Below are 288,358 nucleotides of genomic sequence, written 5' to 3' on the forward strand. Positions count from 1 at the left end.
TGTCACTCATTCAGTCACGCATACAGTCAGAGCAAGCGAAATGTACTGGGACGAAACGTACCAAGGACAAAATGAATACAATAGAATGAATACAAATACAACGCCACAACAGGCAAATTGCCCAACGAGGTGGCTGACTTAAGAACATCATGGATTCCCCAGCCATTTTTTGGAGGCCCTACCTACTACTACTACTACACCACACCCCCCCCCCTTCCCCACGGAACCCCCCAACGAATCGGTGCATGCGGGAATGTGCGTGTACGTGTAGTGAAACCTGGCGTGAAGTTACGAAAATGTGGGGATGAATCATCGGGGGTGAAGTGTTGGAGGCCCAATTTCCGTAAACCGTTGCTGATGGGTTAAAACCCTAAATTTACAGGTTTTTTGGCCAATCCGTAACGGCGCCAACTAGCAGAATCCGAAAAACCTGAATGCACTCAACATTCTCTAATCAACATGCACTCTGCAGCTTTTAAGGACCGAATCTGTCCGTCCTCAGAGCCATTTGAAGTTGTAATGGCAAATACATAAATTTTTAATGTAAATATCGTGTTGTAAATCCCTGTTCTCCTATTTTTAAAATAGGAGACTGGTTCGCACGTTCGCATTCACGCTTTGAAGTTAGAAAACCGCAGAAAACCATTTTCAGCCGATCACCACTGCGCCGCCAACGAAGATCGAACCTGGGTAATTACCTTAGAGTCCAGCACGATGCCCATACGGCCGCACAGCAAACTGTGAGATCTTCTATCGCTATATAACCACAACCACACATACACGTCGTATAAATGCTGTGTGAAATACTGCAGTGATGAACAGCATCATTACACTTCACTTCTGAAATGTAGATGGCAGCGATGAAAAATCAGACACAGCACTATATATGCACTCAGACTGTTAGGTACCTACACCAGAGTTAAACTCGGTTTCAACGAAAAGTAATGAACAACATATTGGCAAAAAAAACTGATCTTTGGGAGCCGGTATCTATGTCAGATGAGGAACGGAGCTCTTCTGATAGTAAAGTAAAATTAAGTAATGAACGAGACAGAGAGTGGCCAATTTCTAAGTTCTGATAAAGCCAGGGTTGACGCACTCGCCAAATACGCTCCAAGGTTGGTCATGGGCACAGAGTCCCAAGTAGTCGCCTGGCGTCAAATATGACGTGAAAATTTGGTCATTTTCGCTAAATGACGTCAGTCAAAAAAAAAATCACGTCATTTCAAAGTCATTTAATGACCACGAACAATAAAGGTCAGGAAATAACGTCATTTTGATGACCTTAATGAAATATCAGGTCATTTCATGACATTATTAGCCATGAAGGTCATGAAATGACGTGGTTTTTTTATGGCGTAAATGATTTTGCGTCATAAAAATCACGAACTTCTTTCGAACTGAAAAATTCTGTTCCGGTTGAAAATATCAAAATTATCATTAAGGAACCTTTTCAGAGGGTATTTCAAAAAAAATTACCCTAGGTCTATATATTCGTTACTGGTTGTCACAAGATAAATGAAGTACTTTTAATTGCGATTTTGTTTGAATGGAAATGTAAAATTTTTCAATAAGTGATTGTTTCCATATAAATTTATCACACGTTATATAAATTATAATTGCATCCATATCATGTTTTTTACGGAAGATCAGAGGATCAGTGAAATATCTGTCAACAATTGAAAAAGATGCAACGAATTCTTTGACGTGTACATTGAACTGAAAAAATGAATTTTTAAAAATCTTTTTTTTTTCGATAACTATAAATAACGCAAACAATTATATTTATAATTATATTACTATATTTTTCGAGGATAAAAAAAATAAAAGAAAAAATAAGTGACATATCGGCTAAACACAGCAAGAGATTACTTAACGGTAATTGTGTAATATAACTAATCAATACTTTTAAAGTGTTCATTAAATAACAACGGGTGGTTACTGCTACGATAGTGCGATCGGGTAGAGGCATGGTGTGAGATACATAGGGCTAATCCGACCTGCGCTAGAGAATCATGCTTTTTTTCCCGTCTCTTCGAATAGCCCATGTATCTTCTGAAAGTCGAACTATTTGCAAATGGTGATTTTTTTTTTTTTTTTTTTTTTTTTACGTCATTTTTGACGTTTCCAAAATGGACATAATGACCATTTTATCACGTCATGTTTGAGATATTCTATGACTTCCAAAAAACGTTTTTATTCACTTCAGGTGACAACTTGGGGTGTGGCCGCTCCAGGGGATCTATTACGCTGACGTCGTTATACAACGAGGTCGTTAGTAACGTCACGTCCTTAACGCAAATTCTCAACGAGCCCCATAACGCAAATCTCAACGACCATCGTTAAAAACTTGATTTTTCTCAGCAGCCGGCGGTATATCGTTATCGATTTTACGAAAAACTCCCTGGTCCGAGAGTTGCGTTAGCTCCGATAGGGATGGACTAATCAGATAATTTTCTCCGCTGCTGATAATCATCATCACTATCAACGAGTGCTAAAACACGTGCGTTATTATTGTTGTATTTTTATTTGTGCGCGTTGATTGTCCCTAATTTTCGTAAGCTACATTTTTTTTAATTCATCCGGATTCTTTTTATTTTCGTCAAATATTTTAGAAAGAGGTAGGCTACTCACACGAAACTAGCATGGGGAAATTTTCTAAATTATTACTTTTCAAAAATGATGTTCTATTGAAGTTCAATGACTAGTAAAAATATCACCATCATATATTGCCGTGATTTTACATATTTATCTACCGTCTTGATATTAAGACAAAATTGAGAACATGTAACCTTTTATTTACATCATTAATTAAACAATTGGTTCCCTTGTTTCACACATGAAAATGAAGTGCCACCAAATTTACATTTCTTTTTTTGTTATCTTTTTTATACTCCTATCAGAAAATGCACTCAAGGATTAGAAAAAATTTATTTGATGATTAATAAAATTTTCTTCGATTTTTTTATAGTGTACTTAGTGCTCATAGTGTGTGTGTAAAAGGGTGTTTACAGCATTACACTTCTGTATACTGCACAGAAAGTAGCAATACAATTATTTTAACACTATCGGTGATATTACAAAATATCGATGTTATTAAACGAATTAAGAAGGGGAAAATGTGGAGACGTTTAAAAATATATTGACGTCGATTTTGAACGAGATGTAAAAAAATATTGTAGCGAATTTCAAAATGTCTTGAAAACATCGCGATAGAGAGATTTACCAGTTAAATAACATTCTTATATTGAGATGAGTTTAAGATTAGAATAAAGGCATTTCCATGCAAGATTTAAAAAAAAAAAATAACGTTGTTTAGAGTGATTTATCTTTGTACCGAGTATAATAATTTATAACGATTTGTTACTATGAATAATTTTTTCCAATCAGTATGTGTACACATAACATTTTAAACGATGATGCTGTCTCTGAATCATGCTACTAAATTAAGTAACGTAATTCAGAGAATTATTATTCATTATAATGAACAACTTGATAAATTAATATTGAATGAATAATTTCCAATTCTAACTAATTTGTCTCCGTTGCTCTCACCTTCATCGAAAAATGTACGCGCGAGCGGCTATGTTTATTTCCGTAACGCGAGCTTAACGAGTGGTCTCCGGTTCTCGTTAGCTAACGTTTCACGTAGCGATGATAACGAAAATCGCTAGTGACGATGTGAGAAAAATCAACCTTTTAGCGATGATGACGTAAATCTATCCCACAATGCACCGCAAACCCCAATCACGTTTGAAACGCGGGCATAACGACATCAGCGTAATAGACCCCCCAGCATTGCCAAAGATAACCAAATATTGAAGGTTGGAAGGCTGATCGAACAGATCGTCCAGTATCATCCAGCTTTTAACCCAGGTCAAAGAGGTACCGCCTTTCTCCCCCCATCTTCCAATCCCGTCTGGCCACACATTTGTCAAAGACCCATAGCAGAAGCATGGAGAGTATTATGGAAACGAATATTGTCCAAGGAATATTGATGCTGAGTCACAGCACTGTGACAAGCATTACAAAGAAACAAGCTTTACGTTAGTTTCCCAACACGTGCATGGACATTCCGACGTGTACCATTTCGTTGGAAGTTCCACAGAGAAGTGTATGGACGAGGTGCATGAGGGCTTTAGTAGTACAGTCGATGCTCGTTCTAACGATCCCATGTTAGAGGGGCCAGTCCATTACAACGACCGGGAGGACAAGTCCCACCCGATCTTCCAATCCGTCTGGCTGCACATTGGTAGAAGAGCACCAACAGCAGTCACACACTAAAGAGGGTTTCTGAAAGCAAATGTTCGCCAAGGAACATTAGCTAAAAGGGAAATATTAGAAGCACATATTTGCGAATGGCCATTGGGGGGGGGGGGCCATTCGCTAGGAGTGTGGCCCTAGTAGCAAAAGACAAACATCAATATCCTTGGGTCGTCATGACACAGACCTTGAGAAAGACTGCCTGCACCAAACGGGTTTCCTAGAATATAAATAATTTTTGAGTAATTCCACAAGGGTGAAAAGGTTGAGAAACTCTCTGATAAGCTATTTAATATGTTGTATTTGAAAAATATATATATATGTGTATTCAATCTATGTAAAAAGTCCGCCCTTTTTTTATTTCAGTGATTCAAATTGAATTTGAATATTGTGCGTGAAAATGTCATACCATAGTGTCAAATTTTGATATATGGGTATCGAACCCTGAAATTGGCTGATCTATTGCTGATGTGTATAAGTTCATATACAATAATTATGTTTGTATTTAGAAATGTTGTGTTTACAGGCTGTCCCTAAAATTGTTAGCGCAGCGGATATCTCTGCAACCGCTGGCTTTTAACACATACTTTGAATTACAAAAACTTTTCAAATGACATGCGGTTACTCAAATGTCTTAAATTTCCCAAGAGAGTCGTATATACATAAATAAATATAAAAAATTAACTATTTATATTCCGAGACCGTATGTGCTAAAACTCCCAGTTAGTCAAATGCGAATGCGGCTCTGGGAAGTCATTTGCAAAAAAATTGCACATCTTTAAATGCAATATCAGCGGAGATACAGTATTTGACTTCGAAGTTTTCAGCATTTATCGCCGATGATTGAGGGTGTGTGTGATTCACAAATTCTGAAACGTAAATCAAATTAAAAGTTGTATAAATACTGTGATTGTCAAAATAATTGTCAAAAAAGTTCATTATGAATAAATAAAAGGAAATTGTTGAGTTCATTATACTATCTACAATCCCTGAAAATAGAAACTTTTGAGCCAATGAAAACTCTTGCCGAAACAGTAATTTTCCATATTTAATATATATCTCGATGAATATCGCATTTAAAAATATTATCTTTCTTTTTGGAAATTACTTTTCAGAGCAGGATCTACATTTCAATAATTGGAACCTTTTACCACCTGGGAACTATATATATAAAAAGTTAATTCTTTATTTTTCTATGTTTATGACCTCCTTTACTTTCTGTGTCTACCTGTTGTGTAAGCGTGTTAATAAAATTTCGGTTTCAAACAAATTTTCAGATTTTAAGTAACGTCATTTGAAAGCTTTTTGTAATTTAAATTATGGGACACAAATCAATCACCACACCAGGGTAGCACTATTTATTTGATCACCAAACATCATGACGATAGAAAAATTCACATGCACTTCGTAGCGTTATTAGGATTGCAGAGATGATGACTCATCACAAGTTACACGTGGATTCACTTCAAAAACCATCAAATTTCTTGTGCGAAATAAAAAAATTTGTGATTCAATAAAATTTGTTAAATGCGAAAATACTTCGATGTGTTATTGACTTTGGCGTCCATCTTTTTTGAATATAAATTGTGATAAAATAAAATGCTATGATATTATTAAGAGTCTTCTGCAGCTTTCACCAATAATGGGATCAATACAAAAATCTGTACCGATTGTACAGAGAGGAGTTGTTTGTGTTAGGTAGGCTACTGCTGAACCGTACGTACACTTTCCCCCGCGGAATTTCTGACGAATCGGTGCATTCCGGAAGGTGTTGTGTGAGTATGCGCGTGACCCTAAGTTATTTATGTTGTCGGTTTCGGGTTCTTGCCGGTGCTGCCATCTGTAATCCATATTTTGAAATGAAGACGATAAATGCTTTAATTTTTATGTTATGAAAAATATGAATTGGCACATATTCATCATGTTGAATGTGTGCCTGCTCTCTGCATAGAGACTTTATAAAATGGGAGAGGTATAGAGCCAAGTCCATATAACAAGGGCGGTCTCATGAGGCATTGGAGTCAGTCGGCACCCACTCATTTCTGAATTTTCTTGTTCAATTCCAATTGTTACTGGCACTTACATAGGATGACCAGAAACCATGACACCCCCCCCCCGCTCTGTTCCCCATAGGGGTTATAAGCTGTCAGACCAGACAAGACCTCTCCCTTCCGGGATATAAGCCCTTTACCCGTGTGGGCGGGGATATAAGCTGGTTACACATGGGGTTTGGGGCCATGGTGGAAAAGCGATGCGACGCCGTAGGACCTATAGTTTAAACTATGTCGGTGAATACCGCCCTCTCTACAGCAGGGAACAAAGGCGACCATCTTGTTTTTGTACGTGACAGTAATGAATGACAAATTCTATATTCATTAAACTCACAAAATTCTTTCAGGCGTTCCGTTCGTACTGCGTAAATGGGGAAAAAATTATACACTTTAACCATTATACTTATACTTTCAACGTCAACACTCAGATCATCGGTAGCACTCTTGACGGAACTATGAAGTATGTGAGCAGGACACCAAACTCCAAGAGAATAATCTCATTTAATTCATTTTTTTTTTCATTTCATTCATTTCTAAATGGGTCTACACCCCCCCCCCCCCATTCAAATCCCAATATTGCACCGGTAAACAGGGTTACAATGGTTCAGAATGTGTTCGGCACCCTTTGATTACATAAAATATTAACATGGAAAAAATATAACAGTGAATTAATAAATTCCTAGCGTAATATCTAACGTAGCTAAAAGTAAAAATAAAAGAAATATTCAAAGTAATTCTATTTTATTGTTCAAGTGAAAACCGGGACAAACGGCACAGGGTGGAAAATAGCGAAAAACCGGGATATCTGGCCACTCTACACTTACATAAGGTTTTGATGTTGACATTGGTGGTTAAAGCGCTATTGGTGATTTTGTTTGACTTCAGCTACAAATCGCCGGCTGAAGCTTTACTAACATTTCGGACACAGAAGAGGTTCTAAGAAAGGTTAAGTTCTAGTCAGGTCGAAAGAAAGCATGTGCCCAGCCATACACTGTATACTCTATTGACAAAAATTTGAACTAACTTTTCTTTTTCTGTACCAAAAGAAATCCCTTTTCGTGAGACAAACTTTTTCGCAAACTACATTAAAATATACCAATTCCTTCAGTTTTTATGAACTTTCAAACTATTTATGATTTTATGGGACACCCTGTACTCAGAAATAGTTGCGGTGACTTGGTAATCGAATCATATGAATTTCCAGTTCGTAGATTCGTTGCGTAGTTGAATTTTTAATAAACACACGTCAATAAAATTGCCCGATCTTCCCTTTCAACTGGCTAATTACCTTTCTTCGCTTGTATCCTCTAGACTTATTATTATTTAGAGCAGTGGTTCTCAGCCTTTGGAAGCCTGCGGTCCGGTTGATTTCTTTTATGTGAGTGGAAATCCCGGTCATACGCACGCCTAATCGGGTATAAATGGGTAAAAATGAATCGGTTAACTATTCACGACCCGGTTTGACTAGTCTCGGGGCCCGGTACCGGGCTGCGGCCCGTTGGTTGAGAAACACTGATTTAGAGCAGTGATTCCGAACCTTTTTCGCCATCCCCCACCCAAGCATTTTGTAAAATTCTGATGCCTTTCCTTTCTTTGAAGGGACACACACGCAAAGGGGGAGACAAAGACAATCAAAATTGAAGAAAAAAAAACTGTACAGAGAGAAGTTAAAATACTTGAAAAAAGTCTTTAAATGCTGTCCCTCTCATTTTCTGTGAATTTTAAACGCCTTTTTCTACACTGCTCAAAACAATTAGGGGAGCAAGCAAAAAAGTGAAGAAAACTGTGCGAGACAGCCACGTATTGGTATGCAATGGATAGTACACGCGTATCAATGCGCAATACAGAAAAAAGACGTAAAAAAATTTGGAATTAAGCTTTAATTCTTTGAAAATATGGAAAAAACATGAAAAGATGATTTAGGGCAACAATTTGGTTACATGTAAACGATAAAAAAAAGTACTGTTTAGACATGATGCATGAGTTTTAATAGGGCGTGTGGTCTCCTCGAACAGCTAAGACTGCTGCACACCTGTTTGCCATGGATGCGATGAGGTTATCGATCAGACTTTGAGGAATACTGTTCCACTCCTCAAGAAGTGCAATCTGCAAGTCTCGGACAGTAACAGGCGGCCTTGGTCGCGCAGCAATGCGTCGTCCGAGCATGTTTGCTCGATTGGATTCAGGTCAGGAGAGCACGCTGGCCATTCCATACGCTGTATTGTTTTAGCTTCAAGCATGTTCTCCACCAGACGAGCTCTATGCGGTCGGGCATTATCATCCTGGAAAACAAAGGAATCTCCAATGGCTCCAGCGTAAGGGATGACATGAGGTCGCAGTATCTCGTCTGCATACCTTCGGGCCGTCAAAGTGTCATTCCGAATGATATGCAGGTCCGTACGTCCGCCTATGCTGATTCCACCACATACCATCCAACCAGCTCGTCTGTATTGTGACCTTTCACGAACGAATGCGGGGTTATTTCGAGTGCCCCTGTCCCTCCATACCAGAACACGTCGGGTGTCACACTCCAGACTGAATCGGGACTCGTCTGTAAACAGCACTTGGCTCCAATCATGTTGCTCCCAATCTCGATGTTCAGCAGCCCATCTTCTTCGGGCCGCACGGTGGCGTGGGGTCAACGGAATGCAGACCATTGGCCTACGTGCATAGAGCCCTCCCTCATGAAGCCGATTACGTACTGTTTGGCTGGACACCCTTCGTCCTGTTGCCAAGAGCAACCGTCTTTGCAGCTGCGTAGCATTCTCTGTTCTGTTTCGACGGGCTGTTAACCGTATATACCGGTCATCAGTTGCTGTAGTGGCGCGTGGCCGACCTTGCCCTGGTCGACGTCTAACATTTCCTGTTTCTTGGAATCGATTCCACAGCCTTGCAACAACACTTCTGGCGACTCCAACAGCGTCCGCGACACTACGTTGTGTTTGCCCGGATTCCAGTCTGCCTATAAAATGCCATGGATTCCGGTAAATCACGTTGTTGAGACATCCTCAAGTCACCTTGTCTCAAAAAAAAAATACTGCGCAATCGAATTTCACAGTTACGGCAGTAAAACAGACGTTTCTGCAACATCCCGATTTCTGCCCTTATCTCCTTTTTCTGGTTTTTGACGTCATGAACCTTGATTTGCATATGAAGTTTTCTTCTTCCGTTTCCTGCTAGGCTTTAAATTATGGATCATTCATTTTATGTTACTTATCGGTATACATCTTTGCGTAATTTTGTTAAAACCATGTGCTCCCCTAATTGTTTTGAGCAGTGTAGATTAAAAACTCAAAATTTCTTTGGAGAGATTCTCTGTGTTCCCCCGCAAACATCAAAAATTAGCCTGAGTAACCCCCTCCCACCGAAAGTACCTTTCCTCTGAAGGGATACCTTCTATCAAATATGAATTTTCATTAATTCTCAAATTACTCCCTTATCAAAGATGAATCCGTGACATACCCAATGGAACCTCTCGACAACGGGAAGTCCGCTAAAGAAGAGTGTCCGTTAATGGATAGCGAATGCACGGAGGCTCGTCGGCGTAGTTCAAAAAAAATGTCCGTTATCATTAGGTATCCGCTAAAGCGGGAGTGTTTGTTGAGGGAAGTTTTACTGTACTGTTTATTATTTGAAAAGGGAACTCGTATCCGCGTAGAGGTTGTCAAAAATCTATCGACCTGGGCAAAATAAAAGCCCGGGTTTTCAACTTTTCAGACAGTGAGGGCCAAAAAAAAATTCTATGAAACCTACTGGGGCCAATAAGTCTTAATGTGGTACCTCTATTCACACAGTCGTGTGTTAACAGGTGGGGGCCCAAGGGCTTCGAGTCAAATAGGGGAGCCCTATATTATTGGTTAATTTCAATTATTTTGAAATCATAAGATATGAATTTTTCCTTAATGTTAAAATTGTGCCCTTATCAAATATGAATTTTCATTAACTATTCTTAACTAACTTTCTCAAACTATTACCTTATCAAGTATGGATTTTCGTTAATTTCAAATTATTCGATTATCAAATATAAAATTTTCATAAATTCTCAAATTACTCCCTTCTCAAAGATGAATTTTCGTTAATTTCAAATTATTCCCTTATTAAATGTGAATTTTCATCAATTCTTAAATTATTCCCCTATCAAATATGAACTGTTCCTTTATTCTAAGAAATTATTTTTCCCACTGAATATGAATTTTTAATTCTTTGAGAAATTATTTTTTCAGTAAATATATAAATTTTCATAAATCCCGATTGCTCTGTGTAAAAAATCAAATTGCCCTCGTGAAGCAGGAAATTCAATAGAACCCTTAAAGTGTTGCAATATACTGGTCGGGAATTATTATAATAGCTAATTTTAATATCCCCAAAAATATCTCTCGTTATCTGTGACCGATAACGCGATGCAAAATGAAATTTTAACCTATGTCATAAAAATTACAGAAGGATCCATAACTGTACCCGGACCACACCATCTATAGCGGAAGACATCCGCGTGAAGCTCGTGACGTCACATCACCTCACCTATAGCTATAGCAGGGCGACGCCTGCGCCATCTTTACCCTTTTTTGCAGTATATCCTAAGGTGACTGTATAAGGATGTAATATAATTGTAATAATTATAAATATATAAGAGGCTATTTACAGTGGCTATAAGTAAGATGACCTTCTTCAGTGACGTCACGAGCTTCGCGCGGATGTCTTCTGCTATAGATGGTGTTGACCCGGATTGGTACTCAAACACAGAGATGACGTGGATGCAAAAAGGTTCTGGTCGTGACGTATTGAGTGGTCACGTGACAGACTTTGGTATCGTGCAAATTAGGATCTCTTTATATCTTCGGTCGTCTCCTCTGGTTCTCCACAAGCACTGTTTGTTAGAGCGAGGTAAGTTTGTTAAAAAAACCTTGTAGCGTGTAGGTTTTTGAAAAAACATTTGTTGATTACAAATTCTCCTCTTTCAATCGTTTGCATGTTATAGTCGTATATAAAATTCCAGTGTTGAATGCAGCTTGAAATCTAAAAATAGCCGCACAGTAATTCTAACATCTATCAGCAGCACAAAATACTTTAAAGCTGTTAGGTTTTAGCATAATTGGGGCTATTTAATAATTGTAATGTATCCGATGTGATGTGGTCAGTTTTCTGTTCATTTCGAACGAAATTTTAAATTTGTTCTTATGCTGCGTAGCTATTTGTTTTGGGAAATATGACCCGATTTTTTTGGCTTGGGTGATGTGTAATTTTCGTGCCAGCTTGCCGTATGGGGGTCATTCAAGTATTACGTCATCATCGATGGGGGGGGGGGGTCCGATTTGCTGACTTTTGATGACAAGGGTGGAGGGGGGGGGGTTTGGATAATGCTTACTTCATCAACCATCCTTTATGAAAATATGAGTTAGGATTCAGAGGGCCAGAGCTGATGACGAAATTTTGTTGACAACGGGGGGGGGGCTCAAAAATGGCTAAAAATTTGCTTACGTAATACTTGAACGGTCCCCATGGTGCCGGAAGTGTCATTAGGAAATGTACGTTATTTTCTTACTGTACGATTGTTTTTTTTTTTTCTCGGGTTTCCCCCTATTCCACAACTTTATTGCGTTAATCATGACGTGCAGTTTTCAACGCTTTTTCAACTGCGTTAATATAATTCTAATATAATTATAATCTTACTCTATATAAAATTCTATTATGTAGGTTTCTTTAGGGTATTTGACAGGTTGGGTTTTATGACCAGGTATGTTACATTCACTGAGCATAAGCCATATATGCTCATTCCATGGCCCTCGGCCATCTGATGTGCCCCGCGACTTCAAACCTAATTTTGTAAAAGGGAACTAAGAAACACGATTCCAGATCCCGTCAAGTTGCCCGGCGGTGCTTTCTGAAACCAATTGAAGTGGCCCGAATTAAAGTATGAAAACCGTAAGCATAAGCAAATATCATTATTTTGTGAAAATTTGTGTGACCAGGTTTTTAGGAGGAGTTCTCCCCCCCCCCCCCAACTTTTTATTCATTGAGGAGGAGGAGGAAAAATGACTTATCTATCCGAAATGTCTTTTCATTCCCTTAAATTTTAAATTTTTTATGCATTATTTTAATTTTACTTAAAGCTTACGAAATATATTTTCTTACTTACACACATACGTGTGTGTGTTACATGTGTGTTGCCTTCATTTGTTGGGAATATGAACAAAGAGGTAGACTTTGAAAGTAACTATTTCATATTTTTCGGTGAGATATATCGTTGATAATTTTTTTCCTTTTTAACAGCGCTTCTAAACAGATAATATATCTGTTTTTCTGAATTAATCGTACAGGTCTCGGCAAAAATCTTACTGTATATTTTGTCCGATGTTGACCTTATAGTAATATACAGGGTGTCCTGTAAGTGCCAGTGTGGCCTTTATCTCTTCAGCCGTCCGTCGTAGAAGTATAGTTTCATTTAAAAAGTGTTTAAAAGGTGTTCAAAAAATGTTCTGTACCAGTTTTGACAGTGAAAATACAGTGTGTAACAAAATAAAAAACTTATTTTTTTATATAGTACTCCTCTAACTTCTAATTTGAAAATTGTTGCCCTGTCTCTCCTGAGACCAACAAAAAAAAAGTTTCTACGCGCAATATTTGCTGAGATGTTCGAATTCAAAAAAATCTGAGAAAAGTTGGGAAAAAACAGCATAAACGAGGGAAAGGATTGTTGTCCGTTAGTGTTTTTGCCGTTCTTTCATAACTTTTCTCCCATTTTTGAATTCAAATATCTAGGCAAATATTGCACTTAGAAACATGGATTTTTTTTTTTCTGTTTTTCCTCAGGAGAGGCACGGCAACAACTTTTTAAGCTGTAAGTTAGAAGACATGGGAACCGTATAAAAATTAAATTTTTTTTTAATTTTGTGACACACCAGGTTTTCACTCTCAAAACTGGTATAGGGTAATTTTTGAACGCTTCTTGATCTTTTTTTTTTTTTTTTTAAATTACACCTCTAGGACGTACAGTTGATGAAATAAAGGCTGCATTAGCATTTATACAGGACACCTTGTATACAGTTCTCGTACTTCCCCCAAAATAATTCCAACCTTGATTTATATCGGTCATTCTTTATTTTCAAAGCCTATAATATTGTATAAAATATTTTTTCAATCGTGGATTTAGATATTTATGACTACTTTTCATCGATTTGTGATTTTTATCAAATAGATCAAAGTCAGATTGAACCTCACACACACACACAGATTGTCTATTCTATATAATCAAACTTGGATTTCTAGTTTGCTTCTAGGATGGCTGACACCCTCTTAGCCGGGAGTAACGAGGGAGGAATACCTACAGCATCAGGAACGGACCCCAAGGAAGTGTCCATGGATCCTGTACAGGTTACCGGCAGTAGAGCCGCATCGAAGCAGATAGTTACGGGGATGCAATCAACGGGTAGCAGTGAAACGGAAGTTTCAACTGACTCTGGATGCCCATTCCTAGAAGAAGAGCTTCCGCATGAGCCGCTTGGAAGGTGAGTACAGTCGTCCCTCGGTATTCGCGGGGATAACCACGAATACGGAAAATCCGCGAATAACGCAACATGAATTTTTTTTGTTTTTTTAGACATCTCGTTTAATCTGTTTTGTGGGGCGGAAGTAGAAAGAGACGTCCATTGATTTTCGCCAATGTTTTCTGAACGCCTATCATGTCTGTTAACCGTTTCCTCATTTCAGTTGATTTGTTAGAGTACGGTAACTTCCGACACGGTCCTGCCTCTCGGCAATGACTAAAATCGGCTTAATAAAGCCTGGGCAGTATTCAGTTTAAAAGAGAGTATATATGGTAACAAGGCTTTTTCTTTTCCAATTTTTTTACATGTGAGAAACATGCGTACCATGGATAGGGCTGTGTCTTTGAAACAATCCATTGCCGATATGAACTAACGAAGCCTTGCGCTATGTGTTGCTCATTATAAACTTATGTTTCACTTCATCTTGATCATCATGCAGTACCGCTTCGTTGCCGCCGCGGTGGTCAAGTGTTGATAGTGACGGACTCGCATCGCGAGGTCCGGGTTCGAACCCCACCGCCGCCGCCACAGTGGTGGTTGGTTGAAGTTGGTTTTCTGTGGTTCCCAACTTCGAGATGCGAATGCAAGCCGATCTCCCCATTAAAAAGTCTCGCCGCAGAGAGCAACTGGCCTACAACGGTGAAATCTTCAAACATTACACTTCACTCATAGTTCCAAAAATACGTGGCAGGTGGCAGCACTATACAAGCATTACTCAGAAACTAGTTTGACGTTAGGTTCACAACACGGACACGCATATCCCAACATGTACCAATTCGTTAGAAATTCCACAGAGGAATACGGACGAGGTACGTGTGTGTGGTTTAGTAATGGTAGTACCGCTTTGGTTTTAGAAGCAGTCTGCTCGATTATTCCCTACCCATCGATTTCTGAATTGCTGTTAATTCTCTCCCATTTCTTCTATATCCACGTCCTTGAAGCCTTCTCCATCCATCTGCTTCGCTACCGTGACAATCTTTCATGACCTTTTTGGCTGGTTCGGTAAAAACGGATGTGTTCTGGGGAAAATATTGGGGGAAAAAGGTTCTTAAAACACAAGATGACAGTCTCTATCTTTATAGCTTCCAGTTCTAGCAATGACACCTATGGCAACTGTGAAATTCATGCATGACTTTAACGGCCGTATTCACCGACAGAGTTTAACTGCAATCGCAGATTAAAGGATCAGAGATTGAAACGAATTGGTTAAATTTAGGATTCTAACCAATCCGTGTGGATCTATAATCCCTTAACCTGTGATTACAGTACTCTGTCGGTGAATACAGCCGTTAATCGATCAAAGTTTTAGTTGAGTTGATAGATTCGATTAATCTGATTAAAATTGTATTTAACATCCCCGAAAGTTAAGTTACAAACTTGATTTGATTGATGAAACCGATTATATGACTTAAATCCGTGGTTCTAGTGGTCCTGGGCTACTCTGGGGGGGGGGGGGCACAGGCGGAAAATATGATCAAGGGGGAGCTACGGGGGGGACAAAGAACTAAAGCATTCAAGTGAAATATGGCGGAGAAAATCTATTTTCAGAATCCGGCATCCATACAACCAGGCAATCCTAAACATAGGGCCCATATCAGCATGGCCCGGGACCGGGGCCTCGTATCCAAAGGGGGGGGGCTGCCTACATCATATCTGGCACTATGATTTTGGAATGTAAATATGTAAGTTACCTCCAGCTATATATGGAGCCCCAGAACGCTCCTTTGCCAGGAGACCATGATATTGGAATCGCCATGCATGACCCCTCCTCACTTGCCTCGCACGTGCCTTTTGAAATTGCATCTAGATGTACATGACTCGGGGTCCTTCAGGTCCCACGCCAAAGCTCCTGATTTTATTTTTATTTATTCGTTTGGTACAGTATCGCACTTGCATATTGCCGAAGGGTCCTAGGTAACCTAAAATAAGGGGGGCCTCGAGCTTTTTGTGTAGCCTACGATTCTTTTCATTATATCTGACCTCACACATGATCTTTGTAATTGTATATGAATGCACATACATAACTAGAGGGTCCTTTACGCCCCATGATATTATTTTTTTCTTGTAATTCAATTTTCTCCGGCACGACCACGTTTGGGGGCCCATGAGTTTTTATCGTGTAAGCGACAGAGCCTCGTCGTACTCGATCGCTTGTGTTCTGTCCTCTATGGCCTATGCCAACTGTGTGTGGTTTAGGGGGATTAAATTCATTAATGGCATTTTTTTGATTGAAATGTTGGACTTGATACTGAATTTTTTTTTTCCCCTATTTTTTTCAGGGAGCATCATCATAATCCTGTTTCGCATAGTATGATCACTTCATCGTCTGAACAAACGGAAGAGAAATCCGCCAGAAGAACGACTCGCAGCACTGATGTGTCCGCCAGTTCTTCGATGGCCAGAGTCAACGTCGACCATCAAACTGGTTTGGCCACTTACAGGATCGCCACGGTTCGAAAAGACTCTGACCAATCTCAATCTTTGCAACCTCGAGTAGCTGCTCCAGCTGGGAAAAGGCCCTCTTCCAGACCGGGCAATATTGTAGGCGTGCGCAAATGCAACTGTTGCGTTATCTTTGCATTACTCCTCCTATTATTGTTGGCTCTGGGTGCACTGGTATCGTGTACGAATCGTTTCGGATTCAAAACGGAGTTTCCTGAAGTTTTTTGTTGGGTCGCTCCTATTGGGATAATTATATTCATAATAGCGATATTTCTGTATTTGAGCAGAATGCGAAGCGGAAGAGTCCAAAACTGAATATTTTTCGAACTGACTGTTTTCATCAAGCTCTTTTATCGAGGTTCTTTTTTTGATAAGGAATAAAGTCTGAATTTTTACCAAAAAAATTGCTATCTTGTTCCACTTATAAATTTATTTTCAAAATTTTTTTAATCTCTAATATAGATTGATATAGTATTATGGGCCTTATGTAAAATAAAGTCGGAGGGGACGTGAAATATAGGGTGTCCATAAATTTGTAAATAGTCAAATGCATAAAAATTGAAGAAATATCAATAATTGGATTGATATATTTCAATCCCAGCCTTATTCCGTCATCACGTTATAATAATGTGATGAAAATTCTTTTATAAAAATTGAGAAATTAAACGAATAAGCATGTCAGTTACATTCGAGCGAATGTAAACTTATTAGTTGCATTTTCAATTTTGTAATATGTCTTTTATCAAATTTATACAGTGTAATGCCGGCCTTACAGTGGAATATATCTTCTAAGAGGTTTTTTAAGCATATCAGTGGCACAACATTTACATAAAGTACATTGAATGTTTCTAAAATGTCAAGTTTTTCTCTTTCCTTTTTCTTTCATAAATTTAGAACGTCCCGAAAGTTTCAAAAAATTAGTCATCTGACTTAAAACGGATTATTACATGAATGTTTTCACGCAGATTTACATCAACCCGATCGAATAAGTATTGTATGGAGAGAAACGCGAGCGACGTCACTCTCTGCTGCTCGTACGAAAGCCTGGATTATCAAGTGGAGATGAAGTTCGGAAAGAAAATTCGTAATTCCCCTGTGGGGACTCAAATCTTCAACCTCTCACTGTCCGGGTGAGTGCTCTACCGTTGAGCTACGGAGGACAGGTGTGTTCTTTCCTTAGAGAATATGTGAACGAGACTGCGCAGGACAGCCTCCTAGCTCAACTAATACCTCTTACGACGTAAGCTCCCAGATGGCGACATGCAGTGAGAGGTTGTGGTTTTTAGTTTCCCCCACCGAGGAATGTGAATTTTCTTTCCGAACTTCATCTTCACCACCACTTGGTTATCCAGGCTTTCGTACTTCGGAAGTGTTGTATGTCTTTCCTGGTATGTAAACCTAGAATAATTCAATCTTCGTATTACGAGTAGAAAAACGGGACATTTCTGTAAACGCAAAATTGCATTTGCTTGGACAGTATGAAACGCGCTGATATCATATGAATATACATTGTACCATGGCCATCTTTGACCTTAGTAGTAGGTTTTACTCTAGTTTTACTTTAGCTCTACCAACATTTCCAATTCTTGACCATGGATTTTATGCATCAAGACAGTAAAACTGGTAAACAAAATTTTCAACTTTTTATATAACACACATTTTGTGTTTTTTCCTGTATGCAAGATAGTCATTTTTTGCAGTACAAATTCACTATGAAAAACTTACACATTTTGAACATGCAGATGATTGGCCTAGTTTTAATAACAAATTATAATACATTTATTAAGATAGTTTTTACCATATTCATACGTCGTTATATATGAAATAGCAAAAAAAAATTTTCTTCGTGCACATACATATACTATCCATAGAATGCTATGGATAGTATATGTGCGTCTATACACATCTATAAATGCGCAAAACGAAATTTATTTATTAGTACTGTATTTACATAACTTATAAAGGCTAAAACAACTCGTGTATATAAGCAGCAAAATACCGAGTAATGATCACACCCGACTTGAATGCACTAATCTTTTCAATATATTTATAATCATGCTTCAGCGTTAGTTTAACTCATTAACGAAAAGCTTCTGTACGACGTGGTTGTTGAAATGTTTTGTCTATCTTGCTTGGATTTCAAGATAACACAAAATTTCCTAAATTTTCCACCAGGTGGTGTTTAACCTTTCGTATCATTTGGCGCGTACTCGTATTGCTATACCACTACGCTACTTTCCTGATTCCGTCTGCCGTATTTCACCAGTTATTGAAGATTGATGTGAATGTTTTCCAATGTTCTTTATTTCTCTCACATATTTTTACCCGTTTTTGCTCCCGAGCATCCCAAAAGGATTCTTAGAGGTAGAAAATTACTTTAAGAGGCTACGCATATGTCACTATACGGAGATCTTTAAATCGTCATAAGTTTTAAATGGATCAAGATAGAGAGATGGAAGAACTCTTGGATGGGTATACTAAACCAGACATGCGCTACAGGTATGCCGAACAACCGAAATACCGAAATTTTCCACCACCTGGTGGAAAATTCTCAAACTTTTTCATTTTGTCTTGACAAATCAACGGGTTTTGGACAAAATTACAGCAAATTTTGTGAAATTGTATTCAATGAGATAATAGTACATAAATCTTACTCAGAATGTGCACACTGCTGGCCAAAATTTTCGTCATTCAATACCTTAAATTTTTAAGTTCATCCCAATTTTAAAGTTCTAAAGTACTACTGTTACTTTCAACCATCTATGTCTCTACCAATTTTCATCAAATTTTACGGAATGAATTTCTTTCGATAAAAAATTAAAAGTAGCAAGTTGGTCAAATTTACATTTTTTCGGTAAATCGCATTAAGATTTTTGATTTTCACATTTCTTCAAACTATAATTTTAAAGACATAAGACATAATAGCAACTGAATTAAAGCTGATAATTTCCCATGTGTAACTTTCACTCTGAAATGCTCCGTAGAATTTTATTACACATCGGGACACTCTCTAAAACTCTTCCCGTTCAAGAGCGAGCCATCTCAGCCTTGAGTAGATATGTAGAAATACATTCAAACTCCCTTTCTGTTCCCTTCGAACCACCTCAGAAACTCCCTTCGTCGAGACGTTTTATTGATGACCCTATAAACAGGAATTGATTTTTTTCTTTACCTAAGCATTTTTTTCCCCCTTGCCACGGTTTGACTAATTTAAAATGTGTAATGATTGAATAATTGTACCGTTGTGTAGGACTGCTACTTTATATATCATTCAAATAACTATTAGCGAGCGGATCATGTAATGTAAGAATTCGCAATTTGGGTTGTTCAGCAATTTGTAGACGCTATAGACGACGAACTGATCCTTTTTGAACCGTTCGAAGAACTGGACACCGGGGAGTAGGTTTCCCCCAACGAACACAAAAGAAAGAAAAAGAACACAAAAAGTTCATATATCCAAGAACGGAATAGAACTGCTTCGGGGGGGGGGGGGGTCTTACGTTACATGTTCTGCTCGTCAATGTATTCGCGCGTCTCAATGTGCACCCTGCTTTAGGATGTAAATCGCACCCTGGTACACCAATTTGTTTATTTTTTACATTTTTTTTCTAATCCGTCTAAATCTATGGGACAGCCTGTATTCACATGATGGTAGTTTTGCATAAATTAATTAATAATTTAAAAAATCACAAAATTTAACATTTAAATTCGATTGAGAAATCGATCAAATCAATATGCAATTATCACAAAAATGAGAAACTTTGCCTGGTTTTAATTTATACAAAAATTCCCACGTTTTTAAGACAAATAAATTCAATTGGTCGATCATTATTCCTCGTTAATGATGGAAGTAAGGGTATCAATAATTACGAATAGGCAGTTTAGCTACGTAGAGGGGTCTTAGAACATCACCTTGAACGGGAACCCGCTTTCCCGTGATGGTACGCGATTAGACTCCAAGAAATTTTATGACTCGCCAGTTTTTTAAACGAGTGAGAAGAACCCTTTTGCTAACAAAAAGATCTCGAGAAAAGACATTTTATAACGCATGGGTTCCCTCACTGTGTAATTAAGGAAAAGGTCCTTGTGAGTTGAAAAACTCATATACCGTCAAACCTCGTTAATGAGTCACTCTTGGGAGAACAAAAAATATGATTTGGTAAGTGGAGTGACTCGTTAAACGGAGTAAGCCATAGCTGTGCCAATTCCTGCCTGAGGACAATTGGGTCTTCCAAAAAGTGGCCCGGTAAGCGGAGTGACGTGTTAACCGGGTGACGCACTAACGAGGTTTGACTGTAAATCCACAAATAATCTATACAGAGTGTGGTCGTAAAATAACTTCGATGATATACGTTTGTTTTTGCGGCCACTAGATGCCAAAAAATGCGAATGAATTTCTAGATACAGGTGTTTAAAAGAATACTCTCAACAGTGAAGAAAAAATAAGACCCTAGCTAAAGTTGCGGTTACATTTTCAAAACATTGAAATGGCAACTTTCACTCTTATGCAGTAGGCCTAATGAGTGATCGGCAGTGAAAAAAAAACATAAATGACCTTGGAACGGTACCTGTAGTACCATAAACGCCGGCGTAGAAGGGAAAGATCTCGCCAAGGCATTGGTGCGCTAACCTCTCGGTGGGAAACTTCATGCGGCAGTAATATGATCTGCGTTATTTTTACGTTCTTAGTCTGCGTCTTGGGTCGGTGTTTATGTTGCTGCAGGTAGCATTTCAACGCCATTTACTGGTTTTTACTGCGCTGGTCATTTTGCAAAGAATAAAAGTCAGTGTTGTCATTTTGAATTCTTGGAAATTTTGTTGCTTTGACCGTAACCGTGAAAGGTAGGTTTTTGTTTCTTTTATCATGCTTGAGCGCACACTCTAAAACAACTATATTTCGAATTTCATTCACATTTGATAATTTTTGCGGCCGCTAGGAGCGCATTTACCGGCATAGTTATTTTATGACCACCCCGTACATGAAATTAATTTTCTGTGCGTGTGTTCTATAGACGAATCTAAAATTTCAGATCGATCTCCGTCAAAGTTTGCATATACAGTCGGCGCCACTTATCAGGATCACGGAGAATGTTATCATTCGGGTATTGCTATCACTTTTGCAAGGAACGTAACGGATCGATATCATAACATGGGAAAAAATTCATTCGTAGTTACCGGGACTTCGGATAATATTATCTTTTTTCACCCCGTCGAAGGTTTTTTTTTGCGCATTCTGAAGCTAAGGTTTAACAAAATTCAATTTTTTTCCCTTTAAGTTACCGTTATCAGGATGCAAGACTATGTTGGAGGCTAGAAGGTGTTCTCTCTCTGCGCACCATTTTTTGACAAACATTTCTGCACTTGATGTCGCAATCAGTCCATAGTACCATGCACGTGTGGAGCTGCTTTTGCAATGACCTTCCTATACTGAAGGCGAGTGTATGGGAAAAAAACACTTTCCTTCAGTTCTTGATCAGTTTCGTCCAGTTGGCCCGATTCGAATTTCTTTTCCGAGTCTTTCTCAAGGGAATGTATGAAACGCATTGTACACTTCTAAAAATACCGTAATTTTTATGACAAAGATTAGACGGTTCCATTCTAACGCCCCACAATGGGTGATTAACATAAATGCCAAATTTTAGCATGGATGGGGAAAATAGTGATTCCGTTATAAAATAGAATTAAAAAAATGGAAATGAGAGAGCGCATTTTGCAACAAATTATGTAGGAAAGAAAAACAGTTGTCCCATTTTACCAATACACATTTACCACACATACCGTTTGGTCGAACGGGAATTTTCTCGTATATAGTTATCATTCGGTTATTGTTATCAGAAACCCCGAGTCCTGATGTGATCCAATGAGCGGCATGGACTGCATTGGACCCGACTTGATCGATAGGCTACTATACTACACTTTGATCATAAAAGTTTGATCACTTTGCCAAAAAAGCCGAGAAGCGTTAGGCTACTATATAAGATCGTCGGAACAGGGCAAATGCCCGAAAAATTGTCGAGCAAACAATGGTTCATGAAACCTTGACTTTTTGGATGTTTGGATGTTCACATTGGCTACCGTGGTTCCCAAACAATGCGTTCCAAACATGTTTATCCCTTCATAATGCAATAGATAAAGAAAACTGGATGAATGAAGAGATATTGGCGTTTCGGGGAAGGAAAATTCAACTCTGCCCTTACGGGGGACTTCAACCCAGGTCTCTTTTTCGTCGCATGAGTGCTCTACCAACTAAGCTATGAAGACAGATAAAATCCCCCCCCCCCGGAGCGTATGTATATGCTGAAATGCTCCGTACAATGGACGACGTCAGCATTCTGCTAATAGCTCGCAAATAACATCAGGGCCATCAGATGGCGACGTATATGTAGAAAGATTAGATCTGCCAGATTCAATCTGTCTTCATGGCTTAGTTGGTAGAGCACTCGTCCGGCGAACGTGAGACAGGGGGTTCGAGTCCCCGTAAGGGACCATTCAAGTATTACGTAAGCAGATTTTAACCCATTTTTGACCCCCCTCCCCCTTGTCAGCAAAAGTCAGCAAAACACTGACCCCCCCCCCCCCCCACTGTCAGCAAAATTTCGTCAGCAGCTTAGAATATTTCATATCTTCAAAAAGGGGTGGTTGATAACGTAAGCAACCTTCAAACCCCCCTTGTCATCAAAAGTCAGCAAATCCGAAACCCCCTCCCCCCCCCCCCTTCGATGCTGACGTAATACTTGAATGACCCCTAAGGGCAGAGATGAACTTTCCTTTTCCGAAACACCGATATCGCTTCATTCATCCAGTTTTCCGAATCCGTTGTACTAACGGGGGAGAGTCACTTTTCAATGTTCCCAGTGTATGGACAAAATCCGGACAGCACCAAGTAATTTTGTTAATTTATTATAAGGTTAGGTATTATTTAATTTTATAGTCAAATTTTAAATTTGCAACATCAGTTGTGTTATCAGTTTGTTATTGTAAAATATCTTTAAAATAAGCGTGTTTTCATCACCGACAGTATATCTGTAACAATTTTTGTCCAGAAAGTTGATAACGCGAAGGAAAAGGGAGTTGATGAAATATGCAAATCATTCTCATCATCGATTCATAGGTGGAGCTGTTGTCAAATAGTTGGCAGTAAGCAGTGCACATTTTCCACGAATCGTGAAATTGGATTGCTTATTTATGTTGGGATTTAGTTAAATGAATTCATGTCTGATTCTCTGAGACTTTAGTTTCATTATTTTTTTTTAGATTGTAGCTTCATTTAATTTCCATGGAAGTTTCTGTAAGTTTTTATATATTTAATTCTTTTTAAATAGACGTTGAAATCATTTTGGAAGAGCATATTTCGAGTCTTCGAAAACTCTTATTTATGGGTATTTTTAAGGTTTTAGTAGTATATGAACAAAACTCTTAAAATGATATCAAAGCCTTAATTTCAAACAATAGAGAACTCTTCGTTCCAACGATATATACAGGGTCCTTTATCCAGGAAAGCCTGTTCTATAGTAAATTTCTTTTTCAATTCTGCGCTATTACAGTTTGCCTGCTTTCCTTCATTAGAGGGTCCCTTGAAAGTAAAACTTATACCTCGGTATAACGTCATCCGTGGAGAACGAATAAAAATGACTTCAAAAGCGGGATGACTTAAACAGCGAGTTGGTCTTGTTAACAGACGTTCAAAAACTGTTATAATCGGGGTGACGTGAGATTTAGAGGTCTTGCTGTATTCTGTAGTTTAGATCGAAATAATCGAGGTCCAAATCGAAAGGTTTAATGAGGATCACGTTGCATATTCGGCCAATTCAAATTTTTTCAGGATTTCTGAAAAAAATGCAATGCACCTTCTCTCCCACGTAGGCGCTCCAGTCTCGTATATACTGGACGACCGGCAACTTTCAGTACCGATCCCCTAATGTTTTCTTGATATTGGCGCCTCTGTTGAATATTTTAGAGCAGACGTTTCAACTTGTTTCTAGTCACGAGCACTACCTTTTACCCAAGACCAAAAGAGCACCCTTACGGCAAGTGACAATACGAATGCATGGAATCTGTGATTTGAATGCAATTTGTACAAAGTGTTAGCTGGAACCTTGATAGAGTGCTCACGAGCAACGGGTTTAAGATGTCTATTTCACGGCCGTATTCACCGACAGGTAAACTGTAATCGCAGATAAAAGGATTAGAGATCGAAACGGATTGGTTAAATTCGTGATTTTTAACCAGTCTTTGTCGATCTCTAATCCTTCAACGTGCGATTGTAGTTGACGGCCGTATTCACTGTGGGGGTTTAAGTGAGGTACCCTATTCGTCCTTGTCAAGCTATCCGGACGCATGATACAACAAACGGCGACATGACCGTAGAAAACGATTGCTACCGCAGGGTGCAATCTCGGTCCTGTACCGAGGGTGCACCAAGCCCGCGGCCCAGATATCACTAATTTCTGTGAGTCGAAGATCAGGTGAAACACGACCAATGGAAAATTAATGAGGAAAAATTAGATGGCTAACCGCTCACGGTCCTGTGGGAATATCGGGACCGTGCGGTTGAGAATCTGTCAGACTTGCTGTATCCGACAGTACCTTACTCTAGCTTAACGCCTCGTAGGTGCGTACTCCCCAATAAAATTTATCATGTAATATCTTCACACTCCTTATTTTGCGTAATCTATGATAGATGGTATTATACCTGGTAGGGGCGTGGTCCTTTGCCAGTCTAAGTTGATTTTGCTGTATCCATTGTATTTTCCTAGTACAAAAATGGCGCCAGAAAATTTTAAATATTTTCTATTATACCATATTAGTCATTTGCTTAGCAAACTATTTATTTTTTCCGAATTCGCATAGATATGATGCTATCAGCTGAGCCCCACTCATTGAGTACCAAAGCGTATTAAAGACGCTTTGGTGAGTACTCTTGTTCCACCACTCAAGAAATTTCATAATGAATTTCAATATGTTGTGGTCCCTATAATTGAAATGTGGAATCGGACTAATTACAAGAGGAATGGAATACGCATTCCTACGCCTTCTAATAAAATGAATTCAAGCCAGAGATGTTTAAGGCTAATTATTGAAGTTTTTAATTCTTTTGAACACTGAAAATTTTTTTCTGTAGAAAATGAATGAAATTATGAAATGAAATTTATACTTTACATCTGCCTTTCATGCATATTTATGTATATCGTTAAAGGGGAAAATTTTAGTTTAAAATTACTGTTAAACTTTTATAAACTTTCGAGTTTGAGTTCTTTGATCACCTGCTTATCTCTTCGTTGAGTTAATGGCGGGTCATGTTCTGGTTAGGAGGATTTTATAAAATACAATTTTATATAAGCGAGCATTTGTAAGATGGATAAACGAAATAAATACTGCTAACGTTATATTATATGCACGTAAATACATTATATGAACAGAAACATTGGATGCGCTCAAACTGTATACGATAACCTGGTTTATATAACTATTTCCAGGTCCCTACAGTATCATTGGACAGGTTTTACTATATTTCACGGAAATATACATGTTGGATTTCTTGAGCATGCCATTAAAAACTTGTGTTCATTGTGCCGACAACTGCCATAGCAACATGGTGTCAGATATACCGTAAGCCCGATATAACGAGTACTGTTTACAAGGAGAATCTCGCTACAACGAGTGATTGTCAAATGGCTAATGTTAAAAATACAAAATATTTCGTTATAGCGAATTGAAAATAAGGCATTCGCACTATAACGTCAATTCTCAATGCGTTTTTCACCTCTTCAATAATTGAAAGACCCTTATGGCACGTGCTCATCGTACAAATTACTGAGCGACTTTTAACGAAAAATAGCCGCAAATAAGTCATTTTCTTAGCTCTTCCTTTAGCGCCCCCCCCCCCAATACACATTGGATAAGGGACTAGTCGACCAAATCGCTTTGATAAATGAGATTCCGTTCAAAAAATGTCTTGAAGATTTATTTTTGGTCTCGATTAAATGACACTAATTCTGTTCGTTGATACTAGAATGAAATGATCAATCGGTTAGCACGTCACTCCGCTTACCGGATTTTGGAAGTCCCTATTATCTTCAGGCAGGAAATGGCACAGCTATGGCTTACTCCGTTTAATGAGTCACTCCGCATATCGTCATATTTTTGCTCTCCCAAGAGACTCATTAACGAGGTTTGACTGATAAGTTTAATAAATTTCTTTTAAGTTTCTCATTTTTACCGGTGATTTATGCATAATACCCAAGCATGTATTTTATGGTAAATGTGATACGTCACTGAATTGGTCTGTGCACGCCGTATCTTGATTCTTTGTCCTGTATTTCAGAATACCTCTCCGTCCTTGATGGACCGCCAAGAGCCGAAGAAGTTCTTCAGAGTGCTCGACAGAAGGCCGATGCCTCAGACATCAAAACAGAGTATCGTCGGCTTCACAAGTGAAATATTCGGAGTCCTTCTGAACGTGTTCACAATATCTCTCGTGCTGATGTCCTATTTCTTCGTGAGGTCCTGCTACGAATTCACGAGGAATCTCAAAAAAGCATTCTGGTTCTATCCTGACCGAGTGAGCCGGTGCCCGACATTCACAAGTTACTACAACAAGGTTTTGATTCACTTGGAGGAACGCAAGAAGAAAGCGTCGGAAAGCTTCGTCTACCACCAGGTGACGACGACATCCAACGACGTCGACTACGTTACTGAGGAGGAAGTCGAGCGACTGCAAGAAGAGCTTCACGAGCAGATTTCAGAGGGCAGCGGTTCGACAACCCCGTTGTTGCCAGAAACTCCGACGGTCATTATAGCGGAGGTCCACACCCAGGACACTCCAGAAAACAGCGATAACGAGTCTCCGCGGTCCGTGAGATTTCGTGATCAATCGGAAGGGAACGGAGAAAAAACGCGAAAATCTCTTGCTGAGGAACTTGATGACGAGACTGAAGATGAAGTCGCTTCTGAGTAAGAAACCGGAGTCGTCTAATGAACGCAAGATTTACGAATCTCCACCAGGTGATTCCGGATGTTCGCTAGTCCGCTTACCCATATTTAAGAACATTCTGGCAAAATCTCGTTCCAATTATACTGTCTTTTACAAGAAATAACCTTCGAAGTTTTTCCAAAATCTAATAAATTTTATGAATTTCATTTTTAATCGTGTTTTTGTGAATTTTCCATTTTCCCCGATTGATAACTGTTCAACACTGATTTTGTTCTCAAATATTTCAGTGATTTTTAGGGTGCTTTTCCGAATCTAGCAATAGTTTTGATAATGGGAAAATTAAATTTTTTTTTTTAATGGTACAGTGAAACCTTCCCTAACGGACACTCCTCTGATCCCCGGTCCCATGGAATACTGCTTTAATGTTTCACTCCCCGTTAGTAGACAGTAAAATCAGCAAACTGTTTTTCCAAACTCTAATCTGTTCTTGATCATAAATTAACAAATTAATCATATTAAACTAAGACTGTTTGATCCCAAGCTTGTGTTGGTAAATATGATAAATCGTCAATTATTTAACGGAACATTACCATTCGAATTCACCATCCTGGACTATGGTTATGTGTTGGGTTTTTTTGTTCATACTGTGAAGAAAGCCAGCATTACAAGACAAACATTTATTAATGACATTATCAACCTCTTTCACACTAAATTTAACTTTACAATAAAAGTTTTTGTAGTATTGTACGTTACGTATCGTGTACGGGGGTAAAAATAATTGGTTATAACTTTTCCCACCTTTTATCTTCATTAAACCATTCTCTTATCAAATCGTCCAGTTTTGAAAATTATGCATAATCGCTGTTAAGGTGAATACTGAAATATAATCGAACTTTATCGAGACGATTAGTCGCTGTGCATAATCACCGGAGATTTTCTTTTAGCGCACAGTAACATTTTAAACGTATAGGGACTAATTACCGAAGCAAAAGTCGTATAAACGAGGTTCTCAATTGTCCCTCCCAGTTAGTGGACAATTTTTGGTCCCATGTATGTCTGTTATTGAGAGGCTCTACTGTAATACTACTAGGTGTGAAAAAATATATCTGTAGAGTATTATATATTATACCAGGGCCTTTTTAATTACGTGTCATTAACTATGAGAATTTTTAGCTCTGAGAAAAAAAAGTATTTAATGGGACAAGGCACAATATTAAAATTAGCTGAAAACATGTTTTTAAATATCGTAAACGCACAATAATTGCATTTTGGTGAATCAAATTATTCGGGAAAATTTTGTTTAGTGATTAGTTTTGTTTATTGAAAAACTGCAAAACTCTGAAATGAGCTATATTCATAGATTAACTTGGAAGTCTGGGGTGGCAAGGCCATTATTGTTGGGGGGGGGGGGGGGAAAGAGCACGATCTGACAATTCTCATATACATTAGATCAGTCTACTCCACCTTTTGACGCTGGGGGCAATGCCCCCGTATCTCCACCCATGACTATATTTTGTCCCCCACGTTTCTTATTTTGATGAAATCCTATCGTGCTTACAAAGATACATTGATATCCTGATATGCATGCTTATAAAACGGAGTAAAATAATCGTACCAATTTTTTTTTTTTTTGCCTTTACTAAAAACATCCATTTTTAAATCCAATATTTATCTCGTCTATATACATTTGATTTGTTTTTCTCTACAATTTTTTTTTAGATCGATCGTGAAATTTTGCATAGATATACCAAACGGGACCCGACTTGAACGATATGCTACACTTTAAAAGTTTGTCAGAGCTGGGCAAAGCGGCTAGAGATCTTTAATACAGCTTTGGAGCTGGGCAAATGCGTTATCGTCCTCAATCACTTTCGGCATGTTTGCTAAGGAACCACGGTAACCAAAGTAATGCGTTCTTGAGACATGTGTATATATGACTTTACAATGGTTTGCCATTTCTTTAATGCTGCCAGTATTATGTATAATAGTTTACATACCTTTTTATAATGGTTTGTCACTTTTTCAATTCTCAGTAATTGGAAAAAACCCCGGGCAGCGCCGTGTATTGCAGCTAGTAGGTCGTAAGAAACAAGTATGTTAAATTTATTAAATTTAGAGTAAATGAAATTTGGTTCGCAAGGGACATTTCGAGTATCAGTTGGCGACGAAAAACAAACGATGAGAAAATGAGGTATTAACCATGATTTTTTAATTATAAGAAATCTCGGATTTTAATTCGGTTTGTTGAAAAATATTTTACGCAAATTTCGCTATTTTGTCTAATAAACATTTCGTATGATTTTGAACGTCCCGTATCCCCTTAAGACGCGCATTTTCAACCAGTTTCTCACAAGCACTGATGCTCCCTGAAACATCAAGAGTTCTTCCGAGCTCTTGATCAACATCCGTATTAAACACTTTGTACAAATCGCATTCAAAGATTAAAATCAACCCGATTTTCCATGCAATATCTTGTCAAACTTGCCGTAAAGGTGGTCTTTGATGGGTACAGGCAGCGCTCGTGACTAGAAAAATTGTTGGCCTTTGATTTAAGGGTTAAACTTCGGTATCTAATGATTTATTTTAAATTTGTTAAATAGCTGGTGAATATATGGTCTCTTGAAATTAAATGATCAAGGTATGATCCAGAGTACATATTTTGGGATGTAAAGCAATGATAGCAATAACGCGTGGTTTGGAAGTCTCGAGTAAAAGCAAGCAATTCGAGTACGTTTCCCACATTGTAAAATGTTCTCGTAGGGGAAAAAAGGTTGAATTATCCGAACTGAATATCAATTTTTAGCGCGGTTTCCTGGATCGTTGTTTAAGTTTCATTTCGCTCTCTGCTTTTCGTATTCTTTTACACTTACATAAATATAGAATAAATCTCTTTAAAAGGTCTCGTGGCTGTTTGAGGCTTCAATGATTTTGAATGCAATTTGGGGTGTTATTCTATGCATGGAATAGCAAGTTGTCGTTCGGTTCTGCTTTTCTTGAGAGCTCTGTGGCTGTTGGGGTTTCGTAATATTTTAAAAGGAATTTTTTGGATATTTACAGTGAAACCTAGTTACAACGATACTTGAACATCGTTGTAGAGGGATTTATTGTCTTTTTTTTTTCTGGGAATGTATATACTCTGAAGCTTCTACCTTTCAATATAACGATAATCTCTCTACAACAATCGTTTTTCTTAGTCCCAGATTATTTTATCCCATTTCATCGAATACAAAAAATAATCGATCGGTTATGAGCTTCTCTTGAAATTAAATGGAAGAGTGAAAAATGCAGTACTTTTTTTCAGAGCTTGTAGCTTTGAAGAATGGCCTTAAGGTTTATAACATATGTATACAGTGTTATAGCGAGAAATTATACAAAACAAAATTTATACAATACTAGATAACTCGAGTGATGCGCTAGTCATTTGTTAAATAAAATAGTATAAAATCCGTCGAAAGGTAGCACTGAAGCACGCATAAATATTAACTATGCTTACATATATAAATGTTTGAGCCGTGTTAGTGCTACATATTAATGTCTCCATTTTAGGGGGAGGGGAAGAGTTGGTGCACGATCTTGGCTTCCAATGCTTTCCTATGGGAAAAATCTTTCTTTAATCACTTGCCTGATGGGTTTTTAAGATTTTCCTGCACAGAAAATGTCTTTTTTTTTTCATTCTATTCATATGTCTGACTCGGATTAAGTCAGAGATAATCATAATTTTTAATTTAAAAGTCTTAATGTTTATTCACTTTTTACTTTCGTTTAATTTTTTTTCAAAAGCACTTATTTGAATTTTTTTGCATGCAACATAATCTAAAAACTAGATTTATATATCTGTGTAATTAGATTACACACAATATTGTATCTAGATATGATTATTATTGTTGCGCGAAGCCATAGCGTTTGTGCAGAAATAGTTAAATTTTTACTTTTTGTTAGCGTCCTCTAAGGGATCGGGCAAGTCGATTTCGGGAGGAAATGAATGCCCTTGTCTGACCAACGCCATCTGTAGCTAGATGTAGTTCTAGGAGGTGGTCTGACGGGCATGTCAGACAATTGGTTAAGGAGCATTTACAATTTTCCTATTTACCTTAGGCACTCAATTTTTTTCCCTCAAATACTATGTATATTTTTTATCCAGTTTAAAAATAGACGATACGGTTTTTAAAATTAACGAGTGCGCTTAATATTTTAGTTGATTTTTTTTTTTCTAGAATTTCAACTTCAACAATATGCAGCTTTTTCGAGAAAAAAAATCACTGAAATTTACTCCTACTTTGTGGCATAAAGTTTTTTTAATCATTTTTCATGAGAAATTTTCTTTTCAAAGTATTTAACGCCTTCGTGTAGACAGAGACAAAGTTTCAAGACATTTGAACAAGTAGTGTTTGAAAAAATTTTCTGTACATGACAAAAAACTCGGTTCTGAGAAAAGAGCATTTTAATGTGTAAAACATTAGGATATATAATGCCTGCGGTGAGTTTATATTAAAATATTGGGGAAAAAAACACCTCTATTGCAGGCCAAACAAAAAAAAACTAGAACACACACACACAGAAAATTTCATAGTATTTGAAAATTGCAAAATTCGATGTTTTTTAGAAAATGTGCATGCAACTCAACCCCCTGAATCAATGTGCTCCAATTGCAAAACTATATTTTAATTCGAAAAGTAGAAATAATCTCGTTCTCTTGGATGAGGGTAGAGAGCGAGCGTGAAAAGAAAACGATTCAAACCGGGTCTATGGGCTGAAAAATGTTGAAACTCGTGTAGAGCCCTCAAATACCTAACAAAACTGGGAACTGGTCGAATCAATGTGTAACGAGGTAAATGTGATAAACCCGGCGATTAGGCATAAATATTGCGAATTATCATATTTAATGGTGATTAAGCCGGGTGCACATAGGTGGCAGCGCGCATGACATTTTACTGGCGAACCGTTGATCCTAGAGGCGTACTTCCGATTAGAAAAAGTATCCAAATAACGTGTAGTACTCAGATATGTCATTCATGTTACAAGGGGTTGTATAGTTGGTATAAAAGTTAACATTTTTAACTTTAACGTCTTTTTGGTTCTTGTTGTGAACAAAAACCCAAATTAGAAAGTTGTCCCTCCCCGTCTCTCCTGATGCCAACTAAAAAAAATTCCCGCTACCGCCCTGGTTCACTTTATTATCAAGTAAAACATGATCCTGGGGCATTCATAGCTAAGTTCACTTCAAAGTGTCACAGTAGTGGTGACGCTGGAGATATTGCTTCGGTGTCGTGAGCGCATGCAACACCAATTATCATATACATTTAATTTCAATATAAAAGTAAATGGAATCCATAGAAAATCACCCGTTACATCGGCTTTTTATTTGCTGCTGATGGTGTCTGCCTCGGCTCATGCGTGGATCCGGGGGGGGGGGGCCGATATGGACAATCACCCCTCCTAGATAGCATTTGTGTCATCAAATGCACCGAGCGAACAAGCAGATGCACCAAATAGATATCCGGCTTTTTCGGAAGAACTAAAACATGTGACTAGTTTGAAAAGTGTTAGGGGCCGTTCAAGTATTACGTCATCATCGATGGGGGGGTTTCCGATTTTCTGACTTCTGATCACAAGGGGGAGGGGGGGATTTGGATAATGCTTACGTCATCAACCACCCTTTATGAAAATGTGAAATAATTTTAATGGCATCTTACTCGGCGTGCCAAAAACGAGAAAAACCTTTCGATAGTTTGTGGGAACTTGAAGTAACATCTCCCCCTATTGATAAGTGCCTTACACAGAGCCACTTTAGTTATCTCTAAATTTTTCGCGGATCCAAGTGCTCACGCATCACTTAAATAATCTGAGAAGGTGCCGCGGGTAATTTGAGTGATGTAGAACCGCACTGGGGGGGGACCCACTTAAGTGCTCTAAAACTACGTCACATGTCACTCAAGGGATCTCTAAATGTGCCACGGATCGCTTAAGTGTTCTGGAACCATGCCCCGGGTCATTTAAGTGATCTGAAAATGTGCCACGGGCCGCTTAAATGTTCTGGAATTGTACCACGGGACACTTAAGCGATTTATAGATGTGCCGCTTAGTTCATTTTTATAAAATTAGGTTTGAAGAGGGAAGGGCCATATTTGGTTCGCGGGCCAAGGGTCTTTATGCAATTTATCATTATATGGCTTAGAGGGTGGGTCACAATGAATTTATTAAAGATAAATTTTGAGTTCATTGCCTTCAAAAAACATTGAAATTAACAGAAATTGATTATAATAACATTTAAATGTATTTTCTTCCGAAATTTCAATTTAAAAAAATTATTTTTTTTGCATTAAAAAATAAATTTTTGATCGTTCGGGGGGGGGGGGCGGCGCGAGCCCCCCTATGGCTCCCCCCCGTGTACGTCTCTAATCCCACCAATATACGTTAGGATTCAGAGGGGCAGTACTGATGACGAAATTTTGCTGGCAAGGGGGTGGGTCAAAAATGGCTAAAAACTTGCTAACGTAATACTTGAACGGCCCCTTAGATATTTCGAGGGAAAAATATCGTTGTGGAGCAGTTTCGATACACCCTGAAAAAAATTTATAGAATGCCAAAAGAGATAGCGTTGTATCGAGAAGAGTTAAACAACCAAAAGAGGTTTGAAAAAAATATCTGTAGAGGATTTATCGAGGTTTCAGTGTGTGTGTGAGCCAAAAATTAGAGGAAAATTTATGTTCTGTGTGTAAAATATGGGACGATTCAATGAACCTAAGCAATAAATCGCCCCTCCCAACACATCACTCTAGACCAGCGACTGATTGCTAAGGACTTGAAGAATTGCATATAGATTTTTGGAATGTCATCTAAATAAAAAATTAGTACATGACAAAAAAAAGATAATTTTGAAATGCTTTAATATAAAATGTTTTTTTTTCTTTTAAATGTGTATACGTATCGAGGAAAAAAGTTCACATGAATGTTTTTCGAATTTCTATACCTTATCCTTCACATTGGTATTACATGTTTTAACGGAAGATATCGTTGCAGTTTTCATAGTCCTAATCTCATTTACGATCTCACAAACGTCCGTGTTTCCGTACTGTGGTATCGGTGGCAACGGTCGGTTCCGTGGCTCGAGTTCAAAGTAAAACGGTGCTGAAGATTCGTAGGCATTATCCACGACATTAAAGTTTTTCTTGCTACAGATGTCGTGAAAACCTAACATTTTTCTTTTCCGGCAAGAGATGAATACGTTTGAGGTACTGTAGAGTAAGCAGAATACGCCGAAAACTATCTCGGCTATCCCAAACGTGTTGCCGCAGGAGGTGGAGTAGGCGCCGTAAACCGTCAGAGCAGCGCCGCAGGAGAAAAAAACCGATCGCAATACTATTTCACAGCAAACGTCCGGATGGAAGCTTTTCCTGCAAACATTTCAATACATGAGTCCTTTCTGTAACCACAATATTCAATACTAAAACACTCCGTACACTGAAAATTTTCGAAAACTGTTACGATAGAATTTTTGGGATTTTGTACTCGAAAAAATATCTCAGATTTCCAATGAAGAATAGAGCACAAAAGTACAGTTAGTCCCATAAAAAAATTCATAAAAATTGAGGGAATCTGTATATTTGAATGTGCGGTTTGCAAAAAAGTTATTCTCACGAAGGGGTTTTTTTTTTGTTTTATAAATAAAATTAGTTCAATATTTTTTCGTTAGAGGACGCTGCACGAAAGCAAACCATTGGAAATATGCAACTCAGTCCTATGAAATACAGGATGTATGGTTAACAACTCATTCCTGAATTTTCCCTGTTACTAACGTTTTCATAGGTTCCACGAATCGCTGGCTTTCTTTCAAACCGAACACAACTCAGGTCTATCGCCATGGGCAATTTACTACCCAGTGAGTTGTGCTAGTGCGGTTGTCTGGTTGTTCCGTGCTGCCATCTATATTTCTGAAGTGAAGTGTGATGATTGAATATTTGTGCCTGTTGCTCTCTACGGTGAGACTTTGTAACGGGAAGATCGGCTTGCATTCATCCGACCACCACTGGGGCGATTGGGGTTCAAACCCGGGAATTGATGGCTGAAGCTCAACGAAAGTTCCGGATACTGAAGAGATTGAAGAAAGATTCTGTGGAGGAATTCCATGATTTTCTTTCGTGCAGCACCCCTTATCGACAAATTTTAATTTTAAAAAATGTTAAAATTCAAATGTTTAGAAAGAAAAACATTTCTGAAACACACTTGACACGAAATTTTGAACGAATAATACTTCGAATCAGTCGATATAAAATGTTGGTCAGTGAACTTGTAGTGTCAGGAAAAAGTCAAAAGGCGAATAAGACATAAAAAACATGCGTCTTTCTGTTCATTGCTTGTGCGTGGCAGTCGATTCATTTCTTGTAAGGCAAAAAAAAAAAATTCAAATTCGTATTATTGCTTGATATGGCAAGTTTTCATTCAAGAAGAGTACCCAAAAAAACGGGTGACTTCCGGTATACAGTGTAATTCTTTATCTCAACAGATGAGGCCAGGAATTTTTTTTCTCCGCCTACTCTTTCATCATAACCCATGTTTTAAAGTTCCATTAAAGCTTTGCAAAACTTAACTTACAGTGCTCAGTGGTTACATATTAGTGTTGAAGTTTGCTCTGGTAAGTATACTTATTTTTTTAACTGAGAGAATGACAACACTGCTCTCAACATTGATTTCATTCTCAAAGATATTTAAGTGATTTTAGGAGGATTTTGGGTCGCTGGGGACTAACCATATACCCCCCCCCCCCTTAACAATCCACTTATAAGGACAATCCGAGAGAAACGTCTAGTGCTCGCGATTGCTATAAGTGTTCATTCTGAGGGCGCATGCGCATTAGAGACAAATAGATGTTCGAGAATTGATATATTTAAATAGGACCGGCTATAACAGCAACTGTTGGGCAGTTGGTACGACGTCGAATCGAAGGCAACCGAAAGGTTCACGGTTCAAATCCGGCCGGTAATTTCCCCCCCCCCCTCTTTCTTACATCTTCAGTTTCTTTAATGATTAATTTATTTTTCCCTTGCACCCAAAGCAATTTTTTTATCACTTCGCATAATAAAATGAAAGTATTTGATGTTTTTATGATTGTATTGTAATTATTTTTCAAAAATAAATGAAAAAAAAATGAATTTTTCACAAATGGGAACACCATCGCGAGTGTAAGATACCGTAATTCGTCAGTGGTTCCCTCCACTGCTTGAACTAGTATTGTTTTCCCTCCGTGTATACGAAGGGAAATTCAAAGAATCATCCAAAGCTGCAAGGTTTTAGAGAGGAAAAAGTGTTACGGGACTGATTCTCGAACCATAAACCTTTCGGTTGCCTTCGATTCGGTGTCGTACCAACTGCTCAACAGTTGATAGCCAGTCGTATTTAAATACAGTCGAACCCCGTTATAACGAACTCCAGGAGACCGGAGAACACTTCGTTGTAGCGAAATTTCGTAATAAAGGAATTCCAAGTATTTCCATTGATCCTATGTAACCTTATCTGGGGGATTAGAAAAGTGTTTGTTAAAACGGGATTTTCGCTGTAACAGTGTTCGTTAAAACGGGATTTGACTGTATGTCAATTCCCGAACATCTATTTGTCTCTAATGCGCAGGTGCTCCCCGAATGTGCATCTATAGTAATCGTGAGCGCTAGTTTCTCTCGGATTATCCTTTAAAAGCATGAGCAGACGGTACTGCCCCTGATTCCGAATCTGGCATTGGATTTGTCAAATTAGCTCTAGTTTTTGAGATAAAGTAAAAATTAAATTTCTCTCAATGGTAATACCATAAGCGGCATACAAATAATCACATTGTAACTGATGTGCGTTGTAAGGGACCATTCAAGTATTACGTCAGCGGATTTTTTAGCCTTTTTAACACCCCTTCCCCCCTTCACCTGTCAGCAAAATTTCGCCAGTAGCTCTGTCCCATCTCCTAACGCATATTGGAATCGCAGACGTACGCGGGAAGAAACCACGAGCCCATTATGCCCCCCCCCCCATCAATCAATTTCTGCATCGATGCTGACATAATTAAATAACCCCTAAATAAATGCAGTGAATCATTGGCAAAGATATTTCAGTGATTTTAGTCATTTTGGGTCGCTGATTCCGAATATAGCTTCTGCTTCTGCTTCTGCCGAATTGTAGGATCAGAACTGCGCGGGTGGCAAAATTTACTGGTGGCAAGTTTTAGGTGGAAACAAAGAACACCATTATAAAATTATCGAATTTTAAATTGAGGGGGTGAAAAAATCATGAACGCCGCGAGTTGCAAAAGTCCTAGTTACGGCCCTGCGGATTGGCTCCAGTTTTTCAGATAATGCACTCTCAACAATGTGATTTGTAAACGGAAGTTCAGGCAAAATTCCATAAATGCTTTTTTTTTTTTTTTTTTTTTTTTTTTTTTTGTCTATTTTCAAACTTTTTTGGTAAAAAAATGTCATTTTTGAGATTTTTCTGCCGTAAATTCCTATTTCAACGTTGTTTTATTTTTATTCATGAATTTTAAAGGCCATTTTTTCTGTAGAATTTTAAGATATTTTTAGCATTAAAAACTTGGATTTTTTTCTTCAACCCTTAGTATTAATAATACTTGTCACAGAAAGCCTTCTTTCTCCGGCCCTATTTAAACACAAATAAGCATAAGTGCCTGAGAGAGTGACTTTTATGCCTTACCACAATTTTTCTAAGACTTCATCTCTGCTACACGTATATATAGCTGTCAGATAGCAATCAAAATGCTATAGAATTCTCATCAAGGTATTAAGAGTTCTACACGAAAACAACCCATGTACAGTATAAGAAAAGCTGATAATAAATTAGAAGCTTGTTTCTTCACATGGGTTGCATTTGCACAGCATTGTAGTTGAATAGCTGGCCGGTAACTATCCCAATAGCCCTTTAGTTGGCATCATGCTACAAAAGGTCGGGATGTGAGGTGACAGGGCTGCAGCCCTAGAACTCGTGCCATTTTGCTTGTTTTTTCACCATAAATAAATGAACTACAAACAAGGAAAGCTATTTCAGATACACAAACATGTCTCAAAATTCGAGGTGTTTTTTAAAATCAATGCATACCAGCCGAATACAAAGCTTAATCTTTGAAAATTTTGAAAAAAAAATGCGTCGTTATTATGAAAATGTTTTTCAAATAATCCCATTTGAAAATGTTTGACTTTGATATAATTATTCTCTAATTTTGGCTAGCACTATTTTTGCATGTTAGCTAATTATGTATCAAGTATTCGATTGAATCGAACTCCGACTTAGCCTTGAAGGACCACAAACACTTTTCTTTGGCATGGTAATATCAAATTGACCTGACAAAAAAAAAATGAAATTATTATAATCTAATGTTGAAACAGGAGATTGGATGAGTGCAACCAAGATTTTAGCTAATTTTCGGACCCTTAATATCGTAGCTTTTCTTTTTAACCATTAATTATAAATGTTTTTTAGCGCCTATTTCAGGCCTCTAATACATTTTTGCCTGGCTATTTTGATCATTTTTAGTGCCTAAACTTCCTAGCTCTAGTGATTTGGGTGTATGCTGCTCATGTATTACCATTGAAATTTAATTTCCACTTTATCTCAAAAACTGGAGACAATCTGACAAAACCAATGCCATATTCAGAATCAGCAGCCCCGAAAAGCATTAAAACTTCCTTAAGACCATGAAAAAAAAATGTTTTTGAGCAGTGTGTAATTGATGTAATTGAATCAGTTAGTTAAGAATCAGGTTGTTTTAGTAGTGAAATGTTTGATTATTTGCGAGATGGACTTGTGTGTGAGGACAATGTTTTATATTCGTTACAGGCGCGCACACAAACAAATAAGGAAATGTTAGGCTCCATGCAGGGCTGTAACCAGAAATTTTTTGACCCGCCCCCGGTGTCAACAAAATTTGTTAAGCTGGACCTAGATCGGTACTATATTATAGTCTCAACCATGGAGGACCCGGCCGTCCCTTTCCCTCAGAGTAATACGTAGGGAAGACATGGGGGCCCCTGTATCCCCAAGAGATAAAAACTAAATTTACGGTAATTTAAGAATTTAGACATGAAAAATTTCGTAAAATAAATAGAAATATTAAGGGAAAAAATGCCTTTATATGCTTTAATTTGGGGGTCTTCAACCTTTCCGATTCGGCGGTCAAAATTGAAGCTTTCCATGAAGACCGCTAACTCTTTTAATTTAGTGACGTCTTAATAGAAAGGAACCATGGGTCCCCGAGTTGAACAGGGGCAAAAATAATTGAAGACTTTTACTTTTTTGAAATTATTTATTTTATAAATTTTGATTAGTTCTGAAGAAATTATTTCACCAATTCTGGAAATTTTTCCTGATTAATTCTGGCTAATTTTGATCTGAAATTACTTCAAATGATTTTGTAATTATTTATTTTGGTAATTCTGAAATTATTTCTTGCATTAATTTTAGAATTAATTTCAATTTTTTTCAACTATTTTCTGAAAATGATAAGCGGGCCATCGCGTGGGCAAAGCTCCGAAGGCCAAACGTAGCCCGTGGGTCATGCATTGAAGACCCTGCTTCAATTAATTTCTGTAAATTCAACATTTTTTGTAAAAAAATTTCTCAAAATTTCTGTGGGAGATTTACACTGTTCCTTCTAAAAGTAGGTTCTGCACAAGCCCCTGAGCCTTTTCCTTTCCCGTTGATTGGAAGCGCGCACCCCCCCCCCCTCCCCCCACACCAGGAGAATAGACTTGGTTAATCTGACTCACTGCTAAGGTGAGTACTGCGAGCACTATACTACTGAACATTGCCGTATTTTACAGAAGAACTTAGCCCAGGGTGGCAAGTTCAGAAAGGCGGCAAATTTGAGAAATGAATGGCCAAGACAGTTAGTGGAAGGGCTTCAAAATTTGTATAAACCTCAATAAATCCGCCTCTGCCCAGACGTCAAGGGACTGGGTTAGTGAGTGAGTGACTTAGAAGGTTTGCAAGCACGTGAGTGAGCGAAAGAGTGACTTAGAGAGTGAGCAAGCATGTAAATGACCTAGAGCATGTTTAAACGTATAAATGATCAAGAGTGACCTATAAAGCAAGGAACCATGTCAGTGAATGATCAAAAGAGAGACCTAGAGCGTGTGCGAATGAGTGACCAAAGCAATGTGCAAGCATGTGAATGACTTAAAGAGTGACAAAGAGTGTGAGCATGGGAGTGATCAAAATAGTGACTTTGAGATACAGGTGTTCTTGCAGAAGTTGGGGGAGGCCAAGCGTGTTATGGCACAGAGTGGTGAATTCGAGGAAAGAGATGTCAAAAAAATTAGACTATAAAATAGGAAAAGGGTGGCAAAATTAGTTTAGTTCACAAGCGGCCACACTATAAATGCGCCTCTGCTACACATGAATATAGCATGTTGAAACAAAACACCGGGTATTTCTGGAGACTGGAATGTACACCTGCATAACGTGTGTGTGTGTATATATATATATATGCTCAATAACAGTTCATTTTCAAACAAAAAATATATATTGATTAATTTCTCACCTTTGCTCAGCTTCCATCATGAATTTCAAGATCCGTGCACGAATGCGACAGTATGGGAATTTATTTCAACAAAAACAACATAATTGCAGACAATTTTCGTGAGTATTCCAGTTGACGACAAACCGGGCTCTGTGCTTTACGCATATCAGCTGCATTTCTGTGTGTTATGTGGTCCGGCGCCATCTGTCTCCTTAGTTTGCTTACTTCCAGTTTGACAGAAAACAGATAAGAAGGTGCTAAACTAAAACATGTTTATAAAGGAAGAAGAAAGAGACGAAAAGCGCTTCCCCACTTTGTATTAATGAAGATAGCCAGTGTCCTGCTTGAATTTCTCCGCTCCCGTCGGTGAAGCTTCAGAAAGAACGCATCGTTGAAAATTATTTTCAGAAAAATTCTTTTTTTTCTCTATCACAATCATGAACGGTCACTCATCATGATGAACATCAGGTTTAGTTGTCGAATTATTGAAAATTTGAAATTGTTCAGATACGGCCTTCTAAAAGCATCATAGACCGTGCGCAAATTGATTTTTCTAAGGCCGGAATACACTATAAAAGTATGATAAATGTTTTATAAAACTTGAAAAAAACAGCCAATAAGTTTACATTCGCTTGAATGTAACAAATCTGCTTATTGGTTGCATTTTTAAAGTTTTATAAAAAAACTTTTATCAAACTTTTATAGTGGAACCGGATCTGAGGCTTCCTTACTCAGTGTTTTTTAATCTATCTGAAAACAAGAACCAGTAAAATGTCTAAAACCATTTGACGGACCATTTGTGTCCCATATTACGGGACATTCATGCAATTTTCATTGTTCCGATTTTTTTTTTATACATTTGTTCCGTTTTTTCAACGATACTTATTTGAATTCGTAATAAGTATTTACTAAAATCGTGAATACACTACATTTTCATAATATAACTTATGATATTTAAGGCATAAGTTTTGTAAAATATTCATCTCGCATATTTTTCAAGTTTAACGATTTGACTGCTACTTTTTGGAATTTTAATTGCGATTTGGGTGATCATGCCTACTTTTTTTTTTCTGACAATGTTTTTGCTGGCAATTAACGATGTCCCTTATTTTAATGATCGTTATTTAAGATCCCATTTTTACCGTATTTTTCTCTATGAAATATGGCCATCAGATCACACACACATTTGAATATTTTTTTTCATGAAATACATTTTTTTCACTTCCGTTTGTAGCAGCCCTCTATTTCCACACCCTTCCGCAATTTTAGTAGTAATTAGCAAATTGCATTTAAATTAATAAATTGCAATTTTTGGCAAAATATAGTGACATCTCATATTAAGGATCGCAATTTCCTGCATTCTCCTCGCTGATGTATGGTGAATCTAGGGAGAACCGATGGGATGAAAGCTATAAAGCTATAATTAAACGGTTTTTATTTTCTCGTCAATAAAGACACAACTAGTAGTAGTGTTTTGTGCGTTTCTGGAGTGGTCTTGTTGTTTTTTGGTGCGTTTCTGGAGTGGTCTGTGTTCCATCCTTCTATATATTGCTTTTCACATAACATAATTGCTTCTTTGTTTAGTTCCCGGTCAGTGAGGATATAAAAATAACTCTCCTCATAGTGGTTGATAGAAAAATACGATTTTATTTGATCGTGATATCTTTCCTGTTCGTTTTATTCCTCACCATCTATGTTGTGCTTACTAGAGTTGACGTTTCTCCTGCTAGTTTTCCATCTGTCAACATAACAAACACTTCTTGTTATAGGTCCATACACTTGGGTAGACGCATATATTTCCATACATGCTTTAAAGATAAAAAAACAACCGTCTATGATATTAGAATATTTTACTTAGAAAAGGGTGTTCTAAAACCATATTTCGTCGGCGTTCAGCTGTTTCCCCATGAATACTCAAAGCTCTGCGAACGTGTTTAAACATGATCTCATGCTGAGGTTTCCATCCACCTGTTTGGTGAGCGGACCTTCTCAATCTGGTAAATCGACTTTTGTGAGGAAAATAATAAAAAGTAATGTTTACGAAAAAAAAATAGAAAACGTACTGTGGTATTATTATGTGTTCCAACCTTGGTTTTTAGAGGAAAATAATTTAGATATACATTTCCATCAATGGCTGCCCGAAAATTTCGATAATTATGATTTAATAATAATAATTATAGACGACCTCTTAGAAGCCATTGACGGTAGTGTCTCACAACTGTTTACCGTTAAATCACATCACGAAAATAAGAGCGTAATTTTAATCACTGAAAATTTGTTTCCGAAGAATAAAGTTTTTCGCAATATTTCCCTTAACACGCATTATTTGGTGTTGTTCAGAAACATCAGAGATTCCAGTCAGGTTTAGTGTTTAGCTCGTCAAGCTTTTCCCGGCCAGTCCAGATTCTTTTTGGATGCATATAAAAAGGCAACGGAGACTCCGTTTTCATACATATTTATCGATTGTCACCCTTTATCTTCCTCGGTGTGTCGATTGAGAAGTCCTTGTTTTCCGGATGCTGACGGTAAATACTGGGTCTTTGTTCCTAAATCATGAAATCAGTTCGTAAAAACTATCACCTGTTAAAACTTTTGCAATCTACGACACCATCTCAGCGTCAAGCTCTGTTAAAAACCATCACTCCTTCACAGCTGCATTCTATTTGTGAGGTTTGTTACAACGTTTTACACGGAAACGTTCCTGTTAAAGTTTCAAAAATCAAAAAATATAAATCAGTCATTAGAAAACTTGGTGATAAAAAAGTCTCTAATAAAAGAAAAAAAAATATTTTAGTAAATCAAGCAGGTGGTTTTTTACCATATATCATCCCAGCTGTTATTGGTGCAATAGGAAGTTTGTTTCAGCGATAAATGGCTCAAAAATGGCTTTGGTTTCGCATGAATACTTGCTACCGCTACCTAAACGGTATAAAGTAGAATCCCATTTGGAAAGCGATATCGAGTCACTCCTGAATACAAACGATATTCCAGACGATGTCAAAGCTAAATTACTTTCAAATCTTTTATCAAAATACAAGAAAATAGTTCATACACCAGTAGATCCCGTTAAGGTTGCAGTCGTTCCTGATAGTAAAGAACAAGAAGCTCAGCCATCTAAAGTTTCCATAGAAGAAGAAGAAGATGCGGATCCGATTGTCAAACAGATCTTATTGTCAATAAATTAATCTTATTGTCAATCTTTTTTGCTCTTTAAAACCGAAAATGTATGCGTACACTTTCGGCAACTAAATAAAAAAGACTGGGAAGGGTGTAAAAAAAAAATATTTTAAAAGATCTAAATTTAGACATGTACAAAGAATGTCTCTATCAAGAAAAAATGCTAAGAAATTTACAAAGAAATATAACTTCCAGAAAACACCAAGTCTACACTACCGAAAATGAAAAAATAACTTTGAATTCTTTCACAGATAAAAATTATTTACTTGATCCTGTGAATGTCTTATCATATGGACGTCATGAGATTAATCACGATGATACAGAATGAATGCGTTAGCGCTCAATTTTGTTTATTGAAGCCAAAATATTGATTCATATGAACTCTAAAAATGATGTATGTGTTTGCACAAAAATGCTGTAAAAATATTGCATGTCACCCATAAGTATAGCTTTTTTTTTAGAATATAGAATTTAAACAATAATTATATAGAATTATTTATAGCAAATAAATAATTCTAAAATCTAACATGAAGTCGACAAAAAATATTAAAAAAATTGAAAATATTTTATGCTTTTATATTATATTTTATTTCTTTAAGATTTTTATTTACTCTGAAAAATGTTGTATGTATTTTACTTTTGCCGTTAAAAAATTTTCAAAAAAAATTTTCAAAATTAAAAAAAAAAATTTGAAAAAAAATAAAAAATAAAAATAAAAGAACTGAAAAAACATATTTTATGTAGGAAAAGACTGTTGAAAAAAATGTTGCTTTAACTATGAATGAAATGAACTATGAAGCTAAGAAATGTTGCTCTAACCTTTTTTGCTATAAAACTGTAATTTTCAATTTGTATAATCAATCAAAAACCCACACATATATTTGTTTGATTATACAATATATTATTTAATGTAATACGTGTGTAGTGTATCCTTTTGAAACATTTTTCTTTGGCAAATATAAACAAATACACTACTACTAAATAGTTAACCATTTTCTTCAAAATTTGAAAAAAATTGTTGGCTGGTACGTAATTTAATATTTGAGGTTTTTTAATCCACTCTGGACTTACGATATACCTCTTCTTCTAAATTTTTGAACAACCGAACACAAAATTGTTTCGGTGTTCCTTGGTGGCTGTGGAAAAAAAAAAAAGCTCGTTTTATGGGGAGGTGGAGACGAGCTAAAATGAAAAAAAAACCAGTTTTTTACAGGTCAATCCGGTTACAACGGATAAACCTGAAAAGTCGAAAACTCGTTAGCCCCCCGCGGACATGGGCATTGAATGTTTTAAAACAACGCCTAGTTCGCGGGGGGCTTATGGTTCTCGAACTATTCAACAGCTCAACCGAGTGGCGCAGTGGTAAGATGCTCGTCTTTCACTCGCGCGGGACTTATGGTTCTCGAACCATTTCTGTTCAGCCGATTATGCCCGTGTGGCGATTAGCATCAGTTCAGCAGAGCATCACAACTTCAAACTCCTGGCATGCATTTGAACTCCAAAAGAAAAAAGCTTACCAGGATATTGATATTGTGATAAAAGCACAAAACAACCAGGTAAGACTTGATGAAGGTAAGGAAGCTAAAAAGTACATCACCCTAAGGTTATAAACCGAGAAGGAAGATAGCACGACACCACTCCAGAAACGCACCGAAAAACAACAGGACCAATCCAGAAACGCACCAAAAAACAACAAGACCACTCCAGAAACGCACAAAACACTACTACTACAACTTGCTATTAGAAATGCGTAAATTTCGCCAAGAAATAATTTAATAATTGGAACTCTCGCATTTACAGTTAAAAATAAGAAAATAAAATTTTTCAAGTTATAATTTTGCAAATTTAATTCCTTTTATTTTGCTTTTATTTGCAAAAAAAAATTTCATATCAAACATTTTGCATTTATTCAATAAACGAACAATTTTCTTTTTCAAGATTAAAGACGAGGCTAATCATTATACGCAGTTGAAAGTTCTAGAATTTAAGTGCTCGCCATAATTAGAACCTATTTTTGCTTCAGAAAATGTTAATTATCGAGATTCCGCGAAAAGGGGTGTGAGATTCAAATTTACATAATTATTCATCAAAACTGGTAAATTTTACATTTATTGCATTCATTTCGTAAATACGAAAAATATGTATCCTTACTTTCCATCCTTAGAAGTAGAAATGTCAGTTTCCCTTGCAGGGGGTCATAGCCCCCACAATGGTGGTGCTAACGGCTCCAACCAGGGCCGTAACTAGGCTGGGGCAACCGGGGCACTGCCCCTGGGTCTAGAGCCGAATAGGGGCCTCCACAAAAGTTTGGGTTTGTCTCGCATAATAATCCTTTCAAGAGGGAGCTTCAAGGAAAAGTCTGCCCCAAGAAGACACACTAAGGCCTTGGCTCCAACCCCCGAGGCATTTACCAACATTAAAATTACGAACTTCTTTCCTGTACACCTAGGCATAATATCCAAAAAGCCTATTGATTTCAAGTATCTTAGCCGAGCAAAAAATCGTCATCCATCTCTAATTACCAACATTTAAATTCATTTGTGTTTTCATGGTATAAATTCACTATGGAGGGCCCAGTGGAAGATCACGCCTACATCGATAAATTACTCAATCATTACACTTCACTCATAGTTAGAAAAACTGGTGGTAGATGGCAGCACTACACAACAAGCATTACACAGAAACAAACTTCACTTCAGGTTTCACTACACGTGCATTCCCACATGTACCAATTCGTTAGAGGTTCCGCAGAGGAATATGGACGAGATGCATGTGTGGTTTAGTAGCAGTGGAAGATCCCAGTCTAGGGGCCCTGTTCCAGGGGCTCGTAAAGGTGGTTATGAGGTTAGGAATTAAGTGGCGGCTCGTGAGCGGAAATTAGGGGGATGCCAGCACAAATATTCTTTCTTAGATACAGGTACTCAATTATAAAAATAAAAAAAATTGCAATTAATGGCTTTAATACATAATTTATTTTGATTAATTATATAATTTGTAATATTTATAGAGAGTCTCTATTATGCACTGCTGTACCTCTTGGTAGCCGCACCATGTGCACGGCCTTATATGTGTCGGTACAAGGAAAAGGACGCATAAGTGAGAGAGGCATATAAGTAATTATCATTATTATGCTATATTTTTGACCGGGAGTGCAGAAAATCGTCTCACAATCAAGATAAGCGTTGAGTGCGAGGGTGTATAAGTGAGAGATCTGTGTATGTGTGTGTGTGTGTGCATATATATTTGGTTTACATAGATGTTGACCAGTTTAAAATTTTTTAAAGGTGAAATAAGTGCTTTTCTTTTTTCTTATTATAGTTTCTATTACTTTTTACTGAAAATTCGGAAATTGGACTATATTTGAAGATTTCAGTTTCATTAAACTTTTTTTAGGAATCAACCCACACTTTTTGTTCGATGACTGTACTTAATTACCCATCTTTCTTTAGTGGCACGAATCGTCAACGGATTATATTGCTTTATTTATTGCTACATTTGCCACAGAAAGCAATAGACCACTTTTAGTGATTCGGATTCACATGGGCGAAGAAATGGGGGAAGGCATGGGAGAGGGCAATGTTTCCCCCTCCAATTATCAAAGATGTGTACATTAGATCTATACATTTTTGTGTGTATATTTAAACACTTAAAAAGATGGCACAAGGTAAACAAAACCGCAAATTACGACAGAAATCTGTGAAAAATTTCCGAATGGCGGAAAAGGAAGAGCTTCATAGGCGTAGATAGACTTGAAGGTCAGGGGGTGACAGCACGATGATGTCAGTAGGCCTACATATGTATTGACAACATACAACTCTCATCCCCCCTTCTGATCTTCAAGTCCATCTACGCCTATGAGCGCTTCCTTCCCCCGCCATTTGGCAATTTTTCAGAGATTTCTATCGTAATTTGCGGTTTTGTTTACCTTGGGCATCTTTTGTTTTTGAGTGTGTGTGTGTGTGTGTTAGTTAGTTACAATTCGAAATTTCTCGTATTTGAGATCCCTGATTCCCTCATGTTTTTCGGAGAGATACGATCAGCCTGGTACTAATGAAATTTGAAATCCATGTGAAAATAATGCAGCTCCTCTTTCCATCTCCCCAAAATTTGAGAAATCCATAGGATTCACAAACAGGAAAAGTAGCACCCATGCGGCTATCAATCATTTAGAAACCAAAAAAAAAAAATTAAAATCAACTATTACTATTTCTAAACCATAGATGTAACAGATTAATGTTTAGGGATAATTTTACCATTGGTCCAAACCGTTCAAATGTTTACACGTCAAAAATATGGCAGGGCCGTTTCGCACAAATGTGTCGCACGAATTTCGTAAAAGTTTCTTTTTCGATTAGCGATCGCACTTGTAATTTGGGTTGAAAAAAAATATTTACTTAAACCAGGTGTTCTCAAACCTTTTCCACTAGTTGCGCCCCTTACCATAATCATCGCTTATCCGTGGCTCCCCAGATCAGTTTAACAAAAATCTCTTCGGAAATTTTTTCGTCATGCCGCGGCACTTAAGTGAAACTTAATTCGCGCCGATTGACGGTGCAGTTTCAGAGGCCCCTGACTATAGCATGGTTTGTTTACATTGGTGCCACTTGTTATTAGCATGCTGTGCTTAGATTTGTTCCTGTCTGAACACGACTCGGGAAAAACGTAATAAAATTCAGTCAAAGTGTGTGTCTAAGAAATATTTATTTATAGTTGCGGCTGGAATCAATAAGTTAAAAGTTCTTCAATGAATCGTTTTTGAATTAATTTTCAAAAAAAGTGAAACCAAAATTCAGTATTACCCATAGCCGAAAAGACATTAAAGAATAAGTAAAAGAATATAAATACAAATTAGTTATTGGATAATTAATATAATCAATTAAAGAAAAACCAGAATTTTCTGAGATAAAAAATGTATTGTTCAATGTGCGGAAATCGCATTGCTCTGGGGGGCAGGGCCGTCTTAACAGCATCATGGGCCCCCGGGCCAATAGATTTTTCTGAGGCCCTACCTGGAAAATTCTCGGAAATTTCAATTAGTTCACATTTTTGTAAGGCCCCTCTTCTCTTGAGGCCCCCGGGCCGTGCGTTAAGACGGCACTGCCGGGGGGTGCGGGAAGGAGAAAGGTTGGGAACCACTGTTATGGCTATATACGCACAGGCGTCCTTTTTTTCTTAATTTTTGAATAAGGTAATATGAGAGGACTGATTAGGATGACTATACGTCCCGTATTTCCCGGGACAGTCCCGGTATTTTCTGTTTTTCTGGCTGTCCTGACTTTTTAGCAAAAGTGTCCCGGTTTTTCCCGTATTTTGCACGAAGCCTACTTGAATTTTTATTCTTTATTAAAGTCAAAGATTGAAATTATTTTCAACTTATAAATTATATTATGATAACTGCAACTATAAATGAGTATATGAATCTCCCATATTTGTCTTAGTGAAAATTTTTTTGGAATTCATTTTAATCCACTGCAATTAGCAGTAATGCTGCATTTCCTGCCATTGTGATTTCTCCGTTATTTCAACAATATTTGGCGACTTTGTTCGGTTTTAGCGTCATTTTTGGCAATAATTGGCGATGTCCCGTATTTTCCCGTATTTGGAATCCCAATGTCCCGTATTTCTTTCGAGGAAATATGGTCAGCTTAGGACTGATGTGAAAATTATGCATGTTAAGTTGGTGCTGCCATCTTTTTTTCAATATGACAACTCTTTAAAAGTACATGTACCGTATTTTATTTTTCGGAATCTGGTAATCGCATTTGGAAGTAGTTAATTTGTTTTTATTTTATTCTGCATCAAATTCAATGAATCTTTAATTTTTTTTAATTTTGTCAGGTTTTTAAAAATTTAAATAAAATAAATTTAATTTATTATTATTATTATTTACTTAAAGCCGAAACAGAACTTGAGCCTGCATTTTCTGCCTCCTGTAAAAATTTATAAATGAAATATGGCAACAGTCTGTGACAGAAGGATTCGAAGATGAAAATGTTTTCCCCCCACCGGCTGTGTCATATCCTCCTTGGGATGTTTTTTTGATACTGTGCGGAACAGAAAGTAATTTCTTGCGTTTTTAATACTTTACGTGATCGGAAACCATAACAATATTCCGTGTGAAATTAGCTCAGCCGGTGTTTTAGCTCCTTGATAGGAGTGCTCTAATCCGGTGGTAAGACTTAATAATGTTTTTATTCAGCCTCTGTACAAGATTTGTGAGTAATCTTGTAGTTTTATTTACCAAATACTGCCGTCCTAATTGTGTTGTTCCGGCTAATGAGATTACTTGCTAATTCAATTACCATGTATTATTGCCTATTCTGTGTGGATATTAAGAGTCAAAATTGGCACCATGTCGTTTTTCATTATGCCCTGGGCTTTAATGCAAACTTCTGTATTCAATGATATCTATGATTTTTAAAAGTCACCGCTGTGCTTTAATTGTAGTGGTAATTTAAACTTTTCTAAAGGATCAATTACATAGGGTGAATTTACTAGCTATTTTTCGATGAGTAAAGTAGCTGGTGAGCGAACTGGTTTCAACTAACGTAATGAATTTCAATTACGCAGGGTTAAAAAAATTGCACACTAGGTGAACGAGTAAATCATTTTCTTTTCTTCTCGTGTATCGTCGTCTTTCTCTTTTGTTGCTAGCCAAGGCGAGAACAAAAAAGAAGTAGCCACACCCATATTGCACCCAAGAGATGTGACAAAAACGGTGGCGGGTAGCAAGAAAAGACAAGAAAGAGACTATATTTGCCTGTGTAATGAAAGAGACTCAGATTTCAATCTCTTACCCATTCATTTTCCGATGCCGTTAATGAAAAGAGTCTTTTATTCGTGAAATGTAACCCACCCTTTAACTTTACTCACACTAGCAGACTGAGCAGCGAGTTTACCTGATAACGTTGATCAGTAATACAGTGATGCAGTGAAAAACCACAAGCGATTAGCTAGTGAACTTACCCAATGTTGTTTAGCCTTAATCGAATATGTGGTAATGCCTCTGATATCAGTATTCGTATAATCTATATTTGAAGTACAGTCAAACTTCAAAGGACAAACACGTTTAATACAATATTATTTTGAGGAACAGATATAGTATAATCCTTTTTGGCGATGTGTTGGCAGTTTTTTTTCTTTGGCAGGAAAACGTCCAAAAGCATTATTGATAAGTCACCAAGAGTGAAATGGAGTCATTCTCTTGGATGTGTTTCCTGCCAAAGAAAGAAATCGCCAAAAAGAGGATAAAAATTAACAAAAAACAATAACATGGCAGACCAAATAAGGGTTAAAAATATAACATCCTAGACCAGATACTGGATTAAAAATAATTAAAAAACCAAGACCCACTTCTAACTAATATTATGATGAGGGCAAAAACACAATCTCTGGGTTCAGTAATAACATGATTGCACAATTAAAATTGTGGAATGTCTGTTTTGTAAAAAAAATTGATAAAAATGAAAATATGAAATGTACAACCTCATAAAACAATACCAAAATGACATATTCCAACAGGAAAAACAATGTAACATGGAAAACAATATATACAATACATGAAAACGAACAAAAAAAAAAAGCTTTTTAAAATGCTGACGGACTTGATTCAAATGCATCTGTCTATACCAGCGAACTTTGGGGGGATAATATCAACTTCAGACAATAACCATTCAGTAAAAGTATAGCTACCCCCAGAAGCTTAAGGAAATAATAATAGCAGACAGAAGAAAATGATGATCGTTGCTGACTAGGAAGAAAAGTTCCAATGTACAAGAAAGAATCGCCGAAGAAGAAAAAAAAGATTGTACTATAGCTGCTGTTTTTTACTTTTATTGAGAAAGTTAGCCCCTTCTAAGGACTAAACGAAGAGCAAAAAACACAATAATTAAATGTACTAAAGCATTAGCTAGATCTGTATTTGTTAGCTGAGGTACCACTATTTACAGAATCAATTTTTTTTTTTTAACACTTGTTACAATTTTATGTCGGATTAAAAGAAAATGTCAACCATTATTTACTCTCAAGTATTAATGCGTTACCATTAAATTTAGGACTTATTTTTCTTCTCTAGATATTCTTCTTCCTTTCAGTAGCTCAATACGTATCTTGTTTAAATTACATCCTTCAGTTAGCGAACTTGTGTGTAATTCATGCTAACTTCCATGTTATTACACTAGATTTCTATTTTCAGTTTGACATCCATCTTATTCTAGAAGCTCACACTGACAACCTCCTGCACAGAAAGGAATACACACAACACAATAAAATATAATCGATAATGTTTTTAATTCATACAAAAAATTACAATTAATATAATTTTTTTAATTAGTTTGTTGTGCTTAGATTTACACAGATATTCCACCGAATACCTAAGCGTTATTCTGCCTAACTGAATATGCAGTAAAACAGCCTAATAGCAGCCAAATATTTATTCCATTTCTACTTTGAAGAGCGAGCCAGTCTCCCATTTGATAAGTCTCTTTACATAGAGCTGGCAAACCCTCGACATCAGAAGCGCTGACAATAAAATGTGTAGGAGGCTGAAAGTCTGTAGTGGTTCCATGTATACAAGTTTCAAGCCCACACACAAGAAAGGGGTGTGTGGCAGTGCATATTCATTAATTGTTGGAAAGGATCCAATACACACAAAGGATCCCCACAAAATTTATGTGGGGTCTCAAACTGCCTCGGCCCCCCCAGGTTCCAGTGCCTATTCTCTTATGTTTATGCCATTTTTTTTTCTTTTTGCATATTTTGAAATTAAGGTTTAACCAGACTGAAGAAACTGCGAGTCACACAGTCTTGGTCGCAAGAAGCATGGTAAGCACTTCGGCCCCCTTGGGGGGACCCAGGCATCTCATGCAAAACCAGAATTTATTGAGAGCTGGTCAAAGATTACATATAGTGTATCGTAATTGAAATTATGTAAATCGAAGAATCAAATGAAAGTCGAAGTGCAACAGGCACTGATAATAAACAGTTATAGAAAGTTGTATAAAATCACATCGCAAAAGGCGCAATCAGAAGTTTAATAAATCAGGGATGATTGTATGACAGAAGGTCAGAGCACTCCCATTCCGCTCAGGCAGTTCAATCCACCCAGTCTAATTACTCTAATTAATGCTCATGTTATGGTACTTCTAAAATTTTAACAAAATTTGACCTGGTTTAACAAGACTCATTTTAATTCGAACCTATAAGTTATCCTTATCAACCCATGTCGGTGTACCCTTTCCCTTATTGGCAAATATTTCCATACTAGGGTTTCACAATGTACTAATCAAGCCATAATAGTCCCCCCATGGTCCATCTATGTGTAGTGTTTCTTTTGCAATTTCTTTCCTGTAGAGAAAGCATGTGAAAGGTTAAAAAATCTCCCTTTTTTCAGTTCATGGTCAGTTTCTTTCAACTGACCACATTCACATTTCAGTTTTTCGAATGAAAGATATTCACAAGGATTTGGTACTGTACATTATAAAAGTATCTTAATTTATGATATGCATTACACAATTGTCCATTCTAACTCCTCACAATTTCTAAATAAAAAATATTTAAAATTTTAGCGTAAAGGGGGGGAAAAAAGCCAGTTTTAGACCAATTGGGGGGGGGGGGGGAATACATGATTTAACATTTTGAAACCTGTTGTGTTGGAAAAAAACTGAGTTGTCCTGTTTTCATACACCCCATTCAACCAAATGGGGCATATGGTCATCATGCTCACAACGTTGGGTTTTTTTTAAAGGCATAAGTTATCAATCAATTATTCTCATTAGAAACCCAGAGTCCTGATGTAATCACATTAAGTGGCATGCACGATAGTTGTCAGGTCACCATGGAAACTGAAAAATAGCAAAAAAAAAACGACTTGTAGGAATATTTTGAAACCAGCTTGTATAATGAACCTCTGGCAACATTTCATCAACCCTCGTACAGGGCTGGACAAATCCCAGGCGACTTGGTATTTGCACCTAGTTTTCTTTGTGTAGTTTTTAAATTGCAGACTGAGAGCCGCACAAAATGTTTGGAATTTATAGGATGATAATTTAAAAAGCGTATTTTGTTAGTACTTCAAAAAAATATATATATATAATTTTTTTTTGTGATTTGTCCAGCCTTGTCCTCGTATGAACCGACATGTTTGGTTCTAATTCTTGTCTTTTTTTTTTAAGCTAGGATACGAGGAACCTCCAGTTTACAATGAATTAAATTTTGGTCTCTTGGAGTTTATTATATTGAGGTTTAACTGTATAAAAAGAGTTATTCTGTGAGCAATATATATAATTTTATAAATCTGCTGCAAACTCAAAAGTTTTGTCTATACAAAATTCCTTCATTTTCAAATAAGGATTATGTTGATTATTTAAAAATTATATCTAATTATATTCATAAATATAATGTATTTATAAAAAGTTATTTGAGAAAAGGGTATCGAGTACCAGTAATTTGATCCCCAAAGCAGAATGTTTTGGATTGTTCTACCAGAACCCTTGGCTGACTGGAAATGTTCTGCAGCGAAAACTCCCATAATAGTGTTTTCTCTATATTTTTCTAAAAATTCTACCAGATTGTTCTGCATTAGCACTTGTTGTTCTGCTGCGTATGTAGCAGATTTTAACATATTTTGTTTTGGGAAATTTGATTTTGTGTGATCCCGATAGTCCTGTTACATTATTCTAAAGTAAATATACTAATGTTTGAGACAATCGTACACACAGTGTTCCCATTTGATAGCCATGGTCATGAGAATTGTAATGTATTTCTTAAAATTGGGTGTTATTGATTGTTAACTTCGTGAAATACTTTGCTGTATTTCACGGTTTTACCCAAGCCTCTGGTCACTGTTGGCATTTAAAAAGTAATATTATTGGATTATTTTAATCTCTCTTAAATTTGCTATGTGCAATAACTGAATTAGAGTCTGAGGACAATGTAAAATTTTCAGAATTCCCATCAGTATGTCTGCTAGTATAAAATGAAATTGCTGGAAAATTTGAGAGAAAAAAAATTTTAGACCGTTTTTCCTAAGCACCAGGTATTTACGGAAAAAAAATATCTTTCTCCTACTAAATTTTCTTGATTCCCAAATTTCCCTGTGATAAACCCGACTATTTGAAAGAAAAAAAAATCATTATAAATTACTTCTCTTGCTTAGCTTCACTATATTATTTTGTTTTGTTATACCAGCCAAATTTTATATTTCTGTTATTATATAGGCCTATTCAGTGTATTTTTTGACGCGTCTCCAGTATTTCAAATGTGCCTATAAATGTTCGTATCAAAACTTGTAATTTTAAGGCAAGTGGGATTTCGCATTTAAATTGGTATTAACAATTTGTGCAAGCATCTGAAATTTCTTAATGTATATATTTCAGTACAAAAACAAATGTTTCTATGATAATAGTATGTACTGATCATTGGTGTTTTCACACATAGTTTTTTGAAAAATGAATAAAGTTTTGTGTGACTTTTGTTATATTTACCACCATTGAAATAATTTATTTTTAAGTATTGTCTGCCTATTTGCTCGCAACGCATAGTATGAAAACATTTCGATTTCATCCACTTGAGCTGGATAAAAAAAAGTTATAAATTATTTACATGCATCAATTTTTCAAAAAAAAATTTATGTAACAAATCTTTATTTATTGATACTGTTTGTGTTGAAGAATTTGTATTCGTGATTGCCTCTGTTTTCTGGCCTATTTATGGAATGTCTTCTGTATAGTATTCAAGGTATTTGTTTGGTCTTATTCAAATTACAATAGGATCAACAGGTAAGATTAAGAGAAGAAATATAGGATGTATTTCATTAATATGAAAATAAATTTTTGAAGTGTTACTAAGTTTCAAGTGTGCCAAAAAACCTTATATTTTGTATGTGTGCATGTGTATGTTTATGTTCATCATGATCCCAATTCATCAGTTCTCCCTTGATTTACTGAATGTCATTAACATCTGCCAAGGGCCTTAGGAACTGAATAAAAGTCTGTCTCATCGGATTCATTAAATCAGAATTTGGCTGTAGCTCTGTCACTTTTTTTAATATTAAGTTTCCTCTTACAGGCCTTGCATCCTACATCACCTGACCAGTGATACAAATCTGTTAGAAATTTTATGGTTTAATACTCTAACAACATCTGTCTGTGTTGGCTATTCATCAATTTTTTTTTACTGGTGGTCATATGAACTATTTGTATTGGTTGAGTGTTTGGCTAATTTACACATAATGAAGTCACTGTAATGATAATCCATATTTTTACAGGGCAAACTGTAATCAAATGCATGCTATGTTTTATGTTGCCAATAAATTTTTTGAAGTTGTCTATCTGTTGTTTATTCAAAATGTACTATAGTTGATATATTGTTTCTTCTTATTCTCATAAACTGAGTTATTGCAATCATTGAGATTTTTCCATGTAGCTTTACTAAAATAAGTTTTTTTTCTTGAAGTACTAACAAAAATGTTATTTAAATTATCATGCAGTATTTTTTAAATGCTTAGAATTTTGTTTCTTTCTTTTACCCCCTTTGAAGGTTTTGATATGGAAGCATTGGAAAAATTTACTCTAAATAGGCAAATTTTTGAACATGGTCATTTCACTGCAATGTGGACTGTTCAACAGAATGCTCAAGGCCGTCTGCATATATGTGAACTGTGTCCATATAAAACACCTGTGGCTACCAACTTGAAGAATCACATGTTAAAACACACAGGACTAAAGCCTTTCAAGTGTCCTATGTGTGGACAAGACTATCGTACCAAACAAAACATGCAGAGACATTATCAGCAAGTGCATTGGGGGAAATGAATTTGATTCTGTGCATAAGGCATCTTATAAAAAGCCTTTATAAAAACCCTAAGCAAATAGTTTTTAGCGTATCATGAATTTTGTGTGGTACTATAATGATGTTGGGCTTGACAAATCCCAGATGCCAATTTGTCATGGCAACTAAAAACTTGGTACTAACATGCAAAATTTTCAGAATTCATATCCTGTGTGTCAAGTTGGGAAGTCATTAATTCTCAGAAAAGTTAAATATACAGTCGAACTTGGATATAATGAAGTCGTACAAAAACATGCAAAACAATCGCAATATCCGATATTCACATTCTTACCAATACACTCCGCTCATTGCACTCGAGTACAATGAGCGTAATCCACTTAAAGCCGTGTTTCTCACCTTGGTTCGTAGACTAGAGGTAGTTTGCTAAGATGGGACAGGTGCATCTGAGACAGACATAAATATCCAGGTTTTTAAAATGAAAATTATTCATGAATGTCTCAAATATTAACAATATTAAACATAGCTTTGAATAAGGTATTAGGCCCATATACTGTAAATCAGTGGTTCTCAAAGTGTGTGTGTCGCCAACCTTTGTCAGAGGTGAGCTGGTGATAATGATGTATGCTTGTTTAGTGCTTTGAAGTGGTTCTGTATTAGACTATTCTGGAGTGTCTTGGGGTCCACAAAACATTGACATGAACAAAACTGCAGTTATACGATCCCTCTTCATTTGAGGGGTTCTGAAAATCAGTGTTATATATATATATATGTATATAAATAGCTAAATATCACCATCTAGCTATGGATGGCACTGGCAAAACACACCCATAGCCTTTCTCTGAATAATACAGTTGTACATCTCATTCAGATTTTGTTTCTGAAAAAGAACCTCCAATTTTATACAACTTACTTCCTAAAATAAGTTTGACTGGTCGAAAGCTTCATTATATCTGATACATTGATAAATATGGGCATTTGTTATAAGTAATATTTTTAACATTATTTTGGTATTACAGGTTCACTGGAATGGAAAAAAAAAATTTTATAGCTGATACTTCGTAATATATCTGATTTAGTTATAAGCAGGTTCGACTATATTATTTTTAACTTTTTCTCTTAAAAATATTTTTGGCTCTTAAAAAAACCTTTTAATTATACACCTGCAACCATTTTTTCTAGATTTGTCAAGCCCTGTTTTATTACTATTTATTTCAGTTCACTTTTTTTTCCTCATTTCTTTGGACTTTAATTTCAAGTGCTTTTCAATCATGTCATTCCTTGTTATTTAATTTGTATTATCTCGATCATGTTTCATTTTAAAATTATTATTTAGGATAAATAATGCTCATTTTCTAAATATATAAACATATTCAGGATTATATATATAAATAGCGTTTCTGAATCATTGATAGGATTTTATTTTTTATTTTTTTTGGCAATTCTTCAAGTGTTCATTCGTCAACTCATCATTCACAGTAGTGACTTTGCTTCACATTAATTCACTGTTAACAGTTACAGGTATTGGAGCTCTTTCCGATTATCATTTGCAAAATGAACTGAATGATGCCAGCAAGCAAAAATCTAATCTGAAGTATGCCTGTACAGACTGCAGTTATTCAACAAATAAGTTTTCAAACTTAAAGGTTCACCAGCGCATTCACACTGGGGAAAAACCATACAATTGCTCAGTTTGCCTCCGTTCTTTCTCAACATCACACAGTCTTAAAAGACATGCACTGGTCCATTTGCTATAAATTGTCCATTGTGTTATATCGCCTTGGTAATTAAAAATGAATCATTCATTTTTCATTATCAAATTGAGTTTTTATTCCATGAAATGTTTTAATTTCTGGATGCAATTTTGAAAAGTCAAATTTGATAGAACAGTTAATTTTTTTTTATTATTATATTAGTGATATAGTAAATCTCATTGACATTTTCTTGATTAGATGTAAATTTGTAACAAGTGGTGAAAAAAAAATTGATTCTGTAAGTAATATTAAAATACAATATATCATTAAATTTGATTGTCAGTGTCATGACAATTAAAATCTTTCAATTACCCTTTTTCCTAATACCTATTTAAATAATAAATTGCATAACTAAAATTCAATCATTTGAAATCACCCCAATAATTTTATTCTCAATTAAAATCACCAATTTTATTTATAATTGTGATGAATTTTAAGAAAATTGATATTTTGCCACAGAATATTCAGTATTCGTCCAAAACATTAGCAGGAACGATAGCCCAGGTCAATAAGATACCCGCCTGAAGTACCAAAGTATGTTTAGAGGTGTAGTTTGATACCCGGTTTGTCCTTGTCAGAAACTTTCCTGACACAGGGGTACAACTGAAACGGTAACGTGACCACAGAGAGCCCCACACTGAGGGGTTAGCACACCAACATCTCTGTGAGTATAAAAAATGCTGTCGTTCAGAATCTGCAATAAATTGTAGGTCCCTGTCTAATTACCCCTCGTGTGCAGAAAATGACTGGTGCAACAAAAATTATCAATGACCAAAACATTTGCCAAATATTCGGTTATGCAGCTAAATCACTATTTGTCCCATACCTAGTCTTATTCAAGAAAGTTTGTGTTTTTTTTCCTCTCATTCACTAGAAATGTTTTGGAAAATCTATTAACTGTGTTTTCAATCTCTCTTATCTGGCCTGAGTCAGCCAGTGTAGGTGAAACCCAATTGAATGAGGAAGGTTGAAAGCAGTGAGGCCCAAAATTTATTGCATATAGGCCTATATTGTACTGTATTAGATGTATGAAGTTTCTCAATGAAATGTAGCATCACAAGAATACTATTTTAAATAATGGGCTTATAAATCTAAGTTAAAAATTGTATTCTATAAATGTAATAGTGATTCACATTAATACTTTAAATTGTAATAGGTCTGTGTATGATAGTAACATAATGAGAAGTCTTGAAAAATTATGTTCCTTATCGTAAATCATGCTTAGAGAAAGACCCAGCTTTAGAAAAGTTGGATAAGAGGGGTGGGGGGGGGGTTTCTACAGCAGTTGTTCTCAACCTTTGGAAGCCTGCGACCCGATAGAATAACTTTTTTGAGTGGAAAGCCCGTTCATAAACTTGACTAATGGGAGTAGTTGAGTAATATAAATGGGCGATGAAAATGTGATGAATCATTGTGTGTGCTCAGTTTGATTGATCTCAGAATCTGGTACTGGGCTGCGGCCTGGCAGTTGAGAAACACTTCTACAATATGCATTTCCCTTATTTATTTTTGTGATTTTTCACAGTTTAGAAATGTGTAAAATATTTTTTATCCTGGTCACTCATAAATTTATATGATAGCACTCACACAATATGATGAGTTTCATGTATTATCATATTCTTGTTTTGTTATGATGATTGAAAGTGTTTCCAATGACATGCAAACCTCATTTTCAACGTGCGTTGTATCTATTGTATTAGAAATGATTGCTATCGCTGCATTTAATTAAACCTAAACAAATATTGTGTCTAATCCAGGGCTTGATGAATTTTAAAAGTAATTTGGTCTTCATCTAAAGTTTTCAGGAGCTAAGCTTTTTGTTTTTTTAAATGAAATAGTAAAAAATTGTTTATTTTTGAGACTCTGTGACTCTAATTTGTTAGACATGCTAACATAATTTTTAAAAAAACCGTCAGGCTCTAATTTATTAATCATATAAAGTTTTGTGTGCCAATAATAATTTTTCGGTCATCTAAGTGGCCTAGCGCCTGGCATCTATCAAGCCTTGGCATAATCCAAGAACAAACTCATTATTTATTGAAGCAGTGGAATCATTTTAAAATTCTTTGGGTAACAGAAATAAGAATAACAACGTGAGAGAGAGTAAATCCAAAATGTGAAGAAAAACAAGTTTTTTTTTAAAGTAACACATTTTGGGTTTACTTATGTTGTTATTCTTAATTCTATTATCTCACCCAAAAGGTAATTTATTTCTGTTTGGATGATATTTGATATCCTTGTGAAATGAATATTTATTTGGTTCTTTTTTTTTCTCCTATTGAAAATTTCCATCAATTGTATTTGATTTGAACTTGAACCATTTAAATAAAATAATTTAAAAATTCTCATCTCAGTTAAAGTGTCTTTTTCATGATCAGACATCACTGAATAATTAATTGCTCATACAAAGTACATTGAAACATGCTCAAGACAGATTGTGTATGAAACAGAATCATCAAATAGACACTTCCATAAATTGGTACTCTTTCGATTATGTTAAAGACAAAACAACAATTAAATTTATATGTTATGCAGGTAAGTGAATTATATCTGCAGTTGTATGTGATTTTAAAAAAACGAAGAATAGTGGCTGAATGGGTTTGTTAATGTCAGGTCTCAAAATTTGCAGATATTTGGTTCCTATGGTTTCAAAATACTACTATAGTACTGTAACAGCAAACGTGAAAAGGGGGAAATTCAGAATACATACATCTAAGGGTATGTTATATATTTGCTTTATGTATGGACATATTTTTAAAATCAGTAAAATAGCAAAAAATGTAAAATTTTTCCATGCACCTTTATAAAACTGGAAATAATTTTGACCTGTTGATGTCCCATTCTATACAGGTTTTTCTGTATATCCATGTTTAAAAAAAACTGGAGCGAGACACATCCTGATTAGAATCTTGCTCTTCTTTTAGTCATTTATTTTCCTAATCCCTGCTGCTGAAAACCTGTATAGTGACTGATTCAAATTATATCTGTGTTCAACTTTTTTTATGTTAATGTTTCTTCATGCTTCCAGGTATCGAAACTGTTTTTCTTACACAATATGCACAAAAGAAAGAAACATATATGAAAAGAAGCAAAAATTTATCAACAAATTCTGAGAAAAAGTTTTCTTGTGAAGAATGTGACTATTCTACAGACAATCTCGGGCATCTTAAGTATCACAAGCGTACTCATACAGGAGAAAAACCATACTGTTGTTCAACTTGCGGTCGTTCGTTTACGCAATCGCAGCACCTGAAAAGACACTTGTTGATTCATTATTCAATATATTAGCCTCAATGCATTGATTTCTTTGTTTTATTATGCTATCATTTGATGAAGTAAAAGTAAAGATTATTTTGTGTCGTAACTAAGTAAATTTTATGAAATTAATGACCATTGCATTGCTAAAATGTCTTATTTGTGAGTTTTGTTGGAATAGTGTGAAGGTTTAATGCTAGTTTCATAGGTTAATAAAGATAAATATTATGATCAAATACAAGTACCACATTATTTATCTAATTATTGAGAATTATTTGCTCTGCTTCTCACACTGTATACAAGTTTAGGACAATACAACCAGATGCTGTTTTAATCAGATGTGATCACTGTACTGTGCTTTCTTAAATAAGCTTTATTTGTGTATAAATATGTGCCGTTTTATGATCAGTGTATAAAGTTTATTAAAAATTCTCAACTCAAGAATTATCCAGATTTCAGATCTTCCTGCATATCAGCTCTTATATTTTAAATTTATTGTTTTGTCTAATTATGTGCAAAGTTGGTTGTTAGTTAAACATGTTCATTTATTATGCCTATTAAATGGTTTTAAACTTTTCCATTTTTTTATAGTTTTTATTTTTTTTTCTGATACAGGATTTTTATCATATATATATAATTGAGTATATAATTTTAAAGCTATAAATGTGAAATAATGTCTTAATATCTTTTGGTGTGTGAAGTTTGTATTTTTTTATAATATGAATGTTTAAGATTGTTGAAATTTTTTTTTATGTAAAACATTAGCCAGCATTTTAATAGAAGCTGTCTGAAAAAAAAAAAGGTTTTTTTAGCAAAAGTTGTGGTTATTTAGCTATTTCACATATTTTAAAAACTGCAAACTTACTCCAGCTGAAAACAGAACCATATTCCTATTCAAATCTGTCATTTTCTTAGCCAGGCGTAAAATTTAGAAACATTGATTTTTATTTATACATATTTCCCACAACTCTTTCTACAACTTGATAGTTTTTTATAAAATGATGGAGAGATCCTATTCATTTGTTTCATGCTTGTTAAATATTAATACTAGTGTAAAAAAATGATTATTACAATTTCACAGTTGTCATTTTTTTTTCCAACTTCATTTTATTCTTCTTTAATTTCAGTATAAATATGATGTATTTTCATGTTATGTATTGTTATATAATGTTACAATAAATATTGGTATAGTTTTTCTGAAGTTTTTGTAAGTTAAAAGAAGGAAATATATATGTATTTGAGTGTGTGTTTTATTCTTTGTCAAAATATAGTTGTTAGTGATTATACTAATACAATTAAATTGATGTTTCATTATTTTTTGCACAGATAGATGAAAGGGTCTTTTTTTATATTAAAAATTGCAGCTCAAACAAAGTTATTTTATCGTGAACTTTATTTTTTTTTAATTCTGAACTGTTTTGTTTTGTTTTTTCAGTGTATACTTGCTGACTAGAAATGAAACATTAATTCAAAAACAAGAAATATCATATCGAAAGCTTGGTTCATGAAGACATGTTTAATTAGTCAATAATTCATAAAAATTTTATATTTATTTTGCAGTGGATGGATTTCTTAGTGCACATAAGAAGAATTTTAAGTTAAGATATGCCTGTGAAGAATGTAATTATTCAACGTACAGTGTGTCTCACCTGAAGGATCACCAGCGTGTACACACTGGAGAGAAACCATATCATTGTTCAGTGTGTCAACGTCCATTTTCAGTTGCGCAAAATTTAAAAAGACATATGCTTGTCCATTTAAAATAAAAAACTCTGATTGAAGAATAAATAATTTCCCAAATGGGGTTGAAATTTCTCTATTTATTGACTATATAAAAATAAAGATATAGACTTTTTTTTTTTTTTAAATTTTAGCTTTAGTTTGTAGAATCGTAGTGATTTTGCTTGGTGCAAGTGATTCTCTGGAAATGTGTGTGGTTTAGGCCGGGACTACACTATAAAACCTTGATAGAAAAAAAAAAAAACCAACGTGTCTATTGGTTACATTCTTCAAGTTTTATAAAAAAAAAAAACTTTTATCAAACTGTTATAGTGTAATCCAAGCCTTATTAACATTTTTGTTGTAGTATTCAGGGCCGGAACTAAAGAGGGCAACTGTCCCAGGTGGGGCATAATACCATTATAAAATTATCAGATTTGAAAAATGTGTCGGTGGCACAATGTTTGCCTGGGGAAGCAAAAAATCCTAGTTATGGCCCTGGTAGTATTGTTGCCGAGTCTTACTATAAGATGTTGGGTGAGAATGCGATCTCAGATTACATTGAAATGCTAGAATTTTGTTACTAAAAATGTAAATTTCTCTATGTACATTTTTAAGGAGTAATTTAAGGAGTAGAACCAAATTGTCCTTTTATTTTTTAATATTGGTATTTCATAAGATTTTAAAAGGTTTTTTTTATAAGGATCATCTTTCATAAGGTTTTTTTTTAGAAATAAATAATAAAATTTTTGACTGTTAGTTTCTTATGCAGTGAAAATTTTATACAATGACACCCTCTATAACGATAATTGCCTATATAGCATTACTACTCTCGAGTCTCAATGCACTTTTCATATGTTGATGTATTTCATCTATAATGTGTTTCCCAGTCCTACATATAAGTTTCATATATATACATTTGTGTTTAAACTTATGAATTTGCGTATTCAAAATGATTATGCACAAAGCCTTGAAATTTTCAACAAAAATGCATAAATCTCTTTATATGCTATATATTTGTGATCAAATAACAATAGTATGAATGTATGTGTTTTATTTAAATTATTTTGTGTATAAATGTCATACTTTATGATCTATTATTAAATTTTTATCTTTTTATTTATTGTATATATATAGGGAAGATTACTTCAGTTTGCTGTTTCTTAATTTTTTATTGTATGTGTGATAATCAAGATAATTGAAAAATTATAGTTTTTCTCTTATTTTTGTTGATTATTATGATTTTTCATAAGTTTTATTGTATGTGATTCCAGTTTCTATTGCATAAAATTTTATCTTGAATTTTTTACCCTAAATTTCATTTTGTCGCCAGTGATTTTAATCCACTTTCTAATTACTCTCGATTCAATTAATTCTTTTATAGAGCCATATTCTTTTCTGTGTATTTCTTTATTTCAGCAACCTATCGTTTGCGTTCAGCCCGGGTAGTACAAGGCAAAACAGTATTCTGCAACCGTAGGTTACATATAATGTTTTATCTTAGTTTTTTTTTACGTACTAGAGTAAGATAATGTAGAAACTATGTATTAATTGGTGTTTATCCTTGTTTCAATCGAAAATATTTACTGATATTAAAAGAACTGCCACTGTTGTGTATTTTATAAGGTATGGATTATCAATCTCTTCTATGATTTCAAAGCATTGTAATAAACTTAGCATCTCAGACAAGTTAAAAATTCTGCAAAAAAATTATCTTTGAAGTTTTCTTAGAGGTATTAGACAATTTTTTATAAATATCTGCCAATACTTCTAGCTGATTGCGACAAACAACTAAGTTTCATTTAATTTTCCTGTTATTAGTATTGTATTTTTTTAACACTGGACCATAGCAAAAATCATGATATTGTATGAAACTTTTATTTCCTATTTTTTATAGAATATTGTATATATACTTGTGCGTAAGCCTACCCCCTCACTCAAGGACTTCCATAGTGGTTTTTCTCCTAAAAAACTCACCTACATATAAAGGTCCCTACACACGCTCAGTTATACCTGCGCAGTTATGCCTGTACAGTCCAACTGTGCAGGCATAACTGAGCATGTGTAGGGACCGTCAGTTGACCTGCGCAGGTGACCTGAAGGGAATGGTTTTTCGATTCGGTATAACTGTACAGTTATGCCTGCGCAGGTATAACTGAGCGTGTGTATGGGCCATCAGGTATAACTGTGCAGTTATTTTTTCCCGCTTTCTTATATTCGCCCTTCTTTCTTCCCTCTTCTTTTTTCACTGATAATGTAATAGAACAATAATAACTGAATAACATGTTTTGGAGAGGGATTCCATTTAAATGGAAATGGCCTAATTTTCACGATATTTTCTTACAATTTCATATCGAATAAAAAAATGGAAATAAAATTTTAGAAATATTTCGACCATTGTTAAAATTCGCAATTTTGTTTCTGAAATCACTCTTTTCAATAAATTTGCCCGAAATTATGCACCGAAACACACAAACTCTATATTCAAATAATGTGCTATGACTATTAATTGTTTATTGATTATTTAGAGAAGAGGTTTTTAACCAGGGTTCTTGGAGATTTTAGAGGCCCCGTATATAACGGAAGATTATTTTAGTATTCTTTCACATGTAGTTCCTTTAGAAATCAAGATTCCTAGAAATCAAGCAGGTGTTTATACGAGTCAGTTAATGTTTGCAATTTCAAACACCGGATTCCCACTCCTTTCTTGACCGAAAACCAGCAAGCATCAACGGGACAAAAATCACTCACAATACAATACAATACAAAACAATACAATACAAATACAACGCCACAACAGGCAAACCGCCCAACGAGGTGGCTGACTTAAGAACATCATGGATCCCCGAGCCCCTACCTACTACTGCTACACCACACATGCACTCCCCTCCCCCGCGGAACCCCCCAACGAATCAGTACATGCGGGAATGTGCGTGTACGTGTAGTGCAACCTGACGTAAAGTTTGTTTCTGTGTAATGCTTGTTATGTGTAGTGCTGTCATCTGCCCCCAGATTTTCTAACTATGAGTGAAGTGTTATGATTGAATGATTTATCGTTGTAGGACTGTTGCTCTCTGTGGCGAGACTTTTTAACAGGGAGATCGGCTCGCATTTGCGCCTTGAAGTTGGGAACCACAGAAAACCAACTTCAGCCGACCACCACTGTGGGGTTCGAACCCGGATCCTCGCATCACGAGTCCGGCACTATAACCACTCGACCACCACAGCGGCGAAAATAATAAATTTATTATTTTCTTTTACATGTAATTCTTAATGAATCTCATTGAATTTGTTTTTTGAGCACATCTCGTCAGATTGCAACGAATTTCAACTTTCAGCTGCTCAAACATTGAAAGAAAAAATTCAGATGAAATTACGCTAGTTTTAAACGTAAGAAAACAATCGCAAAATTCTGTGAGAGAGAGAGATATACGATTGATAATATAATTATATCATATATTGAGTAATACTATTAATATACATACCATAAGTCAATTTCGAATTGACTTGAATTAATCTTAAGAGGTCGCGCGAAAAATGCATTGTTTTCTTTCAAAGAATAACACTACGTGAGTTACCATAAAAATTTTCCAAGTCAAATTTTTTTTTTTTAAATCGACGCTATCGCGGGAAAAAAATTCTATCAAACGATGCTGGAGGAGCATGTATCCCTTATCCGTGTATTCAGAGGAGAAACGATGCTTGTTTTCGTAGACAGTTGACGCTCGTTACAACAACCTCACGTTATAGCGATCATTCACCAATCTTTGCACCACGTTACCCGTTTTTTTCTTTTTTTTGAGTCAATAACTTTCAGTGTCATAACCAATCCAACTACACCCAAAGCATCATCTGTGGAAATCATACTAGAAAATTCCGAACTTTGTAGACTATGTGAAAAAATCCGAACTGATCAAAAGACCTCGAAGACAGATATCGAAGAACGAAAATATCCCCACAGATTGCCTAGAATCGGTTCCAGAAGCTTCGCCTGCACAGGTATAACTGAATGGTGTGGATGCATCGAACCGTTCAGTTATGCCTGTACAGGTATAACTGTGCAGGCATAACTGAACGTGTGTAGGCTCCTTAAGACGACCCACCAATGTGGGAACAAGTGTTTTGACAAGAAAACTTGACTTATACATGAGTATATATTGTAATATTCTTTAAGAGCAGATTCACATCAGAAAATGATATTTCTTTAAGAGCAGATTCACATCAGAAAATGATATTTCTTTAAGAGCGGATTCACATCAGAAAATATTTCTTTAAGAGCAGATTCACATCAGAGAATGATATTTCTTTAAGAGCAGATTCACATCAGAAAATATTTCTTTAAGAATATTCACTTATCTGTAAAGTCACTATATTCTCCTGGATCAAGGTTCCCATGGAATGTTTGTGTTCTTTCCCAAATTTCAGGTAGTTGGCGCCGCACTATAGTGTGTCAGTAACTTACTCCACTGTTAAATATGATTGGTATATAAGTGGTTATCAATTGAGGTTTTTATATGCATGCCACTCTCTTTTTTTACAGATTTGATTGTAAAAAATTTTAGTTATAAATAGGAAAATGTTTTAACTTTTTACTAAATTAAAGTTTTTTTTTATATTTTTAATTTGGTGCAACTTTCAGATTTAAAAAGGTGAGGTTTCAATAGTAATTACAAAAAGTTTCCGATATTAACATTTTGACTTTCTTAAAATTTTCTTTTGCATCTTGTTTTTGTATCTTTCTTCTTAGTTGTTGACTCCCAGCATGTTCTCCATTCAAAGCACAAAGGAATAATCCTTTACAAGTGTAGGTTCTGCCAATACACCTCGCCTGTGTCAACGAACTTGAGAGCCCATGAGCGTGTCCATACTGGAGAACGTCCCTTTGAATGTTCTTTCTGCCATAAAAGGTTTTCTCTAAAAGGAAATTTGAAGAAGCATGCTGCTGTTCACCTCAGGAGCTGAAAGTTTCTATCAGCTGGATGTGGATGAATAATTTATGCTGATTGGGAAAACTATTTTCAAGTTAACCAAAGAAAAACTTTTGTTTTAAAGATATAAATACAAATGAAAAAGTGTTTTTCATTTGAGTTTCTTTGTATCTCCTTGTGATAAGAAAGTGCCATCACTAATTTATAAAATTATTTGAATCAAAGTTACTAAGATATATTTTGTATGTTTATAAGAAAGTATTTACATCATTTATTCATAAAAATGTTCCTGTTTTCATTGTTGGATTGATATATATATACATATTTCTTTTTACATAATTTTTTTTTAGGTTTTTGCTTTACATATTTGTTTAAAGTTTTAATTACGAGTTGCATTTATATCAGCCTGGAAAATTTTTTGTTGTATATGTATTTATGGAAAAAAATTTATATTTTAGCTAACTTCAGTGGCAACAATTCATCTTATTATTTGTCAGAATTTACAATAAATATTTGAATAAAAAATTATGAATATTTTTAGTGTTTGTTACAGAATATTGTAATAAATATTTTTGAAAGTAATTTTGTTTGCATCTAACATGCACATTATTCTCAGCTGCGATATCTCCATGTTTTTCTCAATGCCATCATTGAATTTAACCTTAATTGCTGAAATTGATCCATGTTTGCAAACTTCAATCAAGTTAAGGTCTTAAAATGGGAAAGTTTTAATGGATTTTTTTTTTTTTTAAAAATATTTGTATTGGTTGACCATTTTCTCACAAATTCAGTACTTGAACAGAAGCTAATAATGAAGTATGCAAAGTTTTTAATATTTTATATTGCCTTGAAATACTTTTTTTCTAATGAATGATTTTCCAATTCTCAATGTATAGTACATAATTTTTCACACATAGGTGTACCAACTCAAGTATAACTTTTTTCAAACAAAATTACACATAGCTTTTCTCTTCATAAGAACCAGCAAAATGTTTTTTGTGTGTGTTTCAGTATATGTATGTGAATAATAAATATCTTATATTTCATTCAGTTGAACTCGTTTACTAGAACGAGCATGTCTAAAACCAAGCTAGATTTGCTATTGGATTTTTTCCCCCTTCATTGTAAATTTTTTAACATTATATATCTGTAAAATACAAGTGAATTTTTAATTTCATTTTAGTTTTAGTTATAATTGAATTTTTAAGTCTGACTACTGATCACATCTTCACTGATCATCTTTAGTCTATCGAATATTACATGCATGTGATAATACATGCATGTTTTCAAAAATTTATATAACATCTTCCACAAGCAAATGCTAGAATTTTTTACCTCAAGATTAATTAAGCTCTTAATTTTTGCATGCATGAAAGGCACCAGGGATTTTCAAACTGTGCGCCTCCAACCTTTGTCAGGGGCACCTCGAAGCGGCTACCAGACAAAAGCTTTTCAAAGATATTCTTTCTTAAACTGCTCTGAGGAGCCACATTGATTAGTGTTAGGGGCACCACAGGGATGGAAAAAGTCCGAAAGAATCCCTGGTATACCCAATAAATCTTGTTGTTTTTTAATCAATTTGTGACCCAGAAACATGAAAAAAATCATGACCCAGAGAAAGAAAATTAATTTTTGTTTTTAAAAAAAGGAAATTGTTATATCTGTTTCTACCCGTGTCCAATAATTTTAATATCTCTCGTTTGCAAGTACTGAGGAATTCTTGGAAAGTGTTTCCAGAATCAAAATTATGTATCCTAGGTAATAAAGTGTAATATTTTGGAACTTGGAAAATATATTTTCTCTTTAATTTTGTCCAAATACTTTATAATTTTACTGAAACAGAAAAAAAAATTTTAGCCTATAACTTTTTAGCCTATCTTAATTTATAATGTATCTTAATTGTATCTTAATTTCTAATGAGACAATATACATGTGTACATTTTTCGTTATAACTTTGTCACTTCATTTTTCTTTTTTATCTGCTAAGGGATAAACACAAACATAATATAAAAAGTCTTTTATTCTTAATATCATTTCCCTTATGCCAGAATCGTGAATGTATTCCCTATTGAAACAAGTTCATTTGATCATTGATCATTTTTGTCGCTCCACAGCCATTTTCTGCACACGAGTGCTAATTAGACCGGGACGTACAATTTATTGCTTTTTTTTTATACTCGTTGAGAGGTTGGTGCGCTAACTCCCTGCTGTAGCAATTTTTTGCTGCAGTCAAGTCACAGTTTTTTGTTGTACCCCTGTGTCATGAAAGTTTTCTGACAAGGACGAACCGGGTATTGAACTCGCGACACCTCTAAACATCCTTTGGTACTTTAGGCGAGTATCTTATCGACCAGGCTACTGCGCCCGGTCGATTGAAACAAGTGTTACAAAACATTTTAGGAAAATAACATCCATGGGTAGAGCAAACATTCAAGCGTTATTGCCCAAGTTCCTTCCCCCCCCCCAAATAATATGAATAGCCATCAACTGGTTGTTAAAAGACAATGGATTGCTTCTATTTGCTATTTTCTTTCATCACTTTCCGTTTCAATGGATATAGTGGCTACATTTCATCCAATTTCATGGTATAGCTGATATCTACTCTACTATTATAGTAAATGCATTGAAATATGGGAAAGACTTCTCTGTAGTGTAATCAGTCTGTTGAAGTTCAATGAAGGAAGTATTTCATTTATAATCTGATTCGCTGAATATAAATGAAGTGAATGATGTGCTATAACTGGTCACAAAAAAAATGTGTAACTGAAACGTGAATTTTGCTTAGTCATTTGTGAAGTTATTTTCACTACATCTTAATTTTGTTCATGTGCATTGTACTGCATTTTTCTGACAAATCTTATCAAAATACTTTCTAAGTTTTCAGTCATTATGAAAGAATGTTGTCTTTTTCTTTGTTTTATGTTGCACAAAACTTTTATTCAAAAGAAATAAGTACAATAACTCGTCACTCGTTCGAGAGAATATTTATGTTCACAAAAAATATATATTAACCAGATGATTCCTTTGTTTCAGAAACCTTTCATTACTCCATTTCTAAACATTGGAAAAGCAAGAAATCATGTGTGAAATATTGTTGTGAATTGTGTCCTTACGCAGCCTTTCAGAAATGTGATCTTAAAAAACATTTTCGTGTCCATACTGGAGAAAGGCCATTTATATGCCGTATCTGTAACAAAGGGTTCAAACAGCAAACACATTTGAAGTCACACAGTATTATGCATGTAATCTGATAAAAACTCTAACATTTCTTTTTCATTTCTTATGAAAATATGTTCGGACATTTACTTTATAATTTTTCAAATGTTGAACATGTTTTGATCGTCATCAATTATAAAAATTTTCATTGGCATATTTAAAAAAAATACTTTTTGTATCAAAAGCAAAATTTAGCCAGATAACTGTTTCTAAATATTCTGAGTACCTTTACATAATGTTTGTTATTAAATAGATGCCGGTTTGTGAGCTTCATCGTGGTAAAAACAAAAGTGTTGAGTGAAGTCAATAAATCAGAAACTTTAATATGTTTCACTGGGATTGATTTTCTTGTTTTATACTATAATGCAAATTACAGCATTTTACATTAAATATTGACAGAAAATTTCGTAAATTTATAACAATTTCCTTATTTCAATTTGGTATTATAGCTCATTCTATTCCCCCACCCTGTTTACTCATGTAATTTTGAATACCAAGATCTGCTTTAAAATTTTTCTTGTAAAACTTAAGTTTCGTCTCAAAATTACACCAGCTGTGTAAATATATATGTATAGGCTTTCACAAAAAAATTGATATTTTTTATGTGCAATCATTTCTTTTATGTTTATGTGTGTAGTTGAAAACTGTGTATACTTCCCTTTTCTTTGTATAGTTTGGAGCTTGACAGATCCTAGGCACCAGGTTGCCATGAAAATTAAAAAATCTACATTGGAAAGTTTTCTGTGTAAAATAAACTGAAATCTAAGGACAAGGCAAAATTTACAGAATTAATGTAAATGCTTTTCCACCAACATGGAAGATCACCAAGGCTTTTTTTCCTGAGGAAAAAAATACTTGGCTCCTAAGAAATTTGGCTGGCACCTAACTTTTTTTTTTTCTCAATTCATCAAGCCCTAGTGTAGTTTTCCCATCATTTTTTTGCAAATAAGTTTGTTTCTCCAGTTTTAAAATACTTTTTTTAACATTTGTGTTCAAACTTACATTATTGCAGTTTTTTTTTTCAATGAAAAATTTATAGAAAATCCTATCATTGATTGAAAATAAAAATATAACTGGAAATTTTCAAAAAAATGAATGTGAAACTTCATTATCAGATTTCATATTTTGTTTTGGTTTCAAATCTTTATTATTAAAAACAATAGTTTAACTTAGAAAAATATGTTTTCAAAAGACAGATTTTTATGACAATCACATATTTGTATATAATTTTCATCTACACACTGCTTTTGATTTGAAATTCGGCCTAATCCTAGTCCCACTCACTTTTTTTTAGGTTTTAAAACAATGATTATCCTTATAATAGTATTCCTTAATAATAATATAATATTTTGTTCTGAGGCGATTGCCTTTCTCTTTTTATAAGTGTTTCATCACAAGGTGCACAGCCTCTGGTCTGGGCTGTGCAGATGTGTTCCATCTGGCCCACAAAAGGTGTTCCTAGAAACAGTATAAATGCACAAAATATAAGTACTTCATCAGTTTGTAGCCCACAAGTGTAGCCATTTCCCATATCTGGTTCACAGACCGAAAAAGGTTATGAATCCCTATCTCATCACATTTAATAAAGAAGTCCGTTATGTTTGACCCTACATCAATGGAAATAGAGAGAAATTTAGTCCTCCTATCATGAGATGAGACTTGGCTGTGTCATATTAGATGATCCTATTCTTTCGAAGGAGAAGCCAAATGTGTGAAAGCTTAGGGACTGACTAGCGATTTTCGATGCACGATTGCTTTACCTTGAAGAGAAGAATAGAATCATCTGATGTGACAGCCTAGTCTCATTTCATGGTTGGATGACTCTGTTAATGATGATTTGTATAAGTAATTTAGTAAAAAAAAAATTTTGTAAATTTTCGATCAAAGGCTCTTAAAAAAACAAGCAAATAACATATTTCAAAATATATAATAAGCTTCATTATAAAATTGTTCTCAAAAAGTTTTTTAATGGAATGAAAAATTTTTTTTAAAAATTTCTATTTGGGAAGTTAATGCCGTCTACTTTTCTAGGAGTTGTATTTCGTCCTTTTGATCAAGGCAAGAATATTAACTTTCTTGGGAAGTATCGCTGCAAATTTTGTTCCTATTCTACCCATCAGAAAAGCCATCTAGCTGATCACCTTCGTGTTCATACTGGGGAGCGCCCATTTGAGTGTGGAGTGTGCAAGAAGAAATTCAAGCGAAATGCACATCTTAAATCGCATGCTTTCACTCATTCTCGCAAAACTTGGGTTTGAATTGCTATCTGCACTAAAATTGTTATAAATAATAACACTATTTCATTTAGACATTTCTAGTGTTGTGTATGCGTGTAGAATATTAATTTGTTCCTATTAATAAACATATTTTATAAAATGCATGTCTGATTCACAATCTTTTAAAAATATTCTATTTTTATTTCTACTTTAAAACTTTTAAGTAGTATTAAAAAAAATATTTTCCCCTCAAAATGAAATCAGATTTGATGTGAATAATGGGGAAAATCCCAAATTTTTGTTATTTAAAGAATTTATTATAACATGTTTTTCAAATAAATATGCATTAATAAAAATAACCTGAAGAAATATAGAAAGTTATATATTTTTAAATATAAAAAATCTATTCCAAAATAATTGTGTTAAAATATTTTGTCCTTCATACTTTCATTATGATGTCTCATATAATTCAAACCCATGAAATATATATGCATTTGGCTGCACTATCTACCAATAAGTATTTGGACACCTATGCAAATGACGATATCTGCAGTCCTGAGATATGTCACGCCCTCTGCTGGTATATATCGTGTAGGAAACAACATCACATTAGTCGCATGCAAGATGCCGCGCAGTTCGGAGCTCTCTGATTTCGAGAAAGGTATAATTATCGGGTATCACAAAAATGACCGATCCTTAAGGGACATATCTAGCGAGCTGAAGTACCCAAAATCGACAGTGGCCTATGTGATTAAGTGGAAGGTGAGCTGTGATTGTCGGAATTTGCCCCGAGTCGGCAGACCAACGAAACTGGGAGATAGAGACCGACGGGTACTGTCCAGAGAAATTCGGAAGAACCGCACCCAACCGATGGCCCTCATCCGCGAGGAGTTTCAACAGGCATCCGGGAGTATTGTTTCAATGAATACCATCCGTAAGGAAGCACATCTGATTGGTTTTCATGGTCGTGCTGCTGCCCATAAGCCTTTGATCACAAAGTCCAACCGCGTTGCTCGATTAATGTGGTGCAAAGCACATCGAAATTGGACCGTAGATCAGTGGAAACGGGTTCTTTGGAGCAACGAATCAAGGTTCACCCTCTACCGTTCGGATGGCAGGGTCTGGGTCTGGCGTCTGCCTGGAGAACGCCTCCTGCCAGAATGCATTGTGCCAACAGTCAAGTTCGATGGAGGTGGAATTATGGTCTGGGGGTGTTTCTCCTGGTATGGACTGGGACCCTTGGTCCACATTCATGGTAAGCTCAACACCGATGCCTACTGCACTATTTTGGATGACAATGTGCTTCCTACGTTGTGGCAGTTTTACGGGGTGGACCCCTATTACTTCCAGGACGACAACGCCAGCTGTCATACTGCGAGGTTAACCAAGGCTTGGTATGGTGCCAATGGGGTTCATAGAATGGACTGGCCTGCCCAGAGCTGAACCCTATCGAGAACCTCTGGGACGAGTTGGATCGCCGAATTAAGGGGTGCCCTACCCATCCAAAATCGGTGAAGGAACTGACGTGTCTTCTCCAAGCTGAGTGGAAGAAAATACCACTAGCCGTCACACAAGGACTTGTGGAAAGTATGCCCCGGAGGGTTCACGCTGTAATTGCCTCTCGTGGAGGCTCTACCAACTATTGATTTTGAATAAAGTTAGTTTTTCTTTTCTATCACAGGTGTCCAAATACTTATTGGTAGATAGTGTATATTTCATAAAATATATAGTTTGGTCTATGCGAATGGCTTAGCTGTTTGGAGCAATATTTTTTTAAGTAATATTTTTTATAATATTCAGTTCTATATTCAAATTTTTATAAAATTACTATATCCCTTTTAATGAAAACTAATCTCCCCACATTAGTTAGTTTTTTTGATAATATAAAATTTTGTGTTTCCTTATCCTTTTTTTAATTGTATATCTTGACTAGAGATTTCTTAAGTTTTATATCTATAGATAGATCCACAGATTTCATAGGAAAGTTTACTTTAAAGGAAATTTATGCGTAACGAGAGAATTAATTATGTGTATCCTACTATGGTTTTTAAAATTAATTTATTCATTCACTAGCTATAATACCCTGTACTGCCTGGGTTTCTGCATATATCGGCAGCATTAAAGAAATAATAAACCATTGTAAAGGAATGAACATGTCTGAAATGCTTTGTTGGGGAACCAAAGTAAACATTCCAAAAGTCTTTGTTGAGGCCCACAAACCATTGTTGCTTGACAGTTTTTTGCCCATTTCAAGCATTTGCCCTGCTCTGACAAAGTTTTAAAATAGTCTCATTCTCAATTTGGGTCCTGTTTGGTATATATATGTTAAATTTTGTAAAGATTGATCTAAAATTGAAGATTGGTATAGAGAACACACACACAGGAAAACAATTTATATATTACTGGCTATAATACCCGGCTCTGCCCAGGTTTTCTTCAATTACTGGGAGGATTGAAAAGTGACAAGCCATTGTAAAGGCATATACATGTGTGTGGCCAATTTCTCTCTGTTGGAGCGTTAAAATAATGGTCGACTGTAATCCACACCAAGAAACAACACTCCAATGTATAACCCCGCACAAGTAAAATGACCCAGAAAACTCAGATTTGTCTCCCACATAAGTAATATGGTGGAACTTTTGAAGTATTGAGGTGCTATTGGGAGTTAGTACTCACTTTGAAAAAGTTTTGTCGCAGTGAGCACACAACACTGAATATTCATTCAGATACAAATACGGAGGCCATAACAAGCAACTTAATATTGATGGACCAGTAACACTCCCGCTTCACATCTTCAAGAGGAGATTTTGAAGCATTTCCCAGGGGATGGGTGCATTCGGAAGTCCAACAAACCTGTATTAAATTCTGAAGGGGTACAAAAGAAAAAAAGCGAACTCATAAATTTGCTCACATTAAAATAAAAAGTTATTTTTTAAAATTAAATAAGAATTGTTGTCATAATAAATCATTTTGAATCTTCAGTACATAAATCATTAAAAATTTTCTATATATATATAATTGATTTTCTGTTTGTGTGTGTGTGTGTTCTCCATACAAATCTACAATTTTAGATCGATCGTCGCCAAATTTTGCATATATACCAAATGAGAGCCGACATGAACGATATGCTACTTTAAAATTTTGTCAGAGCAGGGCAAATATGCCCCAAATGGACAAAAAACTGTTGGGCAACAATGACTTTTGGGCTTCAACAATCACTTTCGGAATGTTTACTATGGTTACCGTGGTTTCCTAGCAATGCATTTCAGACGTGTATATGCCTTTACAATAGTTTGTCACTTCTCTAATGCTACCAGTATATTTATAATAGTTTATGTCTTTACAATGGTTTGTTACTTCTCTAATGCTACCATTATATTTAGAATAGTTTATGCCTTTACAATGGTTTGTCACTTCTCTAATGCTACCTGCATATTTATAATAGTTTATGCCTTTACAATGGTTTGCCACTTTTTCAATAGTCGTCAGAATCAGCATCACTGTGAGGGTCAGGCAAAGGATGATCCCCATAGAAATCAGTGTTAAAATTGCCAATTTTACTGTAGAAATGCGGGAATTTAGTGGGGGTTTTCTGCCACATCAATAATTTTAAAAATTGTATTTAATTTGAGTTCTCTTAGGATACAAAGCCCAGAAAATTAAATATGCAGTAATTAGCCAGACCTACTTTTGATCTGGATATCCATGAAATAACATTGATTTAAACTTTTTATATCTTCTCAAAGCATGAAAATTGATGTCTCTGTATTGTCTTTTGATATTCAACTGATAAATTCATATAGTTTAGGATGTTTTAAAATTAATTATGGGTCTGTAAAGTACATCAAAGAAATTCCACAGCTTTAACTAATCATTTTTGGAAGCAGAAACAGACAGATGGATAACTTGAAGTTCAGGGGCACGGGGGGGGGGGGGGGGATCTGAATATCTAGTGCCCCTTGAAAAGGGGGAAAAAATATATTCATTTCTACATTTCTTTAAATCTAGATTTGTTTATTTCATGAGTCGTTCAGGAAGTCGCCATATTGGTTAACTTAGACATGGTTTGCATGTCCCTCAAAGAAATAGTGAGATATCACGTGATCCAAAAAGCCTCATTGAAGAAAACCCGGGCAGCGCCGGGTATTATAGCTAGTATTTATATAAAAAGTGACTTGATAGCCAGGCAGAAAGAAATATAAAAAAATTCCAATTCTGAAGCTTGATAGCAATTTGTGTGTTGGAAAAAATAGTACAGGGAGAGAGAATATAACAAATCATTTCCATTCCTAGAAATAATGAATAAAATAATCTGTTAATCAGGAAATCTGCAGTTGGAACTAATAGTTCAAATATTAATTATAAATTCAATTTTGAACACTATTTTTTGCCATCTGATGGCCACCCATGTTCTCCATGATACAGATGCAGAAAAATAATTATAGTATTCCTTCAATTATCATAACAGTGGGTGTTTCCAGGAAAATTGTTTCATAATATTAAATTTTTCAGGTAATAAATTTGCTACCAACATTATCAATTTATTTACGTAATTAAATGAATTTTTGTGTGAATGTTCACACTTATCGAAACGTCTATTGCAAACAAACTGCAGGTGTCTCCTCACTTTACATGATGAAATGGTTCCACAAAGTAATCATGATCAATGGTTTAAATGTAAGATAGGTATATGGAGTTTCTTCAGAAGTATAAGACTTGCCATTCAGCAACAAAATAAATTTTTGCCCAGGCAGCATTTCGCAAGTTGAAATTTCCTTGATTAAATTTTTCAAGAACCTTCACTATAGCAAAAACAAGCAAAGTGAGATTATGTAAAGCGAAGGAATACCTGTGTATTATAAGTTATTAACTACATATATTTCAAGTTATGAAAGTATTTTTATAATATAAAAGATTTTTTTAAATTCATTATCTGTTGGGACTCATTTTTTCAGGCATTCGTGTAGATAACTCTTGCATGCAGTATGTTGACTTGTCCCCAACTTCAAAGTACAGATGTGAAGTTTGTGGTTATGCTGTGTTACGTAAAGGGGATTTCTTGCGTCATTTACGTGTCCACACAGGAGAAAGGCCATATCAGTGCTTATCTTGTGGGAAGAAATTTAAACTCTCTCATCATCTGAAACAGCATGAGATAAGTTATCACATATCAAAAGACTGATTCTGGTTTCATAATGATTGTTGTTTGTTACTTTTTTCATGAATGTTTATTTGTTTTCTTCTTACAAATTTGGTTATTTTTTTTCAAGTTTATTTCTAATTGAACCATATTTTCTTCCAATTCTCGAGCCTTATTGGTCTTGGAAAAATGTAAAATGAATTAAAATGCTTTCTAATATCTAATAAACATATTATGTTATTCAAATGTTTTTTACTTTCTTAATTGTTGATTTGTATCAATTCAAATCATTCATTTAATCCTCATTTCACCCCCTACCCTTAAATGGATGCTATTCCATGTGAAACACACACACGCAAAAAAAATCTGAAAAAAAACAGTATATATAGTTGAACCCCTCTTAATAATCACTTCTCTCAGATGCATTCACCCTCTATTTTACAACCCACTAATAATTCCCCTTATTATAATTCCCACTTGACTGCCGCCTGGCAGTCAAGTGGTTAGAGAGCTAGCCTCTCACTGTGCAGGTCTGGATTCGAATCCCGGTTCGGGCATGGATGTTTACTAATACTAACAAATTCCCTGGACGGATCATGTGGATCCCTTGGGAATACGTGTGAAATTACATTATATGATAAAAGTGACAATTTTTGTCATTCTAGTTTCTGCAAAAGAGGGTTTTACTGTATCATTTTTCCCACATGTTTGATTGGAGAAATTTTTTATCTGTACTTGAAATGAATATCTGTGTTTGGGTGTTGTGGGTGCAAGTGTTATGTATATATATATATATATATATATATTTTATTTTTTTTAAATTTCTGTATATCTTCACCTGCTTGTTTATATAGACAAAGCAAAGCTGATGACCTTTTTCTCTTAGATTGTCAAATGTTTTCAAAATATTTTCTGTTACTGTAAAATCTAAAATGTACATGGTTTTCTTTCCATCACATCCAGTATTTCTCCTAATCTTTAAAAAATATTTCTAATTTCAGTATAAACACTGCTTATATTGCTTTCAGGAAACCATGTTGAGACGATACACCCTTTCCCGTGGATTCCATGTCACCATCACTGAAACTTCATGTGTCACTGTCTTCAATTTTCTTTCAAACTGAATTTTTGGAGTGAGAAAATTTTTTTTTAAAGGAAGAGTATTGATATTGATGTCCACCATACCATGTTTCTTTTTATCCAAAAAAGCTACACTAATTCTAACTCTTCCAATACCTAGATTAGTTTTCAACCCTCATCACTCTAGGAATAAAATTTGTGAGAAAAAATCACAAACAGGAGGGGAAAATCTCTAAAGAATGTCATTGTTGCCTTTTAAACAATGAAATATTTTATCAAAAATACATAGAATAATTACAAATGCATGAGGCTTGTTCAAAAAATATCCTACCATAATTTTTCATGTGTAAACAAATGAAGCTAGGTAGCGTGGTTTGGTGCACATATGTGATATAGGTGATCTTAATTTAAATAATACTTGAATTCTTTTCCTGCCTGCAGAAGTTGTCAGTCACCAGCAGACCACCAATGAGTGAGGAAGTGTAAGCGCTGTCTGATTTTTGTTTTTGACAAAAAAACCTGAACAACAGTCTTATAGTAAATTTGAAAGCTTGTCAATTCCTAAATGGAAATCATCTGCAAGGTTTAACAGACCTTCAAAAGTGAAGAAATAGGCACTACATAGAAAATAAAAAAGCAGTTCAACTGCTTCAAAGACAACTGCACATCGTTAGAGAGGGAAGCATGTTCTGGTAGCTCCTCGACATTGAGAAATGACGAAGTGACGCCATTGACTAAGGGAGGACCCAGATGATGCAGGATCATTAAATAACCATCAGAGAACTTGCAGGCGAGGGGAGTAACAGCAGTGCATCCTTCATTCCATTTTAACTGAAAGTTTAGGCTTCGGGAGAATCTCAGCAAAGTTAGTGCCAAAGCTGCCAACAATCTAGTTCAGAAGTTTTTAACCTATGGGTTGCACATGCTTCTAAGATGGATCTCTTAAACCCACTAAGAACCAGGAGCTCTTGAACCATGGTTCCCAACCCAAACCTGTTTGGCAGGAGCTTCCAAGATGAGTAGTAGAAATCCACTGATAGCCAGGGTCTCTTGAGCTATGGATCACTGACTCAAACTTGATTTGTAGAAGCTCCCAAAATAGGTCATTTAAAGTCAGGGATTTTCGAACAATATTGGTCGTGATCTAAACCTGATCCGCAGTGTCCTCCTAGATGTGTTGTATGAATTCATTAACAGTCCTCTGTTATAAATGCATTTATTGCGTCACTGGTTTCACTAATTTCAAAGATCAGACAGTCCATGGGTCTCGATGTTGCCAATCGTGTTGATTTTGAGTCGCGAAGCCAATCATGTTGTTGATTTGGGCAGCTGAAAAAGGTTAAGAACCCCTGATCTAGCTGAAGCAACTCCATTTGAAATCACACAGGAGATGCTGAGGGACCATGATCCCAACTTTGTCAACATAGTAGTCATTGGCAGTGAGTGCTGAGTTTATGGATATTACCCAGAAACCAAATTGGAAGCATCCAACATCCCAAAGCCAAAATAGCAAGGCAGAAAATGCATCAATTTCAAAGTCACGCTGGCCGTCTAGTGGCATAGTTCATCATGAGTATGCACCGCATGACATAACCAGCGCCAAGAAGTATTCCTTGCTGCTGGTTGAGGTAATAATACCAAGAGATTCTGTGTCATCTTTGTGACACTAAGATGGAAAAGGCTGGACCCGTGGGCAATTGGCAGCTCCATCCCTATGACATACCTGCCCATTCTTCACATTTAGTACAGAGTTTCCTATTATAACACAGCACGCCTATGTTTTGTCAGGCTACTTACTCGCCAGACATGATTCCATGTGACATCTGACTTTTCTCCAAGCTGAAAATGCCTGAAAAGGGACCAGATTTCAGTCCAGAAAGGGCTTCCTGCAGAATATAATGTGCGGCATCTCAAAAGAAACATTCCAGCGCTTCTGACAGTGGCAGAACTGTTGTGAGAAGTGTGTGATAGTCCAAGAGGACTTCTTTGAACAAGATTAATGTATCTGAATACAAGTATTCTTTTATGAATAAAGGTCTGATATTTTTTGAAGGAACCTCATAAATGAGAAACATAGTGATACCTTGGCTAACGAAGATAATGCATTCCCGAATCGCATTTGTTAGCCGAAATGCAATTTTACATAGGTTTCTATGGAAACTGTTTAATCTGTTCTAGGAAGTGTGCTAAAAATTCCAAAGCAACTTTCATAAAACTAAAAAGCGTTATAATAAAGTAAAAGCTGACCTGAATGCTGAGATAAACTACTTCACTATTGGATGAAGTCAAATTTAAATGAAGGTGAAAAACTGAACATGTTTTTATTTTATGCTATGTAGGCTATGCAATAGCATTCATGAGCCATGGGGGGAAAAGTTGGTGGTATGCTGTGATATTATCTCCCTCATGCCAGAAGCATGAATATGCAAATTTCCAAAACATGGGAAATAACATTTGAATGTTTACTCCACTCATATTACTCTAAGTTTAATTTCCCTAAAATGCTTTGTAATGGTGGCATGACAGTTCAGCTCTGTGATCGTGTTCCATAAATTCTCACTTTTTCCAGACTTAGGACTGGCATACTTTTAAAATGCTTTGGAATTATTTTGAAAATATGGTGTGGCTAGAATTTTTTCTTTTTGACGCAAATATGTCGTCGTCGTCATGAGAAATGTATTATCATGTCATAAAAAGTAGTTACGCTTGCAGCTGAAAATTATGTGCCATTCCTTGTAGAAATTCATCTGATGTTGAACTGTAATTATGAACTATTTCAAAAATTCTTTTTTCAGTGTTCATAGCCCTTTTACGACACTTAGTAGTACTCGCTATCTAACAAATCAGTAATGTATCAGTAGGTATGCCAGTCCTAAGTCTGGGGATTTTTATTTACAAAATAAAATCACCTCGCTGAATTGTCGCTGGACTAAATTGTCTTGCACTGAACTGTCGTAGATCCCTTTGTAACGTGTTTCAATAGTTGGTTAAAAAATCTGGCAAAATAAGGAATCCAACCAGCTGATAGACCCAAAAAGTGAAAATTTGCGCATTCATGTTTTTGGCATGAAGGGAATGATATAGTCAGCTCATGTCTCACACATGCAGTTGAAAAAGATGAGTTCCTACAATGTCCAGACTGCTCAGTTTGGTATTAATTCTCTTACAGTATCCACTGGAAGTGATAAAGTTTAAAAAAAATATTCAGTTCTAAGGCTCCTCCCTTTTTTCCTTAAAATTATTTTCTTTTTTCTCTTAGTTATCATTTTACATTAAATAGCTCAAAATCTTTCTGAAAAATATAGATATATTTGGAAAGTGATTCCAAGGTGGAAATAAATCAATCTCACTCAAGTAACATTTGCTGACATGTGCACTGGATTCATCTTAATTAGCAGAAAAATTTAGAGTATGCCGTGGCTTATGTTAATGCATGCATTCGCATCTTAATTTTCTTCACCCAATGCAGAAAACGTCAAAAAAATCGTTGTTAGCCGAAATATTCATAAGCCGAGCTGTTTGTTACCTGAGTCACCATTGTATAAACAAGGTTCCCACTGTGCTATCAAGAAAAAGGTGTGGAAGTGGCAATCAATCTATTGTGGAATAGATTGCCTTTGCAGAACCTGTACTGGATATAAAGGAATCTCAAGAATGACAAAAATCATCTAAGTAAAGTGTAATGAAAGCAAATATTAGTTGAAATTTCAAAATTTTGCTTCCATCTGATAACACTGCTTTTGAATTTCAAATAGCATTTATACTCTCATTTCTATTAATCAATATATTACACGATGATAAATAATAAATCCACAAAACAGTTTTTTAACTATTTTCTAGTATAAGTGATGATAGCTTAACATGCTGTTTGATTCAAATGTGGAAATTTTGAAAATACTTTTCTTAATCTTGATTAGTGCTTTTTTTTTCAATCATTATATTATATATCTAATTTTATTTATGCAGGAGAAACTGAAGTAGAGTTCCTAAGTGGAATGAAAAAGTCTGGTCACAAATTCCATTGTCCATATTGCAATTATTCTGTGAATTATAAACATGGTCTCAAAGTTCATATTCGTATTCATACTGGAGAGCGTCCTTATCAATGCCAGATGTGTGGAAAAAAATTCAGACAGGGACAGCATCTCAAAGCACATAGCATGCGTCATACTAATTGTTCACAATTGAGATTATGAATATGTGCATCAATCAGACTGAGAATTACATGCAAGTATTTCTGAAATAAAATTCATGTATGCGAAACATTATTTTTCAAGACTCGTCTTTGTGTTGAGAATAATTTTTTTTTTTTTTTAGGCATTTGTAATGATTGACAATTCATAAAATCTATGCCAAGTAACATGGTTGAAACTACACATGCTGTTAAAATTTTTTTATAATTCTGTGTCTGTATTTTATTTGAGTTTTTTGCTGGCAAGCTTGTCTTATTGTAATCCTGTGCAATACTGCAGATATTGAAGAACCACATTTGGGAGACGTTCATAATTGAAAAACAGTGATATGTTCAAGTGATTCTTGAAACAAATTTTGATTCTCTCACAAATGCTTGATCTTTGGAATATTTAACCCATTAACGACAACTTTGATTTTTTTAAAAACAAAAAATGAGTGAAACCACTTCCATTTATTGGCAAAGAAAAAACATAAGAAAATTTGTCATTCCAAATTACCAACTGGCGTTAATGGGTTAAGAAACACCTAATTTTCAATATGCGACAAGCATTTCATTAAAGTTTCTAAAAAGAGTTTTACTTTATTTTTTGATTTAAAATAAAACTTTTCAACTGAAATTAATTATAAGCTATAACTATTCTTTCAAAACATCTGAATGGATATCTAGAAGAAAAAGTGTCCAAAATTACCGCATAAGAATATACCAGAGAAGGGTATATGTGATTTCCACCATGATTATGACCTCAAAATAAAATGCCTTTAGTTTTTTGCATTTTCTGTAAAATTTTAACATATGTCCTCCTTCCAGACATCTATTCATTTATTCATCTTCTATTCAGATTGCTAGTTAAATTTGTCTTTAAAAAGTACCAAAAATTATGAAAAATGCATTCTAATCCGTTTTTTACATGGGAAATTCATTATTGAATTTTGTAGTATTATTTTTGTCATCGATACAATGTAATACAAGTTTAAAAAAAATACCTACATGTTTTATGAGCAACTTGTTAATAAGTATGCATCAAAAAAGTTTGTGAAAGTTTTATAAAGGATCATTTGTTAGTTAAAGTACAGTAGACTCTCGCTAATCCGGCATATATCTGACCAGGTTGTACCGGATTACTGGAAGTCAATTGAAAAAGCCTATTTGAATAACATAAACTTCTGTACTTATATATGCATACGAAGACATACAGTGACATGTTTTCCTCTTCCATTCTCGAATAAAACCTGCTAAAAAAAATGTTGGATTACTAAATGAACCAAATTAACACATGGCCAGATTATCAAGAGTCTACTGTAATTGCAGTGTGAGAAAATGAAAAAGTTTGATACAACATTCTTTACCACTTTTTATGGGTAATAATGAATCAGAATATTGTATATAATCTTGGGTCGATGAATATTATGCATACCAATATTTATTTCAACAGAACCAAATGTAGGTGTATGAACATTCTGGAATTGGTTATGATTCACCACTGTATTGCTAAAATAAATAGAGGGGGTAAGAATGAATAGAAGTTCTCTTCTCTTCTTCAACTTTATTTTCGATACTATTTGAGATTTTAGTTTCAAACATATGACTCACACACAAGTATATTTAAGTACTATACTATTAAGGTATGATTTCAGGCTAAATGCATGAGCATTGATAGACTTGAAGTCTGGGGTCGCAATGATGATGTGTCAATATGCAAACCCTCAAAACAATACTGAAATCTGTGACATACGTCACAGAACAATCAGTGCTACTTTCTTTCAAACAGAGCACAGCTCAGGTTTCTCACCATCTATGAGCAATTTACTACCTAGTGAGTTGGCCAGAAGTGTAATTGTGTATACCCAACAGTGTCTGAGTGTGTATCTAGTGTAGTGTCTGATTTAATCTATACTTCAGAAGTAAAGTTTAATGATTGAATTACATTTGCACCATTTGTAGGTCTGTTGCTGTCTGTGGCGAGACTTTTTAAAGAGAAGATCGGCTCATATTCATGCCTCAAAGTTGGGAATCTCAAAAAACCAACTTCAGCTGACCACCACTGTGATGACGATGGAATTCGAACCCAGGAACTCAAGATAAGAGTCTGTCACTATGACTACTTGATCACCACAGTGGTAATCACTGCTACTACAGAACAATGTGGAAGAATTTTAAAAAATAGTGTAGAAAACACTATTATGGGAATTTTTTTACCGCAGAACATTTCCAGTCAACCAAGGGCTCATTGTAGAACAATGCAAAACATTCCGCTTTGTGGATGAATATATATATATTCGGTCCAGATCCACCCTTAAGGAGTGTGCGACACCAAGCCCCACACTTATGATGGTGATAGCAATTACCTTCATAAGTTCTTAATTTTTGTCCATTCTGGGATTTCATTTTTTCTGGATTTTCATGGATGCTGGAATTCTCTGTCAATTACTTTTGTTAGTCTCGATTCTGGATTTTCATTTGTTTGCAGACAATTTCTTTCATTAAGTCTTAATTTTAATTGGTTTTGGAATCATTTCAAAATTTTCATTTCATTTGTTTATTTAGATTTGTGTGTATGTTTTTTGTAGGAATGTTTTCAGCATTCCTGTGTATTTTGTAATGTATGAATTTTTGGATGTTGATTCCTCTCTCCCACAGAATATATGCAATCAGTGTCAAGGGCCCCTGCTTTTTTCCTACAATGGGTCCCGTGCTTGGTAAGGGTGGCTCCATCTGCATGCATCTTGATGTGACCCTGCCCAATAAGGGTATAATGACCATTACTCTGCTCATAGCCAAATCAGCTGCACAATATTGTCTTGAGTACTTGGTTGAATGTATTGTCCAAATAAAGCTCTCATAAAAATAAATTATAAATATTCAAGAGAATCTTGTTCTAATTAGGGAAAATGATTATTTTTAATAGAATAATTAAAATTAATTTGTTCAATGTTATTGTCAAAGTATTCCCTTGCTTTATGCAATTAATTAGTTCCACAAACTAATTACATAAGATGAAATCGTGTGTGAAGCGAGTTAAATTTAATAAAATAATTGAGTAAGATAGAAATCGAGAGGGGGGGGGGGGTTCTTCAGTTGCAATAAAAAAAAATTCAATTCAATCAATTATTCAAGCTTATAAATAAATCTGGTTATAAATGAAATCGATAAACCTTCCTTGTTGGATAAATGACTTTAATTAGTACTATTTTATAAGTGTTATTTATTTCTGGCTGTCTTCAATTGGATGACAAATGAACTAGTTTTGGTCATTGTGGGTCTGCTCTCTTGAAATTTTTGTTGTGATAGGCTCATGTTTTTTTTATTGAAATGGTGGAGATTCATGTTGGGGGGGCAGCAGTTCTCTTTGTCTTGTTAATGATTTCTAAATACCTGTCTCAAATGTGAGAATTCTATTCTTATTGGAATGATTTTCTTAAATTACAATTTTGATGGCATTGTCAATTTGTTAAAAACAAAGTCAGCCATTTGTTTTCTTGTAAACTTGGGGCTCAATAGGTAATAGGCTTCTGACTTTCATCATTCGTGTCATTTTGCATTTCCTTGTTTATTAACGATTCTAATAAGTGAGTCAATGTGTTATTAGCTCACTCTGATGAGAGGGTTTTGAGTTTTTAAATACACTTGTCTCATGTACATCCTCATCCAACAAACTTTATCATAATTATATCATCTCTGTAATTTGAAAGCTCATTTTCAGATTTTCATCATTAGAATAAAACTGAATTGAATAATACAGGTTTGCGATATTTTAAATCAACTTTTCAAAGTTGTTTTAGCAAAAACATATAAAGTGGGGGGGGGGGGGATACCTATATTTTGCCCCTTTACCGGAGCTGCTGTGGTAGTCAAGTGGTCATAGTGATGAACTTACACTGCAAGGATGGGGTTTGAACTTCACCGTTGCCACAGTGGTGGTTGGTTGAAACTGGTTTTCTGTAGTTCCCAACTTCAAGGCATAAATGCAAGCTGATCTCTCCATTAATAAGTCTCACCACAGAGAGAGCAACTGGAGAAAAATCAGACACAACACTAGATACGCACTCAGACCGTTGGGCACCCACACTTTAATCTAGATTCTGCCGTGAAGCTAGGCTGGAAGAGATCTTGTAACAAGATAAGTCCGGTGGCAGAGCCCTGGCATGCATTCATTCATGCACCTTTACTAGAACCTCTTTTAAAAAATTAATGTACATTAGGACTAGATAAGTTGTGCTTTTTCTTTGTCTCTCAATATGCATGATATAATGTGAAGTTATTGTATTGTTAAAATGTTTTCAACTTACAACTAACAGTCAGATGTTATAATTGTGTTATTAGTCTTAATGTAATGCAATCTGTTTTTGATTGACTTGGGGGGAGTCACAAATTTACTGTTTTATAAAAATTTAAAATACTTGAACATTTTGAGGAATAAATAAGAAACGTGAGACATGTTTACTGAAGGAATTGAATATACATCAATGTTCTGAGGGTGTGGATTTCCATTAAAAGTTATGAATATTGACTTTGATTCAAATTTAATAATGCCTAAGGTCATACGAACAAATTTAGCCAATATTGTGCTAAAATATCTTGCAATGTAAATTACTAATTGTTTTTTGCTAATGAAAAATATTTTGACTTGTCATATTTATGGGACATTTATAGAAAGTATTTTCACAGATTACAGGATATAACTTGTACCTAATGAATGATTCTTTTCCTTGAGAGCAAAAATCAAAATTACTTAAGGGTTTATCATATTAACTGATCATTATTGGGATAATGTTTTAAAAAGAACGAATTCTTCCAAATAAATTTGGTCCATTGAAAAAACTATGCATGCATGTTCTTCAAAAATTTAAGGTAAAAAACGAAAACTTCGAAAAACAAAATTAAAACTAAGGATCAAATGGTCATTTTAAGAAGTTATTCCAAAAATAGCATATATAAATTACATTTGTTTTAAAATAATATGCACATTATTGTTATAAGTATTTCAAAACTATGTGATGACATTCTTTCATGTTTCAGTTACAATGTTTCACCTATCTCCTAATTTCATATTGTGTCCCAATCTTCAATTACCAGTTGAATAGCAAAAAAAAAATTCAATGATTTGATTAAAACTTCACTCTTATGTGGCCTTATGACAGGACACATTTAAATATTCATACAAGGGTTCATCAAGTATCCTCATCAATGATAGGTCTTATGCATATTCTTATGTGAAAAAGAAAAAAGGTTAAAATGTTCTCAACACACCCAAAGAGCAACTTTTTAACTCCTAGGAGAAATAAATTTATATATTCAAGTACTTTGCAAGCTGAAGAAATTTCATTGCAAATAATCGTTTTTGTAATATAAAGCTCATACTGAAATATGTTTTATTTCACTTACATGATCTTTGTGGTAATGCTTAATGAGAATCAAAAGCCATGTTCCCACTTATGCATCATGTTCATAAAAATACATAAAAGTGTTCTTTCACAAATGATAGTCACATAAAACTCATTTTCCAATCCCTAGTTTTTTTTGTGATTTCAAAGTTAAAGGTGTTATGAATGTGTTTAATAGGTTAAATTAAATGAAGTGATTTTGTATTATTATTTGTGATTAGATTGAAAATATATAATTTGACTTGTGCTGCTCATAATTAAGTTTTGAGATATTTTTTAAATCAAAGCAGTATAAAAATATTTACCCCAGCATTACTGCATAACACACTATCTCACATTATTTTCTTATGAGCAACTAAAGGACTGTGATTTTTATAACAGATGAATATTGTAAAATCAGTTTGTGAAAGAAAAATTAATATTCCAACCTTCAAATACTTGCGGGAAAATATCATCAAAATATTTTTTGTATATATATGTATTGTTGATTCAGCTTTTATGTGGGTTAAAATTAAAATAATACAGTGGATCACATTGTTAATGATCACATGTTGTGATTGGAAACAAAAATTAATAGGGAGAAATTCTTGATCAGAGATTTTTTAATATGGGAGCAAAATTGGGACTCTGGAATTAAGATTTAATGGGATCCACTGTAGTAACACAGTTGACAAAAAAAATCTGATACGTAACAATGGTTTGTTCAAAATTTTCTCTCATATTTTTTGTGGCCTTAACAATATTCATAATACATTGTTTATGTCAATATTAGATTAATAACCTTGTTGCTGGCTTATTATGTTATAATCATTATACTAAGTTTTGAAAAATTATAATTTCATTCATTTATCAATGAAAGATGCTTCTCTAGTATGTTAATATAGTATATTTAATTCCACAAAGATACATAAATTTAGAAATTGTCGAAACATTAATTTTTTAATTATTTTATTAAATGTGATTATTCTTTGCATTTTTGTAAGTTAGAATGTATGGCTCTTTCTTTCCACAACAGGCAGACTTGAAGGAAAAAAGTTAAAATTTTTAATCATATTTGTGTTGGTTATAAAAAATTAAATTCAAGGTGACAAAAAAATTTCTATAACTATCTTCGAATTTTGTTATAAGTGTTATTTGTTCAGCTCTTATGTGGCTTAAAGCAAAAATTATATTAACAAGTTGACAAAAACAAAAATTATCTGTTGCATGTTCTATTTCTAAAAATAGTTCTCAAATGTTTTGTAGTCTTATAAATGCAATATTTTACATTTATATAACTAGTCAGTGCTTGTTTATTGCATAATTATTCAATTATTCTACTTCTATAAGTTTTCTTCTCTCTCTATAAGTTTTTAGAAAAATTGGATTATTTTCATACTTCCCATTAATTGTTCTCATACTCTTTTCAGATGAATTTTTTGCTGAGGCATTTTCTGATGAGACAGTAAAGTTGATGCGATATCAGTGCCAAATGTGTAGCTATGCTACAAATCGGACATCTCATTTCAAACGTCATTTGTGTGTGCATACTGGTGAAAGACCATTCAAATGTGATATATGTGGGAAAACATATACTCAAAAGCCGAGCTTGAAAAGGCATTATATGACACATTGTGTTGATAACAGTTTTTAATTGGTTTTTTTCTCAGTGATGAACTGGTTTTCAAAAATGTTTTTTGTAAAGTTTCTTTCATGGTGTTAGCTTCTAGTTCAAATTATTGTGATAATTAAAGTTTGTATATATATAAATTCACCATTTATTAGCTTAAAATTTCGTCGTTCTAGTCAGACAAAATAAATTATTTATTATGGAAAGATATTGAATATAGGTTTGTTTTTTTTTTCAAAGCAAATTTAATGCAATATTCTGATTTGTTGATTCAGTTGTTATTATTTTTTACTTATTTTTTCCTGAAGTTCAACTGTAAACTTTTTTACAATGCTGATCTGTCATTGTTAACACAAGAATACTGAACATTTTTTAAATTTTTTTGAAGTTCCATTTTGAAATTCAATCATTGACTAACCTATGTTCACAAATATTCCATATCGTTTGTATGTGAAGGTAAAGTCAGAGTGGTGTAAGTCACATTTTCAACAATCCTGACTGAAGTCCAAAAATGCAATCTAGAAGTGCTAAGCAGTTGAAAGAAAAAATAAATTAGGTCTCAGCTTCAATAGTTATCCTCTAGATTGTGAAAGTACAAAATTTTTAACATGAGAACTGATGACAATTCTAAAAAAAACCCCACTTTTTTTTCAAAATAACGATTAATCGACTTACACCACTAACTTTAACCCCCATTCCCCCTCATATTTTTATTGTGTTGTAAATGTCAGCACTAAATTCTCTGTGAAGATCTCATATGGAGATAGATATCTGTGTTGTTAGCACACGCTAAAACTTCTTGCCGCTGTATGCCTCTAGGGGCGGGACAGCAATATATGATTGATACAATAAAACTTCTGGTTCAAAAGATTTGAATCCTGAGAATGATTAGAAGACAATTGCTATTCCCAATTGGCTTCAAGTTGTGGGTCCCAATTTAAATTGCTATTGTATGTATTGAAAGACTATAGTCAAATCCAATAAGTCGAATAAGCAGCAGCCGACAAAAACATTGAGTTATCGTTAGTTCAACTTATCGTAAATTCTGATATCAGAGTGGAGAAAAGGAAAATTTTAAATAACAATGATATTTATAAATATCATGTTAGTAAAGCATGTCAAACTACTGGAGATGGGAAAAAATTCAAAAAGATTAATTATTCTAATTTAATCATATTTAATGTTTATGTGTTTGATGTTTGTTTAGAAATAAACTAGCCATACGTATTGTATTACAAAACAGACACATACATGATACTCGTATAAATGAAACAAATGATAAATAAAGTGTATAAAAGATTATTTCCTGTCAAAAAATGCAGTGATTTTTAACTATTTATCTCTTCTTTCATGAGAGAGTGATTGCAAGCAAAGAAATGAATCCGCTAAATTCTACTATTAAATGCTGAATTCTATTGCTAAATGCCACTTTTTAAATTTTTCTTATTCCCAACAACTTCGACTTAAAGGAAGAAAACTTGAGGAAAAATTTTAAAACTAAAGTACGGAAAAAGTTCTGGGGCTGAGTGAAAATTTCGACCTAAACAGGTATTTGAGCTATGAGAGTTAGATTTATCACAAATTGACTGTGTATGGTGTAAAAAAATAATTGAGATTATTACATGAGAGCATTTAACAATGTTATACTATATTTTGGAAAATTAATTATGTAGTTCCATTGTTCATTGATTTCTGTTTATTTTCTGCCAATTTTACATTTTTAGAATTTCTACTATGTATATAAACATGGCTTACTCAAATGAAGCTGTTTCCATAAAATATATAAAATACTAATAGAAACAGATTCTCTTGGTTTTTAAGGGGAAAAATGTTCATTTTGATTATATGCATAGTATCCTGTAAATCCTGATTCCGCCTTATCTCGTCAACCGTTTGTCATAGAGATATGGTTCTAATTTGAAAAAGTGCTCAAAATATGTGTTTTAGAATCACTCTGTAGCAATTTCAAGTGTTAAAATACAATGTTCCGTAAAATAAGAAATCTAAATTTCTATAAGTCTTTTTGTTCTGTAACTTCCGGTTCAAAAGTTGTTGGGCCTGTCTGTCTTAAGGGGGAAAAAAAAAATTCCATGTTTTTAAGTACAATATTCGCTGAGATTTGAACATTGAAGAAAAGTTGAGAAAAACAGCATAAATGTGGAAAAAAAGCTCTCTTAGTTTGTGTAGTTCTTTTCCCCCACATTTTCTGATTTTCAAATTCAAATATTTCACCAATCTTGCACATAGGAACATGGGATTATATTTTTTTTATTACTCATTAATTTAATTAATTTTTTTATTCATTTATTTTATTTTTTCCTCAGGAGACACAGCAGCAACTTTCTGCTTGGGCATTAGAAAACAGGAGCTGCATAAAAATTAAAAATTTTTATTTTATTTTATGAAACACTATTTTTTTCTCCAGCAACTGATACAAAATGATTCTTGAACACATTTTAAGAATTTTTTGAATTGGAATCATAGAGCTCTACCATGAACAGTTGATGAGACATCCAAATTAGGACTTACGGTCACCCTGTATAACATAGCAGCTTGCTTAAAAATGGTTCTGGCTCTCTTTCTCTCTCTGTGATGAGGAAATTCCCAAAAGTTTTGTTACAAGGATTTTTATTTTCACCTATTTTTTACCTCTTTCTCGTCACCTATACTCACCTGTGTAATTCTCCCCCCCCCCCCCCTCCCAAAAAATGGTAAGATTATATTGAACTGAGTGTGCATATATAATTTTTTAAAAGTATATTTTTTCTTGAAGGTAAAAATACTGTTCTATCTTAATTGATTTGTTGTGTGTTTAAAATTTTAAAGGAGAAAAATTCAAAAACTACCACCTCTTGAAAACTTATTTTTATGTGGATATAATAAGATTCAGAATCGTATTGAGTCTCAAATAATAATTAATGTAGGAGTTTGTGGAATATTTTGCAATAGGTGTGCTTAATCTATTATCTTTATTGTGTGCAAGTCGTACAAAAACATCAAGTTTTTATAGTCATTTTGATTTTTTTAAATTAAAAAAAATGTGTTCTGGCAGGTTCCACTTTGATATATGTTGTATTGAGAAACTTGTGATTTTTTTTTCTATTTGTTACATATCTGCATTCTTTGTATTGCAATATTTTATTGATTATTCATTGTCCATTAATTATTTTAAGGTGAGTGCAAGAGATATAGCCTAGTTTATATGTTTTTATTTTGTTTTATTTTTTTCTGTATTTTGGAAACATGGCTTCTGTTTTGTACTTTAATTTTATCTCTACTCATAAAGTCAGAATATAAAGTTTGTGTTATTTCAGATTAACTCAAAAAAAGGGTGAATTCTATTCAACATTCAATTTAGTTAAAAAATAAAGGATTTCTTATGTATTTCTCAATGGTGCCAGCAATTTATAAAGCAAAATTTATGTAAAATTATCTGTTTATGAAATAACCATCTAAATAGTTTTGTTTGGTGCTATATAAAGTGTTCATCAAATATATCATATTTTTGTGTATGTCTGTGCATGAGAAGTAACTCAATTATGAAATAGTGTACACGAGCGAAAAGAAAAATATTGTCGTTTTAATGGATTTTGATAGATGTTGTTATATTGTTAATTGTTTCTATATATCTAAAAAGTAAAACTTTCTTTCTACTCTACTTGCGTGAAATAGATCTTTTCTTTTTTTTTTATACATTTTCATCTGGGTTATAGGAAACTTTGTGACTGTACCTTCATTAACCATTAAATCTATACTACTCAAATGCGACTTTTGCTTATTTCTCCTTCTTGTATTTCATTTTTAAACTTTAGAGGCATTACAAATAACACTATCTTTTTTTCATATCAATTCATTTATACATCTCAGTAATGTCAAGAACGTCCATAGCTATTTTAGTATTCATATCTTATTTCTTCAAACATGTCATAATTGCTATTATAAAAAAAAAAAAATTTTTAAACTTTGACAGCTGATATGCAGTTAGTCACTTTGTGATGGAAGTATGTGATATAGTTCTTTCTCAAAAGCTCAAGAATATTTAAAGTTTGGAAATGTTGTAATAACAATCATAACATGTCTGTAGAAATAACATGAATACTGTGGTAGTCATTAAAGTTCTTGACAAGAATCAGCTTTCAAAGTTCAAGATTTAATAGATACTACAAGGGTAAAAATAATATATCGATAAGTATTTATTTACAATCTGAACTATAAAATATTAGTTGAATGGTTTCTTCTAGGACCATATCCATCTTGTTTAGGAGTTTTCCATTCAACCTTATAGCTATTTAAACCTGAAAATGTTTTTTCTTTCACTAACAAAATTTCTTGGTAAGTATGCTGCAGTAGTAATATCCTAAGGAATTAAAGTTTCACAGTTCCATATTGTAATTTTCATTGATAATTTTATAGCATGTTTATGAGCAAATTAAGGGTGTTATGAATTAGAAAAATATTTCTTGCCTTGTCTAAGATTTTTTTTTTTTTGCTTCAAAATGACGCTATATTTTCTTCTTACTTAACTAAAATTAATATAAGAACAGGAAGGAATATATATATATATAGCATATCTCTGATCTTTCTCAGTGTCTTTCAGAATTGCAATCATTGATTATATCTATGAGGTAGAAAAATATATTTTTTAGATAACATTTATTGTGCACGTATCATTTTTTAGGATACCTTTATATGTATTTATGTATCTTTGTGATGAAATAATTTATAATATATATTTTGTTAAATGAAATAATTTATGTTTCTATTTTCTCTGAAAGATAGGAATTAATACATTGTTGATGCCATACTGTGAAACAAAATAATCCTCAGTTTCAATGTATACTTAGTATAGAGTAAAACCTCAGTATACCATAGAATTAGATATTTGTGCTCACTAGAATTTCCTCCGTTTTGTACGTTATTAGGTTGATAAAAACCTGTTTTTGTATGTTCTATCACAGCTAGATTATATTATGAGTAATTCAGACTTGAACCATGGGACCCAACACCTATGGTACAAGAGTATCTGCACTGTATATATGAGATATATAATTACCTCTTTAAATGAATATCATTTGTCCCCTTATGTTGTCATGTCAAATATAGTTGAGTTAATTTGAATTATATTTTAAGGTTTGAGAATGAAAATAATCATTCATTTGATTGATTGTATCTACCACAACTATCCAAAATTGTCTGCTTAAAGTTGAAAGATGTAGAAAAGGAGCGCAAAAGAAAAATCCTTTCGATATGAAATAACTTTCAAACGAGAGCTACAGCTATGCAATTTAGATAATGATATAGTAAAAGGATTACACCCAATTAGATACAACATTCTGATTTATTCTTTTATACAATTTCTATGTATGCATGTCTAACTGCATACTCACACCTATTACAAGCATTGTGAATATTTCATTGAACAAAATGTTTTATTGAAAATTACTTAATAGAATGAGGAAAAACTCTCTGCTGTATTCGTGCCTGATGCTCGTGATTTGAATAATGTTTTATTATTAATTTTTAAAACTTAAAAAAGCCATCTAAAGCTGTTGCATGTCAAACAAAAAATTAACTAATCACAATGATCACTAATTGCACTACTGTTTTGCATGCCTTGTCTTATGTGCAAAAACAATGTCACTGATTCACATTTCCCATCTTATGCCCTTGAGAAAGGAAAGATGGGTTGACATCTCATGTTGACAATATTATTCTCATATACAAGAAATATATAAATTTTTTTAATTTATTTTTTTTTATATTAAACTTCAATTAGATGTATTATATAGTTATATATACACCAAAAAGTCTTTTTAAGTCATCACCGATGTTATCGAGAAATTATGACTGCTTAAGCAAAGTGTTGTCAGTTTCAATATGCAATATTGTGAAAATCGTATAATTTTAAAGTAATGTGAAATTTATTAAAATATGAATGTCAAGTTTGTTAAATTGTAATATTAACAAAATTTATACACTGCTGGCCACCCAAATTGCAACACCAAGAAAGACAAGAGATATCGCAACAATATTTATTTTGTAGATAGCATGTTGACCAAGCATCAAATGATTAAATTTATAGACTTCTGTGAAGTGTGGTTCCTGCCAAAATCAGTAGCCAGAGTAGCCGCCATTGTTGGAGATCACCGCTGCCACACGCCTCGGCATTGATTCAAAGAGACTTTGGATGTGTTCTTGGGGTACAGCAGACCAAGCAGCTTCCACGCGTTGCCAAAGTTGATCTGGTGTGGCAGCTGGGGATGTAATCTGGGTCAATCGTTGAGCAACCATGGACCACATGTTTTCTATCGGCGAAAGATCTGGAGAGCGAGCTGGCCAGGGAAGCAATTCAATCTGGCGATTGACGAAGAACCTTTGGACAATGCGTGCCACGTGTGGTCGCACATTATCCTGTTGAAATATGGCTGTGGGCAGGCCCTGAAGGTAAGGAAGGACAACTGGCTCCAACACCTCGGAGATGTAGCGTTGGCTTTTTAAAGTACCGGCAATGCGTACTAGAGCAGTGCGAGAATGATATCCAATACCGCCCCATACCATAATACCCGGTGCAGGACCAGTGTGGCGGTGCATAACGCAGCTGTTCAGCATCCTCTCTCCACGGTGTCTCCAGACTCGAATCCGACCATCGTGGTGTTGCAGACAGAAGCGTGACTCGTCAGTAAAGACAATTTCATTCCATTGTGCCGTCCACATTCTTCTTTCATCGCACCATTGGCGGCGGAGACGTCTGTGGTTCTGTGTCAAGGGTAGACGAAGCAATGGACGTCTTGCGGACAGACCACTCTGCTGTAAACGGCATCGAATGGTACGCGCAGACACTGGATGATGCGGTACAGACTGAATGTGCTGTGCTATGGTTCGTGATGTGGCTGAGCGATCCGTCACTGCCATACGCACAATACGCCTGTCATCACGTGAAGTGGTGCACTGAGGTGGATGCGATCGAACTCGTCGGTCCGTCGTACCTCCTGCATCCAACGATCACATATCCGCATTACAGTTGTTTGGTTTCGTCCAACACGACTACCGATTTCCCTGAAAGATAATCCACAATCTCGGTAGGCCACTATCCTTCCTCTGTCGAACTCGGATACTTGATCAAAAGATGATCGCTGTTTTCTATGAGGCATAATTGATCGTTTTTTTGAAAAAACCACAAGAAAAACACAATTGCCGTACTTCAAATCGTCGTAATCTCCAAGCCTTAAATAGCACTTTGAAGTGGCGCCACAGGCGCGCGTGATGTGCGTCTGCGCTGAAATTCTAATCATTTGCATATCTCACCTCCACTAATGCATGTTGTAAATTTCATTTTATTTGCATGCTTCCTTCAGGGTGTTGCATTTACTGTGGCCAGCAGTGTAGATTACAAAGGAAAAAGGATTTTTACTTTTTTTGAGTTTTCAGTAGGCCTGTATTTTACCTATCATGGTAAAATATAGGTGTATAATTCATACATATACAAGGTAAACTCAAACATGGGGGGCCCAATTTTGAATTGAGGGGATCCTAGACAATACAAAGCAGACACAAGACAACCTCAACTTGGGAAAAAATGTCTGGTTTTTAACAAAGATATTTTTTCCAAATCACACAGAAGCTCCAAATTAATAGGGCCCACCCATGCAGAGATAAGGTCCAGCTTGAACAGTCACTAACCAACATTTTAAAAACCATTTTTTTTTTTTTAATTCTGCAAATGAACTTCCTCCATAACTCTTGTCACTCAAACTGTTTTTGGTACACACAAAGCTCTCAGAATTTCACATACGCTTTTCAGGGGCTCTGCATCCACTCCCAGAAATATCAGTATGTTCAGTAAATGTAGAAAAGGGGTCAAAGGGCTCTATGAGTCAAAAAAAAAGGGTTGGGAACCACTGCTTCAGCAGTTTCTTGGTAATTATAGAAAGCTCTTTTTAAGCATATCTGTTAAGAAGTAACTAAATTTTTCAAATTTTTGCTATAAAATAAATTATTTTGGATCAGTCAATAGGGATTAATCAATTAATTTGAGATGAAAAATAGGAGTTTTTCAACCTATGTTAAAATAATGAAATTTCAGGATTATATTGCCATCTGTGAAACATTTAAAAATTGATCTCCTGATACACAAAACCCGCTAGTTTTAACTCATTAAATTCATTGTATCTTTGTTTTTTACCACTTATAATGAACTTCCAATTCAAACATTATAAGCATATATAAAATATACTTAAATTCTCCCATAAAATACTGACCACAAGCTTATTAAATAAAGATTATTCTTAATTCTATGGAATTCGTCCAAAAATTTTGTAGTTTCTAATAATTTAAAAACATTTTTCTGATATAAAATAGAGTTTATTTAATATAGCTCCTTGTTTGCCTGTGTGGTGGGGGTTTTTTTTTTTTTGTAATTTATTTATACTTGTAGAACTGTGAATGACTCATCCTTTTTTTTATGTTACAGATCTCACATATCGACCCATTTTTCTTGGCACTGGAAGTGATATTCTAAACCTTCGTCACAAATGCAAAATATGTGGTTATGCAACCAACCAGACATCGAGTTATAAACGTCATCTTATTGTACACACTGGAGAAAGACCCCATAAATGCTTTGTTTGTGGAAAGACATTCACTCAAAAGCCAAGTCTGAAACGTCATTTTTTGACTCATCGTAACTTAAATGTTTTTTGAAACTGTATTTTATGATCTGGTGTTTTTTCCTTATGATGGTGCATTTTCATAGTGATTCATGAGCACAAACATTGTGTGGCATTTTCAAAAATACATACTCAAGCTGTTTGACGTGTATGGTTCAGTATCGAAAAAAGCCAAACATACCTAAAAAACAGGTTATACCATCTTGAACTTTTTCCACCAGTTTTCATACGTTTATCAAAACATTTTGGAATGTATATGTGTGTGTGTATGTGCATTCAACCCAATCAACCTCATGGATTTTCAATGTTTTATGTGATACATGGATATCACAATTGAGCTTTGTGGAGAAACTCGGTGAAATAATGTATAACATATACAGTTCTAACTAAGCCAAAAAAAATTTGTGTAGTGCGTATATAGGACTAAAGGAACACTAGGTATGTGAGAATTTTGAAGAACATGGTTCCATACACGAGCTCAAAAGTGTACGAGTGAACCCCCAGAAATATGTTTACACATATGATGATTCAAACCTTTCCAGTAACATAAAATTCATATTAGTTCTAACAAGTTTTTTTTACAGTTCAAACATTGAACTTTGCTTAATAAGAGCTTTTATTGTCCCATGTTGAAAAATTTTTGGCTGAACCAAGTTTAAGCAAGTGTACATATGTACGTATATCTTCCAACATTTTTTCTTTCTATTATGTCATCTCTCACTATTTCTTTCAACATTACTGTTGTTTTCATCTAATATAATCTGTTTGATTCAATGTGGACTGTCTGGAAAGTACTATGATTCATGTAAGAGCTTAGTAAATAAATTTAAGGATTAGAAGATGTATTTATTAATGGTATATCCTATACAGTAGGGGGTGCACAACCTTCAGTCCACAAGCCAGATTTGCAATATTGCTGTTGCTCGTAGGCCAGATACAGGTGTAAATATAGGGTGACACGAGACCTGTATTTTATGGGACATTATCATAATTTTGATCACCTGTCTTTTTTTAAGTCAAACTTGGTCAATTGCTTGCCCCTTGCACTTCAAACTTGGTCAATTTGAAGTGCAAGAAGACAGCAAAAAAGTTTGAATTATCTAAAATTTAAATTTCCCCATTAATCTATACTGGATCCATAAAATGGCTACGAATTCCAACTTTATCATCAATATTCACATTGGATTAATAATAATTGATATTTGCTACACATTCCACCATTCTGAAATTGTCATCACTGTTGAATTTCTTGACCCATGCTTAAAGTCTGATTTACACAGCAGCTGTTACTGATCATCAATTAAGAAACTGTGTCCAAAATTTTGCTAATCATTTGTATGGTATTAGAGAAATCTATTTTCATTAGAATTTGTTAGAAGAAACTGTTCTGAAGAAATCCAGAGGTTTAAATCTTCAGTTTGTTTTCCAGAAGTTGAACAAAACAATTCATATTAAGTGGTTCACAATTTCGATACATTCCAGCTGGGCAATGTTAAAATGACATTAAATTATCAAAAAAAACACCCCCTAAAAATATATAAATTTGTATTTTTAATTCTTTCTATGCTGACAATCGTCTCTGAAATTGCTCACTAGTCATCCAAACCCTTTTGGCGGATTAATTCAGCACAAATCATTTTATGAATTTAGATCGCATAGTTTTGCCTGATTCTGATGATCAAAACTGGTAATTTTTTCTAAACTGGGATGCTAAATAATAAATCCTATGCAAAAAACAAAGTAAATTCTGACATACATTTTGACATGCAAAGAGTGCCATTTTCAAAGGAAGAAGTGCTTATTTTTTATTACAGGTTTTCATAAAACCTTGGGTTAACTTTAGGACTGGCCCAACACTTCCCTACATGAAATGTTCAGTGAACAGTTAGCATGGCTTTTCCAGTCAGAAGTTAAGATTGAAAAAAAAAGAATCAGAAGTTTACCAAGAAAGTCAGAATTTTTTTTTCTTACTTTTATTATAAACATTTACTTTTTAAAAAATTGGTCAGCAGCCAATAGCCCTTGATAATGCAGATTGAACAAATTGGCCGAGAGAAGCAATGTCCAACTGCTTGTAGATTTTCCTTAGCTGTCTACATTTGATCCTATTAAAATCATGATTTTTAATATGATTTAGAACTCAAAGTACCACCAATGATTTAGAATGCTGTCAACCGTGTTCAAATTGACAAAGTTCCACTGTATTTTCAATGAAGCATACTTCAATTGTTTTCTAAAGTGAAATGAAGGATTAAGATTATTAATGATGTAGCTTATAAATTATATTATAGCCATGACTGAAATTATCAAAATTAATTTTATTTATATAAATATTCATCTCGCATATTTGTCAAGCTAAAAAAGTAATAAATGGCAGCTATTTCAGTAATAAATGGCAACTTTGTTTACCCTTGACAACTTTTTTTGGCGATAATTAGCAGTGTTCCGCATTTTTATTGAAGAAATATGATTAGGTAGGTATATATTGTGTTGGGTGTCTTGATACTTTTCTACCAGACTACCTTTCATGAGCCTGGTTTTGAACCTCTTGGCAGGCCTCATTCAGCTTGTGAGCCAGAGGATGTGCACCCCTTCTGTACAACGAATAAGAAATATGCTATTGAAATTACTTATACATGTAAAAAATAATTGCATTGGTTTTACCACTTCTACTGAATCAGGTCTTTCTAAATGTTTAAAGTTGAGCATTCTACTTGTAGATACACTAACTTGTGACCTGTACTTTACTAAGTGCATTTGTGACTTAAGTTTTTCCTGAAAAGATTTTTAGAAATTTCATTGTTTTTTTTTGGTATGAAATACATTTAGTATATTGTCAATGGTCCTTCCCCATTATAATCTTAATCATCTTTAGTTCAGTTCTTTGTATCAAAAGCTATTGAAAGCAAGGCCGTCTTAATACATGCGGTCTAGCCAGGGTTCGAATCAGTAACAGCTGTATTGCCAATGTGCTAAGAGCAGGCCCCATAGACATGAAATGCTCACTTTAGGAAAGTTATCTTTCTGGGCATAAGAGAATAAGGGCAATGGTTCTCTGTGAATGGAGTCGTAAGAAATTCAAGCCAAAATTCATAGATATTCGCAGATAATCAATGTTGATTTGTGTACATCAGAAAAATAGGCATAACCCAAAAATAAAAAGTTTGTTCACTTACTGATTATCTGTTCTTTCATAAGCAATATCAAAAAGTGCTGTGTTGTGCATACTGTTGTTAAAGTTTCAATTTTTTTGTCTACGTGGAGGACCATCATGGACCCCCGAGTCAAGTGGTTTTTCTGCCTGGTAAATTCTAGAAAATTTCACCCAGATCTCATTTTTGTGAGTCCCCTCTTCTCTTGAGGCCCCCGGGCCATGACCGAGTGGGCCCATGCATTAAGACGGCACTGTCTACATGTATGAGATAATAAATGTTGACGCACATAGAATAAAAGTGTTGAATGTTAATGAAAATGATTTTTGTAAATAGAAAAGGATTTTTATTACAATAAAAGGAATTCAGATTTTAATTTCTTGTTTTCTATTTATTCTGATATAAATAGTGTAACCCTCTATTTATTCTCATTGAGAAGGCCTATTTTATTCTTCCTAGTAATTGGTGGAAGCCATTTTCTTAAATAACCTGCCACCTGTAAACATAAACTAACTGTATAGTGATTCTGTCTATATTTTAAGGAACAATTTTTTTTCTCTCATTTTAATATATTACTATAACTACTTTTCTTTTTGAAGTCATTATTTTAGTAATTTTTGAAACAAAGTTTTTTGTGTTAAAAATTTAGTCATCATAGTTTTGAAATGTTTTTTTTCTTTTCTTAATGATTATTTAATGCCAAAAGATATTTAAAAATGTTGCAATTTTATGAAAAAAATTCATTGAGAAATTTTCAGGATTCATAGGGTAAATATCACATTCAACATATTTGTGCTATTTTGTCCAGTTATTATTTAATTTTGTAAGGTTGGCATTATAATGAATTTTTCCCCTTTCTTTTAGATGATTTCTTCTTGCAACCAACAACAAAAAGCAAGACAAAGAAAAGTGATAGCTTTATATATGAATGTAATCTGTGTGAATATGTTACAAATCGTAAATACAGCCTCGAGAGACACAATTTAACACATATTGGGGAACGTTCTTACCAGTGTTACATATGCGGTAAAAGTTTTACTCAAAAGAATGATTTGAAAAATCATTTACTCGCAGAAGATCATGCTAATCCATTGTGAAATTATTTTATTCAGTTTTAAAATTTATCTGTGAAAAGTCAATGATTTTGAACATGAATAATTTTTGCGAATTTCTAATACAACAGGTATTTTTTTTGTATATGTTACACATTATATCGCATTTCCAAGTTCAATATCATTTTAAAAATTGTAAAATTTTTTTTAAAGAAAGTATGTTCTATGGTTGCTATCTTTGGGTATTATTTTTTCATCATTGCCTTATTTTTCTGCTGAAGGAGCATTTGTCAAAGTTGCATCTCATCATAAAAAAGAGATGTTCATAAAGATTTTATGTAAAATGAGATCTTAAAATATCTTTCTTTCTGAAATCTTGATTTAATTTGTAAATGGGAGTAATTATAGAATTGAAATAAGCATCAAGTTTGTTATTCAGTTTTAAAAATGATTTATGCAAAGATTTTCTATTCTTTCAGCGGTTTTTAATCAACCTTTGTTTTTTTTCCATTAATTCAAATAACAATGAAAACTAATCTCATTGAGATTTGTCATTGCAGAGCAGGAAAACCAAAACAACTAGCTTTTCCACTGCTCACCAACTGTACCAAAACAATGACCAAAGCAACTTACTGACAATCGCTTCTTGCAATATTATATGCAGTTTAGGAAAAATTGTGAAAAGATACACACTCCCCTCCCCCCGTTTTAACAAATGTTTCTAGTAATATAATTTACTTTAAACAAAAATAATTAGTTTGTATACTAATTAAGTGTTTTGTAAAATGCACTTAACTCAAAGATAATTTGTACTTTTTTTCAAAAGAAGAAATAAATGTGGACAATTTTATCAACTCTTTGAGTGATAGAAATGATGAATTGTTCTTTTGATTTGCATTTTAGTTACCATTTTCCAGATAATGAATAAATAAGTTAGTCTGATATTTTTATGTCATGATCCATAAGTATTTTTTGTATGACTCAAGATTTTATTTAGTACAAATTTCTAGGATACATACATAGTAGTAGTAGTATATGTTACCGTTAAAGTGTATTTAGTAATTCAGTTTTAAAGTATTTATTAATTCAGTTTTAAAGTATTCATTAATTCAGTTTTAAAGTATTCATTAATTCAGTTTTAAAGTATTCATTAATTCAGTTTTAAAGTATTCATTAATTCAGTTTTAAAGTATTCATTAATTCAGTTTTAAAGTATTCATTAATTCAGTTTTAAAGTATTCATTAATTCAGTTTTAAAGTATTCATTAATTCAGTTTTAAAGTATTCATTAATTCAGTTTTAAAGTATTCATTAATTCAGTTATTTTGTGAAATAACTGAATTATACCATATTTTAATATGCATAAGAAATCCCTTTTTGCCAAAAAAAATTGGTCCCAAAACAGGAGGAAGGTTTCCTTACACAAAGATATATCTTTAAAACTTTTTCCCCAATTTTAAGCCCAAAAAATCAAAGGGTTCCTTATACGCATTGAAATATGATATACACTTTAACGATAACATGTCCATACCCATATGTGTATATCCACAAAATTCATAACTTTTCTGCTTTATTTTCAAACAATCTCCAGGAAGTCAAACGGTAACTTTACTGCAATTCATGTGTTCTTGCTCAAACTTTCTCAAATTTTTCTTTAAAAATTTTTTCCAGTTTTCAAGAAGTTTCTCAATGTTTTATTGGAAGGGGTTTTTTTTTAAATCTTATCTGCCATCTGAAGAAAAGTTTTTCAAGGGAGTTTAATATAGAAATTTATATATATATATATACACACATAAATAAAATAAGAGGCTCGTCCTGATGATCCAATGGAGTTAAGGAAACTTCAAGAAACTACTCAAAAACCGTGACAGTTGTTTAGTTCAAAAAAACGTATTTTTCGTTGAACAATATCCACAAAAACCTCATCAGATACTTCTCTGACATATGTTTCAAATTGCATTTGCTTCATCAATCTAGTCCACTTGCAACACTATCCAATACTTTGATTTCAGAACAAATGTTATTATTGGAAAATCTTGTTTATGGTCATATTCCTGTTAATTTTTGGAATGAAACTATTACAATTGTTAAACTTTCAGGTGTAGGGAAACATGCAAGTCCTGTGTATGGCTGTAATTTCTGCACATATACCACCATGTACTCAAACAATATGAAGCGTCATGTATATACCCATACTGGTGAGAGACCTCACAGATGTGATGTATGCGGCAAAACATTCACACAGAGCAATCACTTGAAAAGACACTTTATAATCCATGCTAGTGAAAATTGTCTTTGAATTGTTTATATATGCAGCTTTATTATCTTTTGTGCAGCTCAGAAGATCGAAATAATGCTTCGTGCTTGTGAGCTTATGCATATCTTCTATTTAAAGTTGTTTATCAGAACTTTTTATGTTGGAGTAACCCATCTAAAGTGTTTTAATGTATTCATTAAATATTGTTTCTATTTTATTTCAGATTTTTCAATAAAAGTTGGAGATCATATGAAAATTTCTTTTTGCTCTCAATTATTGTTATTCAGATTATTATTGTTATAATTTGAAAATACTCGTTTGCATGATACGTAAGCAAAATAATAGTTATAAAACCAAAGTAAAAATCACAGTGATGTATTGCTAGATGTAAATGAAGAAAAAGGGCATTTACATTGGCTTTAGCTGAGTGATTTTAATAGTGCAACACTAATGAATTGTGTTAAATTTATATTACCTATTGCTAAACATTAATTTCTTTCTATGACTAGATATATCTGCGATGCCTGGGTTTTTTCTATATACGGGGATCATTGAAGAAATTACAAATCCTTGTAAAGGCATATAGGTGTCTAAAAAGCATTGTTAATCCTTTAAGCTGCACAATGACGAGATATCTGGCCTCTTTAAAAGCCTCTTATTTTAGCATTGACAAGCCCAGATATTTTGTAAATTTGATGCCTCAATGGAAACTTTCCTTATACAACTTAGTTTGCGCATGCTGAAAATCGGACGAAAGCCTACTTCATTAAAAAGCTATGCATTTTTAATGGGGGAGTTAGTGATTTCTAATTGCCTCTTAAAGGGTTAAGGAGCCACGGTTAAGTCAGGTCTCGTTTGGTATATATGCAAAATTTTACAGGGGAAAAAATGTAGATTTGTGTAGAGAACATACACACACAGAGATAAAAAAATTAATTTTATATATGTAAACTTTTTAATGTAATTTTCAAGGCTGGTGAAAATTATGTGAAATATTGAATTCAATCTTTTGTTTGATTCATGTCATTTTTCATAGACAGGCTTAGTTATTAAAGTGCATTGTGTAGGGAAAATTCTAGGTACTTTTTCATCTATTTCACGTGATTTACATCTACAAGTTATGATCAAAAAGTATGTTGGATATTGCTGTATAGCATCATCTAGGGGGATCTCAGGGAAACTTCTGTAAGCTTGCAACAAATCATACTTAGTATAAATTGGTGGCACTCGTCAATTAGTTCACTCAGTTCATTATGAGTTTCTGTTAAGCAAAGAGGTATCTGTAAAATAGGGAGTGTTTAAATATCAGCAAATGAATTTCAAAATATTTGTTGAAATAACGGCTAAAATTTTTTTTTTTTTTGTAACTTATTTTTCATTATTTTTCTGTTTTTAACAGTTTTTTCATGAAATTTAAGTTCTTTAATAAATTAATACCTATTTTGTTCATGAATAGGTCATTTATTTTCTTGTAAATGTTTATCTTTCTCGAAATATCGGCAACTGAGATAAATAATGTTTCAGTTGATTGATTCAAAACATTTAGTTAATTGAGAGGATTTTCCTGTTAGTTCTGTTTTTATGAATCAAACTTTATAACAGTATAATTTGTGTGTAAGAATAAAAAAATCAATTGAAATTTTTAGTTTATGTTTTTGTTATAGTGACTGTTCGGTTTTTTTTTGTTTTTTTTCATTGTAACTGTTTCCAAGTTTGCAGTACTCGTCTCTATTTTTTCAGTACTTTCATTCAATCAAGTACACATTATGGCTGATTTTTTTATATTTTTATTTCATGTTCACATTGTATCGGAAGCATTTTTCTGTGACATTAATACTGAAAAAAATCTATAGCTTGTAATGTTTTTTTTTATACATTTTGTGGGTTTTGAGAAGTTGGTAAAATATATGAAATATTTGTTTTTCAATAACGGAAAAATTTACAGAATAAAATTCTTAGATTTGATAGGTTGTAATCAAGTTTTGCATGATTTTTTTTTTCTCATCTCACAGGCCTATTCCAAAACATACAACATTACTCTACAGGGACATCTAACTTTTTGCACTATAAGTACAACTGCAGTGAATGTGAATACTGTACAAACCATGGAGGAAATTTCAAAGATCATCTACATGTGCACACCGGTGAAAAACCTCATATATGTACTGTTTGTAACAAAGGTTTTGGTCAGAGACCAAATTTGAGGAGACATATGGTGGTTCAACATAGTGTCCACAAACAACAATAGTATTAATGATAGTGTTGAAAATTTTTTTTCAGTATTAATTATGCAGTTTTAAAAATGTCTCATTCTTATTTTAATGTCATTTTTGTAATCTGTATAAAGAAATAGTCAATGCTCATTTTTACAAACCAGTTCAGACTTGAACAATTAGTTTTTAGAATCAATAGTTAATAAATAGGACATATGTTTAAAGAAATAATTTTTTTATTGAACCACAAGAACGCTAGGTGGTAAAATCGAGCGGTGACTGTATATGCATAGTACATTCTCAGCAGCATTGCAACTGTAGTTCAGAATAGGGGTGATTATTTCATGTTAATTGTTAATATATTTCATTTTGTTTCTAACTTTTTTTGTTTGTTTCTAATTTTCGTATTTGAGCATAGTTCTTCAATAACACTGGGCAACAAATTCCGACTAAGTTTCTGCATCCAAAATAAAAATAGGCATTTTGTTCATACTTTGGTGTGCTGAACACGAATATGGTCATAAATAAGCTGGATTAGTTATGGTGCTCTCTGAAATTGCAAATTTAACATTGATATCATAATACAATACATTGAAGCACAACATAAGTATACAGAAAGCAAAATAAATGACAGAAAAACACAAATATATACACGTACAAACACATCAAAAATTCATAGAATGCAAATGGATTGCAGCATAATAGTTCATTCATCAGCATCTCACACATACTTAGTTTTGCATTGCGCTTGGACTGGACATAAAGAGCATCTCTTGCAATTGTCCAACAGTCAGCTAGCATTGAGGTTGACCATTTTGCCTGGTTATGTGCTAAGGTCCTTGTCATTTTTTCACCATACAATGTCCATAAAGCACTTTTCATCAACATCATGGAGATATTTGTGTTCAGAAGTCAAAACTATTTGGAAATGGATAATTTCATGTTGGATGCAATTTCATTGTTGTCCAGTGTAACTAAACAGGAAAACTTTTTTTTTAATTCTACAAACAGATATTTGTTAGACTTTACATGATGCTCATAACCAATTCTGAACAATTAAAATATAATTTCATTTGTTGATGTTTGAATTTCTTACAATAATGTCGTTGGTCAACTTCTTGTAGATTGTGTTTTTGAAACAAAAATTAATGTAGGCTGCATCAGTGTAAGCACTACAAACTTCCAAAATTATGTTTAAAAATGTAAGCGCCATGGGGGGGGGGGGGGTCTCTAGGTTAAGATATATGTCACTTTCATTTGAAAATAAAACACATTTGACAAATTTTGAATTTTATTTCATAAGTGCTGTAGAGGCTCTATATAATTAATTTTTCCATACAGCAGAAGTTTTATCGGAATGCTCATATTGTGATTTATTCCCCTACGTGTGTTGGAAAGTATTTCTATGTATCGGATTTTTTCCCATGGAATATAGTGATTTAGCTATAGAGATCCAACTATATTACATTAATGGAACAAATATTAAATTTGTATTTTCACTGGCTTTGTTTGATGGAAATCTCTCAATGTTCCAATACTTATACATATGAAGGGGTTTTTTTTTCTTTCAATTGAAACTTATTTAATTATTTTCATTCAGTTGAATAATTGTGAAATTCCCAGGGAAAACAGATTATATACCAGCATTGAAAAATTTGTTATAATGGAGATGCTTAAAGATCTGAAAAAGCTTGTTCATGTTTGTCTTTGTTATGTTTAAAATAACAAATCACACAGTTGTTGATTCACTACTCTTATGAATATTTTACTTATATTCTATTTTTCTGTTTACTTACACATGTATACATGTGTATGTTCTACTTTCAGGTTTGATTTTAGATGCCTTTCTGTCTTCTCGCAGAAAAGCAATTCTGGTGACTTATTTCTAATAGCTGGTTTATTTTACTATGCTACTCTTTCTTGTTTTGATTAATAATATAACAAAACCTATGTATTTTTTTCACTGAATTAAAAGTTTATTTCATATTCTATTGCTTCAGTTTTGCAGCTGGATTTAGAATGGACTCTTGCCAAAATGAACCATCGCTTCAAATGTAACGAGTGTGACTACTCCACAAATAAGAAGTCAAATTTCACTGATCATGTTCGTGTACATACTGGGGAAAAGCCATATGCATGTGAGATTTGTGGAAAGAAATTTTCTCATAGACAATCCATGAAAAAGCATTTTCTTGTTCACATGAATAATTAAATTGTTTGTGATAATAATTATATGTGAACATTCAAAATATTTATTCATTGAAGATATACCATTTGAAATATGTTGTGATGTGAATTCATTCATTGTTTTTTTATTATTTTGTTTTGTTTTTTCTTTTGGGCTCACTTTGTGAATAGTCTTATTTATGTAGTATCTTTGTTTCTTGTTTTGCATTTCATAACCAACGTTTTTGTAATAAATAATTTGTTTTAAGTTGTTGAGTTTTCTGTTTAAAGGTTATGTGTGGACCTCTATTCTCATAAATTACTTGTTGGTAGTAGTTATATGCAGCTTAAAAGTTTTAAAACCATTGTATAGTTTCGTTATTTTATTTTTTAATGAAATCATTGGAAGTATGTAAGGTTTTTTCACTGATAAGCTACCTAGACATGCAGTAGCATCTCTTTTATCTGGATGCATTGTTTCCATAAAATTCATTAGCAACATATTAGCATCCATGGTACTCGTTATCCAGTCAAAATAAAGTCACAACATCAAAACATTTTTTTGTTTCATGGTTTTTTTTAAAGTTAATAATGATAAATATACTAGTTTATTTATTAAATTATTTTGTCAGTGACATCGCTATTTGCATTATTAAATATGCACTAAATTTTTTTTTCTGTTACTTCAGTTGAACAATGGGAATCCCAGTCTTTAGAATGGAATCTCACCGAAATGGTTCACCGCTTCAAATGTTATGAATGCAACTACTCGACAAATAAAAAGTCAAATTATCGAGACCATGTTCGTGTGCACACTGGTGAAAAGCCGTATGGATGTGACGTTTGTGGGAGAAACTTTTCTCAGAGACAATCTTTGAAAAAACATTTTCTTATTCACATTAACAATTAAAGTGCAAGTTTAAATTATCTACAGGCAATAAATATTTTTGATATTTTTCCATTAAAACCCATAAATTATGTTTTATATAAATTATCAATGTTATATTTTGAAGACATTGATGTTTTTCATTGTGCGACTAATTTATCTTTCATAACTGTGTTGGAATATAGTCGTATCTCTGCTTAACCATTTTTGAACTTGACATGCATGGTTGCATTTTTAAAAGAATAAAAAATATCAGCGCATACTTCAAACTTTATTCCCTTCACAAAAAAAACCTGCATCCAGGAAGGTTTTGCTCAGCTCTTACAGCCTAGTGGTAAAATTGTAGAATTTGCCACTCATCAAAAGTTCTGGATTTAATTACCGATAAATACTGAGGTACAACTGTATCTCAATGTAATAGAACACAGATTATTGTTGTTTTAGATTTTTCCTATTATTTTCCTTTCAAGTGATATTGTAAAAGTGTATCCATAAGAATTTTTCTGTTGTTAATTAGAGTTTAAACAAACTTTTTATTTTCTTTGCCGAATTCAGATTTCATTTGTAATTTAACTTGTGTATAAACATGTACTAAGCTTTTTCTTTTTTTCCCTTAAAGATTATTTTCCTTGCATAACCATAGATGAAGATGTCGTGTATCGAGATAGAAGTAGGAAAAATCAAAACTTGGATTTACGTTTCAAGTGCCGTGTTTGTGTTTATTCCACTAATAGGAAATGTGATTTCCTGAAACATGAACGGATTCATACTGGAGAGAAGCCTTACCATTGCTTTTTGTGCAGCAAAGATTTTTCCCAAAACTCTCATTTGAGATCTCATATGTTGACCCATAAGTACGAACATGACGAATGAAACATTTTGTGATTTGTGACCATTTTTTCCTCATGTTTCAAGTATGTTTCATGATAAGTCATAGTTGATACAAGATTAAATTTTTCTATACTTAAAAGATGATCTCCAGAATGAATGTGTATGCCATTAACTTCAATTCAATTTTTTTCCCAAATTCTCAATAAAATTTTGTTCGTATTCAATCAATTTGATTACTCATTTCTTGATTTTCTTATTGGCATACCACTGGAACTTTTTTGAATTGTATTTTTTCTATGACTGTTCTCTTTTGGCAGCTGAATGGTTTTCAGCATGTAAACATCTTTCTTAAGTAAAGTCCTCTTGTGATATACCTTGAACTGAAGTCAATTTTTTTTTTATTGATCAACCACAGAACGTAATCATGATGCTACAAACTCAAAAAATATTCTATAGTAATTTGCTGCCTTTAGTTTGATTCAACATTTGTTCCTCTTTTTCTCCATGTGAGATGATTATATTACAAATTGTTATACCTTTGCCTAATTGGTATACCATCACTTATATTATGATTATTTTATTTGCCAAATTTTTATAGTCGTATTAATTTCTTTCATTCATCTGAATTTTCTTCGAGTATATACCTAAAATTTTTATTGCTCATAATACCAATTTTCACTTTCTTTTTTTTTTTATTTGAAGAAAATATTCCTTGCTTTGCAATAGATGAAGAACTCTTTTATCAAGACCAAAACTGGAAAAATCAGAATTCAGAATTGCGTTTCAAATGTTCTGTAAGCATTTATTCTACAAACAACAGAGGACATTTGCTGAGGCACATGCGAGTTCATACAGGAGAGAGACCTTACCACTGTGCTTCATGTAGTAAAACTTTTTCACAGGCTTCACATTTGAAAGCACACATCCTAACCCATAAATAAGCATCAGATATACACACTTTTGTATGACCTAATATGCTTTAGCATTTGAATTATGTACATATCATTTGTTAAAGAAAGATTTGTTTTGCTACAAATATATATGAATATACAGTATATCCCATAACTTCATCACCAAAATGAGCAGGATAATAGTTGATGTCAAAACAAACAATTTTTGCAATGGAACCCAGGGTTGCCACTTATTTAGGAGATAAATACTTGCATTACCCCTATTCAGAAGTCGGCAAAATAGGACAACATTGCTCACAACATGAAGAGTGACAGGGAAACTTCGTGCTTAATATAATAGAGGAATAAAATTCTTTCCAGTCACAAGTGACTACAAAGGAGAAAAAATGTTGTTGCCCTTTTTTTCTCTTTGATAGCAATATGTGTGTGGAGGGGAGGCTATTTTTTCCCTCACTCCCAGGACTACATCGGGACCTTTTTTGTCCTCTTGATGCCAGTCGCCCAGATTGCATTTTAACATATGCTGACCAACAAAAAGTGGTTAGCAATCCTCGGTTCCATTGCAAAATTTTTTTGTCTTAGTATGTGTTATCATCCCCTCTGATGTTTTTGGTATATTTCTGTTACTGTTAAAATGTAAAATCTAGCATTCTATAGAAAGCCTGGATTTTAGAGAAAATATGAAATAAAAATAAAGCGGTATGTACCACAACCTTCCTGCAAAGGAGTTCATAAAAAAATTCAATTTACGTAACATAAGTTTGTGACTTTGTAAGAGGTGTCCATCTCGCATATCTTGCCTGCAGACAGAAAAGGCTTTGCACACCTGCTTTAAACTATACACATATTGACAAATATAATGTTTTACAATAGATTATCTAATACATGTTAATTAAGTGTGTAATAACATTGGGGACTGTTATGTACTATACCGGTAACATACACACAATAAAAGTTCCAAGACTGACATTATGAAAAAAAAATCAGTTAATCCGTGATCGTAAGGGCTCGGATTTTTATGACCTAAAAATGTAATGCTGCTGCTGGTGTGTAAGTTTTAATCAATTAGCAACAGCGTTTTATTTTTAGGTAAGAGAAAACCGAGCCACTGATCAAAATGGTAGCATTTGTAAAGGTTTTTGAATTAGTCAGAAAAAATACTTAGGTTTTGGATTAGTCAAATTTTGATATTCTTTTCATCATCAAAATGAAATGCAGTCAAACCTGCTTATAATGAGCTCACTTTTAGTAAGAGTATTAAATGAGAAAATGAATGGATTTTGCTTGGAACAATGCTAAGTGTATGGTAATTCAGTTACTTTTAGCAAGGAGGTTTTCAGGGTAGCTCGGGTTTAACAAGTGATTCACGAGGGAGACTTGGAAAAGTAAGTACAAGAATGAGAGAGAATTAAAAATAAATGTACCCCCCTTACATTTATTTTTAAATGTACTCTTCCCCTCGAGTTTTTTTTACCTCTCACATACTATAAATATAATGCAATTGATAAGGGGATAAATGTCAGTCAAATAATTCTACAAAAAGCGTATTATCCATAAGGTTTGTTTTCAATGTGACAGGAAGAATGAGAAATGAAGAGAAGAAATATACTAATTAGAATTTTAAAACAATATCTAATTCAGTCCCTCTCTGCTCAGCTTCCAATACAAACTTCACATGTTTGAGTCAAGATCATTAGCAAAATTTTTCTTTTCCTGTGTATTGCATTCTTAATTTTCAGGGAGGAAAGGAATGTGCAAAAGCAAAGTTTCAACTATCAAAGATAAAATAGAAATTATCAAGTTGCTAGAAAAAGGTGAAAAAATATACAGTAAAACCTGTTTTGCGGACACTGGTGAGCCAAAAACATTTGTCCGTAAAAGAGGGGTTTGAAAAGCATACATTTATTATACACTGGGATATTATTATTTGGCCATAAAAGAAGAGTGACTGCATCTGAAGAGTGTCCATTAAGAGCGGTTTTACTGTATATATATACTTGCTGTAAGCACTTAATTCATAAAATTTCATTGTTTTTCACTTGAATTTAGTGAGTGATCAGACTTAATGAGCATTTTCACTAAAAAAGAGCTCCTCGTTATAAGCTAGTCCAACTGTATATACCAGTTTGTATGGCTGTCTCTTATTATGTTCCTTCTGTCTTCATATGTAATCTTCAGGTTGGAAAAGACAAGTTTTTACACACAATGCTACAGATCATCCATTTATTTAAAAATTTACTCTGATTTAATATTTTTCTTTTTTTCCTCCCTGACAATTGCTCAAAAAGTTGGTAAAATTGTAGTTGTAGCATTGTGGTATAAAGATAGTACAGCCATGCTTTAGGCTGCATATGTTATACACTCATTGCCATAAAAATTTGCGCACCAAGAAATAATTGTGAGATCGAAACGAAAGTTGGCCTGAAGGTACATGTCGGACAGATATGCAAATGATTAGAAATGCAGCGTAATTGCGCATTGCGTAATGCCACTAGAGGGCATTGAACTTCGTTCTCCTTGGAGTATAAAACAGGTAAGCAGAGCTTGCTGTAGTGTATTTAATCGTTTGCAAAGGAAATGCTGAGGTAGACATGCCGTTACGCCGCCGTCGAAGACCATATGAGCAGTTGTCAGAGTTCGATAGGGGAAGAATCATCGGGATGATGGGAGCTGGGTGGTCAGCTCGGCGAGTAGCTCGTCAACTAGGCCGTTCTGATTTTACTGTGAGAAGGTGTTGGGACCAGTGGACAGAAGAGACGTCATTTACGCGGCGACCAGGTTCAGGACGCCCTCGACAGACCAGTCGTGGAGAAGACCGTCACATCATCTGAAACGCACGCGTAGAGCCAACTGCCTCATTGGCCGCTATCCAGACACAGGCAGCAGCTTCACTACGGGCCCCTGTGTCTTCCCGAACCATCGCAAGGCGCCTGGCTGAAGGACATCTGGTATCGCGCCGCCCATTACGTGTGCTGCCAATGACACCCACCAACGCCTCCGTTTGGAGTGGTGTCGAGCACGACGGGATTGGACTGCAACGGAATGGAACCAGGTCGTCTTCAGCAATACGAGATTCAACTTGAGCAGTGATGACAATCGTGTTCGTGTGTGGAGGCCCCGTGGTGAACGCTTCAATCCTGCCTTCACTTTACAGCGACACACCGCTCCCACAGCTGGTGTCATGGTATGGGGTGCCATTGCTTACGATACACGGTCACCCCTAATATTGATCCATGGCACAATGACAGCCCAGCGATACGTCCATAACATCCTTCAGCCACATGTGTTGCCACTCATGGCAGGGCTCCCAGGAGCCATTTTTCAACAAGACAATGCTAGGCCACACACAGCAAGGATGTCACAAGACTGCCTACGCCACATTACCACCCTTCCCTGGCCTGCTCTATCCCCAGATTTGTCACCAATTGAGCATATCTGGGATCATTTGGGACGGCAAGTTGGACACCCTACGGGGTTGGTCGAACTAGAGGCGCATTTACAGCAACTGTGGAACGAGATATCTCAGGACATCATACGGAACTTGTATGCCTCAATGCCCGCTCGTATCGCATCGTGCATTCGCGCTAGAGGGGGTCCAACAGAGTACTAAAACTTCTGTTCTTTTTTCTGCAATAAATGATCCTTTTTCTTGGATTTTCTAATCACTTACTTATATCAACGTAGTATTACATGTGTAAAATTTCGTTTCATTTTTACGACTTCTTCTGGGTGCGCAAATTTTTATGGCAATGAGTGTATGTGACAATTTTTTACATGATTCAGAAACTATCTCAGAAATACTAGCAGTCGTATCTCAATAGAACTATTTTGATGGAAAAAATGTGTCCCTCATCAAATAAGTTTCATTCCTTTTCTTGAACTTGTTTAACACAGATTTTTATTTTAATATCACAAATAATGTTATAGTTCTTTTATTATTATTAGAATATGTATATAAAACTAAGAGAAGATTTTCCTAGCTCTACTTCGACGCATGACAATTTTCACTGCTGAATATATGGATTTTTTTTTTCAATTTGTTTACCTGTTACTTTTTAAATAAATTTTATTCTTCTTTTATTTAAGATAATTGATTTTTTTTAATTTGTTTTCATTCTTTATAGCTAATTGTGTTTCTCCTGCTTTTAAATATATATGTATTGTTTCATTCAGCAACTTTAATCTTATATTTTTGTTCACTTCAAGATTATGTTCCTTATATAACCATTGATGAAGAACTGTTATACCAAGATCAAAATGTGGAAAATCAAAGTCTGGATTTGCGCTTCAAGTGTTCTGCATGTGCTTATTCTACAAACTATAAAGGACATTTGCGGAGACACATGCGAATTCACACCGGCGAGAAACCATACCATTGTCGCACATGCGATAAAAGTTTTTCACAGTCTACGCATTTGAAAGCACACATGCTTACCCATGAAAAGTTATCACTTGTATGAAATGCATATCATGATACAGTTTTCCATTCAGATAATATATGTTAATTAAACTTACATTTGTCTATAGTTGAGTTAATCCAGTATGTAATGTGAATTTGAATTCTTACACTTAAATAACACTTTCTGCTTAAAATTTTAATTTAGTATTCAAGCCTCTCAAAGGGGAGGTTGCAAAATTTCATTGAAAACTACCAAATTTTGGGTACACGTTTCTTTTCACTGAGTTGACATATCTAGATTTTTTTATTTGTTTGGTACATAAAGAGCTCACTTATTATTTAAAAAATACTATCAGTATAAAGGCTATGGCTTTACAAAAAAACCTATTTTTTTTCATATCTTCAACCGCTTCTAACTTTCCAATTAATAAAATCTCATCGAAATGAAGCTCTTTATATACTAAACAAGCAAAGAAAAGTTACTCATTTCAGTTTAGTAGTTCCGAAGTAATGTGTACTTGAATCAGAAAAATATTATTTTTACAGGGGAGCGTCTCATAGCCCCCGCCTTATAAAGAAGTATTAGCATAAATAAATGTATTTTGTTTTTATTTTTTTTACAGTACCATCCCTTGAATTTTTTGATGCAGATATTTGTTTCAATATTATAATTAAAGTTATAATTCTTTTATTGTTATGTGTTATGAGAATAAAACTAGATTATCCTTGCTCTGACGTGCGAAAATTTTCACAGCTGAATATATTATTTTTTATCATCAATTTGTTTATCTGCATTACATTTTTTTAAAATAATGAATTTGGTATTTTCTGATTAATTATAATTGTTTTTTCCCCAATTCGCCTTCATTCATTATAGCCAATTGTGTTTCTTTTGCTTTTCAAAAATATGCAAGATGCATAGGTAACAGGGCGCATGACATTTTACTGGCAACCGTTGATCCTAGAGGCATACTTCCAATTAGAAAAGGCATCCAAATAACATGTAATACTCAGATATGTCTATGTTCCAGGGGTTGTATAGTTATTAAAGTAAATAATTAACTTTTTATGCAACCAACCTGTGCCCAAAAACCCAATTAGGAAGTTGTTGTCGTCTCTCGTTATGTATACAAAAGAAATTCCGCATTTCTAATTGTGATATTCACTGAGATATTCAGAAAAATTGAGAAAAGTTTTAAAAAAAACCTTTGAAAGTAGATAGACTGTTTTACCCGCATTTAGTGCTTTTTTTTTCCCGCCTAACTTTTTCCCTCTGTTTTTTGCATTTGAATATCTCAATGAATATTACACTTAGTTTTTTTCTCCCCCATCTGGAGAGACTGCGACAATTTTCTAATTGGATTTTGGATATAGGGTGTCCATATAAAGAGTTACTTTCTTTATTTTAATAACTATATACAATCCCGTACAACATGAATGACATGTCTGATTTCTATATGCTATCTGTATAATTTTCTAATTGAAAATATGCCTCTAGGATCAACAGTTTGCTAGTAAAATGTCATTCACCTGTTACCTATGCACACTGTATATTGTTTCATTCAGAATCGTTAATCCTATACTTTTGTTCACTTCAAGATCATGTACCTTACATAACCATTGATGAAGAAATACCATACCAAGATCAAAATATGAAGAATCAAAGTTTGGATTTGTGCTTCAAGTGCTCTGCGTGTGCTTATTCTACAAACTTCAAAGGATATTTGCGGAGACACATGCGAATTCACATTGGAGAGAAACTTTAACATTGTCTCACATTCAATAAAAGTTTTTCACAGTTTTACATTCTTATATATGTTAATTATACTTGTATTGTCTATAGTTGAGTTATTCCAGTATTATTATAACATGATCAGTGCTTGAATTGTTACCCTTGAATAACATTTTCTGCCTAAAATTTCAGTTGAGTTTTCAAGCCTTTTTAAGCTATAGTAAATCGATTCTGGGCTAAGCAACTGTCTGATTAAAAATGTTTCATTCTCAGCTACAATTTATTTATCAGTTTAAAAATCTCTAATGAAGATGACAGCAAAATTTGTGTGATTTCACAGTGATCGGTTGTCACCAAACAGAGACACAGGTCACGACATCTCTGCCTTTAATTTTACTGAAGATGCGCATGCTGAATGAGGTATTGAGGTTTCTGCAATAGAACGTTTACCTCCACACCATCCCTTTTTAACCCAAAATCAATTTTCTGTAGTTGTTGGTCTTCAAAAATATCTGTTCTTCCAAAGTTACTTTCCACAGCAATATTTCTTGTGTAAATGTTTTTTCTTGATGAGTTTTTTTTAACTATTATTTTCCTTTGTATTAAGTTCATGAGATATGCAGTATCTGCCTAAATTGTGTATGTTTCTTGCTATTTTGCTGATTTTATTCTTTGTTTTTTCCACTTGAAGAACATGTTCCTTGTGTGACTATCAATGAAGAGCTCTTTTATCAAGACAGAAATTGGAAATATCTAAATACAAATATGCCTTTCAAATGTTCTGTATGTACTTATTCTACAAAAAGGAAAGGAGATTTTGTGAGGCACATGCGAATTCATACAGGAGAGAGACCTTACCAGTGTACGTCATGTTATAAAAGTTTCTCGCAGGCTGCTCATTTGAAAGCTCACATGCTTACCCATAAATAAGATTGGGATTTGCAAAATTTTTATTTGATTATGATGTCTTTGTTTTTAAATAACGCACATTTGCCAATAATGAATGGTTTTTTCATTGATTTCATGGTATTTTTTTACTGTAGCTATAAAATATGTTCTTTTTTTTGCCCCTATTAAATTGCATTCTAGTTTTAAAAAAAATCCAACTGGAAATTTTTTAAATATTAAGAAATCAGTTTCTGTCATGCATAATAAATTTTAAGACTTTTTTTTTTTTTTAATATAAAACATGTTTTTTACATTTATTGCACATTCTACTTTGCACTCCACCCTGTATTAATATTGCTGTATTTACATCCATGATATTTGAAAATTACCTTTGAATTTTGTTTTTTTAAGAAACTGAAAAGATTGCCTGCTTTCAATTTGAGTACTAGCACAAATTTTGATTTGATTTTTTGCAATATTGTAAAAGAAAGTACTCTGGAAGATAATAGGAACTTAAAATCAGCAAAACGAAAACTATGTGTTGGAAAAAAGGAAATTTTTCCATTAAAAAGGAAAGATGGAACCATCACAAAAAATTGAAATGGAATTATTAGTATTGTTGAGAAATTTTATAATACTCTGTACAAACATGAACAAAGCGGTCAGAACCGAGGAAAGGGAACAGGAGAGAAAAAGAAAAAAATGGAGCAGAATTTGTACAAGTAGCTCCTGTGATGAAAAAAAGTCTACAAGACTAAGATGTATGTAAAAAGGGAAATGCCCAAGTCAGGATGAGATTTCAATAGAGACACATTGTTAAAGAAGCAGACAAAGAATTTGCGACTATGCTAGCTGCTTTGTTCACAAATTGTCTCACAAAATCAGATGTGCCAGAAGATTGGGATAACTAAATGATGGTTCTTTTTTTCAAAAAGGATGAAAAAAGAGGATATCAAGATTGACCAGTCTCCTACCAGTAATTTATAAAATCTTTACCAAAGTGCTTGAACCCACATTGGGAGCAATCCAACCAAAAGATCAAGCAGGTTTTTGAAGTGTATTTAGTACAATAGATCACATCCAAACAATCAGGGACTCATAGAGAGACACAAAGACTATGAATTACCATTGTTTATGGCCTTCATTGATTTTGAGAAAACTTTTGACTCTTCTTCACATCTGCTATTGTTAAAGCTCTAGACGTAATTTATGTAGAGAAGACTTACATCAATATCACTAAAAAATATATGACCAAGCAACTGCAACCATTCATTTGTTTGAAAGAAAAACAAAGATCAAACTTTGAAAAGAAGTCTGACAGGGTAATACTATCTCAGCAAAGCTCTTTTTCACTGTTTTAGAGAAAGTGTTCAAAAAACTGGATTGGGATGAGAAAGGAATTGAAATAAATAGGGAATTTCTCAACCATTTACGTGTTTTACTGATGACATTGCTATTATAAGCAGTAATTCAGACGAACGATAAAAAATGATACAAGAACTGGCAAAGGCAAATGGGTGTGAAAATGAATTTGCAAAAGACAAGTTTTGTTTAACTCATTTGTTTCAAAGATTTTGCTCACCAACACAGAAATAGAAGTACAAAGCTATGTATACCTGAGGCAAGCAATTACCATGGACAACAGCATCATTAATGAAATAAATAGAAGAATTGGGACAGGATTGAGCACTTTTGGCAAAAAAACTAATTTTGAAGAGCCGCATGCCATTACATCTGAAAAAAAAGGATTTCACCAGTGTGTGCTACTAGCATATGGAGCTGAAATATGGGCACTCATAAGCAAGATGTTACAAAGGCTACAGACAATGCAGAGCATAGAAAGATATGTGTTAGGCATCACAAGGAGAAACAGAAATTGAACCACTTCGATAAGAAGCCCCAAAAGGTATATGATATCATGGAAAGAATTAAATGTTTTAAATGGAAACAGATGCTGAACATAGTGCAAGAAGACAGGACAACCACAACTGTTTTCGATTGGTATTCCCATGGTGTGAAACATTCAAGAAGGTGCCTTCAAACCAAATGGAGTGATGAGATCCGAAAAATGGCTGGTGTCAACTGGATGGCAAAAGCATCACAGGAAAATGGAAAAATTTAGAGATTTACACATTCAGGAACAGATTGAAAGTGGTTGTTGATGATGATACAAATTTTGGATTGCAAGTTATTATGTAATATAAAAACAAGGTCATTAGCTATGCTTCAACATATATAAAGAAGATAAAAGATCAAAAATAAGCATTATTAGTAATTTTGTGAATGATCCAAAGTTGTAATTGTGTAAAAGCCTTTTGAAAATATAATTCTTTTGATAGTTTGACACGTTGAGAATAGTTTTATCCAACTCCCCAGGAAGAAATGTCAGAAGGTTTTGCGTTAAAAAGTTCTGCTGTGGTGAGTGCAAACTCAAAATATTTTGAAAAATGTTTTTGCGATTAGTCTGTAAAATTATAAGAAACAATAAAAAATATGTACGACAGAGAGAGAGAGAGCAATATGCAGGATGCATAGGTAACGGCATATGGCATTTTAAAAAGTGGTGAACCATTGATCCTAGACACATATTTCCAGTTAGAAAAAGTATCCAAATAATGGATAATAATTAAGCAAAAGGTTGCATAATTATTAAAATAATTTTATTTTTTATATGGTTGCCCTGTTCTCTAAATTCCAATTAGAAAGTTGTGGCCCTGTCTCTCTAGATGCCAACTAAGAAAAAATCCCATGCTTCTAAGTGCATATTCACTGACATATTCTAAATAAATGCAGGAAATTTGGAGAAACAGCATTAAATGTGGGTAAAATGATTTATTTTCCTCTGTTTTTCAAATTTGAATATCTTGGTCAATAAATTGCACTCAGAAACGTGGAATTTTTTTTTGTTGGCATCAGGAAAGACAGGGCAACAACATTTTAATTGGGTTTTTGAGTACACAAAAATAGTATAAAAAGTTATATCTTTTTTTATTTTAATAACTACACAACCCCTTGCAACATGAATGACATTTGAGTGCTACACGTTTTATTTGGATACTTTCTCTAATTGGAAGTATGCCTCTAACATCAGCGGCTCATTAGTGAAATGCCCTACGCCTTTTTACCTATGCACCCTGTATATGCAGAGTGGACACTCGAAACGAAGTGAGCACACTTCCTTCGTTTACAGCTCTTAATCGATACTTTCAACATTGAGGTAAATGCCGATTATAATTTGTTCATCCCTCAGTACCTGATTATCCTTCTTTGATATGAATATTTTTTTCAAGAAAAAAATTCAGATCCCAAATATGCGGGAAATCGTCACCAGAAATGGTGTCAAAAGCAAGAAAGTTATCAATTACTGCTGGAATAACCAAAAAAAAATCATTTGTCGGGATGGATCACCAAATAGCAATGCTCATGAGGTAGTACCTCATATTACAAGGGCATATTTCTCAGGTTCGGGCTCCGGTTGAACCATAGGTGGAGATTGACTTGGAAGTCTGGGGGGGGGGGGGGGGCAAGGTCATGATGATGTCAATTCATCTATACATATATACATTAGATCAGTCGACTCCACGTTTGACTCTGGGGGGGGGGGGGCCGTATCTCCACCCATGGGTTGAACAGTAATTCGTGAGCCCTTTTTATGTATATAAAATTCTTTGAAGCATCGTTACAGAACACATTATTTTGTAACTATAAAAGATTACTGTTAAAATAAATGTGGAAGTATGCGATGGCCTCTGCACATTCAAGATGAGAAAGCATTATTGTACAAAAAGTAAAGTATAGAAGATAGCCAATTTTTCGGGGACCTGCGCATATGCCTCGTTTGTCCACGAGAGAAAGTCAATGTAAATTACGAAAAAAAATTGTTTAATATGAGAGATGGATACAGTAGAATCTCTCGATAACAAACACCCATAAGTGGGTCCGTTAATTGGTAGTTAAATACTTTGAGGCCCGTCGACGTTAATCAACACCGTATACTTGCGTTAATACGGTAATCAAAATGCGTCCGTTATGGGGAGGTTTCACCACAGATGCGCAAAGAAAGTTTAAGGCAAGATAACGTCGACGGGGCATTGAGTTTCAATGTTCTGGATGCATTTATTCTACAAACAGCAGAGGGCATTTGCTGAGGCACATACGAGAGAGAGACCTTACCGCTTTGCTTCATGTAGTAGAACTTTTTTTCACAGGCTTCACATCTGAAAGCACATATTCTCACCCAGGGCTGCAACTAGTAGATGTTTGGTCACCCGGGGCAGGTGCGTATTTTGGCGCCCCCTTGTAATATTGAAGGAGAGGTTTGACAATAAAATTTACGGGCCCTCTGGGGTCCGAGGCACGAGATCCGCCTGCTCCCCTTAGTGGTAGCCCTGTTCTCATCCATAAATAAAAATCAGGTATGCAAAATTTTGTATGACCTAAATATGCTTCTGTGTTTAAATTATACACCATTTGTTGAAGATTTGTTTTACTACAAGTATAATGTAAATATACAGTATATTTCATAATTTCATCACTTTTCTGAAAGTTAAGACAAAGGAAACATCAAGGAGGTTGGAACTTGTAAGTCATTCGAAAAAAAGTAGGGGAGACGAGTATAGCGGCGGCCAAACACCCCTCCCCTAAATTTGTATTATTGGGAAAATCCGCCCTCCGTTCGAAGATCCCATGTCCGCTTATGGAGAGAGGTACAATACGTTATTGTGTATATTCCTTCACAAGATTTATTGGGGGATGGGAGAATTAGATTATTGGCTGAGATAGCTTCTCACACACACACCGCCTAGGCACTGCTATAAGTAAAGTTTACTTATAGCTCAGTGCACCTATGTTTCACCGTATATATTTAGAACCATAACCACCATATTGTAATCTATAAGTTACGAAAATAAAATCTTAATCCTTAATTTCAATAAAGGGTATAAAACTTCGAGTTGGCGTTAATTGTTAGAAATTCTTACCATTAAATAAAACCGTCTGTATCATCGAGGAGAAGATCTGTATACTCAAACGAACTTGAAAATACGGGTCATATGGTAACATTACTTCTATCGAAATCAGCATTATCTGGTGCGTGGTTAAAGACGTCCATATAATTAAATTTATTGTCAAGACCGTTCATACGTCTGACGTAAACACGTTTTTTATTTTAATTGTGCTTATTTAATTGAGATACAAATAGAGGATCCACTCACTTTTCATTTTTCAAGACATTTTTCTTTACTGCTAAGTATGCTTCATCGAAATTATTTTAGATTAGTTTCTCCGGAGGTTTTTAAAAATTTTAAATCAAGTTTCTAATTTATATGTATGTCTCGTTTCTTTACCCTCTGTGGTTCATCGCATTAATAACGTATTGAATTTTTTTACAAATAGGGATGTTGGTGTGTACTGTTAGCATATTTTTTGTTGAAGCGATACATCAGCTTAGCAATTCGATTAATTATAAAGGGCTTTTTGCATATAGAAACGTCCTCTCCACTTGTCAATACAAGATTCATCGAAAGACTGGTTATTTGTGGAGATGAAGATTATAAGGAAGAAAATTCATCACTATGATGTGATGAATTTTCTTCCTTGTAATCTTCACGTTTCTATATGCATATGGCCATCTGGTTGGCCTTTGTCATTCACGAGCTATTAGTTGATTGTTGACGCCGTCCATGTACGGTGCCTTTCAACATATATACGCTCCAAGGTTGAAATATTCTATCTGCTTACATAGCTTAGATGGTAGAGCATTCGTCCGGCAAGCGAGAGACCATGGGTTCGAGAACCTATAAAATTCATCTCCACAAATAACCAGTCTTTCGATGAATCTTGTAATACCATTATAGTTCTCTGAAAAAAGGGGGCTCTCATTATAGAGGCAGCTGTCAAAGTAGAGAATATTGTTGTATCGAGAGGAGTTTAACATTAGGGTAAAAGCTATTTCAAAGTAGGTACGGAAAATTGTTGTAAAGGGAGTTATCAGGTATTAGCTAGGTTTCACTGTAGGCTACAATGCACAGCACCACTCCTGCTCCTGCCAAAGGGCTTGAGTCCCATATGTACGGAAAAACTGAAAACTTAAGCCCCTCAATGTTTCTTTATTTCGGCGCCTTCACTTAAAGATGTACTTTCTAAAATACCAAAAAATTTAAGAAAAGATATTGGTATTATAGGTTCTTTTAACCATGTATTTGCCATGTATGCCTGATGCCGAAATAAAACTGTTGAGGTATAAGATGTCTACAGTATCATCGTTTAAATTATTACTATTTTTTAAGTATGAAATTTTTTTATATTAGTGAATTATTATTCAATTATGAAATAGTCAAGTTCCATTTTAACAAACGCTTTTCTAATCCCCCAGATAAGTTTACATAGGAACAATGCAAAACCCTGGAATTCCTTTATAACGAAATGGTTTCTCCAGTCTCTTGGAGTTTGTTATAACAGGATTCAGATGTAGTTTTCTAAAAGCATTGTTTCTGCTGTTTCAGTTGCTTTCATTTGTACTATAGTTTTCATTTTGTATATTTTTATATTTTTGAAAATCAGGTCATAATGGATAACGTAATGAAAGATAAGAGATTTTCAAAGATACTTAAAGATCCTCGATTCAAAAAAATGCCAACAGTAGAGAGAAAGACCAAAATCGACAAACGTTTCCAGGGAATGTTTGACGATGAAAATTTCAAATTGAAATACACCATGGACAAACGAGGAAGGCCATGGAAGCACACTACTTCGGAAGACCTGAAAAAATTCTATTCAATACATTCTGAAGATGAAGAGTCTGATGAAGTTGAAGTGGCTCACTCGGATCGGGAAGTGAAAGATGAAAGCAAACAAGAATCAGATGGCAAAGTAGCACCAAAAAAAGTCAGTGTCGCTGATGATGTACAGAAACAAACTCCAGCTACAGGTCAGTTTGTTTTTATTTTTTTTCTTAACAGAAGACAGTTTTTTTTAATTTACAGGTGCATAAAATACCTCGCATAGTCAAAATTCCAATTTGATGAATTTAAATAAATTAAGAGTTTTATTCATTAAATCAAGAAAATCATTTAATCATGGTTAAGACAACTGCAGATATACACATAGAGACACTTAAAATTGATTAAATAAGGGTTCTGCTACATTTTTCTTTACACAATTGTGGTTAATTTTTAATATACAGTAGAACCTCGATTATCCGGGCATGGATTATTAGGTGAAAGAGAGCAATGTGTGAAATTATTTCACAAATTTCATAAAAGTGAGCATAGTTATCATTGATAATTAGAAGGTATTGTATTATTACTATCATTATTATTATTATTGAAGTTATAATTCTTTGAATTATTCAAAATTGTTTTGTGTGAATAGCAGTGTTTTTAATAATGGAAAAAGAATGAGAAGCATTAAACAATGATTAATTGTAATGACGTCTATGAAACCCAATATTTGGAGCAAACGTCGCAGCTGTAACCATTGACCTGAAAGGGCCCTGGAAAATTTGGGCATTTAGGACCCCTATGAAAAAGGTAAATTTCTTTTTTTTTTGCTTATTTGGGAAATATTCACTATTTAAACTGAGGGCATAAGATTAAATGAGCTACGACTTGTAACTGTAAAAAAGTCATATTAATTGAATAAGTTTTGTGTGCATTTTGATATCATTTAGTTAACTGTGATTGTTTGAAATTAATATTCATTTTAACCGGGAAAATACATAAATATACATTTTGTTCAAACTATTATGTGATTAGTATTATGGTAGAGCTTTTTTTTTTTCTGTTCTAGGCAGTTTAATTGGATTTTCAGTTATCCGTGCTCCTTTTCCCCACCGTTGCCCTGGATAATCAAGGTTCTACTGTAGTTGCATGTAACTTAAGTATACTTGTAGTTGATTTTTTTAATATAACTTGAAATTTATCATGTTTTTGGAGTAGATGATTCAGAAGATTCTGGAAAAGAAGAAGCCGATGATGATTCTGAAGAAGAGGAGGAAGATGGTGATGATTCTTCCGACGACTCAACTAGCTCTGAAGAACATAGTGATGATGATATAGGTCAGTGTTTTTCAACCGGACCCCTGGAGGGTTTGTCAATACTTTGTAAGGGGTCCGCTAGATCGTTTTCATTTACTGTCAACAGATGAATGGCACATTTAATGCTGTGAAACTGTGGTTTATTACATCAATATTTTTATGATATGCAAAAATACATTTTGAATTTTATGGGGGGGGGGGGGGGGTTGGTGACTTGAAATTTAAATTTGTTACAGTAGGGTCTGCAGTGCCTTGACCATTACATGGTGTCCAAGACATAAAAACCGGTGGGGAAACACTGTGATCGGTGTTTAAATTTTATATTACATGACAATATCATTGATAAATATATTTAATTTTTAAATAAGATAATTTTTGAAACAATAGTGTTAAGAAATAGGCAAATCTGATGTGGCATTTTGCCTGTTTAAGCATTAATTTTGTATTTGTGCTTCACACTCGTAGCATGTTTCATCTGTTTTGGTTGTTTATCTTCATTTTGGACAACACTGATACTCTGAACTGGTTTTTTTTTGTCAAATGCAATTTTTATTTCTTTTTTTTGTGTTTCTCATTCTTTTCTTTTTTGCCAATTTCATGAGGACAACAGATTTTTAATTTGCCTTGTTTTGCTAGAGCATGAGAGACGCTCTCTCAAAGCAAAGTCTTCTGATGAAACATTGATGCTTGATGTTGCAACCAAGAAATCTGGATTTCTTTAAATTCTTTTTAAATTTAAATAAACTTCTTTAAATTTTTATTCCCCCCCCCCCCCCATCCCACACTAACTTATATTCAAACCTTTCTTCTGGTTACCTAAAGACAGCTTAATGCAAGGAGAAAGACGTTTTTACATGGAGATAAAGTGGAAATAATTTTTGCTTTGCTTTTTTTTTTATTTCTCACAAAAAAAAAGAGAAAAAAATAGCCAAAATAAGGACATTTAATAAAAATGCTCTCCTCTATCTTTCTTCCTGAATAAACCTAATTTGTAAATTAATTTACGATTCCAATTGATTTGAAAGGAGAAGTTCACACACAATTGATGGCTACATTCTTAGTAACCTTTTCAACAAAAAAAATTATAGGTGGCAACTGGTGTCGTAGGATCTGAACCAATATTTTCCAAATGTCACAAATAGATAAAAAAGGCTAGGGAAAATTTTCATTTGGTTATAAACTATTGATAAAAATATTTTAAAGTTATGAAAAAGATTAAATATGAAAGTATACTAATCCTAAAAACCATATATTATTGATAATAAGAATAACTTATAAATACAATACAATGAAATATATATTGCTGAAAATAAAAATAATATTAGTGAAAATCTCTCTGTGTGTGTGTGCGCGTGCATGCGTGCATATATATAAAAACTTGATTTTCTGTCTATGCTCGAAATGGATGAAAAACTATTGGGCAACATTGGTTTTTGGGTTTCAATAATAACTTTTGGAATGTTTACTTTGTTTTCTGTGTTTTCCAAGCAATTTGTTTCAAACATGTATATGCCTTTACAATGGTTTGTCATTTCTTTAATGATGCCAATATATAAGGACAGCGCCGGGTATTATAGCTAGTAAGAATATATTTTTGTCTCAAGATAGAAAGAGAGTTGTTATTTTAAAATTAAAAAAATGGGCTGGGGACAGTCAGGAGAAAGAGTGGCGCAGTGGTAAAGATGCTCGTCTTCCACTATGAAGGTTACCATCAAGGTCCATGGGTTCGAATCCATTCATAGAACATTAGAAGCAAGTTCTTTACCTACCGAGCCTAGGGCGACCACCAATAGATGGAGCCATCATTTCCCACCCAACTCCACTGGTTGGAAATTGCTGTATGGCGATATATGACTAGAGTTGGTGTGCAGTGTAGTAATATTATTCAGGAGAAGAATATTTCCTTGACAAATTTTAAAAATCTATTTATGAAAAAATTATAAATAGAGTGATGTCTTGTGTCAGAAACAGGTATATAAATAGAAAGTGACGGAAAAATAGGTTTTGTGCCAAACATATTTAATGTAAACTGCAGGGGACACAATTTAAGCCAGTTTGTGAGAATGACCCCCCCCCCCCATATGCTGTAAAAAACACTTTGTTATAAAAGTGGTTATAAAATTATAAATCGTGCATTTTTAATTCATATTTAATTCAATATTTCTATTAATTTCAAAACGCTAGTTTTAATTTTAGGTTTTTTTCCCAGCTCAAACAAATAGCCATAAACTTGTACAAAATTGAGTGGAACTTTTTTTTTATCCAATAGTTAAACATGTTTAAAACTTTTTTTTAAGAGGATGATTTTGATCACAAGTGGGAAGAACTGGATGCTGATGCACCAGTTGCACCAGAAGTCACTAAAAGAATAGCTGTTTGCAATATGGATTGGGATCGAATAAGAGCTCAGGATATTCTTGCGGTTTTCACTTCCTTTGCACCTGCAGGTGGCGTTATTCACTCTGTCAAAGTATGTTTTGACTATTTTTAAGATAAGTCTTTTTTTTTTTTAATTTTGAAGCATCTTACATAATTGACCTTTAAACATTACTCCTATGATTAAATATTAATCACAGGAGAAATGTACTGTCACCATTTAACCCCTACGCTTTCAAATTTCAGAATTTTATGTATTTTCCCCCTTCTTAAATGGAAATCAAAATTTTATTGTTTTAATGTTTATTTATTTGAACGTTTATCAATTATTGCTTTGGATCTGATTTTGATCAACGAGTTATTGATAAATTTTTTTCTCCCTTTAAATTTTAGTCTCGTTTGAAGACTGCACACTTATTCAAATGATGTTAGCAAAGGATGGGACTCAGGGTTTAAGCTACGGTCGCATTTTTCGTAAAATGCAAAAGAAAATCATAGAATGCAAAAAAAGTAGCAACCACTTTCGCAAAAATGCGTACAGGAGGTATGCAACGAGTAGACGTCCAACCATCAATCATTATATTAGCATTGCACCATTTTGCTAAAGCTTTTCCCCCCATTTTCACTTTTTTGCGAAAGGAAATTTTATCCAGCTTAAACCCTGATGAGACTTCATGAGTGTTCCCTCTCACCTTATCTTTAAAAATCACTTCCCGTAATGATCAGTTTGGATGCCGCTTGGTTTTGCCTGTCAGCCATCACCACTATGCAGATTTTTTCCCTCCTAATTTCTAAATTTAATGGTTCAGACAAATATTGGTCTTTGTTACATTTTTGCAGAATCAGTTTTTTGATTGAATAATGTTCCATATAGTTTCCATTACAGGTTGCTTAAGTTAGTTCCTGCAGAAACGCACATACTTCATTGCTATGTCATTTTAAACAGCTGCAAAGATGAGTATCATAATTGAAACAATGTTCTATGTTGCCATTGCATCTCAGTTGCCTTCCGAGATGGAAAAACAGGCTATGTCAGGTCTGGACAAATCCCAGGTCGCCATGGTGATTAAAAAATTGCTATTGGTGCCTAAAATTTTCTTCTGCCTAAAGTTTCTAAATTGTAGGCTGAGAGTAGCACAAAGTTTTCAATTTATAGCAGCATATCTGCCAACATGTGAATGAGGGTCAATATGACTGGAAAAAGTAAAAAAAAAACCCATTTTTTACCCTTTTCTTTGAATAAAAAAATTTTTTGCACGTAAGAAATTTTTTCTGGCAACTAGATTTTTTTCCTATTTGTCTACTTCTGGTCTATGTTACTCCCAGGTGAAAAAATTTCCCCTTTTCCAGTGATAACTTTAACCGTGTCTCCTGTAAAGTTTGAAAAAATGACAGACATTCGTCCAAACCCTTAATTAGTGATAGACAGGCTATCCAGAATTTTTCAGCTTCACTTGTGTTCATATTATATCTTCGAAATTGAATAAACTACCTATAAACTAATGTAATTGAAGTTGCAGACTCACTTAAATTTCTATCAGTCTTTACTCTGGTTTTCTCTGCAGCTGGTAAATAAGCTAAATTTTTCTCATTTATGATATTGGATAAGTTTAAGTGAATGTCAAACACAGAACCATTTATCTGACCAACTGAATTTTTGTGGGATAGCCTCAAACAGTGGCCAGCAACTACAAATTAACTTTATATATAATTGTGAAGCAATCTCAGACTTTGCGTGGACTTTTAAAAGTTTGAAAGCCTTTATGAAGATGCTCTGTTTATTCTTCTTTGAAACAAATATATTGTGGTTTGAGTTTTTATTTATTTTAATCGCATGCTTTGTTTTTTTTCAATTGCAGATATACCCATCAGAGTTTGGTTTGAAGCGAATGGAAGAAGAAACAATTCGTGGACCAACAGAACTGGTTACTCATGACAAGAATGCTGCTACTGAGGAAAAGGAGGAAAAATCTCAATATCACAGAGAAAAGTTGAGGCAGTATCAGATCAACCGTCTGAAATATTATTACGCAGTAGTGGAATGTGATACACCAGGAACTGCTAATTCCCTGTATGAACAATTGAATGGAATGGAATATGAAAGCAGTGCTGTTTGCATGGATATTCGGTTTATCCCTGATGATATGACCTTTGATCAGGTGATGGAGACTAATGTGTATAAATCCAATGATATATATATATTGATGTGAACTTTTGTGTTTAAACTACCAAAAAAGAAGTGGTTTTTTTTAACCCTCTCACACCAGTACTATTGATGAAATGAAATATCTCGTCAAACATGATGCATTATAATTTTGGCATTAACGGTATATCCTATCTCCTTAAAATCCTCTAGTTTGAAAAACAATGATCCCAGATATTTTGCCTTTTCCTTCTTTATCTGCTGAAAATTACTATGAAGTTTATTAATGAAAAAATATGTCATTTACAGAGAGCTTAGTGTGATTTCTACTTCCGTATTCCTCAGCACTAGCCAGCATGCTGTGAAAGCCAGTGGAAACCAGGTTTTTGAATGTTTGAGTCTGGTCCATCCTTGGCATGCTAGTAAAAGTGAAGTTTAATAAGGTTCTCGTAATACATTCAGAAGGCTGTCAATCTATATTGAATACTGAATAAATATGTGAATCAAAATAAAATAGTAGTTTTCACTCTAGCAAACTTGTTTTGCCAATGAATTTAGTAACAATAATAAAACTAAGCATTTTTTTTTTATTTGTTTGTTTAGTGCTCTAACCCATTTATTGCCAACCTAATACAGTCAATGCTCATTATAAAGACCATCCATTATTGCAACCATCCCATTAAACTGACCAGAATGATAAGTTCCAATTTTTCGTCAAAGATCGTTAAATCCAGTATAAAGTCCAGTGGCAGTTTTGATTTGCCTTTTTTTCACAAACAAATGTACAAAATTTGTACAAATGTTGAGTGCTGTAGTGGTGGGTTGGTAAGATGCAGAGTTAGAGATGGGAAGAGTTCAGGGTACACGGGTTCAAGTCCACCCACCTCCAAATAATTTCACTGCCGCTGTGGTGGTCGAGTGGTTATAGTGCCGGACTCGTGATGCGAGGATCCGGGTTCGAACCCCACAGTGGTGGTCGGCTGAAGTTGGTTTTCTGTGGTTCCCAACTTCAAGGCGCAAATGCGAGCCGATCTCCACGTTAAAAAGTCTCGCCACAGAGAGCAACAGTCCTACAACGGTAAATCATTCAACCATAACACTTCACTCATAGTTAGAAACACTGGGGGCAGATGACAGCACTACACATAACAAGCATTACACAGAAACAAAACTTTACGTCAGGTTGCACTACACGTACACGCACATTCCCGCATGTACCGATTCGTTGGGGGGGTTCCGCGGGGGGGGGGGTGCATGTGTGGTGTAGCAGTAGTAGGTAGGGCCTCCAAAAAATGGCTCGGGGATCCATGATGTTCTTAAGTCAGCCACCTCGTTGGGCAATTTGCCTGTTGTGGCGTTGTATTTGTATTTGTATTTGAAAAATCCTTTCTTTTTTTTGTTTGCCAAAATTGTGTTTGACATTGACCCTTTATATCAGAGGTTCTTGAACTGTGAGTGCTCCTGTTGGGCTTTTGAGATGGGCTATTCAAATCCCTAACAGCAAGTGGCTATTGAGCTATTTGCCTCAACCCAAACTTGATTTCCAGGGGATTCTGAGTTGGACTGTACAAATCCACACATCACTGGTTTCAGTAATTTTGAGAAACAAACCGTCCCACGGGCTGCTGATCTTGTTATTTTGAGTCATAGGTGAAAAAGCTTGAAAATGCTTGCTTTGTAGTATAGAATTTGGTTAATAGGCACGAACATATAATTAATTATTAAAATTTTTCATTACTTTCTAACCTGATACTCTCAGCCAGTAACTTAAATTACAACTCATGGTATCCCATAAATCTTTCTCAATTTTCATGACATTTAACTGGAATTTTTATATAAGTTGCACTATATATCTGGCAACCAAATTATGAAAATATAAAATATGTATTTCCTGCTCATGCACAATTAAAAATTTACTGAAAATGCTCATATTTCATTGAATAAGGAAGTTTCAAGTTATAAATTTATACACATGGTTTCTCATGTGTTGTGCCAGAGATTCCGGGAATTTCATAGAAAGTAGTGGAAAACTCTGCATGTTATAAGCAAAAAACATTCGATGAAAATTGTAACTTTTATAGAAAATATATTTTCGTAAATATATGTGTTATTCTCACAAAAATGTACACAGTAAAACACAAAGGATCGTGAAATGCAGAGACTAGACAGGTACAAATCAGCCAATTCAATCGATTCTTAGAGTTCAGATAGTTAAGAATTTCTCAGAATCGTTGACTTAAATTTTACTGCATGTTAGAAAATGCAGGTATTCCTAGCATGCTGGCTAATGCTGCATGATATTTTTGCATATGGGTCATTCCATGTCAAATCACCCCAGCCATGACACCCATAGTCTCAGATTTCATTGATTTTTTTTCTATTTGTTGCATTTACCATCCTTATTAACCGTGAGAAATATTATTTGCATATCTCTAAAACTTTTTGAGAAAAAAAATGTTGAAATTTAACAAAAACTGATGCAGATGACTTTTCCGAGGCTCAATTTTTAAGCGGCATTGTTTGAGAAAATAAATCATAACTTTTTCAATTTTCAATATATTCAAGTGAAATTTTCACTAAAGTGTTCACAAAAACATACAGAATATGAATAAAAATAATTCATACACTTACATTTGAAATTTACATGCAAAAAAATTATGTAAACTTTGTTTTTGTGGAATTTTTTGTTAGAAAAAATACAATTTTTCAAACGTATTTTTAGACCAGAGGCACAGCAGTTACCAAAACAACTTTTATTTTAAATTTCTCCTAAATATATGAAGTAAAATACTGGAGAAAAAAAATAATGGTTTTTTGACCGTTAATATGTTTATTCTGGCTCGCAACACAAAATTCATCAAAATAAGACTGGATCGTTCCGATTTCAAATCATTCAACTAGATACTGAAATGCAACCCATCATCCCGGATTCCAATTATTATTTTTTATTTATTGCTTCTACCATGCTTGTTGACCATGCAAAGTTTCATGTACATATCTCAAAAAATTTTTGAGAAAAAAAATGTTTTCTAACCTCACGAATGACGTCTCTTAGGCTAACCCATTCAAGCAATATTATTTGTGAAAATATATCATAACTTTGCAGATTTTCAATATATTCAAATGAAATTTCCACTAAAATGCTCACAAAAAAATGTAGATTATGACTAGGAAAGAAAATTTAAACCTTAGAGGAAAAAAGTCATTTAAATTTAATTTTTTTATTATTATTTTTTTATTTTTAACACAATTTTTTAAACACTTTTTTTTGGATGCACAGCAGGAATTTTCAATTTTTTTAAAATTTAATCCTATTAATATATTAAGAAGACTGTAGAAAAGTAAACATTATTTTGACAGTTAATACATTTGAGTAACAAAACACAATTGTACTTATATGACTACATTAATTATATTTGTACATTTTGACTTAATATAATGATTCATGCTTACTAAAGCCAAATTTATATTTTATTTTTCATGTACGCTTATACATTTATTACAGTATTCACTAAATTAAGTTTCAAGAGTAGTTAATGCAATAATTCAAAACAATTAATAAATTTTAAAATTCTAGAATCAAATGAATTTATGAAATAATTAGAAACGTTAATGTAATATGTCAAATGGGAGTTGGTGAAAAAAAAAAGGTTTTAGGTTAACAAAATAATTTTTCAAATTTAACCTTCATGTTCAGATTCTTAGAAGTGTTCAAATTCCAAATAATTAATTTCACTTTTAATTGATCTATAAATATTTCTTATGATGCAACAAAGACAAACTTTTGCAATCTGATATATTTTTGCATAAAGAATTATTTTGTATTTGATAAATCCAGATAATATTAATCATATATATATAGATTAATTTTTGAAGTTTTTTAACATGCTTAATTATAAAGTTATTTTACCACAACAGTGTTAAATTTTTTTTAATTACTTTGATTTTTACAGCATATATTTTAATAAACATATATTTAATGTATATGATAAATATGAAATGGTTATACTTGTGCGAAAAAAAATCTACATTATAATATTTAACACAAGCCTCTATATATTTTTCCCAAGAAATAATTTAAAATTGCTGATAAAAAGCCAGAATATGAGGCATTAAATAACAAAAAATGAAATTATCAGCTACAACCTAATTGTTGTAGCTGAGGCAGATGGAAGAGAGTAGAATTGAAAACCTAATGTATATATTGCCTGGTGGTGATATATAAGATGTAATGTTTCTTGTTGTGATGATGATTGTAAAAAATAATAATAGCTTCTGTGAAGATATAAACTATGGCACACTGGTCTTTGTCCTTCAGAGGGCAGCTGGTGTTTTATTTAATTATAAGGCTTTATCATCCCAGCAGGTGATGATAAAGTCACTGCTGCTGCTTCATTGAGGAAACTAAAACAAAAGTGTTAGAACTAAACTGCTCCCCATAAAATGATGCAAGTCTCAATTATGATCTTGCTGAAGACAGAATGTGCTCCATAGAGTAGCCAACTCAGGGTTAGCAAATTTTTCTTATGATAACACAATTTCCATTTGAGCTAAATATTTTATATCATTTTGGAATTCAAAGTAAAATGTCAGAAAAGACACTTGAAATTTATAGTGTTGGAAAAAAACTGGATTTGACTGTGATAAAAAGTGTTACGCAAAAGTGTAAAATCTGTTACCCATTACATCATTGGACCCATCGGACATCAATATTGAGGAGTGGAGCAAGTTCTGAACATTTATCTACTGTATGGTTAAGCATCATAGAGCTTTTTTCTCAAAGTATGAAATACATCCAAAAGCATGCTTTAATCCTTTAAAATGTCAGAAGAAAAAAAATAACAAAAGGTTTAAGGATAGTAAACTTGTATTTTTCATGTATAAATGAAATAAATGGTTGTACAAAATCAATTCCAGGGCAAAAAATATGGCATGCCTGTAGGGACAGTGAATATAAACAACAAGTTAGGTGAAGAAACTGAATACTGTGAAGAGATGAACAGTGATAGTAATGTAGAGAAGTAACTTGGAAAAATGTCAATTATTAAACAAGAAGCACTTGAAGAAATAAATTCATGTCTACAGAACATAGAAGAGTCACCAATTAAACTTCATAGGGTAGCTCCACAGTGCAAGTCAAACAATGCCAAAAGAAAAGTTGAATCTGCTTGTAACACTTTCAAACCAAATGTTTGTAAAGTTTTTGAAGAATTACCAGAAAATGAATCTCAAAGCACACTTAATGAAGATATTAAACATAAAGCAAATATGATTATTTTGATAAAGTTAATTAGAAATAAGACTCAATTTAACCATCACAACAAGGGGAAAACTGCAAATTTTAACTCTGGCCCCTGCTTTAGGAAAGGGGAACAAAGAAAAAAATCTGAAGAGTTCAATGTCACTGAATATGCTGTGCGAAAAGCAGGAGAGCTTTTGTAAATGAAAAAGCAAAGGTGAGCCATTGTGTTTTTATTGTAAAAAGAATCAAAAATTAAATTTCATCAATTTTTTTGCAATCTAATTTTTTAATGCAAAGGTTTAAATTTTCTTTCCTAGTCATAATGTACATTTTTTTGTGAGCATTTTAGTGGAAATTTCATTTGAATATATTGAAAATCTGCAAAGTTATGATATATTTTCACAAATAATATTGCTTGAATGGGTTAGCCTAAGAGACGTCATTCGTGAGGTTAGAAAACATTTTTTTTCTCAAAAATTTTTTGAGATATGTACATGAAACTTTGCATGGTCAACAAGCATGGTAGAAGCAATAAATAAAAAATAATAATTGGAATCCGGGATGATGGGTTGCATTTCAGTATCTAGTTGAATGATTTGAAATCGGAACGATCCAGTCTTATTTTGATGAATTTTGTGTTGCGAGCCAGAATAAACATATTAACGGTCAAAAAACCATTATTTTTTTTCTCCAGTATTTTACTTCATATATTTAGGAGAAATTTAAAATAAAAGTTGTTTTGGTAACTGCTGTGCCTCTGGTCTAAAAATACGTTTGAAAAATTGTATTTTTTCTAACGAAAAATTCCACAAAAACAAAGTTTACATAATTTTTTTGCATGTAAATTTCAAATGTAAGTGTATGAATTATTTTTATTCATATTCTGTATGTTTTTGTGAACACTTTAGTGAAAATTTCACTTGAATATATTGAAAATTGAAAAAGTTATGATTTATTTTCTCAAACAATGCCGCTTAAAAATTGAGCCTCGGAAAAGTCATCTGCATCAGTTTTTGTTAAATTTCAACATTTTTTTCTCAAAAAGTTTTAGAGATATGCAAATAATATTTCACATAGTTAATAAGGATGGTAAATGCAACAAATAAAAAAAAAATCATTGAAATCTGAGACTATGGGTGTCATTTTGGCATTTTGCCGGGTGATTTGAAATGGAATGACCCATATAAAATGAATTAGGCTGGGAAAATGGTTAGGGTGAGGCAATTCTTTAATTCTTATAGGATTCCCCCCCCCCCCCATATTATTAGTAAATTCTTTAAGACGATTCATGACAGCTTCAAGAAGTCTTGTTTTGTTTTTTTTTTGTGTAAATTTTTTTCTCTTTCTATTCTTTTCAGAAACCAAAAAGTGTTGCAGAGTCCATACCAGACCCAACTCAATACAAACCAAGATTGTTTGTGACAACTGCTTTACAGCAAGTGAAAGTAAATTTAACTTGGGATGAAACAGATCCTTCAAGAAGAGAAATTCTTCAGAGAGCATTCAAGGAGCCAGATAGCATTGAGAATGACTTGAAGGCTTATCTTGCTTCTTCATCTGAGAGTGAAGCAGAAAATGAAGATCAGAATATTTATTCAATAGACACTGGTAAGTACAGTGATAGATTGTGCTGCAATAATATTACAAGGGAAAACAAATTATTTTCTTGAAGACGTGTTATTTCAGAAAATAAATATATAATTTTCATATTTTGTAACAAAGCAATTGGATATTTTTTAAATTCTATGTATTATCACAAACAATTCACTATATTTTCAAGTGTGTTTATGAGTGTGGAATAAAACATAATATCCCAGTTAAGCCGTAATTTTTGTTCAACCCCATTCAGCTTTCATAGATAAAAATGTTATTAATCCCTCTGTCACTCATCACTAATTTCAATCAACTCATCACTATAGAAAAGTTTGTGAGAGAGAAACAGGTGAGTTCTATGGCTTCCTTTCCAAAATTTTTCCCCAAGTTGAGAAGGCCTTCTAATGTTGGCTTTGCTCTGCCCAGAGCCTCCCCAAGTCAAAATTAGTCCCTGTGTTCAAGATTTCCTCACAAACTACTGATGAAATATTCATCACTAAAATCAAATGTCACATATACATATGTAAGATTGATATGCATTAATTATGTTGTAGAGAAAACTATTTTTTCTAACAGTTGCTCTGATTAGTCTAAACCAACAAAAATACTGGTATAAATCATAAGTGTGCCAGTGTGTTCACCATAATAAGTTGAATACTAAAAGCTCAAAAAGGGTAAAAATTTTGTTTTTTTCCTTTTCCACTTCATAATCTGATAAATATTTATTGTTTACGTGGTTGTGTTCCTAGCTGGATGCAATGCATAAAAATTACTATTTCTTCTGCAAATTATTCCATCAAATTACATCCGTAATTTGAATTTTCACAACAAAATTTTTCTTCCAGATTTTTCTGCAATTATTATTATTTTCTTTACTCTGGATTTGGCAACCCATTGGATATTTCCAATCGCGCAGATCGAATCAGTAAACTTTGAGAGAAGTTTTATTATTGAGATAGATAGAAAAAAGCATGCCAAACGCCAGTTGCATGGATAGTATTGACCATCCAGTGGTAGTCTGTCTGATCCACATAAAGCTAGTCTATCTTATCTTGGTACTATCATGTGACACATAATAATACCAAGATAAGATGAACTAGCTTTGCATGGATCAGATTACCTGTAGATGTAAAAGGAGTAGCTGTGGTGGTTGGGTGGGCATAGTGACGGACTCACATCGCGGGGACCCAGGTTCAAGTCCCACTGTTGCCACAGTGGTGGTCGGCTGAAGTTGGTTTTCTGTGGTTCCCAACTTCAAAGCGCGAATGCAAGCTGATATCCCCTTTAAAAAGTCTCGCCACAGCGAGCAACAGACCTACAAACAGTACAAATGTAATTCAATCATAACACATCACTCACTTCACTTCTGAAATTTAGATGGCAGCACTGTAAAATCAAACACAACACTAGATACACACTCAGACTGTTAGGTACACACACTTACACTTCCGGCACAATTCTCTAGGTAGTAAATTGCCCATGGCCATAGACCTGAGTTGTGTTCCGTTTGAAAGAAAAGAATATGTAAAAGGATACACAACGGACCATTACCCAGTGCTCCTGGATTTGTAATACATGTATTGTTATTACATGAGTTACTTTCTTTAAACAGATTACTGATATTGCAGTTTGAAAAAGTGCCAGTCAGTTTCAACTTGGAATGCTACCAACCTGCCATGTTGAAATTTAAAGATGAATGCTTCTCTGTTTTCGGCACAGTCATTGTGTCCAGGTGTGGAACTTCCTTGTACCACAGCATAATATGAACCCGACCATCAAATATGACACATTTTTTCTCTTTGAAATAATTAGTGTCTGTGTAGCCTAGCCGGTTGAAGTTTCAAGGTTCAATGAGTTGGCATCCATTCCAAAAAAGTTTTGTCATAATGAGCAGAACACCAAATGCACCACCAACTTGCCCAACAAGGTGGCAGAAAGAAATGGGAAAATGCCCATAACATACTTTTAATGCATTTGTTTATTTGAAAAGACAGTGGGTGGGAACATAGCAAGTTACTATTGTCACTAGAAATAATGAATGTAAATAGTTTGTTAATCTAAAAGTCAGCTGCTGAAACCATTAGCTCAAATAATTATCAGAAAATCAATTTAATGCACAAAGTTTTTACCTTGTCAGGAACTGCACAAAATCACCTCTTGGGCCAGCTGTTAACCACTCCTGCTATATATGAATTGATTTTTTTTTTCTCTACACTATATATTAATATATTTTGTTGCTATTGCCCATGAGTGTTATTAGTGTTATTATCCCTGTTTCAACCGCAATAATTTTCAGCTGCAGTCGAAGATGAGGGCTCTGGAAAAATGAATATGGAGGATAGAATAGCGGCTTACAAGTCTCTTTTACAAACTCTCAAAGACAAAGAAAAAGAGAAAGAAGAAAAATATGACATGGAAATTACTTGGGAACCTGGTAAATTTTCTATAGTTGTAAATTATTCTGTTTCCTATATCAAATATTCATCGATTTCTGACATTGTGTCTGTCATAGTGAATGTATGTGTGCGATGAATATACTCATACTTACAAATAATGTCACACAAGCATATATCTGACAGAATTTGGAACAAACTTTTCTTTTTTTGTCGAAAAATGTGTCTTTTATCTTTGACTGTTATAGACAGTGAAATAAATTAAAATTGACAATTTAATTGACTGATCGGATATGTGTGGCCTTGTCCATTTAGAGATTAAAGGGGAAAAAAATTATTTTAATCTTCTTAGAAATACATTTTCCCATCATTTGTATCAACTTATTTATGTCATTTAACTAGCTGTGATAGTGCAGTAATATCTGACTATGTTGATTAAATTGCGAGCAGAGTTTTTTTTTTTTAATTTTTTTTATATTTATGCTTTATTTAAGTGACTAAGTCAACAGTCCTCAACCAGTTCTCTGCAGTATGCTTGGGGCTCCATGTGTACTTTCGGGGCTCCTCTGCGACTCAGGAAAAATAAAATAAATCGGTAAATTTGATAGATAAATTAAAAAAGACCTACAGGGTTCCACCATAAAAAATTTTCACAAAAAGGCCTCCTGGAGTCAAACAGGGCTCTGCCATAGAAATTATATGTTGAAAAGAGCTTTGCGAGTCAAAAAAGATTGAGAACCACTGAACCAAGTCATCTCTGTCAGTCAAAGGTGTGTCTAGATATTAAATTAAGCAATTAAAGAACAGTCAATAGTGCCCATGATGCTTATTTGCAACAAGTACAACTGAATATAATTTTATTTGGTTTTTGTTATCAATATTTGAATTTGTGGGTACTGCATGACGTTTGTTCAAAAAGTATCTGACCATAATTTTTTTGTGCATGAACCAGTGAAGCTAGTGAGGTGTGGTTTGGGGTGAATGTATGTAAGCAATCCTTGAATTTTTTTCCCTGCCTGCAGAAGCTGCCAGTCGCCAGCAGACAGCTGATGAGTGAGTGGCATTGCATTTTTGTTTTCGATAAAATGGCAAAAAAAAACAAATAACGCTATTGCATTAATCATTAAGGAGCTTCCAATTGAAACACAGAACCTCTTTGTAGTACTCCTTGGTGGTAGTCGTGCCCTGTGATGCGCACTCTTGAAGAAACATGCCACTCGAATCAAAGAAGACGGTCAGCATGACTGGCAATGCATCTCCTGAAGACCAAATAATCAGTCAGAATAGAATGAACAGATCCAATGCTAGCGATTGTGTCGTCTGCAAGTTCTCTGATCATGTTCAATGGTCTTGCATCACCGGGGTCCTCACTTAGTCAATAACGATCTCATTTCTGGATGTTGAGGATCTACCAGAACATACTTTACTCTCCATTGATGTGTGGCCATCTTTAAACTGGTTGTACCACTCCTTTCTCAGTTTAGTCCAATTTCTTCATCTCCGTGGAATCTTGTGGATTGTTTTCATTTCAAAATCATCAAACTTCACACAAAATTTAGTGCAGTTCTTTTGTTCAATTTTTTTCCATGCCATTTTATCAAATACGAAAATGTGACTGAACTCACTTACACTTTTCACTCATTGGCCATCTGTCAGTGACTGGCAGCTTCTTCAGGCAGGTAAAAACCAAAGCATGCAAACTAGGATCACCTACATACAAAAGCCAAATCACGTCTCCCTAGCTTCATTGGTTTACACACGAAAAATTATGGCAAAATACTTTTTGAACAAACCTTGTATCCTCTAGTGTAACTGCTTTATTAATGCTTTAGATACTGTAGCTGGATCTGATTATTTTTCACAAATTTACATCATGTTATAAAATTATAATGTTTTGTTTTTTGACAATGGTATGCGTATGTATCTTGATCATTTTAACAGGCTTGAAAGAAAAAACTAAAGAAATGGTGAAAGAGAAATTAGGTCAAACAGCTCCTTTGACACCATTTGAAGAACAACTAAAGAAGAGGAAAAAAGAAAAGAAGTTGAAAAAGAAGGAGAAAAAGAATCAGGTATATTCAAAAAATATATATTATATATATAATATAATATTCATATTATATTATTTTGACTAGTTGTGTAGATTTTTGGTCTATTCACTGTGAATGTGTCTGAATGTATCTCCAAAGCATAATGTTTTGCATTGTTATGCAAGGAGCCCTTAGCTGACTGTAAATGTTCTTTGGTAAAAATTTCCATAATAGTGTTTTCTACAATTTTCTTGAAATTCTTTCCAAGATTGTTCTGTGATGTACCTCACAGTTTTCAGCATATTCTGCTTTGGAAGAGTGTATCTTGGCCCATCTTTTACCACCTTTTGAAGCATCTTTCTTTTTTGTCCACAATCTTATTTTCTCCATTTAATGGAATGTGTAAAGAACTTGTGCTTGATGAAATAAAAAGGTTTTTCGTGACTGAATATCTGCAGCCAGGCCCATTGAAGGGATAAATACGCACCACCGGTTGGCTTGGAGAATTTAAACACTTAGATGACTATGGTTGAATCAAAATCAGGTGGAATCAGCTGAGCTATGTCAATATTGTGATTAATTTCATACCAATTGAAAATTGCAAGTTAATAACTAGTTTTTGTTTGCTAAAATGATGATGAAAAATTATGAGAAATTCATATGTATCACATAGTGCTCAATGCATCTCTTCACATTTAACTAATTTATTCATAAAAATTGACCTTTTGTTAAAGTTTTTTTGTGGTTTGTCAGTGGATACAGCAATATTATAAAATGGTGCTTTGTAAATTCTCTAATATAACTTTTCTCAAAACATCTTTAGATTGAAAATATCTCTGAAGACGAAGCAGAATCTGCAGATGAGAATAGAGTCAAACCTTGCACTGTATGTCTTTTTTTTCATTGTTTTAAATTTATTTTTTATTGTTGATGTCCTTTTACTGTAGCTTTATTTCATTTTTTTGTCACCCTATATCTCTTACTGAATGCACATAAAATTTCTAAAATATAGGTCAGCAGAATTAATGAACAAAAAGTTAATGTATTGTTTGTGAATTTAAATTAATTTTCTTTTGGTAAATTGTATTTCTTAAATATTTACAGTTAGACCCACTCATAACAAATTTTCATGCATAATAAAGTTTTCCCCAATGTCCCATGAATTTTATATTGCCTACGTATGCTATTTTGATTGCTCGTCAATTTCAGTAAAGCATGCCTATAATAAATTTTCAACTGCTATTCATGAATTTCTTTGCAATCTTATCTAAATCTTGTCAGTAAACTTACCTTTCAAAAATGTGAGTGCAACTGATAATGCTCCTTTCCTTTCTCTGAAAGACATTCTAGTAGAGCGTTTTGAGTGGATGCACAGCACACTTACTCAACCGTATATGTAAGAGAATTTTTTGTTGGGTAAGTTGGTGGTGCATTTGGTGCTCTGCTCACTTTGATAAAACTCTTTTGGAAGTGGATGAGTACTTACTTATTCACTCAATAGTACATGTAAAAGAATTTAAAGAATTTTTTATTGAATTGGTGCATGCCAGAATGTGTGTTCCGAGTGTATGTATGGCACTCACATATTTACATTGTCAGAATTGTGCATGTTTCTTGTTCTGCTACCATCTGGCTTCCATATTTTGAAGCAAGGATGGTAAATGCTTGAATTTTCATGTTATGAAAGTAGAACATTCTCTTCGAGAACTGTAAAAAGTACTACAGTACTTTTGAGTGTGTGTGTGTGTGTGTGTTTTGATTGCTTTCTTTCTTTCAAACCGAGCACAACTCTGGTCTATTGCCATGGGCAATTTACTATCAAGTGAGTTATTCCAGAAGTAGCAGTGTGCACCTTACAGTCTGAGTGGGCATATAGTGTTGTCTAATTTTTCAGTGCTGCCATCTACATTTCAGAAGTGAGTGAAGGGTAGTAATTGAATATTTGTGCTATTGTAGGCCTGTTGTTCTCTATGGCAAGACTTCAATGAGGAGTACTGTAAAATCCTATTTTGCTTCACTCTTCTTTTTAGTTTTCCCGTATTAAATCCTATTTTTCTAGCAGAAAACTTTATTTGGAAAAAAAAAGCTTGGAATTATTTATTCCTAAGTATCTATCCTCCAAAACACCCTTAGTGCACATTTGCCAATTTTTTGCTATATTAAGACTTGGTTGTGGTGGTGTACAAGTATACAAGTTAATTTTTTAAAATATCAAACATATAACACATGCCTATATTGGATTAAGAATTGAAACTCAGTTGGTGGAAAGCAAAAAAAAAGTGAGGTTATAAAGAAATTCTGGATTCTTTTAAGTTTGTTATCCGTGATTTCAAAGAACAAAAAGGAATTTATAAGAAAATATTCAGATGGTTAATTGAAAATCTCCACAAGGAGAGATCCAGAAAAAGAACTGGTGTTGCTTGCAGCAGGCTCTGTTGTTGCCGAAGATGCCTATGTTGTCCATGTGGGGCCGAAGTGCTTACATTGCTTCTAGTGACAGAGTCTGGGTGTCTCGTGATTTCTCCCGCAGGCTCTTTTTAAATAGTTTGAAAAAATGTACCTTTTGGCCTGCCCCTTGACAAAAGAAAAACATCACATTTTGCTTGCATATTATTGCATATTAGGTAAAAATTATTTTATTCCAGAATTTTTCATGTCCACAATGATGTTGGGGGGAGGGGTAGCAATGATTGACAAATAATTTCATTGACATATTTAATTATATAAGATTCAAATAAAATTTTCAAAGTTTTTTAAAAAATATGTTAGTTTTATCTATATCTATTTTAAAAACATTCAAATTATTGAGTGATAATTTGCGTGTGCATCATGCATTCAAATTATATTTCATTTTGCATAAAAACATTTTTCAAGCCAGCACAAATATAACGAATAGTTTTGCTGTTTTTTCCAACTGTATTTCAATTGAATCATTTTTTGTGATGGCAGATATTCCCTTAACATTTCAAGATCTCTAATTAAAAAAAAAAGAACTTTTGTTAAATGTATCAAATGTTTCAACTAGGCTGATGAACTTGCCCTATTGATGAGTGATAATGATGATAGTGATGATGACAGCCAGCGAAAACACAAGAACAAAAAGAAGAAGAAACTTGCTGTGGAAAAGAATGATGGATTTGAGGTGAGTTTATTAAATTGTCTTAAGATTGCTTGCTGTTTTGTAGGTTCATTTTAGTTGCTAGTATTTTTCTCCATGTTTAAAGTGGCATAGCAATCGTGCAAAATGTGCCATAATTTAGTTTTTTGAATAATCTGGAATGACATGCAGGCTGTCCCAAATTGTTTGCACAGTGGATATCTCTGTAACCGTTTACTTTTGAAACATACTTTCAATTACAAAGTTTTCAAGTGACGTGCGGTTATTGAAAATCTCAACATTTTTTCGAGGGGTCATGTGCATGAAGAAATAAATAAAAATGCTTTTTATACAGTCCTGATGTGCTCAAAAACCTGATTAGAAAGTTGTTGCCCCGTATCTCCTAATATCAATGAAAAAAAAATTCTACATTTCTAAGCGCGATATTCATTGAGATATTCAAATTTGAAAACATGTAGGAAATTTGGGAAAGAGCAGCATTAAATGCAAAAAAAAAAAAAAATGTTTTACTTACATTTGTTGTACCTAGAAATATGGAATTTTAAGAGACAGGGCAGCAACTAATTGGGTTTTTGAGCACACTGGGACTGTATAAAAAGGAATTTTTTTCGAGGAATTTTCATTTTTCATAATTTCTGAGCTAGCTACTGTTATGTCATCGTGGTTCTAACTTTTCATTATATTCTTTTATGTAATATTACATACTAACCAAATATTGACAAGGTGGTGATAATAAAGTGGCCATTAAAATAATATTTAATCCACACTCTGAAATTCAGATGTTTTTTAATATACTGTAGACCAGAGGTCTTCAACCTTTTTCCAGTCGTGAGCACAGCCTGTACCCATCATCAAAAGAAGAGCATCCCTACAGCAAGTTTGATATTTGAAAGCATAAAAAATCTGGGTGATTCTATCCTTGAATGCAATTTGTACAAGGTATTTAATTGGAACATTGATCAAGTACTCACAAGCACGAGATTAGTCACAAGAATTGAACACTCTGGCTACTTCAGGAAGCACAGTGGTGCTAGTGAGCAACAGATTGAAGATGCCTGCTGTAGATTTGCTAATCCAGCACATATCAGACCAAGGTGCTGGATTGTAGAAATTGTCAGATTACTCAGGGGTGGAAAATCTGCTACAATTGCTACAATTTCTGGCCATTTGCTATATTTTGTTACAAAAACCAAAATTCTTCAATTCTGCATCATCTTGCTCCAAAAACAAAATTTTCCCTTAAGAAAGTTTGAAGTTGCATCACAATATAAGCTGATTTTTCGACGACATCATTTGTCCTCCCCCACAATTTGATTTTTTGGGGCCACAAATAGAATTAGCTTGAGTCCCCTCCCCAGAATTTGACGCCCAGTCTTCCGACAACGTATAAAATAGGGTCAAACTATGCAAATTGCCACTCATTGGCAGAACAATGAAAACAGAAAACCTTCAATCACTGTTTCCCGCTATTTTTTTCCGAAAATTCTGGTGAAAGTTTACAAATATAAATACAACGCCACAACAGGCAAAATGCCCAACGAGGTGGTGTTTGTCTCTCCTGTAGTGATTTTATTTAATTAGTGATTACCAAGTTAACAAGGTAAATCTAAAACCACTCATTTTCAAATTATTTTAGAAATCTGAAATATCATATGTTAAAATGTCGCTCTGTTAAAAGCCTCTCATTAGTTGATATTGTAGAGAATGTAAAAATATAAATATATTAAGAAGTCTCTCAAAAATTTTTTAACTTAAAAATTAAAAAATATATATATTTCTTCTAGAGGAAATCTCTATGCATTTTGAGCCTTGGATGGGGGAACACACCCCCTTCTTTTGAGCTGAGATAACACTGTTTTTTAAAGTAAACTGCTGAAAAAATCAAATTTCCATTTTCCAATCCCTGGATTACTAGAAGTCAATTGAAACAGCCCATTCAAATAATACAAACTTCTGCTAAAAGATATGCAGTGACTTTTTCCTCCTCTAGACTCAAATAAAATCCGCCAAAAAAATGCCGGATGACTGGATGGTCGGACTAGCACACCACTGGATTATCGAGAATCAATTGTATAATCTGTGGATTAAATACTGGAAATTATGTGTATTTACTGTAAATGCGACTCATAGGTATTTTTACAAATAACCTAAGTTATTAGTTGCAAGATTTATCATGATAGTGAGTAGCATTGCGGCAGTGCCATCTTAACGCATGGGCCCACCTGGGCACCTCACATAAATGAGATCCAATTGCAGTTTTCTAGAATTTGCAATGTAGGGTCTCAGAAAAATCACTTGGCCCTGGGGCCCATGATGCCCTTAAGACGGCCCTGCATTGCAGTGTGGGTTTTACTGCATAATCATACTATAATATGGATACTGTTTATTAGGTTCCCACATAACGCATTTTCCCTCTTTGTATGACTTACTTCTGTGGTCCCCACTCTTATTAATCCTAATCAAGATTTTCTGCTTATGATGTTTTTTCATGACAAGTTTTGAGAAAAATGTTATAAGCAGGATATATATACATGGTGATTATAAAAAAACTATCCCGACATATGGCCCCTAACTATCATACCATTCACAGAAACTGAATGAAATTTTGGCATAAGGTATTTTGATGTATGCGCTCAAGAATGATATGGAAAACAACATTGTCACTCTAACAGTTACGGTTACAGTGAGAAAATTTCGAAAATATCAAATGGCAACACCAAGTTTTTTGTATTGGAATGTGATCTCCATTGTAAAAAACCCTAAATAGCGTTCGAACGGCAACTGTAGCATGAAAATCACCGGCGGTAGATAGGCTAAAAGTGAGGACAACCAATAAGGACAGAGAAGCAGCATAACATAAAGCATTTTATTTTGCACAAATTTTCCACATGACCTTGTGGAGGACTAATCAGGCTGGGATCTCAGCCGAAGAAACAGCGTGACGAATGAAACAACATTAATGCTCTGGTGCACGGCAAAGTCCTTTTTACTTTTTCCTTGCCTAGCTCCGGGGATTTTCATGCTACAGGTGCCATTCCAACGCTATTTAGTGTTTTTCAGTATGGAGATCGCATTCCAATACAAAAAACTTGGTGTTGCCATCTGATATTTTCAAAATTTTCTCACTGTAACCGTAACTGTTAGAGTGACACTGTTATTTTCCATATCATTCTTGAGCACATACCTCAAAATACCTTATGCCAAAATTTCATTCAGTTTCTGTGAATGGTATGATAGTTAGGGGCCCATATGTCGGGATAGTTTTTTTTATAATCACCCCGTATATATACAGGTTGCATAAGGCTTATGGCATTTTACTGGCGAACCATTGATCCTATAGAGATATACTTCCAATTAGAAAAAATATCCAAATAACGTGTTGCACACAAATATGTCATCATGTTGCAGGGGGTTGTATAGTTATTAAAATAAAAAACTAACTTTTTATATGGACACCCTGTGCCCCAAAACCCAATCAGAAAGTTGCTGCTGTGTCTCTCCTGATGCCAACAAAAAAAATCCATGTTTCTAAGTGAAATATTTTATGATATGTTTCAATTTAAAAAAATGTAGGAAATTTGGGAAAGAACAGCATTAAATGTAGGTAAAACTGTTTTTCCGTATTTAGAGCTGTTCTTCCCAAATTTCCTCTGTTTTTCGAATTTGAATATCTTTGAATATTTATTTCACTTAAAAACATGGAATTTCTTTGTTGGCACCAGGAAAGACACAGCAGCAACTGTATTGGGTTTTGGGGCACGCAAAGACTGTATGAAGAATTATTTTTTTTATTTTAATAACTATAAAACCCCTTAAAAAATGAATGACATATCTGAGTCTGCACGTTACTTGGAAACTTTTTCTAATTGGAATTATACACCTCTAGGATCAACAGTTTACCAGTAAAATGCCATACTTGCTATGCACCCTGTATACAGGGTGACTCAAAAAAGATGGGGAAAAACTTTAAGAGGTGGAAGTACACACAAAAACAATTTTCATCAAAGAATGCATGGTCTAAAATGAAATGCAAACGTGCTACAGGGTGCAACATAGTAATAATAAGCATGCAAATGTTTTGGGATAGAGCAACTGTTTGCAGGGAAAATGCTCACAGTGAATTCATGCTGCCTCTGTGGTACTTCTGTTTGCAGCTTCGTAAATGAAGTACATGTCTGCTTCTGTACATGTTTTTCAGTATTACTAAAGTTTTGCCGGAGATGCCCTGGACCTCCCCCCCTTCTGGGGGGGGGGCGAAGAGCTTACGCTGCTTCTTGCAACAGAGCCTGGGTGTCTCACGGTTTCTCCAGTCTCCAGTATTACTAAAGTGCACCATTAACCAGTACGTTACAACTATTGGAACAGTTGCATGCTGGAATAACTTCACAGGACTAGTGTCCGCGCCTTTTATTCACTGTGATGCAGATTTGCACATGGTTTCTTCTTTTTCCCCAGGTTATATTTGCATGCATGGTGTTATTTTTCTCCCTATGAATTTCAACAGGAATGCCGTTTCAACGTTTGCAGAGCGGTTGTTTCAAAACGCGCTAGTACGTTTGTATTTCATTTCAGACCATGAATTTTGTTATGACAGTTGTTTGTATTGGTGTGTACTATCACCTCTTAAAGTTTTTCCCATCTTTTCTGAATCACCCTGTATATTATTTCTTGAACCTAGAGTGAATGAGCTTTTGAATATCGGTTTTTTCATGTTTTAAATTTTTTATTTGCTATCATTTGGTGCTATAGTTTGATGCAGTCTTAATTCCTCCCCCCCCCCCCTCCCCCCGAAAAAAGTATTATTGAGGTTTTTTTTCTCATAACTTAGAGATTTTCCTGTTTATTGCATATATAGTATTTGTAATTGGTGTTGTTTCAGGTTAACACAAATGACACTAGATTTTCAGCTGTGTATACGTCGCACTTATTCAATATTGATCCTTCTAATCCTCACTTCAAAGACTCTAAAGCGATGCAGGCAATCATACAAGCCAAACAGAGAAAGCGCCATGAGCCTGATGATAGCTCTAACCTATCTGAGTGTCAAAAGAAGGCAAAGACATATTTGACTGATGAGACATCTGCTCTGATGAATTCAATTAAAAGAAAAACAAAGAAAAATGTTTTCAAATAAATGTTTCATCACCCTTTTCATTACTTTCTTTGCCTGGGTTTTTTTCTTTTTTTCCCCTATGCTGAAGAGAAATTAGGCCTGGAATACACATGCTACTAAGTAGCACAAAGCATGCCACTTTCGAGCATATAAAACCAATGAGCTTATTGATTGAATTCAAACAAATGTTAACTATAAGCTCGTTGATTGCATATGCTCAAAAGTGGCATGATTACATGCTATTTAGTAGCATGTATATTCCAGGCCTTGTATAACATTTATAATTTGTTACTTCAGTAATTTCTAAATTCAGACATCAAGGTCTTCCATGGGAATACTGATATTGCCTTAACACAGGAGGACTGCTACAGTACTTCCTAGTTAGTGACTCAACATGAGAGAGAGGGCCTATTTCGATATTGTTACTCAGACTGAGATACTGGAGTAGGGGGGACTAGAAGATCTATATAACCTGAATTGTCATCTTACTAATCCCCTTGGTACTCCAGCATGTTGAGTATTGTGATTACCAAAATACACGTATTTATTTTTATTGCCATGTGAAGGTGGTGGTGGTTATATATTGCACCTTTTTCACTCTGTCTACTGGGCTTTCTAATGTCAATGTTTGATGGGGGTAGGTAACTTGAGTTGCTCAGTTTCCAGACTATAATTTTATAGTGTGGATCATTTTGACTATCCCTGTGTGAAGATTCCTTGAAAATCAAGTTATTTATTATTGATAAGGGGGGGGGGGCAGACACATAGTCATTTAGCGGCTCAGTGCAAGAACAGTTTTACTGCCCTCTTCAATATTTTTATATGCATTTCACCATAGAATTTTCTCAAAGGTACGGCTTCATCACTCATCTTTTTTTCTTCAAAAGGAGAGGGGAGTCATTTTTTACTTTAAAATTTGAGTCCCCCACGAGAGTGTTAACCTTAAAGGCATTATAGGTAATAAACAGGTAATACGGGATGATTCTTTAAACTCAACGTACGAACTCTTTCGGATGGGGAGAGGGCAGAACAGAATTACACAATAATGTATGACCGGAAACCCCCAACCTGATCAGCTGGGAGAAACGAAGATGCAAAAATGACAAGCCAATAATGGGTGGAAAAACTATAACTGTACTCAACACGTTCTCACAACAAGTGCTCAAAGTTCTTACCATCCATAGTTATGCACGCTTCACAATGGCGATGCATTGATTATCAAACTCTTTCAAAAGTACTCGGCACTTCTCCAGTATATTCAACTCCCTCAAGCGTGCATAACTGTGGATGGTAAGGCCTTCGAGTACTTGTGTTGTGAAACTTAACGTGTACATGTACTGTCCTCGTGTAAAGTATCGCTAAATAAAGTTTCACTGATTATTGGCTTTTCATTTCTGCATCTTCGTTCATCCTCCAGCTGATCAGGTTGGGGTTTCCGGCCATACATTCCTATGTGATTTTGTTTTGTGTTTTCTACCTTCCCTAAAAGTTTGTACGTCAAGTTTTGAGTATACTGTATACTTATATACCTCCTCTAAGGTCTTAACGCATGGGCATATTGTGTAGTGGATAGGCAATCCCACGTTAACGAAGTATATGCAAAACAATGCCTAATATATGATATTACACATTTTTTTATTTTAAATTGGAGTGGCTGGTAATTCATTATCTGATAGGAAGGCACCCACAGGCTCAGAGAATTCTTTTTCCCCGAGGGCTCATGGGGTGCTGTTAAGACCCTGGAGAAGGCTGACAAGGCTTTGGGGGGGGGGGGGGCGTTGGTATCGGTCTTATATTTTTTCAATATGTAAATCTGAATATTCGTGGAAATGGAAATGAGGAACCAGCTGAAAATCAGTCGCGAGTCCTGTCAAAAATTATCCTCCCTATATTGAAAGATATGGGGAAGGGGGGCAGCACTATCGTATGCGTGTCAGTTAATAATAAATCGACGTAACTTTTTCATCAGTAGATCGATAGAATTTAAATTCCATGTCATGTCGGCAATGGACCAGACCCAAAGCTGGTTAAAGAGTACTTTTAACAATCTTTGACCAAACCCCAAAATCCAGTGTGTCTCGATTTTCACGGCATGCCGGGTAACACGGGGGAGGGGCGAAACGTTATCTATCAAATAATTATTATTTAATCAAACACTAAAGCTAGTTTAAGTTTAAACTGAGATGGGAAATATTTCCAATATTATTTAATCACGTTTTCCTTTGTTGTATTCATCGCGATGCTCTCAAAAAAAAAAATTGTTTAATTACAAATTAATTCTTGAATACAAAGTTTTTCATGTTTTTTATTATTTGGAATTTAAAATTCCGAAGCGGCGGAGAAAAACGCTGACGAACGTTTTGATGCAGTTTGAATTTGGCGCGTTAATTACATTTGTAATCAAAATGGAATAAGTAGTGTCATCTATCGGCTTATAAAGGAGTAAATTAATTGTGATTCATCACTAGATGGCAGCATAGATATAACGTATTTGGAACTGTTCAGAGTTTTGAATTTCTATCAAAAGATGGCTGCACAGACACTGATCATTTCGAATAATTTGTTGTGTTAAAATTAACAACATTCACAAAACCAGATAGAAAAATTAATGAAAAAAAATTATGAAGAAATATCACAATAAATATATATATATTTTAGAGAGAAAAATTTTTTTTTTTGTGTATTTTCCATTTAGCAGGGTTGAAGCCTACGCTGCTTGAGAGCTCTTCACTTTTTGTTTACACTCAGCGATTTTTCCTCAATCAGCAATTTAGTCGCGCCCGAAATTTATCCCGTACAAGAAAGACATTAAAAACCGGTGGATACTCGATTATTTTATAAATTAATAAAAAGAGAGAATCTCTCAAATCATGAGTTCAAGCAAGTTATTATCATATGAGACGTTGAGCCATGCTTGTGCTGGAGCTGTTGTGAGTTGAAAACTTCCTTCTATAATAAATGATCTTCATTTCCTCTTCAAATATTGAGGACGCCCTCTTTTAAATGCATCCCTGATATAAACGCAGATATCGGTTTCTCTAACATAATTCAAGTTTGATAATATCGACTAATATATATTAATAATTGAATCACACACATGCTTGTTTTGTGTTTGAAGGATTGATAGTCAAAGGGATGGTAAGTTAATAGCTTGTTAGCTTCAGGGCCCCCCCGGTCTTAGTTATTTTCTTTGTCTCCCCTTTTAACTAATTGGCATGGAACAGCTATAGTATAATTAAGGTGTTTTTGACCTATGAGTCGCCTTCCGAGCTGGGTCGTTCAAATCCACTAACAGCTAGCTTCTTGAGCTATGGGTCACGACCGAAATTTGACCATAAGGGCTTCCGAGATGGGTTGTAGAAATTGACTTGTAGCCAGGGATTCTTAAGCTATAGGCCACTACCCTAACCTGGTTCGCAGGGTATGGTATTCTAAGATGGCTCGTACAAACCCACTTACGGCCTGGAATTCTTAAGCTATGGGCCACTACCCAAACTTGACTCGCAAGGACTTCCGAAATGGGTTGTACAAATCCACTTACAACCAGGGATTCTTAAGCTTTCTTTCAAACAAAGTGCAACTCAGGTCTATCGCCATGGGCAATTTACTACCTAGTGAGTTGTGCCACCTTAGCGTATGTGTGTGCGTGCCTTACAGTCTGAGTGTTTATCTAGTGTTTTCTGATTTTTCAGTACTCCCATCTATACTTTAGAAGTTGAGTGAGTGAAGTGTAATGATTGAATATTTGTACCCCTTGTAGGCCGGTTACTCTCTGTGGCAGGAGAATGGGGAGATCGGCTCACATTCGCACCTTGCAGTTGTGAACTACAGAAAACCAACTTTAGCCAACCCACCACTATTGCACCAGTGGGGTTCGATAGAAAACTTGGGACCTCGTCCATCATTATGACCACTAGACCACAGTGGCGGATTCTGAAGCTATGGGCCGCCACCGAAACCTTACTCGCAGAGGCTTCCGAGACAGGTCATACAAATTGATTTACTGCCAGGGATTCTTAAGCTTTGGGCCGCCACACAAATTTGATTCACAGGGATTTCCAAGATGGCTCTTATAAATCCACTTGCAGAAAGAAATTCTTGAGTAGGGGGCATGTTGAGTGTTTGACATCATAAACTGGTTTAAACCGTGAGAAACTGTCAAAACCATCACAAATATATAAGGGGTGATCAAATGAAAAGGTACGAAACAACACGGTGGGTAGAAATGTAGACTTTATTCAAAATATACACCATAGGCCTGAGCACAACGATCCCACTGATGAACAAGCCGCAGGATTCCTTGTTCCCAGAATTCCTGTGGCCGTGACGAGACCCAGTCCTTCACAGCGTCCTTAAGTACGTCGTCCGAGTTGAAGCGCTTCCCTTTCAGGTGTTTCTTCAGTGGACCAAACACATGGAAATCGCAGGGCGACATGTCCGGACTGTAGGGCGGATGGTCCAACGGCTCCCACTTGAACTTGGCCAGTTCCATGTGTGTGACTTTGGAGACGTGTGGACGCGTGTTATCATGGAGCAGAACCACACCCTTCGTGAGCAGCCCCGGTCTTTTGTTCTTGATGGACCTGCGTAGGCGTCGGAGTGTCTCACAGTACACATCGGAGTTAATGGTTTTTCTGTGCTTGAGGAATTCCACAATTAGCGGACCTTGAACATCGAAAAAGACGGTGAGCAACACCTTGCCTGCTGACGGCATGGCTTTGAACTTTTTAGGGGGAGGTGACGACGCATGCTTCCACTGCATGCTGTCCCGCTTTGTCTCTGGCTCGTAGTGATGGCACCAGGTCTCATCACCTGTGACGATCCGCTCCATGAAAGCGGGGTCTTCCTGATACAGAAACAGATGTTGCAGTGCTAGCCCCATACGCAGTTCCTTTTGCTGGTCGGTGAGCTGCTTCGGAACCCAAGCGGCACACACCTTCCGATATCGCAACCTGTCGTGAACAATTGTCCACGCGGTTCCATAGCTGACATCCACCTTCACCGCCAACATTTGCAATGTGACACGCCGATCACTTCTCACTAGGTCGTCCACCTTGTCGATGAGATCACTCGTGATGACAGTGTTTGCCTGGCCTGGTCTCGGGTCATCACCCACACTCTCACGGCCTGCACGAAAACGGGCACTCCATTTTCTGACAGACTTGTCAGAGACACATTTCTCCCTGTAAACTGTCACCATCCGGCGATGAATAGCTGCCGGTTTCTCACCTTCTGCTGTCAGAAATCGGATAACACCTCGCTGCTCCTCAATCATCGAATTTTGCAACACGAATGCCATCTTGTCCTCATACGGACTGCCGCATCATTTGGACGCCGCTTTTGATAAGAGCCTCTGCTCTCTCCTGCGCATGTGGGCGCCCGCGCATGCTCCGATCCCAGTCAGAGACTCCAATCGCATCCCGAGATGTCTCGCTACGTTCTCCCATGGCGGAATATGCAATATTTAGGTAACTGTTACGTTTTTACGTCGTTTCGTACCTTTTCATTTGATCACCCCTTGTAAATGATTGCTTTTGAATAATATTATGAAGACAATAGGTAACATGATGAGTAGAGCCCGGAAGTTTAGGCATTAAAAATGGTCAAAATTGCAGGCAAAAAGGCACTAAAAATGCCTATAATAGGCACTATAAAAAAAGATATAATTTTTGGAAGGAAAAAAATTAACTAAAAACACAAATGTATTAAGCATCCAAAAACTAGCGGAAAAATCAGTTGCATATAATCCATCTACTGCTTTAATTTTGATTTGATTATAACTGCATTACATTATCCAAGTAAAACTGATTTCAAGCCCAAAATAAAATTCTCTAGTAGACCCTCAAGATTAGGTTAATTACATGGCCACCATTTCTAGGCACAGAGCCCGTAGAGAAAGTGATCTGTGGAGCTCCTTCAAGCTGCAAATAATTCTCATTTATTTGATGCATTATGGGGAATAATTATTGTTTCTATAGTTGAAACATAGCTACCTTGTTCTATTGTAATAAAAAAATGCAAGTTGTTTTAACCACATATGCGAGACTTTCAAGCATGAGGTCCCATGTGGTCGCGCATCTATCACACACCCCTGAGGGCAACTCTGGTTAGTTTAATCAAATACTAAATATGTATTTAAAATAAATAGCCATGGTTGTTTGCATTTATAGTGTAAAAAAAAAAATCAAAACAACAGGTCCCAGAGCCTAGTCTGTCCCTACCCCATTTGGGCGATCCATGATGCCAACTGATGATCTCTTGGGACAGTCATTGGTCAGCTATACATGTACAATGCAGTCCAATGCCTGAGTAAGACATATTATAAAGCATGTGGAGAAGCAAAAATTTCCTCTGCTTTTTTCTAACATGGGTTGCATTAATCTGAAACAAAGTCATTCACATCTAACACCATCTGGTCAAAGCAAAGTTAATACATGGCAGCACCATAGGCGGAGATAGACTTCGAAGTCTGGGGGGGGGGGCACAGTGATGATGTCAATTCATATATACATTAGATCAGTCAACTTCTCCTTTGACGCTGGGGGGGGGGGGGGCAATGCCCCCCCCCAGCGTCAAAGGAGATATGGGGCGGAGATGGGGGGGGCATTGCCCCCCCCCCCATATCTCCGCCCATGGGCAGCACCTATCTCAGATCACTTATTCGAATTGAAATGGGGCTGGTGGGGGGGGGGGAGACTTTCTGATGTTAATTATTAAGTATGGAGAGAGTTGGAAAATTTAAAAAAAAGAGCAATTCTTTTCTTCTCAATACTTGAAATATCCACGATTTACAGATTATGGCCTCTGAAAGTCACTAATAAACTTAAAATTATGTTGAAATAGGCATTTATGGCAGGTACATTTCAGAAAAGACATTTTTACCAGAAAAGTTTGAAAATAGCCAAAAAAAAGCATTTATGGTATTTCGCTTGAACTTCTGGGCTCTAATGATGAGAAATTTACTCTTTTGCGTATCATGTTTTATTTTTAAACATTAATTTAGTACAATAATTAAAACAAAATATTATAGTTCTCAATGTTGAATACAGTAAAACCTCGATAAGTTGTCCTCACGTTATCAAAAAAATTATGACGACTTAAGCAAAGTACCGTCAGTTTCAATGTGAAATATTGTAAAAATTGTATAAATTTAAAATATTATGACATTTATTAAAATATTATGACATTTATTAAAATATGAATAAAAATTACAATATTAAAAAAAATTTATAGATTTTAAAAGAAAAAATATATTTTTTTACTTTTTTTTAATCACTTATTTCTTAACTTATTATTGTAGAATATACTGGTACACTTTGATTTATACTAGTAATTTTTAATTTAGACTAATCAGAGCGACTGTTAGAATGGTCAGCTTCTCTTCCAAACAGAACTATTGCACATTAATTTTATATACATATGAAATAATGAAATTTAATTTTAGTGTTTTATTTCTTCATCAGTAGTTCATGATACAAGGTAATTTCGAACACAAGACCCACTTTTGACTTGAGGGAAGCCCTGAACGGGGAAAGTAAACATTAGACGATCTCAACTTTGGAAATAATGTCTGGTTATTCAACAAAAATATTTGGTTTAAATAGAAATCAGGTCTAGCTCGAATAGTCCCTAACCTTTCAAAAACCTTAGTCGACAAATGGACTTCCCCAGCATAACTTTCGTTACTTAAACTGTTCCGTTTTGGTGCATAGGCATATCACAATGCTGCTAACATGTTAACAAGTTTTTTTTAATGGGGAAAAAGTCATAAAAATAATCTGTTGTTCTCTCTCAAACTTTTTCATAGTGACGAGTGAACCGAAATTAGCGATGAATAAATGAGGGTTTATTAACATTGTTGTCTATGAAAGCTGGAAGGGCCTGAAGGAAAACGACGGCTTAACAAGGTTTTACTGTATTTCGACATGCAAAGAGTCTAGTCCTGCTATAAATATATAATTTTGTGATCCATTTTAGCTAAACTACTGATTATTTGTGTTCAATTTATATAGCGAAATAGAGTTGTTTATTCAAAATGTGTGGGATAAGAGATCAGGGTTATGTTTTTGAGCTCAGAAGCTAACTCTGTATTAAAACAGTCAAAAACGTATTGTTAATGTTGTCAAATAGTTTACAACCTGATAGATATGTTAAATGACAAAACACTTACTTTTATGTAGGTATAAAGTAGTTTTATATTTTGAATTAATGTCACTACTGAGTATAGAACATCTATTTTGATATTTTAAATTCCCTGATCAGTCTAGAAAATCTTATTCCGTAATAAAAATTAGCGTGCAGCATCTGTTAATACACTAATTAAACTCATTTATATTGTAATTCATTATTAATTTTGATCATTTTTATGTGATTTAGGGAGGTATGACTGCCATGACTGTGTTTTACCCTCTAGACACTGTTCGATCCCGCTTGCAAGGTATTTATCGTTTCTGTTTTTGTTTGAATGACCAGATTTTAGTGAGAGAAAACTTTTAGCTGATTCTCGCATAAAATATTGCACATTCATGACAGCAAGTTATGATTAGGGTGAACATATGTCTCCACATTTGCCAAGACAGTCCCGGGTTTTTCTGGCTGTCCCGACTTTTTTGCAAAAATGTCCCAGATTTTTACGTATTTTCAATAAAGCCAACTTGACTTCATTCTTCAAATTAAGGGTTAAAATTATCTTCCCAACTCAGAAATTGCATTACGATAATTGTGACTACAAATAAGACTATTCATTTCACATATTTGTCATGCTTTTTTTTTATTTCACTGTAGTTTGAAGTGGCGCTTCATTTCCTGAGATTGGTGACTTTTCTGTGATTTTAGCACGAGTCATCAACTTTTCTTACTTTTGGCATAATTTTTGGTGTTAATTGGTACTGTCCTGTATTTTGAAGCCCAATTTCACGTATTTTTCTGGAGCAAATATGGTCAAGCTAGTTATGATAGTTATTATGTTCTCCTGGGGTGTGCAACTCTAATATCATACAAGGAAATGTTTTATACAGTACAGTCTCGATAATCCCTGGTGGATGGGACCAAAGCCACCCTGGATTATCTGAAAACTCAAATTATCTAAAAAACAATAAAAGATGATTTAAATGTTGGTTTTACTTAAAAGACAAGCGAAAGCAGTACTAGCATACTTACTGTATTTTTGTCCTTGAATAAGACTGCGTTAATAGTGCAGGGATGAAATACAAGTGCCAAGAATTACGAGTAGGAAGAAAAAAATGCATTGGGGGGCGGGGGAAGAGATGTCCTCATATACTAGAACAGGATAGGGAAAATTATACTTTGACCTTTGAAGACCGGACACACCCCGCTTCCCATCTCATAGAGATATCGAAGCGTTCCCGAAGGGTGGGTGTATCCGGAAAGTTTTATTATAAAAACAAAACATTGTCGCCTCATACGAAGGCAACCAAAAAAAAAATATATATATGAAGACGATCGTCAATCTAAAATCATATAACAGGTGATTAAACTCTAAACATAAAACGCCAATCGACAATTGAAATTATAAAGAAGATTATGCGATGATAGCCCTCCCATAAGAATCTTGCCATCGTCAGTTAATCGAATGATTGTCAATAATCTAAATCTAATGATTGTCAATAATAAATATAAAATTTCGAATCGCAGAGTAAATCAGCTAATCACAGCCATCCATTGTCCAGCTCCCACATATCAGTTCGATTGTCGGTATCGGTCTTCAGTAGTGAATCGGTCTAGTATCGGTCCGCCGTCGTCTAGGCCGCAAGTTGTAAATAATCGCCTGGCTGCCGCTCTCTCGCGAGGGCGGGTGCGTGACGTCAGTAACTCCTCTGAGTCTTGGCCGCAAATCGTACTGTCTCAACTGACTGCTGCACTCCCTTGATGGCACATACGTTGGGTCGGTGCCTCCTCTCGGTTCACGTGCTCCTCTGGTTTTGTCGTGCATAGGGTGAACGTTCTGCTCCAGAAACCTGACAAGACCTATGAGGCGGTGAAAGTTCGTAGGACTACGAAGGGTCCTTATCTTCCAGGCTAAGGTATAAGACTCTGGCATCTTACCAAAGTGGAACTGAGCCGTCATTGGACACTGCGTCGCATAGTGCCAGAGAGATCCAGAAGCTCCACAATTACAAGCAGAGTGAGTTGAGCGCTTAAACCGTTCGAAATAAACTGGAAATGGACCGTGCTCTGTTACCACTATTATCTTTTCTCTGGGCCAAACATAATGGTGCCAACGGACCCGTCGTTGGACTTTATAGGCGTCTTTGGCCGCATTAGAATTCCAACTACATTGCCACGTCTTCAACAGATCCTCACGCAATAAGCGTTGAGCAAAGCTCCTTGGCCATGGGTGTTCACCTGGAGTTTGAAGATTAGCGGCTTCCTTAGCAAGTTGGTCAGCTTGCTCGTTGCCAGCTACTCCAGAGTGCGCTTTCACCCAGGCCAACCGTATTCTTGGATTCCCACACAGGATGCGACGAATCTCTCTGACGTTGTAATACGGTGAACGTGGATTTTTTATGGCCCAAAGACTAGATGCACTGTCTGAAAATATGAGCACTGGATGCTGTTCGGATTGCGCCCATTGAACTGCATGCAAAATTGCATATACCTCAGCCTGGAAGACGCTGGTCTCAGTAGCAAGCCTTCTCATCCAAGATACTTCACGAGAGTCATCCTGCCGCAAAACCACGAATGCACTACCGGTTCCTTCTGGAGTCTTTGAACCATCCGTAAAAACTAATCTTGTATCGGGCGCTATCACAAGATTACTATTGGACAGTATTGTCTGGTTTACTGCTATGTCCATACTTGGGTGCTGTGGCCAGGTCTTGAGCATCTTTTCGAAGTCTGCAACTCGCAGTCGTCTAGCTGCCACCACAATATCCTCGTCGAGGTGAAGCAGTCGTGTTTTGCGCGCCTCGTAATCAAGAAAACTACTGAGAGGTGGATTCCCAGTTGCCACATATAAGACGGCGTTGGCCGCGGTGACGTATGCCCCTGAAACATAAAGCAGAAATGGTCTCTGGGCGATATCCAGAGCTCTTCTTTGCCTCTGCGTGGGATCCCGATACCAAGAAGCGCATCCATAAGATAATTGCTGCTGCACCACCGACTTGTAGAGCATATTCCGGAAATTCTGTCGGAGGCCCCACCGTGGTCCGGCAACTCTTCGCAGCAATTGCAGAGTCTCATGAACTTTGTCAATCTGTTTCATCAAGTGTGGCATAAAGTTAAGCCGGCTATCTATATGTACTCCTAGATACTTTATTTGCTTCGAAGGCCAAATGCGGATATTGTTGATTATAATGCGCGGTTTATTTTTCTTAGGATGGGGCCAAAGAAACTTCGTCTTCTCGGCCTCCATCTCAAGATGATTCTCATTAAGCCATCTAGTCAGTTGGTTCAACGCAAGCTGAGATTCAGTAGTGATGTCGTCGTGATTAGCACCAGAAATCACAAAAACCAGATCGTCCGCAAAAGCTTGAATATGGATGTGCTGTCCCCAATCAAGCTTAAGCAGAGTGTCCAGGACCAAAGACCACAGGAGTGGACCGCTGCAAGAACCTTGTGGACATCCTTTCCGCTGGGCTTTGATTGCAACGCCGCCATCGGTGGTCATTGTAATATGTCTACCTTGTAGCATGTTCTCCGTTGTACGCACCAGGTTCTCAGGGAGAGGCATTCTTCGGAGCTGATTGATAATGACTTCGTGTCGCAAGGAGTCAAAAGCTCCACGTATGTCCACAGAGACTATTGCAGTCAACTGGCCCTGGACATGCTTCTGTCGAATAATTCGAAGGAGTTCAGCGATAGCTTTTTCTGCTGATCCGCCAGCTTTGAATCCAAACTGAAGAGGACTCATCCAATTGACCTTCTCTAAGTGAAATACGATTCTCTGCACCAGTACTTTCTCATAAACCTTCCTTATAGTAGGCAGCAGGCATATCGGGCGATATGACCTTAGAGAATCCGGGTCCCTATCTTTTTTCAAGAGCAGAAGCAGTTTACCTATTTTGAAATGATGTGGGAACACCGACATCTCTAGTAGTTTGTTGAAGATAGATGTAATCTCTGTGGCGTATCTCTTGAAGAGTGACTTCAATATAGGGATACTTATGTTGTCAAATCCAGGAGCCTTGCGGTTGTTTAATTTCTCCACGATGTGCAGCACTTCAGATGTCGAGATTGGGAGGTCGCCACTCAAAGTATTACTGGATCGTGGTACAAAGATTATATCATCTGTGGGGTCCGGGAAGATAGTGTTAAGCTGGAGTTCAGCGGCTTCCAAGATTGTAGCGTTTGAACCACTTTGACGCATAGTAATTTGCGGCGAGATTCGACGACACTTGAAGACCGAACGATACGCTGGTCCAAAAGGGCGATTCTGCTCGGCACAAAAGTTCGCCCAACACGTATCCCTTGTCTTTTTCACCAGCTGCGTATACTTCGCCTTGGCTTTTTTATATGAGATTCTCGCTGCACCTTTGGTATTCTCCGGTGCCTTCAAAAACTTGCGTTCCAAAGCTCTTACTTTTCTCCTCTCGATAGCCAGCTCTTGCGTCCACCAACTTATCATGTGGGACATTTTCTTCTGTGTGAAGCCCAGGGTGTCGGCGCATGATGACTGAAGTTGGAACATAAATTTGTCTACCGCAGCATTCACATCGACCTCGGTTGCGACGTGGCTGATTCGATGATGCAACTCAGAGACAATCGGCTTAACTACTGACATAAGCTTGTGTAACCTTCTTGTCGTCGTTCTGTACCTTGTCTGAGTGTTATGGTAACAATAAGCAGCTCTCAAGAACATGTGAATGTATTTGTGGGAGCTGAAAGAGTCATCGCCTCCCACTGACCAGGTAACCTCCTCCATAATTGAAGCGGATGTAGTGAATGTTAAATCGGGCCAACCCCGTGCTCCTTTTAATTCGTACGTGGGAGCTGTACGACTGGAGTTGAATAAAAACATGTTGCAACCTCCTAGAAATTCCTGTAGTGATCTTCCTCTGGAATCTGTATCCTTATACCCCCAGAGCGAAGAGTGGCAGTTCAGATCCGTACAGAATATTTTCCCTATCCCTGGTGACATATTAAACACTTCCTCCATCTCTTTAAGCGTATCTTCCACATCCTCATACGGGGAGACGTAGGCACTCACGAGAACCAGCTCCTTATGCAGCAGACTTAATTGTACAGCTACAAGATGTCGGCCAATTCTGAAGGTTGCTGGATGAATGCATATGGAAGGAACTATAATAGCGCTTTTCCCGTCGAGGGATTGCCATCTGGACCATTCCTGGGGCCAACCACACATGACACCGCGATGAAGCCAGGGCTCCTGAATAAGCAGAATATCCACTGCATTCTTCTTCGAGAACGTCACCAAGTTCCGGGTACATTCTTTTGATCGGTCCATATTTATTTGGAGGAGCCTCAGGGAATTGTGATCACAACTGCTGCTGGGTACCCCGTCATTCATTCTTGATGTCTTAGATGACGTTGGTTGTCGACTAAATGGTCATTCGTACACATCTTGCTACGATTGTATTTACTTTACTGTGATTCGTATTACGTTGAATTCCTTAAGCCATAGATATGAGGCTGCAGTTTTATCGAAGTTGATCTGAAGCAGCCGTGTCTATCTCATTTGCTGAGAGATATGGTATTCATCGCTAGTATATTTCTTCACACTGAAATGTTTTGTCCGGTATTGCGCAAGCCTATAGTGAGGATATAGCTGGGGTTCTGCTTCTTGCCCTGCTTCTTGATAGATGGTTTGTGCTGAAACAATAGTGATAAGCTACATTGACGAGCGCGCAATCCACACACCGAGCAGGTTCATTTCTATCGCCGTCGTCCGACCTGCTGTAAGTAGAATTTTGTGGTCGATTGGTCTTATTATAATGATCAAGCTGCCAGAATCTGCGGTGTTTTCCATTCAGCATGTTGTTGTAATTATAGCTATCTGTCTGATGATTGCGTCTCCAGTTCAGCCCTTTACTAGGCATTGGCCAATGACCATGTTTTCGTTGTCTCCAGTGTCGTATAGCATATTCATGCGGACGGTATGTATGGCAATGTGGCCGTGACTGCCTTCGCCTTGCACCATCAATATAGGCATAATGCTCGGATAACGCATGGTGGTTGAATGTATGACGTTTTTGCTGATATGGTTCGCTGCTCCTCTGCATATCGTGTCTCAAGGCCTTATTACGGGTAGGCATGCCCGATAGCTCTGGTGTCGCTAGGACAGATCTTCGTCTCTTGATCATAAACTTCACAACGGTCCGCCCAAGACAAAAAGTCAGTAGACTTTGAGGCTAGGCCAATGATGAAGGCCATACTGACCTTCATTTGCATTGCCAAGTGTCTTAGATACTGTCTGCGTAAAGGACTCGGATTGGGACGTACTCTTGTCCTTGAGTTTGTTGTTAATCGTCCGCTTTTTTAAGGTGACTCGTTGTTTGAGCCACTGGGTGCTGGTTTTTCCGCTTCTGGTGACGTCAGACCATAGTCGCTTCTCGGTAGGGTTCATAGTGAATTCTGATGTATTCAAATCATCTCTCGGCTTCTCTTTTTCGATCATAGAGTGGTCTTCTGGGCATAATAGGGGCCAATCGTCTTTTCCAGTACTTTTATCAGCTGAGCATCCCTTAATAGTACTAGCTTTTCTCGCCTTGGCCAGTCTTTGCGGCTTCGGAGGTGTCCATGGCATCAATGTTTTATCGGTCCAACTATCCTCCACATGAAAAGTTGAATGAGGCAACTGCGTGTGCCTCACTGCTGTTGGACTTGGACGGACATTCTTACTATATTCGAACCCTTGTGTGTTGCTGTTCCTTTCGTCCATATGAGTTGTGATAATGGTTGGCACAGCTGGGGGGCTCTGAGGCTCTCTATCCCTGTTAGACTCTTCTCTACTAGTCTCATTAGTATTACTTTCAAACACGCTAGGCTGGCTGTCCTCCATTTCAAAGTTTGTGTTGGAAATGTCCCGTGATATTACAGCGGGGAGTGAGAGTCTTGCCTGTTTCCCAAGAAGCACCACTGGGTAGAGTCGCTTAGCATCCTGTAGTGATCTTCTCACTTCTTTTCGTCGTCTCGCCTTGTTAGTCGATGGGGAAAGTGTGGAGTGTGGATCTGTAAAGTCAATTTGCACACCCTTTTGTATGATATGCCGTTCATATTGGGTTCCAGTGTCCAAGAAATCCTTCTGATTCGAAGTCGTTTGAGTTTCCGTGTCAGCACTGGGTGTTAGTTCTGTCGGCAATGTCTGTGTACCCTGATCTATCATACGGAGGTCCATCGGAGGTTGCTGCAGAGTAGCCTGATTCTTTTCAACATTACCAGTAGTAGGAATCCGTTTTTGCCTCAAATTCGGACTAGCTGCCTTGTCCAGTCGAGATTTACTGCTGGTCGTCAATGTTTGTGGCCTAGCATCCGGCTGGTTTACTATATCTTTGACGAGTTCAACCAACAAGCGTTCCACACTGTCTTGGTCACGAACAGGCAGTCGAATCTTTCCCCTCTTTGTCACTCGTATAGACTGCCATATGGTTTTCACAGAATCAATGACATTTTTGAGTTGTCTTTCCAAGCAGTTATGCTCACTGACCGGGATTCGATGTCGGGATTTTCCTGAGTTCTTTCGCGGGGCTGTTAGAAAGTTCCAAATACTCATAGCAGCGTCGTACGTGTATGACCCCATAGCATCAGGATCGTCCTTAACGTTATCATTGTCCTGTGCTTTGATAATTACTGGATGTGGTAGAGTGCTTATTATACCCTGTGGGCTCGAATCCAACATAGCATCATCAGATGGGGTGGCAACCTTCCTTCGAAGATTCCTTTCTAAAACCATCTTAAGTAACGGTAACGCAGATTTCATGGATCGGTGACGACTTCGTTTTACAAGTGGAAATGTGTCGGGTATGCCGGGAAGATCAAGAGCTGCCACCAACTGAGAGCTGGGTGTTCCGGGAGCATCATTAATGTTATCCAACATAGTCGGATTAGCTCGTCTTATGTGTTGTCGCAGTTGGTCAAATTTCATATTGATCGTATGTATCTGATATTCTTGTAACCCTGCCAAGCCGAATACCTAGTAATACAGGAGGATCAACATAGCGAATGTGCTAGCATGAAGTACGACTGCCATATCTTAACAAATAATAGTTCGATTCTCACGCGGTTTTCACCGGAACGTACCGGACTTCCAGGTGCACAATGGCAATTAAACAGTTCAAACAAATCTTTAACCGAACATACCTAAAACCTCCAATTCTAAAATACGAGATCCAGAGCGCGATTAAAAACAATCCTCTCAGTTAAGCGCCTTTGTAACGTCAAATTATACTGGAGGGTTCCTGAAATGGGGGGTAGGTGTGTGATGTTGATCCCTTTGCAAAAGAGGGGGGGGGAAAGCGAAATGGACCAATTAGCAGATAATGAAAATCAATCCCCCAACTCGAGTGGCCTCTTTCTCTTCTTTGCTTTGCTGCTTGAGTATGTATGATGTAAAACAAAACAATACAAATTGTTTCTACAAATAGTGGTTCTACACATAGGGAGACCCTTTCCCTGTTCTTCCCACCCCCCAAGGGAATAAAAATGTTAAAATATCAGAAAAAAATATGTTAAAATTTAGTTTTAATCAATTTAAAATGCTGCTTTTTTTTAAAGTAAAGTAAAAAAAAATGTCTGAATACCATATTTCCCTGCATTTGCCAGCATGCCGCCAAACTTTGGGGACACCATATTTTGAATATTGTTGTCTGGTCCATTCTGCCAGGAAAAGCAAGGTTGAATGAGGATCACAGTATGCATTCATCATATTCAATGGATTTTTATAATAAATATATTGGGGAATTTTCCAGAATCTGTGATTCAAATTTGCTGGCATGTTGGTCTCCCTTGCTATTTCTGTGGCATGCTGGCTAATGAAGGGGAATATGTTATAATGCACATTGTAATGAGATGCAGTATAATGTGAGCTGATCTCCCCATCAGAAAGTCTCACCACAGAGAGCAACAGGCCTACAGAGCGGTAAAATCTTCAATCATTACACTTCGCTCATAGTTTAAAAAAATTTATATCAGATGGCAGCATTACACAGAAACAAACTACGTTAGGTTTACAACACACACACGCACATTCTAACACGTACCGATTCGTTAGAGGAATAGTTCCGCAGAGGAATATGGACGAGGTGCATGTGTGGTTCAGTAGTAGTGCAATAAGAAACTACTAAATATCAAAATTGATTCTATTTTCTCCCTTCATAATTATAATTAATGTTTTTTTACATAGATCTTTCTTGTAAACTAAGATTAAAATGAAAACCAGAATTTATTCAATCCAAGTAATTAAATATTTACCAAAATATTTCTGTCATAATTCAATCAGATACCTTTCTTTTCAGTGGAGGATAACAGAGCAGCAAAAAATACATTTGCGGTGATGAAAGACTTGAGTGAAACAGAAGGCGTGTAAGTATATATACAAAAACAGAGGAAAAATAAGTTCCAAATCACACACATAACCAGAGTCAATAATTACGCTCTATAATTCTTGCACCACCTTACTTTTTCATCATTCGGTGAAATTTCATTTTACCCCTCTGCATGGATCTCAGTATGTGGCATATCACAGGCAGTGAAGTTTTTTACTGCCTGGTTATTTTTTAAAATAATCACAGTAAAATTTTTATTGCATGGAAAGTACATTTTACCATAACATAACTTTTTTTTGCAATTTTAGAATTAAAATTGAAAAAGAAACAAATTATTTTCAGCAGAGCTGCACAAAGTTTGATTTCTTTAAAAAAATTAAAATACCTCAAATAGGGCCTTGACATTTAAATTTCTGAACCGACTTGAAGGGTTTGTTGTATTATTTGAATTCCCTTTTACTTGCTTCATGAATATCCATTTGTCTTTCATTTAAATTAATTAAATTGATGAAAAAATCTAATTTTAATTAATTTTGCAACCTACACACTCAAAGAAAATCCTTTTTGATGATTAATTGAATAATGGAGAGAACTTTACATTAGTTAGAAAAAATATTTTGTTGTTTCTCAACTTTTTCGATACACATTTTTTTAAGTGTAAAAGATGCTAATAATCTTTTACACATTTCTGATGTTACAAGTAGACTGTAAAATTATGTTTTATTAAGAATTCTAAACTTTTGGTATCATATATGAATTTACCATTTGAAAACTTTGTTTTGACAAGATTTTTATCTTTATCAAAATAAAGTCTTGACTTGTACCCCCTTCTCGTAAATTTCAGCCACAGTCTTTACAGAGGCCTTCAACCTGTACTTGGAAGTTTGTGTTGCTCAAATTTTGTATACTTCTATTCTTTTCATGCTCTGAGGTCTCTGGTTAGGTCAAAAAATCGAGGAGGCAGAGCCGCAAGAGATCTGTTGATGTCGTCTATTGCCGGTATGAATCTCTCAATCTTGATATTTGGAGTATGATTGCTTTTATCTAAATTTTGAACTTTGAAAACTAGATATTATTGCAAAAATTGAATTCTTTTGTAAGTGAGAAATTTAACGTCTACCATTTAAATTGTGGAAAAGTGCCACTTATGGGGTTTTTTTAAAATCAAAATATTCTTTTCCGGCAACCATTTTTTCTTTCTCTTGAGATTAATCATGCATTGCCAAATTTCCCTGACAGTAATATCAACTTAAAGATGTGTCAGCAGATTCATTAGCTAAGGTGTACTGTTTTGTCGATGATTTTCCTAAACACATTTAGTGGCCTTATCATTCCCCCATTGATTTATGTAAGTCCATCTAAATATTAAAACATGATGCACGCATATATTTTTTTAAATCTATGTTATATATATTTATTTATATATTTTTATATGTTTCAGGTGTGATCAATGTTCTAGTCACAACTCCATTGTGGGTTGCAAACTCACGCATCAAAATGCAAGGTGCTAAGCTGTCGACAAAAGATGATGCTGAACTTAAGAAATATCCTAGGTATAATGGTCTCATAGGTATGTTCAAACTCAGGTGATGCTAATAATAAATATGTACAATGGGGCAAAACATTATACTAAATCAGTATATTTATGAGACTTCAAGAAGGGTAACAGTTGAAAGTGCATGTGCCTTCTGTATAGTGTTTTACTCATCAAAGCTCTTAGTTTGATAGAATTTAGGGTAGCAAAATGTACAGGCAAATTCTGATGTGAGAAAATATATCTATTTATTTCACGAACGAAACAAAATAAAGTAAAGCTTCTCTATCGCGAAGAAAAAAATTTATTTACCATGCTGAATGTATGCATTTTCTCTCTCACTATGGAAGTGCACGAAAGGTCAGTCACCGATTTTTACAAAAGTTGTGTTGTTGGAAAAAGATCTTGCTGTCTGTTGTAAAAAAGCTAATGGAACTACCTATTAGAGTTGCATTGTTTTTGTGATGGGGCAATTTATCTCCCCAATATATTTATTTATTTATGTTTCCCACAATTTATATGTTATGTCTTCACTGAAATTGTACAAAATAACTATATAAAGAACAATACCTGAAGAGACTGCACAAATGAAAATTTTGAAAGAATTAAGCTTATCTTATACAAATATTATTCATACGTCAGATCTATATCTTATAATATGAACGTCCATGTATTTTTTCTTTTGAATTCCAAGTAATTAGGCAATAGAATAATTTCTTTTTGCCAATTTCTTCACATTCAATAGTTTTACATTTTTTTTACTGATACAATATTCATAAATGACACTGTTATGTATAAAAAAAATTTTTTACTGCTCCAAAATCAAAATTTCAAAAAAAGTCACACTAACAATAACTTAAAGTTTTTTGCTGGCCACTGCATATTTGATTTATCAAGATTTGATCGTAGATGGAATATGAAGCATATTCACGATAACGTTTAAAAAAAATGAAAGGAGTGGGGGATGAGATAGACAATGGTCACAAATTGTGATACCCTCTGGAGGTGGTAGAGGAGTCACAGCTACTTGTCATGAGTGAATGCTGTTTGTTTGTCTCAGGTAGAGAAATGTAAAAAAAAGTCTGGGAAAGAAAAACGTTATTTTAACAGCAAAAGAAATAAAGATTTTCAAGTTTCTATCTCTAAATTGTACCATGGAAAAAAAGGGAAGGGGTATGAAATATTGGTCTGGTTTGAGACTAGAGATGGTATGAAAATTTGGCTGTTATTAGGTATTTGGCCCAGCTAAATAATGCTTAGTCATTTGGCCGAATATCTGTGTAAATCTAAGCACAACAAACAAATTTTAAAAAAGTTGTATTAATTGGAATTTTTTGCATTAAATGAAAAATTTACTAACTATATTTTATTGTGTGGTGTATATCCTGTTTGTATATTTGTATATTAATTTTTATATAAATGTATAATTGACTGACTGATTCATCATCGCTGAGCCAACACGGCTGAAGCTATATTTATGAAATTTGACCAGCAGTTTTATTTCAAGACTAAGAGGGGTTTTTTTTTTCGAAATTTGGCCCCTGAAGTGGTCATGAGGGGGACTCAAAGGTTATATGAGACAATCATTGCTGAAGCTGTAAATATGAAATTTGGTCAGTAGTTTTATTTTGTAATGTGAAAACTCACTAACAAGGGATTTTTCAAAATTCATACTGCAAAGAGGGCTTGGGGGGGGGGGGGTGAGTTCAAAAGTTATATGGAACAATCATCACCGAGCCTAAACCACTGGAACCCATAAATATGAAATTCACTCAGTATTATATTTTATAATATAGAGACTCGCCAAAATGGGATTTCTGGAAATGCAACACCCAAGGGGGTTATGAAGTATTCAAATGCTATTGGAAGGAATCATCATCAAGCAATTTTCAGATTACCAAATGCACACGAGCGAAGCCGTGGGATAACAGCTAGCAAAATATAATCATATTGTGTGAAAAATATGAAACTGAAAATGGAATCCTACTGCAATAAGGTGGAAGTGAGCATGAATTACACAATACACAAGATTAACTGAAGGATGTACCTGGACAAGATGCATATTGATCTACTGAAAGAGGCAAAGAACATCTAAAGAATAAAAAATAATAAAATTAGTCATAATTTTTTTTATATTATTTTTTCTAATCAAGAAAATGCCAATGACTATTTACTCTCAACTAGTAATGACTAGTTGAGAGTAAATAGTCATTGGCATTTTCTTGATTAGATGTAAAATTGTGACAAGTGGTGAAAAAATTTATTTTCTAAGCACTATTAAAATACAATATATCATCATTAAATTTAATTTTTGGTATCATGGCAATAAAAAAAAATCTTACAATTATAATATTTATTTAAGTAATAAATTGCATAATTAAAATTCCATATCATTTAAAATTACCAATAATTTCATTTTCAATTAAAAACACCAATTTTATTTATAATTGTGATGAATTTTAAGACAATTGATATTCAGCCAAAACCATTCCCCTTGCCGTACCTGTTTTACAATAATAGAAAAAAAACAAGTAATCGAAAACAAATTGAAAAAAGTGAAAGAAATCTGAAAAACCATCTGTCCTGATATTTATTTCTGTGTTCAATTATGGTTCACACTGTGCAGGGGAAAAAACATACAATCACAGTAAAAGTAAAAAGCCCAATGATTTTGAGTATATGATAAAATATATTATCTCAAGTTTTTTCTTTTAATCAAAAATTTTTTTGCAATTGCAGAAGTATTTTTCCTTTGAGTACTTAACGTTTGTAAAATACTCAATTTCAATATTCTTTTTTTTGTACTCTCCTGTCAGTTTCTCGCAAATTCTATTGCATATGTACATGAAGCTGCTACCCATGTTTCTTTAAATGATATATTTCCTTTTAGTGGGGTGATTAGTATAATTTGTTTCTATACAATTACTGAACATCATGGGTAATATCATGCATTATGCCACAATGCATAAAATTACAGATTGAGGTGTTTTAATTTTTTTTCAGATGCCATGTGTAAAATCCATACAGCTGAGGGATTGAGAGCTCTGTGGAGTAGTCTAGTTCCATCTATAATGCTTGTTTGTAATCCAGCCATTCAATTTACTATGTACGAAACACTTAAGGCAGAAGTCATGAAGTTTTTGAAAACAAAGGTAAGGCACACACATAGAAAATATATAAATAAATGATTGTTAATCCGCTGCATTGAAATAACCATATATGACGTATTTGGGGGAAAGAAACACGTTAAGAGTGATCAAGAAATCATAAAATTAGATTTGGAGAATCCCCTATCAGAATTTTTCCCTTGAAAACGATGGGGGACTCAACATTCTTCTGGAATTTTTAATTTTAAATCATTTCTTATAACAGGATTTTGTTTTATTTTGTCGCAGTAGTTGCTTTTCCTCTGGTCCTAAACTGTCTGTCATTTCTGTAAATGTCATTGAGAATCTTTCTTTTTTTAATATTTTTAGAAAATTTATATTATTTGAGTATATATTATTTAATATATATATAAATAATGATATATATAATTTATATATATTATTTATAAAATTTATATATAAAATTTACGAGTATAGGGTTGTTGGAACTTCCACCAGTTTTATATTAATAGTTGGCAAAGTTGTATATTAATATATCTAATTTATTCTATCACTTTTTCTCAAATATGATATGTATTTTTGTGATTACACGATAGATTATTTATCACGTATCTCACAGGTACCATGCCGCTATTAGTGTTGCACCAGAGGCACCGCCATCGGAATGTTAAATGTTCATTTGTGTGAGTTTGTAAAAACAAACGTAAACTTTTGCTGTTATTCGTTACTTTGAAAGAGCCAAATCTTTTTTATTTAAATTTTAAGAACATTTACTCAAAGATGGTTTGTAATTTACATGATTAAGCAAATACAGTGAAACCTCACTACAATGATACTCAATATAGTGATAAATTCCTCTGCAATGATATTTTTTCAAATCTTGTCTGCAATTGCCTTTAGTCTAACCTACTCTTAATACAACGCTATCCTTTACTAGGATAAATCCTTGTATATCAATGTTTTTCATATTTCTCTCAAAATCACGTTCAATACATTTTTGATTTCATCGCCAATGTTTGTGCTTTTGAGGGTGTTTAATGATAACACCACACACACACCAGTATTGTACTGTCTACCCTGTGAAGTGTTAATGAAGTTGCTGTGTAATGCACTGCACTGTAGTGTTGTGTAGAAAACTGCTTGACAAGGTGAAACAACTAACTGAATTTTATTCAACTAATCAATTAGAATATTTTCTGCAAATAAATACACATTATAAAAATGGTGGCGTCTGATGGTAATACTACCTTTCGATATAACAATAACCCCTCTACAACAATATTTTTTCTTGGTCTGCAGAATATTGTTGTATCAAGGTTGAGTGATGATTCAAGGTCATGCAAGGAATCATCTAAAAATTTACATCTTCAGCTATGTTTGATTATTGCAATTTTATGCTAATTAAAATTCTTATTCATTGTAAGAATAGACAAAATTACCATATGTATTGAAATGAAAACTAGTTTCAGTGTTTGAATCTGTGGAAGAATATATTGATATTTCTGTGCTAAGTTTGAATAATGGCTGTTGAAGGGGTTTGACTGCTCAATTTTTTTTTTCAACGTAATATAATGTGGACATCAGTAAAAATTGATCTTCAATTTAAAATTTAATTGTTGTGTTATTAAAATAGTCTTAGTAAAGAGAAGAATCACATTATTTGTTTCTAAAGATGTTTCAATGTTCAAATTATTGTTTAATAATATGAATAAAATCATTTTTCCATTCTCTAGGAACTGAATGCTGCTACAATTTTCCTCTTGGGGGCTATAGCTAAAAGTATAGCAACGTTTCTCACTTATCCTCTACAGTTGGCACAGACAAAGTTACGGGTAAGTTATTAGCCAAAATTTGTTTCCATGATTTTCAAATTTTTCATTCAAAATTTGATCTCATTTTATTAAAAATTAGAGCAGGACCAATGAACAGGTTCTCTTATATAAAAAAACATATTTACTCAACAAAAAAAGAAGCAAAAGCTAATCTAAGATGTCATAAATGTGATTATATTTTAGGTCTGAATCAATGAAATTTCGGGTTTAAGAATTGAAACTAAACTGTAGTGAAAATTTGAGCTTACATAAACAAAATACTTTATAGTAATTTTGGTTTTGCAAGACTAGTTGGTTTTCTGGTCTTAGATTATTTTTTGGGTACTGGAATTTTTTTTCAGACTAATCAGTAATTTGTGATCAAATTATATTGTTGTATTTGAGTTAAATTAAATTGTAATTATGAAGCTTCTGGTAATCTTTAGTGGTTATTAGTGAGTCAAAATATTGCCAAAATTTTCACTTAATTTAAACCAAAATTGTTTTAATATATTCTGTTCTGTTTTTATGGCACAAGGATGTGTGACAGACTTTCCCAAAACTCTTATCTGCCCTAAAGCCTTCCCGTCTTTGGGGAAAAAATATTCCCACTGCTTTTTCCCCTGAATAAATGAGTAACTCTATTCATGAAACACTGGTCTGTAAAATCCGGCTGTGCCAAACCACCATTATAGTTAATTGATGTTAGAGTTGAATTGATTGATTTGGTTATCGCTCTTATACATCACAACCCCTGATTTAATGAATTAGATGTGTCTGACAGTTTTATTGGTTGAATTGAAGTTGAGAGATAATCACAAATACATATACAGATACTGCAACAAAAAATTGTTAAATTAGGATTGTACTCTATTATAGTTTTCAACTTTATTGAGTGTAGTCAGATTTTTTATATCAATTTAGACTTAGAGAATTTGTGATTGTGGTGTTATTTAACAGTGTGAACCTTCAATTATATTTTATGGAAGAAAATTTATTATTTTTTTTAGTATGGTTCAGACAAACTGAAAAATAAGAATATTATAGAAGTCTTCATGTACATCATAAGGTGACTATTTTTGTTATTGACTCGAATAATTTATGTATTCAAGATTTTACGAACACACACACTCAAAAAAAACGCATTCCCTAATAGAATTAATTTTTAAAAAATTTCAAGTGCGCCCATTATCAATTTGGTATTTGTCCTTCAAGGAACCAAAGTGATTCTCAATCCCAGTATACTGCTGATTTTTGGAATACTGTGTGATCAGCTGGAGACAGGATTGGAAAGAGTTTTTGCCATAGTGAAAAAAAACCATCTTGGCAAAAATAGCTTTTGCTATATTTTTGCCAGTGGCAAAAAAAAAAAATTAATTTCAGCTTTTATGAAACAAATTTGGGGAATCTTAACTTTTACAAAGGTTGAAACATTTAAAACTAGTTTTTTTGGAATCAGCTATTTTCCTTACAATTAGACAAAAGGATTGGAGATAAATATGAATAAAAACCATTTCTGCCAAGCAGGTTGCTCGTAAACAAGTTCTTAATAAAACACCTCTTTTCGTAATGAAATCAATCAATATGAGTGATAACATGGTAGTACAATGAATACATAGCAGTGTTTTCTGTCTAGCATTTACCCGTGTACCCACCCCCTTGCTCAAACACAGAGGGAAATAAAAACCCAGTCTCTATGCCACAACTGTTTATATCTTGCAGAAAATCTTTTAAAAACCACTAATATATGGGAATATAGAAAGAAGACTAAATCTTGTAGTTGTATTACAGAAGTCACACACACACACAGAGTATAGAAAATTTTTGCTCATTTCGTTAGTTTTTATACGGGTCAGTGAAATGTTGTTGTCAGTGCTTGTTGCATTCTAAAGTAAAGATCACTATCATTGACTAAGGCTTGCAGTATTTTAATTTCCAACTTTTCGTTAAGACTTTTTTGAATTTTTTTCATTAAGTAATCTTTTAAATTAACAAAGAATATATAGCTTGCTATCTTAACATCAGGTAATATAAGTACTGTTTCCCAGGATTGTAAAAATAGGTGGCAAAATGTAAGAAATTTATCAATATACAAGGTAACAAAGCTACTACAGCCAGGATGAAAGCACATAGAGAAACATAATTTTTAAACCTTGTATTCTGGATTTTTTTGCAAGATTATAATCTTTTCCCTACTGCTCAAATTGATAATCGCAACAACCAAAATTTAAATTCACCACGTGATATAAGAAATGTTATGTTGCCAATAAAATATGAATATTTTGCGCACAAAAGGACAACTGTGAATGAAAAGCAAAGTTTTTTTTGGCATGTAGTATTTTTTGTTGTAGTTAAAGAAAATTAACTCATTATAAAAAAGTGCTTAAACAGTTTCGCTCAAGATGAACACCACTTACATGAAAAGCTTCTGCAAGCAATATTGCATACATATATACAACCTTTGACAATAAAGTTGGGTGAATGAATCAGAACGGCCGATCTGGCAACACTGGCAAAGCAAAACGCTGCACATGCGTAGCGGCAGGTGTTGACCATCTGCCGCCACCGTTGTTCAGTTGAGCGTCGTTTGTGTTCCGTGAAAGACTTGTTTTACAAAGTGCTTGTTTAGTGCGTTGGTTCTTAACTGGAAAATCCACAAGGAATTTCTACCTGAGGGAACGACAATGAATGCTGCAAGGTACATTGAAATTTTGACCATTTCATGAAACGTCTACGCAGGGTGCGACCTCAGTACACACAACAAGATTCATGGTTTCTTGTTCATGACAATGCTCGCCCTCACACAGCCGATATCGTCAAACAGTTCCTAGCAAAAAAGGGGATGGTGCAAATTGAACATCCACCATACTCGCCAGATCTCAATTTTCCAGACTTCTTCCTATTCCCACGACTCAAACTCGCTTTGAAGGGAAAGAGATTTGACCATATTCCTGACATCCAACGAAACGTGACGAGGCTTTTGAACTCCATCCCAAAAGAAGACTTCTTGCAAAGGACATGTGTAGGAGATCTCAGCAGTGCATAGTAATGGGAGATGACTATTTCGAAGGACAGTAAGGTAACTTTCGTTAACATTTCATCTACGTTAATATTACTGGACTATTCACAGAACTTTATTTTCAGAGGTTGTATATCGCTTCACTAAAATTAATAAAATTATGAAACAAAATGGTAAAAACTGCATCAATCAACATTGTATTCAAACAATTTATAATTACATAACATCTATAATGCAATATATATACATTTAATTTTTTTCTATTTTTGCTGGGTTTTTTTTTTTTTTTTTTCATTTTTGTCATTTTTTGCTTGGTTTTTTTCCACATTTTCCCACTGTTCTGGAAAAAACACAACACTGGCTAGAGATAACATTAGATAATTCATTGATTAAATTATACATTTTTTTCAATTAGTACAGGTTCTAACTAATGTCACAGAATTTTCTAGAATGTCATGAGATATTAGAAATTTGGATCTTTTGTCTCAAGTGTACCACAAACATAAAAAGGCAGAAAATATATGCCATAGGCACAGGGTTCGTACAGTCCTTGAAAAAAATAATAATTTTCAAAAGCTTATAAGTTCTTGACTTTTTCCTTAAACTTTGTTCCACTAGGGTGAAAATGAGTAGAGCAAAAATGGTGAGCTACAAGATAATATTCAAAACAGGACACATGGTCATGCATGCCTGAGGTATTTCTATGCTTAAAAAGATGTTGCCTAAAATCTGGCAGCAAAACACTGTTCTTAAGATATTGATTCAAATATTTTGATTTATTAAATGAATGAACGTCAGTTGCATATATGTATGCTGACCATAGTTCCTCGATATAAAATATGAGAAAATCGCTACTTGTCACCAAAAATAATGCCAGCAAAAAAGGTAAGGTATGCTAAAAAGGTATGCTAATTATTGGAGCACCATTGCATTGACAAATAGATTTAAATGAATTCTATGGGAAAAACGTTGACATGACAAATATAGGAGATGAATATTCATATTTAAAGTCATATTTATTATAATCATATTTATAGGATTGGGGAAAATAATTTGAATAATTTCAGTAAAAAATATAAATTCAAATTGGCTTTCTTACGGGAAATAACGGGACATTTTTATGGAAAAGTCTGGATGGCCAAAATTACATGAAAATACAGAAATGTCCTGGGAAATATGTGTCATATGGTCACCTTACATATATGACTAGATGCTTTCTGATTCTTTTATTAAAGAAAATTTTCAATACTGTTTCAAACATAAAATGATTTCTGCTCAAATGTGATTTGCTATTAAACTGCATAATATGTGTGTATGTTTTTCTTTAAAGCAAAACTTTTAGAACTTGATATTGCCTGCAAGTTGAAATGAGAACTTATATAATTGTTTTAAAACTATATATCTTTAGTAAATGACATTTCAAATTTAAAATTAAAAATGAGTAGATGTTGAATATAAATTAAGAAAATCCAATTCCAATTTTTTGAAGGAATCATGATTTTTATCAACCATGATATGAATGTCCTTGAATTTTTAAAGTTTGCCTGGAAAAGAGCTTGAAATTATGCGAAACCGGAATTGCAACACATGTATTATGTGAGAGCTACCTTCTTTAACCAATACTATGCTAGAGTCTGCCCTAGTGTAGTATTTCTTTAACTAGGATATTGGTTTTTCGGTTTGAAGAAGTGCCAGTTTGGTGCAGCGTGGAATGCCACCAACCTGCCATGTCAAAATTTGGAAATTAATATTTTTATGTTTTCAGTAAAAATAATCATCTTACCGAGGTGTGTAACTCTTGTTCAATGCACAATATCAACCCCATCATTAAATATGAGAGATTTATGCACTTTGGGTGGTCGGCTGAAGTTGGTTTTCTGTGGTTCCCAACTTCAAGGCGCAAATGCGAGCGGATCTCCCCGTTAAAAAGTCTTGCCACAGAGAGCAACAGTCCTACAACGATAAATCATTCAATCATTACACTTCACTCATAGTTAGAAAATCTGGTGGCAGATGGCAGCACTACACATAACAAGCATTACAGAGAAACAACAAAATTTCACGTCAGGTTTCACTATACGTACACGCACATTCCCGCATGTACTGATTCTTTGGGGGGTTCCAGGGGGGGGGGTGCATGTGTGGTGTAGTAGTAGTAGTAGGTAGGGCCTCCAAAAAATGGCTCGGGGATCCATGATGTTCTTAAGTCAGCCACCTCGTTGGGCAATTTACCTGTTGTGGCGTTGTATTGTATTGTAATTATCAGGCTCCGCCAAAAAAAATAAAGTTTTGAGGTGCCATTTAGAGAGAGCATGAACTTCGAAATGTTTTATTGCAGTGTACAAAACACCAAATATGCCTGCAAATCCATATACTGTACAAGAACAACAAACTTTCCCACCAAGGTAGTGGAAAAAAAGTATGCTTAACTGTTTCTATATAACAAATTCTATGCCTGCGGGGCCAGCGGTTAGCCACCCCTGGTTTAGAACACAGACGTCTGATTCGACAGGGCTAGATTCAAATTCAGTGTGTCAAAACATGCATTTGGCTTTAAATAGTTAGTCATGGTCTAATTGTTAGTTGTGTTTTGTATGATAACATAATTGTTAAATGAGCCAAAGGAAAGAAGAAATGGTAATAATAGATGTAAAGAAGCTAAAAAATTATAATACAGTCGAATCCCATTCGAACTCCCAGTCGAACTCCAACAGACTAGATAAATTGCTGCTGTGGTGTTCGAGTGGTCATAGTGACGGACTCGCATCGCAGGGACCCAGGTTCGAGCCCCACCGTCGCCACAGTGGTGGTCGGCTGAAGTTGGTTTTCTGTGGTTCCCAACTTTGAGGCGCAAATGCGAGCAGATCTCCCCGTTAAAAAGTCTCGCCACAGAGAGCAACATTCCTACAAACAGTAAAAATATTCAGTCATTACACTTCACTCACTTCACTTCTGAGATATAGATGACAGCACTGAAAAATCATGCACGACACTAGATACACACTCAGACTGTTAGGTACGCATACTTACACTTCCGGCACAACTTACTGGGTAGTAAATTGCCCATGGCGATAGACCTGAGTTGTGCTTGGCTTGAAAAAAAAAAAAAAGGCTAGAGAAATCACTTCGTTATAACGAAATTTCGTTATAAAGGAATTCCAGGTTTTTGCATTGTTCCTATGGGAAACTTATCTGGGAGATTAGAAAAGTCTTTGTTAAAACAAAATTTTTTTGCTATAACAGTATTCGTTAAAATGGGATTCAACTTTATCATGTTCTTGAGAGAAAACCACTTTTATGAAGTTGGTATTTCACCTTCATTGCTGCTTGCATTTTGATGAAATACATAATTTTAAATAGTTTATATATTTTAAGTACATAATTTTAATCATTCAATCATTGGAATGATTGTACAAATACTGGTGCTTATACTATGATTTTTACTTTATATTCTACAGAAATCAAGGCTTCGGTGGACTTTACAAAGGCCTGGAAGCGAAACTTCTCCAAACAGTTTTAACTGCAGCATTTATGTTTTTGTGCTATGAAAAAATAGTTTCATTTGTAACAAAAGTTAGGAGTGGATGATGAGTTCTACAGTTTTATTTACACTCATCTTTTATTTGAAGCTGGGCCGATATGCTTGGCAATATTTATTCAAATTTCAGTAACAAATAGATATTTAGATATTTATTCATGTTATAAACACATTTTTTTATAAATTTTTTCTTTGAATCATACTTTTCAAGTCACTATGTTATCATCCATGACATTACAAAACATTGAGTCTCTTTGGCTTTCAAATACGTTGTTAACGTATCTAGTTGTGGACTTGCATTACAACTCGGTATCTCATGAAGACAACAATGAGATCTGTCAACAGACGGATATTATAAGCGTCGATTTGTCTTGATTGCAACCTAAATGTAAATTTTATTTGAACAAATGATCTTGAATATAACATCATTTATTGGTAATGGTTGTATTTTTTCTTCTTTTTATTCGTATCTACAGTTTTATAGGGAAAAAATGAATTGTGGTTGTTAATTAATATCTTTATAGTTTCCGGTCTAGTTGTTGACTTCTCGACCATTGTGAGCGGATTTGATAATCAGCCGATTAGGTTTTTGCAGCTGTCATTCAATGAAGAAGAGTCTCTTGAGTGTAGGGTCCTTCACGAGTTTGAATATTGACTCTACATTTCCTTAATACAGCAGTTAGCAGTGCTGGACAAATCTATTGCCCAATGTACCCAAGACATGTAAAACTTTTTAGTGGGCATGTATTTTTTTCAACCTCTCACTCGACGCGGGCACATAAAAAACCCAAAAAAACTGCAACACTTTGTGTTATTTACTATCATAATTATCAGCGAGACAATGCAAGTGCTTCCTCAGCATCCCTTTCTTGTGACATTTGAAATAAAGGCCTAAAAAGACTAAGTTCTATGTTACTGAAATTACCACATGGCTGGGATCAGTTATTTTGTTACTCATTTTGTTACTTATTTTATGGGTGCATAATAAGGCAAATGCGAGTTTTTATGTCATATATACAGCATGTCCAAATTTTACGACCCCCCCCCCCCCGTAAAATTACCACGGTATTTGGATGCTTTTTTTTTTTTAATTGAAGTATCATTTCCATTACGTTGAGAAGGGTTTAGATAAAGACTTCCGGGACATGTTTGTTAGGTTAAGGTTTGTTTGTTGAAGGTATCCTTCATAAATGATTGTTATTTAGGAGTTACTAGTTATTATTATTTATTTTATAGCTGAGACTGTTAGATAGTTGCAATGGATTATGTAGTCAATGCATTTTTAATCTATTTTTACAGCTTTTAGCCTTTTGCAGTCCTATGTCGAGGTGGACTCGACATAGGACTGCATAAGGAAACAATCTTACTTCATTGTTACAGTGGTTTGATAATAATAAGATCCTCATGAAGTTGGCTTCTTAGCTAAATTTATAAGCTATACAAACTGTGAAGGGACAATCTGGGGCTGATAGAAAACCTTTGGTCCATAGTGTGTTAATATTTTGCGGCCTGGTGCTGCTGTGTCCCTCGCACATAGTCAACTTCAAGTCCAGTTCTGGAATGTAATTCAACTATGATTCCATGAGCAAAGTGAATAGAAACTTTCCACAATATAATTTTTCTACAGACACCAACAGCGTGGGGAATTATAATTGACAGATGGGTCAATCTCACCCTATCTCTACGAAAGTTGCTCTTTCTTTCTATGCTACTGTTAATGATTTTCTTCGTACATATAATGTATCTACTATACATCCAAGAGCGAAAGAGAACTTGTGAACTCTCTTATCCACCTTATCTATTATACTTTTTTTTTTTATATACATATTTTTCTTTTCCCCTTCTTTATTTTTCTAATGTGCGATTAGGTTAGCACAAAATTACCATTTATCACCGATTCGTCAAACAGAGATAATCCAAATTTCTTGCCAAAAGCTTGTACATGAATTGGTTAATTCATGAGGATTAGTGCAGAAATGGATAAGTTTGGCCGAAAAAAAAAAATCTGACAAGGGGGGGTAAGACAAATGAGAAGTATTAATGAGGCAGATTCAGATGATGACTTATATTAAAACTTTGCTTATTCATAATGCTTTTTTTTTAACAGGATTATGTGAATAACTATCACATGAAGCTATTTTGTTTGTTCTTTTTAAATTTAATGGGAAATGATTTTTGTAGTGAAATAAGTAAATGCAATAATATTTAGTAATATTTTTTTGGGCATGCATATTTCAAGTCATGTGTTCGACCGGACATGTAAATTCCTGGATATTTGTCCAGTCCTGGCAGTTACCAGCATAACATCTTCTGATGATGCAACTGCTGGTATTGAAGCGACTGGAAATGTCGAGTCAATATTCAAACTCATGAGTGTCACTTACCTTAAGAGACTCTTACCCATTGGATTTGATAATCATCATATACGAGTGGTCCCTTGACACATGGGATTACTCTAATTTGTTCCTGAAAGTTTTTCTTGTATCCCAAATCAAACTTTTTACATATAAAATGGAGGATATCTTTTTTTATTCATTCCACATGCCCAAACATAAATACTTGTATAAACTTCAATTAATATGGTGGAGAGAGATTTTTGTCAGCCCATAATGTATCAAGGAAAGAGGCTTTTCTCGATGTTATGCCGAGGTGAACTCTGGAAGAAAAGTTAAGGAAGGTTTGTTTCTTGGCAGAGACTGCAAACTTTTCTTCCAGAGTTCACTGTGGCATAGTATTCAGAAAAGATTTTTTCCTTAGTATGGTGTGCAGTACAATGTATTTCATATGCAATATAAATTGTTTTGCACCAAAGACAAAAACAGCTGTTGGCTTGAATTCATTCACAGTACCCAAATGTTTTGTATCCTATGAGTGAAGCGATATCCAGAAATGTTTTTTAAGGGACATAAAACTGGTATTTCAGAGACAGATTAAAGTGATAATACATAGAAGTATAAGCTAAATTATAGGATTTTCATATATATTTCTCATTTTCGCGCATTTCAATGGGGAACTTAACCTAAAATTCCTCCTCCTTGACTATGACCTCCCCAATGAGCTTTTTGTTATACACGTGAAGCTAAATATTTGATCACAAATTATTGTACTTTTAGCTAAGAGTTTTGTACTAATATTCATGGGTCAAGGTACCACTTTACATCCATCCGTCCAGAAGCTGCCAGTTTTTCTCACCTCTTATTACTACTATCCTTCTTATTTATGCAATTTGACAAATCGCTTTCACCTATTCAGCAGTGTTTTATTTCATTATCTTTTATTCACATTATTATCATGTGAAAGTGTGAATTGTGTGTTGTGAAGTGGAATCCGTATGAAACAGATGGCAAGAGATAGAAATTATATTTCATTTTAGACTGGTTTTAGTTCTGTAAAGGTGCACAATAAAACACTGATGTACCGGAAACACCCCACTTCACAGCTCCAAGAGGAGATTTCGAAGCATTTTTTTTAGGGATGGGTGCATCAGGAATTCCGATGCACCTTTTATTAAATTCAAAAGAAGTATGGTACAGCAAAAAAATAAGAGTGAGCTCATTAATCCAGTGTTTCTCAATTGCTGGGCTCTGCCATCAATCAAACCGGGCCATCAGTGATTGACTGTCTCATTTTTCCCCATTTATGTTTTATTAGTCATGTATGACCGGGCCTACTACTCTATTCTACTCACAAAAAAGAAATCAACCAGGCCACTGGCTTCTAAAAGTTGAGAACCACTGGACTAATTCATTCAAGACAGGTTTCCAACTCATACAGCATCTGTCATAAACAGGTTCTATTGTATCTGGAAGTTATGTACTCAATCAGCTTGATGTTGTAAATTACTTTCTTAACTGGTTCTCTGAAGAAGAGGCGAGAAACCTATAAAACATGCTAACAACATGCTTTTGAGAAATGGTTAATGTTACAGTTTCAGTTGCTCTAGTTGGGAATAAGTGAGCAAAAGGGAATGTGTTTTGGAGAAAACCCTTTTTTTTTAGGTTTTTATTTTAACCCTTTAAGCGGCAGAGCAGAAATCACTAAACCCCCCTTCAATATTCCATATCTTTTTTTTGATGAAGTATTTGCAGCAGGTGCAGAAAAACAGAAGTATTGGGGGAAAGAGTTCTATGTATGTATATATATATATATATATATATATATATATATATATATATATATATTCCGCAATCAACTGTATGAAATATCTGGGCTTGGCAATGCTAAAATGAGTTAAATAGGCAAGATATATTGTTAATGCTTTCAGATTGTTAACACACTTAAATTTATCAAATCGTTGAAATTTTTTTGTTTTTGTGAAAATTAATTGATATCAAGACATTCTTATAATTCATTTTTTAAATGAAATTCAAGTGGCAGTTATATAGATGTCTCCTGACTTTGTTTGTCCAGAGGACTGTCTTTGCAACCGTTAGCCTTAGAAGCATACTTCTAATTACAGAAAAAATTTTCAAATGACATTATGAAACAGTCGTGAATTTTTTCAGTGGGTGGGAAGGAGGATGTACCATGTTTGCAAAACAAAGACTAATGAATAAATACATAAATTGACTTCTCAGAGCAGGATTTATAATTCAGGGATTTTAAAGTTTAGGCATAGGGTCCTGCTTATCTGAAAAAATTATTTTTTACTTATAAAACCCCCTAAAAAAATTCCAAGTTTTAAATAGCTGCATGGCATTGTAAAATTTCTTGTTATGGTAAATTTGTTTCTGGCGTCGAAAGTTGCAGAGATAATCTGCTGGACAAATAATTTGTGTAGCTTGTAAAATATACAAGATTCCAAATGCTTTCATACCAAAAATTGTGTGTGTACCATTTAGTCTTCATAACTTAATTATTTGTATTTTCTGAGTATTTTTTTAATTTGTTTGATTTTTTTTTTTTTTATTAGAAACCTAAGCCATTTTTGAATTTTTAAATTGACTGCTTCCCCTTATGTTTTTTTTTTTTTTTTGATGGGAAATTAAAGATCTTTTAGATAAATTAATAAGAAATTTAGATTGATAAAATGATCTTAAAAGCGAGAGAAAATATAGTTTCGGACAATATTATTTTTATTCATTATCCCCACCTTTGCTCATGCATTGGCCTGTTGAAACTGTTTTGTTCATTTATAAACAACTTGTTTTGTTTTGTTGAAATTAGTTATCTTATTAGTTTTTTTTTTATTATTGTTATTTAGTCATAAAAGCTGTGACATTATATATGGCATATATTTTGTCTTCCCTGTAATAATTATGTATTTACAAGCATCCCTACAATAAATATGTATTTACAAGCATCCCTACAATAAATATGTATTTACAAGCATCCCTACAATAAATATGTAATACGTGTATGTTCAATATTTATGTATGTGTCTTGGACATGGGCGGAGATACGGAGGGGCGTGGGGGGCATTGTCCCCCCCCCCGCCAGCGTTAAAGGTGGAGTCGACTGATGTATATATGAATTGACATCATCTTGCCCCCCCCCCCCCCCCCAGACTTCCAAGTCTATCTCCACCTATGGTCTTGGGAAGGAAATTTTCAGATTTCATCCTCTCTCTAAATGTGCATGACAAATGCCGTGAAGCCTTATTCCTCTGATAATTCAAACTCAACTAGATTCTATTTTTTTTTTTTTCAAAGCTCTAAAATTAATTATATGGTCAATCACAAGTCACTAAACTTAAAAATTCTTAAAAAGTGAGTAAATTAATCGGTTGGTTTCAAAATCCTTAACATTATTTATAATTTTGTTCAGAAACTCAAATGTAGATTGATTCACAATTTTGCTTACAGGGGTGCTGGATCTGTCATCCTAGCGTTCGGATGACATTTTAGTGTGTTTACGAACCTGTCGCAAATATTAAACAGCTAATAGGTCCGTTCAGTTGCTATAGCATCACCAGCTTATCAAAGCCTAAGTCAACTTCCAAGAACTCCATTAAGAACCCACCAACTAGACGTTTTGTGGATGAACAGCTTTGAAAAATGTTTTGAAAAATAATTCAATTAGCATACTGCAGTGGTTCCCAAAGCATGGGTCGCGTTAATGAACCTGGGCGTGGGGGGTTCCCAAGAGGTACTTACCATACATGTATGGTGCTACAGCACCACCACACCACCCTAGGTCAAATCGGCCAGTCTACCTCTTCCTGGTGTCCCCACGTCAGCCCTGGATGAGTGCGTGTGAAAGCACCTCTATCGGACGGTGAAGTGGATTCTGTCCAAGCTTAAAACGCTGGTCAGTTTCTCTAGTCAGGATGGTGATGGTGTATATGTTACTGCCAAAGCCCGAAGTTGGGTATTTCGCGAAGTGGCCAGCCCAGTTGACCTGACCAATGTCCGAAATTCGGGCTTTCTCCGCCCCTATGTATCGATCCCTATGATTCGGGGATCACTGCCGCTTTGGCGTATTTTTTTTTTTTGTGATAATTATGGCCATTTATAATTAGCCATAAATTATTATGGTTTGCTTTGGCAAAACTAACTCTCAAAGGAATCTGAATATCGATACCTTAGTGATACATACAAGGTGATTCAGAAAAGATGGAAAAACTTTAAGAGGTGATAGTACACAGCAATACAAACAATTGTCAGCAAAGAATGCATGGTCTAACATGAAACGCAAACGCGCTAGCGTGTTTCGAAACGGCCGCTCCGCAAACGTTAAAACGACATTCCTGCTGAAATTTATCGGGAGGAAAATAACACCGTGCATATATTATGCAAATATAACATGGGGAAGAAGAAACCGTATGCAAATCTGCGTCACAGTGAATGAAAGGCGCGGACGCCAGCCTTAAGTTATTCCAGCGTGCAACCGTTCAAACAGCTGTAACGTACGGGATAATGCAACACCACCTATAGCACAAGGCCTCTGCACGAAGCTTGTGACGTCAATGAAGGCCATTTCTCCTATTGCTATAGGATGTATTGCAAAAAAAAAAGGTAAAGATATCCAATGACAATAAGTAAAATGGCCTTCAGTGATGTCACGAGCTTCGGGTGGAAACCTTGTTCTATGGGTGGGGTTGGATAATGGCGCGCTTTTGTAATAATGAAAAAGCAGAAATGCATTTCATTTACGGAGCTGCAAGTGGAAGTACCACAGAGGCAGCACGAATGTACGGTAAGCGTTTTTTACCCCACAGGCGGTTGCCCAATCCGAAAACATTTGCGCGCTTGCATCGGCAGCTGTGCGAAACGGGATCTTTTCTTGCTTCCCGGTCTAATGCACTGTGACGCAGATTTGCATACGGTCTCTTCTTCCCCAGATTACATTTGCAAGCATGGTGTTCTTTTTCTCCCGATAAATTTCAGCAGGAACGTGGTTTTAACGTTTGCGGAGAGGCCGTTTCGAAAAGCGCTAGCGTGTTTTCGTTTATGTTAGACCATGCATTCTTTGATGACAATTGTTTGCATTCGTGTGTATTATCACCTCTTGAAGTTTTCCCCATCTTTTCTGTTTCACTGTATATAGGGGACGGCGAAAGCCAGAATTTCGGACATTGGCTGCGTCAACTGGGCTGGCACTTCGCGAAGTGACCAACTTCGGGCTTTGTTAGTAACAAGTACAATAGCCAATCGAAAAAGAAACTTTCAACTCAAAATTCGTATGGTATATTTCTGTGAGTAGAAGCTATATGAGACGTCAAAATGCTGTTCACATGATTTACATTTTTTTAAGAATTGAAAAATTCAATTTTTATCATTTTAATTTTCCTAAATAATCAGTCAACATGTATCCATCTCACTACCCCAAAAATTCTCTCCCGCACCTCCGGTTAGGAACCGCTGTTCTAAAGAAACCTACATGACAGACAGAATTTTATGCAGGGTGAAATTTCAATGAATGCAGTTGAAAAAGCGTGAAAAACTGCAAGTCATGATTTACAACTACAGTTGTGGAATAAGGGAACCCGAGATAAAAAAAAAAGCAAACGCATCGTTTAAGAAAATAACGTGAATTTCTGAATGACACGTCCGTCACGATATGTCGAACTGGTGCGGAACTACGCGTCACCAAGCCAAAAAAATTAGGTCGTGTGTCCGATTAAATAGCTACAAAGCACATACACACACAAGAACATCAAATTTCAAATTCCATTTTAAACACAGAAAATTGGTCATATATTATCATCAGACACCATATATGGATTTCCTCATGGAGAAGTGCCCTCTAATGGACAAATTTTCATTGCAAACTGCGTACTCGAACGACAGTTTATTCAATATTTATGAATTCTAAAAGTCTAGCGACTTTTGCTATGTCTTGTATCTAGGGAGTGGGCAGGGCCGTCTTAAGAGCATCATGGGCCCCCGGGCCAAGTGGTTTTTCTGAGGACCTACCAGGTAAATTACAGAAAATTTCAACCAAATCTAATTTTTGTGAGTCCCCTCTTCTCTCGAGGCCCCCGGGCCGTGCCCGGGTAGGCCCATTAAGACGACACTGGGAGTGGGTCCGGTGCCCCGGGCGCTAGGTTACAGAAGGCGCTGAATTCACCTTTAAACTGCTCCTTCTACATTACACGGGGGTGCCAAAATGTATGTTTGCCCCGTGTTAAGACTCTGCTTGTAACATCATACTCGATAACATCCAAATTGAGAAGAAAGCAAGCATACACACTATTCTTCCACCATTCTAGTGTTGAGTCTACTTCAAACACCAGGATGCTGTTTCAACGGCATCATTTTCCTCTCGTGCGATGTTCTGGGGGTTTCCCTTCAATGCGAGGAAACAGCCAAACATCGCCTATCCTAGGCAAATATTTACGATTTTTTTTTATAAATATTGCCTATAAACGATCAAAAATTATATCGTCTCTCTCATTCTAGAAGCAAGAACGTGCAATGTTCTTGGGGGAAAAAAAGGGGGGGGGAGAAAGAATGTGTAGGAAATGTGACGTGTTTTTGAATGTTTACTTTATGAAAGTTATTTTCTTAAAATGTTTTGTATTATATGTTTCAATAGGGATAAAATTCGCATTCCAAGCAAAACTGAGATAGTGAAATGAGGTATTCAACCAGCTGATAAAAAAAAGTGAAAATTTGCTTATTTGTGCTTCTAGCACGAAGAGGGACGTTATTATGTTCTGCCAGGATGAGTTCTTCAAACCGGAGCGTCTAACCATTTAAGATAGAAATATTAATCTACTTTATATTTACATACTAGAATTACTTACTATTTACATACTAGAAAATCATAACGGCGTATGATGCTCCCCCACTGGGCGGTGCCCGGATCAACACCCTCTTCAGTAGACTACAGAAGCTGGTGTTGGCCCGGATGCGTAATTACAATCCTTACATTCTTAGTAACATAAGAGGCATTAGCACGCAGAAAGACAGCAAGACGTCACGAAGAGCGGAACTTTAGGCGAAACTGAATTTCACCAAATAACTCGCTGGGCGCCTCTCAGCTGACGCTACACTCAGTGGAGTTGCTCGTCTCTTCCACGATCTTACTCACAAACGATGATGGCAACTCAATTGAAAAAATTAATTTGGCCCTTAAAAAGGTCTTATTGAAATTAATAAAATAAAACAATGAAATTTAAAACAGGAATCGGAAAAACCACCAGCAACCACGTGAAAAAATAAAACGAGAGAGAGAAAAACAAAAAAAAAAAACACATACTACTCAACGCCAAATGTAAATTTCGCGAAGTATTTCACTACTATAATGGACATAATGGTTCATCACTAGGGATACGTAAATTTGGTATTTACGAAATAACCGCGATAAATGCAAAATTCACGAAATAAATGCAATAAATGAGAAATTTGCCAATTTTGACGAATAAATGCAAAAATTTGAATTTTTACTACTTTTCTGCAAAATCTCGATAATTTAAATTTTATCGTTAATTCTTCCGTGTGTTTCCAAGCTATAACTGACACCTTAAAAGAATACAAAACTAAATACGAAAATAAAGGATCTAGTCTCAGACACCGCGCTTTGCATGACTGCGTGCTCTTCAAATTATTAAAAACACTTCTTGGTGAGACAACATTTTGCACTACCAATGCTGGGCGCAAAAAGTGGTTTGTGTGGGTGACGCATTCATTAAAGTTCAAAGAATTTAATTCTGTTGTGGCCAAGACGAAGATAACTTTTTTGCACTCAAGAAAAATGAAGAGTGTATTTAAGCTACCAAAAAGGGGGGAAAAAATGTATCACTGTATAAGTCGTGGTTCAAAGGTGCCATTCATCTGAGTGAATATCATATATTGCTGCTTTTCTCAATAAATATGAAGACGATTACTCTAGCATGTTTCTTAAGTTGTGACAATGAAATTCTATCTCCTAAAATACGGGTTCAGTTGACTTTCATTTCTGTAGGAAAATTATGCTAATTTGAAAAGTATTTGAAAGTATCAGACTTTCCATTCGCACATGTTTTGAGGAGTAAGTTAATAGATTTGAAATCTTTTGGGTTCAAATTTCAAGGGCATTTTTACGAGAAAAAAAATTTGACAAACGAGTGCAACAGAGTCTCGCTTATCCGACATAAACGGGCAGGCAGAACGTCGGATAATACGGAGGTGTTAAGGAAACGCCTATTGAACGTCAAACTGTTATAATCTTGCACATTACGAACCTAATAATCATGTTTACAGCAAAACAAAACAAAAAAAAAAAATTAGTGAGAAAATGAACTTAGTTACAGAATACTTTGAAGTTAAATACTGTACTTAAAAAAACTTCGGTTCTGTGACGATTTAAAAACAAATTTTAATCGTAGTCTATTTTCCTGACGAGTGTCGCTGCCAAATCTGGCCATCTTTGCGGCGTCATTATGTCGATTCCTGTAGCTTCTTGTTGTTCAATGTATTTAATTTCAGTTTCTGGAGCCTTAACTCCGTTCGTTATGTGAAATTCTGAAAGCTCAACAGCTGGTGCTTAATCCTTCCTTTTTTTTTTTTTTTTTTTTTTTTTTTTGCGGTGGGACGTTGGACAATACAGAGGGTCTGATAAACGGGAATCAATTGTATGTTGGAATTGATGAACGGCATAGTATTCTGCTGAAGACACAGCAGCAGAAAAAAGTTAAAATAAATTGACTTCACACATGACATCCAACCGGTGTCGTTTTAATGTATGGGTCCGACCGAGCACGGCCCAGAAACCTCAAGTGCAGAGGGGCTTAATGAAAATGAGATCTGGTTCAAATTATCGAGAGTAAGCATTTCTAGCAAGGGGTGGGGCTCAGAAAAATCATTTTAGCCGAAGGCCTATGATATGCTATTTTTTTAAATATATTTCATTTTTTTTTTTTTTTTATTGTTGTGAAAAAATAAAATTTTGTGAAGAAATACGAAATTTCTGACCCGATTTTTCTTTTTTGCGAATAAATGCGAAATTTATGATTTTTTAATATTTTTTTTCCGAAATTTACGTATCCCTATTCATCACTGATTGCGACCAGCCACGATGCGCTAAATTCCTTATAATGTATCTAGGAGTGTAAGGTTTGTTTATACGCGCAGGGGGGTTGCCACTATAAGAGGATTGCCGAAATCCAAATTTGAAGACCAAAAAAAAGGACTTTGTCGACCAAAAACAAAAGTGGTTGAAGGCTCAAAAAATAGTTTCAACACGGGTAGAGATTTATAATGTATCCGATGACATCTTGGAATTCCCCATAGGACCCCCCCCCCCCCCTCCCGGAGAAATGATCGCTAAAAATCATGACTAAGGGCTTCTAATAGCGAAAAGTTCTCGAAGAAATAACGTCTATAAAATTCGTGACTTAGGATTTTCATTCGATCGCAAAACCGCATTTCTTACTCAGTGAATTGCAATATCCACGAGACAAAAAGCAATGCGCTACATCACGGGGCACATAAGCGTGACCGGAAACTATAATTAAGGACATTTAAATTAGTTGATATATCTACACTCTCCCAGTATATATGTGTCTTGCGATGAGATCGGATGATGGAATATTTGTCATCTTTCTGTTTCTTGTTTTGATGAATTATCACTGAGTTCTTTCTTTTAAATTTACTTCCAGTTATGGGGCAAACTGGTTTCTTCTCTTATCATTCCCAATAGCTTCTAGAATGAAGGTTACTGGGGGAGAAAAAAGGTATTTCCCACTTCTAGTGAGAGTGGAAAACTCTCTGTGCTAGAGACTTACTTCTCCACAGCCACAGACATTTAAGAAAAATAATAATAATAAAGAGGAAAAACAATTTATGACGCAAGATAATCGACCTCAAGTCGCCGAAGGTAAAAAAACAACAACAATAAGACTTCCGTAAAAGAGAGTTTGCCGGACAATCATTATACGTTGTGGCTCGTTGATTTCGTGCGGTGGTTGGTAACTAACGGTTGCGGTACGACAAATGAAAAACCTCAAATTCGAATTCCTTGTCATTTTCCTATTTTTGACAACGGGTAAGTACTTTGAGAAATCTATTATTTTATTTTATACAGTGTATTTAGGGGGTTGGGTTTAGATATTTTTGTGGTCCCTAATTATGGGCATTTGTTTCTTCAATGGCTTCAGTGGATCAATTATCTTCACCGGAAGAGAAACGCTAATTTTTCTTCAGAAGGAGTTTCGTTACCGAGTAATTATGGGATTTAAATGCTTACTTGGGCAAGTCAATTCGCGTGACTCAACCAGATACACAGCCCAGCTGTGGTGGTCGAGTGGTCATAGTGACAGACTCGCATCGCGAGGACCCGGGTTCGAACCCCAACGGCGCCGCAGTGGTGGTCGGCTGAAGTTCTGTGGTTCTGGTCGGCTGGATTTTCTAGGCGTGTCCGCCGACCTTCGGGAAGGCTCTGATGTCTGTATCGGATGGGGGAGCGGGGAGCGTCTGGCTATAAAAAAAAAGATTTCCAACTTCGAGGCGTAATTGCGAGCAGAGAAGATCCCCCCATTAAAAAGTCTCGCCACAGAGAGCAACAGGCCTTACAATTGTACAAAATCTTCAATCATTGTACTTCATTCATAGTTCGAAAAATAGAGGGCAGCACCATAACAAGCATTACACAGAAACAAGCTTCACGACACGTTCACCCACATTCCAACATATACCAATTCGTTAGAAGTTCCGCAGAGGAATATGGACGAGGTGTGGTTTATACTAGTAGTAGTTGATACATTGCCCGGCAATGACTTGACGGGGCCCTTTATGAACGGCCTTCTCGAATAGTGTCAACGAGAATGCGGGACACTTAACTGATCGCTAAATGGGCCACGGACAATTCAAGTGCTCTGAAATTGTGCCGCGAGAGCCACTAACTGCTCTGGGTTTGTGTCACGGGCTGTTTAACTACACTGGAATCGTGCCGCAGGTCACTTAAGTAATCTATGAATATGCCACGGGTCACCTAGGTGATATGGGTATATACCGCAGCCTATTCAAGTGATGTGAAGCTGCACCGCGGTCACTTAAGCGGCATGCAAATGTTTCACTTAAGCGCTTTGGAACCACTCGAGTGATTTATAAATATGCCGTGGACCTCTTAAGTATTCTGGAAAAGTTTTTCGTGGGTAACTTAAGTGCAAAAATGTGCCACTTAGTTCATTTTTAAAAATCAGGGTTGAGTTTGCGGGCCACATCACATAACTCCGAGTGCCACGTTTGGCCCACGGGCAATGAATTGAGCATGTACAGTATGATGAACCAGATGACTCAGAGCATGTATGTAACCAGAACCGCTCGTAGGGATGTGTGACAGGTGCGGACTCCACATTTTGGGGGCTCACATTTGCATAGCAATAATTTCTTTCATAGATTCTGAATTTTCATCAATTTTGGGAATTTGTATTTTTATCTTCAAAGAAATACATTAATTCCAGAATTATTTCTTTCATGAATTCCGAATATCCACCCATATCTGAAATTATCTTTTAAAACAAATTTTAAATTTTCATCAATTCTGGAGACATGACCCCCCACATCCGGCAGTGGGGGGGGGGGGGCCCAGGCTGGGATCTATGGTGGGGCCCTCTGTAGTGAATTTATCGTGTGAAAAAACAAAATATTATGAGTATCGTCTCGGACTGGAGCCCTGTCAGCTCCACTCTTGGGGAGGGGGGGGGGGGGGAGGGTGATGAATTCACGTGTCTGGAAGTATTTCTTTCATTTTTATTCTAAATTTTCATGATTTTCATTTGATGCATTTTCGATTTCCCCTATCTCACAGAAGAAAAAATGTTTTCTTCTATTTTCGCACCGGACCCCGCGTCTAGTAAGGGCGGCACTGGCATAAACATTAAAACATTTACTCACCGACTTTGCCATATTTGTCATTGTTTCGGCTCTGTCATAGGCAGATACGGGGGTTGGGTGGGGAGGGGCTATCACACCTCCCCCCCCCCGTTCATTGACAAAATTGCATCATTGGCATAGGTGGGAGGGCGGAGGTCAACATTCACATCCTTCCCCATTCACTACACTTACTTTCGGGGATTCGTTCCCCCCCCCCCTCCCTCGTCCAAGGAGTCTATATCTCCGCTCATGGGCTCTCTGGTAATACGAGATGGCTGCCTGCCCCCAAGTACGCTTCCAAACTTCATTAATGGCTCGATAGCGATCAAAGTTCGTTCGTAAAAAAGTAGTTTGGCCTGACTTTCGTGAAAGATTTTCATTATATATATATATTATAGAAAATTAACATTTTAGAGGTCCCAAAAAAATTAGGCCGCCCCACGGCAAATGTCCCACTTTTCCCTGCAGAACAAACTCCTAGTGCAGGTTCACATTGAAGAAAAAATGAATTTTTTAACGAGCATTTCCTATACATTCGTTGACGGTTCTACGAACTCTACTGTTGATTTGAAAATTAAAATCAAATTTGAAAAAAATAGCAGCAAGAAAAGGGGGGGGGGGGGTATTAAGCTGTGATAGGGGCACCTCCGTTGAAGGTCAACGGACATTGTCATTTTTTTTTATCCCGAGAAAGCAAGGATTAATTTCTCTTGTGACAAATGTTCATGATGATGCTTCTTGAGGCGTTCCCATTACGACTTATTGCGCAAATATCATGTAACTTCAGATGGACACCATTGAGTGTGTATTGCGTCATTTTTGTTTTGACCCAAATGTTTCCAAAGACATCTCAATGTCTACAATGAATAAATAACCTTAACCTGATTTATAGCTATTCTTTATCAACGGGACTTTAGATAAGAAATGTATTTCTACTTTGATCGTAACAGCGCCATTTTGACAGGTAGATTGAGAAACCTGTGAGTGTGTGAAGCCGAGCCAAGATGACATCGAAAAGATTAGCCTATAATATAGTCCCTATATCGAATCCATGACAAGTTTTCGATGAGCCGATAGACATTGACTGCTGTTTACTCAAATATCTTACGAAATTACAATTTGTAATACACATTGTGATACATCACCTCTTCTCTTACTAATAATTGATTTATACTCCCAATTAATTTCATCCGAACACATGCCCCTTCCCCCTTGCGTGCAAGCGATCAAGGCTGGGCCACCGGGCCAGACATTTCACGGATCCCACTATAGCAGTGGTTCTCAAGCTTTTGTCAACGGTGGCTCCTTTGCCCTGGTGAACGTACATCCGCTGCTCCCCAGAATAGTCGAAAACAAAGAACCCTCCAAAACATCGAATGCACACACATCTACCCCCGGAAGGGTAGGGCCGATAGAGCTCTAGCTGAGATCCGGGACAATTATTCATTATTTTTGGTTTTTATATATGTGAATACTATATAAATTCAGTGATTTACGGAACCTTGGCCCCCCAATGTTTCTCCTCGACTGTCATTCGTACGGTCACTGATTCACTCACTCGGTCATTCACCCATTCACTGGTTCACTCATACGGTTACTCACCCACTCGCTTGGTCACTCACTTGATCACTCGCTATCATAAGGTCACTCATACACTCACTTCATCACTCATTGATAAGGTCACTCATCCACTCACTTCATCACTCACTCATCCACTCGCTTCATCACTCACTCACCCACTCATAAAATCACTCACCCACTCATAAGGTCACTCCTACGGTTACTCACTTGATCACTCATACGGTTACTCACTCACTTGATCATTACGGTCATTCACTCACTTATACATCCAGTCACATAATCGTTCACTTGCTCGGTCGGGGAGAAACATCTGGGAGGAAATGTCGGAGGCGAATTTTCCTGATCCCAAATTCAGTGTAGAAGAACCACTCGAAAACCTGGCTTGAGAGCCTGTCAAAAGATCCCAGCTAAAGGACCCTTCTCCCGGATGTGGAACCATGTACAGCTCTACATCCTGTGCTCATTGTATTCATCAATAACCCCAGCTCACCGTGACACCTCTGACGAAGGCTGGCGACGCTCCTATTGATGACACTCTTTGCGTCACTCCTGGATAAGGGCAAAACCTCCTAGACCCTTTGGTTAGGGCCCTAGGTGAGACAGAGACCCCCCCTCCCCCCCGCGCAGAAAATATAACGTCATTCAAACTGGGCTATGGGTGAAAAAAGGTTAAGAGACGCTGATCTACACAATATAGACCAGTGTTTCCCAAAGTGAAGTGGGCAATATCGCCCTTTGGTGGGCGATGAAATGGTCCAGGGGAACGATAGAAGCCACGAATTTAATATACAATGCTATGGGTTCACTTGAGATGAGGGGGAGATGAGAGAAAAAAATTTCTGATGAAGAGGGCGATAGAATGAAAAGTTTGGGAAACTATGATATACATGTGTAGTATAGACGCTCCTCCCTGGATCTACAGGGCGTAGGCTCATGATGCTATTGAAATGGCCCCAATCATTAATATGGTATAAAAAAAATTTTAATACTGTGTGTGTTTAGGAATATTTACGTCTGATAACAAAAGTATTTTCTTGAAATTTCTCACATTGAAATTCAGGCAAATGTGCAAGAATAAAGCGGGATTTGTTGGATTTGGCGGACATGTTCGAGACCTCTGCGGAGTTGGATCCTACAGACTACGCACCGTATGGTAACTGGTGTGGATACGGCGGTAGTGGTGTCGCTCTGGACGCCATAGACGGGTAAGTAACATCTCGATGATAATTAGTATCCATGTGGGTAATCAATATTGATCTTTGTTATTACTCTGACGTAATTGTGGAATTTCACGGAGACTTAACCCCTTGAGGGGCGGTGGTTCCGCTTGTTCAAATTTTTTTTATTTTTACCCTCAGCCGGGTGATTGATTTGGAAAAACATGTTTTCTAAGATTCAAATAAAACTATTAGATGGCAACACAAAATTATTTCTTTATGTACTTATATGTATGTGAACAAATTTTAGCTACAGGAACATGAAAAATTTTCCTCATTTTATCGCCAAAAAATGTGATCAATAACCTGGACAAAACCTAATTTTTCAGCTACATATTCCTCTTATTTGCTAAAATCATAAAACTAAGAAAAATTACTGGTAATTTTTAATTATCTATATTTTCAAAGTATTAAGTGGTTTCATGGGTAAATCCCCGCTCACTTAGAGCTTAAGAAGTATGATGGGCGCGGTAGACAGAGCCCAGGTAGATAAGATACTCGCCTAAAGTACCAACATATATTTGAGGCAAATAATCCGTAATTTTTTTTCTTTTCTGCACAAGTATTGTGGAAGCCCAGGAAAACAACAAATTCCTCTTAAGTATGCGCATGCTCAAACACGTGCAATGCTTGAAACAAATGCTTGAAAGATTTCGCATGAAAAAACACATGCAAAAACTCCGAAGTTTTCTCCTATGAGTGCGCTGTTAGTTGGGATATTTCGGGAATGAATGTCCTGACACCATGTATGGTTCTAGAAAATGTCTTGAACGAATGTCCTGTAAAGACAGCTAGCATCTTTAAAATTTGAAAGTCTAGTCTTTTTTCTATGGGATCATATAACTCATAGTTTCCCAACCTTTTTTGTCCCATCGCCCTCTTCTTCAGAATTTTTTTTCTCCCATCGCCCCCCCCCCCCCACCCTCAGGGCCGTCTTAAGAGCATCGTTTTTTATGCCCTATCTGGAAAATTCTCGAAAATTTCAACCACTTCTCATTTTTGTGAGGCTTCTCTCCTCTTGGGGCCCCAGGGCCGTGCCCGGGTGGGCCCATGCGTTAAGATGGGACTGCCCCCCCAAACGCAATCTAACCCTTAGAATCCTATGTTATACCCGTAGCTTCTACCGCCCCTCTGGAAATTTCCATCGCCCCCAAGGGGACGTTAACACCCACGTTGGGAATCACTGATATAACTGCTGTTTAAATTTGAAATTCCAATTTGGTCCAATTTTTAAAAAAAATGTTAAAAGAGTAGATAGAGGGAATGCGGTATTTTAAAATGCCATATTGTTTTCATTTACTCAAGCATCAATATTTCAGAAATGATCTTAAGTTTTTCTTAAATCCAAAACTGTTTCCTTTCGAGGCCACTCATTTTGAGAAACACAGGAAATATGAAACTTTCCTAACGCTTAGCACAGATTTTATTTCTTTTTTGCACGCCATATTTGTTAAAATCTCTTCTCGCGCCTCCACAAGCCATAGAAGAACAATCCTTCTTCCTAAACATTGTTCAGCGTGTTAATTGAAACCGTCTATGAAATCGATTTTACCCCCCACAGTGCATACTGTTGCCGATTGGCACAACATCTACAGTATTTTAAATATCTTTCCTCTTCCCGTGGCCAATTGCACCTTTATGTTTGGGACATTCATTATTCTCATTTTTCATTTTCGTTCGAAAGCCATTCATAGATGGCGGTGAAACTCAATTACAAAATTAAATGTAAATGTTCTGTAACCTGTCAAAAAAAAAGAAGAGAAAATCATGCACTGTAGGATCAAAACGATTTATTTCCATTTCTTTTTTTTTTTTTTTTTACGTTGAAGTTTTTTTCCTTTCTACAGTTTGAATCACAAAAAGAAGGCAGCTATATACAAGGTGGGCAAAAAGTCCGTAGAAACTGTAAAAATTCATGAAAACCGGAAAAATAACCGAAATAAAGAACGGTTTGCAGGGTTAGCATTGCTAGGTAACGCGAATTTTTATAAGACAGGAAAAAGTAACTCAACAGCCGATAGGTGGCGCTGGTACGAGCGACTCCGTTGGAAATATGCAAATGAGACAGTTATAAGAACTTGCGCTCCTAATCCACAAGCAGTTCACCGTTGTAAACCGTGTATGCTGGATTGCAACTCTGCCGTTGCTAGATTTGTGACTCACCTGCAATGTGTTATCCCCTGTGGTGGTTGTCATGTGGAACACATACTGCTGTAATAAACGATTTGGAGGCATTCTGTTCGTTATTTGCGTATTTTTTCTGCGATTTGTGTACGTCAGCGCCACCTAGAGTTACTGAAATGTGATACCGAAGATGAATAAAACCGCTAATTATGACGAAAATACCTGAAAAATTGTCAAACGACGCTGCGAGGGGTGGCGGGTATTTAATCCTCTACTCAAGTAAGGAATTAAAATTTGCCAAAAAGCACTGTTGAATGACGGGGGAAAAATGGGGCATTTTTATTCAAAAAAAAATAGTCGGAGTGACTTAAATCGTACAAGAATGTCCTGGGAAATATGATTCGCGTGGCCACCCTAATAAGAATAAGGGAATGTCTTTCGCAAGCAAATATTATTTTGCCGCCTTTTTCTATTATTATCATAAAAAATGATGACCCCCCCCCTTTTTTTTACTTGAACATGTTTATGGAGTTTGACATTTGCCCCCCCCCCCCGATTTCTTTCATCGTAGTTGCTGCAAGATCCACGATAACTGCTACGATTATGCCATGAACAACGAATGCCAACAAGATGAACTAGTCCACATTGTGCAGTATTATTGGAGCATGAGCAACGACACCATAGTTTGCGGTGAGCATATAATTTTAACTTCTAAATCTTGTTTGGATAGATTCACCTTACACATGGGCATGCCCCTCCCCCACATCATGCAGCAGGGTCCCTAGGCTGCGAGCTTTGACCCCAAAGGCCAGATTTTTCACAGTACCTTCCATAGTAAAATTTAACTGCCTCAGTGAAGTGCCCTTTCCTTTCCTCCCCGAGTTACTTCACCAAGTACTAACTCCGGCCATATCCAGCACCTCCTAAAGATATAAGGCCTCCGCAGTCTGCTTGTGACGTCAGTAAGTAGTCCATTTTCCCTCAGAATATTCAGGGAAAAAAATTCCGCTGCTCGTGCCAGTATCATCGCTGTGAGGAAAAGAAATGGATCGGGCTCAGAATTGGCGATTTCTATGCCCCACATCCAATCACTATGCGTTATTTGTGAGCCAATCAGGAAGATTCTGCGCCAAAGTAAGAAGAAACGAAATAGGATGCTGTGGTTTTAAAATGTGACAAACTTGCTAGGTAGTCTGAATGACGTTTATGGCAAACACTGCAGAGGCCTTCTATCTCTAGGAAGTGCTGCCATACCTCTATGCAATTTACTGCCATTAATGAGTTGGGTTGGACATGAAAGCGCCATCTATCTGTGGTCGCCTCAAGCTCGTTAGGGCAAATATCTTATCTATATTCTTCCTGGGTTTCAACTTGGGACCGTGACGGCAACCTTCACCGAGGTAGACGAGCATCTTACCACTACGCCACAAGCCCCCCACCATGGCCGTCTTACGAGTGTCATGAGCCCTTGGGCCATGCCCGGGTGGGCCCATGCGTTAAGATGGCACTGCCCCCCACCCGTGCTGAGCCCCATGAGGTTTCACCCTTGGGGGGCATGTACACCAGATTGTCATCCTTCTTAATATAGTGTGTGTTTTCAGTCATTAAACTCTTACTGATAGGGTAACCATATGATGATTATGATCAGTATTTTACGGACTACTTTTTTTTTTACAAAATCTATACATATAAAATTTATTTTCTATCTGTGTGTGTGATTGTACAATCAACCCTCGGGTTACGAATTCAATTCGTTCCTGAAGTCTGTTCGTAAGCCGAAATGGTTGTAAACCGAAACAATTTTTCCCATAAGAATCGATGCAAAATAAATTAATCCGTTTCCGGAACCCTGAATTTTTCTTGAGTGAATTTTTGCAGCATCACCTGTGTGCATAACGTGAAACTAATGAAAATTATTAAAATAGTAGTTACTGAAAAAATAACCACACTATATGAAAGAGACGAAATGAAAACGATGCTCTCTAGGGCAGCCATCTTCGACCCGTTGCACGCGAGCACCACGGTGCTCTCTGAACCACCCAGAGTGCTCGATGCTCGAGTCCGATTTCGTGCCCGCGAGCACTCGATCAACAATTCCAATTAAAAAAATGTCTTTCCACATTGCATTCAAGGATTGAAATCGTACGTCAAACTTGATGTAAAGGTGCTCTTGTTTTGATGATGAGCACAGACAGTGCTCTCGACTAGAAAAACTTTGAAGACCTCTGCTCTAGGGCTGGTTTCAATAATATCAACTATAATCATACGACCAAAAAGCCCTCAAAACTCCTGCCTGCAATACCATTCGGCCTGAAGAGGTTCTCAGACGTAGAGCTTCTTGAAGTTTGAAATGACCTGTTGATCCATGGATCACAGAAGAGTGGATAATAGGAGTCGTATTTGGGAGCTTGAACATTACTCAGATGAAAAATCAAGTTCTTCAACTAACTCTTTTCTCCCGAAAAAAAAAGAAAAGAAAAAAAAAGCCACGTGACCACGATTTCTGAAACCATCTTTCTATCGAGATTTAGTTTTTTTCATGGGTTCGTAAAGCAAGACTAGTTCGCAAACCGAATAATTTTTCGTTGTTCGTAAACCGAGGGTTGAATGTGTGTTCTCTACACAAATCTACAATTTTAGACCCCGATAGTCACCAAATTTTGCATATATATATATATACCAAACGGGGCCCGACTTGAACGATAGACTACTTTAAAAGTTCGCCAGAGTAGGGCAAATGCCCGAAATGGGTTAAAAAACTGTCGGACAACAATGTTTCCTGTTCCTCAACAATGGTGATGCCAATTCATATAATAAGCATACACATTAGATCAGTCGGCTCCGCCAGTGACAGTGGGGGATTGGGCTCACCCCCGTATTTCCGACCAAGTCAAAGGCAAGTCAAGTTGCCATCTACCGCTGAAAAAATTGTCAAAGGCATGTGAAGTTGCCAATTACAGACAAAAAAATTGTCAAAAGCGGGTAAAGTCGCCAACTATCGCTAAAATTGATGAAAAATCGCCATTCGCAGAAAATGATGGGTACTGCAGATCAAAATGTAATTCGCTAAGAAACGTATATGTTTGACAAATATTTGAGATGAATATAATAATTATGACATCCGAATGACGGAAAAAATTTATGACATCCATATTTGTTATGGGCATCTTTTTCTCAGTCAACTCGCAGGGCATTTAGCCTGTTGTGGCCTTGTATTTTGTATTTGAATATATTTATATGACCATATAATATACATTATTAATATATATACACATTATTAAACTATAATTGATTAATTATGGAGTCATAATTACCCTAATATAATTTATAAGTCATGATAACAATCTTGAATCTTGATTTCAAAAATTTAACTAACCCTTGTTTGAAATGGGGGGGGGGGAATAACAGGGTGTATATTTTTTATTAAAAAAAGTTAAGACGGTCAAAATTACGGGAATGCCCCGTAAAATATGGGTCAATCGTCATCCCATTTACACAAGCTTCTAGTAGTGGTGTTTTGCGTCGTTCTGGCTGCACCCTTACAAAAATTGTCCCGTTCTGGCGGCACTCCCACAAAAATTGTCCCTGTGAGGGTGGGACTACTGCTTCTGCCCGAGAGCGGCAGAAGCAGTAACTGGCGCGTATCTGGTCCGCTGACTGAAAAGGCTGTGCATCGCTGAGGTAGAATAAAGGGACTCTTGCCGCCATCTGTTGACGTATTGTCGTATATACGGTTTTGATTTATCAACCGCCTAATAGATTACAGGTATTCCAAGATCCAATCGAAAAAAATTTATAACTTAAATAATTTAACACCTGATTTTTTTTTTCTTTCTTTTCTTGTCTAGACGAGTATCAGACGAAGTGTGAGTTCAAGGTGTGTCGATGTGACAAGGATGTCGTCGAATGCATAGAACAGAACAAAGGCGTCTACAATGAAAACAACCGTTACGCTCGGTACGAGAACTCGCCGTTCGCGAGAGGACACAAAAATTCGACGGCGGAAAAAAATCCCGATCCGATGGCGTAATTAGACGACACCAAAGAAAAATGCCATTTTTAAGCGGACTGCACCGACCCACCGTCATTTTATAAAATATTTCTAATTTGCCTATCAATTTATGAGTCATTTTTTTGTTCACATTTTCCCGATAATATAAGGGTGGATCAAATGAAAACGGAACAGTTAGTACATGCGATTTGGTGTATTTTTGTATGTGTGTGGCGAAACTTTGGGGAGAACGGAAGACGTAAGAAAGGCAACTTCTACTGCGGAATGCACTTGTTCTAGGTAATCACGTGACATATGATGGCGGTCGGATGACAGTACGGTCAGGAAATCGGTTGTATCTTCATCTGCGTCTGCAGAATGTTTTCGAATAAACAAGAGCAACGTGGTTATTCGTTTTTTAGTGGCAGAAGGCGTTAGAGTTCGCGAAGTGCATCGGCGAACGAAGGCAGTGTACGGTGAACATGTTATTAACTCGTATGCCAGGACAAGCGTTTCCCGCGAAGGACGGTAATCTGTAAATGATGCTATATACGCGACCTGGTCAAAGTCCACCAGATAATCAACCCAAAGAGACGACATCAGCAAGAAGGTGGGTGTGGGTTTCGGTTCCGTTCATGCCATCATTGCAGAGAAAGTCCATTATAGGAAAGTGAGTGCGCAGTGAAAACGTTTGCGCCAGTCCTGCAGAGTCAATGACAGTGCATGTTGACCGTGCATTGCCTGGAAATCATCAATGCACTTCACCATTAATATTTAATGGAAAAATAATTTCAGAATTGATGAAAGTTCATGTTTAATGGGGAAAAAAAGTTTTTCAGAATTGATTTAAATTCATATTTGGTGAAAAAATATAGGAATTAACGAAAATTCATAATCAATAGGAAAATAATTTCAGAATTAATGAAAGTTAACATTTGTGTTGGAAGAAAAGATAGTTTGGGAATTAATGAGATTCATTATTAAAAAAATTATTTGAGAGAATTAATAAAAATTCATATTTAATGAAAAAGTTATCTCTCAGAAATTCTCCAAGTGTTTTCAACCTTCTCAAAAGGCATTTTAAATTCACAAAAATCGTTTTTTTTTTTTTGAAACAGCATTCATTTTTTTTCTGCAATTTCTTGTTTAATTTATGATTATTTGTTTTCGAAGAACCAACTTTGATCTTACCAAAATAAACAACTCTCACCATACAATGTGGGGTGCAGGAAGCAAGCGACGAGCCGCGAGAGGGCGCCTGCTTGGTGAAAATGGGGGAACACAGTGAAGAGACGAATAATAGCGGACGAAGAATCTTTAATATCGAAAACTTTAACAGCAAATGCTCAAGTGAGGGACCACCAGCTACACTACAGGCGTCACATCGACGACGGGTAGCAGCTGAATGACGAGTTCTGTGAAAGGCTAAGCTGCATTAAGAGCAAAGCGTATCAAAGACGTATTATTATTAATACACTTTGATTAAGAGAACTTTCAAGCGGCTTTGGTGAAAGGCGACGTTTTAATAAATCCAGACAAAGCGCCCTCTCTCGGCTCGCCACATGCTTTCCGACCCCACATTGTAATGGTGAGTTGTTTGTTTCGGCGAGTTCCATTTCCCACTCTTTACAGTTCTGCCATCAGTTTACAGTTACACCCTGTATATATTTCAAGTTTCTCTTTTTTTAACCTTTAAATTAAGAATAATTAACATTAAAAAAAAATGCATATTTAAGGGTTAAATTCTTTCTGTCAATGATTCCAAAATTATTTCTTTCTGTCACTGATTCCAAAATTATCTCTTTCTGTCACTGACCCTGAAATTATTTCTTTCTGTCACTGATTCTAAAATTCTCTCTTCTGTCACTGGCCCTGAAATTATTTCTTTCTGTCAATGATTCCAAAATTATTTCTTTCTGTCACTGATTCCAAAATTATTTCTTTCTGTCACTGATTCCAAAATTATCTCTTTCTGTCACTGGCCCTGAAATTATTTCTTTCTGTCACTGATTCCAAAATTATCTCTTTCTGTCACTCTGGCCCTGAAATTATCTCTTTCTGTTACTGACCCTGAAATTATTTCTTTCTGTCATTGACCCTGAAATTATTTCTTTCTGTCACTGATTTCAAAATTATCTCTTTCTGTCACTGGCCCTGAAATTATTTCTTTCTGTCACTGATTCCAAAATTCTCTCTTCTGTCACTGGCCCTGAAATTATTTCTTTCTGTCAATGATTCCAAAATTATTTCTTTCTGTCACTGATTCCAAAATTATTTCTTTCTGTCACTGATTCCAAAATTATCTCTTTCTGTCACTGGCCCTGAAATTATTTCTTTCTGTCAATGATTCCAAAATTATCTCTTTCTGTCACTGGCACTGAAATTATTTCTTTCTGTCAATGATTCCGAAATAAATGATATGCGGGCATCATTGATTCAATTATACTTTTTTTAATTTAATCGTCTTTCAATGGACTCGCATGACCCGAAACCATATTTTCAGATATTCCATTAAAATAGTCGGCGAGGCACGGCGAAGAGCTCCGCGAGCCATACATTGAAGACCCCCGTGCCTTAAACTATACACCAGAATCCCCTGCACTTTAAAAGAAATCAAATACAGTTCGGACACAAACACTTTTTTTTTTATTTCATTTCACAATTTTTTTTTATTATAAAAATGCCGAGAACTTGAAATATAATATACAAAAATATAAAACATGTATCATATAATATCCTTCACGAAAGCTCTATCACGGTATCGAAGACACCATAAGTGTGAAAGACCTGTCAGTCACAGCTGGTCATTTACTTAATAAACTCGTTCAAGATTTTCAAGCTGTCACTTGCTTGAACTAAATACTGCTACGTTCAAAAAGGTTCCGATAGTTCAAAAAGAATGAGTACAGATAGAACCTGTTTATTTGGTGTGTTCCCTTCGAAGTAACTACCTAGTGCACAATTATGCATTTTTGCCATAGTTCATAAAAAGATGTAAACGTTGATTGCAAGCCTCTTTTTTTTTTTGTCCAATCCTCCAGTGCCTTCGAAGCTGCACTTCTTCGGAACCTGAGAATCAGCCCCTTAAGTAAATTCTTTACAGAGAAAAAGTCACACGGGGCAAGACCAGGGGAATAAGCTTATTGTGGAAGTATTAATTTCAATTTATTAATATGTTATATAGGTAAATGATAGCAATACATTTGGTTGATGAAAACCAACAACGTCCCATAGTCGTTGTTACAATGAAGTTAATTCAATGACATTACAATTACCATACAATGTAAAATAGAAATTCACTATGTAGTAATTTTGAGAGTGAAAGCAAAAAAATTATGAGAAAGAAAATAGGAAGGACGTTGGGGGAAATGCAATTATACACAAAAACACGTATAATACATAAAATATAAATAAATATATATATATTTAATAATTCATATCAGAAAGTGTGTGTGATGTTTTGACAGAAATAAACTGGTATCAGGAGGAACCTGCGAGTCTTTAGACCGTCTGCATGATTCGGTGAGAAGCAAGCGACCAGATCTTTGGAAGGCCAAGTCGTGGGTGCTCCATCGCGATAATGCGCCTACTCGCAGGTCCCGCCTGGTGTGAGATTACCTGTCGAAACATCACATTCCTGCACTTCCACAACCAGCTTATTCCCCCTGCTAGTGAGAAAGAACTCAGGTTCGAGATGGGTGCCAACTCTCTTAATTTTCCACGATCCGGTTTTTGTCACGAATACTTATACACTATGACCCTCAAGCAGCTGCTGTGGCGGTCGAGTGATCATTGTGATGGACTCGCATCTTGAGGACCCGGGTTCGAGCCCCACCGTCGCCGCAGTTGTGCCTGTGGTTCCCAACTTAGGGGATCGAATACGAGCCGATCTATCTCCCCGTTAAAAAGTCTCGCGACAGAGAGCAACAGTCCTACAATGTTACAAATACTCAATCATTGCACTTCACTTCTAAAATACAGATGGCAGCCCTAAAAAATCAGACACGGCACTATACGCACACTCACACTTCCGACATAACTCACTCGGAAGTAAATTGCCCACGGCGATAGATCGGAATTGTGCTCTATTTGGAAGAAAAACTGACACTGTGAACCAGCCCATGAGTTAAGAATTTGCTTAAGGAGTCAACTATTCTCAGGTTCCGAAGTGCAGCAGGCAGTGACGAAAGAACTGGAAGATGTGACAAACAAATTGATTACAATGGCAAAAATTCATAATTGGGCACTGGGTAGTTACTTCAAAGGAAACATCAAATAAACAGGTTCTATCTGCATTCATTTTTCCGTAATATAATAATATATATAAGTTTCGGAACTTTTGAACGAAGCATATCCGCAAAAATGGCTTACTGACGGACACAGTGTAATAATGCCCCATGTCAATACCATTTATAGCAGAAAGCTTCCGCGCGAAGCTAGTGACGTCACTGAAGAAGTCCATTTCACCTATGGATTTTTGATTGGCTATACTGCGAAAAAAGATAAAAGATATCGCATGAGTAGGCCTGCTATATCCAATGGCTACAGGTGAAATGGACTTCAGTGGCTTCAAAACTTCGCGCGGAGTCCTTCTGCTATGGACGGTGTTGCCCATGTCCTCATTTCTCAATTAATTTAAGTAACAGTAGTTCAATTGGCATAGATGCACGAATGTAAAATATTGCTCGTATATAATATTCAAAATCCGTAACAAACTCATGACGAAGAAGGATGCGTTGCACTCAGCACGGAGCTTTTCAATGGAGCATATCATTTGATGTGTGGCGTCTCCTTGAGGAACTCGTCGTCGACAGAGATCTTGTCGTTCCGACCGAGGTGGTTCAAGGCTCCTGCCATGAACTGTGGGAAATGGTGTATCATCATGTCCGGTCGAAACACGATACGCGAATAATCTTCTGCATCGCTCATCTGCAGCCGGAACCTGTTGATTAAAACGATACGAGGACCTTTATTGTGTAATTATAACTGTTAGGAAATGGGTGTCGTCCTCAAAAAAATTATGAAAAGAATTTATGTAAATTCATCTCACACACCCAGAAACACGTAAAAACAAAAAAATTAGCGGTGGGCGTGCAATTATATAAGAAGCAAAAAAAAAAAATTATTAAAAATGGGAGACGATGAGTAACCAACTCATCGCCTCTCGCGTTTCTTTGGTGGCGAAATCTATAAAAAACGTCTCTTCAGTCTCTCACACGCTCTCCAGCTGAAGGATGCTCAATCTCTTAAGGAGTGCGAAGCATTTCATTTTTTGAAAACGTGTCGCGGATCACTCAAGTGATCTGTGATTGTGCCGCGAACCAATCTAGTGATCTGGAAATGTGCTGCAAGCCACTTGAGTGATCTTGAATTGTGTCCCATGCAACTCAAGTGATGTAGATTTTCACCGCGGGCGGCTTAAGTGCTCTGAAACTTGATGACGACTTTGAAGATGTCACCTTGGGACCCTTTCCTTGTGAGATCTTTATGTTTGTGAATTTTTTTTTAACGCAATACAGTACTAATAGAGCCGTAATTGGGGGAGGTATGGGCGGGTCAGATGCCCGGGTGTAGAACCAAGAAGGGCCGCTGAATGCATCCTCTAAATCCTCTAAATCAGGGATTCTTGACATTTTGTGTTCCCACGGACTCTGTTCTAATATTCAGAGCAATGGAAAATGGCATTCATTATATATACACAGTATGTAAACTGTTTTACCCGAATATTTCACTTCGAACCATGGAATTTTTTAGTTGGAATCAGGAAAGACATGGCAATAATTCAGTTCTTGAGCACAGGGCATCCGTATAAAAAGTTAATATTTTTATTTTGATAATTATATAACCCCTTGCAACATGAATGACTTATCCAAGTGCTGCACGTTATTTGGATACTTTCTCTAATTTGAAGTATGCTTTTAGGATTAACGGTTCGCCAGTAAAATGCCTTTAACACGCTGCTACCAATCCATGCTGTATAAAACCAGGGCAAAGGGGTCCCCGAAATTGTTGTTGCGCCTCTGGTTCCGCTATTATTTTCTCTGCAGTCCCCGCGTCTGGTAATGGCCGCAATGGATATGCATAATTTTTGCATGACGTATCATAATCAGACACGTCATTCGGAAGTCGCATGTTGCCATCGTTCTCTCATCAAAGTTTATTCGAGAATTTCCATCTAGTGCTAAACCGTTTAAAAAAAAAGCAGCGTATATTGAAATATTAGGTATAGGAGTGTCGGGATGTGTGATACCCAGAACTGATTAATCGATATATTTTCAATGAAACTTAGTACTTACCCATCTGATCCAAGCCTCATATGAAGTATTCTACCGGGTAGCATGAATGTCGTGTTGGGTAATGGACCGTTTGCGGTTGGCTCGACCTACGCAACAACAAAAAGGGGGGGGGGGGGGAAAGACAATCACATGTTGAGAAGGTGACAAAAAAACGAGATTGACATTGCCATAGTAGAAATTAACACTTTACGCAGAAGAGTATTTACGGGGAGCTTCGAGGGATAAAGTCCAGAACGGCAAGTTCGGAGGAGCGGCAAATTTGATGAACGAATGGCCAAGAAAATTGTAGAGCAGCGGTTCTCAACCTCTTTTGACTCGCGGAAATCTTTTAAGTAAAAAAAATTCCAAGGCGGAGCCCCGTAGGCCAATTTTTTAATTATTCAAAGTTACTGATTTATTTTTACTATTTAAAAATATTTATAATTATTTTTTTAAATTTTACTGTTTTTTTTATTTTCCTCGAGTGGCCCATGGAGAGTGCGCAAGGAGCACCGGTTGAGAACCGCTGTTGTAGAGTATGCGAAGGACAGCAAAATTTGTATAGCGGTAAAACCATAAATCCGCCTTTGCCTAGAGAGCGAGGGGACTAGGTGAGTGAGTGACCTAGACAGTTTGCAAGCATACAGGTGACTAAAGCACAGCACAAGCATGTGATTGACCAAAAGAGTGATCTGGAAAGCGAGGGACCAGGTCGTGAATCCAATAAATCACTCAAGGACAACGCATGTGACGTACTGAGTGGACAAACCAATTTAGCCAAAACCCCTCTTTATAAGTGAAAAAAAAGACATGGGTGTCCGTTAAGGTGGGAGAGGTTAGTTCAGGATCCCGCAAACTAGGGAAAGGTTTTCTCGTTTTTCGCATTCCTAGTAAAGATGCCTTTAAGAATATTTCATATTTTTGTAAAGGGTGCTTGATGACGTAAGCATCAGTTAACCCCCTCCCTCTCATCAAAAGTAATCAAATCCGAACACCCCTCCCCCCGTATCGATGCTGCTGACGTAATACTTGAATGGCTAGAGAGAAAGGAACTAGGTCAGGGAGTGACTAACAGAGTTTGCAAGCATGTGAGTGACCGAAACAGCGTAGAGGCAGGTGCTTGACCAAAAGAGTTATCTAGACAGCGAGTGACCAAAAAGTGGCCTAGAACATGCGCAAGCAATATGAGTGACCAAAACAGCGAGCAGGCAAGTGAATGACCAAAAGAGTGACCCAAAAAATAGAGAGCTATCAGGTGACTAAGCGAACGAAAGAGTGGCTTAGAGACTGAGTGATCAAAACAGTGACTTAGAGAGAGAGTGAGATAGATAGAGAAGCGTATTTACGGAGTGGGGATAAGCGGACTATTGCTTTTTGACGGCAAATTTCAGGAATGAGTGATCAAGGAAATTAGACTACAAGTGAGAAAAGTGGCGGTGAAACTATAAATTCACTTCTGACTTTGCGTCCATAGGTGGAGATGGACTTCAAAGGCGGAGGGGTGGGGGCGCAATGATGATGTTGGGTGGGGGGGGGGGGGAAGATGGTGTTCCGGTTTGAAAAAAAAAGCCCAGAATCTTAGAAAAGTATCATAAAGTAGTGAAAATTAGGTTATATCAGCATGATTAATGTTTTTAAGGCTATCCTTTGATAAAAAATGTATAAGAAAAAATGTTTTTATTTTTGGGTCCAAGTAACCCCCAAGTTTTTTCAATCCATTTTAACCATTTTCTCAATCAAAATGGAAAATACGATCGTCAATCGGAAAAAAAACTTTTGCAACGCAAATTTCGCATGACGCATTCGTATAAGTGAAAGCCAAAAGATGAGGTATCAAAATATCATTCATATTTTAATTTATCATCATATGTATGATTCATATACTATATTTTTTTAAGAATTGAAAAATTCCATTTTCTTAATCATTTTCATTTTCCTAAAATAATCAGTGAACATGTTGCAATTTTTTTTTTTTCCATTTCGCACCCTCGTGCTCTCTCGCACCTCCAGGGGTGCGGCAACCCCAGCTAAAGAACCACTAATCTTGATGATTGATAAACTTACGCCATTGGTGTCCTGTATGTTCGTAGTGTTGGTAGTTTCTTCATTTTCCGGACCCGACTCGCTGTCAGCACGAACTTGCTGGGCTTTCTTACAGCAGATGCAGGATAACAGCACCTTGTACTTTGGAAGGAAACGTTAATATGTTTAATGATTTAAAAAAAAAAAAATCAAGACAAAAAAAAATCAACATTTTATACAGTACTTTATTAAACAGATTTAAAATAGGATCGATCCAAACTCTCAACTCAGACAGCTATCGTCATTTGGATCGTTACGAATCCCCCCCTAATCCAGTGTCTCGAAGTACGCGTCGCGGTCTTCTAGAAATGTCGCGACGAGTTGGAGATTTCGATTGGTGTGCTTTGAAAAGGTGTTGCTTTACATATTAAAATATCTACAAAATTATTCTGAGGAGCGACAGATGAATCATAACTTAGCCACGGGAGCTGCGGCTGACAAAAAACGTTTGAGAATCACTGCCCTAATTTTTCAGTCATTAGCCTATTTGTGTTCATGAAACAGAGGGTCAAAATGGAAGTAGTGTAGTTCAAATAGGGTCCATCATGGTTATGACGCGTGCTCTTTGTAAAACAGCATATGAGAATAGAAAATATGAAATGATCACTACCGGACACATACGGAAGAATCACATCTCGACGTACGAAAATATAACGCCTGGATATAACAGAATGTATATACACACCTATATATGCGTTAAAAGATCACATCTGAACACATGCTAAAAAGTCACATCTGGACGCCCGTTTAAAGGTCACATCTGGACGCCCGTTTAAAGGTCACATTTGGACTCATGTTAAAAGGTCAGATCTGAGCACACGTTAAAAGGTCACATTTGGACTCATGTTAAAAGGTCAGATCTGAGCACACGTTAAAAGGTCACATTTTGACATACGGGAAGATTAACATCCGGACACACGAAAAGATTCACATCTGGACACACGAAAGCATCCCATGCGGAAATGCGTTAAAGATCCTGTTTATAGCCGTTGCGAATCGGTGATTCCCGCCCAGGATCAGATTTCGAATACATGTCACTCGGGTAAACAAAGGACAATGTATTGATAAAATCCACGAATTTCAACATTAAACGGTAAATAACTCAAGTGAGCAAAGTAAACATATCCGAGGATGACGTCACTCTACGCTATCCATTCAAAGTTTTTAACAGCTGGCTGATGCAAAATGAAAGGACGTGGGTTCGATTCCCCGCAGGGGCAGTTGAATTTTCTCTCTTTCCAAAAATATATCTTCGCATCAGCCAGCCTTTATAAGTAAACATATTCCAGATTTGATTCATCAGTCACGTTCCCACTCGGACTACTACTACTAAACCACACATATACCTCGTCCACACTCGTCTGCGGAATCTTTAACGAATTGGTACATGTTGGAATGCGCATTACGTGTTGTGAACCTAACGTGAAGTTTGTAACGGTGTAATGCTTGTTATAAGCAGTGCTGCCATCTGCCATCAATTTTTCTAACTACGAGTTACGTGCGACGATTGAATTATTGTATCGTTGTAGGCCTGTTGCTCTCTGTGGCGAGACTTTTTAAAGAGGAGATCACCTCTCCTCTTTAAAAAGAGGAGATCGCCTCGCATTTGCGCCTCGAAGTTGGGAACCACAGAGAACCAACTTTAGCTTCCATTAGCTACTTAATCTTCAGTATATTGACCTCGTATATCGTGCAAACATGGATTAAATCATGTCAGTTAGAAAAAAATCAGATAAAATGATACCTTTGGTTCTTTGCAATGGTCGAGCAACTTGCAAATATCAACGAGCAAAGTTCGAGTGTTCTTGTAATTCAGGTAAGGAATCACGTCGTTTCCGAATATGATCGTGAACACGCTGTCAAAGGTAAGAGGTAGCAACACCGTGTTCATCACGGGGGGTGGGGCGAACGCAAAGCACCTGATGTCTTTGTAAGAGTCCCTCAGCAACAGACTGAGCAAAGAGGAGACTCCAGCTCCTATGCTGTGGCCAGTGATCACGAGGCTGTAGTTTTCTCGGCCATCGGAGAAAGCCTTCTCCAGGGCCTTGTTCTGCTGGAGCCTCTCTCGGATGCGACGGGCTGCCATGAGGGCCCCGCCGTGGCACACACCTTCTTTTGGTAGGTTAGGCTCGTCCAAGGGACTGAATTGTGCGCTGATGTCGGTAAGGGCGTCATCCATCGACATGCTACCTCTGACGACCAGAACCACTGAGCTCGTTTCCTCGTCCACGGCAACGAAGAATGGGATCTGGTAGACCTTGTCGACGAAGCGGACGTGGACCAAGTCCTCGTACCTAAAACCGCTGCTGTGTCTCAGTCCAGCCAAGTTACAACCGCAGCAGTTGTCCCCTTCGATGTTCGAGAATCCGGTTCTACAGGGAAGGCAACATCTGCAAATATGAAAAAATTTACGTCCTTTCATTTTGTTGCCAAAACCCAGAGAGCGAAACCAAAGAAAATTAAAAAATCAGTCTAACCTTTAAAGAAAAAAATGCGAGTTGAGCCTTCGCATTATTCTTAAAAGTAATTGTTGACCAAAACACTGTTCTTAAAACCAAGGCCGTAACTAGGATTTTTGCCGCCCGGGACAAACAGAATTCAGCCGTCCGCAGACATTATTTTGCCACCCCCTAACTTTAAAATTCGATAATTTTGTGACGGTGTTCTTTTTATCTACCTAAAAAACGGCCGCTCCCTAAATTTTATCCGCCCGAGGCAGTTGCCCCCGTCTAGTTCCGGCCCTGCTTAAAAGTAATTGTTCAAAGGCAACTGTTATCAAAAAACATTATTTGTAAGAAATTATTGAACAACTAATTGTTCGAAACTAATCGTTGACAAAACTATTGCTCAAAAGTAATCAATGACCAAAAATTTGTTCAGACTAGAAATTTGAAACCAAAAACTTGTTCCTCAAAACATTGTTCAAAATCAATTAATTTAAAAAAACATTGTTCGAGCAATTGTTGAACAAAATATTAAGAATTAATTATCGGCCAAAAATTTTTCAAAAGTAATTGTTGACCAAAACTTTGTTCGAAAATACTTGTTTGCAAAAACATTGTTGAAAAATAACTTTTAACCAAAACATTGTTGAAAAATAACTTTTAACCAAAACATTGTTGAAAAGTAACTTTTGACCACACACACAAAACATGTTAGAAAGTAAAGTAATTGTCGACCACAACATAGTTTGGAAGTAAAGTAATTGTTGGCTAACAAATTGTGTGTTTGAAAGTAGTTCAGCAAAACATTTTTCAAAAGATTCATTGTTAACCAAGTCATTGTTTGAAAACGACTTGTTATTAACTTAATCATTTTTCGCAAAAGACTTTATTTACCAAACCATTGTTTTGATATGACTATTATTTTTATGATTTAAAATTAACTTCTTTATTAAAAATAAACTATTTCAAAAAAGACTTGTAGTTAATTAAATCATTGTTAAGATTATAATCAAGATACATATTGAACTAGATGTCTGCTTAAAACGGGGCTAAAATGTTCAAACAATTCTACTGAGATTCCCAAATAGTGAGAATAATTTCAAATAATGCAAAATACTCAGTTATACATCGCGATACGTACACCATTTTCCTGCATAAATGGCAGATGCCGCAACTAAGATTCCTGTATACAACCCAAGCCCATCCAAACACTCCCATGCCTACTTGAAAGTAGTGTGACGCCAACTTCAAATTCATCCAGCTCGGCATGTCTGGCGTAGGGAAACTGTCCACTTCTGAGCCATCTGCAACAATCAAATATAATTAGGATTTAAAAAATGCAATAATTCACACACTGCATGGACTATTACATAACAAGTATTGCAAAATACTTTTTTTTTTTCCCCAAATCTAAGACAGTTAATGCATTTTTTTCCTGTTAAATATATTGAATCGAAGCACATTCAAAAACCACTCAATATTATTACAACAATGGCAATTTCACGGCCAAAATGGGAAGAAAGATCTCACCATTTTTGGATAAGATGGGAGAAGCTTCGACTGTTGTTTTTTCAGTCTTATACAGATTGAGACTGTAATCACGATACAGCTTGACACCAGTTATGAAGTCGCTCAATACAATATCCAAATCCTGAAATACAGAAATGCCGTAAAAAAATTGGATTGGATTTGGCCATAGCCAATGTCCGAAGTCTGGTCAGTTCGCGAATAGTCTAACCGCCCTCTATGCTGATCATATATCAATGCGCAGCAAGCTTTATAGACCAGAGTTTTACTTACGTCTGTCAGATAAGCTAGAAGCTCGGATGCTGCCCCGATGGCTATTTTCCGGTCTCTGGACACGATGCCGAAACACATCGTCCACAACCTGGAGGAAAAAGATTACGGTAATAATTTTAAATTTTACCTATTACAAACTGTACCTATACAACACAGATACTATAAAAGCTATAATGCATCCCAGGGATGCTCCGATTTTTAAATTCGGGGCGTACACCAGAGTCTTGCAAACGTATTTGCTTCATCTCCCCCTCACTGGTCTAGACCAGCGCTTCTCAACCTTTTCTGACTCGCGGAGTCCTTTTCAGTGTATAATTTCGATGTCGGTACACCCTTTAGGTCTCTTTTTTTTTGTTTATCAAATTTATTGATTTATTTTATTATCCTCGAGCGGCCGCGGAGCCCCTGGGCAGTGCACACGGAGTACCGGTTGAGAACCGCTGGTCTAGACGAAGCAGGAATTAAAACGGATGAGACAATCGTGAATAAAGATGTTTTATTATGAGCCGGGGAGGGGGGGAATATCCGATTTATAATGAATCTTAGGGGGATTTAGAGATTTGGGGGATAATTATCAGAATCCCCGTAAAATGCCCTACTTGCACACATATTGGAATCACTTAGGGGGTCGTTCAAGTATTACGTCATCATCGATGGGGGGTAGGCGGTTTCCGATTTGCTGACTTTTGATGACAAGGGGGGGAGGGGTGGTTGTTTGGATAGTGCTTACGTCATCGACCACCCTTTATGAAAATATTAGTTAGGATTCAGAGGGGCAGAGCTGATGACGAAATTTTGCTGACAAGGGGGGAGGGGGAAGGATGTCAAAAATGGCTAAAAATTTGCTTACGTAATACTTGAACGGCCCCTTATTTAATTTATTCAGTCTAGGGTTACCGGATTCGAAAACTGAGAAACGCGCACCCTTTGTAACATCACTTTTCCCATTTCTCACAACAGATGGCCCTGCTGTACTGACCAGAAAAAAATTCCGGCCACCATAATATTTTTCCCAACTAAAACAGAACCGCTAAAAAAAAGCAAATATACTGATCCGTCTCCCTTCGCTCACAATGAATTGTCCCCCATCGTCTGGTCAGTTTTATTGTTTTTGCAGCCTTTGCCTTGAGCATGACGACGGGTTTTTTTTCTTTTTGGCCAAGAACCTCGTCTTTTGTTTACATTTGCTAGTATTACTGAAAGCTTTGAGTGTTGTTTGTATCCTATTTTTGTATTTCTGAATGGAAGAGGTGACCACCCTCCACACTTCAGTACACGACGTTTGTTGTTGGTGAGCAAACATTCGAGAGACATTTCCAGAGAATTCTATTTCATTGTACCAAGTTGGTGGCGCCACTTCCCAAAGGTCAAAAGAGATTCTCTAGACAAATCTAGAAGCTTCCAGCAGGGGCGTAGCCAGAAATTTCATTCGGAGGGGGACCACTTTCATTTTGGGGGGGGGGGGGACCAAAGTGACAGAACAATGGATTTGGCCTTTTTTTCCCCTTTTTTCGGTCATTTTCTCACATTTCGGGGGGGACCAGACCCCCAAGTCCCCGTCCCCCCCTCGCTACGCCCTTGGCTTCCAGCATATCTTGACATTTCCAGTTTGGCAACAGGGAATTACTGTCCCGAGGGGTTCTCCAAAAATTGCGGAAAGACCTAATTTCCGTAACAATATCAATAAAGAGGTATCAATATCAATGTTTCAGAGTGAAAAAAGAAAACCTCTGAAAACCTGAAAAAGGAAGACAAAAAAGGGCTACGTTTCCGAAACGTAGGAGGACGCTTGAAATAATATCAAAAAACAGGATATGTATGGTAACCTTAATTCAGTCAACATGCATAAGCCAAGGGTGCTCTCAACCTTTAGGAGAGTGCGATTGATTTGAAAATCTGTCGTGGGCCACTTGAGTGATCTGTAAATGTGCCGTGGAGACAAGTGATCTAGAAATGTGTCATGAGTCACTGAAGTGGTCTGGAAATATGTCGCGAGTCATTGAAGTGGTCTGGGAATGTGCCGCGGTTCGCTGAAGTGGTCTGGGAATATGCCGCGGGTCATTGAAGTGGTCTGGAAATGTGCCGCGGTTCGCTGAAGTGATCTGGGAATATGCCGCGGGTCACTAAAGTGGTCTGGGAATGTGCTGTGTGCCAGTTAAGTCACGTTGAAACGTGCCATGGGCCACTTGAGTCATTAAGAAATGTGCCGTGGACCACGTGAGTGATGTGGAACTTCGTCCACTTAAGTGCTCTGGAACTGCCACTTAAAGTCATCTGTAAATGTGTCGCGTGTAACTTGCGTTTTCTCTCAATGTGCCACGGGCCACTTGAATGGTGTAGAACTGTACCATGGGTTATTTAATAGATCTGTAGATGTGTCGCGGATTGCAGAAGCGATATGGAAATGTGTCGTGGGCCGCTAAGTGCTTCGTAAATGTGCTACGGGTCATGATCTGTAAACGTCCCACCTTCTCGTTGGCGTACGCTTGGGGTTCTAACCCCCCCCCCCCCTCCATCAAGCCGAGATTATAATGTTATTTTGCAGGAAAAAACGTGAACCCCCCGCCCTTGAGAAAATTCCGCGTACGCCTACGCACTTTATTAATTTAAAAAAAAATTGGTTTGAGGTTTTGCGGGCAATGGGGTGAGCACATATATAGTGTAAACTCTGTCAGTGACTTCCCTATCATGCTAAAAATAAAAATCACGTCAACCTTTTTTTAAAAGAAATACGTACATGTAAATTATTTCACCCTGAAAATTTTGAAATATATTTAGTTGTTGCATGTTGCATTCTTAAAATAGCCGATTCCTGATGAGATTCGCGAAAACTACTCATTAAAAATAATTGCATTCTTATCAGGCTTTCCGTCACAGAGAAGACAATCTCCTTTATCTCTGAGGAAAATTTCGTGTAAGAGAGTTATGGGAATTTTTCGAGGATATTATATTTCCTCATTATGGCGTCACTATTCTTTTCCCGTAATCTTAAACGCCATAATAAGAGGGTTAATGAGAGGGGGGGGGGAGAGAGAGATCCGGGCAGTCTCCTAATTATCCGTCCGTTACGGAAATCATTATGCCTCGCACTCATCAGAGCATTGCACAGCAATTTGCATTCAAATTATCGTCTTCCATTTGGCTGGTTTGAACAAGCTTTGCTTCCTCTTCTTATCCTGTTTCAACTGTATTCTGAAGTCTTAAAAGATCTTTGCCCAGTTAAAAATCATTACTGCAGAAGTTTGACTCTGTACTAAAATGCGTGATTTCCACCCTGAAGAGTGTTCGTAAGAAATGAAAAATACTACAAATAAAGTGAGATATTAAAAAGTATACGGGTGATTCCATAACCGGTCCTTCAATGTTCAATGTTCAATGGTGATTCCATAATTCACCTTGCCAAATTTTACTGGCGAGCCATTGATCCTGTAGAGCAGGGATTCTTAACCTATGGGTCGCCGGAGCTTCCGAGATGGGTCATCTAACAGATAGGTTAGTTTAGATCAGTGGTTCTCAATCTTCTTTTGTCCATGGCCCCCTTTCAACCATTTTTCATTCCTGTGGCCCCTCCCTTGCGAACATGAATAATTTTCTACTCCCCCCCCCCCCGTTTTCCCATTAGAAGATAGCTATTCAAAAACTGTCTAAAGTATAAATATGTTTGAATTTAATTTGATTAGTTTTTAATTTATGAAAATAACAAAAAAGCAAAATAAACATAATAGAAAATACAGTAAAAAAAATATAATAAATTGTTTTCAATCAATGTAAACTCTGCGCAATGTCATTACTCTTACTGGATGAAATTTGTATTATTTCCCAATTAGTTTTTTTTGTGTGTAAATGATTATGGTTCATCGAGAAATGTCAGTTGTAGCTTCCAAAATACGCATTCTTATAATGATAAAAATTGCAAAAAGTGGTAGCAAGTAGTTTTATTAATTTTATTCTCTTCATGCGAGTAAATAAACCCCGTACGAAACAACGTCAAGAGACTGAAATAATATTTCATTTTAGGCAGGTTTCCATTTTATAAAGGTGCATACATACACATAAAAACATTAATTAATGAAGGGATAATTTTTTGGTTCCGTCTCATAAAATGTCCGTCTAAGGCCGGTATTACACTGTAAAAGTTTGATAAAATTCCTTTTATAAAACTTGCAAAATCTAACCAATAAGGTTATTGGTTACATTCTAGAAAATGCAACCGGTGACCTTGTTGGCTGCATTTTTCAAGTTTTATAAAAGGACTTTTACAAAACTTTTATAGTGTAATACCGGCCTTAGATAGGTATCACTGTATTTGCAATAGCTTGAATACCATCTATCTTTCGCAAAAGACAACTGGAACAAAAAAGGGAAATTTTTTACTCAGTCGTTTTGAAAGCATTTTTGCGACTTTTTCCGCAGCCTAGGAGTTAAAAATACACGGAAAATTTCACATCCGAGCTCTGGATGTTAATCCAAACGGCTTGTTTGGAAGAATAAGAACAAATAGTTAAGAAATTTCACCTCTTTTTCCATTTCTTGGCAGATTTAGCCGTAACCGGACTAGGGAAATTTTCGTTGTGTATGAGTCTCTTCAATCCCGATCGCTTCTCTTTGCCCCGACCATCATAAATCCACCAAATGCATATGATCCTGATCAAGAAAGCGGCCCACAAGAAACCAGTAAGGATCTGCACACACAATAAGAAGAAAACAATCTCAGTTATAAATCATATCGAAAAATAAAATAAATAACGCAAATATAGATACATAAGTAAGCCAAAGTGATGAAAATATGAGCTGATAACTATTTTGTCCCGTCACAAAGAAATTGACACACGCTTTCTCTCTAGACAGAAAACTTTTGTGACCACTGTCGAAATTATCTGCGTTGAATGCTTGAAATGAAAGGAGATGAGGCGTGTATTGGTGTTTCCGTTTCCGTGCGTGAAATAGCGGAAAAAACACATAAGTTATCTGGATTTTTTTTTTACGTTTCAAGACTGACATGATCAGACTGAATGACGCTCGAGCTTTTTATTAGTCTTATTTGAAGTACAGTGGAATTTCGGTTAACGAGTGATTCGCTTAACGAGCAAACATTTTGAACATTTTTGAAAACTTTGATCCGATATACGAGTGATGATTCATATTACGAGCAAAAATTTTGAGCTTTGTTTTAGTCTCACGTGATCACAACTGGGCCGATGATTTTCCGTTTTTGCCTACACACGTACTGCGGAATTGTGGGTAATATTCTGTCCTGTAATTTCCGACTAGCAATTGCCAATATGTAATTTCCAAAAGCTTTATACTTACAATAACAAAAAGCTTTACACCAGAGCACTGTTTCAGCGATGTTTATAGATGACTGAAGGGGAACAATCTTTACCCCTCAGAGTTTTTTGAAAAGCATTTCAATGTCGGGCACGGCATCAAGATCATGAATATGACATTAAGTGGGATCACCAAGAGAACCCTCAATTGTGCTCAGAAAAACTATGGGCTGATATATATGGTATAGTTGAACGTTACTTTGAAAGGCTAGCTCATGAACAGGAGCCACCAGTTGTCGAAGAGATCGTGTCCTTGGGCAAGACTTATGAGAACTGGAGATGTGTGTGAATGGGAACGACATGCAAGAACTAGAGGAGGAGCTTGACCAGGAGTTGACCACAGACTAACTGATGGATCTCCATTGCGCATAACAGCAAGAGCTTATGGAGGGTATCTCGTCTGAGGAAGAGATAAATGAGGAGACGCGCCTCTCTAATGAGATTAGAGAGATGTATAGAATGTGGGAATCTGTGCAAAATTTTGTAGAAAAGAGCCACTCAAATAAAGCTGTAGCAGTGCGAGCAATGAATCTGGCCAACGACAATGTAATTTCCAATACCGAGAAATCCTAAAAGGGAGGCAAAAGCAAGTGTCATTGGATAAGGTTCTTTTCTTCAAAGTCACCCAAAAAGAAAAAGTTTACAGACAACAGTGAGTCCGTAAGTCATCCTAAACGTTAGTCCTCTTTTCTTTCGTCGTTTAGAGTTAGTTCATTTGTAAGCGTTTTAAACTTACTTTGTAACCATTAATGGCAATGTGTGTTTATTAATGGTATTATTGTACTATTGTACTTTATTTTTAGATTATTGTATTGTGTTATCGATTGAATGCCGTCTTTATCTGTCATTGTGAATGAATAATTCTGGAACGAATCATCGGAGTTTACATAATTTACTGTGGGGAAGTTTGCATTTTGCGGCGTAGACAGAGAAAGAAGCAATCACATCGGGATTCGGGATTTCCGATAATAATAACCGAATGATAACTATATCCGAAAAAGTCTCGTTTGAAGTACGGTGACAATACACCCCGTTCAGTCAAACGGGGTGTATGGTAAATGGGTGTTGATGAAACGGGACAACTGGTTTTCTTTCCACATGATTGGCTGCAAAATTTTCAATCATTCCATTTTTTTTTAAATTCTAAAACGAGACAAAAATGCTGTTTTTTTATTCAGCCATTGTGACGTTAGAATAAAACATACATTTTTGCCTTCACTATAGGAAGCTCATTGCAAAAGCAGTTTCACAATCACAAGTACATGGATCGTAGCAATTACTACAGACCGATTGATTACGACATTAATCGTAAATGTTTGTTAACAAGGGGGATGAAGAAGGACACCTTCTAGCCTTCTACATAATCTTGCAGCGTGATAACGATAAGCTACAAGGGAAAAAATAAGCGTAGTTAAACCTTAGAATGCGCAAAAAAGACTTTCGACGGGGAAAAAATTAACATTATTCGAAATCTCGATAGCTATAAACGAATTTTTTCTCATGTTACGATATTGGTGTGTTCTAATCATTGCAAAAAGTGATAACTATACCCGAATAACATTATCCGAGATTATTATAAGCGGCGTCGACCGTAAGATTGATTCGGATTATGGGCACGTTCACGTAACGAATTATGCTCGTTAACCGAAGTTCCAATGTATTCAAAACTTCGATTATCCCAGGGGTCTTCAACCTTTCAGACACGGCGGGCCAATTTCAACCTTCCCACGAAGCCGCCCGCGAACCACCAACTCATTTTAATTTAGTGACATCTTAATAGAAGGGGCCAATAGGACCCGGAATTAAACAGGAACAAAAATAGCTTGATGTTTAATTATTTTGTAATTATTTCTTTTATTAATTATCGATTTCGGTAAGTTCTTGAACAGTTTTTTCCACCAATTCTGAAAAATTTCCCTATTGATTACTGATTAAATTAATTAATTACTAGATTAACTTTAATCTGAAATCACTTTAAGTGATTATTTAATTATTTATTTTGGTAATTTTAAAATTATTTTCTTTATCAATATATCTTGAAATTATTTCGTTCAATGATATTAAGCAATTATTATTTTATTGATTGTGAAATAATTTCTAACACAGAAATTATGAAATTGTTTCTCTCACTGATTTATAAGTTGTTCTTTTAACTAATTCTGAAATTATTTGTTCCAAAAATTCAAAAAACATTTCTTTGAGTAATTCTGAATTTTCATCAATTTGTCTCGGGAATATTTCTTTCATTTTCAATCTAGAAATATTTCTCTCATTATTAATTTAGAAATATTTCTTTCATTTATTTTTAATCTAGAAATAGCCTTTTCTTTCATCTCTTCAATTTCTTTCATTTTTAATCTTTTTTTCATCAATTCCGAAATGATTTCTTTCTAGAATTATTTGTTACCAATATTTTTAACCATTTTCTGGAATGATCGGCGGGGCCACGAAAAAAAGCCCCCAGGGCCAAATATGGGAAAATAAGATAATCTCACAAAAAGAAAAATATAAATAAGAATTTTTTTTTTAAAGTGACAAAAATGACAAAAAAGTGATACTTTCTTATTTGATAAAAAAAATGTGTCCCATAAATAAATTGATATGTATTATATGATAATAAGTACTAGTGATTGATATACCAAAAAGATAAATTTATGTAAATTTCCTCATTACCTCGACGTGTAACTTGGCATTGAAATCAGGACAGGAGAAGCGATAAGCCAACAGCACACTTCCAAGGACAGACCAAACGAAATCCAAGAAAATAAGAACTGATTTCACGTATACCAGGAAGATGACGGACTGACGTTTTTCCGTCTACAGTATGGTGAAATAATGACGAAAGAAAAACCACATAAAGTTTCACAGTGGGATTAATAAATTAAGCTGCAAATGACTAGAATATAAATAACTTTTAACAATTAGGCGATAACAATTTTGAAAATGTCAGTAAAGCTAATGATATACCGAAGCAAGCGGAATTTGAGAAATAGAAAATTGGTAAAAGTGATGTTTAAAGAAAGATTAGTGATTTAAGACTTCAAACAAAATGAATTCATAGCATGAATGAAAATAAATCGGGGGTCTTCAACCTTTCACTCATTGCGGCCCAAATTAGGACTTCCCATGAAGCCCGCGGGCCACGACACCAAGTCATGCTGTGACATTTATAATTCTTACAAGAATCATATGGCCCCCAAAATTGAAAATTTTTATTTCTTCTGAAATCGTATTTTTTTCAGTAATTCGGAAAGTACTTTTTTTATTACCGTATATACTCGTGTATAAGGTGTATAAGCCGAGTTTTTTTGTGGAAAAATTCGTTCCTCAAGTGGGGGGGGGGGGGGTCGGCTTATACTCGGGTAAGTTTTTGATGAGAAAATTTCGACACCACAATCAGTAGTCATTTTTGTAGCAGTGTTCGAGAAACCGGCATTTATTGGTGTGGGATATGTTCAAAACCCACGGAACCGATAATGTCAAAGCCGAGGCAAAGAAATCGAAAACATCATTGGCTTTGATAACAGGTGGGCTAATGTCGATTGGAAAGCCTTATGTGAGCATCAACAAGTCTTTCAAAGATTATTTGAGGAATTTGTGGATCGAATAGATGAGTTCCGATGCATGGGCGGAGATACGAGGCGGAGATGATCTAATCTATATATGCATTATGAATTATCATCATCATCTTGCCTCCCAGCAATAATGACCGTGCCCCCTCCAGACTTCCAAGTGTATCTCCGCCTATGTTCCGATGATAAAGAAACTACAAAAAAAAGTGGTTGTCTTGAAGAAACCTGACATTGGATTAATGTGCCAATGGGTACATGAGGCGTGGAATTCTGTTTCCACCGAAATTATCATCCGATCCTTCAAAACGTGTTGCATCAGCAATGCAATGGACGGAACTGAAGATGATATCCTCTTTGAAAGTGACAATGACGACGAGGATAAAAACGAAGATGCCGCACCCCCTGTGATGATCTGATGGATTACAATGAGCTTGGACACTCAGAAGGAACGGATTAAAAAGTTTGAATCATTTTCTATTGTAAATATCCGCAAGCTATTCATTTTGCATGAAAATATAAGAATTTTTTTCTCTGATATGGACGGATTTTTTGGGGGTCGGCTTATACACGGGTTTTCAATGTATTGCGGTTTTGGTGGTCCTGAGGGGGGGGGGGGGTCGGCTTATATACGAGTCGGTTTATATACGAGTATATACGGTATTTTTTTTACTTAATTCCAGAATTATTTCTTCCACTGATTCTGAAATGATTTCTTTCACTGATTCTCAAATGATTTCTTTCACTGATTCTCAAATGATTTCTTTCACTGATTCTCAAATGATTTCTTCTGATGTTACTTCTTTCACTGTGATTCTGATGTTACTTCTTTCACTGTGATTCTGATGTTACTTCTTTCACTGTGATTCTGATGTTACTTCTTTCACTGTGATTCTGATGTTACTTCTTTCACTGTGATTCTGATGTTACTTCTTTCACTGTGATTCTGATGTTACTTCTTTCACTGTGATTCTGATGTTACTTCTTTCACTGTGATTCTGATGTTACTTCTTTCACTGTGATTCTGATGTTACTTCTTTCACTGTGATTCTGATGTTACTTCTTTCACTGTGATTCTGATGTTACTTCTTTCACTGTGATTCTGATGTTACTTCTTTCACTGTGATTCTGATGTTACTTCTTTCACTGTGATTCTGATGTTACTTCTTTCACTGTGATTCTGATGTTTTATTTCTTTCACTGATTCTGATGTTTTATTTCTTTCACTGATTCTGATGTTTTATTTCTTTTACTGTGATTCTTATATTACTTCTTTCACTCTGATTCTTATATTATTTCTTTCACTGTGATTCTTACGTTACTTCTTTCACTGTGATTCTGATGTTTTATTTCTTTCACTGATTCTGATGTTTTATTTCTTTCACTGATTCTGATGTTTTATTTCTTTTACTGTGATTCTTATATTACTTCTTTCACTCTGATTCTTATATTATTTCTTTCACTGTGATTCTTACGTTACTTCTTTCACTGTGATTCTGAAGCAATTTCTTTCACTGTGATTCTGAAGCAATTTCTTTCACTGATTCTGAAATGACTTCTTTCACTGATTCTGAAATGATTTCTTTCACTGATTCTGAAATGATTTCTTTCACGGATTCTGAAATGATTTCTTTCACTGATTCTGAAACGATTTCTTTCACTGATTCTAAAACGATTTCTTTCACTGATTCTAAAACGATTTCTTTCACTGCTTCCGAAATTAAAAATGCGTGCTTCATTGATTCAACTTTTTTTTAAATTTAATCGTTTTTCAATGTATTTTCAAATTTTTCTTTGAAATAGTCGGTGGGCCAACGGATGGCTCCAAGGGCCATACGTTGAAGACCCCTGATATAAATAATCATAATATACTGGTTGTCCTGTACGTACTAATGCGGTATTTATCTCATCAACCGTTCGTCGTAGAGGTATGGTTCTAATTTAAAAAATGCTCAAAATGAGTTCAGAAATCACTCTGTATCAGTTTCTAGAGTTAAAAATACAATGTATCAAAAAACAAAAACAAAAAAATTTAATTTTTATACGGTCCTCTTGTCCTCTAACCTTCAATCAGAAAGTTGTTGCCCTGTCCCTCCTGAGGCCAACGAAAAAAAACTCCATGTTTCGAAGTGCAATACTCGGTGAGATATTTCGATTCAAAAATCTGAGAAAAGTTGGGAAAGACCATCGTAAATTAGGGAAACGAACATTGTCCGTTACTTTATGCTGTTTTCTCTAGATTTAGAATTCAAATATCTCAGCGAATGTTGCACTTAGAAACATCGAATTTTTTTCCGTTGACCTCAGGAGAGCCAGGACCACTTTTTGATTGGAAGTTAGAGAACAGGGGGAACCGTATAAAAAATTTATTTATTTTTAAATTATGACACACTGTATTTTAACTTTCGAAACTAGTACAAAATGATTTCTGAACTCATTTTGAGCATTTTTTAAACTGGAATCATAACTCTACGACGAACGGTTGATGAGATAGAGGCCGCAGTAAGACTTGCAGGACACCCTGTAATAATATATATAATTACATCACAATATAATCATAAAATAAATTCATTATTAGGTACAGTGGAAATGACTTTTCTAACCTGCGAGATGGTACCCCTTGCGCCGCATATGATCAACAGCATGGACAAGATCGTTGTAAGTAGAAACAGTAACATAACTCCGACCAGAAATACGTGCAGGAGAATGCACTGATTGGCGAAATTTTGGCACGTGCAAGTTGAATTCTGGAAATAATTGTAGATTACCGATGCCCAGCACAACCTGCATCCATCGGTTGAAAAATAATGATCATCATTAATTAGTATTACAAATTCCTCGAAAGAATGATCTCTGGTACTATTCAATTAATTTCAATGTTAAAAAGATTGAGTTAATAATTTTGATTACACTCTAATTTGATTTTCCCCATTGTTTTTTATAGATAAGTGAACTATATGATCTACTTTTGGAGATTACACCAAAGTCATGAAGAAAATGAAATATGTATCTGGTTCCCCACCCCCTTTTTGATACACTGAAGTGCGATAAAAACTGGTGCTTTGCAAGTAAAAGAGAAATACAACCAATCAACGCAATTCGATGTGGTCAGCAGCGCCTATATATGAGACGACAGGTAGCTAGAAAAGCTGTTATATTGGTTCCTGCAGCTAAAATGACATGTACCAATTCGTTAGAAGTTCCGCAGAGGAATATCGACGAGGTGCGTGTCTGGTTTAGTAATAGTGGCTAAAATGACAAGTCATCACGATCTAATTAGAAACACGAATAATGACTTGGTATTCGGCCATGGCCCCCACAAGGGGTGGACTGGCAAGGCTCCAGCCCTGGGGCCCGGGACGATTTCCATTATTTTTTGTTTTTTCACGCTGTAAATACATCATAAGAGGGCCCGTGAAAATCTGGTCCGAGGGCCCGCAAAAGATCCCAGCCTAGGGCCCTACTCCAGGATGTGGGGGGCCATGTATTCGGCACTCGGGTGGGTTGACTCGCAACATTTCCGAGATAGAGATGAAAATTGGATTTTTTCGCACAACCATCGCAAGAGCGTATAAATAATGCGGAAAAGCATGAAATCTCCGACAGAGGGTGGAGGCGGAAAAAAGACCCTGGACGAATGAGACCTTCGACGGCTAATAATCGTTCCACGAGATAGATGTGCAACACTGCTTCGTATCGCTACGGATTTCAATGTTGGGGCATTAGCAAGTGTCAGAATGCGAACTGTACAACGGTCCCTCCTTGATATAGTCTTTCAAAGCCGAATTCCCACTCGAGTACCTTTGATGACTGAACGGCACGAAACTATGCGCCTCGGCTGGGCGAATCGCCAGTACCTTCATTGGACTGTTGACGACTGGGAAACACGTTGCCTGGTGTGATGAGACGCATTTCTAGTTGTATCGGGCTGATGGAAGTGTACGGGCGTGGAGAAACCCCCATAAAAGGACCCCGACGTGTCAATAGGAGACTTGACTTTTAGTGGTGTATGCAGTACCGTATTTTCCGGGCTTGGACAATTCCAAGAGGACAATGCGACACCACGCGCGTCGGAAGTTGCTACCGAACATAGGCACCTGAACCTAGGGGCTGAAAATATTTGAGCCCCCCCCCCCATTAATGAATTTTGTAAGGATGCTATCCCCCCTCAATAATTTCTGAAAAAAAACAATATAATGCACCTTCCCCCTCCTGGGTACACGCTGGAATCCCGTATACGGCACGACCAGCAACTTTCAGCCCCCTCCACAATGTTTTCTTCAAGTTGGCGCATCTCTACTGAATGATTCCAGGAACACTATTCTGACTCCACCATCCTCTGTTGGACACCTAAATTCTCAGACATGAACCATAGTTAGCATATATGGGATACCATACAACGTGCTGTACAAAATCCCCTCGCACCGTTATATAATTGTGAACTGCCCTGAGAGAATCGCCTTCGGGATACCTTCATACATCATTGGAGTCTATGCCGCGTCACGTTTCAGAAGTTGTGTGTGCTCGAAGGGGGAACCTACACGATGCTGTATTAGGCGAATGTATCAGTTTTTCGGACACTTCAGTGTATATGTTACTGCCAAAGCGCGACGGTGCTGGCACCGTCGGGAATTGGCCAGGAGTTTTGGTCAAAGTAAGAATTTCAAAAATGATTCGGACTTTGGCCGGTCATTTCGCGAAGTGGCAGGAGATCCCTGGCGAAAGCCCGATGTGCTGATGTATAAGTAAGACGTCGCGATAGGTGCCAAATCCATTTTTTTAAAATCGCCAACGTGTGATGCATGTCTATATAGCAGCTGTACTTGGACTAACTCTATGTGACGAGAGAAATTTGAGAGAAAAACTATATAAACATATTGTGGAGAAAACTAAATTTTGGAGAAAATCATTAATGCATCGTGACTACGATTTCATCGGTTGCCATAACTAACGTGGACAATTATCACGAAAAAACTCATCAACTTGACGATGATCCCGAATATGACTTTTGTTATCGGACTTTTGCCAGGAATCATCGGCCAATTCGCGAAATGCCGGCCAGGTCAATACCTAACGAAATTGGTCAATTCGCGAAGTGGCCAGTCCCGTCGCAAATCGGCAAATTTCGGGCTTTGGCAATAACATATACACAATGCTAAAAAAAAGAAAAACCTTATTATTCATGCCTTGAAAAAATCGGGTTTTTCTGTGCGAAAATTACTTATCGGTTATCTTGAATTACTCTAAAACTATAAGAAAATTCCAAACAATTTACTTGATATATGAGAAGTGAATTTTACACACCTCATTTTTAGCTCTTGGTTTTTTTGGCGGCAACTTAAAGCTGCGGTCACCAATGGGTGGCCCACAGTCCACTGATGGTGAGTGAAAAATTCGGACACATTAATTGCAATTTTTATATTGATTATACTCTTTTTTATTACAGTAGAACCACTTGATAACGGAGGCCATGGACCGAAAATTTCGTCTGCGAACCAGGAATGACCGTTAGTGTATAGTAAAATACATCGAGTCCCATTGACATAGTTCCTAAAAGTGTTCGCTAACCGGGGAGTTTAATAAAATTTCCAGACGCACCCATCCTCCAGGAACGCTTCGATATCTCAATGAGGTGGGAAGCGGGGTGTGTTTGGTTTTCAAAGGTCAAAGTATATTCAATGACTATAGGTGAAATGGACGACTTCAGCGACGTTACGAGCTTCGCGTGGAGACTTTCTGCTATATAAGGTGTTGGGAATGTCCAATACGGGATATTACAGTCTTATATTCATCTTGATATCACCAACACAGCATAGAAGAAAAAGATAAATGAGAATGCATTTTATATGCTGTATAAGTGGGATTGGGCTTTTTCTTAATCAAGTGGAGTGGCGGCGGTTTTTCGTTTTCACATACGCGAAATTCAGAATTTAATGTTGCACGAGTTCAAAAATTTTAAGGCCACTGCTCCAAAGTACCGTAGTACGCTGGTTGAGAATCACAAACCTTTTAAAGTAATTTTATTTGGCCTGAAAATATCTCGTGGCATCTTGGATTAACTCAACCCACATATTCTGAGAATCACTCCAATAAACGAACTCCATGATACGAAAATAAAAATTTCTTAAGAACTCAACTTGCGAATGGCATCACTCAACTTGCATCGCAATTGGCTTGTCATATTTTAGCGGGAATTTTGAACACTTGAAAAAGTTATAAATATAAAAATATCTTCCTGATTTCTAACTTTCAAGTTCAAAAAGGTATACATATTTCCGAAATCAAAATGTTTCAGTTTAATCGTAATGAATGCAAAAATATTTCTGTCTACAGAATTTTTTTTTCTTATTGAATAAACGGTAAATTTGAAATGACACTTTTTGTTGTTTTATTATTTTTTTTATTTTATGTCAAAAAAAAAACAATGAATAATCTTACCAAAACAGGAAGACAATGAAATCTATAATTCCTGCGAACATGAAATCATCGGTGGCAACAGACCAACGCCTCCCAAAAGCTACCATGCCCGCCATGTTGCTAGACAGCTGGCTGTTATAGACCGGGTGCGGGAAGGAGGGTTCGAGGAAAATGAGGAGGAGTCGCTTTACATCACACAGGGTTGGTTAGATCATCCGTTAATCCCACCTGTTCGAAAATGAGATGAAAAATCAATATCACACTCAAGTAATCCATTATAAAAGCTTCTCTTCGTTCCCTGCGAGTCCACGTTAGCTTCGGTGGGAGCATGAAATTAAAATGATTCGATCGAAACAGTGCAAAACTGACCTTCTTGCTACGACGAAGGTGCTTCTGCTGGAAGGTTTTATTATCGATTTCTCTTTCGAGATGGCGGTGATGGCTTTAAAAAAAAAAAAAGAAGAAGCGAAAAAAGGAGGCGGCGTTCGTGAAAGATTATCTCTATTTTTGCCATTTTGACTCCCTATAAAAGTAGTGACAGTTTCAGAGATAAGATCGAAGGAGGAAAAAAAGACGTATTCCAGAGTTATACAAGAAAAGAGTAGAGAAGATTCGCTATCGACGTATTTGTTCGAATTGTAAACATATCTTCACAATTGTTTTGAGCATATCTTATAGTCAAGGGTCATTAAATCCTTAATGTTAATTAAAAGATAAGAAAAATCAGACTCTTCTTGGATAAAGGTTTACGCCTTAAAGTTGTGTAGAAACAAAAGAAGTTTATTATATTAGGTCTTTCACGAAAATTTTCTAAGCGTTTTCTGTTAGTTTTTGCGCAAAGAAAAGAAACAGTCTTTATTCATCGAAATATCCTACACAGCAGTGTTTCTTAACGTTTTTTCGTCCGTTTGCCCCCTTTGGACCATTTTTTTCATCTTGAGGCCTCCTTGTCCTTTCTGGAGTCCGTTCTACCCCAATCCAAGAACGAAACCCCTCCCCTTATATGTTAAATTGATTGAAGAAATTTAAAGTCGGAAATTTAAAGGACAGAAATTTCTTAAATGAAGTCTATCTATGAGTCCCGGATTCAGAGAGCTTGGGGAAAGGGGGTTGATTAACGACAACGCTTTTCCCCCTCGTTTATGCTGTTCTTCCCCAACTTTTCTTCGATTTTTGAATTCAAACACATATCTCAGCGAATATTGCATTTACAAACGTGTACATTTTTTTTTTTTTTTTTTTTTGGCCTAAGGAGGGACCGGACAACTTCCTAATTGAGATTTTTAGGACAGGGTGTCCATGTAAAAAGTAAATTTTTATATTTTAATAACTACACAACCCCTTGAAACATGAATGAGGTATCTGAGGTTACACGTTATTTCGATAATTTTTCTAATTGGAACTATGCCTCTAGGATAACGGTTCGCCAGTAAAATGCGACCAAGGAACTTTCCTTAGCAGCTGTATAACACCTGACCGATTGGCTGTATATTGGACGATCGAGCTGCATTGTAGATGTAACCGAATGGAACCCAATGCGTGAATATTAAGCATGTGGGGGAAACAAACTTCAAATTTTTCTTCATTTTTTCTCATGCATGGACTGCGTTCATCTCAAGCAAAAACGTTCATCTAACACCATCCGGCTAAAGCAAAGTTAATGCATGGCAATACCAAGTTTTCTGTCTCTCAGGCACTTTCATCTATTTGCGCTTAAATGGGGGGGGGGGGGGGGGGCAGGAAGGAGGAGATGGGAGATACAAAAAGTTGGACATTATAAAAAGAGAAATTCTTTTGAAGTTGTCAATACTTGAAATATGCCTTGAAGTTCTGCCAAATATGCCCTTTGCAATTCACGGATAGACTTAAAAAAATGTCGCAATAGGCATTTGTAACAGGAAAAATTGAAAAAAGGCGTTTCTACAAAAAAGTTCGAAAATCGGCAAAAAAAAAAAAAGCATTTATGGCTTTTTGTCTGAACTTTCGGGCTCCAGTTATTACACCCGCGAAGAATAAATGATTGGACCGAACGTTGTGTGAATGGACCGGCCGGCGTAACCACGGCAGTGTTCCATAGAGATTAAGGAAGTTTGCCGAATAAAACTGAAAAAGTGAGGGCTATTATAATCTCCCGATATGCATTAATTGTTTCTCACCATTAGATATGCAGGTCATAAATTATCACATGAGAAGTACATAATATTATGTCAAATCGACGGCCCAGTTCAGAAAGGCAACAATTCAGAGTCGCATTTTTGAGTTATACGCTCCATGAGAACGGTGGAAAATGCCCATGGCCCTCATCCCGGAGCAGGGCCCCTCTGCAGTGAATTTATAGCGTTATAGACTCTAGGACTAGAGCCCCGTCAGCCCCACCCTTGTGGGGGCCATGAAAATTCCTCTATACAAAATAAATTTTTAAAATGCAGATGTCTCAAAACAGGGAATTTCGAGTTGTTGTTTTTTGAACTTGGCCTCGAAATACATATATAATATTGAAGATGTCATAATGTATTACTATATAAAGCAAACCTCATTATGCTCGTCACATAAGTTGGTAACTATAATACTGTATGTACCAAAATACAACTCCGAGAGAATCAAGGTTCTCCTTGTACTAAAATTGTATTTAAGTACAGAGCAATATAATTATATTATTTATATATAAATATAAGTATTTTATTGCAAAAATAGTCCCGGTTATTCTTAACAAACAAAACTAGCGTAAACCTTACCGAATGTGTTTTCGACGCACAAAAGTAGAATCAAGATGATCAAACACAAATCCGAATCTCACAAAAACACAAAAAAAAAACCGTTCTTAGCGAAATTATTGTGCTCTTGAAACTAAATGAACCCTATAAGTTAAATAAGTATTAATTAAGGGGGGAAAATACACATTATATTCCCTCTATAAGGAAAAATTAAGGTGAAAAAAATGTAGAATCATTTATAATATATAGTGAAATTCATAGTAAGTACCAGGAACACAGATCACGCCAAAAAATTCATAATGGGTAATTTTAAAAAGAAGCCAAATTGCATAAAGTAATTTTCTTTTTTTAATATATGAAGGAAAGTTTTCTTCCAATAAACACGCAGGAAAAACATAGAAAATTGCCGAAGTAGCCGACCAATCATCACGCAAAATCAGTGGAGCGTCGTTGAAAATATCCTAGGATGATGTCACTCTCCGCTATCTCCTAAAATAACAACACCTTCGTTGAAAATAATCAAGAATCTCATTAGCTTTTTTCTCCCCAAGAAAATAAGTATTTATCAGTCACACTGTATTTGGTAAACTGTATCTATTGCTAATTGGAAGGAAAATAAATTTAATTTAACATAAAAAAAAATTGTTTTCTTCGTTCAAGATAGCTCGCGTGATCGAAGTGTACTTAGCGTTCACCGTGCAAAGGTGGATTCACATCTACAGTCACTGCGTCGTGTCAGATATGGCAAACATAATTTAACATAAAACCAATGAACGTATTCATATCTATCGTCAGGGGCGTCTTAAGCGAAGGCACAAGAGGTGCGTCGCACACGGGGGGCAGATTTTCGAGGGTGGTGGTTTAGTCTTTAGCTAAAGACCAAAATTTTTAAAAATTTCCAAAAGTAAAAAAATCCGATGATATCACGATTTTCAGCCGTATTTTGACGACGAAGATGTTAAAAGAACTTGAGGGAACGCACAGGGCGTGGAACCGTGATACCAGAAACAAGAATGTGTTCTTTCCACAAGGGGCAATCGTGCATTTTGGAGCCCCACAATCAGTGATTTTTCTGGAATGGCCAAATAAAGGCAAAGATAAAATACGGCTCTATACTCGTTTGTCTCTCTGGAGCACCACAAATGAACTTGAAATAAATTTCTTAATAAAAGTCGCCTTTATACTACCTCTTTACAGGATAAGTGTAAGTAACGATAGCTCATCATTTGGAGATGTAATGTGGATCAAGTTATCTGGCATAATTTAGAACGGTATAAGGATGTCGGGCCAACATATGGCAAAGTTTCGTTAAAAGCGAGACGTATGGTCACGGGCATTTTGCATGGTAAACAATGGTATGCGACTAAAAGAAAGTGAATACTAAAAAAATCAGGTTTATATACCAGTGTCACCTGGGCTCCCGACTAGGGTTGTCTTTAGGGGCGGCACATGAACCCGGGCGGCAGGTATGCTTGAGCCGCGCCTGACTATCGCATCGTAGCTGCGCAGGCGCAGACAGACAGCCGTTTTTATGATAAGAAGGTTTTTCCCTAAAGCGTATTAAAGACGTATTATTAATACGCTTTGATTTCCCGTGTCTGTAGATGTGAACCCACTCTTATTTTGTGCGCATATTTGCTCAGCGATTGCCTCTCACCACGATCTTCTTCGTATTTTTGAACTGTGTGTGTACACGTATATTTTTTCTTTCGATATCATAACAAAACCATTCATTGACATTACGGATATAGCTCACCTTAATCCGTGGCGTCCATACTCATTAAACATAAATGGCGTCGGATCTGCGTATTTTGTAGCGCGGGATCCGAGCAGTGTCCGCCAATACGCATCTAGATTAGGGTTACCAAACGTTCTCCTTTTAGGAGAACATGTCCTCCTTTTTGATGTAACTTCGAGCGTCCTCCTTACGTTTGGGAAAATTCGCGCTTTTTGTCCTCCTCATCAAGTTTCTTAAAGTAATTTCTTTTCTGAGGAAAAAGAAATTTCCACTTTGAAATAATTTATATCCTATCACTGATACGAGTGTTTTTGTGTTTTTTTTCCTCACGCATTGACCAATAGCCGTCGAAATTCCGAGTGTTTTTTTCTGTTTTTACTTTTTCTAGCGTTTCTGTTTTAATTAAAAATTATTGTTGTGGCCGGTTTTATTAGTCAGTATGGCGACGCTATCTATTGGAAAAAGTGACGCATAACTTGGGAAAAGTGACACATAACTTGGGAAAAGTGACACGTAACTTGGGAAAAGTGGCACATAACTAGGGAAAAGTGACGTTACTAAGGGGGAGCATGTAGGTGTCCTCCTTTTTTGGTTTTCGAATCTAGTAACCCTAATCTAGGCGCATGATTCAAGCATCAAAAATTCAGTTTTACTCCTCGAAATTTCGTTGACAACTGAGAATAATCCTTCACATTTTAAGTAATATTTTTTTTTAATAGATATTTTAAGAATCGGAGTCGTTAATCATCGAGTCATGATTGTTTCGTGTAATGCTGGTGCTGTCGTCTGTTTTCCACATTTTGAAGTGAAAAACGACAAGATCTTGAATTTTTCATGAAATGTAAGTATCGTGTTGAAGGTCTGCGAATTGACTTTTCAAATTGAGACAAGTGCTGCTGCAAGAACCCTTGAGAATCGATTGATTTAATTGAGACACGTACAGTGTACAGAACAAACACGATACATACAACTCAACACCCGTGTCAGCTTAGTCATCTGATTATAGATACAGTACTATAGTTTGATTGCGGTTCGCTTGTGACCTTTTTTGTTGACGTAAATTGTTGAATGATCCAAACATTTCCACCATTCACGGAAAAAAAAATTTCCCCATAACATTACGATTGTTAGCAAATACAAAACAATCAGTGGAATCATTTCCGGTTAATAATCACCATGTAGATTCAACTTCGGACTCGTAAAAAAAAGGTTTCTATTTGTATATATATACTCGGTTTCTGTGTTTTTGATAATTTCTTATCTATTTTCTCTTTCTCTTGCTCTTTCTTGCTCCTCCTTTTGAATCATTATCTAGGGATTGATTTCTTCGTTTCCTTAAAGTTTCCGTCTAATAAAAAAAGAGTCCTCGCCGAGATCATAGACATTTTCATTCCCTCATTTCATATTTTATCATATCTTCTTTTCCCCTTTCAGTTTCGGTGAAATAACTAAAATGTATTGATAATAACTCACGAGTTTTAGTGCACTTCAAGTACAGTATTCAGAGCCACCCTTTTAGGGGTGCGCTCGCATCATGGCCCGTGTTTTTGGGGGGGTCCCGCATTTACAGTAAGAATAATTTCTTTCATAAATTCTGGATTTTCATCAATTCTGGAATTCTGCATTTTCATCTAGAAAGAAATAATACTGGAATTATTTCTTTCATACATTCTGAATTTCGCCCATCTGGAATTGCTTTTTTTTAAAATAAATTCGGAACTCTTTCATCGATTCTGAAACAATTTCTTTCATTTATTACGAATTTTCATCAATTATGGAATTATTTCCTGCATTTATTCTGAATTTTCATGATTTTCATTTTCTTCATATTTTTTATTCCCCTCTCTCACAGAAGAAAAAAATCGAGGCTATGAGAGCACCTTTATTATTTTCGCACCGGGCCCCGTGTCTGGTAAGGGCGGTCCTGACTGTACTACAGTAATATGATTTACGCAAACAATTTACACATGTATTTTAGTTTTCATATTATTGCGTACTAGCTACAATATTGCTGGGAGAACTGAAAATGTGAAAAACCATTATACAGGAATAAATTGTTATAAATACATATACTGACAGGATTAAGGAAGACAAACCATTGTAAAGGCATATACATGTCTGAAACGCATTAGTAGAGAACCACGATAACCAAAATAAACATTCCGAAAATGATTGTTGAGGCCCAGGAACCATTGTTGCCCAACAGTTTTTCGCCCATTCGGGCATTTGCCGAGCTCTGACAAACTTTTAAAGTAGCCTATCATTCGAGTCGGGTTCCATTTGTCATATATGCAAAATTTGGCGACGATGGATCTAAAATTATAGATTTGTATGGAAAAATTTGTATTCCTCTTCCAGGACGAACAGCCAACGATCCTGTGGTTTCAATTTTCGTTACCATACTCCGAAGGTTTTTAACATTCATTGGACCTTTTCGAATCCTCTTCCAAGTCCGATATTTCCGTACAGCAGTTACTGCGCAATTGCTGTTTTGGTTAAACAATTTGACCAAGAAAGCGTGATCTCGTAAACTTATCGTCATTGTGAGCAGCAAATACATTGAGAAACAATATCTCCGCGAATATTTCCAAGTTTTATAACAGCTGCTGCGTGACATAACATAAATTTACATGTTTATTACAGGTACTCAAAGTGAAACGCCCTCTGGTGGCGACATGTGCAGCTAATTCCCCCCTCCCCCCCGAAACAAATTCCCATCACTTCATGAAGTCCTCCACAAAATTTCACATTTTTCTGATGACTGGTTTCGCCTGTAGTCTATTTTAAAATAGGGTCTTTTAATTATGGACGCCCTGTATATAGATTTGCAATTCATCCTAATTCAATTTCATTTATTAAGGTTTTGGCACGCTAATGAGATTGTTTCACCTTTTGAAATTTAAAAAAAAATTCATGTGACGACTATCTCTTAACGTTATTCATTTTTTTTTTTCCATTCGATCATTTTCTTCAAATCAATTTTTTTAATAAACGACATAAACTTCTCCTAGAAGCCACCAATTAATACAGGGGTCTTCAACCTTTTAGACACGGTGGGCCAAACCCATGAATCTGCGCGCGGGCCACCAACTCATGTAATTTAGTGACATCTTAATAGAAGGGGCCAATGGAGCCCCGAGTTAAACAGGGACAAAAATAGTTTGAGACTTTTATTTATTCTGCAGTTATTTCTCTTTTATTAATTATCAAAATTTCGATAGTTTCTTAAATATTTTTTCACTAATTCTGAAAAAGTTTTTGATTAATTACTGATTAAATTAATTAATTCCGAAGTTAATTTTAATTTGAAATCACTTTAATGTATTCTTTAACTATTTATTTCGGTAGTTTTGAAATTATTTTCCTTCTGAATATATACACAGACGTGACCGCTGACTGCCCCGAGAGGCCATCTTGGGGATGGTTTGCATGTCTGGATAGTTCTGAATATACGGTATAGCTTGAAACTATTTCTTTCAATAATCATGCAATTACCCTTTTACTGATTGTAAAAAAATAATTTCTATCAGAAACTGCTAAATGATTTATAAGTTAATTTTTTCACTAATTCTGTAATTATTTGGTTTTAAATTTTTTTTTAATTACTTCTTTCAGCAACTCTGAATTTTTCTCAATTCTGGAGTTATTTTTCTGTCATTTATTCTAGAAATATATATTTCATTTATTCTAGAAATATACATTTCATTTATTCTAGAAATATATATTTCATTTATTCTAGAAATATATATTTCATTTATTCTAGAAATATATATTTCATTTATTCTAGAAATATATATTTCATTTATTCTAGAATTACACCTTTCATTTATTCTAGAATTACACCTTTCATTTATTCTAGAATTACACCTTTCATTTATTCTAGAATTACACCTTTCATTAATTCTGAAATTATTTCCTTCATTAATTCTAGAATCAATCGTTTTTCAATGTTTTCAACCATTGTCTGAAAATGATGGGCGAGCAACGACAAAAATCTTCGAGGGCCAAATGTGGCCCGGGGATTATACGTTAAAGACCCTTATATTAACAGAACTAATTCTACTCACCTCTCTGAAAGACCGCATTTTCTGTGAGGAACAAAGAATTGGGGGGGGGGGGGGGAATAAATTTAGAAAGATTTCACTGAGCTGAATTTACCCAAAAATTACTTCGGCCCCGGGTCGTGCGAAAATGTAATGTTAACAATGTGGGTGAGTCCTTATATAATTCCGGTACATGATTCATAATTTAAATTAAAATCATGAAAAAATAATATTTCATTTTAATTCATTTATAGTTTCTATTAATTATAAAGTTTGACAGATAAATATATAATTCATGTGATTATATAGTTTTGATTTTGAAAAAAAGTCTTCTTACCAGATAAAGAAAAGATTTACCCGAATATAGTGAAATCTCTTTACAACGATGAATCCCTCTTCAACGATATTCTTTGAGGAGATTTCGAAGCTGCCAAAACGATGTTTTTTTATACTTCGCTCAAAATCACTTTCAATATATTTTTAAATTTTTCACCAGTTTTTGTTGTATCGGGGGGTGTCGGCGTCGGTATTTCGCACTACCTATCCTTTGAAAGTGTTAATGAAGTTGCCGTGAAGCTACTTTTTTGTGTAGTACACAAAAGTGTTGTACAGGAAACTACTTCACAGGTGAAACAACTAACTCAATTTTATTCATCGAGTGATCAATTACAATTTTTTTGCAGTGAATACTCTCATAAATGCATTTTATGGTGGTACTCACAGCGCCAATTCAAAAGAGATGTCAATGACAGCTTGAATTTGGTGGAGACTGATGATAATGATACCTCTCGATATAACGATATAACAGGGCCGTAACTAGGCTGGGGCAAACAGGTCACTGCCCCTGGTCCCCAGAGCTGAATGGGGCCCCCACAAAAGTTTACACTTGTTTTGCATAATAATAACCCTTTCAAGAGGGGCCCCAAGGAAAAGTCTGCCCCGGGGTCCCGAGAAGGCACACTATGGCCCTGCGATTAGAACCTCTATACAACGATATTTTTTCCTAGGTCTGGAAAGTATCGTTAAATTGAGTATCGTTAAATTGTGTCTAATAACATCGGTATTTCGCACTCTCTATCTAACAATTATACTATTGTTTATGCTATACAACTATTATACAATACAGTAATAACCACCGCTATAATCAGATAATATTTAACATATTAAAATGTGGGTTTTCTGTCATTTACAGTAAATTCTTGAGTTAAAATATATTGTTACAATATATAACTCGCTGTGAAAGAAAACTTCTATGGAGGGAGGGTCATCTCCAAACAAAGCCAATTTTTATGGATCTGGAATTTTTCCCTGTAGAATAATTCACCTCTATTAAGAGACCACCTCTCTGAAGAGGACTTTTTCTTTGTGAAAAATAAAGGGGTTGCAGCTTCTCTTGAGAGGTTTTAATGAATTTTCAATCATTATATTTTTTATAGTTCACGCGTAACAACTATGTAATTTTTAAAAAATAAATTAATAACTTCTTGCACGATGTAATCCAAAACCCCTTTTTTTTTCAAGGTCTGCAAATGACACGCCTTCACGCACAAAAGCCTCATCGAGAGTTATCATTTTTTCCTCGTAGACATTATCGAAGATTCTATTGATCAGTTACGAGGGATGAATTGAAAGCACGAGGGGTCCCTTTAAATAATCATTTTCATAAATTAGTCAGTCAAAATAATAAAAAGTGAGAAATTTTACACCTTACTTATATAATTTTGTCCCATCGGGTTTTAAACAGCATTACACGTGCAAAGATGATGTTTACTGCAGATGCGACGTTTCAATAAGTTCATTGGCGCCTCAATTTTCTTCTCTCGACATTACTTTATGTGAGAAAAGAAGCGCATATCGCTACGGAAACCGGTTTCCGCGTCCAAATTATCGGGACGGCTGAGACTACGTTTTCTCAGAGAGGGATGATAACAAATTTAATATTTTTACGGCGGAGGTCATTCGGATGTAAGGGGGGGGAACTAGCCATTCATTTAAATAAGAAACAAAGAAAATAAATCTCTTCAGGGCCGGATTTAGGCAGATGCGAAGGGCATCATGGGCCCTGGGCCAAGTGATTTTTTGCTGAAGCTCAGCAGAAAAATTCTCGGAAATTTCAACCGTATCTAGTTTTGTGAAGCACCTCTTATCTTGAGGCCCCCGTGCCGTGCCACGACCTCCTATATAACCTATCTTATCTAGGTGGTCGTGCCCATGTCTTAAGATACTGGCGAAGGGTGCGGCAGCGCCGGACCATTAAATGTTAGGAAGCCGCAAAACAGAATGAAATACTTTTGATAACATTTTGACTAAAATTTGATAAACCATTTTAACACAGTAATTACTTTAAAATTCTGTCGGAAACCTCTGAAATACAGGCATCGAACCCTCTGTGATCTAGGGGTTTTCACAGAACCCTCCTCTTCTCCCAAGAAGTAGCTGGTGGATCTAGACGCTAAGAAAAGGATGCTGGTGGATCTAGACGCTAAGAGAAGGATGCTGGTGGATCTATTGCCCCATGCGTTGGACCAGTGGATGAGCTAAATTCTTTTTTAAATTATTCAAAATTGCACGAGGGAGGGATAAAGCATTCTTCTATAAAGGTTCTCTAGAGTTCTAGACCAACCTTCAAGTGTCTGGGACACGGCCCCCGCAAATGTGGAGCTGATAGAGCTCTAAAATACAAATACAAATACAACACCACAACAGGCAAAATGCCCAACGAGGTGGCTGATAAAAAGATGCCCATAAAAATATGGTTGTCATATGTTTTTTTTCACGTTATAAATAATGGCCAGTGGGCCCGAAAAAAGGCTCTGCTCCAGGTTGTGCGGGCCATGATCTGGGGGGGGGGCACTATTATCCAAATTTATCGTCGAGGGTTTTGTTCATGTCCATGAAATATAGCGGTTCAATATTCATTCTCTGCAATGTAAATGTAAACTAGGCGTGCACCAGGGTGTTCATGCACATTGAAAGATTGGGAAACACCGTTTTAGGAGGCCGCTAAATACTTGAGCCTGTCTCTGAGTATGCACAATATTTTTAACATCAGGGGAGACAAAAAGATGAGGTTATCCACCTTTGCATGGCCGGCGGGACCATCAACTGCTACTATTTATAACCATACATACGGCTGGTAAACATTCTTCGGAGGATTTCAAACTAATTGGTAGATGTCGGAATGTGTTGTGTATTTGCATGGCCCAAACGTATGCATGTTGTCCGAGTTATTTTGTTTTCATGTTATACTAGTGCTGCCATCTGTATTGCATATTTTGAAATGAAAACGGCAAGTGCCAGCACTTCCATTTAACAAAAGTATCGTGTTTAAGGACTGCGAAGAGACTTTTTCAAATCGAGAGACCATCTGGCGTTCATGCTTTGAAGTTGGAAAACCGCAGGACGACAAACTTCTTTTGAGTCCATCTGAACAAATTAAATTGATTAATAATGAGATATTCAATCTTTTTTTTTTGAAGTTGAAAATAGTCCCTCATATTAAAAGTTTATTTTTACTGAGCTCAGAGCAGGCTAATTACAGTGGAACCATGGCACCCACCGTTGTGGGGGCCACATGGGCCCAGGACAATTACCATCACTTTTTTGTTCTTCCTGCTACAAATTCACTATAGAAGGGGCCCATGAGAAGTCTGGCTTGCAGACCGCCGAAGATTCCAGCCTTCCAGGAAGTAGGTGCCATGAGCGGAACCTCGATACCCCAAGGGCATTGAGAAACCTGTTGACCTAAGTTGATATCAAATTAACAAGGTTTTATTTCATTTCACCTTTAACAATTTTCAAAAATTGTTTATGTATGTATATGTGCCTGTAGATCGTTGAACAATTCTACACATTTCATCTACAAATTCATAAAATATTTTGATCTGCAACTCTCCATGGAAAGTTTTAGTATTAAAAATAATCCAGAATAAGTGAGAAAAGTATATTTTGACTGCCAGATGTTATTTTTGAATGAGTGGTGCAAATAGTCCAAAAAATAGCTTTTCTTCTCTCACTTAATATATTTCGATTCAGCTTCCTTGATTATCACTCGCTCAAAAAAATTTTCAGAAATCATTAACATCTGGGACTTCCATGGTCCATGGCTTGAGTTTTCAGATTCCAAACCGAAAAGTAACCTGGCCCAAAGATATCAATCGACAAATAGCAGAAGCAATAGCACATAAAATTTTTAAACGAGAGCAATGTCATAAAATTTCTCCAACTGATCACAACGTGGTTAATTTCTGAAAATTAGTTGTGATAATGCAATACAAATCATAGTAAACTTAAGTGGGATGTGTTTGCCACGTGCCATTTCCCCCTCCCCCCCCCCCCACCACTGAAACAATAGATGTTGAGTAACTGGGATAGTCGAGTTATACGCGCATCAAGTTTACACTGTATAAAGGAGTCCTTCCCAGACTTTGGTAAAAATATAGGAATTCAACGAGGATGTGTTCTTTACATTGGGAAACCCCCCTGACCCTCAGAAAATGTACTATTTACCATCCAGTAATCAGGCCCAGAACCTCCTTCTGATCAAAATATCTTGATTTGGACTCTTCATAGTTGCTACTGCTATGAATGCTAAGAGGCCACTGGCAACAATTGTAAAGTCGAATGAAAAAAATGTGATTGTGGTTTTGATTTTTAAATCCTCAAACTATTTTTGAAATAAGAAAATTATAAACCATTTCCATTCATTGTGACAGGTAAGGGGAAAAAAACCTGTTTGTGCATGAATTAGATTTCCTCAATTTTTAAGGATTCTCATTTATCTCAGGAACTTAATTGTATATCACACAATATCACTAAATTTCATTTGCACACTACGATTATGATCAACGGATAAAACCTTTTCTGTGTGGCCATATAAATATTACAATACTGTACAACAAAAACATGTTTAATGATCTCAAACGTCGAAAACCAGTTTATTTACAAGTAGAATGTTCAGCGCATATTCATCCACATCATTTAACCTTGAATTTCTTTTTCTTTCCAATTCTATTTTTGACACCTTTCGATTCCTCTGTATCATCTTCTTCGTCAGCACCTTTCCGCTTTTTACCTTTCTTGCTTTTCTCTTCAAGTTCTTTCATTTCCTATAAAAAATATACATCAATGAAATTCATTAAAAAGTATCAGAATGGTATAGACACCTACAATCACAAAGAAAAAAAATATATTTTCCTCAAAATCAAAAGAAAAAAAAACTCATCAACCACAAAACAGAATGTAAGATCAACACATGTATCGACTCTCAGATTAACCTGCCAAGAAGACAATCCATTTTTGACGAATTTGATCTTCTATTTGTTGGCTAAAAAACAGGGATTTTCTAACTTATGCCCCCCCCCCCCCCCGGAGGAATTACAATAAAATTTTGAGTACCTCATCGATTGTCAAAATTGATGACTGCATACACAGTTGAACCCTGATAAGTTTTTCTAAATTATTTATCATAAAAGTATCATAAAATCAGTTAAATACATCATTAACTGGACAATACAATACTGGACGGAACATTCCGTCTCTTGTCTGCAATTCCCGAGGTGATTGTGTGTCACTGATAATGGCCATCATATTATTGCCATCCAAAAATTCTGACATTCAAATGTTTTAATACTGTGGAAATATGTAAATGAGTTGTTTTTTATTGTTATATATACACATCTTGTGACTGAAAATTGTGCTCATATTCCTTTTTGTCTTTATCTCTGTACCTGCATTACATTTGCCCGGGAAATTAATCTAATATGAATCCTAATACTTAATAGTCTGTGCTGAGACACATCTGGAAATTCAGATATTTTTAATTGAGAACTGAAATCATATTTAAGCTTGTTGTGGAGATGCGATCATGATACAGCGATGATGCTGGGATAGTAGTCCAGCAAAGATATGGCAATCGTGATCTAACAATGTTACAGCTCTTGTGCGGTACGACATCCATGTCAATGCTTGAAGGATTCACCATTTTCACTGCTGGAAATCTCAACCTCTGAAAAACTATATATGTATGGTTCTGAAATTTGGTGAGATAACTTGAAAATATTCACAAACTCTATTCCACTGATTTATGTAACTGACCTTAACTTGTAAGTGGATTATTTGATCATTTTCTGCACACGAGGGCTAATTAGACTCACTCTCTCTGTGGGACCTACAATTTATTGCCGATTCCAAATGGCAAGCCGGTTTTTTATACTCCCTGTGGTAGCAATTTTTGCAAGTGTATTATGATTCTTGAAAGGTATGTTAAGCCCGAAATTAGCATTGCTTCATATGAATAAATGAATTGTGATAGAAAAATTGTGTTGTTTTTTATTTTGTCGTCTGCAAATGTGGGATATCAAAATCAGGGTTCATACTCATTTTTGCAAAAAAATTTCCCTGACTTTTCCAGGTTTTCCAGTCAAATTTTCAAAAAACTCCAGGTATTTTTTTAAATCAAAAAATTCATATAAATTAATAAAGACTTACAAAAAATTATCAAATTGTTTATATTAATTATAAAATTGATAATTTTAATTACAATATCATAATGACATCATAATCATAGATTTTTTTTACACGTATTTATGCTTTTCAAATATGCCTGATGGATAAGAAAAATGGAAAGCAATTAAGAAATGAAAGATTTCCCTTTTCTGCAATTTCAATGCCCACAAGATTTAAGCCTTTACAGTTGATTCCTTTGTGACATAATTAATCAAAGATGTAGTTAGTTTCACTGCATCGAAATTCTTTACAGTTTGCTTGCACTCGCGTAAGACTAGAACAGAGAAGTTTAGCAATCGGGGGGGGGGGGGGGTGTTGTTCACTGAACTCCTCTGATTTCACATGCTTGGCATGGTTCTGGATAACTAATCTGCCCATGTTGCGAGTTTTGCAGCAAAGCTTACACCACAATGCAGGTCATTTTTGACTGCTTTGATCCAATCAGCCTACTGACGATTCAGGTTTTTATCCACCCACACAAGTTTTCTTACAACTCATTGTGTTTGAATAAAAATACCCATGTGGAAAATCAAAATATACACATGCGTCATCCCCCATTGCTAACTGAAGTCAACTTACAAAATCATCGCAACTGAGCTTTGTACCCATGGCTTTCTACGATGCACAGTCATGATGTTTATGGAAGCACTAGAAAGAGTTACAATAAAGTCGTAGCAATACACTTTTCCAAGCAAACTTACGAAATCCTCGTTCCTCTTTGGCAGTACCTATAGTTTTTGTGATATTTTACGGATTATCAATATTTACGATGTTAGAATTCCTTTTTTTTTTACCCCGATGGGAATTTTTTTCTCTTATTATTATTTTATCGATCTTTTATCCCGATCAGATGACAATCATGACGATTTTCCAGGTCATTGTCTGAAATTTCCAGGTTTTAAAACAAAAATGGGCCATTTTCCTTGATTTCGCAAACTTTTTTTAGTAAAAAAAAATTCCCCTGAATTTTCCAGGTTTCCCTGACCCGTATGAACCCTGAAAATGTAGAAAATCCAGGGATGTATTGAACCAGTACAAATTTTATCAAATTCTGTTGAAATTGTCATTTTTGTTTTCATTAACCGAAAAACACTCTTTCTTTTCAGATAACCCAACATTCTTTGCTTGTAAAGACAGTGCATACAACTGCAAAGTAAATACAACCTCTAACAATAAAGTTCGGTGAATGAAGTCGGAACGGCCGATCTGGCAACACTGGCGAAGCAAAACGCTGCACATGCGTAGCGGCAGGTGTTGACCATCTGCCACCACCGTTGTTCAATTGAGCGTCGTTTGTATTCCGTTGTAAGACTTGTTTTACAAAGTGCTTGTTCAGTGCGTTGGTTCTTAACTGAGAACAGGAAAATGAGCGAACAAAAGATCAATTTAAAGTTTTGTTTTAAGCTTGGCAAGACACCGTAAGAATTCACGCGATGCTGGTACGTGTTTATGAAGATCAAGCACTGTCCATGAAGGTCAGAGCAGAAAAATCATGCATCAAAACGATGCTAATCACCTTTTTTGATAGTCAAAGCATTATCCACAAGGAATTTATACCTGAGGGAACGACAATGAATGCTGCAAGGTACATTGAAATTTTGACCCATTTCATGAAACGTCTACGCAGGGTACGACCTCAGTACGCACAACAAGGTTCATGGTTTCTTGTTCACGACAATGCTCGCCCTCACACAGCCAATATCGTCAAACAGTTCCTGGCAAAAAAGGGGGTGGTGAAAATTGAACATCCACCATACTCGCCAGATCTCAATCCTCCAGACTTCTTCCTATTCCCACGATGCAAACTAGCTTTGAAAGGAAAGAGATTTGACAATATTCCTGACATCCATCGAAATATGACGAGGCTTTTGAACTCCATCCCAAAAGAAGACTTCTTGCAAAGTTTCCAGGACATGTATAGGAGATCTCAGCGGTGCATAGTAATGGGAGGTGACTATTTCGAAGGACAGTAAGGTAACTTTCGTTAACATTTCATCTACGTTAATGTTACGGGACTATTCACCGAACTTTATTGTCAGAGGTTGTATATTTCTTTAATAAAATCTAAACATGCAGACCACAATGTTTCACGGTGTTCGTATTCAATTTCACCACTGAAACCTTCCCTTGCACAATCTAAATGCCTTTATTATCTCCTTTACTCAAAAAGGAAGAGATTTCCTCCCCCCTTTTTTTGTCTCTAAAGAGCTGAAGGTTGAATTCCAGGAAGTCATATCTTCAGATTGTGGTTTTAAGTGACAAGAAGGGGAAAAAAAATGAAGGATAGTTCGAAAAAATTTGTTATATCAAGAGTTTTCATTCGTTAAATAGGGGCTTGACCTTTATTTTTGTCAGAATTTCAGAAAAAAAATATGTTGAATAAGGTAATTCGCTGAATATCAAAATTTGTTATATAAGGGTCGACTTTTTTTTTTTTTTGTAATATATTTCTAACAATATAGAAATATATTATCATCTTACCAATTTTGCATAACGCTGTGCATCAGTTACTCTTTCCATGAGCATCATAACCTGTTCTTGTTCTGTCTTGTACAGAGGTAACTTTTTGCCAATCAAGAACTCTATTCTTTGATACAGCTCCACATCATACCTATACCAATATAAAAATAATCAGATTGTGCAAATCTCACATACACACACACCATCAGCTCTCATAATCAACTTTTTTTGAGGTAGCTTATCAGTTAGAAATTCCCTGGAATATGGACTAAGCCAGCATTCAGTTGCCCCGCACCCCCATAATCTCAAAACTCTTTTATCACCATACACAATCTGAAATATGCAATAATTAGTAAGTAAAACTATAATTCACTTATTTTTGTGAACTCCTTCAAAAAAGAAGTCAAACTTACTGTGTCACAAATGTGATGGATTTTCCACTTCTTCCTGCTCGAGCAGTTCTCCCAACACGATGAATATAATCTTTTGAATGTGAAGGAATGTCGAAATTGATGACCACATCTACATGAGGAATGTCCAAACCCCTGAAATGATTGATTTCATTAAAGAAAAACTTGCAAAAACATTTTTTTCCCTCAAGCAACTGAAATAATGCTCAAGGTTATCATTAATACAGTTGGCACCACTTACTAGAATCAGGGATAATGCTATCATTCAGGTATTGTTATCACAATTGCAAAGTGTGTAAAGGACCAATATCATAACATGGAAAAAAATTTATTTATAGTTATCAGAACTTCAGTTTGTTATGTACCAAATATGAAACTTGGATGTTGATGAAACATGGAAATTTAAATATAGAAACGTCTGAGACACCAAATGATATACAAAGCATGAAAGACTGGATATTAAGCAGAAATAGATGAAGTTTGGAAAGAAAATTCACATGCCTCTGTGGGGAACCAAACCATTAACCTCTTCAGGCGAGTACTCTACCATTGAGCTAGAGAAAGAAAAAGGGATATTTTCTTCCCTCAGAGCAGTGTTTCTCAGTGTGCATCGCGACTCCTAGGGCCGTTGCCAACTTTGTCAGCAGAGGGTGTCCCAACAAGATAGAGATATTGATTCATGAACCTATTTATGGTTACCTATTATGGTTTAACCTTTGAAGTGGTTCATAAATGTGTGAGCATGCATGATGAAAATATCTGCTTTATAAACCTAAACCAGAGGCCCTCAAACTTTTTCCATCTGCAGTGACCCTTTCCCCTAATCAATGCTTATCTGTGGAGCGGCGGTTCTGACAAAGGTTGGGTGCACAGGGAACCCCTGTGCTAAACTATTCTGGGAAATCACAGACAAACCATGAATTGGGAAAGGAAAGAGCCACAAGTGATAAAATTTTTAGAACCACTGCTGTAGAGCGTATATGTGTACTGAATGGGACTATGCATGTACAACCTCTTGCATGTAGAGAGAAACACACAATGTCACTCTCTGCTGTTCATGAAAAGTACAGGGAATTCCCCCCCCCCCCCACACACACAGTAGGGATGGTACAAATAGTGATTTGACTGAATAGAAAAAGACTGAATATTCGGTTAATGTTAACAGGCTCTAAGGGAAGGAAATGTCAGTCCTCTATAGCTTAATGATAGATGATATCGCTTGGACAGCGAGCGGTTGGCAGTGTGGTTCCCTGCAGAGGCATACAAATTTTCTTTCCAAGCTTCATCCATCTTTGCTTAGTACCCAGTTTTTCAAACTTCGTATGAACAGCATTTCTCTCTACCAACAGATATATTACAAATGATAAAATGTCCATACCTGCTAGCAACATCTGTAGCTATCAGTATTGACCTATTTTTTGACTTGAACTTTGCCAGTGCACCAAGCCGTTTTGCCTGATATAATCAAAAATAAGATTTGAATTAAGAAAAGATTTACAGACATGCTTAACAAAAATATCAAATTAAAAAAAAAATAGGTGTGAACTAAATTCCTTCAAAGCCAACAGCAAATCATAATTTTTAGTGTTTATGGTAATGTGTAGGCTGCAATTTGCTGAGCCCTATTGATTTCTAAGGTTATCCACATTTCCCTAATGCTAGTGTTGAGAGAGAATTATTCTGCGAACTCTTATAAAAGAAAATTATCATAAATATTATATCGCACATACTTGTCATAATTAGTTTTTTTGTAGAATTCATTTTAATCCACGATTCGCAGTAGCGCGCTAGTTTGCACAATTGGCAATTTTACTGCAATTTCAGCAATTGGAAATTTTACTCCCCCTTTGGCATCATATTTCACACTAGTTACTGATTTCCCATGCTTAAAATCCTAATTTCGCATATTTTTCAGAGAAAACATGGTCAGCCTGGGATTGCAAGGACAGAAAGAATATTTGCTTTAGGGATTTTAATAATTCAAGCTAAACACAAATGAGGATTTTTTGGGATTTTTCTATAAAGATAAAAAAAAATTAGAAGAATGTTATTTCTAACTGGTAGATTGCTTTTAGGCTAAAAAATTGGAAAGCTTCCGGGTAAATAGACAAACTTGGCACAGTATTTACTGTTGATGGTTTTACCATCTTGGTAAAAACATATTTTTCCCACGGTTTTTACCACCTTCAAGAAAAAGAATCACTGTTTCTGCCATTATTTAAAATCTTTTTTATCTTTTTCAATTTTTCCTAAAGAAATACATAATTTTTATACAATGTTGTGTTGTGCAAATACAGAATACTAAAATTATTATATTCTTACTAGCATGCATATTGAAGTGCTTATATTGAATATGCTTATTTGATCGTATTCTTATAAATTTTCTTGCCATAAAGCTGGACTTGACAATTCCTGGGCGCCAGGTTGACTAGAATTTCCTTTATGTAATTATTCAATTACAGTCTATGAATGACACAAAATTTTCTGATGTCATGGCAGTGTGCCTTTTAGCAACAGAAGGGGAGGAAAAATTATGCTCAGCTCCTAAGCAATTTGGCTAGCACATAAATATGTTTCTGATTTGTTAAATAGTCTCATATCGTTATCATATGCTCATGGATTAAGACAAAAGTAGGCTATACAGCCTCTAAATTCTAGTAAAAGTATCTGTTTATAAATAGCAAAGGCTGGTTTTTGACTTCGTCACCTGCTGACTATTAGAATTTTGCTGCCCTTCTGTTCCAATTTGATGTTTTGACCACAAAATTACACCAGCCTTTGGTACAGACTGCTTGGGGGGGGGGGGGGGGTGTCCTTCGTAAACACCACCTCTGATAAATACACATTAAAAAAATAATTGCACAAGCTCTTAGTGATAATAAAAAGTGGGCAAAGAACCAAAATCTTGATTACATCATTTATAATAATTAAAATTAGTTTGATAAAAATTGTTTTTCGGGTTCGAAGACCGTCGTCCGTTTGAGTTTGTTCTCAACGTTTCCCCAACACTAGTGGTTGGCATCATCAGGAGAATTGATAAACTGGATCAAAGTCAAGTTTTCCGGAGTCTCAGGTTGTATTTATGCACATAAGTGGCTTGAACTACACTATTGTTTTGTGATTGGTCAGTTGATTCTATGGCTGGCAGCGTATTGTAAACAGTTGTTATGCTGGTAGAACCGGATTGGCCGAGAGATGTGGAGTTATCTGATTGGCTGTTGTCATCATTCTGTTGCTGGGCCTTGAAAGGGAAGGTTCTTGTTCTTCTGAGAGCTGGTGTCCAGGATCTGCTCAATTTCAAAGTTTCTTCTCTTCTATTATAGCTGTTTTTGTGCTTGTATATTTCAATAGCCTCTCTGTAGATTCGTGGGAAGAAGTGGCCAACATTAGCTATTACCTGTGTTTTGCTGAACTGTACACTGTGGTTGTCGTAAAGCGCATGCTCTGCCACTGCCGACTTTTCTGTTTGGCCCATTCTGCAGCATCGTTCGTGCTCTTTTATTCTCGTGGCCACAGATCTTTTTGTGGTTCCAATATATACCTGACCACAGGTGCACGGTATTCGGTAGATCCCCGGTGTTGATAGAGGGTCACAGTGGTCTTTTGCTGATCGTAGCATTTCACATATTTTTATGGTTGGTTTGAAAATGGTCTTTATACGATGTTTTTTCATGACCTTGCTGATTCTTGCCGTCACTCCGGGGATAAAAGGCAGCACAGCTTTTCCAATTGATTGTGACTGCTCATTTTCCGTTGGTGATTCCTTGATGGAGCGTAAGGCTTTCTTGATGTCGTCTTTCGTGTACCCATTAAAGCGGAAAACTGATTTCAAGTGCTCAATCTCTAAAAGAGCACGAACGATGCTGCAGAATGGGCCAAACAGAAAAGTCGGCGGTGGCAGAGCATGCGCTTTACGACAACCACAGTGTACAGTTCAGCAAAACACAGGTAATAGCTAATGTTGACCACTTCTTCCCACGAATCTACAGAGAGGCTATTGAAATATACAAGCACAAAAACAGCTATAATAGAAGAGAAGAAACTTTGAAATTGAGCAGATCCTGGACACCAGCTCTCAGAAGAACAAGAACCTTCCCTTTTAAGGTCCAGCAACAGAATGATGACAACAGCCAATCAGATAACTCCACATCTCTCGGCCAATCCGGTTCTACCAGCATAACAACTGTTTACAATACGCTGCCAGCCATAGAATCAACTGACCAATCACAAAACAATAGTGTAGTTCAAGCCACTTATGTGCATAAATACAACCTGAGACTCCGGAAAACTTGACTTTGATCCAGTTTATCACTTCTCCTGATGATGCCAACCACTAGTGTTGGGGAAACGTTGAGAACAAACTCAAACGGACGACGGTCTTCGAACCCGAAAAAACAATTTTTATCAAATGATGGCCGCGAAAACCTTATCAACTATTAAAATTAGTTTGTAAAAAAAAATTAAGCGACATCAGTATTACCCAATAATAGTTTTTATAGCATGGAAATAGTAGGCAATAGCCTCCCTATCTCTATACTAAAAGTAATATACAGTGAAACCTCAATATAATGTGCTGCAGACCAAGAAATATCGTTGCACAGGAATTTATCATTATATCGAGTGTCGTTGTAACGAGCTTTCACTGTACAATAATCTTATATAATGATCTCCTCTACATCGATATGCTACTCTGGTCCTTTTGATTATCATTATATAGGCTTTTTACTCTAGTGTTTAAGTTATAAATTGTACAAAATGCTAATTATTAGAATTTATGCATACAAAGAGAGGGGGCAAGGAAAAACAATAGGTTTTTACATCAAACCAATTCAAAGTGTGTTGCAAGACTCAAACATTAATCATGTTACAACAGCATCTGTTTAACAATTCTTATTTATCTTTTTTAATTAAGGCTTAATTTTATTTGAATCTTTTTATGATAATTATTTAAACAACTATTAATCATTGGTTAACAAAAAAACTGTTACTCTGCATATTAATGGTCAACACTAAGAGGCTAATTGTATATACATGGTTTTTACTGTGTTTATCACGGTATTTACCAGTAAATACCTCGTTTTTATCATGTCCTGGTAAATGCCCAATCATGTAAATCGGAAGCATTGGTACCTGATTCAGAAAAAAAAATTCTTCTCTAATTTCATTAGACTACATTCAGCACATATTATTTTAATGCCTGCAGCTTGTGCTACACAAACTTATTTAAAATATGCAGAATGGAAACTTTCAACAAAAAAAACCATGCAAGTTGCATTTAAATGTTGCATCTGAAACTAAACCTACCTGGCCTAACTGTCCATGTAATGGTATTGCATGAAACCCAAGATTTCTCAACATCAGAGCTGTCCTCTGGGTATTGGCACAAGTTGCACAAAATACCATGAAAGAATTTCCACTGAGTTCATTCAATATATGAACAAGGTAGACATCCTACAAGAAATAAAAAGATATGAACAAACAGCAAGGACAATGGACATATTATCCCAAATACACAAACATTTAAAGTCTTAATGATTTTAAGATTAAGTGACAACTTTTTTCAGCTCAACAGCTCAATACATCAAATAAATAGACCTTTTATGAATATTATGCAGAGGGATCTCTAATGTAGATATTATAACTCTGAAAGAAAAGTCATCTGATCTCTGACAGGAATCAAACCCAGGTCCTCCCATAAATGAGGCAAGTCTGCTACCATATACACTACTGGAGCTGTGGTGTATATAATAGTAGTGTGCTTGCCTGATTTACAAGAGGACCTGGGTTTGATTCCTAGCAGAGACTAGATGACTTTTCTTTTTCTTAGTTCAACTCAGCATATTATCCAGAAAAGGTTCATTTCCTTTTAAGACTGTTTCTAAGATTACTCAACTATTCTAAAAACCTGAAATGTTAATGTAGATTGTATACAATATTGTTTGTAGTGAATTTACCTGTTCATTTGCCCCATTGATGAAGACTTAAATATTTTAATGTATGATGAAATGGCAAAAGTAAGCTTTTTGATGCCTCATAATCATTTCATATTTATTTTAAAGATAAAATTATTAATAATGCAAAAATACTACCTTGAATTTGAGAGGGATGAACAGATAATGCTGTTGCAGTTTCTCGACAGTCTGGTATTTTTTGGATACTTCCACTCTTACTGGATCGACTAAAGATGCTCTCTGTAACTTTTGAACCTGAAAAATTCATTACAATGTTAAATACTAAAGTTAAAACTACATGAATGATCTTTAGCATGAAATTGGATTCAAGGGAAAAAGGTTCAAATAAGAAAATTGTCTTAACACATGCTGATATTATGAAGTTATAAACCCTCAATTTTTAATTATTTTTTTTGAGCTGGTAATTTTTTTCATAGTTAATGACAAGTATATATAGAAAGCCTGAAAAATCATTTTTAACGCACTGTTTATACAGGGTCTTAAAAAAAAAAGGTATAGAGCCTCAAAAATCACCCATAAAATAAATGACAAATAAGCTTTCAAACTATAGTAATAAAAAAAAAATTGGGTTGCAAAGCTCAAGGTAAAAAATAAATAAATACAAACAAAATATTTTAACAAGTTAACAAAATCATGGACACACATGCTCTGCAACAATCAAAGAGCTGTTGTCATTGATTGGGACATCTACCAACAAATTCAAGATACAAAATGCAAAGAAAATGACCGACCTCAGCTTATGTGTAAAGTCAATTCTGAATTTTTACCTTCAAACTGGCTGCAGTAATGAACGTCTAAAGGACCCTTTGCATACATGCAAAGCTACACATTTAAAAAGCAAGCTACCCAATTAATCTCTCTTTTTTTAAAGTTTGAAGCTAATAAAACGAATTTTCCTGATTAAAACTTTTTACGAATACATTTAAACTGACTTCATGTTCTTAACCGTTTTTTAAAATCGACAAAAAATGATAACTGAAATAATTAGTTTTCAAAAAGTGAAGTAATTAGATTAAAAATCCACCTGACTGATTAAGGGTTAATACTTTTCGATCATTCATACTCCATTGCTAAGAAATATTACAATCGAACAGCAGAGAGAAGGCTGCTGATGACATGTAAAAAAAGCGGATTCATTCTTCAGTAGGGGAAAACAGATTTGGAAAAAAAACTTTCTATGGCAGCTTTTACTCTGCCTTCATGCTAATACTAATTATATATCTGAGTCATTTCTGCCATGAGTGACACATCCTGTTACTTTTTACCTTCAAAAAACGTGCTTTAGAACACTTATTTCAAAACTGCAGTTGTAATAGAGAGAAAATTTCATAAGTAACAACTCAATTCTAAGGAAAGGAATATGATTGACTATGTTCCCAAACTTTTACAAGAGATATTTTTAATCAAATTTTTCAAAAATTTTCAAGAGAGGCCAGGAGAAATTACTTTAGCCTTTTGATTATATATATATATATATAACAATGTCCCAAGTGCAGAAGTGTACATCTGCTGCCACTAGTGTTGTGCTTTGTTATGAACCATCCTGCAAATGGAAATTTAAAGAACTATTTTTAGTGGGAAAGCATAAGCACCTGGGTGGAAGAAGTCCTGTTTGAGATGGCCTTGAGATTTAGGTTATGAGCATTACAGTGGTTAGTTCTAGATGAGGACACTGTTCTCACAGCTGCTTGGCATAGTGAAGGAGAGAATATAACATCAATAATAAACATGTTTGCTAATTAAGTGATAAAAAGCATAAGATTTAATAAATTATTCAACCTTGTGAGTCATTGTAGCCGAGTACAAATATGTGTTGCGTTCTCTAGGTATAGCTTTCAAAATTTTGTCAACTTCTTCGCCGAAATCCATATCCAAAATCCTGTCAGCTTCATCCATGACCTAAAAATTAGAAAGCATAGAGACAGATAACATAGAGCATGCAAAATAAAATTTGATAAACTTACAAAGGGTGACATTTCTAAATAACAAGGAACGACTGAAATATACATATTTCTCAATTTGGTTGTTAATTGTAAAAAAAGGTGTGTATATATATATTATATACACAACTTTTTTTTTTTTTTACAATAAGCAACAAAACTGAGAAGAAATGTCAAAGCTTATCATTTAAGAAAATGTCAATAAAGAAGCTTCATTGTCTCTCATCTGACCTTTTATTGAATAATTAATTATTCTAATTATACAATAAACTGATGGAATATCATTTTATTTAAAATCAGGGCTGCAACTAAATGATTGGTCACCCAGGGCAAGGGTGCACATTTTGGCGTCCCCTTGTAATGTTGAAAGAGAGGTTTCAGAATAAAAATTGCACCCCCTCTGGTCCAGGGCACAAGACCTGCCTGCTCCTCCTAGTTGCGGCACTGTTTAAAATATTGAATGGAATAAATGAAAATTAAACAAAGAAGCATTAACATGAAAACATTAACAAAGAGGTAAAAATATTGCTATGAACCATACAGCCACCTCGTTGGGCAATTTGCCTGTTGTGGCGTTGTATTTGTATTTGAAAATCTGTATAATGCCTAATTTTTTTTTTAATGAAAAACTAGAATGAAAATCTTATATGCATAAGCTTACCAGATATTTTAAAGCTCTCAAATTGAAGCCTTTTGTGTTTTCAAGATGATCTACTAAACGGCCAGGAGTTGCTGAAACAATTTAACACAAATGCAGATTAAGCATAACATATTCATAATTAAATAAGTAGTGTTATATGAAAAACATACTAAGAATGAATATACGATATAAAATTGAAGGTTACCTATGATTACATGTGGTTTTTTTGCCAAATTTAAACACTGTGTCATCATGTCGATTCCACCAACAACGACAGCTTTAAAAAAAATAAAATTTAATGAAAACGAGAATTTAACCACAATTTTTTAATATTGATTTTGATACAAATTTCTAGTAATGCTTCTACATGAAATCATTTGCAGTCGATGTGAATTAAGCGCCAAAACTATTGTTTTGTAACAATACCAGCTGGAAATGGTTGAAACAAAAATAAATTGTGAGAAAACAATTTACTCACCCGTTTTCACTCCAATGGAAGCTCCAAGAGCCTCAAACTGCTCAGATATCTGAAAAGCAAGTTCCCGAGTAGGTGTTAAAACTAAACAGTACAGCCGTTGAGGATTCTTTAGCAGTGACTGCAAGATTGGTAATGCAAATGCTCCAGTTTTCCCGGATCCAGTTTCAGCCAATCCAATAATATCATTGCCTGGAAACCAAAAATGCTTGCAAATTAAAGCTTGTCATATCTTTTAAGTGTGTTTATTTGGTGTGCAGCATGCGACTTACATGTAAACATAGCTACATGCCAGCAAGTATGCCATATAAGTGTACCACATATATTTTAAACTGTATTTCCACAGGTTTGTGTGGGATAGACGCCAACTCAAGATGTTCAGCGACATACTACATAAGTATCAAAGAAAACTATTATAAAGGAAAATAAGGCCGGGATTACCTTATAAAAGTTCTTTTATAAAACTTAAAAATGCAATGAATACGTGTATCAATTACATTTGAGCAAATGTGTTCAAAAGGCATATTGGTTGTTTCCTTCAAGTTTTGTAAAAGACCTTTCATCAAACATTCATAGTGTAATCCTGGTCTAAATCAGAGATCAGAAAATGGAAATGAAAGGAAAGAAACAAAAATTTGATAACATCAAGCTGGATTCGAAAACCAGCTATTTGTGCAGTGCTATCCCGCATGCTACTGCTTAGGCTAAAACACTGTATATCAGCTTTGGCAGTAGCACCCATGCACATTACATCACTTCTCAGCTTAGTCTTCTGCCGTACACCAAATAAACGTATAGTACTGAGTACATATCCACAGCATTTAGAAAAAAAGAAACACTTTGTTTTCACTGAAATTTTTTTCTCCTTTTTTCTGTTTGAAAACGTTACCTCTCAAAGCAACAGGCAAAGCTTCTTGCTGAATGGCAGTGGGTATTTTCCACCCCAACTGTTCGCATGCTTCACACAGCACATCAACGATACCCTATATAGAAAAGAAAAAAGTCAAGACCATTCAGAACAAAAAAGTTTGTATGAAGAAAATGAATCACTTGTAATTACAAGATTCTTGTTATACAGTTTTGCCAAGCAGTTTGGAATTAGCCGCTGCATGTACAGTCGCAAGGAGCTCAAGCATTAAATTGTGAGGCACCACTGTATTAGACTTCCATCAATATTATGTTTTAACTTAATATCCACACATCGCTCATGGGCTGCAATACCACAACTCAAAAATTGTTACTGTTTAGTTAGGAAAAATACTACGAAAAAACCAGAATACAAGGTCTATAATTGTGTTACTCTTTTCCATGTTTTCATCCTGGTTGTAATAGCTTTAGTACTGTGCATATGGCTAAATTTCCCACATCTTGCCATCTGTTTTTATAATCCTAGGAAATAGTCCTTATATCATCTAGTGCTAAAACAGCAAACTATTTCAATGTTTGCTTTTAAGAGATGCCAAATAAAAAGAAAAAATTTACAAATATCTTAATATGAAGGTTGAAAATTAAAATATTGTGAGCTTAGTCAATGATGGTGATCTATATTTATATATTACCTATCTAATACTCTGGTATGCAACTTCGTTGAACTAACTTCACTGACCTTTACTAACACTAATGAAATGAGAAGGAATCGTCTACTCTTACTTCTGTGATACAGCTCGTATCAATTCACGTTGTTGGATTTCATTAAGATGAGACGTGCTTTATTAAGAAGTTCTTTACAAGCAATTTGCTTGGCAAAAATTGTTTTTATTCATATTTATCTCCAGCACTTTTGTCTAATTGAAAGAAAAACAGTGCTGATTCCAGAGGAAAAAAAAAATAGTTTAACATATTTAACATAGGTGTCAATTCTTAGACTTGAAAAATCTGTATTTTATCATGTTATGAAATATTTTGCATCAAAGAAAACATGTCATATAAGGATTTTTGGGGACTACATTAAGTGGCCATATGACCAGTTTTCCCAAATCTTTTTAGTAATAATTGCAACTTTGTTTTCTTTGGCACCACATTTGGTGAAAATTGACACTTTCTGTTCTAATTTTCAATATTTTTCCTGAGAAAGAGTGGTCAGCCTCGAATAGCAAAGACTAAAAGATTTTCTTTTGGGATTCTTCATTCAAATGAAGCACAATTTGAGGATTTTTCTACAAAAATACTAGAATCGGAAGAATCTACTTTTCGACCAGAAGTTATTGATAAGGCTGAAAAATCAGAAGCATTGGCACCTACGATTTCACCTTCGTGAAGTAAGGTAAGATTCTCAGAAATTGCTTCATGAAAGTGAAAGTTGGATTTTAAATTCTTTGCCACTGCCAAAAAAAAATGTCTGAAATTTCACTTCTATAGGGTAGTTTTTTCCATGGCTTTTACTGCGGTCTTTTCCACTATGGCAAGAGTTTGCCAACTTTAACTTGCATTTTTTAGTTGTGCAACCCATCGCTTGGCAATGAGTCATTGTCTGGTGGAAATGTCGAAAACAACTTCTGCATCCGTGAAAATTTCTGGATTGTTAGTCTAATGATAACATTTCACCTATTTCTTCCTTCTTGCGACCAAAGAGGAGAAGGTACTTAAACTTTTTCTTTTAAAACTTGAAGTATTTTGTCAGAGATTACTTTATTCTTTTTTGATTATTGTAGAAAGCAAGTCTTGGCCATTAGTTTTCCCAGGTTTTCTTTAACAAGGTATCAGTCGCATTTTCCAGTGTTTCCACAGGCCAGTATATGACATTTTTCACTTTTCTTTCTTTTGAGAATGGAAAGGGATTCATTCTTATCTTCAATGAGATATTGAACCAACATTTTTTGTACACTTGTTCGATGTTTCTTATCGCCCCTTGGTCCATTGGCTGAAGTAAAGACGTAACATTTAAGAATTAAAAAATCACTTTCATTTCCACACAATCGAACAGGTCCCGGTCACAATTAGTTCAGATTAGCGGAGCTCTCCTGTATATAAAGATAGCATGTTAGCTTGAAAAGCATTAGTCGCCAAACCATAGAACCATAAATCTCCCACCCAAAGAACCATAGTAATCAGTTTTTAACTGAACATAATTGCCAAATTTGGCGCAACGCCGCTAACAGAATCTTAGCCTCTCAATGAGTGGATATGTTTAAAAAATACACTGGAACAAACACTTTTTTTTCCCCAATAGTTAAAAACGTAGAATGCCCATCCCTCACACCTTTGACGAGCGCCCAGGTCATATGTTTTACGGAAGGGGGGGGGCCCAATTTAGTGAATTTATAGCGTGAAAAAAGCAAACAAATAAGAATCGTCCCATGCCCTATCAGACCCACATGTTACCTAGTCTTGACTTCAACGCGAAGAAATTATTTTAATAGAAACAGACAAACTAAAGAAAATCAAGCGAGGCTTTTAACGAGTAATGTTAGTTTCTCATTCAATGACATAAATTTTTTAATTAAAATTGTTAAATTACGAACCAGAGATTTGAAAGTAAGATCTTCATTACAACCAGGCTCATTTTCGCTGGGCGCTTCCATCTTGAATCAAAGCTGCATTCTTGGCCAAGCAGCTTTGTTTTGGATAAGGATAAGGATGTCTTTGTAACGGCTAGCACCGCAACACCGGTGTCTCTTCTTATCGTAGTAAATTTCTTTTGCAATGCCACTGCATTAGCAGTGCTTTCCTGTCATTCACGATTTTTTCCTTGTCAGATGGTCTTTTTACGTTTAGACCGAGTCTGAAAGCAACACTTCCATCTACATCTGGAGGCTCGTGTAGGTACATTTTACAGCGTGACAATTCAGGACAGTGTAATAGGATGTGTTCTATGGTTTCCTCGTTCATCCTGCAAAGAGGGCATGTAGCGTCCATGTTCACAGTGAACTTAGCAAGACGGTGGTTTGTCTCCAGTGAGCGAGTTCGAGCTTTGAAGAAGAGTGTTGATGGAAGAGATCCATCATACGCGCTCTCCCAGGAATAGGCTAACTTCCTGCAATGGTAGTTCAATGATGATTTCTTTAGTACTTCTTGCCTCCACAATTCGTGGGCTTTCTTGCGAATCGATGTTTTAATTGCTCGACTTGGTTGCTGGATGCTTAGTAGCACTGGCGTGTTAAGATACTTTTTACCGAGGAAATTGGTCCAACGCCACCAGGATGTACTTTGGAGGCAATGAAAAGAGTAGATGAAGAGTTTTTTCACCACTCTACGATCATCCAGTGACCAAAGTCGGGCGACGTATGATAGTTTTGATCTTGCTTCCCTTGCTTCAAAGGTGGAGATACCAACTTCAACCTGAATTGCGCACGTTGCTGCGAGTGAGGTCGCTCCGAGGGCGAATCTACAAACCGAGGTCTGAGCAGCTTCCAGAGCCCTTCTGGTTGTTTGGTCCAAGACCAGAACTGCATCTGCACAAGAAAGAGATGGTACCGCCACGGCCTTCCATAAAAGTCTGGCAACCTCATATCTGTTGTAGGAGTAGAGTGCTCTACTTTTGATGAGCCCCTGGAATTTTAAAGCTTTTGTGGTCAGATCCCGGTTGTGGGTCTTCCATATTCCCGGGCCAGCACTGATCTTGACTCCAAGATATTTATATTCATTGCAGGGATCTACAGTGATGTCGCCAAGGTGGAAGGTTGTTTCATTGGATCTGGGAGCGAGATCTTCAGTACTGACCAAATGCATAATTTTACATTTGCCTGCGAAAAACTGCAACCCCTGTGTTTCGGCAAATGTATATGTTACGTCCAGCATCCGCTGCATCTCCTCAGCATTGTCGGCAATGAGCACAATATCATCGGCAAAAAGCAGAGCTGGCATCCTCATAGGTCTCGGGTCATTATTGGTGAAATCATCGAATTTGAAACCACAACCTGATCTTAGTAGAAGCTTTTCCAGGTCAGACATTATAAGGATGAAAAGCAGAGGTGACAACACGCATCCTTGGCGGACTCCTTTTTGACAAGTTATCTCGTCGGTCACAATATCGTTCCATCGTACTTTTATTTTACCGTTAGTGTATATGCTTGCAATGAGTAATACCATCTCATGAGGAACTTGGCATGCTAAAAGTTTTCTGTAAATATTAAATCGTTGAATGTTGTCATAGGCACCTTTGATGTCTAAAAAGCCAGGAAGAGGTCGTTCTTTGCTTTTTTTGAAATTTCGGTAGCTGTCATCAAGCAAAAGAGGTGATCTTCCAATCTTCTGCCTTGCCTATACCCAGCCTGAAGGTCTCCAAGAGCGCTCAAGTCTTCCAAGTGGGTCTCAAGACGATGTTTAATTATTTGCATGAAGACTTTGTAGATTGTGCATGTAATGGCTATTGGACGATAGTTTTTTAAGTTCGTGGTGGAAGTTTTATTTCTTATGTGTATCAAACTTACGGTTGCTGTTTCCCATGTAGATGGAACGGTTCTTGTAGAAAGAAATCTGTTAAATTCTTTTCGCAAAGATTCCTTCTGTTCTCCATTCAAAGCTTTCCACAGCTCGGCAGGGATCTCATCTGGGCCTACAGACTTTCCATCCTTGAGTGATGAGCAGCTCCATTGAGCAGCTCCATATTGGCCCACAAAGGGCAGTAACGAATCGTGGGAGGGTTCTCTATATGATGTTGCTGTTCTAATAGGAATTTGCTTCGGAATCAATTTTCGATATGTTTAGCTACGTCTTCTTTATCGGTAATAACAGCTCCGTTCTCCAAAACAAGTCTACGCTCAGCGTCTTTCCTGTCTCGCGTCTTAAGATGGGACCAAAACTTTTTTCCAGCTTCACGACCTCCTTTTTTGATTTTTTCCATCAATTCTTGATTGAACGCCTTGATTTTATGTTGGACCAGTATTTTGCATTCACATTTATGTCGAAGATATTGTCGCCAGAGTGCGGTTATGTGGTTTGAAGCCATCCCCATCTTTACTGCTTGTCTATGACGTCTTGACGCGTTCCTTCTTTTCTCTACTGCTTCCAAAACATCCTTGTCGAACCATTTCCTGTTATTTTTATGATTTACCCTCGCTAAAGTGAGATTTGCAGTAATAGCAATATCTTCACAAAGTCGTGTAATTTTGCGGTTGCCTGATGGAAAGCTCGTTAGCAAAATTTTAATTTCGGCATTGGTCTGTGAGATCATAGCGGGGTTGTTGAAATCGCTTTTTGGTAGAACTTTTGGGTCTCCTTATATTTAAAGAGAGGTCTACATATACCAAGCTGTGGTCACTTCCATTTTCATATTTACGGTGCTCATCAATTTTCAGCAGACGTACCCTGGGGAGAAGATCATCAGTTGACAGGAAGTAGTCCACACAGGTCGCCTGGCAGTTCCTTTGCCATGTTTTCCTACCATGAGTTTTAAGATGAAGATTGAGTATGTTGAGCGTATTTCTTTCCGTGAATTCCAAAAAGGCGGGAGTTCTTTCATTAGGCTCATCTCCTAGATGAGCCTAAGACTAGTAAATGGGCGTTGAAGTCCCCTCCGATAAGACACGGCGTGGTCTCACAGCTGGCTTTACGTGACACGTCTCCAAGCTTACTCAAGACTTGTCTATTCCACTCAAGATTCGATGGGGAAAGATATACAACAGCTATTCTTAGAGGAGAGTTGTCGTCTAGGACTATATCAACTGCTAGTAGCTCACTACATCCGACATCGTCACATCTCACATGCTTGATGTGAGAGCGCATCATGGTTCCCACTCCTCCACCTCTGAGCGCATTTTTTTCCCTGTTTCTACCCAGCCAGTTCCATCCAGGCCAAACAGGTGGGCAAACCTCCTCTCTAAGGTGTGTTTCTGTGAAGAGAATAATATCGACGTCCAAAAATTCACATATCGTTCTCGTTTCACTCCAACGTAGCTCATTCCACCCATTAATGTTCCATAGAGCGATGCGTATTGATTCTACTTTCTCAAAATTATTGTTTAGCCTTGCTTGCTCATCAAATGGTTATTCTCTCAGTCCGTTCGGCAGTATGGTTCTCGAAGCGCTAGTGTTAGGGAAAACACTTTTGAATGGTCCAACCAAATTACAATACAATTATACAGGACTAGTGACTACAAGGCCATTTCTCTACGTCGATTTTTTTTTTTTTTTCAAATTTTCTTTAAAAATTTTTTTTGGAAGTCAAGTTATTCCCGAATAATCATCAAAAATGTATTAAAAGGGATTTTTGGCTCTGAAAGTTTTTTTTTGTACTTTGATTATTTCTACTTACTTGTGTGACAGGTGAACGGAATAGGCGTTATAAAGACCTACAATCATTAGCACAACAACGCGTCGTTGTTATAATAAGCAGTAGCAATTATGGAGCTGAGTGCAGTCGGCGAGCGAGTATTTGCCGCTGAAGGGATTCAAAAGAAACGGATCCGTAAGGTAATTGATTCGAATATTTTTTTAATTAGTTATGACGTTGCTGATTATATTCACCCACGTGCTTACGGAATTTTTTCCCCCCAGGGTCGAGTGGAGTACTTGGTCAAATGGAAAGGTTGGAGTACCAGGTAAGGGAAGAGTAAAATATCATTTATTTCAATATAAAACACAGTGTATTTTATCCATGATCTCAAAGTGATACAATTATATATATTGAAGGTATAATACATGGGAGCCTGAGGAAAATATTCTGGATGTGAGATTGCTGGAAGCCTTCGAAGCCAGGTATGAGATTAACTTATTTCCCTAGCTTTCGCTTTGTATAACGATCAGTACAGTTACCTGATCAATCATTAAGTGTAGTAGTAGGTAAGGTTATTGGTAACTGCTATAATAAACAGTGGCATTGGAGTTGTGGGTGCTTGAGCATCTGTGGTGGTTATCGCAAGTCTGAGTACAGACAGAATTCAGAAATCAAAATTTTTTACGTAAAAATCAAGATGAGCACCTCACACACATTGCCGTAACTATATACAAGCATCCATTTTTGCACCCCCCCCTCCCGATAATGCTAAAGGAGAGAAGAAATTATGATGAGTGAATTAGAATGAGTGTCCCCCACTCATTCTCTGGCCTGGGGCATCAGACCAGCTTCTTTCTCCCCCACCCAGGGTTAATTGTCGTTGTACAGTATGCTGCTGCATGGCAAATTTTGTTGCCAGGCTCTTTAACATTATTTGATAGGGTGGTGAAAACAGTTTCATTATCGTTGTGGGCGCTAAGACCTTGGGTTGCAATCCTAGTGCAACTTCAGGCATAATATAGGGAAATGAGAAAAGCTTTTTTTTTTCCATCTCCCATGGGGCAGAAATAAAAATTTCAGAATTATAATCCCATTAGAAATCAGAATAATACTTATGGCATATACACGTGTTATTCACTAAAATTGAAATAATCCATTGAAACGGACAGTACACTGGTACTACTGAATCAAAAAAAAAGCCTAAAAATGCTAAATTAAAATTCAACGGAAAAATAAGTTTCATGGGGTTTGAAGTTGCTAGGCCTTAGTCCAACTGAGGCAATGTAACTCTGAACAATGGGGAGGAAATCTGCTGAAACGTGTCTGTAAGCAGAATATGTGCAACGTTTACCTTGCATTTCCCGGTTCTTTAACATTTTTACCCCAGTAACCATTGAATGGATGACAACAATGAAAGAAACAAGATTTTGATTAAACTATAAGCATTTATTCAATTATTTATTAACTATTAATGTAACGTTTTAACAACAATTATCACAGTTAAACCTTTCTCTCAATATTATAACAGAACAATAAAACTGAACGGTCTCGTCGCCATGTCCAGGTTTTCACGTATTAGTTCACATCATCTGATAGACACTCCCAGGTGTCTACTTCACAGCAGAAGACTCTCAGACACCAGCTTCAGATGGGTTTGGTGTCTCCAAACACACATCGAGGTCGCAGCTCAGCCACTGCGTAGGGAACTGGAGGCAAACGTCCATGGGTAGCCGGTCTGGCCACTAACCAATCCACAGGCGACTGGATCACGACGACGTTGGGTTTTCGCATGAAGTCCAGCGATGAGACGTTTGAGGTGCCAAGAGCACACCTCTACAATTTCAACTCATTGTTTGAGAGAGAAGATCTAGCTCACACCTCAACAGGGCATGACGCCCTAGTGATTAAGACAAGACGTTAGTCGGAAGTAGTCGAATCGGAGCGTAAGTCGTAGTGAAGCACATCTCTATCTGGTTTTTATATAGAAGCATTCCCATAATGCTTTACGATAGAACCAATCACAAGATCGAAGGTGCGATATTGAGCTTGCATCTAATTTACATAATTTCATGAGAGAAAAAGAAATATTGTAAAAATTATAATACTGAATCTGGCAACCAAACATAAGAAATTGGCCGATCGGCGGACACACCATCCTGCCTATTGATCCCGGAGACAAAAAGGTAAAACAGACTAAAATATATTAAAATGACTAGGATAAGGACGATTTCCGCGGGGGCCTAATGGTAATGTTACATATGCAGCAACACCACACGATAATCGAAAGACACAAAGTACAAAAATACAATGACGTGTAAAATGTTTCGTTGAATCGCTAACATACCTCCATGTAACTAGGCAAATGAGACATGTAAAACTGCTATAGTTATAACCATAGATGTGATTTCACTTTGTCATGATTTCTTGCCCGTAAATATAAATTAAAAAAATGTATAAGAAATGCAGCGGCTTACTGCAATGTAAATGTGTTGGAATATTTCTGTATTTGCAAATCAATAAATGATAGCAGGGCCCAGAAATTTTTTCTCCTGAAAGGTTATTGTTGTCAACTTGATGTAGCTGAACCCCGCATTTTTACTGAATTAGAAAGAAAATGTAATTTTTTTTTACAAGTCCCTCATTATTATTTCGCTAAACAGGTTTAAAGACGTAGCAGAGAAAGAATGTAGTATAGTAAAAACCTGTCTTCAATAGAAAAAACAAAGGGTAGACTTTTCTTCCGTTGAACACAGGTTTTCGTTTCATAGAGGTTCAGTTGTGTCGATAAAAAGTATGTAAAGATCTCGTATGTTATTGAAGTACAGTATCACATGAAAATAAACTAATTTAAATGTACATAAAGTAAAATAATGTGCATTATTTACTCTCTAATCCCTAAATATGTTTTTAGAGCATCTGTATGAAACTTCATCCCTCACTGTTCATCTGAAATGGCAATATTTACATTCTATTTGACTTTCTCAGAAATTTCTAATGAGGGTGTCAATATCTGTCGTTTCAGGTTCAGTTTGTATATTGTCGTTTATATAATCCCAGGAACCAGGGCCATTTTTGTGGCAACATGATTTTGCTGCCCCGACCACTGTAAAATTTAATGATTTTCCACCTTCTAAATTTTGTGGCCTGAGCAATTGCTTCCCTCTATTTCCAGCCCTGCTCAGTTCTTGCGATCACGGAAAGCAGCTTGCATACAATTTTGTAAGTCTTGTATATCATTTGGAAATCTAACCATTACACTGATTTCTCCCGTAGAAAAGCCTGCTTTACTAAAAAAGTTTGTTACAATTTCACAGAAAGCAACTGCTTCACTACATATGGCTTTTCAAATACCACAGCATCAAGTACAGTAACAGTTTTTACAAATTTAATTGTGGGGGAGGTAGAAATCATATTGGCAGCAGTCATTGCATTAAAAATTTTGCTAATACAAATACCACGCCACAACGTAATATGGTGAAAAATACATTTACAAAAGTAAACAGATACAGTCCATGCTCGTTATAATGACTTCACTTTATATGATTATTCCATTGCAACGACTGTAGGAAAATACAAGTACAAGGCCATAATAGGCAAAATGTCCAACGAGGTGGCTTAGAAAAAGTTGCCTCTAACAAATATGGATGTCATATATTTCAAAATTATAGCAACCCAATTAAAAAGGCAATTACAAAAACTAGAAACAATATATATATACATATGTGTGTGTATATATGTGATAAAATATTGTACAATGCCCATAAAGAATGCTTATGGTTGTCTTATTTTAAGTATGGAGGGACCAAAGAATCATGTAAAATATTAGGACTAGAAGCCTGTATAATAGAATATTTTACATGATCCTTTGGTCAATTTGGGTGTGTGAAATTTTCTGTTAAAGGGTAAAATAGGTTTTTTTAAATGTGTATTTTGGCATTGAAATCAAGCGACCAAGATTTATTTCCGTTAAAAACAGGTTTCCACTTAATATAGGTTCCGTTGAAGACGTTTTACTGTATAATCCAGTTAGAGCAGGCAAGCACACAGAAAATAAACATTTCCATGGTGCCACATTCTGTGACTTTGGAGCAAATGTCTATGCCGCCTGCTAGGGTTACTGTCAGAACAATTAGAACGTCTAATTTTGCTTAAAAATGTGCCAGAGGGGATGGTGTTTGTGACTTATCACAGTTTGGACGCATTCAAAATTTTTGCGACCAAAAATTATATTTTATATTGGGAATTAACATGAATTCCTGAATTTTACCTAATATTCCAAACAAGGGGGGGGGAGAGTAATAGATGAGCCCACCCAGTGCATAAAACACCATAGTGCAGAGTTGCTATCTTCAGATGCTTCCTAGTTATGATGTATAAAAAGGACATGTGTCGAGTCTGAAAAAAACCAAACTTGAAGTTTCTGAATGACCTACATGGAAACTGGGCACATATATGGAAAGAGCAGATAAAATTCTATAAAATAGCACCATTTCTATTGGAGTGTCTAGATTTAATGGTGAGCTACAAGTTAAAATGAATCTACAGTAAAATGAATATTGAGGTCTTCAAGGGTGAATTTTTAATTCATACACTGCACTGGTTAAATAAAAGGCCCACTGACTGTTTATGCTATCAGAGTATGTAGCATTACTTTTTGCCACAATAAATGAACATACAAAAGCTATAACCAATGTTTCTATTTTTTGTTTTCTCTCCTTTCAGTCAGAATAAGGAAGGATCACATAAGAAAGGTCGTGGAAAAAGAGATCGCCATGTAAGTTTCATACTTATAATTAAAACAGTTCTGAAAAATCTGTATACATTCAGACTTTTATTATAGTGAGTATGCTTTTAGTGAAGAATTGTGTTTTGGAATAGAAATCATTAAATTACTAGAAAAAAATGAAAAGATATTTTGTACATGTAATATTGATATAATCTATAGATATATTCGCTAAAAGCACAGAAGTTCTGAATTACATTTTTTTTTATTTGAAAACATTTAACAAGCGGCAGATTTAATGAGCATTTTTTGCCGAAAATGAGTTCCTCGTTATAAACGGGCCGTTTTTCAAACACATTCAATTATTTGTTATGTACTCAAAAGTCATTAAAAATATATATGTCAGAAACAAGCCAGTTCACAAATTGGCCAATTTCACTAAATTGACCTGGCCAAGTGGCTGTATATCACTGGCCAGTCTGGAAAGGAGAAGCATGATTCGAGGTCTTTCTATTAGGCATATTTTTCATGGGGAGTCATTCAAGTATTATCTCAGCATTGATGGGGAGGGGGTTCCAATTTCTTCTGATGACATGGAGGTAGGGGGTTTGGATGATGCTTATGTCATCAACCACCCTTTATGAAAATATGAAATATTCTTAATGGCATCTTACTCAGTGTGCCGAAAATGAGAAAAATATTTCACTAGTTTGTGGGCACCTGAACTAACATTCTCCTTAATGATAAATCCCTTACAGGGCTATCTCTAAATGTTTCACGGGTCCTTCAAATGCTCTGGAACTGTGTAATGCATCACTCAAGTGATCTGTAACTAGGCTAAGGATCACTTAAATACCCTAGAATGTTCCGCGGGTAACTTGAGTGATGTAGAACTGCACTGGGGGACTGTTTAAGTGCTCTAAAATTATGCCACCTGTCACTCAAGGGATCTCTAAATGTGCCACAGATCATTTAAGTGTTCTGCAACTGTGTTGCGGGTTTCTTAAGTGATCATTGAATGTGCCACGGTCATTTCAGCGATCTATAAATGTACTGTTTAGTTTATTTTTACAAAATTGGGTTTGAGGGGGCAAGCCACATTGGATAACCTTCAAGGCCAAATTTGGTTTGCTGGTCAAGGGTTTACCATATATAGCTTAAAGGGTGGGTCCCAATGAATTTCTTTTTGAAGAAATTTTGAGTTCTTACCCTTCAAATAGCATTTAAATTAACAGAAATCGATTATAATAACATATACAGATATTTTATTTTGAAATTTTAATTTTTTTTAAATGTTTTTTACATTAAAAAAATTATATTTGTTCGTCGGGGGTGGGTGCATGAACCCCTCCCGCATACATTTCTGATCCCACCGATATGCGTTAGGATGTGGGGACAGTGCTGATGAAATTTTGCTGACGGGGAGGGGGGCGGGTCAAAAATGACTAAAAATTTGCTGACGTAATAATTGAATAATAATTATATCCACATTATCTATGGCAACCCCTCGTATCACAGCCATAATGCTGTATTTTTTGGGGAGGGAATTCAACATCGGGAGGAGTGTCCAACGGTAACTCACTCTCAAACACCCCTAAAGTCCTCCATTACACCCTGTGCCAAGTAAGACATAGCAACCTTGTGCAAAATGCTCAATTTGTAAAAGGTATATGCGGATGAATTATATAATAAAACAATAATATATATATATAATCACACTCGCAATATGGGAAAACAAGTCAATCACATGTAAATGACACCACAATGTACTTTGGGTCAGAAAGACTTTTTTTTGTTTCTCACGAGCACAAAACACTTATCGCGATTGATATTATTACTTTTTTGAGTCTGGATGACCTGCTACTGCAGCTTACGGCAAAGACAAGCAGTCTTGCGAAGAAATTGATGTCGGGCTGACTCCTGCTAAGACTAAACTTTCCACATCAATCCTGAAACATCATAGCCTGGGTGGCTGTCGCTGACATGGAGATGAAACCTTCCTACAAACCTCACCGCCTGGGTGGCTCACACAAATATGAAACCAGACGACTTTGCCATCACGTCCAAATCTGACTAGTTGAAATCCATCCCGGCCGAGCCCCATTTTCTCTGTTTCACAGAGAAAAAAAAAACACCATCCATTTTCTAAACATTTATTACATGCACAAAATACAGTATGATAAGAGACATGAAAAAAAGGTTTCCCGCCGACCTCTCCCGACAACTACTCGTTGCTCAACTTCATGATCTCATTCATTTTCTTGCATGCCGCAGCTCAATCTACCGGCTGAAAAAAAAATTAGAAACAATCCCACATATATATACAATAAGGAATCTGGAATGAAAATGTTGATCATAACATGTTACAGTTAATTAGTCCGTAATCGTCGTGCTGTCCCCGGTTCGAACCCCACAGTCACCACAGTGGTTGTCAGCTGAAGTTGGTTTTCGGTGGTTCCCAACTTCAAGGTGCGAATGCGAGCCGATTTCCCCTTTAAAAAGTCTCTCCACAGAGAGTAACAGACCTACAAACAGTACAAATGTAATTCAATCATAACACATCACTCACTTCACTTCTGAAATATAGATGGCAGCACTGAAAAATCAAACACAACACTACATATACGCTCAGACTATTGGGTACACACACACAGTTACACTTCAGGCACAGCTCACTAGGTAGTAAATTGCCTATAGATGGTGATAGACCTGAGTTGTGCGCGATTTGAAAGAAAGTCCGTAATCATACTATTGTTCTTATGTAGTTATAAATTTCCCATATCTGTGTAAAAAATTGGCAAAAATTGCTTATCGAAGGGGGACTTTTTTTCCTCAAATGTCAGGGTTGTTTGGTTTAAACCTTGGTTTTAACCAAGTGGTTTTTTTCAAAAAAATCAAATAAGTTGCCTAAATATAGTTTTTTTCCTTGAAAAATATCATATTGGTTCATTATTGGTCAAAATGTTTCATTTTTACCACATTTTATATCCTTGGGGTACATTCTGATGGTATATCTTTAAATGACATAAGATTTTATAAGTGGTGTTTTTCAAAAAGTCTCATAAAAGTGGCCAGAATATATATATATATATTTTTCATATGAAGTACCTTAGTTATTTAAAGTGCGATACAAAAGCCAAAATTTCTCATTCTTACATCATTTTCTACCCTTTGGCTACATTCTGATGCTCTATCTTTAGCAAATTCATGAATAAGGATTGCATCATACATCTAAATGTAGTGGTGTATTATCTCACAGGGTTTCTTTTTCCCTTCACAAAGAAGCAGCAACACTAGTGACACCATCATGCTAGGGACACACAGGTGGTTTTATAATCCAATAAAGACATCAGCTGTCCTTAAAGGACAAAGACCAGTGTACTAGTAGTTACATTACCTCACATACATTTTCATTTTCTTTCCCTTAAGAAGTAGCACATCTCCTACTGTATATCTCCCAGTCTTAATATTCTCTCAATAGTAGTTTTTTTTATACTTTCACACTGTTAAGCCCAGTTAATTGGGGTTCTACTGAATAATAATAACAGATTTATGAAAAATAATCAGCTATATACAGGATGATTATAATTTGAAGTTTTGATTCCATTACTATTCAATAAGAACTACTGGTCAGAATGACTTGAAAATTTGCATGAATATTCCTGAAGCAATGGAAGTTTCTTTCGCAAAAGGAAAAAAAAATGCAAGTAGTGTAAAATGTGCAGGTAGATGATGCTGTACTTGGCCAGCAGTATAATCTATTTTGTGCAACCACATCATTTTGGCACTTCTACAGCATCAGTGTGTGGATAGAACTTCTATCAAGATGCACATTGCAATACCAGCAAAGCAGCTGCTGAAAACCCATTTTGACAGGATGCACCTTAACCCTTTTAACTTCTGGCTATGGGGGGGTACCTCAAAATGTCATAAATAGTGGTCAGATTGCAAAATTTGGTGAATTGCAATCTCCAGCACATCCCCGATATGTTAGAAGTTCCTAGGGAATATTAACATGGGGGCGCGTTTGGTTTAATAAAGCTGAATTGCAAGCACATCCACATCATGACCATGGCATACTCCGATTCTGTTGTTGAACAGCAATTTTGGTGCTTTCAACCTTAGGTTGGACAACATATTTAACATTTCTTAAGTAAGTTGTAGTTATTTGTTCAATTGCTTCGTTTTTTGTGATGTTTCCATGAATTATTAAATCGTGGAATGCTATAATTAAGGTATCATTTGGCCATGACTGGTTATCGTTTCCATTCTGCGAGCAAATTTCCCACATGTTGGATGATGTCATTAATTTTACATTTTTAAGTATTTTTTCCCCTTTACCAAATAAAATTGCATTTTTTCAGGAACATTCATGTCAATTTTCAAGTCATTTTGACAATCGTTCTTTTTTTACAGTGTTTGAAATCAGAACCTTATAATCGCCCTGCCCCAAAGCAGAATGTGCCGAAATCTGTGACGTACGTCGCAGAACAATTACCACTACTGCAGAACAATTTGGAAGAATTTTAAGAAAAAGTGCAAAAACACTATTACATGTATGGGGGTTTTTACCGCAGAACATTTCCAGTCAACTGATGGCTCGTCGCAGAGCACTACTAAACATTCTGCTTTGGGGTCACCCTGTATATCGTAAATCATTGCTAATTAATCTGCATTATTTATGCTTCATTAAATACATTATATTCACCTAATTTTTATTACTTTTTGCAAAATAGCTTCCTAAGTAAGTATACTGAAAGTAACTGGAGAAAAACCTTTATCTACTATATGATTAATAATAACATTGAAAGAATTTTCAAACACACAGTAATCCATTGAATTAAGCAAAAAATTATTAAATTGCAAAAGTTGGTTTTTGTTAAAATGTAAGAAATATTTATTGATTTATTAATATGGAAATAGTGTTAATTACATTAATAACCATTTTATTTTAGTTAATTATTAGAAGTTTGAATGATTTTTCAGAAATTTCATTGTTTTTAATGTTAATACTATTTAAAACAAAAAAACCTGGTTTAAACCAAAAAAACTTGACCAACCCTGTCAATTGTCTAGAATTTCAATTTTCTTGACATTTATGTAAATTTTCAGTTCATCAAACAAAAAAAGCTTGTTTTAATCATACATGCAATTTAATAATTTACTGAGCATACTTGACTGCATATTTTCATGTGTGTGAAAAATTTACTCAAAAGAGACATTTCTGAGAGAAATTTTTCTCGAATAAATATCGATAAAAGTCGATTAAAAAAAGTAATAAAAACTGCATATGGGAAATATAGTTGTGAGAATTTAAATATAAATTGATTTAAAAACCCTCTTTGCATATGTAAAAAAATTGAACATAATGTGCAATAAATATGCTGTACTTATATTCATTTTTTCATAGTTGTAAAGGATAAACCAATGCGTCTCATTTGCAATGAAACCATGGCAGTCTTCAAAGTAAAAAACACACCCCACTTCATTTCTTAGCATTAAAATTCCAATTATGAATAAATGGCCGGATATGTCCGACCCACCGAAATTTTTTCTTTGCTTTTTGTCCAACTCCTAAAAAAGTTTGCCTACCGTTGGGTTAAGCCAATTTTTTTTTTTCTTCGCTACTTTTTCCCTTTTTATGACTTATAATTCATTCGACTGCATTGTTTTTTGTTTTTTCTCTGGGTGAGCATTCATTTTGCAATGATTTATGAACAAAATCCTCTTGGCTCTTTTCAATCTTTCTCTACACATACATACACTGACAACTAGTGCACATGCACAAACTTGTATTTCCCCTTCACATACCACTCCTGGTGATTCGTAAGTCACCAAACAGCCTGTGAGGACTGAGCAGTGACCAAAACATTGAATTCTGATCAGGCCAATTTTTTTTTTTTTTTTTTTGGTAATTAATATCCACAGTGTATGTTTTGAGCAAGGTATGTTATAGCTGAGAAGTGAATAGAACAAAAGTCTTAAAACACCAAACCATTTTATATCCGTAGTGAATATTTTATCCAGGCTGTTACTCGACTTGTGTATGGGCCCTGATGAACTGGCTGCACATATTGCAGGGAAGTCTGAGACATGCGTTGAAGCTAATTTCACAAATGAAGCGCAATTACACTGTGTCAGCCAATCACCTCACTTTCTGGTTTACGATAATTCTCACTATCGTAACGTATGATCTGTTGGGCTTTCTGTCACAAGATGGTTTCATTATATAATTACTGGAATGTATTCTAACAGATTAACACACCATAAGCCAAACAAACATTGTTTATTTTAATTCACGTTAGAGAAGAATGAGAATTCCATGGTTAATGGTAGCGAGTGATGAAGGTAGTAATACATTTCAAGAAAGGCAAAATTTCCATGCTTCTTTTTCTGGAAGTTTTGACCGGTGCTATAAATATATGAGGCGATCGCAAGATGGCAGACTCGAATAGAGAGAGACTGGAAGAAAAGTCAGTTGTGATTTAACTTTGCGAGAAAGTTGTTGTTAGCTCTCTGATGAGGTTGTAAATACGTGTAAATTGCTGTTCCGTAAATAAATCGGTGTTTGTCTGTCGAACAGCTTCTTGTTTTGCAATCTCGAAGTCTTGTGGAAAATTATCCAGAACAATATTGATTATTGTACTAGTAATAATCAATATACTTGTAATACAATGTAATTTGATAAAATTACATTCTATGATACATGGTAATTAGCTCAGCTGAATAAAGCCATTCCTTAAGTTTGACATATTTAAAAAAAATGAATTTCTTATTTGGAAGTTTTTATTGTGGAGAATCTCTCGTGACCCCCCAGCTTATTGACGTGGCTCCCATAGAGGGTGCAGGTCATCAAATTAAAGTGCAGTTGATTCCATTTTTTTTAATCTTGATTTTTAACAACTGCAATATGTCCTCGAATTCTTGAATTTTGCCTGAGAAAGTCCTTGAATTTTTTTACTTTCAAAGAGTATGAACTCTGTGATATATTAGTAGGTGATACAATAAATCAAGAGTTTTCCAAACTTTTTGTTTCATTGTCATCTGGTATTTTTTTCTCGGGTGTCCCTCAACTCGTCACCCCATAAGATCCCATGGTGTATCTGTAGCTTCTATCGCCCTCTCCCTGAGCCATCCCATCGGGATGATATTGCACACTTTAGAAAGTTTCCTGCAATGTTTCTCAATTACCACTTTCCTTTTCTGCCCTCATGGGATGCAGAAATTTTTAAAATGTAATTAATATATAGTGTAATGAACAGTAATTTTGTAAACTCTCTCATGGTCAATTTGTCTGATTCAATTTTGGATATAAGTTGGTCAGCCTGCACAAACTGTTTCATTTGTCCGGTTAGAGACATACATGGGGGGGCATCTCCCCCTCCCTTTCAAAAGTATTGAAAAATCAAAATATCTAGAAAAGAAATAGCCTACTTTTATTATTTAATAGAAGTATTTTTGTGCTATCTTAATTGATTACTGTTGATTCTCAAAGCCAGTCACCTAAAATTTCTCTGAAAGAATTTTCCCGTGCCCCCTTCGAAATTCAATATCCTACATACCCCTTCCTGCATTGAGTAGGTTGATTATTAAACATATATTTTGCATTTTTAGTGAATCTTGTAATGTTGTAATTAATCTATAATAATCTTGTTAAAATTATGTTTCAAATAAATTTTACACAGGCAGCTGAGTCCAGTCGAGTCCAGGTGGTGACACCTATTGAAGCTGAAGAGGCTCCTCCAGAAGAAGCAGCAGCAGCTCCTACAGATTCTGTCCAAGAATCTCAACAGGAAGATGAAACTTCTAGAGGTGATGTAGCCGAGTTGGCTGATGAATCTTGGCAACAAAATTCTGATAACTCGAATGATACCAGGGGTGGTCTGGTTGTCAGTATACCCCTTCCAAAAATATCTAATGAGAATTCTGAACCTCCAGCTAAAGTGGCAAAGCTTTCATCTGATCAGACTGCTGGCAATGAAAATACATGGGAAAGCAATGTTTCTTCGCCCACAAGTTCTGATTGGCACATACCTACTTCTGGTTCATCTTCAGCTTCTGAATGTGCACAAGAAGGTGACTTGCAGCAAGAGCAGTCAAGTAATCTGCAATCAAATGACATGAATGCAACACCTGCTGAATCTCTGAGCTCCAGATCATCTCATGACAGTGAAGTAAATGATGCGGTAGAGTCTCAAGAACAGTCTTCTTTCAGCAGTGGAAAAGAATGTGAAAGGGATGGAAGTGCAGCCAGTAACAGCGATGGAGAGAAACAGAACTTTAAAGATGCGGCAGAAACAGAATTCAAAGAACAGCCTGCCATAATAGAAGAAGAACAAGGGAGCAAAGCCACAGAATCAGTCCCAGACCTTCCAGTAACGAGTGAGAGTAGTGTTGCCTCCAACGAATCTGAAATCAGTCCTGAATCTGTACCTATTCCTACCTCTGGAAAGCAATGTGTCGAAGAAGATGATGACAAAACAAAATGTTCTTCCTTACCCGAGGACTTTTGGAAGAAACAAAACCCCCTTATTGATCATGTGCTCATTACCGATGTCACATCCAACCTCCTGACTGTCACAGTTAGGGAATGTGACACTAAAAATGGCTTTTTCAAAGAAAGAGAGGAAAATGCAAAAAATACACCAGAGGAAGAAAAACCAGTCGATAAAGTGTAATGAGTTGGAGCTGAGGGTTGCCAGCAGTGCTGGTTTTCAATGCCCAGAATGCAAAAACTGTGTTTTAGCCGCCCTTGGGAAAATCCGGAATTAAGAAGAAGTATATCATACAAAAGATAACCTGTACATTACTTTCTTCACTTGAAAGTTTTTACAACCCATTCATCGGTTTATGAACCAAGTTTCACTATAAACCACTGTGTTTATCTGCATGCTGAACAGATGTTTCGTATGCAAAAAAATTCCACTTCACGTGCTGTATTTGCTCAAGAAACAACCATTGAGTGTCATTTTATGTCTTGTATCATGACAATGTAAAATTAATTGCCCCTGAGAAATACCATACATACCTTTAAATTTTTTATGCACTATTGAATATGTAAAAATGATTTATTTATACTTTATGTCACATCTATTCAGATTCATGTGGCAGGATTGCATAGGATGCTTACAATTTCATGCTCTTGTGAAAAACGTATCTGTGTGTCATCAATGCAGAGCATCAATCACTTGAAATGACCAATTTAAATTCATGATTGACCATGATGGTTCCTTGACGGAAAAAGAAATCTGGGATTGGAAATTTTTCTGTGTCTGAATACAGGTTTATTCACACAAACAGTCACAGACTGTCTGTGTTTCGAGAGTCCCGTCTCGTCCCTTCAAAACATAGATGCAGCTCGGAATCTGATCCCAATATGTATGTTTCAGACAGGTGAGACTACTACTTCACCACACTCCAACTCTGGCCACATTGCAATTTACTGCCATTATAGAGTTGAGCTGGAAACAAAGGCACCATCTCTTGGTGGTTACCTCAAGCTCGTTAGGGAAAATATCTTGTCTATATTTTTCCCCGGATCATCTTATCACTGCACCACTCGGGCATAGAGAGATAAGACTGATCTCTGAGAACAGAAACAGAGCCATGACTGTTGTGTGTGTGGATAGACCTTAAGAGAAAAAAAATATTAATTCTATAGTTTTTGAAAACTTACTATGGAAGAGTTGAAAATGTCACAACTTTTGATGTTTAGCACTTGAGAAATGAATCGGGGAAGAAAAACTTGATTCGTTTTTGTGTTGATATTTACAATCATTCCCCCCCCCCCCCCAATTATAGATGTGCAAAAATCTTATGTTAAAGTTATTTGTTGGAAACATAAAATTTGAAAAGAGCACATTTTCGCCTCCTCGAGTTTTAACCTCGGCTAACAGAGATAATTTGATCCAGAATCACATTCATTAGCCAAAACCTGATTCTCAATAGGTTCCTTTGGAAAATTGTTTACCGTATATACTCGTGTACAAGCCACCTCCTCCTCCCCCCCCCCCCCTTCAGACCACCAAAACCGCAATAAATTTAAAACCCGTGTACGCCTACCCCAAAATATCTGTGCATTTCAGAGAAAAAGAATTCTTATATTTTCAAGCAAAATGAATAGCTCGCGCAACTTTACAATAGAAAATAATCAAACTTTTTAAGCCGTTTCTTCAGAGTCTCCAAGCTCATCGTAATCCATCAGATCATCATAGGGTGCTGCATCTTCGTTTTTATCTTCATCTGGACTGTCATCGCCATTGTCACTTTTAAAGAGGATATCATCTTCAATTCCGCCCATCGCATTGCTGATGAAACACTTTTTGAAGGATCGGATAATAATTCCTGTGGAAACAGAATTCCACGCCTCATGTACCCATTGGCAAACTAGGCCAATGTCAGGTTTCTTCAAGGCACTACTTTTTGTAGTTTCATCGGAACTCATCCACTTGATCCACAAATAGTCTTTGAAAGGCTTGTTAATGCTCACACCTAAAGGCTGTAAAATCGACGTTAGCCCACCTGGTATCAAAGCCAATGATGTTTTCGATTTCTTTACCGCAGCTTTGACATTATTGGTTCTGTGGGGTTTGAACATATCCGATTTGACACAATAATGCCGGTTTCTCGAACACTGCTCCGGGCCTTTTGTCCCATATTTCCTGGATCTATTGCAGAATGTTCTTTTCATCCATCCAGCCTTTTTCCTGGGCTTTCACGAATCATTCTTGGTGGGAACTTCAAGTTCGGAGGAATTTTCTTCCTTTTGAAAAATCACAACAGGAGGCAATTTCTTTCCATCGGCCATGCACGACCATAATTTGTGTTTTTTCGTGCCCAGTTGTTCTAACAAAGATGGTTTTTCCCCCAAGTTCATCAACAGTTCTATTGCTTGAAAAATGGAAAGTAACTGGGGTCTCGTCCATATTACCGATTTGTGACAGTTCAATTATGAACTTCTGGAAAGATTCAATTCTGCTTTCCAATTCTTCTGGGAGTTTTTGTGTGATCTTTGTTCGCTGGCGTAAGCACAGGTCGAAACGGTTCATGAAACGAGTACACCAATTTGAGGATGCATAGAACTTTTCTGGATTTGTGTCTTTGAATTTAACACTCTCGGCTAGTTTCGATGCTTTCAGACAAATGGCTGTCCTTGTCATGATTGTACCTTGCAGTCTGAGGTGTAGCACCCATTCATTCAATTCGTTCTGAAGTTCAGGGAACACCAATTATTTCTTCTCGAATAGCCTTTTTTGTCTTCCGCATGGCTGAAATTTTCTTTCATTTTCCGCCATTCTCTCACTTGTTTCTCATTGACGTTATATGCCCGAGCTGCAGCACAGTTATTGTTTTCTTCGGCGAATTTGATAACTTTCAGTTTGAAAGACGCATCATACACAAATCTTTTAGCTTTCTCCATTTTTGATCATTGATACTTACTGATACAACACTAGATCAATGATTTTTCTGTGGGTGATAACGACTTGTACTGCCCGGGAAAAAAATTACCACATGGATTTAACCTGAAAAGTACTAACACAACCGCCATCTATCTATAGCTACAAAAATCACTCTGATGATTTGCAACGTCATCTATCGCTATTAATTATTAACACCATCTATAGTTACAAAAATGACTATTGATTGCAGGGGTCGATATTTTCCCGTCAAAAACTGACCAGAGTATAAGCCTACTTCCCACACACACACACACTTGAGGAACGAATTTTCCCACAAAAATACTCGGCTTATACACGAGTATATATGGTAATTTGTTCCAGATGCTGCCCTAAAATTTAAAGATGTTTTTTAAAACACCAAAGAAGCACTATAAAAGGGCAAAACTGACTAGAGGCTGAAAGGAACAGCTTGGAAATTGGATAAATGAGAATTTGCAGGAAGATGAGATACTGAAGAAAGATCTTTTTATTTTACACTATATATGCAATCAACATACAACCAAAGTTTGTTGACACAACTCAGTCGAGTTTGTAGGTATCCCCATGTATTTGTGATTTTGTCACATTAATTTTGGTGTCTCATACATGCTGATGGGAAAGATAAGGTCCGGGATGTCCAAACTGTTCAGTTTGATAAATTAAAGAATTTGTGTTTGGAAAATATATGTTTTTTTAATACATTTTCTATTAGCTGAATCTTTAATTTTACATGAAAAGATTCGAAAATTTAGAAAGAGAAGTGAAGGTAAATCTGGAAAAAGATTCCGTGGTGGTCATGAGTTAATCAGGCTCGAGTAAGAGTAATAATTCTGATGAGATGATTGGCACTAAAGTTCAGCTCATGGCGAAGCTATTTTATGTTTGCAGGTGCATTCATATCAACTAAAATTTTCATTAGCTGACGCCGTAAAATCTCAAAAAAAATCTTTGTTAGCCGAAAAATTTGTAAGACAAGTTGTTGTTAGCCAAGGTGTTACTGTATTATGCTTTAAAACTAAAAGGTGGGAGGTCTCAATGATAACAAAATTCCATGGTTTTTTCATTGATGTATTTTTTTGATTATCAATATTTTACATCGCTAAATTATTTCCTTATATTCATTTTTTGTGTTTTTTTCTTAAGTTATATAGTGATTATACAGAATAGCTATGGATACAGTAGCCCAGTTCAGTCGGATCCATTGGCTATGTACCAAAGAGCATTTGGTAAGTTGGAAACTCACTCAGACCTTGTCAGGTCCCTCCAAAGGTTCTACTTCTGCTCATGGGAAAACAGATGGCATCAGGATGACCCCCCACTATCGTACGGCTCTATCACAAAAACTCTCCACTCTAACTACACCAATGGTTTTGTTGAAGAATTGGATACGAACTGTAAGTCAGTCTAATTAAATTAGCCCTTGTATATTTGCATAGCTGCCAAGTCTCTTGAATTTTAGCTTCATCTCTCGACCTCCCGAAAAATTCTTAAATCTCCCGAATTTTTACGAAAATCACAAATCTTTAATTGTCCTTAAAAATTTCATACTTCATTCAAAAAGAATCTCTGCTTCTGAAAACAATTCCTAAGGAATTTCTTGTGGGGCAAAAAGTCTTTTGCCTCTGTTTTTTTTTTCCTTTCGAAATGACTTCACACATCGTAAATGGGGGGGGGGGGAATAGTAGGAAATAGCTTAGCAGCCAATAGTCCTGGATAGTAATTGAAGCTTATAGTGACGCGCATGTGGTCTAAACTTCCTCTTTTGTTAGTTACGCACATGTGATAACAAAACAAATACTGATAAGCAAAAAATATTTAATCAATTTTAAAGATACTTATTCCCCGATGAATTTCCTTTCATCAAACGTTCTAGAAAAAGGCAGACTTTTTCTTTTTGTAGAAGTTGTGTTACGGACATAAACATCTGTCATGGTGGAAAGACTATCATCATCGCCCATGTGAAATAAAAAAAACATCAAGCGTCACAAAAAAATCAGTGTTCTTCAAAAATTGACGTTTTTTTCCCCCTTCATCTTCCTATGATTTGGGGTCATTCGCGCAGAATGTTTGTTCACATCGTTTCTGATTGAACATAATATATATTTTTTTAGATCATTGAAGTTTTGGCCTCCAATTTTACTTGTTTTTTGCATAGGGATTTTATTCCCAAAGGTTAATGTGTGGAAAATCCCTTTTGTATTTATTAGGGAGTGGTTTTAGTACAAAATATGGGTCTGCGTGAAAATTTCTCTAATTTTTATTTTCAAAAGTTGGCAGCTATGTATTTGACATCACAATGCTGCGAAATTGGTCAAATTATCTAAATAACTATGTTGTTTCACTTGCATTTTTTTTTTCATTTGTTAATGTTACAGAATTTCGTTATTGTGTTATACTGACTGGTTGAGAGCTGGCATCATTTGCTGCGCTTTTTTTCCTATTTCTCAAGATATGATTGAAAAATGTTGTTTTTTTTTAAATTCGGGATGTGGCATATTGGTTGACATGCCAAAGGCAATTAAAACTTGTTTTAGATGACAGTTTTCAGGAAGTACAGGTAGAAGATTACTTACATTACAGGAGGACACTGTGCAAGATAGCAATTATTGTATTTATTAACGAGCCAATCAATATCATAACATGCTGTGTATGAATTTGATGGTTCTCACACTGATTCTGAGATTTATTTATGCATAAATATCACATTCCTGTGCATAAATCTGGCATGCTGGAAGAATTGAGGGATGGCAGTTTTTATTATGAAGTACAATTAAACCTTTAAGTTGAATGTACAGTAGCTAATGGGACTATGATCAGAAATTGATTTCAGAATGAGTTGTAGAAATATTTGTTAAATCTTTACAGTGCTATTTATTATTAGCTCATCAATAAAACATGTAAAACTACTATGAATGAAATTGGTAAAGATAAATTATTTTAACACAATCACAATTTATATCACAAGAATCACCTTTCTCGTTCAGTGAATTAATGATGTTCACATCAGACTTGTCATCTTAAATCAATACCATATCACCAATGTTCAGGAATGCATCTATATTTGCCTTTACATCGAGTCTGTTGCATTCATTTATGGCAGTGTTTCTCAAAGTGTACGTCGCAGCGCCTATGGGTGTGCCCAACCTTTGTCACGGGCGTTGCAACGAGCTGGAGATACTCATTTGTGTGCCTATTTATGCTTTGAAGTGGTTCTTTTATAGGGAAAATGTCTACTAAAAACTCTTCTCTAGAGAGCCGCAGATGACAAAAGTTTGAGAACCACTAATCGATGGGCTAATCATCCTATCGCCACATGTGATCTTTTCTTGGTATATTTTGATCACCAAAGGATTCACTCAATTTAAAACAATTGACAATTGTTTGCATGATGAATGGTCCAACCATTATTTTCACCAGTAGGCTAAATGTCATTTTTTTTCTGATTCCTCAAATTTCCGAAAACTTAGACATGGAGGAAAGAAACTTTGAGTTAAAGAAAAATTTTGATGTAAAATATGAAAAAAAAGTTCTAGTGCTGAGTGAAAACTTTGACAAGGGTAGCATGCTGCTCACCGTTGTCTTTTTTTGCCATGCCACAAAATGCACAGGAATGTGTGTACTGTAATTTTTCCCAAATTATAAAAGGTTTCTTTTATACTATAAAATTTTTCAGTATACTTGGATTATTAGTATTAAAAATGCCTGTTCAATTATGATTTACTGAAATTATGTATTTATTACATACAAATATGTTTTTGTTTAATTTTTTTTCTTTAGATAGTATTATGTTTTGCTTATCTTTGTTGTATTTTTTTTCATAGATATATGTATATATACATATATACACATTATGTTTAGAAATGTTCCATTTTCTTGTGCATTCAGAGCTTTGTTAGACATGGACATTTCTTGGCTTTTATGTATCAACTGATTTTATTTATTTTTCCCCCCAGTTTAAGGGACTGAAGTATGGTTTCATGCATGGTTTTAACTTCTCTATATATATATACACATAAATTACCATTTGCTCACTCTTGCAAGGAATGTACATACATTTATTAGCACTCATATGTATACATGAATTCATTTTAATAAAAGCATTTGTTATGTATGTTCAAGCAATCAATCGTACTGGGTACTTTAAATACTTAATCATACTGTTGAAAAATAATTACTTGGATTCTACTGACAGCATCAGGCCTGTCCTGATC

At 35.8% G+C, this 288,358-nt stretch overlaps 9 protein-coding genes and 1 long non-coding RNA gene across 12 annotated transcripts; 8 read left to right on the plus strand and 2 right to left on the minus strand.

Moving 5' to 3' along the window:
• The first annotated feature begins 11,127 nt into the window (after nt 1-11,127).
• On the plus strand, nt 11,128-17,158 carry LOC149077018 (uncharacterized). Its single transcript, XM_089244750.1, has 3 exons — nt 11,128-11,198; nt 13,581-13,819; nt 16,138-17,158. The coding sequence occupies exons 2-3, from the start codon at nt 13,593-13,595 to the stop codon at nt 16,613-16,615; spliced, it is 705 nt and encodes a 234-aa protein (XP_089100876.1). The 5' UTR covers nt 11,128-11,198; nt 13,581-13,592; the 3' UTR covers nt 16,616-17,158.
• Nucleotides 17,159-23,449: 6,291 nt separating this feature from the next.
• LOC149077019 (uncharacterized) lies at nt 23,450-27,446 on the plus strand. The gene is made up of 2 exons (XM_089244751.1): nt 23,450-23,588; nt 26,625-27,446. The coding sequence occupies exons 1-2, from the start codon at nt 23,577-23,579 to the stop codon at nt 27,255-27,257; spliced, it is 645 nt and encodes a 214-aa protein (XP_089100877.1). The 5' UTR covers nt 23,450-23,576; the 3' UTR covers nt 27,258-27,446.
• Nucleotides 27,447-49,888: 22,442 nt separating this feature from the next.
• LOC149077020 (uncharacterized) lies at nt 49,889-57,631 on the plus strand. Its single transcript, XR_016194133.1, has 2 exons — nt 49,889-50,092; nt 56,458-57,631. It is a non-coding gene; the product is annotated as an uncharacterized LOC149077020 (long non-coding RNA).
• Nucleotides 57,632-58,376: 745 nt separating this feature from the next.
• On the plus strand, nt 58,377-120,570 carry LOC149077021 (uncharacterized). Its single transcript, XM_089242321.1, has 14 exons — nt 58,377-58,489; nt 61,090-61,178; nt 61,489-61,747; nt 63,268-63,466; nt 64,472-64,478; nt 64,854-64,910; nt 68,182-68,378; nt 78,719-78,974; nt 110,540-110,677; nt 112,169-112,431; nt 113,262-113,355; nt 115,073-115,218; nt 117,458-117,787; nt 120,134-120,570. Exons 2-14 carry the CDS (start codon nt 61,103-61,105, stop codon nt 120,392-120,394), a joined length of 2,283 nt encoding a protein of 760 aa, XP_089098447.1. The 5' UTR covers nt 58,377-58,489; nt 61,090-61,102; the 3' UTR covers nt 120,395-120,570.
• A 4,904-nt stretch (nt 120,571-125,474) lies between these two features.
• On the plus strand, nt 125,475-152,437 carry LOC149077022 (ESF1 homolog). Its single transcript, XM_089244753.1, has 11 exons — nt 125,475-125,600; nt 126,914-127,280; nt 128,290-128,409; nt 130,686-130,858; nt 132,624-132,923; nt 139,508-139,757; nt 142,039-142,176; nt 144,077-144,207; nt 144,989-145,051; nt 147,191-147,307; nt 152,163-152,437. The coding sequence occupies exons 2-11, from the start codon at nt 126,920-126,922 to the stop codon at nt 152,415-152,417; spliced, it is 1,908 nt and encodes a 635-aa protein (XP_089100879.1). The 5' UTR covers nt 125,475-125,600; nt 126,914-126,919; the 3' UTR covers nt 152,418-152,437.
• Nucleotides 152,438-155,112: 2,675 nt separating this feature from the next.
• PMP34 (Peroxisomal Membrane Protein 34) lies at nt 155,113-183,306 on the plus strand. Its single transcript, XM_089244754.1, has 9 exons — nt 155,113-155,326; nt 160,773-160,833; nt 169,829-169,895; nt 170,703-170,857; nt 171,300-171,428; nt 174,396-174,544; nt 176,233-176,331; nt 177,321-177,379; nt 182,788-183,306. Exons 1-9 carry the CDS (start codon nt 155,267-155,269, stop codon nt 182,915-182,917), a joined length of 909 nt encoding a protein of 302 aa, XP_089100880.1. The 5' UTR covers nt 155,113-155,266; the 3' UTR covers nt 182,918-183,306.
• Nucleotides 183,307-194,784: 11,478 nt separating this feature from the next.
• LOC149077024 (phospholipase A2 SSD387-like) lies at nt 194,785-206,427 on the plus strand. The gene is made up of 4 exons (XM_089244755.1): nt 194,785-195,278; nt 199,749-199,893; nt 202,601-202,719; nt 205,878-206,427. Exons 1-4 carry the CDS (start codon nt 195,227-195,229, stop codon nt 206,057-206,059), a joined length of 498 nt encoding a protein of 165 aa, XP_089100881.1. The 5' UTR covers nt 194,785-195,226; the 3' UTR covers nt 206,060-206,427.
• Nucleotides 206,428-208,643: 2,216 nt separating this feature from the next.
• Nucleotides 208,644-244,248, minus strand: LOC149077025 (diacylglycerol lipase-beta-like). 3 transcript variants are annotated; one of them, XM_089244756.1, is made up of 12 exons: nt 244,141-244,248; nt 233,956-234,162; nt 230,121-230,301; nt 226,622-226,765; nt 223,137-223,303; nt 218,622-218,709; nt 218,352-218,472; nt 217,963-218,125; nt 216,122-216,767; nt 214,360-214,479; nt 212,317-212,402; nt 208,644-210,962 (listed from the first exon to the last, which is right to left on the minus strand). In XM_089244756.1, exons 2-12 carry the CDS (start codon nt 234,048-234,050, stop codon nt 210,791-210,793), a joined length of 1,983 nt encoding a protein of 660 aa, XP_089100882.1. In that variant the 5' UTR covers nt 234,051-234,162; nt 244,141-244,248; the 3' UTR covers nt 208,644-210,790. The 3 variants fall into 3 exon arrangements, with proteins under 3 accessions (XP_089100882.1, XP_089100884.1, XP_089100883.1); XM_089244758.1 differs by having other exon boundaries at nt 244,136-244,248; XM_089244757.1 differs by lacking the exon at nt 244,141-244,248 and adding an exon at nt 234,304-234,364.
• Nucleotides 244,249-247,320: 3,072 nt separating this feature from the next.
• Nucleotides 247,321-264,380, minus strand: pths (probable ATP-dependent RNA helicase DDX47). The gene is made up of 12 exons (XM_089244759.1): nt 264,295-264,380; nt 261,723-261,816; nt 260,837-261,025; nt 260,564-260,635; nt 260,380-260,450; nt 259,558-259,677; nt 257,896-258,012; nt 257,111-257,257; nt 253,185-253,261; nt 251,810-251,941; nt 251,418-251,547; nt 247,321-247,537 (listed from the first exon to the last, which is right to left on the minus strand). The coding sequence occupies exons 1-12, from the start codon at nt 264,352-264,354 to the stop codon at nt 247,406-247,408; spliced, it is 1,341 nt and encodes a 446-aa protein (XP_089100885.1). The 5' UTR covers nt 264,355-264,380; the 3' UTR covers nt 247,321-247,405.
• A 3,669-nt stretch (nt 264,381-268,049) lies between these two features.
• On the plus strand, nt 268,050-283,440 carry LOC149077027 (uncharacterized). The gene is made up of 5 exons (XM_089244760.1): nt 268,050-268,183; nt 268,268-268,311; nt 268,403-268,468; nt 272,709-272,760; nt 280,395-283,440. Exons 1-5 carry the CDS (start codon nt 268,115-268,117, stop codon nt 281,385-281,387), a joined length of 1,224 nt encoding a protein of 407 aa, XP_089100886.1. The 5' UTR covers nt 268,050-268,114; the 3' UTR covers nt 281,388-283,440.
• The last annotated feature ends 4,918 nt before the right edge of the window (nt 283,441-288,358 follow it).

The sequence above is a fragment of the Pholcus phalangioides genome, unplaced genomic scaffold, assembly GCF_987345545.1.
Source record: "Pholcus phalangioides strain wild (caught in Gottingen) unplaced genomic scaffold, Ppha-v1.0 ptg000015l_1, whole genome shotgun sequence".
NCBI classification, from domain to species: domain Eukaryota; kingdom Metazoa; phylum Arthropoda; class Arachnida; order Araneae; family Pholcidae; genus Pholcus; species Pholcus phalangioides.

What these genes read in the sequence shown, in the direction of transcription:
- LOC149077018 (XM_089244750.1), top strand. Translation starts at nt 13,593, where the DNA reads ATGGCTGACACCCTCTTAGCCGGGAGTAACGAGGGAGGAATACCTACA. An exon ending in CCGCATGAGCCGCTTGGAAG is followed by an intron (nt 13,820 to 16,137) that starts GTGAGTACAGTC and finishes TATTTTTTTCAG; the next exon opens with GGAGCATCATCATAATCCTG.
- LOC149077021 (XM_089242321.1), top strand. Translation starts at nt 61,103, where the DNA reads ATGGTTTCAAAATACTACTATAGTACTGTAACAGCAAACGTGAAAAGG. An exon ending in ATTCATTATTCAATATATTA is followed by an intron (nt 61,748 to 63,267) that starts GCCTCAATGCAT and finishes ATTTTATATTTA; the next exon opens with TTTTGCAGTGGATGGATTTC. An exon ending in CCCATGAAAAGTTATCACTT is followed by an intron (nt 117,788 to 120,133) that starts GTATGAAATGCA and finishes TGCTGATTTTAT; the next exon opens with TCTTTGTTTTTTCCACTTGA.
- LOC149077022 (XM_089244753.1), top strand. Translation starts at nt 126,920, where the DNA reads ATGGATAACGTAATGAAAGATAAGAGATTTTCAAAGATACTTAAAGAT. An exon ending in GGAAATTACTTGGGAACCTG is followed by an intron (nt 142,177 to 144,076) that starts GTAAATTTTCTA and finishes TCATTTTAACAG; the next exon opens with GCTTGAAAGAAAAAACTAAA. An exon ending in AAAAGAATGATGGATTTGAG is followed by an intron (nt 147,308 to 152,162) that starts GTGAGTTTATTA and finishes GTGTTGTTTCAG; the next exon opens with GTTAACACAAATGACACTAG.
- PMP34 (XM_089244754.1), top strand. Translation starts at nt 155,267, where the DNA reads ATGAGTTCAAGCAAGTTATTATCATATGAGACGTTGAGCCATGCTTGT. An exon ending in ATGCTTGTGCTGGAGCTGTT is followed by an intron (nt 155,327 to 160,772) that starts GTGAGTTGAAAA and finishes TATGTGATTTAG; the next exon opens with GGAGGTATGACTGCCATGAC. An exon ending in TTGAGTGAAACAGAAGGCGT is followed by an intron (nt 169,896 to 170,702) that starts GTAAGTATATAT and finishes CGTAAATTTCAG; the next exon opens with CCACAGTCTTTACAGAGGCC.
- LOC149077024 (XM_089244755.1), top strand. Translation starts at nt 195,227, where the DNA reads ATGAAAAACCTCAAATTCGAATTCCTTGTCATTTTCCTATTTTTGACA. An exon ending in TTTCCTATTTTTGACAACGG is followed by an intron (nt 195,279 to 199,748) that starts GTAAGTACTTTG and finishes ATTGAAATTCAG; the next exon opens with GCAAATGTGCAAGAATAAAG. An exon ending in CAACGACACCATAGTTTGCG is followed by an intron (nt 202,720 to 205,877) that starts GTGAGCATATAA and finishes TTTCTTGTCTAG; the next exon opens with ACGAGTATCAGACGAAGTGT.
- LOC149077025 (XM_089244756.1), bottom strand. Translation starts at nt 234,050, where the DNA reads ATGGCGGGCATGGTAGCTTTTGGGAGGCGTTGGTCTGTTGCCACCGAT. An exon ending in GCCAAGAAATGGAAAAAGAG is followed by an intron (nt 218,710 to 223,136) that starts GTGAAATTTCTT and finishes TTTTTCCTCCAG; the next exon opens with GTTGTGGACGATGTGTTTCG. An exon ending in ATGAGGCTTGGATCAGATGG is followed by an intron (nt 210,963 to 212,316) that starts GTAAGTACTAAG and finishes TTTAATCAACAG; the next exon opens with GTTCCGGCTGCAGATGAGCG.
- pths (XM_089244759.1), bottom strand. Translation starts at nt 264,354, where the DNA reads ATGGAAGCGCCCAGCGAAAATGAGCCTGGTTGTAATGAAGATCTTACT. An exon ending in ATCTTACTTTCAAATCTCTG is followed by an intron (nt 261,817 to 264,294) that starts GTTCGTAATTTA and finishes TTTTCTATATAG; the next exon opens with GGTATCGTTGATGTGCTGTG. An exon ending in TTTGCCTGTTGCTTTGAGAG is followed by an intron (nt 261,026 to 261,722) that starts GTAACGTTTTCA and finishes TTTGGTTTCCAG; the next exon opens with GCAATGATATTATTGGATTG.
- LOC149077027 (XM_089244760.1), top strand. Translation starts at nt 268,115, where the DNA reads ATGGAGCTGAGTGCAGTCGGCGAGCGAGTATTTGCCGCTGAAGGGATT. An exon ending in TGGAAAGGTTGGAGTACCAG is followed by an intron (nt 268,312 to 268,402) that starts GTAAGGGAAGAG and finishes TATATATTGAAG; the next exon opens with GTATAATACATGGGAGCCTG. An exon ending in GTGGAAAAAGAGATCGCCAT is followed by an intron (nt 272,761 to 280,394) that starts GTAAGTTTCATA and finishes AATTTTACACAG; the next exon opens with GCAGCTGAGTCCAGTCGAGT.